Raw genomic sequence first — 250377 nt, 5'->3', positions numbered from 1 at the left:
CTTCTGGATTACCTTAAAATAAAGTGTCTGCAGGATGAAAAGGATGGATGGAGTTTATTAGGAAGCATGCCCCTCCCTCCCTGTGTTCATGGGGAGTCCAGGCTGGAATTTCTGCCTCTGGGCTTACAATATAGTTAAGACTTGGAAACAATTCAGAGAATTCCACTAGCTCCTTGCAAACTGCAAGAAACCTGATTCATATACAAACACTATTTAAATATATAGGCCAAGACCACTCTGGGTGGTCTTTTCTGTAATAATACCTCATATTCTGTTCTGTTTGGAGGCTGATCAGGGCTGTTACATATCCTCCAGTAATTTCATAGAACAAAATCTTTCTACCCAGGATCATTATCCAAGCATTGCCACCAGCTTTTTATGACGTCAGCATAACTTTGCAATTGCCTATCCTAGACCCTGCTAAATACTTTTAAATTTATTTATTTATATATGTATGCATACATTTACTATGCATTTATTTATTGCATTTTATGTTCAGTGAAGGGAGGAGGCCTTGTTGAGGCAGAGGGGCTTGCGTGCTTCAGTGAGGTCAAGAGCTATGCTGAAAGGTCTTCCAAGCCAGACAGGCCTCAGCTGAGAAGCCCAACCAACTGTTTCACAAATAGAGATGGGGGCAAATATAAAAATGGATTAGCTTTTTCGACAAAAATAGCTGATTCGTTAAATATTCATCCCTTCATATTCGTGGGTTCCAGAGACCCCCACAAATATGAAGGGATGAATATTGACCCATTTTTATTCATCCTTCATATTTTTTAAATAGAAAACACACATTCTGCCTACCGACCACCAATCAGCTGATCAGTGGCTGATAGGCAGCCACCGACCCCCACAGCCTACCCCCACCCCTTCCTCTACCTACCTTAGCCCCCACCTGCCCCCACCAACACCCCCTTACTGTAACTGCCGCTGCTGCTGCCACTGCTGAGGTCTCAATCTGGCCTCGCCAGCCACGGTATGTAAAAAGGGAGATGGGCTGTCCTTTGCAAAGATGGTGGCTGCAGCTTCATTTATGGTAGGGAAGCTGCAGCTGCCATCTTTGCAAAGGGCAGCCTGGATTCAGCAGGAAGGTGGCAGTGGAGGTGGTGGCAGTGGGGGGTGGCAGTGGCAGAAGGGTGGGTGGGGTTTTTTTAATACCCCCCCCAAATCGAAAATACAGTAACTTCATTATTCATCACTTCATGGGGGCAACTTTGTGCTTCATGAGTCATCAACTTCGGATGACTCACAAAGCAGAACGACTCGCCAAAATGGTGAGTCATCCTGATCTCTGGTCACCAACCATCAATTATGAGAGGAAATAAACAGAAATCCACACCGGAACAGTCATCACCCAGGTCAACAAAGACCGTGTCAGATCCTATAGCCCCATGGCATCTGATGATAAATGGGCTACAAGGCTCAGCAGTCCCAGTTGAGGGACCAGGACAGACGGCTGCAAAGCTACTGGAACAATGTAAATGCGAAACTTGGACTCTCACCAAAAACCGAGAAATTATGAAATGTTATTATGAGGTAAACCCAACAGTCCATGTTTTTTAAAAAAGAATCATGGAAATTTGGAAAAGGAAATAACCAAGTAGTGACATAACTGAACAACGATTAATAGACCAGAGAAGGTTTATCATCCAGAGTAAAGTGTTTTCAGAACTGGAATTGCAAGAACTAGAAAAGGTGACAAAATCAACACAATGACCATAATATGGAAGACAAATGGAGGGTAGAGGTAGACACAGTAGTGGAAGAAAACATGTCAATAGAAGAACAACTTATGGAACAACCCAAAAATTATGAGTTGGCAGAACGGCAAACATTACTGAGGGAAAAAATAGTAACCCATATTAACCAGAACACAAAAAGACAAAGGCTCCCCGATTTGCACCAATTACAAAGTAAACCAGTAAAAGATCTACTGAATGATGCAAATGTTATCATCAGAACAATTCTGACCATCATGCTAAAGGAAATAAACCAGCTAATGTATAACATAGCTACCATAGTAACCATGGAACTTGGTTACAAGCTGCAAAAAACCCAGAAAACCCATGGCACCCCAGACTTCCTGACAGATTGCCCACAAACAGTAAGGGCTGGGTCCTTTACATTCTCCTCCCTGAAGCTCAGCACAGGTTCCCCTCAGGGCTATGTGCTTAGTCCCTACCTGTACTCGCTGTACACACAAGTCTGGATATCTTCAGATCCATCTAAGATGGTAATAAAGTTTGCAGATGATACCACTGTGCTGGGCCTTATCACAGGAGAGGATGAAACACCGTACAGGAAAGAAATCCAGAAGCTAACTACATGGTGCTCAGAAAATAACCTGCATCTAAACACCAGCAAGACTAAGGACATGGTGTTGGACTTCCGGAAACAGAGACAGCAACCAGCCACACTCTATATCAAGGGGGGCAGTGTTGAGAGGGTTTCTAAATTTCTGGGAGTGCACCTCAGCCAAGACCTCACCTGGAAAAGCAACATATCCCAGGTGGTCAGGAAGGCCCAACAGAGACTCAATTTCCTAAGAGTCCTATGGAAAAACCAGGTGGCACAGTAGCTAATGACATCCTTCTACCGGTCAACAATAGAAAGTGTCCTCACATACTGTGTCACAGTATGGTACGCTGGCTTAACAACCACGGACAAGAAGGCACTACAGAGGGTGATGAGCACAGCACAAAAAATCATGGGCTGCCCCATAGCCAGATTGGGGAAAATCAGGCTTCTAAATGCCACATAACACCATGACTAGATTTAACACAACAGACATAAAGGGATTTGTTTATAAACCTCGAGATGTATTCTGTGTGTGAATGTATTATGTGTTTCTCTGCCTTGTGCGGTTGTATCAATGGAAGCTCGTTCAATTTCACAGCACACATGTTGTGTATTGACAATAAACGTTTAATACAGTATTATTATTGTTGTTATTGTTTTATAGAAAATTCAGCTGGAAAGAAAAATTTAAAAAAATACATGCAGACATTAGCAAGTTAAAACACTTGAAAGATTCATAACTTTAAAAATGAAAAAGTAAAAGCCAGACTATGCAAATATATTATGTAGAAAGGAAAACGATTATTGAAACCACGGAAGAATTAATGTGGCATGTAACAGCTACATCAAAGAAAACTGAAAGATATGATGGATGCTTGAAACAATATAAAGAAAACATGCAATTTGAAATAACCAACAATTATTCCATACATCACTAAGAGAAAATGCAGAGCAAAAGAAATTAGGCCTATGTACAGATGATGCTCTAACATTTTGGAAAGAAATGTGGGAAAGCCCAACCGGACATAACAAACATGCCCCATGGATTAAAGACATTTGTAAAGAAACTCAAAGAAAATAACTATATGATATTATAATAACAACTGAAATGATTAAGAGGCAAGTAAAGGCTGTGAAAAATTTGAGTGCACCAGCCCCAGATGAGCTGCACGGATTTTGGTTAAAGCATCTCATAAGTCTCCATCAACATTGTTGTTTGCTGTTTAGTCGTTCAGTCGTGTCCGACTCTTCATTACCCCATGGACCAGAGCACACCAGTTTCTTAAAGACATAGTTGTTTTGGAGGAGCCTTCTAGAAAGCTGAATGTGCAATGAAACCATGACTTCCCAGGAAGCATCGCAAGGTGTTTGTTTTCCTCCAATTAACAAACGGAAGCACAGGCCGATGCAGTCTTGCAGGTAAGCCCACCTCTAGGTGGGTGAAATGTAAGGTCCTGCAGGTGGTGGGTTGAAACTCCTGCATTGTGCCTGGGGAATTCTTAGAGAATTTGAGGGTTGGAGTCCAAAAACAGAGCACATGCCTCTTGGCTTAGACCCAAAACGGCTTTCCTGGAATTAGACAGAAAAGAGTAGAGTTGGATGCCATCAGCGTAGTGATGGCACTGGACCCCCAAAATTCTGGACAGTTTCTCCCAATGATTTCATGTACATACTAATTAGCATGGGGGACAGAAAGGAATCCTGAGGGGTGCCTCAGCCCACAATTCCCAGAATTCCAGCCAGCATAGCCCAAACCAAGATTTCCACATTCTGATAAGAAAACTATCTTTAGTCAGTTGGTGCATTAAAGGCTTGACTTAATATAAGATAGCCTCACATTGGGAAAGAACTGTAGCTCAGTGGCAAAAAAAAAAAAAAAAAAAAAATCAGTTTCAGGCATCTGAAGCTAAAATTCTCTGATGTCGCTGAGAATATCATTGTCGGTCAGTTTAGAGTCTGAGCAAGATGGAGTAATGATCTGACTCAATATACAACAGCTTCCAGTGTTAACATTCATCTGCATTGAGACAATACATGTCTATTACTCATTTGAAACGCTTATTTCAGAAACTCAAAGGCAGAGACCAGAATCTCTAAGAATTATGATTCCAGCCAATCACAGTGTCAAATGCCAAGACCCCCAAGAATCAAAAATAGGATCAGGGTTGCATCAGAGGTGCTAGAGGGTTAGTTGGAGCATGTAGATTCCAACAGGTTATCCCATTTATCTCTTTCTCCTTCACTGTGCACCCACCGCAACTTGGATAGTACCTCAGTCTTCTAGAGCAACTGATAGGGTTCTGGGGAGGGTGAATCGGTTCCACCTCAGTAGTGCCCATTCTGAAAATTTTAAGCAAACTTGAGAAACTCTAGAAAGATAACAAATAGCCCTGTTAAAAAAAATTAAGCAATCCTGTTCCTGATCAGCTAAGCCAGTGATTCCCAACCATGGGTAGCCCAAGCGTTCTTGGAATGCAGTTCCCAGAAGCCTTCACTGCCAACTGTGCTGGCTAGAGTTTCTGGATGTTGCAGTCAACTGGGTCACCCACAGTTGAGAAGCACTGAGTTAAGCAATTATAATTAGATGAAATCAACAGTAAAACATTTTTAAAGGGCAATATGTTTATGCTTTCACCAATAATATGAATTTCCCCATTCGCACAATCTAGATTTTTATTCATCATGTAAACTTTCGGGTGACTTTGTTGTCACCTTGCCTGCAAGCTTTTCCATGAGATGTAATAAAGGGGCTTCTTTTTCGGTTTTATTGCCTTCCTTTGGACAGCAGATGTCTTTCTACACAGGTATGCTTGAATATAGTCACACAAATGCACCCAAGCAGGCCAAGATCTTGTCTGAGTATCCAAGATGGATGTTCCAGCCCATCAGTGTTTTTCATTAGAAGTGTTTTATTTTATTTTAATAAAGCATGTACTGCGGAAAATTTTTTAAAAGCGAGCTTTTGCAATAATCCTATTTTGAGCTTAGTAAAGATCCTTTAACATCTGAGTTCATTTCTGTTCACCACAAAGCTCAGGGGGGTCTGCTGAACAAGTCAGTTATTATTTTCAAGATTCATTTTTATAGTGCTCTCTGACCTCAAAAGTATGTGAACCAGACCTTGGGATGTACTTCGCACTTCAACAACTCAGCTCAGTTTAAGATGACTCTGCATTAAAACATCCACACATAAAAATCTTACTTATTTACCTACTAACATACTTACTTACTTATTTAATGTGCAATAAGATAGTGATTCAGCTCACTTTTTGGACAGCATATGGCACAGACTGATTTGATCTATTTTCTGGTGACACAACAATATACAATAAATCGTAAACCAGCCCAGTCCTCTTCTCATGCCCATCTGGACCTTTTTTGGTTCAGCAATAACACTTCTTTCTTTCTTTCTTTCTTTCTTTCTTTCTTTCTTTCTTTCTTTCTTTCTTTCTTTCTTTCTTTCTTTCTTTCTTTCTTTCTTTGAGGTGGGCTGGAGTGATGAAACATGTGTGCACAGAGGGGTCACTTTAAATGAGATCACCTTGACTTTAGAACATTTCTGTGCCACTTTTCACTTTAAAAACCCCAATACAGTAAAAAAGAATAGAATTTTTTTAAAAAATAACCCCTTTAAAAATTATTCATTAAAAATCCAGGGTAACAGATTAGGTCAACTATCAGGAAAACAGTCAGGAAGGTACCTGGTCTTTGGTTCTTCCGTCCTTCATACTGTTAATGGTACAGTATGATGTAAACACTCTAGGAAGTTATGGGAACTGCCTCCCACACTTCCTGGACGGTATGGTTGTTGAAGAAGCAAATGACAGGGTCTCCCACTGCCCCGAGTAGTGTAAGTTCCTTATTCTGAAGCTAAAAGTAGAATAGAACACACACACACACACACACACACACACACACACACACACACACACACACACACACTAGCATGCCCCTTACGCACCTTAAATAAATGATGATAAGAAATGTAATGACATAAACATTGTGAATAATGTCATCACAATGACTTAGTTCTGAAACCCACATAAGACTAACAGTAACAAGTTGTGTTATGAAGCAGACAATAAGTAATGCAACAAGTTACTTTCAAAAAGGAACAGTCCAAATTTTTCTTTGTACACTTCAGATCCACTCTCTCTTCAAGGGAAAAAAGAGAGAGTCTGGCAGCCCACCTTCCAGAGGGAAAAGGCTCCAAATGCTTCTCTTCAGCTTCAAAAGATATAAATACTCCCCTTGAGTGATGAGAGCAAACAATCCAAAGGCAGCAGACATTTGTTCCCTGGGGATTTAAACCCTTTTTCTACAACCAAAATGGAATTCCAAGTGTTTTGTTTTGTTTTTTTAAAGCTTTTGCCCTTAGCATGCATACTATGCACTATATTGTGCAACAGTTATTAGAATAGCTTAATCTTTGAACTCATCCTCAGTTGCCCATCAGCGTTGTGTAGATAATTGAACTACTACACTAAGGTGTTAAAAAGACTACTGAGATAATGTGTACTGCAAACCAGTGTGGTATAATGGTCAAGGAGATCCAAATTCAAGTCCTCATTAATTCCTGATGATCTTGGGTCTGTCACTCTCTCATTATTTTCAACCTCACAGAATCTTTGTAAGAATAAAGTGAAAGGAGAATATGTGTATATAAAACACCTCTATTATTATTATTATTATTATTATTATTATTATTATTATTATTATTATTATTATTATCATCATCATCATCATCATCATCATCATCATCATCATCATCATCATCATCATTATCATCATCATCAAAAACAAGATTTGTGGAATCTTTGGACATTCACAGATGAGGTGTGACACTGTCATTTTTTTCTTGGCAAAGTAGACGTTTGCTTTTAGCACCAATTCCTTGCATCTTAGTTTTTATCACATTGGATTGGAGTACTTGTTCTTGTGCAGCAAAAATCAAGCTTTTGGTTTCTTTCTTAAAGGTCCCCAGTTTTAGCCACGCACATGTTGAATTATTATCAAGTTTTCCATCAGTGGTTGTTGTGGGTTTTTTGGGCTTTTTGACTGTGTTCTGAAGGTTGTTCTTCCTGATGTTTCACCAGTCTCTGTGACCGGCATCTTCAGAGGACTGGAGTAAGAACTCTGTCCATGCTGTGTTGCTGTTTGTTGGATAGTTGAGTATTTATAGCTGGGGGAACAGCATTTGTCCTTTTCAGGACATAGGGTGATCAGCGTGTTTTTGTTGTGATAAGGGAGAAAAATTATCTGTCACTGTGATTGAAGGGTGTCGTTAGCTGGTCTTTTTTGTGCAGTGATCCCTGGTCCTTGTGGCTGGGTAGAGTTCGTTGACCTTTTGCAGGCTATATTTTTCAATATTGGGAGCCAGGTCTTATTTAGTTTTAGGCCTTCTTCTTTTTTGTTGAAGTTCTGTTGATGCAGTCTCTCTCTTGTTCTCAGGTTGTCCATCTTTTATCTCAGCAGACATCTTCTTTAGACCTTAACTGCTGCCCTGCTTCCATAATAGGCTAGACATGAATATAAATAGCATACCAGATATTCTGCATCTTATCAAATATTTAGTCCATGTGGCTACTCTGGAATGCGCTTACTGGTTGTTCTTTTTGGTGCTTTTACTGGAAAACTTCATACAGCACTTGTAAATGAGTGGAGTTGTCAGACCATCCATCTATCAGACTGTACATTATTCAGAAAGAAGAAATCCAGGAAATGTTAAAGAAATGAATGAATGAAGTAAGTGAAGGATGTGAGCTGACTATTAGTCCTTGGGAAAATATCTCTCCACTATCACCCTACACATTCATGTCCAGTCTGGACCACTCATGCACTCAGAAGCTTCTCATAGAATACTTACAAATTTTGGCATAATACATTCATCAAAGCTGATTCATAAACCTCCCAAGAGACAAATTAATCTGTGGGGAATTTTATTGCTAAAATGAATCAGACTTAATAAACAGACAGTGCTGGGGAAACACAGAGAAGCCAATTCATTGGGGTTTCCTGAGTTCATCTCTGTCTCTCCTTCTTTTTGCCTCAGGTGAAAGAAGGATTTCCAAGGCTTTTGAGATTACAGCTGTAACAGACATGCACTAGTAGCGCAATACACTCAAATAATCAGACACACAGTCAGTAGAGAGAAGGCAAATACTATTAAATATGCCTGGCTTGGCCTCAGATTTGCTACGCATTTTTGATGAGCAGTAGTCAAGGAATTTCAATATGCTGACAGAAGCAAACAGTAACAGATAATCAAACCCTGGTGGAAGAATGTGCCTCAGATTGTATGTAAATTCATTACAATAACATTACCAGCCTTTGTTTAAAACAATGTAAAAGCTACTGTATATGGCACTTCTGAGTTTAAAAAAAAAGGGAAGTACCTTTTGGATATGACAAGATGAAACAATTGTTTCAACAGTATATAAGAAATTTGATTTTGAGAAAAATATGTTATGGATTACTCCACTTTGGAATGCCCTTGTCAAAATTCGTAAGCAGAAATTTGATGTACAGTACAAAGTATCAAAGATATTGTATTTGTAAAGTACAGCATTCTGCCCCTCCCCCCCCCAATAATTCAAACTTAGCTGAAGGCCTATAATTTATTCAGGTCATTTTACTGATGGATAAGCATTCTGTGCAGATTACATCCCTGGGGACATTCTCCATATTTCATAAACTGTTAACTCAAATTCACTGATGCTCAGCCACTTAATGTGAAGCAATTAGAGATGGACACAAACCTCAGTTTGGAGGTTTGTGCCAGTTCATATGCATGGCACCACAGATGCCACGCATTCCCTTCCCCTGCCTCCTTGACAGGATCTCCCACTCAGCACACGCTCCTCTCTTCCTCTTCTTTGGCTGTTCGACCAGTCCCTGCCCCACCTTCTTGGCTGATTGCTCGCTCAAACAAGGAGGCAGGACAGGTAAACCTGTGCTTGTGCCGGGGACTGGTCAAACAGCCGAAGAGAAGGAAGAGGAAGGAGCATGTGCTGGGTAGTGAGTGGGTCATTGGCTGGGAAGGCAGGGGAAGGGAACGTGGAGCACCTATAGTGCCGTGCATACAAACCAGCATGAGCCCCAGAACTGAGGTTCATGCCCATCTCTAGAATCAATGTTTTGATTGTGAGGAATAATTTTCTTCTGAGCCTCAGCATTATGACTCTCCTAAGACAGGGGAATTTACAACCCTCTTTGTTCCTTGTTCCTATTCTTAATAAAAACATTTAGGCCAAGCATATGTTTGTGGAGGGGATCATTTCAAGGAAATATACCATTTTTATTAAACACTGAAACCTTGTCCAAGATCCAGCGATATGCTTTGGTATCCAAGGACATCAGCCAATCCCCTCCCTAAAGAAAACCATTGTAGATGTTTTCCAAGACCTCCAGAACAGGATTTCCAGGTGCATATGTGGATTGCAGGAGGCAGAAAGGATTGGTGATTCTGATAGAAGTGAGATCCTGAAGTTCCTCCCTGGATTCTTGGTCATGTTCAGGCAGCAGTCAGTAAATCACATGGAAAAAGGTTAATATGGAACCACATTATGGAATAATCTTCCTTTTGAGATTCAGTACACTCCAACAATTTTTTAAATTTTAAATGCATTCTGAAACATACCTACTTTTGCATTGAGGATTTACTCCATCTCCACATCTTCCACCCAATCATTTGTTGATCGTCTCTTAACTTAGATGAGATCTTAAGATCACTATCATTTCTATAATCAGATTATTTCCTGGAAATGCCCCCTGTGCAGCAAGTTTAGATTGCAAAGGTACTTAATGATGCGCAACCACTGCACAGCCTTGGAAATCTCTTCTTTCTCAAACAGAAAGCTGAGCATGGAAAGAGATAACTGTTTTTGTTATGTGCCATTAAGTTCCTGCCAGATGATAGCAAACCTCCAAATTAATATTTCTAAGTATTATTGTCTCTTTCAGTGAGTCATGTCTTCTTTTAAGTCCAAAGTAGGATAACCTTTGTTTAGTCATTAGTTTTTAGTGAGAGGTCAGGCTTGATTTGATCAAGAACCTATTGACTTGTTTTCCTGGTAGTCTATGCCATCTGTGAAGTTTTCATTCAGTACCACTTTTCAAATGACCTGAATTTCTCCACTTGAGTCAACTTTCTAGTCTGCGTAGCTTTCACATCTGTACATAATTATCAGGAATAGCATAGTATGGACAATCTTGGCATTGGTCTCCAGTGACACATCTTTACACTTGAGGACCTTTTCTAGTTCTGTCATAGTCGCCTTTCCAAACTTTCCATATTCTATGTTCTACATACAGATTTAACTGATAGGAAATCAAGTGCTTTTTCAGATATCCTTACCTATCGGAAATTATTTTGTTTCTCCATTATTCTAATCTAATACTATCCCGTTTTCCAGAGTATAGGCTTCACATCAGGACAATCCATTGTTGTGGTATACCCATTTCTTTTAGAACAATTCATATCATTTTGACACAGTCAAAATTTACAGTCATCTATAAAATACAGACTTTTTTTCTTCTGACATTCTTTAGTATGATCCAATTGCCAACATGTACTGTGCTTGCAATATTATTAGTGCCTTTCCCTTTTTGAGTTCAGCTTGATCTAAGACTTCTCACTCCATAAAAGATAAAAGTCTTTGTTGCAATTCCTTTAGAATCTCTACAGAACAGTTATATATCTGCAGAATACTTCTGCTGGAATCCTGTCTGTCCCTGGTGATTTCTTTCTTTCAATTTATTTGAGATCAGCTTACATCTCACTTTTTTTAACACAGGATTCTTCTTCAAATAAATCTGTCATCCTTGCATCTTTTCCATATAATTCTTCAGTATATAGTTTACATCTTCTTTATTTTACCGTGGTCAAATAGTATGTTCCCATGTTGGTCTTTCAGCATCCCTAAACCAAGTTTAAATTTCCTTTTGATTTATTATTATTATTCAAAAAACCAGCCACAGGCAATCAAAATTATAAAACATTAACTGATATTATATAACAGGTACAAGTTTTAACCAAAAACCTATGTATCTGTTAAATATTGGCATAGTATGTGTGCTGTTTCTAATACTGCAATTTTTGCAGCTCTGATGGTGTTATTTCTGAGATCTGCAGCTGCTTATAATACTGTATGAAATATCCTGATACTTTTCTCAAAGCCCCAATAATGATTGAGATTACTGAAGTGTGTTTCATCCACAAGCAAGATGTCTGAATTATCAGGTCTCTGTATTTTGTTAGTTTTTCCAATTCTTTACTTTCAACTCTGACATCCCCTGGAATTGCAATGTCAATGATCCAGATATTTCTTTGTTCTATTATTACTATGTCTGGTGTCTTATGTTCAAGTTGTCTGTCCGTTTGGATCCAGAAATCCAAAAAAATCTTGCCTTCATCTTTGTCTGATACCTTCTTTACCTGATGTTCCCACCATTTTTTGGAGGCTGGCAAGTTATATTTTTTTCATAATAACCAGTGCACTAATTTTGCCACTGTATCATGTGTAATGTTGTCATCTGTTTATGGAGTTTCTGGACATTCACAGATGAAGTGTGACACAATTTCATCAATTTCATCTTTTTCTTGGCAGTTGACATTTACTGTTAGCACTGATTCCTTGCATCTTCGCTTTCATCACATTGGTTTGGAGTGTTTGTTCTTGTGCAGCAAAAATCTATTGTTGTTGTTGTGCTCTATACTAGAGCGTATCCCAATAAAATGAATAATGTACAAATATGCCACACGTTTAGCCACTACCTTAATATTGTGTGTGTGTGTGTGTGTGTGTGTGTGTGTGTGTGTGTGTGTGTGTGTGTGTGTGTGTGTGTGTGTGTGTGTGTGTGTGTGTGTGTGTGTGTGTGTGTGTGTGTGTGTGTGTGTACCCATACTCCTCAAAACAAGAAATTATTAGAAAGATTTAACCTACTACTAAAAACAGTTAAAATAGTCTAATAAAATACACCAGTCGCTTACCTCTCCCCACTTCCAACATCTATGGCTCCAAGTTGAAGAGGGAGTTTTTAGATCTTAAAGAAAATGCCTCTTGTTTGTCCTTTTTTGTGGTTCTCTTTTACTTCCTTGCAGTGATCATTTTGATAGTTCTGTTGTCACTACTTTTAAGTCACTGAAATAGTGTGTTTAAAATTCCATCTCTGCTTCAGTCACCTTTGACTTTTGCTCCTCATTTGTTGTAAACAGCTTCAAAAGTATCATCAGTCATCTACTGAGATTCTTCTTTTCCTTTGTCTATAGAAGAAGCCTTTTTAAATTTTTCTATGACAATATCTCTAATTTGAATCCATAGTTCTTTTGGTTTGCACTCATGAATGAAAGCTGCTTAAAGGGACTACATGGAGTTACTCTAAGTGCATGGTGAAACAATTAGTGCTTACTACGTGGCTTATAGCTGTATGGTAAATTCAACATTAACACACACATACACATAAATACATGTGCAATAGTTATGATGTGGTGCCTGCAAAGAACAAAATGTGTAGCCTGCATAATTAACTTGTAAACCGCCCAGAGAGTGCTTGAAGCGCTATGGGGCGGTATATAAGCAGCACACTTTGCTTTTGATTTTTGCTTTAAACCAGTGGTCCCCAACCTTGGGCCTCCAGATGTTCTTTGAATTCAACTCCCAGAAATCCTGGCCAACAGAGGTGGTGGTGAAGATGTAGGCCCAAGGTTGGGGACTACTGACTTAAACAACCCAATCAATCTCATGAGAAGCAATTTTGACAGTCCAGCAAAAAAAAAGTGTGTTCAGTCTGTCTTGAACTGTTATAACGGATGCTGTTTCTGTCCAGGAAGTGTTCCCTACAATGACATCATACAGAGTGATTGTATTATATCTCTTTGGAATTGTGGGAAATGGTGCTGGAAGGGACAAAATTACATTGGTTGACTTAATGTGCTTTCTGGTCCTCTCTTTCCTTTCTGTAGCTTTCTCAGAAATGGCACAATATCGTTTGCTTGAGGGAGGTGTTTCATGACTGGAGAACAAGCAGATGGATCTTTTAACATCCAGTTTAAAGCATTCCTGTGGTTTTCACATGTTTTTTCCCCAAATAGCCTGATCCCATTGTCTTGGCTTTGCAAGAGAGCAGAGAGAGAGAGAGCATGTTACTGAGACTAACATCAGCTTGAAAGTCTTTGTCCTTTAGCCCAAAGTTGGACTCTGCTGACTCACTGATTATAGTAGAATTCTTTGTCCTTGCTCAAAGTCAAATTAGACAGGATATGGAGAGCCATCTAGTCATGGATCTGTCACATTCACATATAAAATGGGGAATGGTCAGGAGCCTAATTTCTATTTATGTTATTTTCAAAATTGTTAATATTCATTGAGAAATGTAATTATAAATACTTTCACCATACTGAAGAAGAGGGAGGTCAGGTTGACTTGCTTGCCTGTTCTGCCTTCTGTCCAGAGGCTATAAATTTTCCTTTTAATGTTTTTGTTTTGTCCCATAAAGTTGGAATTGATCCTAATGGAGGTTTCAAGGTAACCAAGATTTTAAAGAGTGGCTTCACCAGTTCCTCCCCAACTCTGTCAGTTTCTATAATCAAGTGGAGATTTAAACTCAGATATCTTGAGTCCTAGTCCACCACTCAACTATATTGCCAAGAACTGAAAAGAAGTGAAACATGGTTTTTTTAAAATGTTGAAAAACTGGGGAAAATAAAAAGTTTCCACCTGCAGTAAAAAAATCACAAGATAATCACCAGGTGGTAACTGCTGGGGAAGCATCCTTAAACCAGAGTAAAACTTGTAGCCACGTGCCTTAGTTTGTTTGGTGGCAGCAACTGGAGAGTTTATATTAGGATCCAGCTGACTATATACAGTATATAGGAAGAGGCAATACTTCTGGTAAATTGGCTTGAAGCCATTTAAGATATCAAAGGGTTTTAAATGTTAACATCAGTATTTAAAATTTGTCCAGAAATGGCTAAAATCCAGTACAGATAACAGAGCATTGGTATATTATTATTATTATTATTATTATGCTGACTAGTCCCTGATAATGATTTTGGTAGGCTAATTTGGGCCAGTTGGGTGTTTGCTTTTGTTTTACTATGTTCTAAAGCAGGGTCACATATGATGATGATGATGATGATGATGATGATGATGATGATGATGATGATGATGATGATGATGATGATGATTATTATTATTATTATTATTATTATCCCGCCTATCTGGTCGGTCGAGGACCACTCTAGGCAGCTAACAATCGCAAATAACACAAGGAGACAATAGTGTTATGATGGGAGAGGGGGAAGGATATTGGTTACCCCCAAATTATCTCCTTGGATAGCCTTGTCAACAGTCCCCCTGGAATGCAAGTGCTGCTGCTAAATCCCAGGTCAGTACAAGGAAGACCATCCAGTAGTTGACTCTGGATGACCATGTTGACCTGGCCTGCATTGTGGAGATCTGGCTGGGCGAGTCTGGGAGATTTACTCTCTTCACACTCTGTCTACCTGGATTTTCTGTGCAGAAGCAAAGCAACTTGGCAGGGATGGAGGCAAAGTAGTAATAGTCTATTATGGTTCTCTCCCTCTCACTAGCCTATATAGCTTGGGTTCGGGCTATCTTACGGAACATCTCTCCTCCTACAACCTGCCTTGGGTCTTAAGATCTTCCAGTGAGGCTCTCATTTTGATTCCATCACTTTTGAGGTATGTTTAAGAGGAACTTGAGAGAGAGCTTTCTTTTTGGCCACCACCAAATTATAGAAGGCCATCTCTGTGAGGCTAGCCTAGCACTTTTCTTCTGTCTTTTTGGTGGCAAGTGAAAATCTTTATATTAAGACAGGGTTTTAATATCTAATTTTAACATATTTACTTATTCATTTAAAATAGTTTACCCCACCTTTCTCCTTAAAAGAACTTAAGCAGTTTACATCATTAAAAGACAATATTAAAGCTAGCAACGATGAGTATACAGGTATTAAACAGGATCAAACAAATACCACACACATAGGTGTGTGATAGTTCCTGTTTTCACGTCCTTTTTAATGTCATTTTTTTGTTTTTTAAACTGTTTTTAGGTATCTGTTTTAATATTTTCATGTTTAATAGTTTTAATGTGTTATATAATCTGTTTTAATTTTTTTCATTTTAATGATATGAGCTGTCTTGAGTCCCTTCACTCTATCCACCACACCACACTGAGTATCATTTATTTTATTAGTTACACATATGCTCCACCTTTCTTCCAGTGTGTTCAGTCTGGCATACATTACTCTCCTCCTCCCCATGTTAATCTTCACAGCTGAGAAGCAGCAACCAGCTGAGAGGTGGGCGGAGGGGGGCATTTTATTAATAATAAACCCTGACAGGGTTGCATCCTCTCAGCTGTTCAGTGCTGTGCTCACACACACCCCTTAGGAGGAAACAGTGCCATGATCCAATAGATCAGCCAGACTCAAACATCCGGGGGAGAAGCCCCACGCACGCCAAAGAGGTGGATGAATGCGATGCGGGTGGACGGCGTTCCGGGCCGTTGTTACAGATGCTCCTTGATCTCCAGGGGTACCTGGTAAGTGACTTTTTTCGCCCATAGGAATGCATTAATTAAACTGCACCTCGCAAGATGAAACTTTTTGCAAGACGACATGTCTTGCGAGTCACTGAAAAACTCGGAAAACGCTTTTGTCTTGCGAAATTTTTCATTGCGTGAGGCAATCGTCTTGTGAGGCATTACTGTATAGTTTCCAAATCCCGCAAGGTGCTAGTCCCCCTCTATTTAGCACTGGTTAGGCCTCACCTTGAGTACTGTGTCCAGTTCTGGACACCACACTTCAAGGAGGATGCTAACAAATTGGAACAAGTTCAGAGAAGGGCAACAAGGATGATCAGGGGGCTGGAAACCAAGCCTTAAGGGGGAAAGCTGAAAGAATTGGGCGTGTTTAGCCTTGAGAAAAGAAGACTGAGGAGTGACATGATAGCACTTTTCATATATTTGAAAGGCTGTCATACAGAGGAGGGGCAAGATCTGTTCTCGATCATCCCAGAGTGTAGGTCATGCAGCAAGTTAAAGGAAGCCAGATTTCGGTTGAATATCAGGAAAAACTTCCTAACTGTTAGATCAGTATGACAGTGGAACCAGTTACCTCGGGAGTTGGTGAGTGCTCCAACACTGGAGGCATTCAAGAAAAAATTGGATAATCAGCTGCCAGATATGCTTTGATTGTATTCCTGCATTGAGCAGGGGGTTGGACCTGTTGACCCTGTAGGCCTCCTCCAACTTCACTTTTCTATGATTCTATGATTCTGAGTTCTGTCCTCAAATTTAGCAAGAAACATGCTAATTTAGAAAATGTTTTAATAATAAATGAGCCCAACAAAATGTTCCTTTATCTCTCCCCTTGCCTGTCTCTGAAGGAGGCCCAGTGAAAGGCACCCGGGCAAATGCACAAGATGGGTGGCTCAATCACTGATGATGGGTATGACTTTGGAAATAATTTGAGGAGCTTGAATCCAGGAGACTCCCTTCCTAAATGAGGTGCCACAAACAATGCAGATCAAAGCACTTTCTTGGCCTTTACTTCATGAGTTTAGCAAAAATGCCCATGGGTTCCAGCTGACAATGTGTTGCTAGAATTAAACCAGGGTGAACCATTGGCTTTTGTTCTTTTGAGAGCCAATAAGATGGTTAATCTTGGAAATAATGGAATTTAACTAGCAACCTTGGAGAAATAACACATTGCAGAAGCCCAAACAAAATGCAGCTGCCAGCCAGGAGAGGCAGACGGCCATCGTATCATTAATAATCACTCTCTGTGCTTGCCAACTTTTCCTCTACTGGTTGTCTGCAATCCAGCACAACAGCTGTATTAGCATGGATCTCAATTACAACACAATAAGGATGAATGTTTAAGCATGGACAATCAATATGGATCTCTAACAAGAATAAACACATCAGGTTTAAATAATCTTTTCATTACATATCATTCTTTTATTTCTTTTCTTTTTCTTCCCTCCTTTTTAAAAATCTACGTCCTGATGATTTACAGATTTCACAGGAAACCTCCTATCAGCCAAGGCGTGATTACACAACTAAAGCATCCCCATCTTTCGGGGAAATGTGTAGACCAACTGTTTGCAGGCATTTAAAAAAAAACCAAGCTGTAATGGGAACAGTTTACTTTTCTACTAGAGATTCTGTTATACCGGAACCATTACCTTATATGGAAAGACACAAACAGCAGCTTCCTGCGAAAGATACATGCTGTTCTTTGAACCCACTGACTTTCACAAGCTACTGCTTGCTGCTGAATGGAAGGAATGCCGCTGCAGACCTTCTGAGTCGTTCTTCATTCCAAAATGGCAGACAGTTAGCAACAGAAAACATAGTAAGATAAACAGTATCAGCAAGTTAACAGAGTAACGCTGAATTGAAACGTGTCCTTATTGCTTCCATGATATCCCCCAGAGAAAATTGAAGTTATTTGCAATAACAGTGCAATCCTATCTATCTCCAGGTAAGTGAGTAAAGGCTGTCTTGATAAAATCACAGGACAGGGTTGACTATATGGACTGAATTTGCTGTTACTGATTTATTTAAATGCATATGTTACAATAAGCTTGAAGTTGTGTACATGACCACCTCACCATGTTATCCTCCATACTACTCTGTGATGTAGTTGAGAGAGTGACCAGACTATGACCATACAGTGAGTGTCACAATTCAACAAGAAACAGAACTTATCTATCCCTAGTTCCAGTTCAGCACTCTAAATGGGGGTTCGGGGGTTTGGGCAGAACCTCCCCCAAACCACCCTACTGCCATTTAGTAGCAAATTAGGCCCATAAATTTTGGCAGAAAATTAGGAAAGGTTTTAATTACAACAAGTCTTTTGCTTGCTTTATATGACTTGTAGTGGTTTGGTGCCACATTTCAGTGGCAAACCAGGAAAAACCCATTGTTTATTTGATGTACATGACATTTGCATGGCATGATTTGCCTCTGAATCTGGGGAAGGGAGTGACTGTCAGCAGCAGTATATGAGAGGCTGAATACTAGGTCTTGGAGTATCTGTTCTAACCACCATACTATATACTACTTCTCTAACAAGGAAGTGTTCCCTGTCAGCAGAGCTATTTAAGAGTAAGAAAGCTCTGGGACTTGATAAAATTGTTTTTGCTGCCTGGCACAGGCTATTGTTGAAAGAGAATACCATGGTTCAACGACTTCTAAGTTTACCTTTCTGTTTTTTCAGAACTTTAGTGTCGGCTAGATGAGATAAAATCTTACTTTAAATCTTACATATATCTTTAGATGATCTGGGTTTAAAAAAAATAATTAAAGTCAACAACCAATTTTATCCATATTAGAGACAAATGTACGTTTGGCTCATATTAGAAACCAGTGAGCCATGTCTGCTTTCTTTTCTCTTTTTCTTCCCTCTTTTTCTTTTCATTCTTTCTACCACCAACTCAATTGTCTAAATATAAATAGTTTTGTTTTACTTTATTGTCCTGTGTGAATAAAGTTCCATATTCTGCAACAGTGGAACGTAAAATCACCGTTATCTTGTAATCTTGTTCTGCTACTCTGTGGACAAAATTAATGTGAAGTCTTGCTCGAATACTATCCAAATGGCCTTTGAAAAATTAAAATGGTAGAAAGAGGAGTTTAAACATTCACACTTACATTGGCCATCTGTTCTGAATTCATCCAGTTATTAGAGCTATGGGAAAATGCCATTCTCCCCAGTCAGGAGGATAAAGAGGGCACCGGGGTAGTGTAGTGGAGGAGTGGGCAATTCACCGAGTTGTTTAATCTAAGATGGATTTCTAAGCGTATTCACAGCCATACCTGTGGAACAAGCTCTCGCTTGTATTTTCAAAAGCATGTAAATGTATCGTGAATGGTGCTGACATATGGCACAATAATCCTGCTTTTTAATCACTAGGCATTTCAAATAGTCTGTAAGATAGAGCTTTATCTCTCCTTGCCTGGCTTTGGCGCTCTATCTTTCAGTGAAACAAAAAAGAGCATCTTTTATTTAATTTACATTTTTTTGTCCATCTGGTATCAGGCGATATCCCACTGCAAGCTTAAAACACAGTGAAAACAATGAGCACCAGAAGTGCTCACTCCAAGACAGCATGATCATGCCGCGTCTGGTATAGTATAGAAGGATAATAGGTGCAGTGAGGCCAGTCAGAGACTTCTCCATCTGTTGTTATTTAAAACGAATGCCCCCAAAGTCTCCATTTCCTTCCATTCCAGGGCGATTACCCAAATATCTCCCCACCACCACCACCTGTCTTGTTTATATCCACCAAAGATCAGATAATATACTGATATATGTATAGGGTTATTTATTTTGTGCACAAATGCCTACACATCTTTATGTGGTTTTTTTTAGCTATGCATAAAAACATTTTCATACCTTGATGATATATTTGTTGTCCTTATTGTTGTTATGTGCTGTCAAGTCACTTCTGACTTGAGAGCAAATACCATTGTGGTGATCCTAATAAGGTTCCTTGCGATGTTCAAGCAATGGCTTACAATTGCCACCAACCCTCATAAGCTGTCATGGCTGAGCAGGAATTTGAATTCACGTGTCCTGAGTTTTAGTCCAACACTCTTTGCAACATCACACTTACCCTTCAGGGAGACATCTAACATGTCTCAAAGGCCTATAACCAGTTTGCCAAGGCAGTGAAAAGATAATCCCAATTGTCCATACTCGGGGCAGGCAGAATCAACTGCCCAAATGAATAATTACTTTTTATTAATTGAACAAACTATTTTGAGCAAAGAAACCATTTTGGCTTGGCACTGATTAATTTCTTCAGTCTCAGAAACTAAAAAGGCAGTTGGATAAAATTAGTGGAAGAAATAAACATGTCAAGAAGCAGTAAAAAAGCCTGGAGATTACTAAAGCAGCCTAACAATGCTCAGTTAAAGGCTTTCGTTTCATTTAGTCGTTTAGTCGTGTCCGACTCTTCGTGACCCCATGGACCAGAGCACGCCAGGCCCTCCTGTCTTCCACTGCCTCCCGGAGTTGGGTCAAATTCATGCTGGTTGCTTCTCAGACACTGTCCAGCCATCTCATCCTCGGTCGTCCCCTTCTCCTCTTCCGTCGCACTTTCCTAACATCAAGGTTTTTTTCAAGGAATCTTCTCTTCTCATGAGATGGCCAAAGTATTGGAGCCTCAGCTTCAGGATCTGTCCTTCCAGTGAGCACTCAAGGTTGGTTTCCTTTAGAATTGATAGGTTTGTTCTCCTTGCAGTCCAGGGGATTCTCAAGAGTCTCCTCCAGCACCACAATTCAAAAGCATCAATTCTTCGGCGGTCTGCTTTCTTTATGGTCCAGCTCTCACTTCCATACATCACGACAGGAAAAACCATAGCTTTGACTATTCGGACTTTTGTTGGCAAGGTGATGTCTCTGCTTTTCAAGATGCTGTCAAGATTTGTCATCGCTTTCCTCCCAAGAAGAAGGCGCCTTTTAATTTCGGGGCTGCTGTCTCCATCTGCAGTGATCATGGAGCCCAGGAAGATAAAATCTGACACTGCCTCCATATCTTCCCCTTCTATTTCCCAGGAGGTGATGGGACCAGTGGCCATGATCTTAGTTTTTTTGATGTTGAGTTTCAAACCGTTTTTTGCACTCTTCTCTTTCACCCTCATTACAAGGTTCTTTAATTCCTCCTCACTTTCTGCCATCAGAGTGGTATCATCTGCATATCGGAGGTTGTTGATATTTCTTCCGGCAATCTTAATTCCGGTTTGGGATTCCTCCAGTCCAGCCTTCCGCATGATGTATTCTGCATATAAGTTAAATAAGCAGGGAGACAATATACAGCCTTGTCGTACTCCTTTCCCAATTTTGAACCAATCAGTTGTTCCATATCCAGTTTTATGTTCCATATCCAGTTCTATGTTTCATATCCAGTTCTATGTTCCATATCCAGTTCTAAAGGCTTTACTCACACAATAATTTCAGCAAATCAAACAGACCATCTGCTCCTTGTTAGTGGTAGATCTGAACATTGCCATTGGAAATTAGAACTTAAACTTGGAAGAAAGAAACAACTAAATACCACTGACCTTCCAAAACTGTTCATTTTAATTGACTTAGAAAAAGCCATCTGTAGTTGCAAAAATGGCAAGGCTGTAGGCCTGAATGACTTCAATGTAGAACAGTTAAACATTTTGGCACAGTACAGAAATGTGGGTTTTTGATTTCTTTAATAAACATCTTAATAATTATAAATACAAAACCAAAAACAATATAAACTTCACAGTTACAAATACAGTGCACCTTCCACAAAGACCACAGGATATATATTCAATCAAGTTTTCATCATTTATAAAACCCCATCTATTAATTTGTTTTCCTTACATTTGTATTTTAAGTACTTTTTTCTTGTTTCTTTGTACTTCTTTTTTGAATTAAAAAAATATTTTTAAAATCAGAAAAAAATACCTTTACTTTCAACATTTACTCTTACATTGGGGGGTGTGTGTGACCCTGGCTGCTAAGAGTGAAATTCGCAGCTTGGGGGTACATCTGGACCTGACGCACACCATGGAAACCCAGGTAGCGTCGGTAGTCTGTACCGCCTTTTTCCACCTCTGGTGGATTGCCTGGCTGCGACCCTACCTCGACACGGGGGAGCTCACTACCTTGGTACATGCGCTCGTAATCTCAAGATTAGACTACTGTAACACGTTCTACATGGGGCTGCCTTTGAGGCTGATGCGGAAACTTCAAGTGGTGCAGAATGCAGTGGCCAGACTCCTTACCGGAGTGAGAAAACACCAATATATTTCTCCTATTCTGGCCATGCTGCACTGGCTGCCCATTCGTTTCCGCACTGACTTCAAAGTTTTAATGCTTACCTATAAGGTCCTAAACGGTTTAGGACCTCGATACTTGGCGGAACGCCTCCTTCCACCAAGATCTACTTGCATCACCCACACGAGTCAGGAGGTGAGGCTGAGGAGCCTGATGCCAAGGGAGGCCCAGAGCCAAAAGACACGAAACCGGGCCTTCTCGGTGGTAGCTCCTCGCCTTTGGAATAGCCTTCCTCCAGAGATTCGCGAGGCCCCCACGCTGGGTACTTTTAAAAGCCAACTAAAACATGGATGTACATCCAGGCCTTCCCTCCTGTCAACATTTGACTCCCTTCTCTTTTTTGCTATTTATTATTTACTATATTTCTGCACTGTATCTGTTATTGATTGTATTGTAATGCTCTTGTGTTATTTTGATGTATATATGTCATGCTGCAAGCCGTCCAGAGTGGTAGAATACACCAGATGGGCGGGAAATAAATAAATAAATAAATAAATAAATAAATAAATAAATAAATAAATAAATAAATAAATAAATAAATAAATAAATAAATAAATAAATACAAAGTGTCTCATATTAGCTCACTCCCTGCCGCTCATATGGCTGTATATGACTTTTCCATTGCCAGGTACAAAAACAAATGAAGAGACATAAAATTCTTTATCAATTAAAATTCTGTAACCCTAGTTCAGAGAAGGCTGTCATTACGTGCATCATACTGCTTGTAACTTATGGTGACCCAATGAATTTAGTGACCTCCAAAAGGTCCTATAATTAACATCCCTGCTCAGGTCTGGAAAACCAAGGTTGTAGTTCCTTTATTCAATCAATCAATCCATCTTATGTTAGGTCTTCTTTTATTCTGCCATCATCCATTTTTCCCAGCATCAATGTCTTTTACAGTGAATCCTATCTTCTTACTATGTGTTGTTGTTTAGTCGTTAAGTTGTGTCTGACTCCTCATGACCCGTTGGAACAGAGCACACCAGCCCCTCCTGTCTTCCTCTGTCTCCTGGAGTTGGGTCAAATTCTCGGTCCACATACTATTGAAGCCTACCTTGTAGTATTTTGAGCATAACATTGCTATCATGTGAAATGAGTCCCATTGTACGGTAGTTGGAGCATTCTTTGGCATTGCCCTTCTTTGGGATTGGGATGTAGACTGATCTTTTCCAATCCTCTGGCCATGCTGATTTTTCCAAACTTGCTGGCATTTAGAGTGTAGCACCTTAACAACGTCATCTTTTAAGATTTTAAATAGTTCAATTGGAATGCCATCACCTCCACTGGCCTTGCTGTTAGCCATGCTCTCTAAGGCGTACTTGACTTCACTCTCCAGGATGTCTGGCTCAAGGTCAGCAATCACACTATCTCACTATGTACTTGTGAGCAAGATAGTGGTTCAGGTCCCTCTGCTGTTGAGCCATCAAGCCCAGCCCAGTGCCTGAAGAGTACACATCATCCTGTGCCAGTCCAAGTGCTGAGACAGGAGTCCCACTGTTCTGAGAGGAGAATCCAGACAAGAGGAACACCAAGCCCAGGAGAGACAGAACCAAACACAGGCCCTGCCAATGTAGGCAGTGACAGAAACTCGAGAGGAGAGTGACCCCTGGAAAGGAAAGAAGCTGGGGGACAGAAAAGAGGTGCTTTAAGGCATATGGGAGTAGCTGGAGCAGGGAGGAAAGACTGAGATCTCCATCTGGGAGATCCAGATTAAAGGGACAAGGAACCAGGGACCTGGAAGGGTAGATGAGAAGGAAGAGGACAAGGGTGCTTGGAGAAATGCTCCAGAGGAACCAGAAAATGCCTATCAAGCTGAGGAGGATAAGGAAGAGAAATCCCACCTCACCCAGCCACCTACACCTAAAGTGTGTGGGAATATACTTTCAAGGACAATCCCTGGAGATGTGTCCTGGTACAGATGAGGGTGCCTGAAAGGGTGCTCGCATTACTGGGCTGAGAAAGCCCTTAGGTAAGAGCAGCAACACCAAAGGAAACCAGGACTGGGGAGGTCATGCCAACCCAACTTTGAGGTTGGAGGAGAAAATGCCAGAACACACGCCGGTGTTGTCTCCAGGTGGAGGAAAGTGAAGCAATGCACCAGACAAAAGCTGAAGCCAGCAACACAGGGAGGTATTAATTTTGCCTGCATTGTAGGCATACTGTCCCTTGCTGCTACAAACCTTGAGGTTTAGGCCAACATGGCATACCGTCCTAAGGCAAGACAGACTCTCAACCATCCTAGTAATGTCAAACTGAGGTGGAGAGAAAACGGAGACTGAGCCAGGGCTGGTGCCTTCAAGGTCAAACTAACCGGTGACAATTGTTTGTCACCTAATTGGAATAAATACGGTTCTGTTAAACCCAGACCAGGTCTGGCAGGTCTCACAGTATCCGAAGTATGATAGCATTGCTTTAGTCATAGTTGTTTCTAGAGAAAATTCAGGACCAATTTGACCTAGCACCTACTTATGTGTTCCTTCTGGTAGTCCAAAATAGTCATAAAACTCTCATCTAACAACAAATTTTGAAGTGGCAGGGTTTTTTTTTCCTATCCTTTTTCTTGACCGTCCAGCGTTCACATTCACACATGCCAGATGGGAATACTATACTATGGATGATCTTGGCCCTAGTTTCCAGCGCAGTTAATGATCTTTGCCAGTTCTTTTATAGCTGCACTTGTGAGGCTTAGTCTTCTGAATTCTTAGCTGCAGTTTGTATTCTGATTGATAATGGATAATTTTTTTTCTTCACTGTCAGCATTAAACTTATGCAATTCTTCGATAGTCATTCATTTTGTCTGTTGAATATTCAGATGTAATCTTGGTTTTGCACTTTCTTCTTTAAGCCTCCTCATTGGTTCTTTCAAGTCATCATTCTTTTCCATCAGTAATACAATATCATCTGTGTATCTTATATGTATTAATGTTTTTCCCCACCAATTTTCCTTCATCTGAATCTAATCTAGCTTTTTGTATGAAATATCCTGAATATATATTGAGCAGAGAGATAAAAAAGCACTCATAGATGCAGCCCTAGTGTTACATACAGCACTGATGTTACCTGTCTGTCATGGGTTTGGAGGGAAAGTTCCATCCTATGGGGAGTGGAAGGCGGGACATCAGGAGGAGGGGCTGTACTGTATATATATGTGGAGCTTGTGAGGAGAAGCTGGAGGAGAAGCTGGGAAGAAGAAGCTGGTGTGGGAGTCTGTGTGTCAGACAGGGTACTACTGTGTGTCAGTCAGTACCTACCTGATAGGTTCAGGTGTCTGTATGGGTAGCCAGAACTGATAGGTTCAGGGTCTGTGCTTTGTTTAAAGGTGTTCTGTGTGAACCAAACTGGTGTATGTATGATTGAGACTAAGCCACGTTACTGTATTTTATTCACTTGATCATTTTATTTTCCCTGTGTGTTATTTAAATAAACCTTATTCCTTTGTTTGTTTAAAAATCCATTCCTGGTCTGTGTGACTCCTTACAGGGAATGGTTGGTGGCAGCTTAGTGAAACTGTGGCATATCCCAGTAGGTCTGGGGTTGTCACATTGATTGGTGTCCAGCGTGTGGGATACGACTGGTCCAGTTGTCCAGTGGTCCAGCACAGCCTTGGCAAGTGTGCCCAGAGCAAGGGGGGTCTAGTCAGGGACAATCTGAGAGCGCGTAGGTAATCTTCTAGGCTTACCTCACGGGGAGGTACGCTAGTGGAAGAACGTGTAACCTCAGATTGGTGGGACTAGATTAGGGAGCTCTGAGGCAACCTGTTTTGGCGGGAAAAGGCTGAGGCAAAGCTGAGTGAAGTAGCAGTGAACTAGCTTGTCTGCTGAGAGGCCTAGCAGAGGGGGGTGGACTCTGGCTGGCAACAGTTGCAAGTTAGTGCTGAAGAACAGCAGCAATCTATAGAAGGCTGGTTCTGAGGCAAAGGAAAAAAGTGGTCGCTTTATTTTGAGGCTTGACTTTTGAAAGCAGCCTGTTCTGGGGGGGGATTATGCCCTTGACTCGAAGCCAAATGGCAGAAATGGGTGAAGTGAGGGAACCCCAGGTAAACCAAGGTTCTGAGGAGGAATTTGGCTCAGTGCAGGATGAGAACACGGGAGAACTGACCTCAGAACTCAGAAAAATGCTCCTAGCCCAACAGCATGAATATAGAATGAGACAATTGGAAAGGGAGGCCAGAGAAAGAGCTGAAATCAGTCAGGCAGAGGCAGATGCCAAGAAAAGGGGAATGGCCATGAGGATGAAAGAGATGGAACTGAAACACCAAATTAGAATGGTACAATTAGAATTGGATTTCCTAAATAAGTTTATTAACAATTTATCAGTTGAAGAAATGTCAAAGAAAGAAAAGTATGAGGCTCAGGTCAGACAAAGTGAGCAAGATCTTGAAAAATATAATCAGCAAAAAGACATTAAATTAAAAGAAATCAGAGATAAGACTGAAGAAAAAGTAAAAGAGATAAAAGCTAGGGCTGAGGAAGAAATTTTACAGATCAGGGCTGAGTTTGAGGCTAAGCAAAAGGAGCTGGATTTGAGAATAAAAGGGAAGAAATTGCAGCAAGGGGGAGGGGCCCATGTTGAAGGGAAGCCCTCAGACATGAAACCACCAAGACCTCAGATTTTGGAGGGAAAACCAAAACCAGAGGAGAAAGACTCCAAGTACAGCAGAAAATGTTATTTCTGTCAAGGAAAGGGCCATCTAATCTCAGAGTGTGAGAAATTAAAGCAGCTAAAAGGAAATGTGCCTCATGATTTGAGTGGAACCAAGCCAAAAGCTGTGTTCTGTGTCCAGAAAGAGCAAAGCTCCTTGTCACTGAGGGAGCCTGTTGCCATGGCTACTCAATCTGGAACAGTGACATCTGCTGATCAGGGTGAGGAAAATGGTCCTCTTGTGGAGGTCAAGCGCTGCTTGCTAGTGAGAACAGATTCGCAGTTGTTTGAAACCGCAGGGGTGGACGTAGGAATACTTGACCATCAGTATAGGGGGCTAAGGGATACTTGTTCCCAGGTGACCCTGTGCCATCCAGATATTATTCCTAGGGAGTATATAATCCCAAATGAGAGCATAAAGGTGGCAGGGATTGAGGGGCAGGTGATCTCACTGCCAGTAGCGGAGGTACCTGTGAACTTTCAAGGCTGGAGGGGAGTTTGGCGGCTAGCGATTTCATCGACTCTGCCAGCAGCCGTGCTCGTGGGAAATGACCTGGCTGAACATGTGAAACGGGTGCTAGTGATTACACGCTCACAAGCTACCACGAGGACAGTTCAGGGGGGTACTGATGAGCCCGAGACGGAAGCAGGTGGGGGGAGTTCAGAAGCTGTGGTAGAAACCTTAGCCACGGACAGCAGATTTGGCCAAGAGCAAAAGGCAGATGCCACTCTCCAAAAGTGTTTTGAACAGGTGACAGACGCCCAGCTAACACCTGAAACCCCAGTGAGATTTCGAGAGAAAATGGGAATTTTATATAGAGAGACCCTGAGGAATATCTCAAAAGGGGGAGATGGGATCAGAAGTCAGCTGGTGGTACCTGAAAAGTATCGCCCCATGATCTTAAAAAGGGGGCACTCTGACATGTTTGCTGCGCACTTAGGGGTGAACAAAACACAACAGAGAATTACACAGAATTTTTACTGGCCTGAAATAGGGAAACAGATCAAGGAGTTCTGTAAACAATGTGATGTGTGTCAGAGGCAGGGGAATAACCGTGACAGGACCAAAGCAAAGTTGTGCCCTTTGCCTGTGATTGACACTCCGTTCAAATGCATAGGGGTGGATATTGTGGGACCTTTGCCCAAGGCCACAAAGAGGGGGAACAGGTTCATTCTCACCATTGTGGACCATGCCACGAGGTACCCTGAAGCCATTCCCTTGTCTAACATTGAAACTAACACAGTGGCAGATGCCTTGGTGGGGTATATGTCCAGGATGGGATTTGCCTCAGAAATAATCACAGATTTGGGCGCATCGTTTACATCGAAGCTCATGAAACGGTTATGGCAAATCTGTGGAATTAAACACAAGGAAACCACTGCCTATCACCCTGAAAGTAATGGGTTAACGGAGAAGTTCAATGGGACTCTAATGCGCATGATTAGGGCTTACTTGGCAGAGAATCCAAACAATTGGGACCAGAAGCTGCAATCCCTTTTGTTTGCTTATCGATCAGTGCCACAAGCCAGTACCGGGTTCAGTCCGTTTGAACTTTTGTTTGGGAGAAGGGTGAAAGGGCCACTCGATTTGATCAAACAAAATTGGGAGCAGATCACCCAGGATGACCCACAAGATGTTGTGACATATATAGACACCTTGATGAATGACCTAAAGAGAAACCTAGAGCTAGCAGCAGAAAACCTGCAAGCTCAGAAGGTCAGAAAGAAAACCTGGTATGACCAGTTAGCCAGGAAGAGGCACTTTAACCCAGGGGAGGAAGTGCTTTGGCCTAGGCCCCGCAAAGAGAACAAACTGAAGCTGGGTAGCCCAGAAATAAAATACTTGGGTCACATAGTAGGGGGAGGAATGATCAAACCCCTAGAGGCCAAGATAGAAGCCGTTCGTGACTGGCCCAGACCCAACACCAAGAAAAAAGTCAAATCATGTCTTGGGTTGGTGGGCTACTACAGAAAGTTCATTCCAAGGTTTAGCGAGATGGCGACTCCGCTGACCGATCTGACGAGGAAGAAGACTGATGACCGCATCCCATGGACCAGCGACTGTGAGGAGGCGTTCCGGAGGTTGAAGGAGGCGCTCGTCCATTATCCAGTGCTGCGTGCTCCTGACTTCGACCGGGAGTTCATCATCTACACCGATGCGTCTAACAGCGGGGTAGGAGCAGTTCTTTGCCAGGAGGATGAAAATGGTGACCAGCATCCAGTGTCCTACCTGAGTAGGAAACTCCAGAAAGGTGAGAGACATTTGGCAACCGTGGAAAAGGAGTGCCTTTTTGGTGTTTCTGCCCGGGAGTCTGTGTGTCAGGTAGGTACTGACTGACACACAGTAGTACCCTGTCTGACACACAGACTCCCACACCAGCTTCTTCTTCCCAGCTTCTCCTCCAGCTTCTCCTCACAAGCTCCACATATATATACAGTACAGCCCCTCCTCCTGATGTCCCGCCTTCCACTCCCCATAGGATGGAACTTTCCCTCCAAACCCATGACAGACAGGTAACATCAGTGCTGTATGTAACACCTAGAAACCAATTTGCTTCTCTATAATTTGTCCTAACAGTAGCCTTTACACATTGGGATAATCAGGCCTGCTATTGCTTATAATAGATCCACTACCAGTGTTATTATCAATTGCTGCTGCTGCTCAGCACCTGCCTCTCTAGAATTCTTTGTGCCTTCCATCACCATTGGAACCCTAAGTTCTCTTCTTCCCATTTGTCTGTTAATGATTGAAGAGATGGATCTATCTTGGCCTAATTTCTCATCTTTGACCATACTAGAAATCTAAACTTGTAATGGAGTCTAGCCTCCTGGCACCATTGCTCTCACCTTCCCTGACACACTCAGAACGCTTTACCATATTAAGGTATGTGCAGCTCTGTCCTAGAAGCATTTCTTCAACATTCCTGTGACATCCAAGTTTACCTGGTGTACAGTTCATTGTCCTGACCGGGACCTGATAATTGAAGAAGTTAGCATCTTGACAGTCCCATTTCCCTTGACAGTCCCATGTTAATGAACCATGATCGTTTTGCCTGTTACATGTATCCTCCTTTGGTTGCTGAAAAGTGTTTTGTTTTTTTCCCTAGTGGCTGCATGCCTTGTAGTGAGAAGGCCAGAGAAGGGCCTCTAAAAATGGCCTTAGGATTTAAGTAGGTGTCTATGAGAGACATGGTGGCACTGCAGGTTAAACTGCAGAAGCCTCTGTGCCGCAAGGTCAGAAGACCAAACATTGTAAGATCAAATCCATGCAACAGATTGAGCTCCCGTCGCTTGTCCCAGCTCCTGCCAACCTAGTAGTTCGAAAGCATGTAAAAATGCGAGTAGATAGGTACCACCCCGGTGGGAAGGTAACAGCATTCCATGTCTAGTCGTGCTGGCCATGTGACCACAGAAACTGTCTACTGACAAACACTGGCTCTACGGCTTGGAGACAGGGATGAACACTGCGCCCTAGAGTCAGACACGACTGGACTCAATGTCAAGAGGAACCTTTACCTATGAGAGAGGCCTATTCTACAGGAAACTTTGAAACAAAGTTAGCTGTTTAGGGGGGTTAATGATTAACAACAAGACTTTAATGATTAACAAGACTTGGTTCTGGAAATGGGCTGGCAGTTCATGAGATAAATACAATCATTGGAAGAAGCTTGCCACTGCTAAATATATCTGTGAAGATTCTCAGTCAATCAGGTGCAGTTATCTGGAAGTTGAGTCATGGCAACTGGACTTCTTTCCTTATTAGCTGAAACATTTTGCTACTCATGCAAGTACCGTCTTCAGTCTGAGAAGAGTTGGTAGGAGACCCCTAATATATCCTCCAGGTTGGTTTCACTTCCCCCTGGTCTGAATAGGCTTGTTAGATGGACAGTGGACATCTAACCTCTGCAGTCCTTCTCCACCCATTATCACGGGTTGTTAATAGTCATGAACAGTGGTCTTTTCTGGTGGGTGTGGTTCTGATCTTTCTGGCCACTGCTAGCTTGACTCCCATGGATTTCAATGGGACCAAAGTACAGATAAGTTTGGAGGCAGCTGGTACAATATTATGACTAATAGAGTTTGAAGACAAAAGAATGACAGAATATTTTTATTATTTGGGCTCAGGCAGCACATCACCTTTTGAGCCATGCAGAAGGCAGACAAGGGCCTCTGGAGATGTTCTTAGGATTAAGTGCCTATGGTACATGCAGCTCTGCACTGGAAACTGCAAGCTACTCTTCTTGCAGTTCTCTTCAAGAATTAACAGTTAAAGGGGGAGGAAAGAATGTATCTGTCCCACAAATGCAATCTGCTGTTCTTGCAGGTCTTGGCCGCAAGAAGAGCAGGTTGCATTCTGGCTTCATGCATGGATGTCTTCCTCATATACACATCGTTTCTCTGAATCACAGCTAATGAATATGAAGGTGGAACATTATTTTTGAGAGTATCATGGACAGACCATTAAATTCATAGCTGACCAGGCTAGTTTCTAATCTAGCTCTTCGTGGCTTCATTTAATGGTCTCATTTCACAGCTCCAGTTCTTCTGAAAAATTGAGTTAGTAACAAATTATTTTTAGGGCTCTTGCAAAGATGATGTTGATAAATAATTTAGGTGCCTGCCTGAGAGTCTTTGGAATGAACATTACAATTGTAAATGACTTGGTAGGCAGCTTATAAATATTTAAATCTGTAACAGTCTATTTAGAATAATTTTTACATTAAAAATAATATTTATCCTACATATTAAAAGATTCTGAACTGCTGGTAAAATATGGCCTGCTTCTACAAGAGAAACAGATAGATCTATAAATAAATAAAAGATCCATAAATAATAATATTTATTATTATTATCTTGTCATTCTTCTAATGTGTCAGGTATTGCCTAATAAAAGGCTCACTTGTAAATGAGGTTTTATGAATGTTTGTGTTACCATGGTATCAGAATCTAAGGATCTGGAAGAAGTGTTTACCAGGGAATTACAGCCCCAGCACAAACGTGATTTTGCATACAATAAAAGAAACCATAATGAATCTCTGGAAATGGAATTCAACTGAAGCATTTAATTCATGCAGGTGTCTAACCGGGTGCAGGGAGAGCTATGTGGGTTGAAAGCAAAGTTGCATGTAGAAGTCTCATAATTAGAGGAATGCTAATATAAAAACCTTCTAAACTTTTAAACTTTGCGACAAAAGTCTGCATTGTGAAAGCTATGGTTTTTCCAGTAGCGATGTATGGAAGTGAGAGCTGGATCATAAAGAAGACTGACTGCCGAAGAATTGATGCTTTTGAATTGTGGTGCTGGAGGAGACTCTTGAAAGTCCTATGGACTGCAAAGAGAACAAACCTATCCGTTTGAAGGAAATCAACCCTGAGTGCTCACTGGAAGGACAGATCCTGAAGCTGAGGCTCCAATACTTTGGCCATCTCATGAGAAGAGAAGACTCCCTGGAAAAGACCCTAATGTTGGGAAAGTGTGAAGGCAAGAGGAGAAGGGGACGACAGAGGACGAGATGGTTGGACCGTGTAATCGAAGCTATCAATATGAATTTGACCCAACTCCGTGAGGCAGTGGAAGACAGGAGGGCCTGGCATGCACTGGTCCATGTGGTCACCAAGAGTCGGACACGACTAAATGACTAGACAACAACATTTGCAAAATACTGTCAGAAAGCATCCTCTCTCTCTCTCTCTCTCTCTCTCTCTCTCTCTCTCTCTCTCTCTCTCTCTCTCTCTCTCTCTCTCTCTCTCTCTCTGTGTGTGTGTGTGTGTGTGTGTGTGTGTGTGTGCATGCGTGCATGCACACACATCTTTTATACTGAGGAATATGCTAATTAAGACACCACTGTCTCTTGACAATGAGTCTATACATTGCTATGCATTATGTCCCATCACATTAAAATGGTCCGAACCAGAACCAGTAGTGGCTCTAGGACTGTTAAGAAAAGGGCAAATTTGAGCTGCAGAGGGCTTCCTTTTCCGGAGGCTGGAGTTGGAAAAGTTACACCTGGTGAGATTAAAATGTTTGTTTGTACAAATTTTTAATGGGCTCCAGTTTTCCCTGCCCGATTCCTTCATGAAAAAATTCCAAGGACTGTGTATTAAGAGTTGAACAGGACAGAGAGCAGGTATAAGAGCCAGAGCTGTATTTTCTGAAATGGGCCCCACAGTTCTCCATTCCAGCAGGCATTGCTAGGTGTAAAATGACATCTGCACACCTACAAGCCTGCTTTCTCCAGCCTGAGATTTGGTTATACTGTACTGTGAAACTCATAGCTGAAACCTCTGTAAATTGACATGCTTCTCCCTCCTGAAAATTAAAAAGCTCTTGCATTGTTGTGGAAAAACACTTGATCCTAATAAAGGTACTCCCTTCTCATGGACTTTGGACCCTGTTTCTTTGTCATATAACTAACCCCCTCTCCTCGTTTTTGATGATGCATACCTGCCTTTCTGGAGATATGTACGCAACAACCCAGCCTTTACTTTTCAAGGCTTCAGCATGAAGAATGCCTCCAAAATGTGCATATTCCATTTTAATTTGATGGAATAAACCATGCTTTAATGATTTCTTAATCATTTCATTAGAATTTGGGATCGGGTCCAGACAGGATTACAGCATTTCAAAGCAATGCTTTATCCTGGCTCAAGATGACATCTAGAATACACCGCTAATTAGGGGCCATTATATTCAGCACTGGAAACATTAAAGACTTTTGGCATTAAAAATAAAGGCCACTGCATTCTTACTGATTCAAAACACATCTTCTCCCAAAATGATGGTTTTAAAGTACAGCACTTCCAGAATGCATACTTGATTGCATAAGGGCTGTCTTAATTTATACCTGATCTGGGCAAAATAAAATAAACAGACAGTGAATGAAACAATGTGGCCTTTACTATTCCCAGCTCCATCATCAGCTCTGCCTTGTTTTAAGCCATTTGCAAAACAGCTGTAGAAGAGCATTATGGTTTCAGCTGAAGAATTTTTTTAAAAAAAAAAAGTTTGATTCTTGGTATTTTAATGGTGCTAACATATACGAGTTTTACATTAAACTAAAGGCTATAACTATCTCTATAGACAGATGCTGTTTTCCACAGAACTGCCATGAACAACAGCAATGTTTATGCATTGAGAAACTGCAAGCCAGTTCATTTTGGGGGTGGTAGTGATGATAGTTCATGGTTCATAGAGAGCCATGAACCACAAACCATCACAAACCACTGGTTTTCTGGGTCAAGCTCATCTCTAGTCAAGGTCTTGTTATGGGAACATCTGTGAGCTTTTCTCCCCAAGACATTGATTCCCTCTTGCTTCTGTAATATTTTCTCCCTAGCAGCATGCTGTCCTTTATTATCTGTATCTTGGAAATTAGATATTCAAAAGAAGCCCTTGGTTTACATTTCAGTGACAGTCACACTCCTACTTTCAGCATGTTACTCGCACAATTAAGGAAGCACTTCTAGATATTGGATCAGCGTCTTCTTTGGTAACAACCTGACCCTTTTATTGTTAACACTTGTAATACAAAGTCAGCCCTTAAATATATAACTTACATTACAGAGGCTTATTCCAGAAAAATCAGACAGTAAGAGAAAACTGGCCTTCCCAAAAAGGAAAAAAAAGAATGAATAAAGGAAAAGTACAGAAGAGTTGGCCACATTCAGGTCATACTAGTTGAGTTTTAATTATAGCTTTTCTCCAGGCTGTATGATGTGTAGGGATTTTATGCATTGAAAATACACAGTTTCATTCTTCAGAAAGAGGCTTTGGTGGGACAGCCAGATTGGAGTCTGTTGCAGGACAACACCATCCAAATGTTTTCTCTCTCACCGTCTTCCTGATCTAAATCAGCTTTCCCATCAGCTATCAACTGCGGATGAGGAAACACAAAGATACAAAAATTGTGCCGTACATTTCCTCCTCTGTTGAGAAATGAACTCACTGGGGCAAAGTGGCCGATGCAGCAAAATGCCATAGTATTGATCGAAATTACATTGCCCTCACCTGATGCAACTGCTTTTTGAAGAATAAAATTACACTGGGAGTTTCAGAATTCCAAGATAAGAACCCATTTGGCCCTTCTTCTGCTGGACAGGAAATATTGTTTATTTTTGGTTTGCTTCTGAACAACCGTTAAAAAAAGAAAGAAATGCTATTGATACTTTGTTTATTCTGCTCAAATTTTACCTCCAGATATATTGTCTTGAAATGTTAACACTTATTTTGACATCAAAAAGCTACCTCTAATGTGGTAGTAATTTGTGCCCATGCACACCCACCAATGCACACAAAGGAAGAGCTTAAGCAACAGTTACTTTTGAGGCATACATAGGAACAAGTTGCTGAAAGGCATTTGAGAGTCATTATGCTGAAAATTCAAGGAAAATAAATAAAACAAGATTTCCCCTGATATATTTTTATGCAAGATCACGATGAAACTGGAAAGACAGACCCTCTCCCATCCCCAGAAAGTGTGATGCAGGATGATCTTTGGTTCATGGTATGCTCTAAAGTAAACAACATTTCCAAGAGCTGGAACATGGGAGCTGATTCAGTCTTATCTAGATTAGTATTGAAACCATTTTCCTATGGTGACGTACAACCCAGTCTTGAAACATGTGTGAGACCATGTGAGTGCTACCATTGGTTTGGTTCATGTCAACTACCCTAATTTTTGTAGAAAAGTTGGTTCTGCTCTAAGGAGTGATAATTCTACTGCTGCACTATGTCTTATGTAATTGCTTATTTACCTGGATCTGCTCCTGTGCACCTAGTTGTCCACTGCCTGGTGATTTACTACTGCTACCTCCCATCATATCTCCTATAGATAAGTATCATTAAGACCAAGGGAGGAAACAAAGTCAGTACACTGTGACTGTTGGGCAACAGAGCCATATTGTATATTTCAGGAATGCCTAAGGAAACATTCAACTTCATTTTTTACAGCAGCTCGAGAATTTTTTAAAAAAAGAGAGAGGAAGGAATAGGTGATCCATTGAATTGAGAAAGACCTAGAATCTCTCTAGGAATATGCATTTGAAAAGAGCTCATTTCAGGTTGTGGGCAAGATAGCAACAGCAGCAAAAGGTTACTCTTACTGTTACTCAAGAAACACCACTAGTTACTGGGTAGGGTTCTGTCCAGCAGGGCCATTATGGTGAGCTGCCACCTGCTAAGGCCACCAGTGTCAAGGAATGAAGAAGAAAAAAAGAAAACAGCTGGCAGGAATCAGTCCGGCAAAGAAGCATGCATACAAGCATGTAAACAATCAGTACTGGAAGCTGGGAAGCATAAAGATTAGCATAAGCAAAAATGCCTATTGTCTTTCTAGCATTTAAAACCAATTATTCAATGCTTCTTTAATGATACATATTAAAGTTTGTTGTCAATATAAGCTACAGATCTGAGTTGAGCTTGAAAATGAAATGCTAGGTACACTGGCAGCAGTATTAGTGGCAGCTGGTAATAGTTGGCAACATCTTTACATACTTCTTCAGGTTCCAGCAATGTGATAGGAAATAAGCAATTATTCTGGGAATGATAGTCCTTGGATCTGTGATGAACTGTTTCTTCTTAGCCCTAGACACACATGTTACAAAATAAAGTTAAAAGGAGGATGAAAATAGCTTTGATTTACTGGTATCATGTGTAACATTTTTTTATTATCTTACTTGAAAAGCATTTTAGAAGCAGTTTGACAGAGATTTTTTAAGTTTTATGTCCTGTCCCACCCAAAAAGTAACAGAAAAGCATTTTTAAAACAACAAACAGCAAGTAAACAATGTTATCAGTTACATGTATTCTCGAAGGATTTCACAGCCGGGATCCAATGTTGTGGGTTTTCTGAGCTGTTTGGCTGTGTTCTTAAGGTTTTTCTTCCTAACATTTCACTAGTCTCTATGGCTGGCATCATCAGAGGACAGGAGTCAGAACTCTGTCTGTGCTCTTTTGCAGTTTGTTGGATAGTTGAGTATTTATAGCTGTGGGATCAGCTTTGGTCCTTTTCAGGAGATTGGGTGATTATGGTGATCAGCATGTTTTTGTTGTGGGTGTATTGTTGTGATAAGGGGAGGAGAGATGATCTGTCACTGTGATTGATGGGTGTCATTAGCTGGTGGTTTGTGTGCAATGATCACCAGTCCTTGTGGCTGGGTAGAGTTCGTTGACCTTCTGCAGGCTGTATTTTTCAGTGCTGGGAGCCAGGCTTTGTTGAGTTTTAGACTTTCTTCCTTTTTGTTGAAGCTCTGCTGGTCTTTGTGGATTTCAATGTCTTCCCTGTGCAGTCTAACATAATGATTGCTGATGTTGTCCAGTACTTCAGTATTGTGAAATAGAATTTCATGTCCAGATTGTTTTAGGGCATGGTCAGCTACTGCCGATTTTTCCAATTGTTTTAGTCTGCAGTGTCTCTCATGTTCTTTCATTCTGGTGTGAATGCTGCATTTTGTGGTTCCAATATGTACCTGGCCACAACTGCAAGGTATCCGGTATACTCCTGCAGTGATGAGGGGGTCCCTTTTGTCCTTTGTTGACTGTAACATTTGTTGTATTTTTGTGGTGGGCTTGAATACTGTTTGTAGGCTGTGTTTTTTCCAAAGTTTCCCCATGCGGTCTATGGCCCCTTTGCTGTATGGCAGAAATACTTTATTTGTGGGTGGCTGTTTTTCCTCTTCAGTTTGGTGTTGTTTTCTCGGTTTGATGGCTCTTGTGATTTCATTCTTGAAATAGCCATTTGCCTGTAAGGCCCAATTCAGATGGTTGAGTTCAGTGCTACAGAATTGAGCTTCACAGTTCTGATTTGCACGGTCTACCAGGGTTTTGATTATGCCTCTTTTTTGTTGTGGTTGGTATTTGGAGTTTTTGTGTAGGTGTCTGTGTGGGTGGGTTTTCTGTAGACCTTGTGTCCCAGTAGAAGGCCAGTTTTGCGTATGACCATGACATCAAAAAAAGGGAGTTGGCCCTCTATTTCTTTTTCCATGGTGAATTGTATATTTGGGTAAATACTCAACTATCCAACAAACTGCAACAGAGCACAGACAGAGTTCTGGCTCCTGTCCTCTGAAGATGTTGGCCACAGAGACTGGTGAAATGTTAGGAAGAAAAAAATTTAAGAACACGGCTAAACAGCCTGGAAAACCCACAACAACAATCTTACCAGTTACAGCTTGAACAATTTATTAAGAGCCACTGCAAATGACTTTTGAAACATTATAATGAGAGATAGGAACTAACTGTTTATTCATAGTAACTTTTCCTGCTTTGGCTCAACTTGTCTCCTCTCTTCTGTTCTTCCCAACTCTGTCCCTTTTTCTAAAGCTAGACGAGGTGCAGGAGCTATTGGTTCACAACCAGCATATACAGGTTCCTATGACACAACTCTATTTATGTCCTGCCAGGCAAGCCAGAGAAGGGAGACTTTACTGAGCCCTAGTTTTATAGCATTTAATGATCAACAATACACACAGTGCAAAGAAAGATCGATCTCATTTTTCTTCATCTGGAATTTTGCAGTCCCACTGCTTCTTAAGTAACTACTCTACGATATTTAGAAAGCACTGTTCTTCATAGCTTTGAAACCCCCTTTTTTATTATTCAGCATATTTCTTAGGAGTCTTCATATCATCACTCAGTAATAAGCGATATGCTGAAGAATGTAAAACCATCTGCAACAAAATATTTGTTGTGGGGAGTGGAAAACCCTTTCTCTAGCAGTGCATGGGCCTGTGTCGAAAGCATAGGAAAAAGTTCCCAAGTTCTTAACAGGCTTTAATGAAAAACACTGCCTGGGCGTGCATGGGCCACTTCAGTGAGTAAAACACAAAGATTACAGATCATTTGGGAGGGAAAGGGGAAGAAGAATGTTGCACATATGCAAAAGAAAGCAGAAAATTTGAAAGATAATACCTAGGGCAGAGATTTGACACTAGTCATATACTTTTTGATTGAGAGGTGTTGTTTTTCCCTCACAACTACCAGGTGGTGGAGAGCGTGCAGTCAAAGACTTGGGGAAGGGATGAGTGGTTCTCAGGGCTGAGAAGGAGAAAAGAATGCCTGCCCTCTTCATAGCATCCCGTTTCCCTTAGCAACCAAATCTCTCCCCGGCCCCACCCTGGAGTTATCATGCCTTTGGATGCCTTCAAAAGTTTTTCTTTGCTTAGTCACTACTTTGCTGCCAAATAGTCACCCAGGACAAAGAGTGACATTTGTTTGTCACAAGTTTATTTCCTTATGAAAATTATCTTTGCTGAATGGCTCATTGCAAGCTGCAATGACAGCAACCTGCAACAACAGCATTAGCATTAGTAATTGCACTTTATTATTTCCCTCTTTGCACATCTAATAATTGAGCATTGTCCATGAAATTCACAGCAAATCAGTTAATCATAAAGCCTACTTTCTTTGTTTTCCTCTGCCCTTCACGTCTTAAAGAATATAAATAGCCATGAGTGAGAAATAGTGAGGCTTCTGAAATTAATTCAGTTGTTATGGATTCTAGGAGGAATTGACCTAATCTCTTAGGTCTAAATCCAATTACTGGCCCCGACTAGCCCTATTGAATAAATAGGGCTTTTAAAATCAATATTTATGTGAATCCCATTGATTCAATGGGTCTACTCTATCTGGGAATAATAATTGGATTTATCTCTCAGATTTCTGTACATATCAGAAAAAATATCCTATGAACTGTGTTCTTTTTTGTTTCTTGCACTGCAGTTCTTGGAAATTTACCTGTATTGTAATGCCTTCTTCCGGTGAGAACTGCTCATCCTACTTGTTTATCTGGACGTCTCAGGATGCTGACCCCAAGAGAGACTTAAGGGGAGAAAAACTAGGAACCAGGCCTTCCCAGCAGTTGCCACCCAACTTTGGAACCAACTTCCTCTGGATATCCACTTGGCCCCTTTGCTGAAAACCTTTTTAAAACTTTTTTTAAAAACTGGCTGCTTCAACAGGTATTTTATTCTGATCCACCAACTGAATCTGGTGAAATTATCATCCAGCAAGTTCATTATTCCGCCATTTTAAATGCTTAAATGTTTAAACATCTAAATATTGTGGTATTTTATTGTGTTTTATTATGTTGTGTTTGTGTTTATACTAGTAGTGATGTTTTCATTGCTTTATTTCACCTTGTAAAATAAAATAAAATGGATAGTGTTCCTCATTGCAAGGTATATATATGGAACTTGGATAGTGAAGAAATCTGACAATTTAAAAATTGGTTCACTTGAAATGTGGTGCTGGAGTAGAGCTTTACAGATGCCATGATCTGTCAGAAAGAAAAACAAGTAGCTTCCAGATCAAATCAAATTTAACTCTCACTAAAAGCTAAAATGACTAAACTAAAGCTGCCATACCTTTGATATATTATGACAAGACAAGATTCACATTGTTATCAGTGCTTTCCAAGAACAACATGTACCATGTAAAATGAGCAGAGCATCATCTTTCTTTCAACAGTAGCTGAGGATGCATTATTGTTGCCTCTCCACTTTGCTCTCAAAGTTTCAGTTTCATTATGTTTCCATTTTTAGTTTGCTCAGTAGGAAAAGTATTTTTCTATTTACATTGCACCTAAGAGCAAAATGTTACATCAATCAGCTCAAGAAGCATTTCCATTTATATCTCTGCATATTCTCCTGACCTTGATTGATAAGCTAAGCATTTTTTAACTAATGTAACTAATGGGTGAAAAGGAAACAAGGCATTTCTGAAAATACCAGAGACATAAACCTAATGTTCACCAATTTTGAGGACATGATAGACCTTACATACTCAGAGAGAGAGAGAGAGAGGCAGGGGAATTTTGTTTCTGCCTTACAGAAATAGTGCAATGACCAGCAGGCAGTGGGATATTCAGTGCCATACCAAAAAGGTAGGACAGGAAGAAAAAGGAGGAGGAAGAGGAGGAGGAAGCCAGACCATTGTGCAGTGATTCTGATTCAAAGCCCATAGATGAAGAATGCAGACCTTCATCCACAATCACTCACGTGCTCAGTACTAGCCGTATGATGGTTATTACTGTAAGCTGGATAGAAAATAAAATACAATTCTGGAATATAAAAATTCTAGGACCCAGCAAGTGTTCACTTTAGTCTGCAGGTGCAGAAAATGGTTAAGCTGCTGCTCCAAGAAGATATACTGTGCCCAGTGACTTCAGCCTAGGTTCTCCTTAGGAGAGAGCTGAGATGTCATTGGTCTTTTAGCTCAGCCATTCTCAACCTTTTCTCTTTTCTTGCCACAGCCCTTTTAGGAGCTCTTCTCAGGTTCCTGGGTCCCCATAAAGCAAGGATACAACACGAACAAATGAATAGAAAAATTGAAAATAAATTGAATATAAAAAATTTCAGTCTGCGGATCCCTTCAAATGTGCCAGGTATGGCTTCCATTGAGAATGGCTGGATTAGTTGACACTTTCTTCTCTGGCACCAGCTGAGTCTATCTCAACACTGTGTATAATTCCAAGAATGCCAGATTGGACACAAGTATCTCTAAACAGAGAGAGAGAGCGAGAGAGAGAGAGAGAGAGAGAGAGAGAGAGAGAGTCAGTCATGTCTGTCTGTGACCATAGTCAAGCAATGAACCACTGACAAATTCTTCATAGGCTACTTAATGGTACTCAATTGCTGAGTAATTCTTCCAAAGAGTCCTGAATTAGAAAGACTTTGGTCTAATTCATCTAGTAAAGTACCTGTACTAGAATTTCTTGAACATGAAGAAGAGACATATCCATTGCACGGGACATGAGAGAGGCAACAAACATTCCCACTGTTATCACAAGCCCTTTTTTAAATCTAAGGGCAAAGGTGGATGATACTTTTATTAGACCACAAAAAATATTGTAAACATAAACTAGCTTTCAACCCTCCACAGGTCTTCATCAGGCTAGGCATCACAGAGCCTACAAATGTTTAAAAAAATCATAGACAGGTCTGTCAGATTTTTTGCTTAAAATAAGTTTCGAAATGGGGACTGTAGGCTCAAATCAAACGTTCGGGTTTCAGATCTCACTCTGGTGTTTGAACAGAGAGTTTCTCCCAATTTTGTTAGACAAAACTTCTAAGAAACTCTTTTCAGTAATTTAATATACAGTGGCTAAATGTATGAGGAAGGGGCAGTGAGCCTCATCCCCTCTATCCGAGCTATGTTCAGACAAAACAACAGGTTTGAAGAAGAGAGATTTGTCGATCTGTGAAGACTGTCGATATGACCCAGAACAGAGGGCAGTCAAGGCTCTGGTTCAAAGGTACAAACATCATGGGTTGATGAGACTACTTCTTCAAACCAATCATATAGTATGACCAAAACAGTGATGGAAGACAGCTGATTCTACCTCTTAATGGATTTAGCTTACTACTGAATTACTGAAGAGAGTTTCTGGTCATGGATTACAAATGACTCCAAGCATTCCTATGCATCACTGTCTTTCCCAATGGATGGGAGTACTGGGGGCTGGGATCCCAGGGTGGTTTCCAGTCTGTGGCTACCACTGTGCACTCCTCATTGTCCCCCAGTCGGGAGCTTCCATTGGGAAAGCCAGCAGCAGCCAGTGGAATCTCTCTGTATGGGCATAGAGCTGGAAGAAGATAAAGGGTTGGACTGGGATGAGATCTGTCCTAGCTCCTCCGTTGAGCAGACAGGAACTTGTGCATATTTTGCTAGATAGAGGGGACATATATTCCCTGCTTGTATGTGAAGTATAATTCATACATGGAAGCAATAATATGTTTGCTTCCTCAGCTGCCAATTGCTTCATGTGTGGTATGTCATTTGTATACAGATGCCCTCATGGTTCCCACAGTAGGAGTGATGCAAACACAATTTTTCTTTTACAACTTAATATCATTAAAAAAAATCCTTACACTGACCAAAGAGGAAATCTGTCGCCCTCCCTTTCTTGAGCTTTAACCATCAAAATGCCATGCTATTATTACTTTGTCCAGGTTACTCTCCTCCAAATTCTCTACTAAATCCTACATTGACAACCTAAGCATGCTTACATAGACATGCACTTGCCTATCACCATTGGGGCTGGTGGGGCAGAAGGCACTGCAAGCAATGATAAGCAGTGTCGGGCCAAATGGGGTATTCATACAGACAAAGAGAGGCATATCCACACAACAGAGGCAGGATTATAAGCAAGCATGCATACTTGCAAAGGCTTTCTGTCTCAGATGAGAAAGTGAGGGGAGTAGAATGTCTGATGGTAGCCTGCAGTGGGATAATACCTTACTTGTCCTAATGAACAAGCTACCACGGAGTCCTGTTAGGCATGCACACAGAATTAGCAGATACATGAATGATAATAAACATGTGCCATCAAAAACAATTCTAATTTATGGTAACCTTTTCCATAATTTTCTATGTATAGAATACTCAGGAGTGGTTTACCATTCCCTTCTTCTGGGGTGCACTGGGACTGTGCAGCATGCACAGGACCACACAGGATGGTTCTACTTGCAGGCGACACAGTGGAGAAGTGAACTCACAACCTCAGAAGCAGATACATTAATATTCCCTAAATTCCTTTTACAGATAACTGTACATGATATTGACTAGCAGTAGACACCTAGCATCAGAAAATTCTTGCCCTGTGTTTGACAAGTCGAGAAGAGGAGTGGGAGGTGAGCTCTTTATCAAGAACATGAAAAGTCTGTAGAAAAGTGAGAGGTTATTTATAACAACTCTCTTCTCAAAATACAGAAGAGCACCAGTGGCACAGCAAGATGGAACTTAACTCATCTGTTTGTCTCACATGGCTACCCCGATAAGCAAAAAATGGAGAAATAAATTTGGATACCCAGATGGCAATGCACACCACCAGTAGTTAGCCATTCCATTTTGTATGGAAGACAAATCCTGACAAGCCTTTGCATACTGCTTTTCCTGTCATAGTTATTACATAGAAAAGAATGTTTACAGTGCTTCTCCATTTAACTATTATGGTTTGAAACAGGAGTGTGTATTTTGGTTGCCCAGTAAGATTATCAAGTCTGCTTGTGTTTTCTTCTTTCCTAGCTCGTAAATATGATTTAGCTGTTAGACATAAAATATTTTATAAACAAAGACTACACTGAACAAAGATAATATCTTTGTCTTCCATGGAATGAATCCGTTGTCAGTCTAAAATTTGAGGCCGTGATGAGGATTTGAGCAATTAGGCTCAGTTGTCTATAGGGGCACAATGCTTCCTCCTATTTATTTATTTATTTATTTATTTATTTATTTATTTGTTTGTTTGTTTGTTTGTTTGTTTGTTTGTTTGTTTGTTCACACACACACACACACACACACACACACACACACACACACACACACACACACACACAGAGGCAGACAGACACTGAGCTTATCAACAGAAGATTCAAAGTGCCGGTTGCCCAACTTGGATTCCTTCACAGTTTCGGAACAGCAAACAGCAAAGGTAAATGCTGACTTATCTTGTTTTATCCCTCTCTCGCATAAAAACTCCCTTTCACTTGTCACATTTAGATAATAGTCTCTTTCAATAAACAGAGGAATAAACATTTTTCTTTAATAATGTTCACTTATTTCCTCCCTTCCTCTTTCACAGCCCTCAACCTTTCATTGCTCATGCCCTTACATGAATTTCTCAGACATCAGGTATATATATCTTGGTAGACATTGTGTTGAACCTACTAGATTCACCAAACAGACCTCTTCTCTGAAACTGTTAGGGCTCTTCCATACCTCTCACTGAACCAGGTTGCCTTGGGACAGGGAATGATTGTAGCATGTTTTGCAGTACAATGAACTGTTGATGGAACTATGCATTTCCCACCTATTCAGGTTTCTGAGCAATAGGTTTGGGGGCGGGGAAGCACATATGGAGACCTATGTGCTGATTTCCATGTCTGCAGGCTCTTTACTTTTTCCATATAAGCAATGAGAGGAAAAGTATTATTCACCATCAGAAAAAAGGGAAATGCCAACGCCTAACCAAAAACAAACAAGCAAAAACAAAAGAGAAAATGTAGGATTTTAATGAAATAATATATATGTACAGTGCCTCTGTGGTTCAAGGTCAGAAGACCTGCAGTCGTAAGATCAAATCCATGCAACGGAGTGAGCTCCCGTTGCTAGTCCCAGCTCCTGCCAACCTAGCAGTTTGAAAACATGCAAATTCAAGTAGATAAATAGGTACCACCACGGTGGGAAGGTAACGGTGTTCCATGTCTAGCCACGCTGGCCACGTGACCACGGAAGATTGTCTTTGGACAAACGCTGGCTCTATGGGTTGGAAACAGAGATGAGCACCACCCCCTAGAGTTGGGGAACCTTTACCTTTACCTTATAGTGCAAATCTAGAAGTGATTACTAGAACCTAAGCAGATACAGTACAGCTCATCATAACAGGGGAAACCATGGCCTGGGAGACTCATAATGCTGCTACCCAGATGCCACCTACAGATGAGCAATTTCAAGACTCCTGCTCTCTTTTCTTATGGTTTTTTATCTTTATATCTGACTTGAACTGGATAGTACTTCAACAGAAGACACCTCAAAATAGAGGACTGTCATCTTGAACTGTGTCTGTAAATAGAGGATTAAACCCATTGTCACGGTATTACCCTGTTAGTTTTTATGTCAAAAACTGGCTTTCTGGTTTTTAATGATCACCGTTCATTTTCAGTTTCCAAACCTGTGGCAACATTTAAAGTCTAGTTTGTAAACCATAGCCTAGAAGTTTTCATAGGCAATCTAATGCAGCATATAATTTAAATGAGATATCTGTGAAGATTCTCAGTTATCCAGGTATGGTTATCTGGAAATTGAGTCATGGCAACTGGACTTCTTTCTTGTTCAAACGTTTTGCTACTCATCCAAGTATCTTCTCCCTGAGGCCATACATGTGCTTATAGAAAATCCCTCACTCAACAGGGTTAGAGGTTTTAAATACAATCTGTCTCCTATTTATCATGCTGTCCTTTTATCTGTCCCCAGAAAGGTTAGGGCTACACCCACCAGAAAGACCACTGTTCACGAACCAGGACAATGGGTGGAGAATGACTACAGAAGTGGAATTATCCCTCGCCCCCAGTCCTTTGACCTTCTAACGAGCCTACTCAGACCAGGAGGAAGTGAAATCAACCTGGAGGATATATCAGGGGTCTCCTATCAACTCTCCTCAAACTGAAGAAACTACCTGGAGGAGTAGCAAAACATTTCAGCCTAACAAGAAATAAGTCCAGTTGCCATGAATCTGTTTCCAGATAACTCAAAAGATAATACTAACAGAAATTCCAAAAGTACAACTACGTTGTTGGGCTCCAGAATAAAGGAATCTTTGTTCTCAGTGTGCCCGTGGGTGATTTTTGCCTGTCTTTTCCCTGAAAAAGTTCTGACTGACTACAGAACTATACAGTGGATAACTATGGGAATAAAGAATATCTGTACAGCTGTATCCTGCACGTGCTAGGGTCTGCTTCATTGCAGAATATGTAATAGGAAAGCTAGAAAACTGATGGAAAATTTGTTTTCCCATCTTGAAAGGGAAGAGGGTTCTAAAGAATTGTCAAGTAGCAATTTCTCCTCTTTGCTTGCTCATGTACTTGTTCTATGCTACCTTTTCAACATTTGCAACGTCTAGCAATATTTAACTCAATAAAATCATGATGTTAGGAAAGCAAAAAGGAGTAATCATATCAGTACTCTACATGCTCCCCAAAATACTTTCTAAAAAGAAGGCTTCTCCTGAAAGCTACTAAAGCCAATTTCTGACAGCATACTGAGTCAGCTGTAAAGGTTTATCTCATCTCATAATTGTTCAGCCTTATGCTGCAGTTGCAATGTATAAAAGAACTGGATTTACCTTGTAAAAAGCCAAAGTTGTACCAAACTTGGTAGGTTGTTACAGAAGAAAAGTCAACAACCACTTTCTCATTCATTTCAAATGTTTTTCAAAATAAAGACAGCTTTGAGAGAGGAAATTTAACAGATCTGTTCAACACTCCATTGGACTAGGAGCTGCTATTCTAGATATCTCAGAATGCCTCATTCCAGGAGATATTTCAGGAAGGAAAAATGCTGGTCAACAGGTAGATATATAGCAATAAAATCAGAGACTTTTATGACCCTAATGATTAGTGTCTTGGAGTGAAAATTTCTGTTGATAGATATCTTCAGCAAATGAGCCTCCTCCAGGCTAACGCCTCTCAAATGAAGGGTGGGACATTCTATAGAAAGAGATGTCCATATGTGGATTTGTGAACTCGTGAAATATGAACTACTCCATGAACTTTCAAGAAGAAACAAATGATCGTGTTTAACTTTCATGGGGTTATGTCCAAATATGTTTAGGAATAGTTGCAACAATGTGCAACACATGTGTTTCCAGAGCTGTTTGTGGGGATTCTATTCCCCCCCACAACATCCCCCCTTTTTTTCAAAAAATGATGGTTAACCTTCACCCCAGAAGCTTTCAGAAGGGGCAATTTACTTTTTTTACTAGGCTGGAGACAACCCCCACCATTACAAATAATAATTAAAAATGCCCAATTTTCAAATGTCGAGGTGATTATCTCATTTTGTATTTATTGTATTTTTTCCTACTCTATGCTTCCCTGATAAACCCCCAGGTTTATTAAATTGCCCCCCATTCCTCTTTTAAAGGATCAGCTTTGACAGCCTTAGGGCCGACCTATACATTTCAGCCAAGCTGTCATGATAAAAGAGAATTCTTTAACTAAAGAAAGCATGCGGTTATCATAGCAGGGGATTCAGGGGATCATATCAGTAAGGTGATTTTGGCTCCTCACCCACTGATCCAAATCTAAAGGGCAACATAGCACATTCTAGCAATAAAGAATGTTATGTAAAAAAAGCCAATCTTATAATACTTGCCAAATACACATTCACTCTGGCAATGTTTTCTTTCCCTACTTGCTCACAGCTGAATTATTGGCAAAAGCTCTGGATCTTCATTTCACGTGAATTCATCAGCTGTGCTTCTTAGACACCAGGGGAGGATTTTGTCTTTAGCATAAGCATGCATCTTTGACAACAGTTTAAAATGAATTAGAATTTAAGATGTAATGAGTGGAAAAGAAAATTGGTTCAGGTGGCTCAGCGCTACTCACATAATTCAGTGTTGCCCAGCTGGTATTCTAAGACTTTTTAATGGATGTACATAGATGATTTAATAACATTTTATCCATGTCCCCTTCCTGCATGATGCACACAAATGAGGAAGTAGAATGGGAAGACTGTGCCTCCTGGACTTTCCATGAATGTTGTGTGTCCCTTGCACAGAACAATGCATTCAGTATCAGTGTAAAGTGGTCCTATGCATGTTTGTTTGCAAGGACTCCTCCGCATAAAGCAGGAACGTTGATTAATCAGAAATCCTGCTCATAGAGATGATTGTCCCATTCAATTGTATCCATATATGTTTACAGTCCCTTCAAGCATATACCAAACACATAACCACTGTCAACACACATTGGTCTATAGAGCAGAGTTGACAGCTTGTGTTGGTCTAGCGGGGCAATTTTCTGCTTCAAGATCTGTTGGGGGCTATACAAACCACCAAAAATGCTTAAAAAGTAAAATCAAGGCTTTGAAATAAACTAGGTCTAACTTCATCCAAGCTGCCTCTTCCTGTTCCAGTGCTGGGGGAAGCTTTCCTTCTGAACACGGACCTAGGTGGAGCTAGGCCAAGCTCAGCCTCAAAGTCTTCTAGTTGAAGCACTTCTCCTAGATGAGCCAAATTTAGGTGTCAATCAGTCAGCTAGCCGCCTAGAGTGGTCGAATCTGACCAGATAGGCGGGATAGAAATGAAATGAAATAAATAAATAAATAATATGAATGAAGAAATATGGGATTGGTAATCCAAGGAATACCATCACTACCAGTCAGTCACCACCATTCCATGCCTTATTGCTACTCCTGTTATGTTTTAAACCTTAAGTACTTTACATCATTTGGTAAATATTTCTAAAAATTGGAACTCCCACACTCTTTATTTTGCTATTGATTGTATCAGTAGGACTTCTACAACAGAAAACTTCCCTATTATATCCAAGAGAGCTTGAGATAGTTCCGCTTAGAATATGCATTTTCACTGGTAAATGAAAGCTGGAATCCAGGGTGTGTTAACCTGGCAGGTTTTGTGCCTTTGCTGTGGGTTTGTTTCTTTTTAAAATTTACCAGTGGTGGGTCAGATCCAGAGTTAGACATGCATAAAGTACACCAACTGAAATAAATGGGACTTACTTTGAATTTATCTCATTGATTTTATTTGGCCTAACTAAACCTAACTAAGCTAAGATCCAATTCATATTTTTGAAACATAAAGAAAAATCAGGTCCAGTTTTTTTCCTGCTAGGAATCAGTAATCTTCTGCTGATAGGGATTTGTTTCCGCCGTTTCTGTACTGGCTATTAAGAAACCAGGTTAGTAAAAGGGTTGAACACTGTGGATCCAGAGGATAGAACAGATGACAGCCTCCCAGGCCACTGACAAAGAAAAACCTTTCGACATTCCTTCACTGCAAAGCTTTGTTCTAGAACTTTGATGGATTATCCATCACTAGTGTTGCTAAGTGACAAATGGCATTCTTTCTTCTTTGACCGTTGTGTCACAGAGGGGGTTGTGATGTCATGCTATTTTTCTCTATGCCTCACTCCAGTGTCCTGACCAGGGCATATGCACCTCTCCAATATACAGAAAATGCAGAGCTGCTCCCATGATCATCTGGCCAACCTTGTGTTCCAAAATGTTATAAAAATTAATTTACAAAGTAATCACTATCATTGTTTTTAGAGCAAAACCACTTGAGTTGCAATTTTGTGCACACTTACCTGTGAGTAAGCCCCCCCTCCCCAAATTAAATGGGAGCATTTTCCCAATAGAGCTACACTGTAGATATAACTGTTATCTTGATATTTTTCGATAAAGACTATAATAGATTCCAGGGAGTTTTTTTTTCAGGCAAGCAGAAACGCCAAGCTGGGGATCTCCATTGTGCAACCGCTTAGGGAGGAAAATAGGAATATATGCATGCAAAAAAGAAAGCCACTTGCACAACTTTCCATAAGCAGAAGAATCACTTCTACAAACATGTTTGGGACACTGCCTTTCCATGATGGGTGAGAAAATGCAAGTGTTTGTATAACAGGAGTTGCACAAACAAAATGACAAAACAAGAAGTTGCTCACTGGAAAATCCTGCCAAATCCTTTCCATGACAGAGGGGTTCCTTCTGTCAACAAGGAACTTTTTGAATGGGACAGGTGGTGGTCTTTGGTTCCAGGTGACCTTTTGGAACAATGGAGGAATGCAATGTTGGGGGCTTCAAAGGGAGAATGGAAGTGGCCAAAATGATGTACAGTATTTCCATTCCTTTCTGTTAACACAAGCAATGGTGGAATACAAATTCTAACTACATCCCATCAGACCTTGGGTCCTCAGATTTTCCTGGACTAAAACTCCTAGAAACCTTCACCAATAGCTGTTGGGGCTGGCCTGGATTTCTGGGAGTTGTAGCCCAGGAACATCTGGGGACCCAAGGTTGGGAAACACTGCACTAGAGTGTATGATTGATAAGAAGCTAGTCAAGACCTTTCTTGCACCTTCAGTTACTCTTTCATACTGAGTTTATTCACCTCAGTTACATCTGCCGTCACTTATTTTTCTTTCTCACTGTCTTTGTACATCTGATCTATTTGTCTTTGCTGATTTATATCAGTACCAACAGAGCAAACAACTTCTTGAGTCACTGTGATCACTGACCTTCTCTTACATCCATTTTTCCTCTACTGGATGATGTGTTGTTTTGCTTTTAAGGACATTTGCAAACCTGGAAGAGAAAAGCTGTATATCCTGGCCAACACAATCAGCTACAGACAGTGGCAAAGCAACTCAAAATTACATCATCTCCCAGTGGACTAAGTGGTAAGTAGAGCGTGCAGTACAATTCTTGGAACAGAGAAAAATTACTAGTAGTAGCCATCCTTCAGTCTCGAGAGACTATGGTATCGTGCTCTGTACGGAGGTCTTGGAACAGCGTCTGGTTTGGCTGAGAAGGCCAATTCGAGAGTGACAATCTCTTCCACAATGAAGACAAATCTTATCTGTCCCTTGTCCAGCTCCCTGGTTTTGCTCGTTTCGGGACTGCCTCTTTGCCTCAGCCAGCTGTACAAGAGTCTCTTCAAATTCTTGGAACAGAGAAAATTCTTGGAACAGATTAAAAATTACTATGGCCCAATTTTGATGGTATTAGAGCTACCTGTCAAAGGGAACTATTGTGTGAACGTATCATTCAAAAACTACCAAATATGTTTAAAACCTGCATGTGTTTACTATGAAGTCCCATGTATGAGATCTCTGAGCACATAGCTGGACTAAAATTTGTATCTGCAGACAATATGGTAACCTCATTCCAGCCTTTTTGATTATCAGCTATGAGCTATATTGTTTTAATTGTATATATTAAGTGTATAAAGAGCCATTCTGGATCAGATGAAAAAACTATTTAGTTCAGTATTGTATTCCCACAGATAAGAACCAGAAATCTCTGGGAATTTGTAATTCCAAAGCAATTGGTAAAAAACTGTGTCAGAAAAAGTGATCTGCATCTATGAAAGTGGACATTGAAATAAATGTGTTCGTCTTAAAAGGTGTCACAATGTTTTTTGTTGTTAGTAAAGTAGATTAACAGAGTTGCTTCTTTGATGTCAGGAGGAGAAGATAGGAGTGAGGGATCCAACAGGCACTGACAAACTTCTCTAACTAAAAACTGGTTGGCACACACTTTTTTCTAGCAATGACGCCATACAATTGTCGAAGAAAACCAAACTGCCACCAGACTGTTCCTATCCACATCTTTCTCAGCCCCTTTCAGGAGCTTCCTTGTTTTTTTTAAAGTGGGTAGGATCACTCTGATTTCGTCTGATTCCAGCATATGTGATTTTTGGGAATGGAAGAGAAGTGAGCCTTGCAGCTGTCAAAGCTCCTTCAGCTGCCAATTTGCAATATTGTGGAGTGACTTAAGAAGAGACCCACTCCAGGATACTGACAAATCAAACAGGGAGGGCAGGGGAAGTGGATTTTTTAAAAAGACTCTATTATCCCAGCCCCTTCATGGATTGCTGCCTTGTCATGGCGAAGGGGCTTGAGTAATTGAGAGAACCTATGGGCTATGCTGTGCAGGGACAACCAAGACGGACATGTCATAGTGGAGAGTTCTGACTAAACCTGGAGCAGGAACTGGCAAGCCACTCCTGCCAAGAAAACCCATGAACAGAAACAAAAGGCTAAAAGATATGACACTGGAAGATGAGCCTCTCAGGTTGGAAGGCATCTAACATGCTACTGAGGAAGAGCAGAGGACAAATACAAATAGCTCCAGAGCTAATGAAGTGGTTAGGCCAAAGCTGAAAGGACACTCAGCTGTGGACGTGCCTGGAAGTGAAAGGAAAGTCTGATGCTGCAAAGAAAAATACTGCATAGCAACCTGGAATGTAAGATCTATGAACCTTGGTAAGCTGGATGTGGTCAAACAGGAGATGGCAAGAATAAACATTGACATCCCGGGCATCAGTGAACTAAAATGGACAGGAATGGGCGAATTCAATTCAGACGATGATCATATCTACTATTGTGGGCATGAATCCCATAGAACAAATGGAATAGCCCTCATAGTCAACAAAAGAGTGGGAAAAGCTGTACTGGGATATAATCTCAAAAATGATAGAATGGTTTCAATACAAATCCAAGGCAGACCTTTAAATACCACAGTAATCCAAGTTTATGCACCAACCACTGATGCTGAAGAGGCTGAAATTGACCATTTCTATGAAGACTTACAACACCTTCTAGAACTGACAGCAAAGAAAGACGTTCTTCTCATTAAAAGGAACAACAGGGAAGTATGGCCTTGGAGTTCAAAACAGGGCAAAGGCTAATAGAGTTTTGTCAAGAGAACAAGCTGGTCATCACAAACACTCTTTTCCAACAACACAAGAGGTGACTCTACACATGGATATCACCAGATGGGCAATACTGAAATCAGATTGATTATATTCTCTGCAGCCAAAGATGGAGAAGCTCTATACAGTCAGCAAAAACAAGACCTGGAGCTGATTATGGCTCTGATCATTAGCTTCTCATAGCAAAACTCAAGCTTAAACTGAAGAAAGTAGGAAAAACCACTGGGCTAGTCAGGTAATCTAAACCAAATCTCTTATGAATGCACAATGGAAGTGAAGAACAGATTTAAGGAACTAGATTTGGTGGACAGAGTGCCTGAAGAACTATGGATGGAGGCTCGTAACACTGTACAGGAGGCAGCAACAAAAAAAACATCCCAAAGAAAAGGAAATGCAAGAAAGCAAAGTGGGTGTTTAACGAGGCCTTACAAATAGCAGAGAAGAGAAGGGAAACAAAATGCAAGGGAGCTAGGGAAAATGGAATGTAGACTTCCAAAGAATAGCAAGGAGAGACAAGAGGGCCTTCTTAAATGAACAGTGCAAAGATATAGAGGACAATAATAGAAAGGGAAAAACCAGAGATCTATTAAGGAAAATTGGAGATATTAGAGGAACATTTTGTGCAAAGGTGGAGATGATGAAAATGGGAGGGACCTAACAGAAGCAGAAGACATCAAGAAGAGGTGGCAAGAATACACAGAAAAATTATACCAGAAAGATCTGGATGTCGAGGTTGCTGACCTTGAGGCAGACATTCTGGAGAGTGAAGTCAAGTGGACCTTAGAAAGCATAGCTAACAACAAGGCCAGTGGAGGTGATGGCATTCCAGTGGAACTATTTGAAATCTTAAAAGATGATGCAGTTAAGGTGCTACACTCTATATGCCATCAAGTTTGGAAAATTCAACATCTACTTTTGCTTCATTGACTATGCAAAAGCCTTTCACTGTGTAGACCACAGCAAACTTTAGCAAGTTCTTAAAGAAATGGGAGTGCCTGACCACCTTATTTATCTCCTGAGAAATCTATATGTGGGACAGGAAGCAACAGTTAGAACTGGATATGGAACAAGTGATTGGTTCAAAATTGGGAAAGGAGTACGACAAGTCTGTATATTGTCCCCCTGCTTATTTAACTTATATGCAGAACACATCATGCTAAAGGGTGGACTGGAGGAATCCTAAAACAGAATTAAGATTGCCAGAAGAAATATCATCAACCTCAGATATGCAGTTGATACCACTCTGATTACAGAAAGTGAGGAGGAAGTAAAGAACCTCTTAATGAGAGTGAAAGAGGAGAATGCCAAAAATAGTCTGAAGCTCAACCTCAAAAAAACTAAGATCATGGCCACTGATCCCATCACCTCCTGGCAAACAGAAGGGGAAGATTTGGAGGCAGTGACAGATTTTACCTTCTTGGGCTCTGTGATGACTGCATATGGTGACAGCAGCCACAAAAATAAAAGATGCCTGATTCTTGGGAGGAAAGCGATGATAAACCTAGACAGCATCTTAAAAAGCAGAGACTCACCTTGCTGACAAATATCCGCATAGTCAAAGGTATGGTTTTTCCAGTAGCGATGTATGGAAGTGAGAGCTGGACCATAAAGAAAGCTGACTGCCAAAGAATTGATGCTTTGGAATTGTGGTCCTGGAAGAGACTCTTGAGAGTCCCCTGAACTGCAAAGAGAACAAACCTGTCCATTTTGAAGGAAATCAACCCTGAGTGCTCACTGGAAGGACAGATCCTGAAGCTGAGGCTTCAATACTTTGGCCATCTGATGAGAAGAGAAGACTCCCTGAAAAAGACCCTAATGTTGGGAAAGTGTGAAGGCAAGAGGAGAAGGAGACAACAGAGGACGAGATGGTTGGACCGTGTAATCAAAGCGACCAACATGAATTTGACCCAACTCCGTGAGGCAGTGGAAGACAGGAGAGCCTGGTGTGCTCTGGTCCCTGGGTCACAAAGAGTCGGACACCACTTGACAACTAAACAATGACAAAATTATTCCAGTGCTGCATCAGTGATAAATAAATCTTTAAAAATTAGAATGCTTCCTCCAAAAAGTGGAAGAAGACAGGTGGAGGCAACAATGAACATTTTCATCCCTTTTCTTCAAATTATGTTATAGGTCTGTTGGAGAACCTGCCCCCAACTGAAAGCAAGGATTGTAGTTGTCAATCAAAATGAAGCCTTGCTGCAGATTCAGCTGCAGGTGGCTGTTAACCAAAGTTGTCATGGTGGTGGTGGTGGTAGAAAATCATTATTGTATAGTGTGGGCTCAGATTTCTAATCCCTAGTTAACCATAGGCCAATCACTTTCTCACTATCTAATCTGACAACAGTTGTTGTGAAGAGTAAGTAGGAAGAAAATAGCCATTTCTGAGCTCATTGTACGCAGATTTAATAATCAATCAAACAAACAAACAAATAAACAGTAGTGGTTTATTCTTTATCCTCCTCTTCCTTAAGCTTCCATAAAGAACATGGAAAACATCATGTGATCCCCAAGGTTACACAACTGTAAGAATGGGGGATACTTTTTATTGGACCACTAGGAAAAAAGCAAACAATTTGAACATTTTTGTAGAAGAAATTCCACTTCACGAGGCGTAGCGCTATCCCTTCATGGGTAGTGCAAAAAAGTTGTAGACAAGAGTTCAAAAATTGGTGGTACATTTCTGTGACAGTCGATGTCAGTCTTCTCAAGTCTGCTGTCTCAAGCATACTTGTGGCATGTTTTGGAATTTTTACAGCCCTCTCCTAAGGACCAAAGGTTGCCAATTACTCTGTGATTATACACACACACACACACACACACACACACACACACACACACACACACACACACACACACACACACACACACACACACACACACACACACACACACACACACACACACACACACACACACACACACACACACACACACACACACACAATCTACTTCTTATTGGCCGTGGGGTCAAGGACAACAATACAAAGGCATAGCAGCCTGTAGCACAAGTTAGGGGTTATAATTTGTTTTATTCACTAGGTAGAAATAGCTAATTTTGCCAGATCAAAGGTAAAATAATGTTTTTACCTGGTGAGCATAAAGAAATATTTCTTCAGATTGCACTCACTTCTGGCCAATGTGAAGAATCCACATGGTTGGTCTTGAGAATCCACATTTTCTCGTGTGGGGCCATTAATGATATCTTATATATTCCTGAAAGAACAAAGAAAAGGTTGTGTGGTTCCCAAGATAAGTATTTTTGCAGGCCCGTGGAGGCTGCAATTGGTATAAAATACTTCCATTAGCTTGGCTCACAGCAGTTTATCAGAGGGGCAGTACAACATTTACAGTCAACCTGGAAGCAACCAGAGATTTCAAATGTTCCTTTTTAAAGATTACAACTCCTAGAATCCTTGAGTCAGCCTAGCCAAAGAACCCTAGGATCAGTAGTCCAAAAAGTAATTTTTTTTTCAAAAAGTAAGAGATAAAGCTTTGGATTCCAGGTCCACCAGTAACAAATGACAGCTGGGTCAGTTGCCAAAAATATCACAAGACAGCAGAGATTTGCAAATGAAGGAATGTTTTAAAACACACTGATTTTTCTTTTCTTCATCAGTAGAATTCAGAACAATGTTGTCTTATTTAGTCCAAAACAAATACATTCTCCAACAGCATTTCTTTTGCCAAATGCACTAACTGTGCACTAAGTTCAAAACAATTTTATCATCACATTTGGAAATTGTTTCTGAAAGAGAACTTACAGGAGGACTCATTGGGAACATCTGTTGCTGGCTTGCCTTTTTCCAAAAAATGAAGAACAAATCCTGACCTTGACATCATAATATCTACGAGTAAATCTGAGACCCATTTTTTATGATGAGGAAATAAGGATGTACTCTGGGGCATCCAGTTTCTTTACTGGGCTTTCTGCTTCATGCCTGGAAACAAATGCATCGAAACATATGCAAAATTTAGAGAATTGCACATGATGAAAACATGCCTGGCAGAATATTCAATGCCATGACAAACTACAGCGAAGTTTTAAGAAGTGAAGATGTTTAAATAGGAATGGGAGTATGTAGTAGCTAGTTTTCAATATCAGCCCTAAAGCTCCCAAATGTTTCAAAGGTATTAAATTTGGACTTGTTTGCTATCATATGAGTTGTCAGCCAGAAGTGTGCACGTTCACCTTAACCCAAACTGCACCCATTTTTTTCCATACAGATCAGCACCAAACTGCTCCAATCTGTTTTGGGGGTGGCTTGAACAAACTAGATCTCAGGTTCATAGCGATATTTGTATGCTTCTGGATCAATGTTTGAAAGGGGAGAAGCTTATTTTTTGGGGGGGAAAGAAAAACACATTCTAGGATGACCTAGAATAAAGGGACATTATGAAGCACCATCAATTTGGGAATGTGGTACAAGGACGTTCAGCCACTAAACAACCTTTCTGCTTCAATTTAATTTAGTTGTGTTCTTAGTGACAGCACTATTCATACTTCTCCTTCACTCTTCTGATTTAGTACTTTCTGATCTGAGAGTCTCATCTTCCAGAACTATCTCTTGTTTCATTTTGGATTACCTGAAGGGTTTGGCAGGGGTTTAACATTGCCTTCTTCTGTACAGTACTAACAAAAGTTAGCTTGAGGATCACTACCATTGTCTGCCTCCACTAGCACAACCTTCAGCTACCAATACTGCCCAATAATTGTCCTCCTGAAGTTTCTCCCCCCCCCATCACTATTGGAATTATACAGCATCTTTTGCTAAAGTGGCTGTTAGTTCTGAAGAAGGTGGATGCATCTTACTCCTGTGCCTCAGCTTTGAACATTCCACCCTGGGTGAAACTGCTAGGGGTCCTGGCTTGTAATGGAGTCTAGCTACGGTACCTTGACAGCATTGCTCTTGGCTTCTCTGACACACTCAACACCCCTGCCACCATGTTAAGGTGTGCATCCAAAAAGGGGAAAGTATTGCCCCTTTTTGTTGATACTCTATAGCAGATAGCACCTCCATGTAGCCACCCATCCACATTCAGAGCCAGGCTGAGGTACGTGCTGGTAGCTATGGAACTATATATGGTGCTGACCCATACGCACAGGGACCTAAATATGCTTCACATGGGGAAAGGCCTAGCTGGAAGGCTTAACAGTCCTCAGAGAGGCTCCTTCTGTGGTCTTCGAGATTTAAAATAAATTCACTATTTTCAAAATGTTCACTAAAGTCAAAATAATAACTACAGTGGCATTTATAGCAACGGTTATAACCAAAGGCAAATAGTAGAAGGTTAATGCAATTGTTAGTCCCAGTTACAGTAGACACACTGAATCCATGGGTCTTACATAGGTTTTGACTTAGCAAGTCTTATTTATTCAATGGAGCTATTGTTGTTGGGACTACCAACTAGACTTAGCTCTAGATATTTAATTAAACTCCAAATGTAATATTCTTAGAACTGCAGAGCTGGAAGGGACCCTATGGATCTCTGAGTCCAGCCACTGTCAAGGAGGCACAGTGGGAATTGAACTCCTAACCTGCATCATCAGATATCTTAAACCACTGAGGTATTCATGGGAAGGGGAGTTTTCAAGATCGTCATTTTCAAATTGCATTTTAGTTATCATTTCCCATGCTGGGTTTGAAAAAAAATGTAGCTCAATAAAATATTCAGTTGTCTACTATCATCTCTGTTTTCTGTTTATTTGCAAGTCTGCCAACTGCTTATTCTGGAATAGATCCACTGGATAAGAAACCATGTTGTGGATCAATAATTAGGAATGTTAAAATAGGCAGTGTGTGGATGATGCTTAAAGCTCACACCCATCGCCACTTAGACTGTCAAAATTCTTCCACTGGTTAGTGAGCATCTATACTAGTTTGTTAAAGTTCTATAATGATTTTATATGAATTTAGCAGGGTGCTTGTTTACTGCTGCTTGATGTATTTTTCCTGATTCCCACCAGCCTTGCCCCATATTTATTTGAGTGCAAGTTTAAAGTTTGAAATGAGAGACAGCATGCTGGGATCTTTTGTACATCTGGCAAGCTGTAAAATAATGGATCACAGCCAAATGTATTGATGAAAGGCCAAGGCAAAGGAAGTTACAAAGACTATGGAGTTACATTCTAGGTTTTCAGTCATTTTCAGAGCAATTGTTACAGAATATGGAGTTTTAAAGCTATGGTTTTTCAACATTAATCCCTCTAGGGTGGGGAAAGCTTTATTGAAGAGGATAATGGGGGCGTGGGGGGGATTCCTGGTCTTTTCTGCCCTTTATTGGCTTCATATAAAACTAGCCTGATTTATGTCCTGACCATTTTTGCCACTGGTTTGGGTCTTTGGGTTTTTTTTTTTTAATCACCGGAAGCTAACCTATTATATCTTATTTCAATAAGTCCACTGAATATTTCTATTCTTGGCAAGGTTTGGACCTGTGTAATGCAATGCAGTGCAATGTAATGTAATATTTGCAGAGTATTTATATAGGGTGTATATCTCTGTACATATAATAGACAGAGATCTGGTCATTGGGGCATAGAAAACAATGCAATAGAATTTTATAAAATTTATTTACAGTGGTGCCTCGCATAGCGAGGTTAATCCGTTCCGGATTAACCTTCGCTATGCTGAAGCATCGTTAAACGGTACAGAAAAGCCCATTAGAACGCATTAAACATGGTTTAATGCGTTCCAAATGGGCCAAATACTCACCGTTCAACGAAGCTTCGTAATGGCCGGCAGCCATTTTCGCGCCCTCGCCTCGCTTAACAAGGGCGCGAAAACGCTGCGCGCGGCCATTTTAGGCCATTTCCCGGCTTCCGGCGGCCATTTTGGCCGCCGAACAGCTGATCGGCGGGGGTCGTTTTGCGAAGATCGGTAAGCGAAACGCTTACCGGTCTTCGCAAAGCGAATTTTTCCCTATGGGAACAACGTTGTGCGATCGCATTAGCGATCCGAAAAAACGGATCGCTATGCGATTTAATCGTTATAAGGTGCGCTCGTTAAGCGAGGCACCACTGTATTTTATTTCATTTATTTATTTAACTTATATGCTGCCCACACTACCCAAAGGTCTCTGGGAGGCTTACAACAATTTGAATATAATAAAAAGGTAAAGGGATAAAACAATTAAAATACAATTAAAACTACAATGCTCTAAAAATTGCCATCAGGACCCACAGTTTATATTATTTCAATTAAAAACCTTCTGGAACAGGAAGGTTTTGACCTGGTGCTGAAATGTCATCAAATATTATAATCTGCTACAGATTTCTGAAATAACACCACAAGAGCTGCAAACCCGGACAATCATCTGTCAGATCTATTTTAATTCGGATTACTTCACTGAGCAGATGTGTTGGACTTGATGGCCTTATAGGCCCCTTCCAACTCAATTACTCTATGATTCTATGACTATGATTCTATCTACCCAATCTCATATGAGTTTATATGTGAAGTAATCCCAATTAAAATAGATCTGACAGATGATTGTCCAGTTTTCTCTTGAATAAGCTGATGGGAGTTGGAAGGCCTACACATCTGAAGGGTCCAAGATTTCACATTCCTGAAAAAGACTGGTGACTGCTGTCCAATGTTCATCTATGTGAGAATAAATCCACACAAATTTTTAGAAAAACGCATGGAATTGTCCCATCGTATGCAAAAGCCTAAACAGTACATTTGCTTCCTACATTATTGATACAATTGCCTGAACCTCCCTCTGCCTGATATGGTAGTCTTAGATGAAAGAGACATTTGCTGCTAAGCATGGAGCAATGCCACCTTATAGATGTTTCCCATGCTCTCAAATGTGGTGTTCTTTTAGGCATAAAAGTGTTACACTGCATTCAGCCTCGTGGAGCAGTGGTTAAAATGCTGTACTGCAGCCAAAACTGTGATCACAACCCAGGGTTCAATCCCAGGTAGCCAGCTCAAGGTTGACTCAATCTTCAATCCTTCAGAGGTCAGCAAAATGAGTACCAATCTCGCTTGAGTCAACGTGTAGCCTGCATAATTCTGAACCGCTCCAAGAGTGCTTTAAGTGTTATGGGGCAGTATATAAGCAGCACACTTTGCTTTGCATTGCATTCAGTTTAACATGCTTCTGCTATTCCATGAAATTGGGAACCTTTACAAGGCAGGGTCATATACAGCAGTACACAATTATTCAGACAAATACACTTCTTCTGCAAAACTACCACATCATGAAGAGCGCAAGGTGGAGGCTGGAACACCATGCTTCATTTCTTCCATGTGCTGAGTTAGGCAAATACCTGGCAAACACTCTAGTTTGTTTTTATGCCTGGGTGGTATTTTTGTTTGGTTGTGTTGATGTTTTTTCATATATAACCTTTTAGAAACTCTCCTGTTCAATTACTCAGTTATACTGTAAGAAATTTTCCCTGCATAAAACAACTGCCAGTTTCCAGCAGTGTTGTTTGTTTGTTTGTTTTTAATCAAAACAGGCAGTGATGAATCAACACCATGGATGTGAGGTGCCCTTTTCTATTCATCTCTAGACTTGGGCTCTTTCCTCAAACCATAATCCCAATTCCTTCTGAAATCCTTTTAGTAGAATTTTGCATTATGAATAAAGGAGTGTGTGTTTCCAAGGATAAAAGAAAGCATAGAAATTCTGTCCATAGAGAAACTTTTACATTTCACTTGCTCTCAGTTACCAAATTAAGTGTGAGTTGTACACTTTACATGATTTCTACAGTTTCAAGATCCATTTCCAGATGTAATTATTCCTGCAGCTTAAAAAAAAATCCTCACGGAATGGCAGCATTCCAGCAGTTAGAAATAAAGACCTTTAAGGCATTTTAATTAACCTATTTTCCACTCAAACAAAGCTCTCAGAGTACTATAAAACTGTAGCACTCCTTGGTAGTTTGAGTCTGTGGGAGTTCATCACAGCTGACATTTTTCCTTTACAGCGTTAATTTCAGTGTGAGCTCAAAGAACATTTTTCCATTTTAATGTCCATCTCTGTACCCAGTTCTTTAAAATGTGGGATATTGTGCTTCTGTATCTTGCCTTTTAAACTAGTGGTATTTATGTTGATGTTGTTTTGGTTATTTGTGATTGGATGTTGTAATTTTGTTTTTGATTTTTTTTATTTGTTTTGATTTTTTTTTTTATAACCATTATGTTCTATAGCATTTTAAAGTGTCATTGTTTTATTGTATTGTAAACTGCCCAGAATGGCCTTGTAGCCAGATGGTGGTATAAAATTCAACAGCAGCAGCAGTAGCAACAACAACAATTCAAAATACCAGGAAAGGGCCTGAATATTGCTGAACAATATCATGCCCGTGTTGCCAGCAGGAAAGAAGGGTGCTAAGCTTTACATAGGAAAGAGCAGCCTGGATGTTGACAACACCAATGGCAGCCATCAAGATGGTCTACAGGATACCTCCCTGGGGGTCCTCATCATCATATCGGTAACAGTCAGGAGCCTAACAGAGGACCAGAAAGTTCTCCTCATCAGACCTAGAAGCAACTTTTCTCAACCACATGGTGTTCAAATGTGTTAAAACTACAGCTCCCAGTATCTCAAGCCAGTGGGGTCACTGGGAAGATAAATACAGAAAAATGAACCAGGGCCACGTTACACAAAGCAGTTGTATAACATTGTTATTATTCATTATATAACATGGCTTGCCCTTAACCCTTTTTAATAGACTACATCACTACTTGTGTTGCATCACTTTAGTCATAGACACCCTAACAGTTGATAGGGTGGCAGTCACAAAATTTGGGGACACTGGCATTTATCCCTCCCCTTAATTTACTTAACCCCTTTTACACAAGAGTTATGTTTCTTTCATATTTGTTCTTTGATTGGCTTCATTGGTTGGTTCGTTGCTCACATCGTTTGGGTTTAAATTATTCTGAAAATGTTGTTGCTTCAGAGTTTTTCATTGAAGGTTAAGTTACATTATAAGGCTATTAAAAACAATCTGGACATGCTTTAATAAAATTCATATTTATTTGGCTTATTTTAGCAACTTGAGGGGAGGAGAAGAAGCAAATTTTGGTATCCTGTGTTAGTTTATGAGTAATGTTACCATGCAGAAGCTGGTGTTTAGAATTGTCAGCAAAAGTCTATCTTCACAGAGGAGACAGAACAGACTATGTATTGGGGAGAAAAAAACAGATAAAGCCATGACTAAACCCCTGTTCAGGACGGTGTCATTACATTTAGCCAACACACAAAACAGGGAGTCCACTAGCACAAAGTGATGAGCCTAAAAGGGAAATGTTCCTGTGAGCATACAATCTGACCCTCAAAGTGGCACACCTTTCTCAGTAGGGAACTTTCCTGCCTGCTTATTGGAGGTATCTACAGGTATGTGTTTGTGGACCAAATAGACAGACAGACAGACAGACAGACAGACAGACAGACAGACAGACAGACAGACAGACAGACAGACAGACAGACAGACAGACAGACAGATAGATAGATAGATAGATAGATAGATAGATAGATAGATAGATAGATAGATAGATAGATAGATAGATAGATAGATAGATAGATAGATAGATAGATAGATAGATAGATAGATAGATAGATATTAGGCACACCCCTAGGTGATTTTAGGGAACAGGATACCAAAGTCTAAGCTGAAGAAAACATCTACACAGATTTATAGAATATGCTGGTGGGTGCCAGAATCGATGCATTTTTGTGAAAAAAAATCCCCACAGCATTTGTCACAAGATTATTAGCTGATATCTGAAAAAAAAAAATCTATTTTAGTGAGCAATTCACTTAATGTAATTTGATGGATGAAAGGCTAGCTACACTACTGTTCATGAGAGCAAAGGCAATTCCCATTTTGTTTGGTTATACTGTATTTGTGTAAAACAGGCTGTGCTTCTTAATCTAGTATAAGAAACACATTAATTTCATTGCGATTTAACCCCTGTGGTTCTTGGCGAATCTGGTTGTCAAGAAAAAAGGAGAATGTTGTCAGGTTACAGTGAATGATCAACACAAAGATCATCTGTACATAATCTTCAGGCATGGGGACAACTGCCTTTGGAATCTAGAAAGTCAGGTACAGTATCGATACATTAGTGCCAGTGCAGACTTCGGTCTAGATGGGGGGGGATATAAAGTAAAATAAAATAAAATAAATACCTTTTCTGAAATCTACTATAAGCAAGAAGTTAAAGCATGCTTGTCTTTAACACTCAGGGTAAATAAAGAAAACTCTGAGTGCAAATACCTTGGTCCAGCCCACTCTTCCCATTGGTACTTAATTATGATTTAATCAAAGAAGAAATGGCTTATTATGTTTAATTTGCTCCATGGTGTGACTCTTAATTGAGTGATATAAAGTAAGGGAATGACATTGCTGAATGTACCAATTTATATCACTGGCAATCAAAATGTAAATAAATCAAATGAATCATTCAAAATATGAGGCGAAGGAGCTAGTTGCACAAACTATTTTATTAGTTGTCTGGATCCATTCTCCCACTGGATAGCTCAAAACATGCATAGCTCTCCCCCCCCCCCCCTTCAGTAATTTAATTATTACTGTAATGTTTCACCAATACTACTGGTTCTAAGAAAGTTTATCTTTGGTCAAATCTATTTAAGGAACAAACAGGAATAATAACAGAGACATCATGAACTGCCAGATGCCCAGTCCCAGTCATCTACTATTTAAAGGAACTGGCCTTTTGTACCCTGGCCTCTGTTATGTACGCTACAAGACCACTATGCCTATCTGTATATACACATATATTTCTCAGCAGTACCATCTTCAGTCACAAGTTGGCAGACATCTCTAACCATGAAAGAGGAAGCTGCAGTCAGACCTGGCATAATTATTCTCTGGAGAACTTCTAGGAAGCTCCAGGTAGACAAGAGGCATGGTAAAGAAAGCAAAATGCTGGATGTGACTGCTACTTCTCTTTGCAGGGCTTCCAAATTCTTCAAAATGTTTATAGGGAGGTAGGGTGAGAAGATCCTGAGAGGGTCAATGAGCAGAGGGGTTCAGGGAAGGTCCAGTGAGAAACACAGAGAAGAGAAAGAACTGGTAGAAAAAAGCACAAGGAGGGGAGTGAATGGTCACTTGAGTGAGTGGGTATGAAGAGAGAATGGGCATCTGAGTGGAAGGAGAGAGGAAGATCACTTACATAACAGGTGGATAAGGGAGAATCAATCTCAGTTGCTCCTGCTTGTACTGTCTGTCTAATAATGGGAACAAATGGCTTACTGTATAAAGAATTATAACACTATTTACAAAGTAGCCAATTCAAACAAAATGTGTTCAAACTCAGAAGAACAATGGTTAAAAAAGCAAGAACAGAATTGAGAAATGTTATAGTTGTGTATAAAGAGCAACTACTTGTTTATTTAACATAAATGCATAGGTTAGAACTATCTGCCTGAGGTGAGAAGACATGACGTTCATTGCAACATTCCTTCCATTACCCATGTTTAGATACCATCACTACAAGTTTCAACAGCAAAGCATGAGTTTAAGAGCCAACTCACAATGGCTCAGGTTCTAGGTGATTGAAAAGCAGATTATATTTTACAAGTTTTCCCCAAGCTATGCATAACATGAAACAATAAGGACACTCAAGATAAAGTATTATGGAACCACCTTATTTTTTTCTGTGCATATCCTATGTTGCATGGAACACTAATATGATTCCTATGTTATACAGATCTACTAACTCTTTGCCTTTGGCTGTACATGGAAGAGAAAAGCATGAGCTTTTAAAAAGCAAAATGTTTTGATTTATTGATCAGCCTGAAAACATGCCAATAAATAATATTTCAAATGCTCTTTCGCTATTTGAAAATATTTTGTGACTATATTTTCAATAGAAATGTTTAAAAAGGTACTTATTTTAGCAACTACGTCTTGCTCTTGCTCATAAAAAACTCTTGCTCATAAAAAGAATATGGAAAATTATAACTGCCTGGTTATAAAACTGTGCCAAAACACAAGTTTGATTTTTTTTTAAAAGTCCACTATAATTTCATAAAAACCCATTGAATTATCTGATTGTCTCTTATAATATAGTAAAAAATGGATCTGGCAGATTCACTGGTGGCAGAAATCCATTGCACTGCCACCCCAGAAAAATTATGCAAGACACAAAGCAATGGGGTAACCAGGGCCATCCTTTATTAATTACTGTAATACTTTCAACATCTCAACAAGAGACCTGCTGTAATGCAGAACAAATATAAATGGGTCTCACTGGACGCCTTTGTCATGAAAATGGGCGAGTCCCATGCCCGTCTCTTCAGCCAATTGGAGCCCAAGCTCTTTTGCCATTTCTTGGAATGCCTCCAAAATAAACTTCAATCTCCCAGACCCTTGCTCTCCCCAAAAAAGATAATCATCTAAATACTGGGCTGTGCTCCTGCACCCCACCCTGCATCTGAGCCTCCACTCCAAAACTGAGCTGAAACACTCAAATGCAGTATAAGAGATGGAGCAGCCCATTGGCAAGGCCCTACCTATGTAAAATGCACCTTAGAAGTAGAAACCCAACAAATCAAAATCATCTGGGTAGATGGGGAGGAGATGGAAAGCTGACTTAATGTCACATTTGGCCATCTCAGCCCCAAATGCACATGACCTAACCGAGGGCACTGCAGTGTCAAAGGAAGTGTATCATACTGAACATACCTGCTGTGAAATTGTGTCATTCACCCAGTTGCCCTCTGAGTATAAGTGGTGTATGAGCCTGTACTTTCATTGTGTTTTCTTGGGCACCAGTCCCAGTGGTGATACTCTAAGGTGCGGTACTGGGGGGTGTCTGAAGGGGCCAAGATCTTGGCCCTCTTTAACCTACTTATCTATTTTTTTCCTTAACTATATCCTCCATATCACTAACTGATATAGCCCTTTCAATAATCTAAAACCAAACCTAAACCTATTCAACAAGTATACTGCATCCTCAAACTTATTGTAAGTTTGCAACCAAGCCTCTAGTATGTCTAACCTAATTGGGCTGGGTCCCTTTTGCAGTGGCTCCTGTCCCTCCATCTGACTTCTTATTACCACTTGCATGCTTTCCCCCTCCTCTTTGTGTGTGGGCACGAAAACAATTGGTATTGGCATGCTGACCTCCACACATGGTACATTCATGCCTGTACTTACAAGCCTTCCTTGAACAGGAGCCTCGGGGATTAAATTCTTAGCAAAGCAGGCAGGATTGAATTGCCTGTCCTGCAGTTCTCCAGGGAACAGAATTCTGGCTGGCCTTGCAGATAAGGTGCCCACTATCAAATCTATCACCCACACTGGGTCTAGCTGGAGTCATGTTTTGGACCCAGAGGCCTGGTTGTGGCTCATCCCAGCACACATTTGGGTGGATTGCTGCTCTCATATGAAGTGATTCTTCATAGAGAAGCCATGCATGTCCTGGGTAATCCATATACACCCTATAAATTAAATCTAGGTATTGTACCAGGTATTGGTAAGCTTGGTAATCAATTGGCCCAAGAAGACTCTTTTGTATCTCTCCTTTTCCTTCTCATCCTCCTTCTCCAAGTCTTTGCTGTCCACTTTTCCATTTAGAAGTTCAAACATGTCTATGTATTTTACCTCTTTAAATCTTCTCCTTAGTTGCTGGGGTCAAATGGTCGCCCAAGGGCATTGCATAGTCCCTGAAGGGTAAGGCCTTTAAAGGAACTGAATTATACTCCATGTCAGGTATTGAAGGGTATGGCCAAACACCTATCCCAGCAGTGATTCCAATTGGAGCAGGGAATGAAGCTTGTGGATAGTGTGCAATCCAACCCCCTGGTGATACAGAGCTGGCCTGACTAGACTGCGACACCCTTCCCTGTGGAAGCTGCTGTGATGTAAATGCTTGCAAGTCTGCCTGTCCTATGCCAGGCCAAGGCCATGAGACCATGACCCTGCAATATGCTGAGCCCTACCTGGCCCAGCAGCCGCAGTTGCACTGCAGGGTGAAACATCCCTGCTCCTCTCTTATGTAATTATTTTATTTTATTTATTCTGTTTATTCTATTTATTTATATTTCTTTCCTCCAGCTTTCAGTTAGTTCTGCCCAAGCTCAAACCATGCGGGGGCTGCAGATGCGACCCCCCCCCAACCAAAAGAAAGTGCATCACAAGCACTAAGCCAAAGTGCTTTGCAAGCCTTAAAAGAGGCTGAACTAGGGAAGGAGTGCTCTTTAAATGGGCACTCGCCCCCCCCTCCCCTCCCGGGACTAGCTGTCTTGTGTTATCCTGGGGGGGGGGAGGCAAAGAGGCTCCACCTGGCAAAGCATGCTTGCTGGGTCTCAGGATGTAAAAAAGATGTAATAAAATTTATTCTTGTTTTAAAAGCGCAATAAATACATATATACACCAATAAATACAGCAATATTTTTTAATGTTTAGCTTTTACACAGTGCTTTTGAATATTCAAACCACCACATTTATATTTTTACTGGTTGTTGACCATAATAAAGTACTACTACTACCACATTTATATTATGTCATTAACTATTGCAAAAGCTGATTGACTCACCATTTCTCCTTGAAAGATGTGCAGGAGAGTGAAAGAGAAAATCTGTTTTGGGAAAGAAAGATGGATATAAGTTTTGAGGATTTTTTCCTTCAAGTTGGAAGGTTAACCCTAAGAAGCAGCAGCTGTGGTTAACCCACCTTCTTCTTTTAAATAAAAAATTTCTTGTTGCTTCAAACATCAGCTGACCTCCATACCGTGGCCTAGTCCTAAATACTTTCCATAAAAACCCTCAACTACCACACACCATAGCATCATTCTTAAGGCCAATGCTGGAAACAAAGGCATGGTTTTTAACTCCTCCATTGCTGCTGGAAGAAAAAGAGGGTGGGGGACAGGAGAAGAGGAGTTCCATTGCCACTGATTGTGAAGGCAAGGCTCCCCACAGTCTGAGAATTCCCCTGATCTTCTCCATATCCTGAAAAAGTAAATTGCTAAATATTTTATAGCCATTAAAGAGTCATTGAATTCTTAGCTCTGCGTTGAAAGCACCACATAGATTCAGTTGGTCATTATTATTATTCACATATTGCGGTTAGGGCAGAGATTTAAGATAGAGAATAATAATTCCTTAAAGACACCTGTTGAGTTTATAACTGAGGTACCACTTGAAGGATCTGCCTTTGAGGGCCAGTAAACCTGCTCTCAGAAAAAGAGGAATGAGGTGGTTATTGGCCACTCATAAAAGAGGTGATGCTTCTCATTGTCTTCACTGATACTAGAAGACATAAACCTGAACTTGGAAAACTGTGGTGTGTGGTGACCTCCTTTATCTGCACAGAGCACATCTGTCCCACTTGTAAAAGACATCTCAACAACTATGAAGCAAAGAAAGAGTTGTTAAGCCAGTTCACAAGTTCCCCATAATACTGCGACTTTGGCTGAGTGCTCTCCACCCTGTCATGCTCCCGGAGGGATCCAAGGGAAGCAGAGGGTGGTGGTGATTGAGAGTCATACCATGAGGCATGCCCTCTCTTTTCCTATCTGTACAACATGCTTTGTCCCTATAGTGATATTTCAGGTGTGGTGCTCAGGCCCATTGAGAGGTAGGTGTCTTTAAGGTGGGGCTGGGCAACTTTCAAGGTGACTCTTGACACACCAGGGCTCTAAAGGGCTACAGGTACCCCACACTTCCTCTTTTGTGCATTGTAATTAATGACCAAGTTTGCAAGGATCCGGTCCCCTAATGTGAGTGGGAGGAAGCAGAGATGGCAATTGTCTAGTGCTCTCTGTGACATCAGTGGGACCTTTTAAAGTTATGCCACTTCTCTTGCTGGTCACTATTACAATTCCAACATCTGAGATTCCATAGGACTCTTCACTAAGACTTGCTCTTGATGTCCCTACCTTTTAAAAAAAAAAAACTTTTGCCTCTTGAGATTATTGCATATTGTGTGTAGCCGTATACTGTTCCAGAGCAAACAGTTTTCTAGCCATACGCAGCCCAAAGATTTCTCTTTAGAAATGTCAGTATACAGAATATCTTAGAAGGAAAAACAGGGCAATGAGCAAAGTGCCACTAGATTCCAAAAGAAAATTTTATAAGGAGTAAAGGGAAGATGAATTTTCCTTTTGAAAATAATCTTGATGAATAATGACAGTTTTCATTGTAGTAAATGAGGTCTCTGGGGTTTCCCTATGGAATTCAGAATACTTTGCACAACTTTGAGCCTGGAGATTCCAATCTGTAATAATATTTAAAAAGCAAAGAACAATATAAATATTATTGTTAAGCCCTTCCTATACTTGCTCAATTGGGTATTTCATGCTCAAAATAAAGACTTCCTCTTCTTTCTTTTTTTCTTTTTTTCTCTCTCGCTTGCATGACTTCAGTTGTCAGCAATAAAATCCAAAGCATAAGTAACTCTAGCCTCTGTGATTGTCTTTCCTCCCTCAGAGTGAAATAAATACTTGCTTCTTCCATAAACCTGTCCACAGCAGCAATTGTTTAGATTCTGGCTCTGCTACTGTGCTGAACTGCTCTTGATATAAATTCAAGATAGATCTTATGCTATGTTCTTCAGAACCAGAGGACCAACTGGTTTCATCCCAGCATCACTGAAAGAAAACATATTTGTCCTTTATCCCACAGTAACAAGGTAGATTTCTAGAAAATGCCTTGTCTTGCACTGCATTGTATGAACGCCTTTTAAAATTGTGTTTTGATTTTTCTATGCTTTAATTTGCTCTACGTTTAATTGTATTTGTTCTATTTAATTGTAAGTTGCCTTAAGCCCTATTCTCAGCAGAGAGGTAAAATACAAGAGCTAACTACGGCAAGAATCCTATTATCGTGTTTCCCCAAAAATAAGACAGGGTCTTACATTAATTTTTGCTCCAAAAATGCATTAGGGCTTATTTTCAGGGGATGTTTTAATTTTTTCATGTACAACAATCTACATTTATTCAAATACAGTCATGTCATCATCTTCTGGTTGCTGCACAATGGTGGAAGGTGGGGTTTTACTTAACTAGGGCTTATTATTGGGTAGAGTTTATATTACGAGCATCTTGATAAATCATACTATGGCTTATTTTCAGGTTAGGTCTTATTTTGGAGAAAACAGGGTACTTATATATGCCTGCATACATAAAATGTTGTTAATCTCAAGAGAGAATTGTTGCTAATTAAGGAGTCAATGTTTGTACCTCTCGTTATGCTTCAGTTGCATGACTTGATGCACAACGAGGAATGCAAACATGGACATAAACTGGCGGCAGTTCACTGCTGAGATTTTTGCCATTTGATTTATGTTGGTCTATATACAAGTAACAGATTCAGACCATTCTTTGGTGATAAGAACGGTGTGCTGAGCACATAGCGGTTCCTTAACTCTTTTTCATTTTCCTGCTGAAATATTCAAAGCAAATTATGTTTGCTACCTAAACATAATTTTCCTTTGTTAACTAAAGACAATACAATCAGCAAAGGAAATGGAAAGGAGAATATACTGTAATTAAATGTTGGCACCAAAACCTTTAAACCATTATATACTGAAGTTACATGTGAGTACATCAAGTGAAATGGCTGCGGAAAAATATGACTAAAGAAGAGGGGAAGAACCTGAATGGTGTTTGGTCCCATGCAACCAGAGGAAGCCTATCTCACCTCTCGCTAAGATGCAGCCTGTCGGACTGTCTGTTGGTGAATTCAGTTCTGTGAAGGGGTGCGGAGACCACACAAGGTCTGGTCTAGCTTAACTTGTGCTACTGAGGAATGCCAAGGTACCTTTTAATTCACTGACAAAATAAATTAACCACTTATTAATTTATATACATTTGCACTCAGTGAACAGGTAACTTACAGTATCATCGGTGTACAGGTAGCTTACAAAGTTACACAGGCAACACTGCATTCTAACAGAGCGTTCTGTAATGTACAGACTTTGGAAGTAGACTGTCTTCCTAGTTCTCTTGTAAAATGTTACAGAAGGTGTCGGGGCCTTCCTGAATCACTGCTGTTGCACTGGCTCCATTCATTTTGAGACAAGGGCTTATTCCAAGCCTCAGCAGCCCTGCTCAGCTCTAGTAAACTCAAGTCTGTGGCTTCTTGTAGAGAGTCAATCCATCTCATTTCTGGTCCTCCTGTTTCCCTGCTGCCTTCAGCCTTCTATCTAGATTTAGGGATGGCTTTCCTATAAACTTTATTTGCTAAATAAACTCAGAAATCTTTTGTTTTAAGCTCTGCCTGTGCCTGGTTTGTTGCATTAGAGAACAGAACAATCAGGTAGGTTTAAAAGGTCACAGGAAGCACCACTGCTGTTTACTCTGTTAACAAAGAAGCCACCTAACACAGCTCTTCCAAACAGATTTAATAATCTGAATCAAAATTACATTTGGGTGATTGTATTGACATAGAAGAACCTCAGAAGTTACTGTGCATCTCTCAAAAATAATTTCAGTCTGTTCAGTGTCTGAATAAAATTACACTTGTTCTATCGGTGGTATCTCTGATTCAATACCCTTTCCTGTAGAGTATCTTTTCATCTCCTTTAAACTGATCACCTATGGGAAAATTAGAGGCATACCTACACATCTTTGCTTGACCCCTTCCTCTCTCCCTCAAATTTATCACCAGCTTTACTCTCTGGTCAAGATGACTTTATGAATGTTGGAACACTGCTTTCATACTTCAGAATGTTTTATCTTTTTGAGGGACAAACATAAACAAAAAAAGATCAAATATTATTCTGAAGCATGAAAGCAGTATTTCAACATCCATAATGTTAACTTAAGCAGACATTAATACCAGCATTGTCTCCTTGGAAGCTCTCCCTCCCCCCCTCCCCGCCAACTGCCAGAAGTCCCAATCTCATCAAGGAGCAGAAAAGCTTCCTAAGGCAGCCACAGGGGATTGCATTTAAAAAGAGACAAGTGTGGCACAGGGAGCTGCCCTTCCTTTATATCACCTCAATTTTACCTTATCCTGTCCCTTTTTCAACCCTCTCTTTTTACCATCCACCAGTCTTGCATATAGCTTGTTCAAAATGACATGTTTTTTTTCCTGTTAGAAAAAAAGCTAAAGAAACCTCCCAATTTTCCATCCTTTCTCTTTTCTTCCTTCCTCTTTATCCTTTTCTCCGGATCTGAAATTAGTGCAGCTCTGTGATTCCACGGGCACAATATACTGAATAATGCAGAAACAAAATTCTAAACACTATAGACTTTGGTGCTTTCATCAATTACTTCGCAGCTGGAAAGGAAAAGAAGGATTGTCACTAATATAAAGGACATATTCTCCCTCTCCACTAAGGCCACCTCACCACCTTCCTTGGTTTCTCCATTTCTTTCCCTGCTTGTAATCAAATTGTACCATTTAAAATATTTTTTAATCCACCCAGATGTCACATTTAATGTGAGGAATCTGGGGGAAGATACACTCTGCCTTGTAAGTGCCTCTAGGCTCTTTGCTCTGCCTCACGGTCACCATGGCAACACACAAATACTACTGATTTGGTCTGTATTTACATATTTGCCCAAGACAGCACACATCCCTAATGAAAGTCCGTTGAAGCAGAAATAAGTTTCTCCTGTTTGCACAGACATTTCTTTTTAATGTAGCTATATCTGTGCAAATACACATTCCACAGTCTTTTCTCTGACTGGTATTAACCAAAGCAGAAAGCCTCCCATTAAATGTGTTTACACGGCAATTAAGGTAGTGGTGGACTATTCAATATTTGCTTTGTTGTCCTTTTAAATCACCCAATTAACTAACCAAAGCAAACATGAAATGTAAGATGGAGAGGGCCTATAACAAAGGGAGCGGGAGTTGTTTTTATTGACTTACAGAGACAAATGGTTTATCCCCTGGGAACAGTTTAGAAAGCACCTGGATTGGGAGATGTGTTCACAGATTATTTACACAAAATAATTTGTCCTGGGCTCTGAACTCTTCTAACAAGAGAGAGCTTTCTGATGAAAACGCCACATGGGAGCAGCTTGATTCAGTGGCACGCCATTAATCATGCAGTCCTTCTAATTAATTGGTTGTGCTTTTGAATTTTACGCCAGTCTCTCGGAGAGTTGGGCACAGAAGGCGTTTAAGCAACCACGTCCTGCCAGAGATCGGTGGGTGTAGAGTTTTGATCTCGTTTTTAGTCTCCGGGGCGCGCCGGTTCAGAGCCTTCTCAATTTCAGGAGGAGGATCGCCCGGTGTCTGTTCAGCAGCAATAACAAGCACCGAGGTCGAGAGAGGCTCGGCTCCAACGTCTCAGAGCAATCCTCCCATCTCGCCCCGCGCGGAGCTGCCTCGGTTTCCACGTCAGAGGCGAGGAGGGCATGAATGGGATTCCAGACAGCCGGAGTCACACCGCCTGGCAACGAGGCGCGGGGTCGGGACTGCCAATCCGCGCCGTGAAGATATGCGAGACTAGGGACGGCCCTGACAACGCCCCGCACGGCAGCCGGCTGTCCGCCCGGAAGAGCTTCCAGGGGCGGCGAGTGGGAGAGAGCCGGGGCCCTGCCAAGTCTCATTCCTTGCGCACTCGCGGCCCCTAGCTAGGCGCCCGGCCGCCTTCTTTGGGTGGTATTCGCTGAGCCGGGCTCCAAACGGGAGCGAGCCGGGGTAAAGGACGCACAACAGAGAAGAGGTTCGGGAGGGCGAGGAGGGGGAGCCTTCTGACATCCAACTTCTTGGTTTTCTATAAAAGGCAAAGGGCAGCCTCCCTCCGCCCACCCCAGCCGAGGAATGCCGCCGGCTCGGTCCGGGCCCGCAGTATATGAATTCGCAGGGCGCCCCCAAGCGGGCATCCAGCGCGAGGCAGGAGGGGGCCCGGCGCGACAGGCTTGCGCCATCGCCGGCGGGTGCGTGAGCAGCATTCCGGGCATCCCTGGCAGCGCAGAGGCGGCAGGGCCTCAGGGCGCCGAAAGAGGTCTTTTCGCGCGCGCTTTTGGGTAAAGAGTACCAGAGGGAAAAATAAAATAAAATTGAAATAAGACAAAAACGTCATGGCAGTTCAAAGACTTGTGCAAGCTTTCGTGGATCCAATCCACATCGTCAGACTTTTTTTCTGATTTAGGGGGAAGGAGCACTTCTTCCCGGGGGTTGCACACGGTGTGGTTTTACAAAGGCCGGCAGTGTAGAGAATCAAAGGGATCCGTCCTCTGCCCCTGGTCTCTCGGTCACGTCTGGGCCACCCTCAGGAGTAGCAGATCCTTCTGAAAGGGGAAGGCGGCAGAAAGTGGCCACAGCGCCTTTCTTCACAGCCATCGTGCCTCCCGCCCGTTCGCCGTGCCGCCCAGGCAGCGATGGCAAGTGAGCCGCGTCCGCAAGGCGAGGGCCGGAAATAGGGAAGAGTGGCCTGGTGACTTGGGAAGATCAGAAGTAGCAGCCCTCCCCCTTCTCTTGGTTGCCTGTGCTTTCCCTCTGGTCGGCACGGGGGAGGAGGGGCGGCGGCGGCGGGAAGGTCCTTAAGGTGTGATGGGAGGGGAAGGGATCGCTTAGGTGCAGCCATCCTTTTGGGCTGCTCGGGAGGGATTTTCCCTTGCAGGATCGGCAAGGGCCGTCGCTTGCCCCACCAGGGCTGAAGAGTACTGGAATGGCCCTTGGGAGACCGGGCTCCTCAGTGAGCCGCACAACTCGGTAGGGAGATCTTGGGTCACTTCCCTTCCCTTGGCCTGACTTCTTTCTCAAGATTGTGGTGATGACAAAAAAGGGAAGGAAAAGAACTATGTACGCTGTAGGAAAGGAAGGGCGCAAAGGAAATAAATAATTGAATAAATGAGAGATATCAGCCCGAGGGCGATTCGGTTTCACCCTGTCTCTCAGGTTGCTCCCGAATAATCTGCCACCTCTGCTCATTTGCTCGCCTTCTGTCTCTGCGGAAGAACTGACTACTACGGGATTCCGGGGAAAGTGGAACTCGCAACTTTTAAAACTGTGCTGTCCGGTGTCCTTTGAAACCTGCCCTTGCAGGGAATCGCATTCATTCACACGCACAGAGGCTGGCTTTCACAACTGCCCGCGGTATGTGGGGACGAGCCGCCTCTCTGTCCAGGTCTCTAACTCACTCTAGGTACACCGGGCAGTTGGGCGCAGCTCCAGCAGGGGCGCCGCCAACAGCATCCCATTGATGCCAATGGCCAAGCGCCCCATTGACTGCACGGATCTTCCCAGTTCATCAACCTTTCCTTCCCCCGCGGTCGCGCGCGTTAAATCCCCTCCCTTGGCATTTCGTGGGGGGGGGGGGCGTGTGTGAGTGTGTGTGTGCGCGCGCGCGTGTTGTTGTTGTGAAGTAACTGGATAAACACCAAGCCGCTTCCTGCCCGGCTGCTGCTGATTGGCTGGCAAAGTTTCAGGAATGCGAGAGCCTCCTTAAAAGAAAGAGAAGCGCCGGCAGCCGCTCCAGTGCAGGCAGCCAGGGGTAACAGCCAAGGGGAAGCCGCGGGAGCAGCAGCAGCAGCAGCAGCAGCAGCAGCAGCAGCAGGCTACCGTTGTTCCCCATCTGCGATCCTCCACCACCACCATCGCCAGCCAAGACTCCGGACTGCTCGCTCGCTTGGATTGCTCTAGGACCGCAAGAGACACGGGCGGAGACGTTACTTCTTCAAGGGCCGTGGGGGGCTCTATACAGCCGAGGACACTTAAACCCAAGTTCGTGTAACATCGAGCCACACAAGGATACTGGTCACTCTCCACTGGGTTCAAGCAGGGGACGTCCTTGCTCTCGGAGCCGGTTATTGCTCGAGGCTCACCGTCTCTTCCTTCTGTAAAGGTAAGGGCGGGAGTGGAGGAGCAGCTTTTCTCCTGCTGCAAACTTTGCCGTAACATCGCGAACGGAAATCACCAGTATAAAACACTAAGGCGCTTTTTAAGGCATGCTACTCTCTCTCCCCTGTCTTATGCCCCCCCCCTTTTAAATCCCTTTCGTCTTCTTTCCTCGATCACTTTTCTTTGGCTTAACCTTTTCTATTTTTCGACGACTCGCTCTTCAAAGGTCTTCTGATTTCGGCCGCCACCTAGGCGGCTGCCTTGGGGTGAAGTTGCCAGTGACCAGGCTGATTTTTCTTTTTCTTCTCTCAAGGTTTTTGCCACTTCGGGGCGAGATCTCTGCCATGGAGTTGTCAGGCGGTCTCTTTCTCCTTCTCATGCTTGGGGTCCACGCATCGAATCAGATTCCAGGTAAAGAAAGAGATGGATGGATGGATGGATGGATGGATGGATGGATGGATGGATGGATGGATGGATGGATGGATGGATTGCAGCGGAGAGACAGAAAAGGAAGCCAGGGGTGACGGGCATCACGGGGAATTAGCCAGGAAAGCTGTCCCGTTGCCAACTAAAGATCGGGACGGGAAGTGTTTTCTTGTCATGGCTCCAGGCTGGCTTTTGAGGAATAGGAATAAGATCGCGTTACTAGGTGTGCAGGAAGAGCGCCCGAAGGAATTTGGGTCCGCGCGCGTGTTGCTGCACAGTGGTGTGTTTACTGCATAGTACACATCGCTAGAACACAGTACCTGCCTGCGTACCTTAAAATAATACACACCTCCAGAGTTGGGGAGGGTCAAGCAGCCCCATGCCCCCCCCCGGACATCCCTGTCGATGCGGAATTCTTCGCTTATGCAATTTGAACGCCGGCGCGCCTCTCAAGTTAGGCTGAAGAAGACTTTAGTCGGCAGCCCTGGGGACCTGCCGCTTCTGAAGAGGGTGGAAAAAGGAACCTCGCCTCAAAATGGACGGGGGGGGGGAAGGGTGTCATCCAACTCCGCTAGACGGGTCAAGGGTCTGACTGGACGTAAAGAAGGCATCCTAGCTTAGACCTGTTTGGAAAAGACTTGATCAGCTGCGGCGAACCTGAACGCCAGGGGACGGGATCGCTGGGAAGCCCCGCGTGAGGTCGGCTGAGTGCCCGCCTTTTTTTTCCCCTTGCGGCCAAAGGTCGCACCAAAATGAAGGACTTCGCTTCCCGCCTTCCCTTGGGACTGTGGCGAGACTAGGCGCAGCCTGTGAGGGGCAAGCGTTTCTGCGGCCCTGACCAAATGGGTCTTCTCGTGGAACGGCTGCCCCGGTCGGTCGTCGCGGTGCCCAACGGTGCACTGTATGTGGAGGCGCGCGGTGCCTGTGTGTGGCGGAGGAGTGGGACTCTTTCCCTCACAAGCGCTGCTTCTTGAGCGGACTCCCCTCGAGGGGCAGCTCATTCCCCCCCCGGCCCGCCGGCCCCCCCCCCCCGACTTGGCCGGCTCCTGGGCGCTGCGCCAGGGGACGCTCCTGACCAGACCTGCAAGCTCTGGAGGAAGGCCGGGGCGGGGAAGCCTCCGAGGTTAATTATTAGACAAATAAACAAACAGAAAAGAGGAGAGGTGCTATGAATCGAAACCGGCCTGCCCCTCTGACTCATTGGAAGGGCTGTCAGAGGTGGTGAAAGGCTGGCTGGCTGAGGTTAAGGCCATGTCCACTGAACGCGATCAAAGTTCCTCTTCAAATTGTCATTGTAGTTTCTGTTCCAAAGCTGAGCACTAGCACTGGGAACAGATCCTGAGCCAAGTCCTGTGGGTGCCTGCGGGAAGGGGAACAATGAAGTTCTTATCCCCACCGGAGGTTTGTTTATTTTAAACATAGGCCGGCAGACACACTGGCCTTGTGGGGAACATCACATTGCATGTGCAAATTATGCTTATATACCACAGTGGAGTTCCCCAGCCCAGGGCCAAAATAAGCTCCTATGAACACTCTTGCTAAATGCAAGGTTCATTGCTTGCTAAATGCAAGGCTTATTGCTTCCCCCAGGGCTCGCTACTCTCTTTGAGCCTCCATGGTGCCCTGTGCTTTTTGACAGCCGCCCCAATTTGACTCCCTCCTTTTCTCTTGGAACACGCATAGCTGGCTTGCTTTCCTTTGCTCCCAGTCGCCCAGAGCACATTCCTTTGTTTCCCCCACTCCACACAGGCTGTGGCAGCCCTTTAACAGCCTTCTGGCTGGTGGCACTTTTCACAGTAAAGTTGCAAATTTGGTTCAAACACAGTGAGTAAGCCCTAGTTCAGACTCTAGTTTCAGCATGCCCTTCTTGCTGAAGCCATGCATTCCTGTTCTGATGCACAATAATTAGTTCTGCCTCCTCTCTCTTGCTCTTTTGTTCTCTTGGCAGAGTCGGGTGATGATAACAGTGTTTTCGATCTCTTTGAGTTAATTGGCTTTGGTCGCAAGGGAGCAGCCCGCAAGGCAGCAGGGGTTCATCCAGTAAAGGGACCAGAGATTTCCAGCCCGGCCTACCGCATTGAGGATGCCAACCGTATCCCTGCTATTCCTGACCACAAATTCCAAGACATTCTTTATGCCATCCAAGCTGAGAAGGGCTTCATTCTTTTAGCGAACCTTCGCCCAGTAAAAAAGAATCCTGGCACCCTGCTGGCTGTTGAGCGTAAGGACAATTCAGGCCATGTCTTTAAGCTGGTCCTAAATGGCAAGGCCAAAACATTGGACCTAAGTGTCTTTCCCAAGGAGGGCAATCAGACTCTGGTGTCAGTGGAGAATGTTGAGTTGCCCAATGCCCAATGGAACAACATCACCCTCTTAGTCCAAGAGGATCAAGCCCAACTTTATGTGGGATGTGACAAGATCGATAATGCTGAGCTGGAAATACCAATTCAGAACATCTTCACCAGAGACTTGGCTAGCAGTGCCAGACTCCGCATTGCCAAAGGAGGATTCAATGACAATTTCCAGGTGAGATGTCTTCCTGAGTTTATTTCAAGAAGCTTGTATGGACTGATCCTACTCTCATCAGCTTGAGCAATAGGTTTCAGAGAGGTTCACATTTTTCTGCCCATGGCTTTTCCTTGTTAAAAGGGAACTCACCAGAAACCAATGAGGTGAGAAGGGGCACAGTTTTTAATTTTTATTATTACTAAGTGAAAAAACTTTTAAACTTTCTGATATGCAGTGATCTTTTCTGTATGTTTATTTAGAGAATGAAGAGGTGTTGTAAAGCTAATGAACCTGTATTCTAGCCAGTACATTTTTACATCTACAAACTCAGTTGCAAAAATGCTTTTTAAACTTTTATTGTTTTTACAGTATGTCTTCATATTCAAAAATTACTGAAAATATGAAGATGTATATTCATTTCTAAAGAGATATATTTTAGATCTTTACTTTTACTTTTACTTTATTTAGATTCATGCCCTGCCCCTCTAGACAAAGTCTACTCAGGGCAGCTTACAAAAAAATGATAAAATACAATAGAATAATATAGTTATTAAAACTTAATAATACAAGCAACTAACTAATAGATATATACATTATCAAGATGGGAAATTAAAGAAACGAAACAGATATGTGCAACTCCTTTTGCAATGCAGTTCTTTTGTCTCGTTTTTCACCAAAAGCTGCAATTCTGTCTATAGGGAATGCTGCAGAATGTGCGGTTTGTTTTTGGAACCACACTGGAAGCCATCCTGAGGAACAAAGGCTGTGAAAGCTGTAAGTCTGTAATATGCTTTAAATGTAATTATCAATAGAAATCATGGTTACTGGTAAGGGGAAGGGATACTTATCATATGTGCATTAAATGAGACAAAGTTTGGATATAGAGTGTAATGTAAATCATTGTACATTAAGAAATTGCTGTGTATTAGTTGATTTCTGGTTCTGTATTTTAATATGTGTCTGTATGTGTATGATTTTAACAGGTGTGCATTTTCTTTTGTTTCAGCTATCAGGTCAACTATTAAAGTTGGCAACCACATGAATGGCTCCCGTCCAGCCATCCGTACAAACTACATTGGGCACAAAACAAAGGATATCCAGGCAATTTGTGGATTCTCCTGTGATGAACTAAGCAATGTGTTTGTAGAACTGCAAAGCCTGCGTGCCTTGGTCACAAAACTTCAGGATTCAGTTCACAAGGTGGTGAGTGGCTATTAACTGCACTATAATGTAATAGGTTTTTAGAGGTACATTGACACATTCAACCAAGCTGCTTATTTTCTGCATACAACAATTCTATATAAAGCAGCCTTGTAAGCAGCCTCTCTCCTGTGATGAATAAAGGCAACTTTCAGGTGACTAGGCAGAGAAGCTTTTACACATAGGAACAGAGCTTATCCTTTCTTCCTTTTTTTTCTCTGCCTCTTTGAACCAAGGCTGCCTCTCACTACTGCCTGTGGGCTAAGCCTTCAATATAAATGGAACTATATGTGGATAAAGAGGGTGCAGCAGCTATTTCTAGTATGGCGGTGATAGTTTTTCCAGCCACTATGGTTACAGAATCTGTGGTTGTAGGTTTCATTTGTGCATAGCCTAATTAACTCTGAAATATCTCCTTGTGATTCCACAGAAGGGACTGAATGCAGAAAAATAAGTGCTGGCTTGATTCCTCAGTTGGCATTGGCCCCATGACCTTATGTTTGGTTAGCTGAAGTCAGTCTTATGATATTCAAGTTTATTCATGCTTAGAGTTGCATTTCAAGTGCACATACATGAAAACATTGTCCAGTACTATTAACTGAACTTGCACTCAAGTATAATATATTTTTAAAATATATTCTATACATTTTATCTGTTATATTTACAATGGACTTTACAAATTTATGTAAATATCATGTAAAATTATTATTCTTTTCTTTTAAGAATGGTCTTATGGAATTCGTTGGTGGTGGGTTTGAGATTAGTCCTGGAGCGTGCCTCCATAATAAAGTGGTGTATCAAAACACAGCAGAATGGACCACTGATAGCTGCACGACATGTACTTGCCAGGTAAAGGTTCCTACCTTATAACATAATAATGGGATAATATTTGATTTGTCATCAACATATGCCTAAGTGGTCTATTATGCAGAAATGTAGATTATACACTAAAATAATGGGCCATACTTTTAAAGCAACACTGATAGTTATTCCTATGTGGGGAATTATTGTACTTTCAAATGGACCAGATTTATATTTATTAGCATCTGACCTTTTCCATTTGTTATAAAAGAAAATTAGTTTTAAGAATTTTGTAAGAAAAATCTGGCATTCTATACAGAACAGGAAAAGAAATACATGCATAGTTATGCAACAGAATCCCCATTCAAGTCTTATGCTTCACACATATTGCTCATTGTATGAAGAAAGAGACTGAAGATTACAGTTGCTAGTCCTGCTTCTTCTCTCAGTCACAAGGTGCTCCCCTCCAGATGTTGAGGCCAAACTTCTGTCCCTACAGGTGCTGAGACCAAATGTCTGCAGGAGGAAGCAGCTGGCTCTGATCATAGAGATGCCCTGTATAATTTAGAATTCTGACCCTCCAGCATTCTAAACCATGCAGGTGGAGCAGCACACTGCCAGGAATTCCTGAATGGTGCTAGTATCTTCAGCCTTCAGGATTCTCTGGTGCACTGTGAAATTGTATCCAAAGATTAGTAACTAAGTAAACTGCCACTCTTCTACCCACAGAAAGAAACATGTGGCATGTATCTGTATACTTTCTTCTTTAGGTAAAATCAGCAAAGGGACACTTTTAGCATAAAACAGCCTCCTATGACACATCTAATTGGTTCTAAATCTGTCAAAATATCCTCAAGTATCCAAAATAATAACAAATTGTTAATATTGTACAAATTCATTGTATTAACTAATAATATATTATGTGTGTTAGATTTGAAAGGGTCATAAATTGTGCTATCTTGTTGTTTCACCTATTAAAGGCCCTCCTTTGAAAATTCAGAATGCCAAGTGCTAAAATAACTGTAGGAATTATTTTATTTTTCACCTTTTCTTGGCTAATGGTGCATTAGGTCTCTGCATATTCCCAACATATGTCATGGTCTTTTGTTATGCTGGCCTCTAAAGCTATAAAACACATTATATCTTATCTTTTAAGAAACAGAACTGGCAAAAGCATACATTTTAAAATTACCATTAATTCTTACACTCTGAGACAATTTTTGGCACAAGACAGAAGTCACACCCAGCTACAACATGGATTGTGGAAATTTGAGCCAACTCTGTTAAATCCATTTTATCTTTTCACATATAATCAATTGAAATTCAGACTACTAAGTAAGAAAAACACACTGACTTGAGGATCTTTTTTAACCTTCTGAGACTAGATCTGGAAAGGCTATTCAGCTAGATTTGACATATACATTTAGCATGCCATTGATTAATACAAATTGTTCGATAAAGTGGACTGTAGTTCATAAAAGCTTATTCGACATGTTAGTCTTTAGGATGTCATAAGAATTTGTTTTTTTCCCTAGAGAAGTATAACTCAAGAAATTGGGTTATAAATGATTAAATAAATTACTGTGTGGTAGTTCACATGGACATCAAGAAACCTTTGCAGATGTTAGTGACAGTTGAATTAAACATTACTTCCACTCCAGATAGCAATCATATGCAAATTTTCTTACAAATCCCACTTTCAGAACAAAGACAGAAGTAGGAGGTACTACATTGTTTTTGTATTCACTTTCCATTTCAAGTCCCCCCCCCCATCCAAAATACTTTCACATATTCCTGAAGGAATTCCCACAAATGCTCTTGCTTTCTGCTTCAAATCACAACCTCCCAAGATTGCTCATGAGTGTTGGTACTGAGGGAAGTTGAGAGTAATGGTTTCATACAGTTGGGTGTAAGGTCTGGATAGGCTTTAGATCAGTTCTAATAGATATATCTGATAGGCTTTGCAAAGTTATGCCATTTTGAGGTGAAGTATCAGATTTTTTGAATGTATTAAATTGTTAATTTTTTTCTTTGTCCAGAATTCTGTCGTTATCTGTCATAAAGTATCTTGTCCTGTCATGTCTTGTTCTAATGCCACTGTTCCTGATGGAGAATGCTGCCCACGATGCTGGCGTAAGTACCTAAAGCTTCTTATCATTTTCTCAGTAATCATTTTCAACACATACTACACATGTAATCTAAATGCCATCATATGAGTATAGCACTCTCTTGCCACTAAACAGCCTTGCTTTCCCAATTATTCTGGTTTCCACACTAATTCTATGTAAAATTGCTTCTTAATTGTTCATAAATTGAATCTGAAACTTTTGGTTGCAAAATGTTCTCTTAGTTAAAAATTCTATTATAATTTCTTCTCAAAACATAAATGTTCAATCTGTTGATGTGTTGTTCTGACCAAATGTTTCCCAGTGAAGCAAGACCTGCAATAAATTTATGCTTGTTGTTTTGTTAAAGCTAGGCATGTATCATGTTAGTAACCATTCCAGTACTAGTCTAGTAAGACAAACATGATTGTCTGGAAAGAATTGCTGCAACAATACTGAGAATGTTGTGCAGTTTCAAACAAGAAATAAAAGTCTTAGCACATTATATGTTAAGCTGTTTTATTTAAAACTATTTCAGCCTAAGAAATATAGTAGGAAGTTATTCCTACATGATACAAATAGGAAAGTGCCTCTCTTTGCAGTGAGTGACTCTGCAGAAGACATTTGGTCTCCTTGGTCTGAATGGACTACCTGCTCTGCAACCTGTGGGAATGGAATCCAGCAGAGAGGACGTTCATGTGACAGAATCAACCATCACTGTGAAGGCTCCTCTGTGCAAACACGAATCTGCAACATGCGGGAATGTGATAAGAGATGTAAGTATTTAGTTTCATTATGCTGAAATTAAATGCAGTCTCTACTTTGGACTGTGCAAAATTTTGTTCAGAAAGTATATTCTGATTAATGCTTCTTGTTGCTGACAAGAACTGTAGTGCAAGGTTGAATGTTTATTTCTAGTAACAGGAGTTGACAAGAGAGTTCAGGCAGAATCCTACTAAGAAAAATTCCATATATAAAAGCAATTGTACAGCTGTTTTCCACCCTCTGACAGCTGCACCAGTGCATGACCAATCTTGCTATAGCAAGAGACCAGCCATAGGATGGGCAGCCTGTGAAAGAAGAGAAACCTACATGATTTACATTCTCCTCCGCGTTCCTTTAACAGGATTCCAGCCTTGATGTCTAAACTCACTAAAAATACTAATGCATAAATTACTGTTTATGTTTGCACACACCAGATTAAATGTAATGCTTCTTAGTAGTGTTTGACATTACTATGTCTCTACATATTATTGTAATATATTAATTTTTTAATCTAGTAGCAGTTCTATACTACCATTTTCAGAACTAAGTTACTAATTATTTAAAGGGTTTGATTCATTATCATTAGTAACACTTATGTCTGTTTATAGTCAAGCAGGATGGTGCCTGGAGCCACTGGTCCCCTTGGTCTTCTTGCTCTGTCACTTGTGGAACCGGAGTGATCACTAGAATCCGACTGTGCAACTCTCCTCTTCCACAAATGGGTGGCAAAGAGTGTGAAGGAGAAGCAAGAGAAAATATGCCCTGCCAAAAAAGCCCTTGTCCAAGTAAGGTTAATGTGAATTTTTTTTTTTTTAGTATACTCTGTCTTCTCTTAGAAGGAAAATAATAAGAAACACCAGAAACAGACTGACATGTTAAGTTTTCAATTGTGTTGTGACTAGGCATAGTTAGAGTGCAGAGGCACTTGTGCTTGGTTTCCTGGATGGTTATTCTTATAATGTTCACTTTTTTTTTTTAGTTAATGGAAACTGGGGACCATGGTCCCCATGGGACACCTGCCCAGTCACATGTGGAGGGGGTGTTCAGAAGCGTGAACGTCTCTGCAACAATCCTGAGCCCCAGTACGGAGGGAAGGATTGTATTGGTGAAGCTTATGATAACCAGATCTGCAATAAGCAGGATTGTCCAATTGGTGAGTGTTTGTCTCTTGCAAATGTAAACTGTAAAACAGCATTTGTTAGCAATTCTTTTATCTTCAGAATACAGTGGAAAAACTGAGAAGAAAAATATATACATAAGATACAGCTATGTTTTGTTTGCATGCTACTCAGACCTGATCTCATTTCCTGCTAATGTAAAGTACAGTGGTTCCTCGCAAGACGATTGCCTTGCGGGATGATTAATCCGCAAGACGATTGGTTTTTGCAATTGCTGTTGCACTTCGCAAGACAATGTTTTCTATGGACGATTTTCGCAAGACGACAAATTTTCCCCTTTGGAACGCATTAAGTAGATTTCAATGCATTCCAATGGGGAACCACATTTCGCAAGACAATGTTTTCTATGGACGATTTTCGCAAGATGACTATTTTCCCATTGGAACGCATTAATTAGATTTCAATGCATTCCAATGGGAAACCGCGTTTCGCAAGACAATGTTTTCATAAGATGACGTTTTTTGCGGAACGAATTAGCATCGTCTTGCGAGGTACCACTGTAATGCAGATGTTTATAACTACCAGTAGAGAAAAAGTAAAATTTTAAAAAAGGAATGTTTGGACACAGATTTTACTTGCTGCTGTTGTTTTGCATAAAGTTAATAACATCCTTGAATCCATCCCACCTTCTTCCTCTTTCAGATGGATGCCTATCTAACCCTTGCTTTGCGGGAACAACATGTACTAGTTTTCCTGATGGCTCATGGAAATGTGGTGCATGCCCTGCTGGCTATCGTGGAAATGGGGTTAAATGCAAAGATATTGATGAGGTAAAATGACTTTAATTCTTTATACAGTAAGTTTAAACTGTTTTAACCAAAAGTTAAACATGCAAGCATAAAACTTCCTGTTATCTCATTTTTATTATTTATCTCAGTGTCAAGAGGTCCCAGATGCCTGCTTTGTCTTTGGTGGAGTGCACAGGTGTGAAAATACTGAGCCTGGTTACCACTGCCTACCTTGCCCATCACGGTTCACTGGAACACAGCCATTTGGCCAAGGTGTTGAAAATGCAATAGCAAATAAACAGGTACCAAAATTATAATATTGCTTGTTTACAAATCACAGTCTATTACTGGATCTATAACGCAAGACCAACAAGGAAAATAAATTCTGTCATGGTTCTAGAAATTATAAGTTACTGTAAAAAGAGAGTCTCAGACTGTGTCACCCTGAATACATCTGGTCTTCTCTAATTCTGGAAGCTAAGCAGGGTTAAACCTTATTGGAGCTTGGGCAAAGGTTTATTTCACACCTGGAAATATACTGAAGATGAGTTCACATTGTCACATTCCTCTCCGTAATATTGATCAAAAGCACACAATTGTATAAAGAAGGCATGATTTGAATCAAACTGTAGCCACAGGAAAAAGTATTTTTGTGATCATAGCTGTACTTTCCCAATAGCCACAACAATAAATAGTCTAGCTCATAATAGCTTTTCTCTATGACACTCTGAATGTACAGTCATGATTTCCTAGAAGTGGGCAGGATGAGCTGATGCTAAGAATAATGTGTATTTGCAATATACTTCAGTGAAACAAATTTAGAATACTTTAAATTGCTCCTAAATCTTACACACAACAGAACTGTGTGTTATGTTAAGAATTGATTTCCATGCACAGCTGTTGCACTAATATATCAAAAGAAAGGGGCTGTCTCATGTCTACAAGTGGATTCACACCTTTGTTGTTTCTGTGTGGTTCTTTAGATCTGCAAACCACGTAACCCATGTGCTGATGGAACACATGACTGCAACAAGCATGCCAAGTGCATTTACCTTGGCCACTTCACAGACCCCATGTACCGCTGTGAATGTAAACCAGGCTATGCTGGTGATGGGAAGATCTGCGGAGAAGACACAGACTTAGATGGGTGGCCAAATGAGAACCTTGTTTGTGTTGCCAATGCTACCTACCACTGCACTAAAGTAAGCATATTTCTATACTGTCCTTATTTGGGGAAATTGCTATCGCTACTTAGTTCAATTAATAAAAGCACATATAGTCTTAGCAATTTTTAGAAAATTCTAATGGTGCCATCAAAGCCAGTATCTAAGCAAGATGGTACTTTTGTAATCTGAGCACCTCTTTATGGAACTAGTGAGAGATTTATACATTGCTGAGAAATAAATGAATTTCCTTTGATGCAGGATAACTGCCCCAATCTTCCCAATTCTGGGCAAGAAGACTATGATAAGGATGGAATTGGTGATGCTTGTGACGATGATGATGATAATGACAACATTCCAGATGACAGAGTAAGTCTGAGAAAAATACTGATATGCTTTATGTGGTTAAGATGGTGCCATCACCACTTGATAGCTGTGGGCTCAAGCTTGAAAAATAATTAAAAGAAATGTAGGAACATATAGCACATTCTCCTGTTGTAATTAATACCATCCCATTCAAGTCAGTATAAAGAAAAAAAACATCCCACTTCCTGCCCTGCCTACTGCAAAATGGCAGGGTATAGTATATTGTGTTTGTTCTGACAATAGATCATTCTCCCCTTGCCACCATCAGAGTAAGATAGGGCTGTTTAGCCTATCTTACAGGGTAAAGAAGGTGAGGGAATGAACCCATTACAGTGGGGTCTCTACTTAAGAACGTCTCTACTTAAGAACAATCCAACTTAAGAACAGCTCCATTTGCTAAATTTTGCTTCTACTTGAGAACAGAAATCCAAGATAAGAACAGGAAAAAAAACCTTTCCTGCTCTTTTTTTAAGATCATCTTAGGTTAAAAAAATATCTCCCCCTAGTGGTAGAGTACGTATTAACCAGCTTTGCATTAGTTCCTATGGGAACTAATGCTTCAATGTACGAACGCACCTCTACATAACAAAAAAACCCAGCCAGAACGAATTAATTGGTTTTCAGTCCATTCCTATGGGAAATTTTGCTTCAACTTAAGAACGTTTCAACTTAAGAACACTATTCCAAAACGGATTAAGTTCTTAAGTAGAGGTTCCACTGTAGTTTCTATGGACGGAAAAGAGCAGATACGGATTAAATGGTTTTCAATGCATTCCTATGGGAAATGCAGATTCAACATAAGAACTTTTCAACTTGAGAACCACCTTCCAATACGGATTAAGTTCTTAAGTAGAGACCCCACTGTATGTAAAACAAAAGGAGTGCCTACTTTTCAGTTATGGGTCAAACTCTTTAAGAGTTGTGGTTGAAATCAATAGTAAGGCTAGAATTCTGTTGCAAATGTGGAGTGTTTCCCCAGGTAATCTCCAGTGTATGGGGGAGTTCCATGAGGAGTTGCTGCACTCCCTTTGCACAAGCAATGGTGAAGGAGGAACCAGAGGTGGAACTGAGTGCTCTGGTCATGATTCCTCAGCAACAGGATACTATCTTATCTGCTCTTGCAGTAAAGAAGTGGTGCCTGCCTCTGCACTCACATTGTGTATGAGGTGGTGGTGGTGGTAGTGGTTGCTCTTCACATATTCTAAAAAGCATGCCAAAAGAAGTAAGATGTCTACCTATATACCTTTGTTACTGTTGTTTGTTGTTTTTATTCTCACAAATAATTGTAAAAAACTGTGAACATGAAGTGCACGAATAAAACTATATGCCTGATTTTAATATAGTTTTCCAAATTGCCTTTCTTTTGCAGGACAACTGTGCATTCATTTACAACCCACAACAATATGACTATGATAGGGATGAAGTTGGTGACCGCTGTGATAACTGCCCCTACAATCATAACCCTGATCAGATAGACACTGATAACAATGGAGAAGGAGATGCCTGTGCTGTGGATATTGATGGAGATGGTACAGTTTTGTTGTTTCTTTTTTTAAATCCACTTGAATGTTACACAGTTGCCATACTCATCTACAGAGTGTTGTTACCTGGCTACTAATATGAAATTCTGTTGATCCCTTGGTTTAATATACTTTGTCTTGAGACCTGTATGTTATTCAAGAAGTTGCTCTGCACAGGTCCCAGTGAAATTACTTTGAGCTGCACTGTTTGACAGAGAAACTCACATTAATCATAAAACAAATTATAGATTGTTTTACTGAATTAAATATAAGCAGTACACTTCATTGCCATTGTGCAGGAAAACTTTCCTATGGATTGTGTTCATATCTCCCTTTGTTATGCATCATATCTCCCATCTAAAGTGGCTACAGCTTTATTTTGCCTCATGGTAGAGCTGTTTCTACTTATTCAGTTATTATTTTGCACATTAGGTCATATGTGGATTGTAGAGAAATGTATGATGAGAAATTGTGCTACCATAGGATTGCTATGTATGGTGTAATTTGTAACAATTTTGCTATAGGTCAGGGTGAACAGATGGACTTTACCTTTGCTTTCCCTGAGTGCCTTCCTTTTACTTATTACCTTTCTATAGTCAGTCAATGTCTAAGTGAATATCATTTGGATGCACATATTATTCAAGGTACAAAAACATCTGAACTGTTTTATATGCATTTTAGGCATTCTCAATGAAAGAGATAACTGCCCATATGTGTACAATGTGGATCAAAAGGATACAGACTTGGATGGTGTTGGAGATCAGTGTGACAACTGTCCTATGGAACACAATCCAGACCAGGTGAACTTAATATACTAACCTATAAAATTGCATTTGTACATTCAAGTCTTTCCTACTCTTTGATATGTCTTATTTGTCATGCATACTGTTGCAATATGTTTCAGCTAGCAGCAGAATCAAGAAAGAAAACCACTGTTATTGATTACACACATGAAACATATATTTTAAAAAATGTATTAGATGTTTGAGTACATAAAGCAGGAGAATTGAATGTGTGACAATGACATGCAACATCTTGTATTGGACCCATATCTGCTAGAAATACAAGTAGAACTCCTGAATCCCACTTTTCGGAGAAGGGTGAAATTCAAATTTAATAATAAATAAATAATTTGAAAGAGACTTCCCTGTTATTAGTGCAGAGGTTTAAATTAAGATAATGGAACCCATACTACATTTGGGTTAAGGTTTTTTTTTTTCAGATATTTAGTATTAAAGCAGAACATATGGTGAAACATAAGGAGTGTGTTTACAAGAAAAGGTTTCTCCATTACATTAAATATCTTGAGGCTAAGAAAACAATGAATTGATTTTCATATAAATACCAAACTGTGAAGGACAAAGGTTAAAGTTGTACAGAACACCTACCTGACAATTATGTTTCCTTCTCCATTCAAACAGCTCAAAGCATGTTCCAGTATTAACATATATAATATAAAGAATCTTTATGTGACTAAGGGCTTGGGAAAAATAGGGAAATCAGTCCCCTTCCATTTAATTTGCTCATCCTATAGCAGCAGTGACTGAATCTTTCAGAGGCTTGTTATGGACAATAGAGTAGGATTAATAGCTTCAGGGGCATAACTTGAATTGTCCCAAAAAAGTTGCAGTACATTTTTAGATGAGTCCTGCATATTACCCTTTGGGCACCACTGGTTGAACGTATCAAATTTTTGTTTAATAACTCTTTCTAGTTTCATTAAACTCTTTTAACAAAGTTCTTTCCAAAGCAATGGATAACAAGATACAGTGACATTGTGATAATGTTCAAGAAGACTCAGTCAATCAATTCTTTATTTGCAATCCTTAGACCTATCATACAGAGAAGCGGACAACCCAGATCCACACAGTCTCTGCAATACATAAAAACATCAAACATAGACATAAAGAAGATTTATTTTAGCATGTTATTTTTCAACTACTAATCCAGTATGTTTAGCTGGTTTTTATGTGACTGCCTTTCTCAGTGAGTAAGTCATGAGCCATCAGCTCAAGTTATTGTATCACAAAACAGATAACTTAGAGAAATCTGATTCATGTCATAGTTTGCATCATTATAAGCTCAGAAACTGAATGGCCCGATATAAACCAGAAGCAATATACTGAGGTACATTAGAAATGTGTTGTAATATACAGTTTTGCATTCAGTTAGTTTATGACTGAAACATTTTAGCGAGTGTGACTACAGCACTGGATCATTACAAAGAACAAAAGCTGTGATAAAGGTTTCAAGAGGTAGCATTGCATAGCAATGAGGTAAATTTAAAAACTGTCACCCAATTATGCAGCATTGTAAATCAAAGGTATGATGTGAAAGATGAAATTGCACTTCTCAAATTATCTGAATGATTCTGACAAAGAATTTAAGTGGAAATGTGTGCTGAGAAAAAGCAGAAGCCACAGGACTTTCTCTGGGTCCCTGTGCTAATGAATAAATGTATGAGAATTAGGTATGCAGATGGCTCACAAAACAAGCAGAGCAAGTGGTGAGTGTGCAGAGTGTGTGTGTATACAGAAATCAACATGAATGTAGTTTCTTTTGCCATTTAATGTGCTTCAAAGCACAGAGCTATAGTTCAGTTTCAACAGTCTCACACATTGTGTTAGACCCAGGATGTGCCTTTAGCTTGCAGAAGAGCCAACGAGCAACAGCTGCATCACAACTCACTTTATTTGGCAGAGTCACTTAACCTTCTATGTAGCATTTTCTGGGAACTGGAAGAGGACATTAGGAAACCTCTCACTGTCAGCAAGGTGCACATAACTAGATTCAGGTCGACCTTCTTATATTCATGTCAGTGTGCAAAGAGCTGTCATGCACGTCAACGTCTCCATTCATGTCAATGGAAGAATAAGTTTCATGCATGCAAAGTACCGTTTGTACACATCTGTTCTGTCTACTGAAATGAGGGCTTCCATCTGCCCCACCAGCAAAAGCAAGAGACTAGTGAATTTGGGTCATGACTGAGCCAAAATAAGTGGCAGCAAGCTTTCCAGATGATTCATCAGGCCCCTTTAAGTCTCTCTTTAACCTGTTGCTATATTTGCCTTCTAGACGGATTCTGACTCTGATCGCATTGGTGACAAATGCGACAGCAACCAGGACATAGATGAAGATGGTCATCAAAATAATCTAGATAATTGCCCCTATGTGCCTAATGCTAACCAAGCTGATCATGATAAAGATGGGAAAGGTGATGCCTGCGACCATGATGATGACAATGATGGCATTCCAGATGATAAAGATAATTGTAGATTGGTTGCCAACCCAGACCAACTTGATTCTGATGGTAAGATAACCAATCCACTTTTAAATTCTCTAACTGGTGGGATTGGCTAGTGTTTAGCTAGATAACACAGTGCAGTGATACATAGTCCAGATACACAGTTCAATGTTCAACAATCCTTTTCAAAATAAAATCTAATAACAGATTAATTGCTTCTTTTGCAATTTCAGCATTCTGTAACTTGTGAAATAATGTACCAATTTATTTATTTATCATTTTGCTACACAACAAAGCAATATTGATTAACCTGGCAAATATTCTTTTATTCTGATACACTGATTCTTATGCACAAAACACAGTGTATCTCCCAAGAGCTTCTGTGCATTCAAAACCATTCTCATGACTAAAATATAAGAAGCAGTTACAAGTTAAAGGATTTGCCTTTTTTTTCATTGAATGATGAGAAAATTTGTACTCTGAGAATTTCACATAAAGAATGGAGAGACTTTGTAGGTTTGGAACTAGGATATTATTTTTAAAAATTTAAAAATCAGATGAGAGTAAAGAAAACATGATTTTGTCAGGAAATTTGCTTCCTGGGTGGCAATTCCTAATGTAGCTAGTGTAAAAGTTATTGATGTCAAGTAAGGTTTCATTAATTCAACTAAATCCATGGAATGATTGATTAAAATAAATATTCTAGAAAATATGTAATATGAAATCTGAAATGTGACTTATTAAGATGTTCAATTTTTAAAAAATTGTTCCTCCTTCCACTTTTTTTGCCAGGTGATGGGAGGGGAGATGCATGCAAGGATGACTTTGACAAAGATAATGTTCTAGACATAGATGACATTTGCCCTGAGAATGTTGACATCAGTGAAACAGACTTTCGCCGATTTCAAATGGTTCCTCTCGATCCAAAGGGAACATCTCAAAATGATCCCAACTGGGTCGTTCGTCACCAAGGCAAAGAACTGGTTCAGACTGTCAACTGTGATCCTGGACTTGCAGTTGGTGAGCAGACAAGCTTGATCTTCTGTTTTTACAATAGATACATCTAGATGGAATCTATCACCTTTTAGTTATTAGTAACTTCTCACCAAAAGGCTATACATTACCAAGTGCAGTTTAAAACCCGCTAAAATATACATGTGCATTAACTGATTTTAACAAATAGTTCATGAGGGATTATGTATCTTTATTATTATTACAAGAATGCTAACCATCATATTTTATTTCCTTTATCCAGGTTTTGATGAATTTAATGCTGTTGATTTCAGTGGCACATTCTTCATTAATACAGAAAGGGATGATGACTATGCTGGCTTTGTGTTTGGATATCAGTCAAGTAGTCGTTTCTATGTTGTCATGTGGAAGCAAGTTACCCAAACTTACTGGGATCCAGAGCCAACCAAAGCTCAGGGATATTCAGGTCTTTCTATCAAAGTAGTGAACTCAACCACAGGTCCTGGAACACACCTTCGTAATGCATTGTGGCACACTGGAAATACCGCTGGTCAGGTAAGAGATTATTTCTGTTGATAAATCATGCTGCTTGTCTAGGATCTGAGGACTATAAATTAAATGGAATGTGAGCCTTGTGAATAATGTAGAGAGCAATGGTCATTCTGACCTGCTGTCAGCCTTTGTGATCTCTCCAGTGCACAACAGGAGTTCTATGTATTCATTTCAGCTGAGGTGGGTAACTACCCAAGTATATACAGTTAAGAACAATTTATTTTTAAATTGTTTCAAATTTGGCTGTCCTGATTACAGATATTGTTTGATTTACTGTTGCTGATTCACAGATCATACTTACCCACAAGGGACTACACTAAATTCACTTAAAGCTGTTTCAGGTTTAATAAGAAGAGAAAAACTATGGATTTGCTTCCTGTTTCTTGTGCCTTTCTAAAATCCATATCCTGCCCATGCAGTGGGAGGCTTACATATCTCTCCCTCCTGGGCATTTAATCAACGCAGGCTGCATGGCAAAGCATGAGGAAAAGAAAGCACAAAGGCACTGAATATACTGTTCACTCCCTTTTGATGTGTCTGAAATGGCAACCCAAGCATATAGTTAATCTTGTACGAGCATAATAAAACATAATCTCTTTATATATTTACCTTGCAGGTGCGGACTTTGTGGCATGACCCTCGTCACACAGGCTGGAAAGATTTCACAGCCTACAGATGGCGTCTCAGTCATAGACCAAAGACTGGTTACATCAGGTAAGCATCAAAGGGTTATTAAAACTTTAGATAGGTGAATACTCCAAAATAAAATGCTCTAACATGCATAGAACTAAGTACTGCTACTGTTACTTACAGAGTTGTAATGTATGAAGGAAAGAAGATCATGGCTGATTCTGGTCCTATCTATGACAAAACCTATGCTGGTGGACGGTTAGGATTATTTGTCTTCTCTCAAGAAATGGTGTTCTTCTCAGACCTTAAATATGAATGTAGAGGTAAGGATCCATATTTTCTGGGTACAGTTGTTTTACTAAAATGCAGGGGTGTGAGCTGTATGGCAGCTCTCTATTGCTGAAGACAGTATGCCAACAAACGTTTTTCAAGTACCTTGGGTCACATCTCTAATACATGAGAAACCACATGGAAAATAACATTTAATGGTGAACACTACCAATTGGGAAAGGCTAGAGTTTAGTATTCAAATTAAAGAGGAATATCTTGGATTGAGTCCATTCTAAAGGGCTCGGAGATCCTCTGGAACAAATCCTGGGAGTGCAGGGGACTTGAGGGAGGAAAGGGGAAGTCCCCATATACTAGGAGAATGCTGCTTTTGCAATATTTTGCCTGAACTACATACCTGGGGGCAGAATGGACTACCAAATCATCTACCTATATTATGCGCTTTCATGAGATTTCCTAATTCCACATCTTGGAAGAGAAATATATAGTTGCCAAAAAATAAAATAAAGACATTTAAAAACTGTTTTATTTGGCCTTTAATTGTTATCTTAATTATTAATAAATCAGTGCACCAGAATGCTAATTTAATATTTCTGCTTTCTGCTTGCAGATCCATGATCACAAGGCAATTGACAGAGAGATTATTTCAAAATGCTGATATTGCACCTTCTGAAATGTTTAGTTTCTACAAACCCTGGGACCTTTTTTTAGCTCTTTTCTTTCTTCTGCCTTCATAAAATAGAGACTCAAAATACATGACCTGCCTCAAGAGAATGCCTTTGACAGAGAGAGAGAGAGTGAGAAAAAAAAACCACAGCAAAGTACACTTCCTATCTGACCTCTCTTGGCCACAGAAGAAAAAATGTCTTTCATGAATAAGAACATTCCTTGCCTCAGGAGCGAATAGTCACTTCTGTAAGAAAGGCATTTGTATAGCTGGGCATTGTCACTGCCTCTCTGTAACTGGAGGTCCAATGGAATAGCACTTTTGCAGTAAGAATATTTCTGTGATGTATTATGGACTACTTAAAATTAACTATACTCATCAGCATATAGAAGAGGAACAGGAAAGAGACTAGGAAAGTTTAGAGACAAATGCCTCATTTTTTTGAAATGGGTCTAGACTCCCTTAAAGTGATACCCAGGTGAATTGGAGGGTCTGTTACATGCCTGTTAAATAATATGATCCTATGCATGTTTATTCACATGCAAAGTCCAGTACATTCAGATGGGACGTACATAAGTATCCATAGGACTACAGCCTAATTTGGTTTCAGTTAATAGGAAACTATCATGCTTGATTACATAGGAAAATTAGCTAATCTGGTTGGCTAGCCCCATGCAGCATTAGATTTTAACAGTTCCACTGTGGAGCAAAAGGAAAACAATATTGGCACGCTAGATTGTACAAGCTTGGTCAGAACGGTGTTTCAGAGGAACAAGAGAGAATAGCAAGTGTACATGTGTCATAGAGGTTTGATAGCAGAGGTAGCTAGTACTGATGTAGCAAGAACATTAAGGTGCCAACGGGCATCTTCATCTCAATTCAGCGCTTGTATTGGCCATCGAGGAACTACGGTTATTGTTTCTTTTATTTTGTTATGGTTACAATGGCACAAAAAGCAACAAACAATTGAATATAAAATCTTTTTCTATAAAATGCAGTAGTTTTTTAAAATGTTTCTAAAACATTGACTTTTGTAGAAGCAAATGTGTAGATAAAGTGTAACATATTTATTTTTTACCTATCCTCTCTGTTATGACAAAAAAAAGGACTATAGACTGAAACAGAAACAATGCGTCACGACTATCCACATAATCATTTTTCTACATGTCTCCATGACTGAAAGATTGTAAATACAGGTTATTTATTGTTCTAGAGTGAACCTAGAGTATCAGTTTAGGAAGATATTTCATTTGCAAAGAATAACCTTCCCATGAACAACATGGGACTCATTAAAACCAGACAGATGGGGACTGGACTTAAATTTTGCTCTCAATGTGTGTTTATGTCTTCCTCTGCACAAGACAGCTGGCAAAATACCCTCGTCAGCTACTTATCATTGCATTGCCAAACCACAAGTATGCTTAAATGTTAGCTGTTCTGCTGCCTTCTGTCTTTTAAGAAAGGAGAGAACATAGCTTTTCTATTAACGTTGGTCACAATCCACTGTCAGTTTACACTCTTATTCATTTTAACATAATTTGCAGAGGAGATGTTCTCAGTGGATTGCTGCCCTGACCACCTTTGTATTGCTATATGAATTCCACAGGGGTAACCATGTTAGACTGTTGCAGAAAAATAACAAAGAATCAGGTTGCTTCTAGACTGTTTTATCGAACATTTAATGGACATTTGAGGGCGCACAACCTGATTGTATTTGTAGAAGTGGGCTATGTCACCACAAAAGTTGATATTAGATATAATAAAGGGCTTGGTTATTAAGGTGCTTTTTTATTTTTTGTTATGGGCACATTGCCATTGGTCAATGTGTCAAACAAAGGTTCCTGCCTTGAGGAGGCTGCAGACTACAGGAAGATACAGCGTAAGAATAGTTTGCCTTCTCCAGATCACACACCTTAATCACTAGTGTGTGTTTGGAGGAGAAAAAGTGCTTTGTGGTGAGATTTCAGGAGCGTTATTTTAAAGAATGCTCATGGTATAAAAGGCAGTTTGTACTTTTTATCTACAAGCTGCTTCTTAATAGGAAAAAAAGAATGTCAAAGGTGAAAGTTTAATGTACAAATATTACCTCATTGCTGTGTGACTGAGAAAAGAGGAAAAAAAAACCTTTGGATTATAAATACCTAACAAAATTTAAAGCTACTGTAGTATTGAGGAGAGCAAAATGATTTCAAGCTGTATATAGTAAAAATTGTTTTTGCAGATACATCTATTCCCATTTTATTAAAAAAAAGCATTGAAACAATGCTGAGAATGATCTATGATATTATGTTAGAGTGGTTCCCCCATCGTCCTGTACACCATTCCTTGTATTTGTATAAATTATTTTTCCATTACTGTTGGAACAGTTAATCTCTTGTTTGTGTAGATATGCTATTTAAATAATTTATCAGGAAACGCTACCTATAGAGCTGTAGTGTTTCTATTTTTATAAAAAAATTTGCACACTGAATTGAAGAATTGTTTGCTTTCCATTCCCAATGTTGTTGCTATTAGTACAGTACTTACTTTTTTTCTACAAGTGAACATATTTTGTATACATTTTTAACCATTTTACATCTTTAAAGCTGTGTAAATTGTATGATAATGTTTCTTACATACAATAAAGAATACAGAAATCCATATTTACAACCGTTGAGTCTGGTTTTGTATTTTCATTCTTCCTAACAATTTAAAAGCCAGGAGAGGATGTGGCGGCAGCTGCTCATGCTCCTTCTCTTTTCCACCAGCTGCAGCACCTTTTCTCTTTACCATACAGTGGGGTCTTGACTTGAGAACTTAATCCGTATTGGAAGGCGGTTCTCAAGTCAAAAAGTCTGTAAGTCTCCATTGAGCTACAGTGCATTGAAAACCGATTAATCCCGTAACAGGCCGTTTTTGTTCCATTTTGGTTTTTTTCTGGTCTGTAAGTCAAATCTCAGTCTGCAAGTCAAACCTAAATTTTGCAGCCAGAGAAGTCTGTAACTCAAAAAGTCTGTAAGTCAAGCCGTCTGTAAGACAAGGGTCCACTGTACTGTGTAAATGCCTCTGTGAGCCCCCCCCCCCCGGCTTCACTGCAACATTTCTAGCTGCTGCTGAAGGTGTCAGTTTATGAAAATATACCTCAGTATGGTTGTTGTAGGTTTTTGGCCATGTTCTGAAGGCTTTTCTTCCTAACGTTTCACCAGTCTCCATGGCTGGCATCTTTAGAGAACAGCCACAGAGACAGGTGAAACATTAGGAAGAAAAACCTCCAGAACATGGCCAAACAGCCCGAAAAACCTACAACAACCATTGGATCCCTGCCATGAAAACCTTCGAGAATACATACCTCAGTATCTTCGTAATTTAATGGAAAGAAGCAACCACCCTAATTCTAAATCATCTTAGAGCTTCATTAATATTATGGTGAAACACTCCTAAAGGAATTTGGTGAACTAAGTGGATTATTAATAAATTGGAAAAAATCTGAAATGATGTTATACAATTACTCTACAGAGGAAATAGAAAAAAAGAAAAATGAAAAACCAGTTTAAATTCAAAGTGACTGAAAGTATTAGGTACCTTGCAAAAAATATAGAAAGAAGTAAAAGATAAGCTAGAGAACTATAAAAGATTGAAATTATCCTGGTTTGGCAGGATTGTGCTTTGCAAAATAAAAAATTATTTTTTTTGTTTTGGATGACCCCCCCCCTTAAGTTTTCAGAACAGGAATTAAAAGAAATACAATGGATAATAAATGAATTATATAATGGCAGGGACAAAAGCTAGGATAAATAAAAAGTGTTGGTATCTACCACAAAAAAGGAGGTGGTGGTATCACCGAATATTAGTAATTATTGTGTAGCAAATCAATTGAGAATCATCTTGAGTATTAAAGTACTGTACAAAGTGATGAATTAATGTAGAGTGTCATTGAATTACAGGAATTATACAAATTGGGAGACCCACAAGAGACATAATGGTATAAAAAGAACATTAAAAGAATTATATAAAAAAAGATTCAGAATCCTTTTGTAAAGAATGTATTTGAGATTTGGAATAAATGGAGACAGGTTTTTATGTCCTAGAATCTCCCCATTAACCCCAGTGGTTTAGACAATTTCCTAAGATATGGGATAAAGGAGTTAATTAATAAATTAAAAAGAAAACATAAATCGGAGGATTGGAAGGATAAAATAAAAAATAAGCATAAATTTAAGAGGCACCTTTGTGGAAGAAAACTTAAATTGGTTAAATTAGAAACGATTGAAACAATGGTTGAAAGAAGGGGGAAAGACTTCTAGTTTGGGAGGGGCTCCACCAAGGTTTCCTCTAAGCCAAGTCAGCTTGTGAGCAGAAATTCTACCTTGTGACCTCTGACCTGGAAGATCTAGTAATCTCTTGTTCATGCCAAAGCAGACTGAGTATGAAGCACAAGAGGACGCACCACAAGATCCAAAGCAGAAATTCAAAATAAGTTTCTATTATGCTGTTTTAGACATGGCCATACAATCTGTTGAAGGGAGATTCCAACAGCTACAACAATATAATACCTTGTTTGGCTTCTTGTATGACATATACAAGATCAACAAAAATGTACTGAAGATGTACTTAAGGCCTGCAAGAATTTGGAAACATCATTGGTTCACAATGGAAACAAAGATATTGATGCTGAAGATCTGTGCTGCGAACTTAGAGCAAATAAGTTTGAAGACTTCCAAAGTCTATGCTGCCACAAGGAGTACTTCTTTTCAGAGTGCAACAAAAACTCCTGGATAGTGTGCCTAAGATAACCTCGAGGCAAAATCCGGAGCCGGAGTCCCGGAGGCAATTCTGCCAACTCCTGCGACGTTGCTGGAACCAGTTGTATTGGCTCTTGCCTTTCCACTGGACTATTTCAGCGATGTGGAGAGGGGGGATCCGCTGCTTGGGTAACAGCCTATCCCCATACTATTTTACCCAGGCTTCGTGCTCTGGAGAGGACACTCCAGCTTCGCATACAGCGTCGAAACAACACGGGAAGTAGCAGTTACCGGTTATAAGTCTTTGTTCAATTGGCGTAGAGCATGACGCCAGGGGCTACTCTCGAATTGGCCTCTTCAGCCACACTAGACGCTGTTCCAAGTCCTCCATACAGAGCATGTCATCATAGTCTTTCAAGACTGAAGGATGCCTAAGTGTGCCTAATGTTTCTGCTGCTCTAAGGATACTTGTCACATTTCCAGTGTCAGTGGTTAGTAGTGAATGCAGTACCTCAAAGCTCAAGCTTATAAAAAAATATTTATGCTCAACAATGCTGCAAAGTAGATTAGTTGGTTTGGCAACTATACCAATTGAACATGCTGAAGCATCAACCATTGACCTGAAGGAATCAGTGACAAAATTTGCAAAAGAAAAGGCACGCAAAATGAGATTTTGATGTGGCAAAAATAGAATTATTTAAGAGACATTACAGTTCATAAGATTATTCAAAATGATTTGTGTGCTAAAACTGTTCCGTATTTGAGAAAGAAAATTGAAGACTGGTCTATTACTTGTTTTCTCAGTTTGTAAAAATAAAATTTCCACAATTTCAACTTTTGTACTTTCTGTTTTTCCTACAAGTTGTCTGTTTTTGAAAATCGGTACTTAGTCTTGCCTAGGGTGCAAAAAAGCCTGGCACCCGCCCTGATTACATATATTATTTACACATCCATACCCCCTCATCCACCATGATAATAAGCACTCTATTAGCTATAACATACTTGTGTACCTAATTTATCATTGCAGAACTGCTGCCTGAATGTAAGCTATAAACTGTTTCATGCAGTCCAATTTAACACTAGTGAAACATCTGGCTAACTTTGTCTAGATGACATCCAAAGCCTCAGTGAAACGGCTTACAGCTGTAAGTGACCAATTCTGTATAAAAACATAACACTTTTCCGAACATGTAAATCAATTGGAAATAGAGACAAACTGAAAACAAAAGAAAATGTATTTCAAGAGCCTTTCAAAATGTGTTAATACTACTGAATTTTGGCAGCTGATATTTAACATCATGTCCTCGAGAATCACCAACCCCAAAATTTAAAACCGTTTATGTACAATCTCTGCCTTCCACAATAAAATAATGCACATTCCCCGGTAATGATTCCAACGCCTTTATTTGAAGAACTAGTTCATAGTCCAAGGATTCAGTGGGATTAAACTGGCCACGTATTTCGTTTTCTGGAACATGACTATCTGTAAATTATCACCTTCCTTTTTGTACAACGGTTGTATTTATACTTAAAAGGCAGCAAACTGTGCAATTATTAACGTTTGATATCACATTCGAACATTCATATGCACAGGAAAATAATACCGTGTTTTCCCGAAAATAAGACAGGGTTTTATATTATGGTTGTTCTGGGTTTTTCGGGCTCTTTGGCCGTGTTCTGAAGGTTCAACCTTCCGGCCGTGAAGGTCTTATATTAATTTTTGCTCCAAAAAACGCATTAGGCCTTATTTTCAGGGGATGTTTTATTTTACAGTCATGTCATCTTTTTCTGGTTGCTACACAATGCTGCACAAGGGTGGAGGATGGGTTTTTACTTAACTGGCTTATTTTGGGGTAGGGCTTATTTTCAGGGAAACAGGGTACACCATTGTTGTTTTTATGTGCCATCAAATTGCCTGAAACTTATGGTGACCTTACAAATTAATGATCTCAAAAGGTCCTGTCATTAACAATCATCTTCAGGTCTTGCAAACCAGATTTAGACCTCCTAAATGGCCTCCTTTAATGAGACAATCTATTACCATACATATGTATCCCATACATATACAATATACATCACTTAAAGGGTTTTCAGTGACAACGGTGGCCTGAATTGCTCATTACTCACTCAAAAATATAGATTGGTTTTATGACAAACTCTTTCTTAGAAGGTATTGCTGAGGTAAATGTTTGGGGGTCCCTCAAATTATTCAGCAGCCCTAATCTTCTCACCTAGTTATGTGGGTACACCAACAATGAAGTAACTTTTGGAGGCTAATTGCTCCAAGTTAAGAAATCAATATATACATTATTTGTTGTATGCTAAGCTGCATGACTCAGTGTGTAACTGAGAATGCTTCTTAACTTGGGGCAATTTGATTCTAAAAGTCATGCCATTTGTGTTGCTACACAAGATTTCGGTCAGCAAATCTGTGTTCTTTTTCTAAAATCCATCACAACATATTTATGTAGACTTAAGCCCCATAACAACAAATATGAGCAAAACACACAAAAGTAAAATTTTACATAAATCTAAAAGTATCATTAACTCTCTTTTGTGTTTTTTTATAAAGAAGGCTAACTGCTGAAAAATTGATGCTTTTGAATTGTGGTGCTGGAGGAGACTTGAGAGTCCCCTGGACTGCAAGGAGAACAAACAAGGAAATCAACCCTGAGTGCTCACTGGAAGGACAGATCCTGAAGCTGAGGCTCCAATACTTTGGCCATCTCATGAGAAGAGAAGACTCCCTGGAAAAGACCCTGATGTTGGGAAAGTGTGAGGGTAAAAGGAGAAGGGGACGACAGAGGACAAGATGGTTGGGCAGTGTCATCGAAGTGACCAACATGAATTTAACCCAACTCCGGGAGGCAGTGGAAGACAGGAGGGCCTGGTGTGCTCTGGTCCATGAGGTCACGAAGAGTCAGACACGACTTAATGACTAAACAACAGCAAAACTTTTTTATAAGCAGAAAAGATACAGAACCACGAAAAACAGGAACAGGAAGATGTTTTCCTAATACAAATTTACTATAAGTGTAAGAAGTGGTAGCCACTTTGGAAAAAGGTTTTCTAATACATCATACATTAAGGTGGGCTTATTTTTTAAAAATTCTCTCCTAAGATGTATCTATCATATATTATCCTTTCCATGCAATCAGGGTAGTATGTGCTTTACTTTGCAACACACCTGTTGGGAAGGTAGAAAATAAAGATATGAATATAAGGATACTCACAAATGTTATTATCCTGAATAAAAATGGTTTCCTGACACATCAAAAAAACCTGGAAAAACTGCCAACTGCTGCAAGATTTTTTGTTTCTGTCTAAAAAAAAGCCTGCATTTCTTTCAACTGCACCCACATCACCAAAAAGATCTGTACTTTTTGCATGATATGTTTGTTCTTTGCATTAAAAACTTCGTGTTTTGCAGAAAATACAAGGAATTCTGTGCAAATACAAGATGTTTTTGCGCAAAGGCCATGTCTGAATTTTTCACAAAACAGTAAACACAAATGCACAACTATTTTTGAAATTGTTATTTCTCGCATACAAATTGAGCAATGGTTTATATCCCTCAAGGAGAGACGGTGCCTGGCCCCAGATCACCCAGTAAGTCTGGTAGCTTAAGTGGGAATTTGAATCAGATCTCTTTGGGCCATGTCCAGCGCTCTCTAACACAACATTGCTCGGTTAGCAAATATAAGAATACAGAACACCTATTCATCTGTGAAGAAACACAGAATACCTTTTCTTCTAGAAACAAATAGGTCAATATAAGCCCTTAGTTAATCAGGTTCAAATTTAAAAGATGTAAATTGTTTCTAGCAATTTACGCAAATATTTACAGTATTGTAATTCTGAAATATGACTTCACACATGCCACTTTCCTCATTTGTTCTTGCAACCCTACATTACAATTGACTTGAATTGCATTTTTTTACAACTTGTGTTAATTTTTTCCTCTGAATTTTCACCAGTATCACAGCTGCAGATTGTTAAGGAAAATATAGCAAAACCTGGCACTCTGTCACCACTTTTCCACCACTAACAGTTGTTTTTGAAAACCTAACACATACCCTTTCAGTTTGCCTCCCTTACACTAGTTAAAACAGACTTTTGTGCCAAGCTTCTGGCAGTGGAGGATTTAGGTTGTTGCTTCAACAGAGCTTCAATTGTCATCTCTGGGTAGTAAAACTCTGTCTACAGAGAGAGGCACAGATGTAGTAAATCCAAGTCCACCTCCCACCTGGAGTTGCACACAGTTCATTTAGTACAGGGATGAATTTATAAAGAATTTGTGCAATGAACACAACCACAGGTTTTGTCTATTTTGAAATAAAAGATAGCTGTTAATTGAACTAACACAATCTTATTTTAAATAACATAAGCTGAGGAAAATATTAAACAGATAAAGCCTTAGTATTTTAAAGCAGCACAGAACCCACATCCAGATGTAACAACATGCAACAGTTGGAATGAGGGTGGCATTTGTTTGGTTCACATTTTGATATAAACCAAACCAATTGTGCTTCTTAAATTAATATGTTTTCTAGAACACAATTATCCCTTGGGTTTTGCAGTGCAGATCTTCAATTGGTAGTATAGATCTTCAACTTAAAACTGCATACCAAAACTATATACATTGGCGAAATTGCATATATAAATGTATATGTTTGAGACATTCAGACTAAAATGCTTCCAGTGAGAAGAACTGGACATAAAACGTCATAAATCTGGAAGGAGCTTGTGGAAAATCTATGAGAAGAAACATTATGCAACAGTGTACAAGAATTTTCAAGGACACAAAAATGCACATTAAATTAAACATAACATTTACAAGATGATGCAGAAATAAGATCAACGTTTGCTTTTGCACAGTGCTCCTTTGCCCCATTTCTGCTTTAGGGTGCCAAACTTAACAGAAAAAAATTAAGAATACATATAATGTCCTCTGAGCTGATGGAGCATAGACGTTTGAGGAGGAGGTCATAGCTACATGATCTTAATTTAACTTGTATGAAATATTATTTGTAGGCAAATAGCCTTAAGAACTAGCAACCATTCTCATCAATGCATCTCTGGATTTCAACATGAATTTAGGTTTTCAAATATGTTTCCCTCTGTAACTGCCTCATCCAAATTAAAGTGAGAGATTACAGATAGTAATGTGCCAACTAATTCTGTTGTAAGAAATGTATTAACATTATACAAATTCCATGAACAAATAAGACAAACCTGGAATGTGCTCACAAGCAGAAATGTTATGTCACATAAGCAATCATACATACATATCAGAAAGACAAATATAACTGAGCAGCAAAATAGTAAGATATATTTTACAAACAGTTAAGGTGCTCAAAATGAATTAGAACAAAGATTTACAGTCTCAGTTTAAAGAAAGCCTTAAAGAATAAGTTTGAATAGATCTGCAGTGCTCAGTGAAATCTGCTTATAGTAATCCTTTTATCCAGAAAAAGACGTGTATTCAAGATGTCCAAATGTTGGGTTATTTCATTCCTAAATGGTTCAAAAATTGGAAACTAACACCACATTCCTACATGTTTTCAGCCCTGGGACTTACACTATGTGCAAATAATCAATTCAGAATATAAATATTAAGAACAAGTTTTCCAGCCTGAGTGTGCCAGAAGGAAGTCTGAAGCTACAGTATGAAGGAAAAACAGAAACCATGCAGAAGTATAACCAGTATGTTGATTCCCCTGACATGCATATGCAAACAAATGTCTTGCAAAACCCAAAGTTTATTAGGAAAAAACTAGGCATTCTTGCTAAAAATTAATCACACAATGCCCCTTTGTTAAAAGTACATCTGTCTCATTCTCTTTCATTGTGAAAGAGATTCTATCACACGAAAAAGGAAGGAAGACCACGTATTGACATCAGCAATACTTGCAATCAAAGAAAAGTGGAGGAATTTGCCCAAGCACTTCAGGAAACCCTTCCAAGTCCGGCTGATGCAAATGCACCTGAACGTTGGGAACATTTCAAGAACGCTGTGTATAACACCGCCTTGTCCACCTTTGGCAAGAAGACCAAAAAGATGGCCGACTGGTTCGAAGCTCATTCGGAGGAGTTGATGCCAGCCATCGAGGATAAGAGGAGAGCTCTAGCAGCATGCAAAGCCTGTCCTAGTGAGTACAACTTGCAAGCTCTTCGAGCTGCTCGTAGTCAAGTCCAACAGGCTGCCAGAAGATGTTCCAACGATTATTGGCTTCAGATACAGATAGCAGCGGACACAGGTAACATCAAAGGAATGTATGACGGTATCAAGCAGGCTTTAGGTCCAATACAGAAGAAATCTGCTCCCTTGAAGTCTGCTACAGGCGTGATCATCCAGGACCAAGCACAGCAGATGGACTGTTGGGTGCAGCACTACTCTGAGTTATATTCCAGAGAGAATATAGTAACTGAAGAAGCATTAAACAACATTGAGTGCTGGCCTATCTTGGAAGAGTTGGACAGTGAACCAACCTTAGCAGAAATAAAAGCAGCCTTGGATTCCCTCACCTCCGGCAAGGCACCTGGAAAGGATAACATCCCTGCTGAAGTGCTGAAATGCTGTAAGGAGATCATCACCTCCGAACTGTATGAAGTCTTTCGTCTTTGCTGGAGGGAAGGTGGAGTACCACAGGACATGAAGGATGCAAACATCGTCACATTGTATAAGAACAAAGGAAACAGGGGCGACTGCAATAACTACCTTGGCATGTCTCTTCTTAGCGTTGTAGGGAAGCTGCTTGTTCGTGTTGTGCTGAAGAGGCTCCAGGTGCTTGCAGAGTCTATCCAGAATCACAGTGTGGATTTTGAGCCAATAGATCCACCACTGACATGGTATTCTCCCTCAGACAGTTGCAGGAGAAATGCAGGGAACAACAATAGCCACTCTTTGTGACCTTCATAGACCTCACAAAGGCCTTTGATTTGGTTAGCAGGGATGGCCTTTTTAAAATCCTTCCCAAGATTGGATGTCCACCTCGACTCCTTAACATCATCAGGTCCTTCCATGAGGGAATGAAGGGCACTGTAGTTTTTGATGGCTCAACATCAGATCCCTTTGACATCCGAAGAGGAGTCAAACAGGGCTGTGTCCTCGCACCAACACTTTTTGGGATCTTTTTTGCTGTCATGCTGAAGCATGCCTTTAGAACTGCAATAGAAGGTGTTTATCTCTGGACAAGATCAGATGGAAAACTCTTTAATCTCTCTAGATTGACAGCTAGGACCAAAGTCCAACTGAAATGCATATGAGACTTCCTCTTCGCAGATGATGCAGCCATTGATGCCCATTCTGCTGAAGACCTCCAACAACTCATGGATCGTTTTAGCAAGGCCTGTCAAGACTTTGGACTAACAATCAGCGTGAAGAAAACACAAGTCATGGGCCAGGGTGTGGACTCACCTCCCTCTATTACCATCTCCAAACAAGAATTGGAGGATGTTAATGACTTTGTGTACCTTGGCTCAACAATCTCTGACACCCTCTCTCTAGATGTCAAACTGGATAAACGCATCGGGAAAGCAGCTACCATGTTCTCAAGACTCACAAAGAGAGAATGGCTCAATAAGAAGCTGATGACACATACCAAGATCCAGGCCTATAGAGCCTGTGTCCTGAGCACACTCCTGTACTGCAGTGAGTCCTGGACCCTTTGTGCACGGCAGGAGAGGAAGCTGCACACGTTCCATATATGTTGCCTCCGACACATTTTTGGTATCACTTGGCAGGAGAAAGTTCCAAATAGAGTAGTCCTAGAATGAGCTGGAATTTTTAGCATATTTAAATTACTCAAACAGCAACGTCTACGTTGGCTTGGGCATGTCGTGAGAATGGCTGATGGTCGGATTCCAAAGGATCTCCTGTATGGAGAATTAGTGCAGGGAAATCGCCCCAGAGGGAGACCACAGCTTCGATACAAGGACATCTGCAAGCGGGATCTGAAGGCCTTAGGAATGGGTCTCAACAGATGGGAAATCCTGACATCTGAGCGTTCAGCCTGGAGGCAGGCGTTGCATCATTGCCTCTCCCAATTTGAAGAAACCCTTGTCCAGCAGGCTGAGGTAAAGAGGCAGTTACAAAACCAGCAAAATCAGGGAGCTGGACAGGGGATAGATTGGATTTGTCTTCAGTGTGGAAGGGATTGTCACTCTTGAATTGGCCTTCTCAGCCACACGAGACGCTGTTCCAAGTCCTCGATACAGAGCACAATACCATAGTCTTTCAAGACTGAAGGATGCCATCGCCATCGAGAAGTACTCAACCATAATCCTTCAACATCATCTACCAAAAATCAACTGGGGATTCCATAATCTGCTATTTTTTGTTACCTGGATTTTATAAAAAGCTCGGCATCAGAAAATCAGGCAAAGGAATCCTATGGTGATATATTGTACAATTGGTCTGATAAAATGGCTACACACATGAATACCATTTCTAAAAGTATCTATTTAAGATAAAGTACATGTTTCTGAATTCATGTGTAAAGGATTATAGAGAAACTCTTTGTCATACTTTTCGGGCAGGGAGAGTATCAAATTCTAAATATAGTGCAGAGTTACCAGGAAGCAACATATTTCATTATATGATCCAGGCATACAGCATAGAGACAGAGTGTTAACATTCCCGTTCTGGCAAAGGAAACAATCACAAAGAGAAATTGTAAAAGCCATTCCATGGTTTTTATCATTACTAAGAGGGTGAGTATTGCCCCGTTTTAAATATTTCTCTAGTGTCTTGATTCCATAAATTCAATTTTGTCCAGGAACGAACAGTCAAGTAGCATCAAAATAAGACAGCATCAAAAAGCAAACTGGCTTGCTCTCCAGCATAGAAATAGTTGTCAGGCTCCAACCACCATTTGGGCAACAGACAGCTGAAAAGAAACTTATAGCACAGGTCTCCTATGTATAACACATATGGAAAATACACCTGGGTGCACACTGTAGCTATCCTATGCTGATTCTATGAAACCTGCTCTCCAATAATTTGTCAGGAATGACCCAAACAGTATAGGAAAGAGTATGCAGAAAGAGAACTCAGATCACAAGCAGCCTCTGAGAAAGAGACCTCTTCTACTTATGGCACTTTGGAACAGATGGTATGGGCAATCCAACTCTTTCTCTCACTCTGCTTCTTTCCCTTCTCTAGGTGATTTACAGTAGACGATCCAGGCCTGAAACTAACTGGTAGTCCTAATTAAAGTGTATCAGGCAATATCCAAAGAAACAAATCAAAACAAAACAAAGGAAAACATGACCCCTTAAAGATGAAATATTATATTTTAATGGATCATGTTCACTTCTTCAGACATATGGAAAAAAATTAAATGCCCTTTTGTCAAATGGAGTTACATTGACTCACCATTTGACAGTTGATTCAGTGGTTTTCTCTAATTCAGACTAGAAACACCATTGAGACCCATGGATTTCTGATTCCCAGTTGTTTAATAACAGCAGCAACAAAACCTCTTGGTTTTATTTCAGTACCTTCAGGTTTTTTTCCAGTACTTTGCTGCCTATGAGGGGCTTTAAAAATGGGACTTTTCTTATTTGTAATTTTTAATGTGATTTAAAAATTCTCTTAAACTGTTTTTATGTACTAGTTTTAGTAGGGTTTTTTAAAATATTGTAATAATTTATTGTATTTTTCAGCTTTTAATACTGTATAATATTGTAAGCCATCTTGGGTCATCTTGCAGACAAAGGCAAACAATAAAACATTAATTAATGAATAAACAAATGAATACCTGAAGAAATAAGCAATGTGACATTCTCAGTCTAAGGTATAATTTATAAGCTGAAGTAAAGAAAATATGGAATAAACAGAAATTGATTCTGTGTGGAAAGACTGTTAGATCTGTTCAGTTGCCTGTGTGGCTTCTTTCAAAACCCAGCTCTGACCCTAACATTAAGAAAAAGGGAACCTGTGGTGGAGAGCTGGGTCAGTGGGAAAATGTCACTTTGTGACAGATGCTTGTGGTTGGGGAAGAACATCTGGAATGTATGAGTAATGTCTTGCTAGAAAAAGTGCTAGCATGATAAAGCTGTGCTAGCTAACTAATTGAAACACTGAGCTGAGGCAAACTAATGTCAGGTTACAATGACGTGTTTTCTTGCAAAATATTTCTTATTTTGCAAAAAATCTTATCTTGCTTGCCTCTGCAAATCCACAAAAAAGTATACCAAAAGAAGAAGTTGTGGACCCAAGCAAGATGACCCACAGCACTCCCAGCCTGCCAAGAGAATACACAATATGAATCACAGTTTGACAGTTTATTGAATGAAGAATGTGTGATGGATATAAGATGGCTACAACTTGGATTGGTCACACCAGAATGTTACTGTTGCAACATAAGGAGCAGATTCCTGCTTTGGATGAACTGACTGTCATCCAATGCCCACCTTTCCAGGCCACTGCTGAGTAGCCAAGGACTGGGAACCAAAAGTGGGTCTGTATTCACCAGCCGCCACAAAACCACTAGGGGAAAGAACACTTGGTACCAGATGTGGGGGACTCTGGCATACCTCCCAAGGATCAACTGTGTCAGTCCCCTCCCCCTTGATTCTCCATAAGAGGCAGATGACTTGCCTGTGATAGGACTAAATGCTTGTCTCTAACACTGCAGATCTGTTGCTATACACACAATCACCCCTTTGATGTATCTAATGAAAGCCACAAGAAGACACTATAGAAATATCATGACCCCTCTTATCAATGAAGCTCACAACTTGCCCTAAAGGGAGGATAGGTGAGTGACAACCAAGAGGAGACTGCTATTAAGTAGCCTACAGCCCTTTATTTCTCTTCCCTCCATGGAGCAGAGTGAAAACTGAAACACTCTATTAAGCACCCCACGATAGCCGGTAAAAAGGGCGGGAAAACACAACTCACAGAGTGAGAGGCGGAGAAACCGCTGAAAAGTACCAAAGTCCGATAGGCAAAAGGAATGTCTTTAAACGCGCTAGGTCTGTTGTTTCCGAGTAATCCAACTGAATATAAAAGTAATAAAAGAGAAAATAGTAGAGCTCTACCAAGAAGAACCACTTCACACAGCGGAGAAATGGAACTGAGGATTGAGCGGGCGGAGCATGCGCAGTACAGACAGTCCTAACAATGTTTCTCTTTGCAGAGCTCGAGAATATTCCAAGAGGACCAGCGCAGGCGCTGACTTAACCCCTTATTGTGTGCATTCACAGACCACGCTGAAGAATCAGGATCTAACCTAACCTCCCCCCATATATGATAATGAGTGTAAGATAAATATGCATATATATGTGTGTAGATACACACACACACACGCACGCGCACGCGCGCACACACACACACACACACACACACAGAGAATGTGAGTGTATTCATCTTACACCCACTGCCTCTCAGTACTAGCTGCTACTTAACCAGGAGAATGTTGTTGTCTGCATGTCCTGCTTTCTTATTTGGTTAGTCATGGTGGGCATGGAATGCTGGACTGGATAAGGCTTTAGAGTGATCTAGCCAGAGTTTTCATATGTTCTTTTCTAACACTGTTTCTGTTTTTCTTTGTGGAGGGTTGTAGAGATTGGGGGGGGAGTTGTTTCCTTTTTCTGTTAACATTTCCTGTTCATATTCTGCTGTAAAACGCCCACAGTAGTAGATTACTACTAGATGGGTGGTAGAGAAATTAAATAGTTTGCAGTGATAATCAAATATAGCTTTTTCAGTTCTTCCAGTCTGCATTCAATAGGCTAGTGTTACTTTCAGGGGAAAATAATTACTACAGTGGGGTCTTGACTTAAGAACGGCTTGAGTTAAGAACATTTTGACTTAAGAACCGCTCTCATAGGAAAATATTGACTTGACTTAAGTACTTAGATTTGAGTTAAGAACTGAAAAAAACCCACGTGGGAGGCAGGGAAAGTGCAAAATATGAACTTTCAGTTAACTGTTGGGCAGTGAAAAGGGTGCCTGTCTGCTTCCTCACTCCTCCCAGTGTTTAGAGAGTGGATTGGGAGACAGTCTTCAAACTGCCTGGTACTGTACGGCCTGGACTGTATTTTCCCTGCCTTCCCTGAACCTTTCTTGACCTAAGAAAAAAAGAAACAAAATATTTCCCTCTAGTGGTCGAAGGCGGAATAGCAGCTTCCCATTAGTTTCTATGGACGGAAAAGAGCAGATACGGATCAAATGGTTTTCAATGCATTCCTGTGGGAAATGCAGATTTGACTTGAGAACTTTTTGACTTAAGAACCGCCTTCCAATACGGATTAAGTTCTCAAGTCAAGAACCCACTGTAGTGTATAAAATGCAAACTGGAAAAAATGAAGAAACTATATTTAAATATAACTAGGAATTTGAAATAAAGTGGGTAGGTGGGTGCTCATGGGAAGGGAGGGAGAGAAAGGAGACAGCAACTCTTACTTATTGGTTAGATTTCCAGATGGGGGTATTTGTATATGAATATGAATATCCCCACGCAGCTAGATTAAATAAGGGACTCAAAAGTGGGTAACATACTGAGAATTTAATGGGAACCTAATCTAATGTTGCTATGTTCTGTCAAGGCACCTCTGGATTATGGCAGCCCTAGGAATGAGAGATCTCCAATATGTTTTGTCTTCAGCAGCCCTGCTCAGTTCTTGTAAACTGAAGTCTATTACTTCATTTATAGTCAATTCATCTTATGTTTGGCCTTCCTCTTTTCTTGCTGCTTTCCACTTTTCCCAGCATTATTGTCTTTTCCAGAGAATCTTTTGCCTTCTTATCATGTGGCCAAAGTAGGATAGCCTAAATTCCATCATTTTTGCCTCTAGAGATAGTTCAGGCTTTAATTTGCTCCAGAACCGACTTCTTCATCTTTCTGGCAGACCTGGGTATCTGTGAAGGTCTCCTCCAACACCATATTTCAAACAAATCAATTTTTTTCCTGTCATAGTTCTTTACTGTCCAGTTTTTACACCTATACATAATGATTCAAAATCCAAGAATGTGAATGGTCTTGGTCTTGGTCTCCAGTGAAACACTCCTACACTTGGTGATCTTTCCTAATTTCTTCACTGGTGGTCTTCTATGTCTCGTTCTTCTTCTGACTTCCTGGCTGCTATCTCAATTTGGATTGATGATTGAACGAAAGTATATCATTTTCAACATTAAAGTTGTTTAGTTCTTCTATACCAATGGTTCTCAATCTTGAGTCCCCAGATGTTCTTGGAGTAAAACTCCCAGAAGCCTTCACTACTAGCTATTCTGGTCAGGATTTCTGGGAATTGTAGACTAAACACATTTGGGGCCCCAGGACTGGGAACCACTGTTCTATAGTCATGATTTTTCTTTTCTTAAGGTTCAACTGCAATCCTGCTTTGGCAATTTCTTCTACTTTCACTAAAAATCATTTCAATTCATCGCTGCTTTCTATCAGTAAGATAGTGTCATCTGCTTATCTTAAATTATTGACGTTTCCTCCACCAATTTTCTCTTTTTTTCTGTATGATAGCTTATGTGTACATATTGAACAGATAAGAGGATAAAATGCATCCTTGTCTGCAACTTTGCCTATAGGAACCATTCTGTCCCTCCATATTCTGTCCTAATGGTAGCTTCTTGTACCACACAGGTTATGCATCAGGACAATCAAGTGCTGAGGCACACTCATAGATCCACACAAAGGCATTGCTGTATTCCATAATTTTCTTCTATAATACTTTGGTGCACTCGAGTAGCACTCGAGTAGCCAGCAGATATTTGCTATATGAGCTTGAGTCCTCTTTCTTTTTAGAATCCAACTTGAACATCAAGCATTTCTTGCTCTATATAAGGTAAAAGACTTTATTGCAACACCTTGAGCATTAATTTGTATGGGAAATTAACTCCTTCATGGATTGCTGCCTTGTCGTGGCGAAGGGGCTTGAGTAACTCAGAGAAGCTATGGGCTATGCCATGCAGGGACACCCAAGACGGACAGGACATAGTGGAGAGTTCCGACTAAACGCAATCCACCTGGAGTAGGAAATGGCAAGCCACTCCAGTATCTTTGCCAAGAACGCCCCATGATCAGAAACAAAAGGCTAAAAGATATGACGCTGGAAGATGGGCCCCTCAGGTCGGAAGGCGTCCAACATGCTACTGGGGAAGAGTGGAGGACAAGTACAAGTAGCTCCAGAGCTAATGAAGTGGTTGGGCCAAAGCCGAAAGGACGCTCAGCTGTGGACGTGCCTGGAAGTGAAAGGAAAGTCCAATGCTGTAAAGAAAAATACTGCATAGGAACCTGGAATGTAAGATCTATGAACCTTGGGAAGCTGGAGGTGGTCAAACAGGAGATGGCAAGAATAAACATCAACATCCTGGGCATCAGTGAACTAAAATGGACAGGAATGGGCGAATTCAGCTCAGATGATTATCATATCTACTACTGTGGGCAAGAATCCCGTAGAAGAAATGGAGTAGCCCTCATAGTCAACAAAAGAGTGGGAAAAGCTGTAATGGGATATAATCTCAAAAATGATAGAATGATGTCAATACGAATCCAAGGCAGACCATTCAACATCACAATAATCCAAGTTTATGCACCAACCAGCATTGCTGAGGAGACTGAAATTGAACAATTCTATGAAGATTTACAACACCTTCTAGAACTGACACCAAAGAAAGATGTTCTTCTCATTCTAGGGGACTGGAATGCTAAAGTAGGGGGCCAAGAGATAAAAGGAACAACAGGGAAGTTTGGCCTTGGAGTTCAGAACGAAGCAGGACAAAGGCTAATAGAGTTTTGTCAAGAGAATAAGCTGGTCATCACAAACACTCTTTTCCAACAACACAAGAGGCGACTCTACACATGGAAATCACCAGATGGGCAATATCGAAATCAGATTGATTATATTCTCTGCAGCCAAAGATGGAGAAGCTCTATACAGTCAGCAAAAACAAGACCTGGAGCTGACTGCGGTTCTGATCATCAGCTTCTCATAGCAAAATTCAAGCTTAGACTGAAGAGAGTAGGAAAAACCACTGGGCCACTCAGGTATAATCTAAACCAAATCCCCAATGAATACGCAGTGGAAGTAAAGAACAGATTTAAGGAACTAGATTTGGTGGACAGAGTGCCTGAAGAACTTTGGATAGAGGCTCGTAACATTGTCCAGGAGGCAGCAACAAAAACCATCCCAAAGAAAAGGAAATGAAAGAAAGCAAAGTGGCTGTCCAACGAGGCCTTAGAAATAGCAGAGAGGAGAAGGGAAGCAAAATGCAAGGGAGATAGGGAAAGTTACAGAAAATTGAATGCAGACTTCCAGAGAATAGCAAGGAGAGACAAGAGGGCCTTCTTAAATGAACAATGCAAAGAAATAGAGGAAGATAACAGAAAAGGAAAGACCAGAGATCTGTTCAGGAAAATTGGACATATTAGAGGAACATTTTGCGCAAAGATGAACATGATAAAAGACAAAAATGGGAGGGACCTAACAGAAGCAGAAGATGTCAAGAAGAGGTGGCAAGAATACACAGAGGAATTATATCAGAAAGATTTGGATATCCCGGACAACCCAGACAATGTAGTTGCTGACCTTGAGCCAGACATCCTGGAGAGCGAAGTCAAGTGGGCCTTAGAAAGCCTGACTAACAACAAGGCCAGTGGAGGTGATGGCATTCCAGTTGAACTATTTAAAATCTTGAAAGATGATGCTGTTAAGGTGCTACATTCAATATGCCAGCAAGTTTGGAAAACTCAACAGTGGCCAGAGGATTGGAAAAGATCAGTCTACATCCCAATCCCAAAGAAAGGCAGTGCCAAAGAATGCTCCAACTACCGTACAATTGCACTCATTTCGCACGCTAGCAAGGTTATGCTCAAAATCCTACAAGGTAGGCTTCAGCAGTATGTGGACCGAGAACTCCCAGAAGTACAAGCTGGATTCCGAAGAGGCAGAGGAACTCGAGACCAAATTGCTAACTTGCGCTGGATTATGGAGAAAGCCAGAGAGTTCCAGAAAAATATCTACTTCTGCTTCATTGACTATGCAAAAGCCTTTGACTGTGTGGACCACAACAAACTATGGCAAGTTCTTAAAGAAATGGGAGTGCCTGACCACTTTATCTGTCTCCTGAGAAACCTATATGTGGGACAGGAAGCAACAGTTAGAACTGGTCATGGAACAACTGAGTGGTTCAAAATTGGGAAAGGAGTACGGCAAGGCTGTATATTGTCCCCCAGCTTATTTAACTTATATGCAGAATACATCATGCGGAAGGCTGGACTGGAAGAAACCCAAGCCGGAATTAAGATTGCCGGAAGAAATATCAACAACCTCCGATATGCAGATGATACCACTCTGATGGCAGAAAGTGAGGAGGAATTAAAGAACCTTGTAATGAGAGTGAAAGAGGAGAGTGCAAAAAACGGTCTGAAACTCAACATCAAAAAAACTAAGATCATGGCCACTGGTCCCATCACCTCCTGGGAAATAGAAGGGGAAGATATGGAGGCAGTGTCAAATTTTATCTTCCTGGGCTCCATGATCACTGCAGATGGAGACAGCAGCCCTGAAATTAAAAGACGCCTTCTTCTTGGGAGGAAAGCGATGACAAATCTTGACAGCATCTTGAAAAGCAGAGACATCACCTTGCCAACAAAAGTCCGAATAGTCAAAGCTATGGTTTTTCCTGTCGTGATGTATGGAAGTGAGAGCTGGACCATAAAGAAAGCAGACCGCCGAAGAATTGATGCCTTTGAATTGTGGTGCTGGAGGAGGCTCTTGAGAATCCCCTGGACTGCAAGAAGAACAAACCTATCAATACTAAAGGAAATCAACCCTGAGTGCTCACTGGAAGGACAGATCCTGAAGCTGAGGCTCCAGTACTTTGGCCATCTCATGAGAAGAAAAGAGTCCTTGGAAAAAACCTTGATGTTAGGAAGGTGTGATGGCAAGAGGAGAAGGGGACGACCGAGGATGAGATGGCTGGACAGTGTCTGCGAAGCAACCAACATGAACCTGACACAACTCCGGGAGGCAGTAGAAGACAGAAGGGCCTGGCGTGCTCTGGTCCATGGGGTCACGAAGAGTCGGACACGACTAAACGACTAAACACACACACACACACACATGGGAAATTAAAACAATGATCCTATAGTTACTGTACTCCTTGGCATCTCCTTTTTTGGGAATTGGAATGTACATTGCAAATCTGTTCCTTGAATTGCAAATCTGTTCCTTGAATGTTGAATTCCTATGATGCATTTGATTTTCTTTTTCAGCTGTACTCTAACGCTGAATATTAACAGTTCATGATCAATACCACAATCCACTCCTTGTCTTGATCTGGCATAGAGAATATACTGTGTTTCCCAGAAAATAAGACAGAGTCTTATACTGTATTAATTTTTGCTCCAAAATGCATTAGGGCTTATTTTCAGGGGATATTTTATTTTTTCATGTACAACAATCTACATTTATTCAAATACAGTCATGTCATTTTCTTTGGTTGCTGCATAATGCTGCACAAGGGTGGGGGGGCGGGGTTTCACTGAACTAGGGCTTATTTTGGGGGGTAGGGCTTATATTACGAGCATCCTGAAAAATCATACTAGGGCTTATTTTCAGGTTAGGTCTTATTTTCAGGGAAACAGGGTAGCTTCTCCATCTCCTGCTTCCAGTTACATAGCCTATTTGATTTCTGTATTGACCATCTAGTGATATCCACATATACAGTTGATCATTTAGCTGCTTGAAACATATATTTGCAATAAAAAGACTGATGGCTTCACAGAACTCTATGAGTCATTATCTTGCTTTATTTCTGTCCCCTAGACCAAATGGAATTCTGCTTTGTTCACAACTTTTCTGTTCCAGTCACCTATGATTATAAGCATGTGTTCTTTGGGTGTATGATCGATTTTCTCTTAGATGCTTACATAAAAGCTTTCAATTTAATCTCCATCAGTAGTTGGAGACAGACTTGAATGATGGTTATGTTGCTAGGTTTTCTATGGAGTCTGATCAATAAGTATTTGGCCAGACCTTGCAATTTAGCCCCTAACTGCCTATGCTACATCTTACCTCAGAGCCAATCAATTTCTTTTGGATTTGTCATTTTCAGAAAAGAACACTTTGTAGCTGTCTGCTTAAAAAAATTTCCTGTTTCAGTCCATCTTAGTTCACGGACATGAAGCACTGCAATGTTTATGCGTTCACTTCTTGTTTTTTGTTTTGAAGTTAACTTTGATTCATACTTTTCACATGTTCCATGTTCCAACTCTGTGTGTTGTGTGGCATTGGACTTTCCTTTCACTTCTGTGCATGTCAGCTACTATATGTCCTTTTGGCTTTAATCTAGTTGTTTCATTAGCAACAGCACTATTTCTCCTTGTCCTCTGCTCTTCCCCAATATCTGATTGAGTGCTTTCAGACCTGGGAGTCTTATCTTACAGCACTATCTCTTGTTTCATTATGGACTGTCTCATTATAGGGTTTCCATGGTAAAGAAAGTTTCAAGGTTCATTATCACCACCTTCTTCACAGTACTAACAGAAGTTAGCTTGAGTGTCATGCTGTTGCCTCTTCTACCAGCTACCACTGCTGCCCAGTAGCTGTCTTGAAGAGTGTGGATGCATCTTAGTCTACTGTCTTAGCTGTGATTATTCCACCTTGATTGACTCTGCTAGAAGTCCAGGGTTCTAATGGAGTCTGGCTTCCTGACAGCATTGTTCTCAGCTTCACTAATCTAATGTACAAGTGTACAAAAATGGTACCCATTATGGATCAAGCTATGTCACTGTTCTCCAGATAAAAAAGGTCTCCAATAAAACTTCAAGAGAGACTCTCTCTGCAAAAGTATTGGGAAATTCATTTGTTTATTAGATATTACAAATGTAAAGTGTTGACTGTAGTGTACTGTACTTCGTAGGCATCCTTCAGTCTCGAGAGACTATGGTAACGTGCTCTGTATCGAGGACTTGGAACAGTGTCTAGTGTGGCTGAAAAGGCCAATTCGAGAGTGACAATCCCTTCCATACTGAAGACAAATACTATCTGTCCCCTGTCCAGCTCCCTGCTTTTGCTGCTTCCGGGACTGCCTCTATGCCTCGGCATGCTGGATAAGCGTCTCTTCAAATTGGGAAGGCTGTGATGCACCGCCTGCCTCCAGGCTGAATGGTCAGATGTCAAGGTTTCCCATCTGTTGAGGTCTATTTCTAAGGCCTTCAGATCCTGTTTGCAGATGTCCTTGTATCGCAGCTGTGGTCTCCCTCTGGGGGGATTTCCCTGCAACAGAAATTATTAGCAAACATCTAGGCCCTATCTCTGTTTACCAGAATGGGATAGCAAGTCACATGCTTACTGTGACTCGTGTAGTTCAAGACTGTACCAAGATAATTCAGTTGCAACCACCCTTCCACTGCTGTCGTCGTTTAGTCGTTTAGTCGTGTCCGACTCTTCGTGACCCCATGGACCAGAGCACACCAGGCCCTCCTATCTTCCACTGCCTCCTGGAGTTGTGTCAAATTCATGTTGGTTGCTTCGCAGACACTGTCCAGCCATCTCATCCTCGGTCGTCCCCTTCTCCTCTTGCCGTCACACTTTTACTTATAGCAAAATCTGTCCATTTCCACCAACTGACCCAACAGTATTTATCTGGAGCTTTCAGGATCTCTAGTCATTACTATTTCAACAGAGATCAGTTCTATACAACAGTTTCCCCACCACATTCCACTGTTTGACAGTTTGGTGCCAAGCTTCTGTTTCTGTGATTAAAACACGACAAGTATGTGTCTGTTTTCTCCTCCTTTACTTGGCAAGTCTGCCATGTGCCCTTTTGTTAATCTGCCAGATTGCTCCCTGCAATTAGGACATCCTGTACCAGCAGGTTTCAACCTGTTCTTTATACCTACATTTGACTCTGATGCCCGTTTCATCAGCTCTTTCACCTGGTCTCTCTTCTTTAATTGTGTTGCTTCTGGCAATGTCGCTTTTACGCAGAATGACTGAGATCCTCAAAGCGTTCCCAAAACTAAACTTAAAAGATATACTAATCTGCAGGATTAAGAACTAGCATTTAGGTTGGAAAGTCTACAACCAAGACACATGGTTTAGAAAGAAAGAGAAAAGAAATGGAATTGGCTATGCAACAGATGCATAACTAGCTTACATGATCTCCCCAGCATATTACTGCCACTATGATATGTGAGGTATGGTAGCCTATGTGGGTAGTCCCAAACAGCATTGCTCCTCTCATAATGGGTACACTCTGTTACCAGAAGGTACAACCTATAATAACTTCCACACATCCACCTTTTGAGGCACAAATAAGGCTAATAATGTAGTGCAAGTGTTCTTTAGTTATAACGTTTATTATTCTCAGTATGGGGCATAATTTATTATAATCCTACTCTGTTTAATAATACCCCCTCTCTGTCGCATGCACATTGTTGTTACTCTTTCTTCATTCCTAAATTTACACATAAACACACTGGAGAACTCCCAACTTCTGGCTCCATATTCAGGTAACTAACTGACCAAACTATTGAGACAGAAAATAACTTTATACCTGCCTTTTCACTAACCAATAAAAAGACAGGTTATTTATTTTTCTTTTTTCTTATCTTCCTTTGCCATTTATTCCCAATCTTCTACCCAGGTATCATTTCTGATTAAATATTTGATTAGTTAGTAACTGTTTCCCCCCCCCCAATAGAATGCACATTTTAATAAGACTCTACATGCACATTCTTGAATAACTAGCTGCATGGTAACAATACATAGCTAGAACTGGACTAAATTAAATTATAGAGACTTTGTCTTCAGTTTATTTTTGGTGCACTATGTAATCATTCTACATATTCTTAAAAATGTATTATGTGAGGGGGTGAGGGGGTCATGGCCCATGCTACTAGCAGGTTGTCTGCCCTTGCGTCACAGTGCCTCAAGAACATGGGCAGAGCTGCCCTCTGGGCTTGCAGGGAGGATGAAAGCCCAGGTTTTGGGATGAGAAGCCAGAGGGGAGAAGGGCATGACGGCAGCATTAACAGAGTGTGGGGTGAAGTGCCAGGGTCTTCTGGGTCTGCAACACCAGAGGTGGGGGAGACATGGGGATCTGCTGCAGAGGAGGTGAAGCCCATCCACTATGCGTTCAGAGAGTTGGGAAAGAAAAAAAAACCTTAAGACCACGGCCAAGCAGCCTGGAAAACCCACAACAACCAGTTGGGAGAAGGATGATCCTTGGCACGGCCCTCTAAGCTGCTACCCAGAGGGCACAGCAGAGGCCCCAGGAGAAGCACCAGGCCCACTAGTTTTGTGGCACCTGGGATGGTTGATGGGTCTGGTGCACCCACCCCAACTCAGCTAAGAAGCTGGTGGCACAAACACCAGTGTGAGAGAAGGAGAAGACTTGCTGCAGAGTAGGATGTCTGCCAGCCACCTCTATCAGCCCTAATGGAAAGACTTCAAGTCCAATCTTGAATGGGGCTTGTTTATTACAAGGATTGCCTCAGTGACAGAACTTGAAGCCAGTACAAAACTGACTGTTCCCAGGGGACTAGTGTAGGAAGCTCAATCCTCTGGGGTGCAGGAGGATGGTGACAGGGAACTACTGAGCAAAGCACCTTGTTCAACAAAGAGCCAGCAACCTGGAGTTGGCGGAATTATCGACTGGAGATGCTAAGACCCCAGCTCTGCTTGGGGGTGGAGGTGTCAGCGCTCATAGAAGGCATAAATATAATACAAATGACAGCATTTTTCCAAATAGTATCACTAAGGTACACTTTAGAAAAGTAAAAAAAAATCCTACAAATCTGAAATGCAATTTGTTTCTCATAAAATCATTAACTATATACAAAATATTAAGTTAGGCTTATTGACAAGCAACTCCCACTTAAATATTTGTTTAAATCATCCTCAGAAAACATTACACAGGAATGAACTTGTCCTGATCCCATTAAGTAGCACAAAATCAAGTTTCAAAGAGGAACAGAATTTTTAGCACCCCATGCTTTGCATACCTCCTGTTCAGATTAACTTGTAAAATAGTTCTTCTGTTCATATTTAAATACAGCTCATTGTAAGGAATGTGAACCCTATTCTTGCCACATAAAGCTGGTACTGAACTGAACTCACAGTGATGCAATAGCAATATACACGTTCATTTTATTTAGGTACAAAGACTTCAATATTTTAGTTAAAAAGCACCAAAAAACCCCACCCTAAAACCATTTTTTTATTAATATTAACTTGCATGCAAATTATTTCCTGTAATCAATTAAACAGGATGACCAGAATCTTATTTGTTATTTACTCCAACAGAAGTTCAATAGAGTAAATTGCCACTCTGTGTGATGTAGTGGATAGAGTGATTGACTAGGACTCTGGAGAACAGTGTTTGAATCCCCACTTGGCCATGGAAACTCACAGGTGTGTGTGTGGACCTGGCAAAACCACTCCTTAAATATCTCTCTTATCCTGAAAGCACTATTAGGGTTGCTATAAGTTAGTTCTGACATGACAGCTCTCTCCCTCTCTCACACACACAGTGAATCGCAGCTTATATTCTTCAACATATACCAAATGCCATGACTAGCAGGCAGTAAGGAATGCAAACAATGACTTGTCAAAAGGAAATTTCACTGCTATGATTTAAACAATTGTACTTTCTCTGGCTTAAATAACCAAAAGGATTCCAGCCACTATATTTTATTTAGATGCCCAAAAGAAAGTAAATCAAAAAGAATCTACAATAGGACAAATATTTTACTGAAAAACAGAAGTCCACAGCTTAAATATGAATGCCTATTTCTAAAATAATGTTAATTATGAATCTCAAAACCCAGTAAAATAGAATTTACCAATGCTGGATGAACTGCAAGAATATTAGTCTTCATTTCCATCTTCATATGTCAGCTCATCTGTACAGAAATAAAACAATTGCTAGATTATTGAAAAGCAAAAAAAAGCGTTTAAAAGGTTAAAATGAAAAAGAAGCTAATATTTATCACTATGACCAGCAACACGGCTGACTACAGCCAAGAGCAGGTATGTTCTCTATAGAGAGCCAATTCCATTGTGAATGGACTTGGAGTTCACAATCCAGCAGTAAACGGGCCTAGGGATGGGAATGGGTTTCAACAACTTTCTGGCTTCAAACACCTTACCTCCAACCTTTGATTAGATGTATGAGCAACCCTATGTGTCACATCTATTAGATGAGCCATTTGGTTCCCCTATTCCTGATGTAGGGCATTGTTATCATGTTGTTCTCCCTGCTTACCATTTTCCACTGCTAAGTTCATGCCCCTCAGTCTCCACTCAACTGTGGTAGCCAAGGACTGGGGCTGAGAGTCCTTGAGTTACAAAACTCCCATCTCCAGGAGCTGATGCTGAAACAACACCTATGGATCCTATACCTCCCTCCTTGCAACTTTCTACAATCCCAGGAGAAAATACCCTGCATCATGACATCACAGCATTCTATATTTTCATACCATTGGGTGCCAAAAAAGGAGGATGAAATGAATGAAACTCTCATCTTCTGGTTCCAGAGCCAAATACCTAACTCACAGAGCTGTCCAGCTAGCTTTATCAGACAGTCTTTCCTCAATAACAAGCAATATCAACAGCATTTGAATCAGTTTACTTAAACCAGATGAGGATTATTAAAGTCATTCCTAGCCACCTGCACATCCAAGAGCAAGGAAAGAACTCAGAGCATCCCTGAACTCTAAACATACTTTTTCATACCACCCTATTCAAAATAAGATTCCTCCTTAGTATCATCAGCACATTTAGAGTCAGTCTATTCATAATAGATCTCTTCAAAACTGCTCCAAGACATCAGTTAAAACTCCCACTGCCTCCAAAGGAACTGAAAGACATGAGTTTACAGTACAAAACTCTCAATAAATTTGCAAAGTAGTTTAATGTAGGTATGAAAGAGCACACAAGACAAGATAAACTTCTGGTAAATTCCATATAACAAAGGCATTACAATAGATGTGCATTCTCTGTCCATCACCTTTAGGTACAACACCCTCTAGGAAGTACTAGAGTCCCCACATCAGTGCATTGTAATTCCATACCAGGCAAACAATTCAGAAAAGAGTTACGGTCAGTGACTTCAGAAGCCACAACAAGGTTTAGGAAAATTAGTTTCACTTACCATATCCATATCTAGCACAGATCATCCACCATGATGTTCCCATAGGTTTTAGGAAGCTGGCAAGTTATATTTTTTGCATAATGACCAGTGCACTAACTTCACCACTTTATCATGCCTAACTTTGTAATCTGTTTGTGCAATGTATTCTTGAAGGCTTTCATGGATGGGATCCAGTGGTTGTTGTAGGTTTTCTGGGCTTTTGGCCATGTTCTGGAGATTTTTCTTCCTAACGTTTTGCCAGTCCCTGTGGCCGGCATCTTCAGAGGACAGGAGTCAGAACTCTGTCTGTGCTCTGTTGCAGTTTGTTGGATAATTGTGTATTTATAGCTGTGGGATCAGCTTTGGTCCTTTTCAGGAGATTGGGTGATTGTGGTGATCAACGTGTTTTTGTTATGGGTGTATTCTTGTGATGGGGGGAGATGATCTGTCACTGTGATTGATGGGTGTTGTTAGCTGGTAACAGTAATCACCGGTCCTTGTGGCTAGGTAGAGTCTGTTGACCTTTTTGCAGGCTGTATTTTTCAGTGCTGGGAACCAGGCTTTGCTGAGGTTTAGACTTTATTCTAAAATAAGCTTTGCTGATATTTGTGAATTTCAATGGCTTCCCTGTATAGTCTAACACAATGATTGCTGGCGTTGTCCAGTACTTCAGTATTTTGAAATATAATTTCATGTCCAGCTTGTTTTAGGGCATGTTCAGCTACTGCCGATTTTTCTGGTTGTGTTAGTGTGCAGTGTCTCTCATGTTCTTTGATTCTGGTGTGGATGCTGCATTTTGTGGTCCCAACAGATACCTGGCCACAACTGCAAGGTATCTGGTATACTCTTGTAGTGGTGAGGGGGTCCCTTTTGTCCTTTGCTAACCGTAACATTTGTTGTATTTTTGTGGTGGACCTGAATACTGTTTGTAGGTTGTGTTTTTTCAAGTTTCCCGATGCAATCCGTGACCCCTTTGATGTATGGCAGAAATACATTATTTGTGGGTGGCTATTTTTCTTCTTCAGTTTGGTGTTGTTTTCTTGGTTTGATGGCTCTTGTGATTTCATTCTTAGAATAGCCATTTGCCCGTAGGGCCCAATTTGGATGGTTGAGTTCGGTGCTGAGAAATTGACCTGCACAGTTCCGATTTGCATGGTCTATCAGGGTTTTGATTATGCCCCTTTTTTGTTGTGGTTGGTAGTTGGATTTTTTGTGTAGGTACCGGTCAGTGTGGGTGGGTTTTCTGTAGAACTTGTATCCCAATAGGAGGTCAGTTTTGCGTATGACCATGACATCTAAGAAAGGTAGCTGGCCCTCTATTTCTTTTTCCATGTAGAATTGTATATTTGGGTGGATGCTACTGAGATGGTTTAGAAATTATTCTAGTTTTTCTTCACTGTGGTTCCAAATTGGAATGTGTCATCCACGTAACAGAACCAGACTGTGGTTGCAAAGGGTGCCAAAGCCTGGGTGTGTTTTTTGAAATGTTGCATGTAGAAGTTTGCTATAAGCGGGTTGAGGGGGCTCCCCATGGCCACTCCATCTGTCTGTTCATAGAATTCATTGTCCCACTGAAAGCAGCTGGTCATTAGGCAGTGTTGGAAAAGGGCCGTGATGTCTTCTGGAAAGATCTACTGGATGAGTGTCAGAGTGTCCTTCATCGATACCTTGGTGAATAGGAATACTACATCAAAGCTGATCAGTCTGTCCCCAGGGTTGAGTTTTAGGGTGCTGATCTTATTTATAAAATGTCCTGAGTCGTTGATGTAGGATGAGGTTTGTCCAATGTGGGTCTGTAGGAGGATGTCTAGGTATTTTGCTAATTCATATGTCGGGGAGCCAATGGCATTTACAATGGGCCTTATTCTTCAGTCTTTGGAAACTCACAGAGGAGGTGAGACACAGTTTCATCTTTTTCTTGGCAGAGTCGACATTTTCTATTAGCACTAACTCCTTGGACCTTAGTTTTCATCATATTGGCTTGGAGTGCTTGTTCTTCTGCAGCAGAAATCAAGCCTTCAGTTTCTTTCTTAAAGGTCCCCAGTTTTAGCCATGTCCATGTTGTTGAATTATGATCATGCTTTCCATCAATATTTCTCAGGTGTTGTTCATTTAGTAGTTCATTTTTCCAGCTGTTTAATTCCTTTTTCAAATTGTTTTTTATTGAGCCTTTGTTTCTGTTGTTTTCAAAATATTCTCTATTTTCACTGCTTTCAGTAATTTTTCTCTGCTTGTGCTGATATAATCATTTAGGCTTCTTTTTAATTCCTCTACAGTGGTGCCTCGCTTAACGAGTGCACCGTGTAACGGCGAATCCGCATAGCGACCCATTTTTTGGGGTCGCTAATGTGATTGCATTGCGATGTTTAGATAGGCTAAACATTGCATTGCGATCATTTCTGCACCCGGCGGCCATTTTGGAAACAGCTGATCGTCGGTTCCAAAATGGCCACCAGGTGCAGAAAATGGCCGCCCACACCATTTTTGCGCCCTGCCCTCGCTTACCAGGCAGCGAAAATGGCGGCCGGATCCAGGATTCTTCGCTTACCGGTGAGTTTTTCCCTAATAGGAACACATTAAATGGAGTTTAATGCATTCCTATGGGTTTTCCCCGCCCGGATAGTGAAGAATCCGGATAGCGACGTTAATCCTGGAACGGATTAACGTCGCTATGCGGGGCACCACTGTACTTGTATTTGCAGTAATCTATGGCCTCTGATTTTTCATGGTAAATATAATCTGTCCACATCGCTTTTTGGATGTAGTGTTTGATGTATGTTCATTTGTTTCTGTGTTTTTCAATCCAATTCTTCTAGTTCATTTTGAGTCCAATCTATTATTCCAGCTGGGTATCTAATTCCTGGAACTGCTATGTGTTTATGACTTTGATTGTATTTCCCCCATTTAATTTTGATTTTAAGATTTTCCACAGTCTTTTGATATACTCTCTTTTTGTCAGTTCTTTAACTTTTGTATGCACAATGTTGTCTGCTTCAAGTATTCTAAGGTATTTATAATTTTCATCACTTGAGAGTGATTTTATAATACTGCCATTTTTTAAACTCTATTCCATCTGGTTTTTGGATCTTGCCACGGTGTGTAGACAGAGACGCACATTTGTCAATTCCAAATTTCATATGGATATCTTCACTAAATATTTGCACCGTGTTTAGCAGTGATTCTGTCTCTGTGGTACTTTTTGCATATAGTCATCCATGTATAAGATGATTGATTTTTCCAGCTTGTGGTGAAATGTGGTTGGCCAATCCAGTTTTATTTCAAACTATTGACATGGGAATTAGTGAGATGTTAAACAGCAATGGTGACAAAAAGTCCCCCTGAAATATTCTTCTTTTGATGCTAACTTCCACAGTTCCTTCACCATGAGCCATTAAGACAATTTTCCATTTTCCATGGTTTGTTTTTTTAAGGAACTTCTGAATGTTTTTATTAATCCCAAACATTTTTAGGCAAATTTTAATCCAACTGTGTGGCAATGAGTAAAATGCCTTTTTATAGTCTATCCAGCCCATGTTAAGGTTTGTTTTTCACCTTTTTGCCTTCTTCAGGATCATTTTATTAACAAGCAGCTGATCTTTTGTGCCTATTGACTTTTTAAAGTTCCCTTTTCGTTCTGTTGGATATAGGGAGTTTTCACTTAAGTATTTATATGTAGATCTTGCAAGTATTCCTGTGAGGAGCTTGAACATTGTTGGAAGGCATGTAACTGGTCAATAATTAATGGCTTCACTGCCCTTTTGATTATCTTTTATTATCAGAAATGTGTAACCTGTTGTCATCCAGTCTTCAGTTGTAGAATTTTGAAGTAAGTGGTTAAATTGCACTGCTATACATTGTAATGAGGGTGAAAGAGGAGAGTGCAAAAAACAGTCTGAAGCTCAACATCAAAAAAACTAAGATCATGGCCACTGATCCCATCACCTCCTGGCATATAGAAGGGGAAGACATGGAGGCAGTGACAGATTTCACTTTCTTGGACTCCATGCTCATTGCAGATGGTGACAGCAGCCCCAAAATTAAAAGGTGCCTGATTCTTGGGAGGAAAGCAATGACAAACCTCAATAGCATCTTAAAAAGCAGAGACATCACCTTGCCAACAAAAGTCCAAATAGTCAAAGCTATGGTTTCCCCTGTAGTGATGTATGGAAGTGAGAGCTGGACCATAAAGAAAGCTGACCTCCGAAGAATTGATGCTTTTGAATTGTGGTGCTGGAAGAGGCTCTTGAGAGTCCCCTGGACTGCAAGGAGAACAAACCTATCCATTTTGAAGGAAATCAACCCTGAGTGCTTACTGGAAGGACAGATCCTGAAGCTGAGGCTCCAATACTTTGGCCATCTCATGAGAAGAGAAGACTCCCTGGAAAAGCCCTTGATGTTGGGAAAGTGTGAAGGCAGGAGGAGAAGGGGATGACAGAGGATGAGATGGTTGGACAGTGTCATCGAAGCGACCAACATGAATTTAACCCAACTCCGGGAGGCAGTGAAAGACAGGAGGGCCTGGCGTGCTCTGGTCCATGGGGTCACGAAGAGTCAGACACGACTAAACAACAACAAGAAATACATTGAAGGCAGACTTGCTTTAACCAAAATCTGTGCAGCTCATCTGGGCCTGGTGCACTTCAATTTTTCATATCCTTTACTTGCCTCTTAATCATTTCAGTTGTTATTTCAATATCATCCATTTATTTTCCTTGAATTTCTTTACAAATGTCTTTAATCCATTTTTGTTATGTTGGGCTTTCCCACATTTCTTTCCAAAATTTTAGAGGATCATCTTTACATGCATTTTCTCCTAGTGAAGTGTAGAATAATCACTGGTTATTTCAAAATTGCATGTTTGCTGTATACTGTTTCAAGCATCCCTCATATCTTTCAATTTTCTTTGCTGTAGTGGTTAACCTGCTGTTTTAATTCTTCCATTGTTTCAACAACTGTTTTCCTTTCTAGGTCATATATTTTGCATAGTCTGGCTTTTACTTTTGCATTTTTCAATTCTGAAACTTTCAAGTGTTTTAAGTTGCTGATATGTGCATGCAATTTCTTTATTTTTCCTTCCAGTTGAATTTTCCATTTTGGGGTGCCATGAGTTTTCTGTTTTCTGTTTGTTTGTTTGTTTTGTTTGTTTGTTTTTTGCAGCTTTTAACCAAGTTTCATGGTTACTATGGTAGCTGTGCTAAACATGAGCTGGCTTTTTTCCTTTGGCGTGTTGGTCAGGATTGTTCTGATGACTACATTTGCATCATTCAGTAGATCATTTACTACTTTACTTTGTAATTGGCGTAAATTGGAGATCCTTTGTCTTTCTATCTTCTGGCTAATATGGTTTCTATTTTTTCCCTCAGTGATGTTTGCTGTTCTGTCAACTCATAATTTCTGGATTGTTCCATAAGCTGTTCCTCTATTGATATGCTTTCTTTCACTATTGTGTCTACCTCTACCCTCTATTTGTCTTCCATATTATGGTCATTGCCCTGTGTTGATTTTGCCACCTTTTCTAGTTCTTGCAATTCCAGTTCTGAAAACACTTTCATCCAGATGATAAACCTTCTATGGTCCATTAATCATTGTTCAGTTATGTCACTACTTGGGTGTTTCCTTTTCCAAATTTCCATAATTCTTTTTTTAAAACCACAGGCTGTTGGGTTTGCTTCGTAATAACATTTCATAATTTCTCAATTTTCAACAAGAGTCCAAGTTTTGTGTTTACGTTTTTCCAGTAGTTTTGCAGCAGCCTGTTCTGGTCCCTGAGCAGGGTCTGCTGAGTCCTATAGCCCATTTGTCACCAGATGCCTTGGGGCTATAGCATCTGACGTGACCCTTGTAGACCTGGGCGATGACTGATCCATTATGGATTTCTGTTTATTTCCTCTCATCATAATTGATGGTTGGTGGACACAGTAGGTCTGGCTTCTCAGTTGAGATCTGTCTGGCTTGAGAGACCTTCCACGTAGTTCTCAATTTCATTGAAGCACACAAAACCCTCCGCCTGAACAAGTCCTGTGCCCATGGAGGGGTTGTTGTTGTTATATCTTTGCAAGGATACCTATCTGTGAAAATGTGAAGACTTGACTTCTGCTGAATTATATTATATTATATCACAGTACATTATATCTCTACAGTGACCTACTTCTAATGAAGTGGCTGGATATGTCAGTGGCTTAGGTATCTGGCTGTGGACCCAGAGGTTGGGAATTCAATTCTCCACTGTGCCTTCTGGAAAAAGAGTCAGTCTGTGTAATCATGGGCAAACTACACAGTCCCAGGTTGCCCCCAGAAGAAAAGAATGGTAAACCACTTCTGAGTACTCATTACCTAGAAAGCCTTGGAAAGGATTAAAAGAATTAAAAGAACTGACTTGATGACACACAATTATGAATAATTACCTTTAATGAAGCAGCTCAGAAAGGAACTATGGCCAGTAGAGATGTAGCTGAATCACCTTTCTCTGCTGGTAGGAGCAAAATAGGATTGGCAAATACATTCACTTTCAAGTGACATAAGGAAAGTTGGGGTGAGTAAAGGGGCAATCTGACATAACTCAAAAATTCATGGAGTAAAAACTCTGTTACTGTAGTAAGCACACCATATAGGAAGGAGAGGGGCAAAATCCAAATTCCTTGGGTTGGTTCTGCCTTCTACTGGTTCTAGCTTCACCTATTGTTTTGTTTGTCTGTGACCAAGATAGCTTAAAATGTCCCCTCTCACTTTCCCTGCCCATAATTGTGACAATCTTGACAATGTCCTTGAGTTGCTCAAAACTGAAAGATATAACTAAGAAACTGATTTGATGGAGACCAAATTCCCATGAAAACAGAAGCCACTGAAACTACAGTGTCTATGCCAGAAAGGATATAAGCAATTTTATCTACAAAATGCTTTGCAAATTTATCATAGCAGGCCACCAAGGATTCTAAATCATTTCTCCCTTGGACAGACTATGAAGGGCATTGAACAATTTGGAAAAGCTCCATTGGATGACAATGAGTAGATGTAATAATAGTAAAGAAGATGTAGTAAGCACTAAATAACAGAAAATATCTACTAAATGAATTATTATTTTTCACAGAATAAAATGCAACAATCATAATTCTGTGGGCCATATATTAAGCTTCTCACTTGTGTAGGTTCCTAATACTTCCAGCCTTTAACAAAAGTACATAAAATTCTTTACTCAACCACTTTTGAATCTTGTGTTCCAAAAGTGAGCTTGGCAGACTACTGCTTCATGAGAGAAAAACTGAAGATCTCTTGAAAATGTACACATTTTTGGTATGCCTAAAAGGATTATAGTCACGATCTATATCAAAACTGATTTTTTGAAGATTCCTGTGCAAGACAATTGTATGCTAAGAACAGAGTAACATGTTCTATTGCTGTTCTAAAAACTGTCACACAGTACATTTTTAACAGCAGATATAATTGGAAATATGTATGTCCCATTTATTATTACTAGACAATGTTACCAGTTTCTATTTGCTTTGCTTTGTGTTGTGTATTGTTTACAGCGTATTATGTTAAAAAAATTAATTTCTTCTCTGGAAGATGTTGTGTAGTTTATTGACACAAAGGACAGAAGGAAAATGCTTGCCTATGAAAGAGATAATTTGAATATTTATACTGTACTTTATTGTTGCCTGACCTAATCATTATTTTACTTTTTCTGAGAGAACTAATTTCACAGCTATTTCTTTCAGTTGAAGAATGTTAGGAAACATTTTGAAATTTGATTATTTCTGGCCTCATTTTCTGCCTTATGAAAAGACTTTTTGCTCCATCAGTGCAATCATAATACATTAGTGCATACTTTTGATGAGAACCTGCTTGGGCATTTAAAATCATAATCAAAAGCTTATTCTAAAAGGTTACTAAGAACCTCACCTTCTCTGGTTTTCACTGGCATGCTAGGAATGTTGACATCTGTGGACAGCTCATTGTTCAAGCTGATACAAAGAAAAGGTTCATCAAGAAAGGAAGGCTTTTTTGGTCTGTCTGGGCTGAGGGCTAGTGACATGAAGTAGCCTTCAGAGGTGCTGCTATGTGCTGTCTTCTCTTCGACTTGGTTATTATTTTCATTTTTCTCTGCCAGGTGAGATTCAATGAATGGCTTGCTGAGATTACAACTACAGGCTTCCATCATATCTGCTGAGTTCATATCGTTATCTTCAGAGGCAACCATTTCTTGGCTTGCTTGCATTCTCCCACTTTGAACGTCATCCCATAATTCATTCCTTGAGTTTGGAATGGTATTTTGAACTATGTCAGAACAGGGACTTGCTCCCTCAAAAAACGATCCCTGGGATTTTGTCAAGGCAAGATTGTTTACTCTTCTTAGGGTTTGCACACATTCTTCCAGAAGGGCACTAAGCTGCTCTTCTGAGAGACGAGGCAGTACATCAGGCTGGAAAAACAAGGAAAAAGTTCTTCCTGTCAAAATGCCACTATAAATAACAACATCATCAAACAGTTTGAACAACACAGAGAAAGAATAGAAGCACTGATCTCTGATGCCCAAGGGCATAAACCAGTCTCCAGAACAAAGGGAAACTGTCAGACAATGAACCAAGAAAATGTTCATATGATCTATAACTAGGAATACATCTGCCATTTATTTATTTCTTTAAAAATGCAAGTATGAACTTGCTACAACATTCATCTAAAGAGTTTATGGGAGACATTGCTGCAACATTCATCTAAAGAGTTTATGGGAGACATTTCACAAGAGTGGACATCAATGTTTAGTTAATATTGTGGGGATACAGCTGACTTTATTGTGATCATGCAAAAACTGCCTCATAACGTAATCAATATATATATAAATAAAATTTCTTTGATTTCACTTCAATACTGATAATGTTCCACTAAGTGACAATTTATGTACTCTGCAGAAGTTCAGAAAAAACAATGCAAATACAAACTGTATCTATATCTATATTTGTATTATTATTACATGAAGAAATTTGAGAGTGGTGTTGCCATTTACTTGAGAACCACCTCATCTATTTCAAATTACTATGGCTTTTTAAAGAAAAGAGCAACTATGATTGCAAAAATAACTCTGACTGCCCACTCCTAGTACATGGCTGTTTTGTATTAACATTCTTTTATATAGTTCTGAAACACTGCATGTTTGTGCGAACTAGGAAATATCCTATATTAATTACAGACACTACAAGGACACTTCATGCAGAGATATCTGTGTAAAGGAGAGACAATTATAATTGTTTAGGAGAAGGATGCTACTTTATCAGATAAACAAGAAGCTGGAAACTTTACAGTCCCAGGGCGCCCCCAGAAGGGAACAGTAAAATACTTGAGTACTCTCTACCTAGAAAACATTGAAAAGGGTTGTCATAAGTCAGACACAACAACAACAACAACAACAATTTAAATTCATCAAATCCTCCTTGACGGTTTTCCTTTCTTCTTATATTTCTTGCTGGCAGTCCATGTCAAGGAGTCAATCAGCTGAAGCCTAATTGACAGAGGCTGACATTTGGATAGATAATTAGAAGATGGAATAAATTTTGTGGCACATCTCTTTTTCATCATCATTCTCATAAATTCAGCTACATTTGAACCTGTTTTTCTATCTATCTATTTATATTTATATATATTTATATATATATATAATTCATCCTGTTTTGAGTGCCTATGGTTTTTAAACCAGTTTGTTAGCTATATATATATCCAAAGTAGCTAACAAACTGGTTTAAAAACCATAGGCACTCAAAACAGGATGAATAAAATAGATGAACATATTCGAAGACAACATTTATAAATCAACTAAAAGATGTAGAACAGTACCTATAAATACCAGAGGACAGATTAAATAGATGGACCTTTTGTACCCACCTAACCATCAAAAGAAAGAGAATCTGCCAGACCTTCCCTCATAGAACATTTCATAATTTTGCTACAACTCAAAAAAAGCCCTGCTTTCTTCTTTCTACCTGCCTTATCTCTTATAGCACTTTTATCTTTATTATGAAGGAGCACTGTTAAGAATATCCAAGTGGTATATGAAACAAATAAGCCCTTCCTTGGCTATATCTTCTTAATATAGCTAAAAAGTAGCATTCTAAGCAAAGGCAGCTTAGAATTACAACTACTGTACAGGCTAATTAGAAGACAGACTCACATCAAAGTAATGGGGTGAGGTGAATTTCCTCTTGACATTCAATTCCTTAAGTCACAGAACCATTATTAAGAAAAAGGTGGTAATTCTAATTAGGTGAGCAGTTCTTATCTATTGACTTCTGCAATAGCCTAGTTAGACTAGAGTGTGATGATGACCATAGAAACAATGACAAGATGGCATACCTCAGGAAAATGTACAAGGAACAATTTAGTTCTGTGAATCCATCTTTCCTTAAGAAAAATGACTTAGGATTCATATGTAAATCTCATAACTATTCCCCACTCCCATCTTGTCCAGCCACAATTGCCTATTCTTTAGATTTAGTCACAAAAGAACTCTTAAAATCCTCCCTAAGGGGTTTCCTTTCTTCTCATATTTCTTGTTGGCAGTCCTTATACAAACAGTCATTGTCAAGGAGTCAATCAGCTGAAGACATCAGCAGGGAGGCTGACATTTCAATAAATAATTAGAAGATTGAGTAATATTTGCGGTACATCTCTTTTTCATTTTAAATACTTCCCTGTGGAAAGGTACTGGAGATATTCAGTTATTCGTAAATGCATTGGGACACTTGGCAAAACTGTAACACCTTAAACTCCAACCCTATTCCCTAAATTTCCCTTACCAGCAATAAAATGCAGTATCTTAATTACAGATTATGGATATGACCATTTGTTAAAGTAATAAAGAAAAGGACACAATGCAGTCAAAGCCAGACATTTTTATTTCAGTGGGAAATATTTAAGAACATACAGTGGTTAATGTATTAATTAAAATAAATTGCATCTGATTTCACACATTGGCTTTCTATTCTCACTCAGACAATCTGCTATGACCAGCAACATTCTGCTTTTATCGACATCAGATGAGAAAAAAGGATGGTAAATACAGAGACTAGTGGAAATTGTGGCAGAAATTGTTACCAGTAGCACCATTGTACTGATTTGTGACAAGATACTTTTACTACTTGAGAAAAATAACTATGTTTCATAGTCTATGAACATCTACAAACAGAAATTCTGCAGATAAAGGCTTCCTCATTACTGAATTTCCATGCTTAGTGAAAACTATATTTGGAAACCTATGCTTGGCCAGAACTCACCTCAGCAAAAATATAAAAATTAAGATTCAAAAGTAGAAGATATGTCATTATTCATTCCTATTCCCTAATTTGTTTCACTTTTCCTGTATTACCATTTACTAAAACAATGAAGCCATTTGGATAACACAAACTGTGGTTCTACTACAGTTTTTATCATGATTTATAAACTCTTTGGTAATTCCTAATAATAAAACTACTGTAGGCTAAAGTAAGTCGCCAGGCAATGAATGGCCATGGCAGTTATGAGCACAACAATGATGGAACAGTTGTGGTCTATACTGATGGAGGTTGCACCAACAATATAAAATATTCAAGATATGTAGAATGGATGTAGGATTGAAAAATTCTTTGATGCAGGATACCATTAAAGACTTGGTTACTTGTATATTACTAATATGTACTTGAACCTGCTCATAAATATTTTATTTACTTCATTATCATTATGACCCACCCTTATGGATCTCTCCAGCTACAGTCTCACATTCTGACCACTACATAAAATTGGTTCTATGGTGGTAGTTTTAGAAAGACATTTTTAGTTAGACATACATATCCATCAGAAGGTTTATCTCATGTAAAAGATCAAATTTGGGGGGGGGGGATTTGTGCAGTTTGGGTTTTATTATAATAGATAATGTGCTCATTATTCCAACTAATTTTTAGGAAAACACTGTCTTTGCCACATTGTGAAAGTGAAAAAAACCATCATTCATAGCCAGCTGTGCTGGATCCTTGCTAGTAATTTTTCCTGCAGGGTTCTTTTCATGGAGGCTGAAGGCTGGTTATTAGCATAGTATTTTCTTGACCCCAGGTGCCATTTTCTATCTCAAAGTCTTTGAAGCTTTGCTGAATTCCTTAGAGGCATGAGTCTATAGGATAAATCCTGTTGCATGTGATGAGAATGTGCACATTTAATTACTTTGTGCATACAACCTGTTGGGCTTCAAAATTTGGAGCCACAAGAAATCTGTTTTCAGCATCCATGCTGAAAGAGACCAAGTATCAGCAAAAGTAATAGTGTTGCTTACTAATGGTCTACCTAGACATTAGTAAGGCAAAGTTGGACATGTTTTAAATACAGATATAGTAAAAGACCAATCTTCAACATGTTATGCCATCAAAGAGCCATCACCATCAGCAGGTTTTAAATGCCAAAGCTATATTAATTGGCAATACAGTATATGAGACATATATGTATCCTTTATGAAAGAAAAATGGCCACAGGCACATTTATTGTTAAGTGGCAAAAATCTGACTTGCAAACTCACTCTAATTGAATTCTTCTTTATACCTGATTCTTCACATCCTTAAGCTAGTAACATGCATTGAATATGCAACATCACCTGCAAATGTGGCTTTCAATCTCTTCTGCAGTAAACCACTGCTTTATTGCTAAAATACATCCACTCTCATCCTGCTACAATCTCTTGAAACAACAGTCTGGCTTCCTACATATCAGAACTGGCAGCAACTGGGTATTTCATATCATTATTGACTGAAGAATGCAAGTATGTATTGTACTTGCAATACAATACAAGTGCCTGCCTGTCTTGGAAGAGCTGGACAGCGAACCAACCCTAGCAGAAATAAATGCGGCCTTGGATTCCCTCACCTCTGGCAAGGCACCTGGAAGGGACAACATCCCTGTTGAAGTGCTGAAATGCGGTAAGGAGATCATCATCACCGAACTGTATGAAATCTTTTGTCTCTGCTGGAGGGAAGGTGGAGTACCACAGGACATGAAGGATGCAAACATTGTCACGTTGTACAAGAACAAAGGTGACAGGGGTGACTGCAATAACTACCGTGGTATCTCTCTTCTTAGCGTTGTAGGGAAGCTGCTTGCCCGTGTTGTACTGAAGAGGCTCCAGGTGCTTGCAGACAGAGTCTATCCGGAATCACAGTGTGGATTTCGAGCAAATAGATCCACCACTGACATGGTATTCTCCCTCCGACAGTTGCAGGAGAAATGCAGGGAACAACAACAGCCACTCTTAGTGGCCTTCATAGACCTTACAAAAGCATTTGACTTGGTTAGCAGGGATGGCCTTTTCAAAATACTTCCCAAGATTGGATGTCCACCTCGTCTCCTTAACATCATCAGGTCCTTCCACGATGGAATGAAAGGCACTGTAGTTTTTGACGGCTCAACATCAGATCCCTTTGACATCCGAAGCGGAGTGAAACAGGGCTGTGTCCTCGCACCAACACTTTTTGGGATCTTTTTTGCTGTCATGCTGAAGCATGCCTTTGGAACTGCAACAGAAGGTGTCTATCTCCGGACTAGATCAGATGGAAAGCTCTTTAATCTCTCTAGATTGAGAGCAAAGACCAAAGTCCAGCTGAAATGCATGAGGGACTTCCTCTTTGCAGACGATGCAGCCATTGTTGCCCACTCTGCTGAAGACCTCCAACAACTCATGAACCGTTTCAGCAAGGCCTGCCAAGACTTTGGACTAACAATCAGCCTGAAGAAAACACAAGTCATGGGCCAGGGTGTGGACTCACCTCCCTCTATTACCATCTCCACACAAGAATTGGAGGTTGTTCATGACTTTGTGTACCTTGGCTCAACCATCTCTGACACCCTCTCTCTAGATGTCGAGCTGGATAAACGCATTGGGAAAGCAGCCACCATGTTCTCTAGACTCACAAAGAGAGTATGGCTCAATAAGAAACTGACGACACATACCAAGATCCAGGTCTATAGAGCCTGTGTCCTGAGCACACTCCTGTACTGCAGCGAGTCCTGGACCCTTTGTGCCCGGCAGGAGAGGAAGCTGAACACCTTCCATATGCGTTGCCTACGACGGATTTTTGGTATCACCTGGCAGGACAGAGTTCCAAATAGAGTAGTCCTAGAACGAGCTGGAATTTTCAGCATGCATACATTACTGAAACAGCGACGTCTACGCTGGCTTGGGCACGTTGTGAGAATGGCTGATGGTCGGATTCCAAAGGATCTCCTCTATGGAGAATTACTGCAGGGAAAGCACCCCAGAGGGAGACCACAGCTGCGATACAAGGATATCTGCAAGCGGGATCTGAAGGCCTTAGGAATAGACCTCAACAGATGGGAAACTCTGACATCTGATCGTTCAGCCTGGAGGCAGGCAGTGCATCACGGCCTCTCCCAATTTGAAGAGACCCTTGTCCAGCAGGCTGAGGCAAAGAGGAAGTCACAAAGGAAGCAAAACCAGGGAGCTGGACAGGGGACAGATTGGATTTGTCTCCAGTGTGGAAGGGATTGTCACTCTCGAATTGGCCTCCTCAGCCACACTAGACGCTGTTCCAAGTCCTCCATACAGAGCACGATACCATAGTCTTCCGAGACTGAAGGATGCCTACTGGCAAAACAATCCTGGATTAACACCTTTATATTAACATTACCCTAACATCTTTAGTAAATCTTTCAGATATTGGCCTAGATCCATATAACTCATATGGAGAGCTTCTGATTATGGATTGGGAAATAAGGCATAGGAGGTTTAGGTCCCTATGAGAAAGCCCTTTCTCCTGTTAAAATAAAACCCCAATCGTAAAAACTGGGCCAGACACTGGTTTCAAGAGGCAAATCTGCCACTGTTACATATAGCATGAGCCTTAAAATGTAGAAAAACAATTAGGTATGTTTGCTGTTTGACATTCTGATTCAGCATACAAATAAATATATAATTTCTGTATTTAATTATTTAGCATTCTATGTCAACAGATTTTACAACAGTAAAATATAAATCTCATTTTACTGCAAACTGCATAGCTATGCCTTTGGCTTCCAGAGAAATCAACACAGTAAGCCAAGAATGCTTAGATGTGGTTTTGGCTGTTTTCAATTACAAAAAGCCAATGTACTTATCTAGTTTGCACATGTTTGCTTTTATTTTCCACACAGTTAGATATGAAGTGGCGTCAGTGCACACTATCTCAATGTTAACATTCTGGCACAAACAACTGGAATGTTAGAAAAATCTAGGGATAAAATTTTTCCTTTTGTAGTTCATCAGAAAATTTTGGTCAATTGATCCCTTTTTTCAATAACAAGAAATTTTGAAAATGCCAATATCTTTGTATCATGCTCACATGTAAGAGTTTCTTAGACTTCACAAAAGGACTTTAAACCCTCAGGTCCACTCCTATACTAGGCAGTATGGATGACCTTCTAAAGAACAGTAATATCTGCACTCCTAAACTCAATTCATATGAATACCACAGAACTGTCTTCTTTTTTCCTTGGCACCCAATGTATTTATAAGACCTCATGAATCCCTGGAGAGCTGCTGTCAGTAAATGTAGGCAATACTGAACATGATGGCCAAATGTCTGCCTCACTATAGAGCAGATTGCTATATTTAAAACACATTCCAATGAACTAAATAAATAAGAAAAATGCTGCACAGAATGTGTAGATTTACAGCACAATCCTATCCTATTCAAGTTTCTTTAGAAGAAATCTCAATTAGAGATGGGGACAAATTAAAAAATGGCAATTCATTTTGATTCATGATTTCTCAAGGTTAACAACTCAACAAATATGAATATATGAATATTACTCAACAAAGCGATGAATCCATCTGTTGATTCATCTTCACTTTAAATGGCTATAAAACTGGCCTCTAAGAACCTAGAGATACCGAATTTGCAGGGAAGCTTCCTCAGACACTTTTCTACAATTCCTGAAAGTCTGGTGAACATTGGGTAATGGAGCCCTGAGTTACATAGTCACAGAGAGGACACCCCCAGAAAAGCATCCCCCCAGATAGTTAGAGAATATGGAATCACAATGGAGCTTCCTATGTCTTTCCCCAACATGCCTGCCAACTTTGGTGAAGATTGGATATTGGACATCCAAGTTATTCACCCACAAATTGGGTTTACCACACGGCACAGAAGCCCATGGTATTGATGGAGTTATATTTGGTCCCAGCAAAATGAGAGTTCTTTGGCACTGAGAGGCATGCATGAGGCACTGAGTATGTCTTCAGCAACATTACAAAAAAAAAAAAAAAAAAAAAAAAACCACCATTCTGCCTACCAACCGCTGATCAGCTGATCGGAAGCCGATAGGCAGCCACCACCACCCCACTGTCAGCCACCCCCACAGCCTACCCACCCACCCCTTCCTTTCCCTACCTTTACCCCACCCCACCTGACTGTCAGGATTTGCTCCTAGCATGTGAACAAAGGGTTAAATTTAATATTGTAGAGGGAATGTTAAATGGATGAAGAATGCAAAGTCATGCCTGTAAAAGTCAATGAAATGGTTGACTGATGACATGCAGCTGGAACAAGCTTAGATAGTGCTTGTTAACGTTTAGCTGCATGGTCTAGATAGGCTGCTCTCACTATATAAGCAGAGGAGTGAGAATAGCACATTGCCACTCAGTTGTGAGTCTGGTGGTCTTTACTTCTTTGAATGTCTGTGTTGCTCTAAGTGATTTATGAACAAGCTATGTATATAATGGCATGTATATATGCATGATCTATGCTGAAATATGAAGTCTGAATATATCCTGCTGTAAGTTTTTTTTAATCAAACTCTCTTTGTGTTTTTCCTACCGTGTTTCCCTGAAAATAAGACAGGGTCTTATATTAATTTTTGCTCCAAAAATGCATTATGGCTTATTTTCAGGGGATGTTTTATTTTTTAAATATATAACAATGTACATTTATTCAAATATAGTCATGTTATCGTCTTCTGGTTGCTACACAATGGTGAAGGATGGGGTTTCACTTAATTAGGGCTTATTTTAGGGGGTAGGGCTTATATTATGAGCATCCTGGAAAATCATACTAGGACATATTTTCAGGTTAGGGCTTATTTTTGGGGAAACAGGGCAAACTCTCTGCATCTTTATTCTGCTTATTAAAGGGGTGGATTTGAAGTTGCCTGATAAGAGACTCAGTTTAATTTGTTATCTTGGGCTCCAAGGTTTCTTTTCACTAACAGAGTGCTCTTGTAGCTTCAATATCCAAATGCTGACTCCAAACTTCTGCAGAGACAAACATCATATCTGTTGTTGGAGTTGGCACCTAGCCAACACCAACACCCCTTTACCTTAATTGCTGCTGCCAAGGTCTCCTTCTGGCTTCCCAACCATGCATGTAAAAAGGGAGACTGACTGCCCTTTGCAAAGATGGCAGCTGTGGCTTCATTTAGGGTAGGGAAGCTACAACTGCCATCTTTGCAAAGGGCAGCCAGGATTCCTTTAAGGCAGGCTAAGGGAATTCAGGCTGTCCTTTGCAAAGATGGCAGCTGCAGCTTCCCTACCCTAAATGAACCCGCAGCCGCCATCTTTGCAAATGGCAGCCAGTCTCCCTTTTTACATGTGTGGCTGGGAGGCCAGAAAGAGACCTCGGCAGCAGCGATTAAGGTAAGGGGGTGGGGTGGGGGCTAAGGTAGGGAAAGGAAGGGTGTGTGTGGGTAGGCTGTGGGGATGGCTGGCTCTGGGAGGGAGATGGCTGCCTATCTGCTGTTGATCGGCAGCCGGTAAGCAGAATTGTGTTTTCTGGGCTTTTTTTAATAGGAAGGGGGTGTCGGTAGGGGTGGGGAGGGCTAAGGTAGGGAGAAGGGGGTGGGAGGGTTGGCTGTGGGGTTGGGTAGTTGGGTGTGTGTGGCTGCCTATCCTCCACCAATCAGCTGTTTCATGGCTGGTAGGCAGAATGGATTTTTTGTGTGGTTTTTTTTATACAAAGGATGAATAAAAATGGGTAAATATTGTAGCCTTTATATTAACTGGGTCTCTGGAGCCCACAAATATGAAGGGACGAATATTTAACGAATCAACTATTTTCGTAGAGAAAGCTTATCCGTTTTTACAGTATATTTGTCCCCATCTCTAATCTCAATATTTTAAATAGAGCTTCCTCCCAGACAAGTATGCACATGAGTATGGGCTTAGAAAAAAATTAAGTAGAAAATAGTGACTGCTCAAATATTGAAGTGCAAGTTGGCAGCAAGTAAAATGTGACTGAACATTCTCATTTATGTGTGTGTGTGTGTGTGTGTGTGTGTGTATGTGTATGTGTGTGTGTTCTATTTATTGTCCCTGTCTTAAGACTCCATCATAAACTGTACAATTAAATTCATAGTCTCAGCTATTCACAATCTTCAAGTGTACAGATGCACAATTAAAAGCAGTTAGAAACCCCTCTAGAGATGTTCCATGCTTAGGATACTGCTGGGATTTTGGTGATGTTCAAGGGCAGGTGTTACACCTACAGAACAAACCTTTAGGCAAACATCTGAATATGATTGGAATTGGGATCAACTCTCACTGCTTTTAAGAAACATGTGAAGATGGATCTCTTCAACCTGCCCTTTAAAACTATTCAGTTATGCCTTTAATTGCTTTAATATTCAATTTGCTTTTAATTTTTCTTTGTAATGACATCTGTTAGTCTTTAATTTGTTTTTTTTAATGACATTTGTTAGTCTTGAGCACTTTTTTCCATGGAAAGACAGAATAGAAATTGAATAATAAATAAACTAATGCCAAAAACCATATTAACTGATGATAACATGGAGTAATATTCAGGAGTTAACCTAAAGCCTTCACTACTTAGCAAGCAATACAGACAGCTCAGATGGCTCTTCCCTAACTGTTGGGCTACCAGCAAAAGTGGGGAGGTAACGAAGGATATGTTCTTTCTCATTTATTTAGCCACTAAAATCTTACCTGCCCTGACCCCTGTTGTCCAAGAGGACAAATATACAGCCTGGGATCCTGGTGCCTTTCTCTCTGACCCCGTTTGCCTATCCCTCAGCCCTTCAGGAGCCATTGTAGCTGATTAAAGTATATTTCGCTAAGCATAATCCCAAGCATTCCAGCTAGTTTCACATACATGAAATAGTAATACAACAAACCATGAGGTAATCTTGTCCTGACTGAAATGTATGCTCACTTGCATATGATAAACAACAAAGGCACACCAAAGCCAATACAGACAGGACAAATGACATGCTAAAACTCTATTATGACTAACAACCTGCTCTCTCTCTCTGTCTCTCTCTCTCTCTCTGTACAACCATAGGAGTGCAGAAAGGAAATAAACCTGGGCATTTTCATTTTCATTCCCTTTTCACTGCTTGATAAGTGGAAACTAGGCTGAGAGAAGCTTTTTTGTGACCAAAACAGAAAAAAACCACATCTTTCTCAGTTCATCTCAAATCTAGTAACACCACTGCATAGCATTTATTTTCAATGCTTCATGAATTGACTAACAGTTCCTTATTTCATATGAACCTCAAAATCAGTTGAAATGTTTAAAACTTGTGCTTATAAAAACATTTGCCATTAGATGATATAAATAAAAAGGTAATTTTTTAAAAAATTAAGGAAGATGGAATGAAAGTAAGATTTCAATAGCCTTCAGGAAAAAATCAACAAGTACAGCTTTAACCAGCATGGAAAACCAATGATGGAGATCATTCAACTTCCTTCTGTTGACTATTTGCTAGTTACGTAATAATTAAAAAGAACAAAGGGACATTTTTAAGAAGAACAAAATGAACTCAATTAGCTTAATGTTTTTCACTCGCTCTGTGGAAGAATGCCAGGCGTCAACTTCTAAGAATCAAAATTACTGTATTTTAAAGATTTGTATCTCTCATGCAAATACTGACAGAGCACACACCCTATGTATTATCCAAATAATTTCATGCTATATTGTGTAGAGCAGATTAATACCATTACTTTATTAATGTTACTTAGAACCAAGTGCTTGGAGCCAATTCAAATGTCTCATGGGAATAAGACAGGCTTATGCTGGAAAGCACACACTATAAGAAGCCACTAGACTGTTGAGTGCATTAAGATTTTCTTCATTTATGTCAGAAGTAATTCACTGGTGACCAGAGTTTGCCCAAATGTCTTCACAGTCATTTCATTTTTTAGGGATGATGATCTATGTGTTTACAATTACTTGTCTCCCAATATATTATATATTGTTTCTATTAATCAATTGATTAATCTATTTAATTAAAATAATTTTATCATTGCTCTATAAGACAAAGTTTACAGTTTACACACTACTTAAAAACCACAAAAATTAATCATGAAAAAAGAGAACAGTAACATTTAAAGTAATGGTTAAAAGTTAAGCACTCAAGTGCAGTCCAGGCAAATGAGATAATATTTGCTGGTTGCCTGAAAGACAAAATACCATGCCAGGCGAGCCAACTGAGGGGTAGGAGGTAGAACAACCAATGCCATAGCAGTACAGTCTGGTTCCAAAGTACTGAACCTTGTTCAGCAATAGAGAGAGCCAAATGATATGTTCCATGTGTCTGGCCCAAATTATTAACCTAGTATATTTATTTATTCTGTATACTTATATTCCACCCAATAAGAGCCAGGCACTACTCAAGGCAGTTTAAAATCAAAAGAAATCAGGAGTAGAATAAAATAAAATAACCAAATCTAATCTAATCAATCTAACATAAATGGTGGGACCAGCAGAATAAATGCATTGTGGCTCAAGAGAGATGTCCCTAAAAGCTTCTGAAAACAGCATTGTCTTAAGCATCCTCTTAAAAGCTGGGAGGGATGGGACCTGGTGCAGATCTGCTGAGAACCCATTCCATACAGAGATGGTGCCACAACTGTCATCATTTTCTTCTCTCTGTATGACAACCCATAAGTGTATTGCCTGCAAAGCTCGGGAGGTGTTTTCTTAGGGAAAGGTGCTCCCATAAGTAACAAGGTCCCAAGCCATTAAGAGTTTTATAGGTAAGACCTAAACCTAGACTCTGGCCCAGAAGAAAAGAGGAAGCCAATGCAGGTGAGCCAGGACTGGGGAGATGTGATCAAACTTGCTCACAGTTGTGAGTGGTGACCACATTCTACACCTACTGCAGTTCTGGATCATATTCAAGGGACATCCCCCACAGAGAGTGCTACAGTAGTCAATCTTTGAGATAATCAAAGTGAAATAAAATATTTAAAAAGAATAACACTTTTATCTAAACATTAAAAACAGATTTAAAAGCAACAAAATATTAGCCACTCCATTCACTGTTTCCTGAAGAGTTATTTTCTAAGGAAAAGCCTGTCTAAAGAGAAAATCTTGCTTATTTGTGGGAGGACAGCAAAGTTGGGGGCAGCCTATACTCTTGTGTGAGGACATTTCAGAGTACATGTGCAGTGTTAGCAGGCAACTCACTGGTGTGCAATACTGCATGTGACAAAACCAGCGTATTATTTAAGACATCTCTAACCAAGTAAAGGGCAATATGAAGCACTACATGAGTAAATAGATTTTGGGGCTGTATGCTTTACGACTTGACTAAACACGATGGATGAGATAAAAGCACTATCAACATCAGGGCTTGAGCTGCTGTGGCACAAAATGGTCTAGTGCAGGGGCGGGCAATTAATTTCTATAGGGGGGGCACATGAAAAATCTGAACTGTGTTCAGGGGCTGAACCAACTTTACTTAAAAATAAAATGAAACAGTGATGTTATGATTGTTTTTATTTTAACTTGTTAATCTTCACAAATACTAAAGAGGTTTTTTGCGGTATGTTAAAGATAAGCAACTGATCAACATTAGACAAAAAGCTATATATGGTTTTGATGTTCAAAACTGTCCGCGGGCTGAACAGGAGCGGCTCGCGGGCTGTATGTGGCCCTTGGGCCGCACTTTGCCCAGCTCTGGTCTAGTGCAACCTCTCAGACATGAATGCTGCTGTAGCTCACTTGTTTGTCCTTTTCTTTGGGACTTCATATGTACTATCATTCAGAAAAAAAGGAAAAGAAGTGCAGAGGTTAATGATGTTACTCTTCATTCTTGCAATTGTTCAATAACTTAGAGAGTGCAGAGGAACAACAACCAGCAGCAACAAGGAAGGTACAAGTTATCTGAAAGACCATATCTCCATGTAGAAGCCCCTACATGTATTAAGATCCTCAGGAGAGTGCTTTCTCTTCCCCCAAGCATGTCTGGAGAGGACTTGAAAGAAAGCTTTTTGTGTTGCTACTCTTAAATTATGTAATTACCTTCCTTAGGAGATAAAGTTGGACTCTTGCCTCCTTTCGTTTTAACAGCAGCTGAAAACATAACATTGTTAGAGAGGCTTTTGAGTAGTCAGCAGGCAATTGAGATGGGGAGGTTTTTTAAAGTGCAATTTATAGTTCTTATAATGATGTTAATAAATATTTGTATGTTAAAATTTCAATGTTCAATTGGTATGTTTTTAATTAATTGTGGATTTTAAATATTTTTGTACACTGCCTTGGATCCTCATTAGGGGAGAAAGGTAGGACAAAAAGCAAGCAAGCAAGCAAGCAAGCAAGCAAATAAATAAATAAATAAATAAATAAATAAATAAAAGTCCAAACCTTTTTCTTGATTTAAAATACAATTTTCATCACACATCTGGTAGTACTCCCCATGCCTCTTTCTATTTCACTGTCTGCTGCAATTTTTCATTGATGCAAGGATAAGGTCTAATATGTTGTCAAGTTAGAAGTTTGGACTGCTATCTGAAGCTTACTTAGCAGAGAGTAGGCTCCACTAAACCAATAAGGCTTAAATCTCAGCAGATACCTATACATTTGTGCTGCTGAGATTATCTGATCAGATAAAGAGGGTAAGGGGAGGTTCTAGTCTTTTTCTTTCATCTGGAAAAGTTCTAAATATTATACATATTATACACCTTGCTGGGCACAGCTGCAATTTGACATTCCCCATAGTAGCTTACCAAATCCTCTGGTTAAGCCCTGGAGGAAACATTCTCACGGAGCTTGTGAAAGAATTCACATTCAATACTAACTCTGTTCTTGACCTCTCATAAACCAAGCTTTTCATTCCTGCCAAGCTACACCTCCATTTACAAAGCACTTGGGGAACTATGATCATATTAAATTTTTCTGCAAACTTAAAAAAAATCTGTAGGTTGCAAACTATGAAACAGCACTTTTCTTGCAAACCTCAGGCTTAGATGCTTTTAATGACTGACACATAAAAATCTGCCAAACTTACTTTTTTTGTTGTTTTAATTTACTCTGCATTCCAAGCTTCTAACTGCATTATGCAGATGAATGTATAGTTTTGTCATTCATATCCTTACTAGTAACTCAGATGGGAAAGTACCGTGTCAATGAAAAATGAAGTTACTTTGTTCCGTTTCTATGACTTTCATTTATTCTTTCCATTAGTTTAATCAGTAATGTGGAGGTGTGTTTTGGTTTTGTTTAGATTTTCCTATTTTTCTTGCTCCCCTGCTCATTACCTCTGTTTCATAAAATTCATTGGTAGTGCAAGAGATTTTTTCACACTGTTCTGCCAGGTCTTAATGGCAGGTAATCCAAGACATAGACAAGGTACTCAAGTTTTGTACAGTGGTGCCTCACATTATGACGTTAATTCGTTCCAGCGAAATCACTGTAGAACGAAAACGTCGTAATGTGAAATTAAAAAGCCCATAGAAACACATTAAAACCCATTTAATGCATTCCGATGGGCTTAAAACTCACAGTCCAGTGAAGATCCTCCATAGGGCAGTCATTTTTGCTGCCTGTGCAGCGAGGAATCCGTCCCAGAAAGCAGCGGGGGGAATTTTGTTTACCTGGTGGCCATTTTGAAACCGCCGATCAGCTGTTCTAAAATCATCGTTTTGCAAAGAATCGGTTCCCGAAGCAGGGAACCGATCATTGCAAAGTGAAATTCCCCCATAGGGAACATCGTAAAGCGATCGCAAAAGCGATTGCAAAAAGTTAATCGTAATGCGGTTTCGTCGTTAAACGGAGCGATCGTAAAGCGAGGCACCACTGTATTTCAAAAAGGACCAGGACTCTTATTGATATAAATGCATGCTTCTACTGCAGTTGATTTGATAGGTGTAATAATTTCCAAACAATACGCTGCAGTACACATTAGTACAAAGAATACTATTTCTGTGCTAGAAAATAATAGGGTTGTCTAAATAGTTTGTTTTAATACAGCAAAAAAGGTAGTCTTAAGACAAATAGATTTACTGCACGATTAACAGCCCCTGTGAACTACAAAGCACTCACCCAGAGAGGGACTGTTCTTTTTGATTAGGCATCCTTCAGTGTCGAGAGACTATGATATCGTGCTTTGCATGGAGGACTTGGAACAGCATCTAGTGTGGCTGAGAAGGCCAATTCGAGAGTGACAATCCCTTCTCTCTTCAAATTGGGAGAGGCCATGATGCACCGCCTACCTCCAGACTGAATGCTCAGATGTCAGGGTTTCCCATCTCTTGAGGTCCATTCCCAAGGCCTTCAGATCCTGCTTGCAGATATCCTCGTAGCGCAGTTGTGGTCTCCCTCTGGGGCAATTTCCCTGCACTAATTCTCCATACAGGAGATCTTTTGGAATCCGACCGTCAGCCCATTCTCACAACATGCCCAAGCCAACGTAGATGTTGCTGTTTCAGTAATGTATACATGCTAAAAATTCCAGCTTGATCTAGGACTACTCTATTTGGAACTTTGTCCTGCCCGGAGATACCAAAAATCCGTCTGAGACAACGCATATGGAAGGTGTTCGGTTTCCTCTCCTGCTGTGCACAAAGGGTCCAGGACTCACTGCAGTACAGGAGTGTGCTCAGGATACAGGCTCTATAGACCTGGATCTTGGTATATGCCATCAGCTTCTTATTGAGTCATACTCTCTTTGTGAGTCTTGAGAACATGGTAGCTGCTTCGCCAATGCGTTTATCCAGCTCGACATCTAGGGAGAGAGTGTCAGAGATTGTTGAGCCAAGGTACACAAATTCATGAACAACCTCCAATTCTTGCAAGGAGATGGTAGTAGAGGGAGATGAGTCCACGCCCTGGCCCATGATTTGTGTTTTCTTCAAGTCCAAAATCTTGGCAGGCCTTGCTAAAACAATTCATGAGTTGTTGGAGGTCTTCAGCAGAGTGGGCAACAATGACTCCATCATCAGCGAAGAGAAAGTCCCGCATGCAGTTGGACTTTGGTCTTTGCTCTCAATCTACAGAGATTAAAGAGTGTTCCACCTGATCTAGTCAGGAGATAGACACCTTCTGTTGCAGTTCCAAAGGCGTGCTTTAGTTTGACAGCAAAAAAAGATTCCAAACAGGGTCGGCATGAGGACACAGCACGGTTTCACTCTGCTTTGGATGTCAAAGGGATCTGATGTAGAGCCATCAAAAACTACAGTGCCCTTCATTCCCTCATGAAAGGACCTGATGATGTTAAGGAGCTGAGGTGGACATCCAATCCTGGGAAATATTTTAAAAAGGCTGTTCCTGCTAACCAAGTCAAAGGCACCTTGACAGATTTTCCTTATCACTAGCCAGCATTATTGCAATTCAGAGCATGTTGCGGAGTCAAGTAGGAGATAGTATATTTACTCAATGAATTTTTCTGGGCCTGCTAACTGGCAGTACCATTGAGATATTTTACAAATACGAAGACAAAATAACAATCAAATTTGGAAAATGTGCACATAAAAAGTTATTAGGGAAGATTTAAAAGCTATGCTGTTTCTCTTTCACAAACTGAAAATGCATTAGTGTTCTCAATGGATGTTTGCTGCCAGTAATGGACTGGGTGAAGATAAAGAAACTGAAACTTAATCTAAGCAATGCACAAGTCAATTTAAAAGCAGCTCAAGATTAAACAGGTTTATCCTGGGTCAGCTAGGGTTAAAAGTTTAGGCCTGTATTTTGGGTGTATCAAGTGTATTCCTGAATCTGCCCTTAGACCTAGTTCTCAAAGTCTCACCAATGGCTAGGAGGGCTTTTTTTCCACAAGCTTATTACACATATAAGTTGGTGCATTAACAATGGCAAGAGTCCTTGTACACACTGAAGCTAGTCTAATACCAACAGAATAACTTTTAGCAACAAGTGCCATCTTCTTAACTGATGGCAATTTGCTACTAAAATTTATGCAGTTGTAGTTACACCACTAAATGTAATCAGAGGATCCTGACCTATATCTAGCCCTAGTGACAAATGCTTTAGTTACATTTCATTTGGATTACTATGTTATATTTGGATTGTGTGATTTTTGTTTGTTTTAGACATGTAAACATTTGTTGTGAGCCACCTTGGGCATCATACATGTGGAGAGTTCTGGGAACTTGCTTAAGTTCCAGTAAAATGAACAGTGTAAGGCCAGCTCCTTAAAATTAGAATTAGCTGTAGAAGTCCCCTTCTTTACCCAATTGTTCTTGGTATCCACCCTCACCAAAGCCTAGCACTTTAGAAAATAAGACTCAGGAGGCGATCTTTAAGTATAAAAGGTTTTGTGTATTTTACTCAAACGTCCATTTCTAAAACAGGCACTCATTAGGTTTAAAGTTGATAGAAAGGCTGGGAGGATCTCTAGGGTGCAGAGATCCAGGCTGGAGATCTAGCATCTTCCAAGGTGAAAAAGTGTCTGAGACAAAATGGAGTCTCTCAAAACACATGAGAAGGGAAGAAACAAGGGCAGAGTTTATCTAGCCCAGCAAAAAAAAAAAAACCCCTCTGATTAATTAGCATGCAAACAAACAAGCAAACAAGTTAGTCTGTGATGGAGGCACTTCTTTCCATATCTTGAAATTTACATCAAGACTGCTAACTAGCCAACAATGCAAACATTTAAATTTAATCAAAAAATAGGTCTGTAGTGCATATATCCCCTAAGCATGAGATTCAAACTACACTGATGAGGCCTGAAAAAGATCACAGAACAGGCTGAGACAACACATTCCAATTTTAATGGTTTAAGTTTTTTAAAGTGCTTTTCTTTGGCAATTTTGACAGTACACATTTTTTTTAAAAAGTCTACAGTCTGAATAATAAGAATCCTTTAAAATACTTATCTATAATTCTGATCTGAATTAAATTTGATTCTGCAAAAAAAAACTGTACTCATCTGAAATTCAAGAGGAATTGTTATTATCATAGTTGTTAAATCATCAGGCAATGTAAGTGTCAAATATTTGGGAAAGGTCTTCCAAGAATTTAACAGAAGGCTGCTTTGTTTCATAACAGAAGGCTCTTATGGAAAATTATTGGTACTATTTCTCAAACATTATTACAGTAGCTTTGGGATGGATGGCTTGCCAAGAAACAGATGACTTTAATGGAACTATTTACTGAAGTTGGTTAAGAAAAGGACTCTATTCAAAAGGAATAGCTTCATACTGTGAGACTTTTATTTATTTAGATTTGTATCCTGCTATTATACTAAGAGCACTAGATGATTATATATCTTACAATATATATATCTTACAATCTCTTTATATACAGTATATTAAGAAACTCTATCTTCAAGAATGGTTGGTTGAAATCCTGTTATTCAACTGTATAACAGAATTTATATGGCTGTATAACAGGATTTATGTGGCTGATGATGTCATCAGGTGTATTCCGTGTAAAATTGCACAACAAGATTTCAGTCAATATAAGTGGTGCCTCACATAGGAACGATAATCGGTGCAGCAAAAAATCACTGCAAAGCGATTTTGTCGCTATGCAATATTAAAAAGCCCATAGGAATGCATTGAAACCCCTTCAATGCGTTCCTATGGGCTTCAGACTCACCTTTAAACAAAAATCCTCCATACAGCGGCTATTTTTGCTGCCCGGTAAGCGAGGAATCCATCCCAGAAAACAGCGGGCGCCCATTTTGTTTACCCGGCGGCCATTTTGGAACCGCCGATCAGCTGTTAAAAAATCATCGCTTTGCGATGATCGGTAAGCGAAACAGGGTGCCGATCATCGCAAAGTGATTTTTCCCCATTTAAAACATCGCAATGCGGTCGCTTTTGCGATCGCAAAATCTTCATCGCTATGCGATTTTGTCGTTAAACGGGGCGCCTGTTAAGCAAGGCACCACTGTATAAAAATTATCCTAGCTGAATAGTCATGGAAATCATGATATCCTTTCTCTGGTGGAAGGTATGTTGATTTGATTATGGATGGTAAAGTCCTTCTATTTATGAGATATCATTTGCACTCCTGCCCTTACTCTCTCTTTCTTAACACACATCCCATTGCATAAGGTTGTAAATGAACCATATAAGGAGATAAACACTACACAAACAGATGGAGACTAGAGATGGGGGGATTTATATTCGTATACGAATATGAATACCCCCACACAGGTGAACATAACAAAGTTCCAGGGGCTGGACTGTCCACTCACCTTCCACTGTTGCTCTGGGCTCCATGCTCCCTTCCTATCTCTCTGGATCTCACAGTCTGCGAGCCACTCCTGGAAGGAGGCCAGAGGACGAGCCTCACTGCCAGGTCGAAGAATGGCTCACAGACCGCAAACTTCAGAGAAACAGAAAGGGAGCATGGGCCCTCATTATGTCCACTTGTGTGGGGGTATTCGTATACGAATACCCCCATCTCTAATGGGGGTATCTCTTCTGCTCATGTTTGTGTTCACCGAATAACTTGTCTAAATAAAAATACAACTCAAAAATACTCAAACTTTGGAAAAAGCTTGGCAGAAATAAATTTCTAGAGATGGAGAGCTAAATGAGACAGCATTTTATACAATCAGCGGACTCAGGTGGCAGTTTTTTTTCTAGCTTCCAGGTAAATAAATTTACACTGATAAAATAAATTCTATACATGGATATATGGAATGCTATAAAGAAAGCTCAGCCAAACTCCATTAAAATGCTAGTTTTCTGTAAACAACGAGAAGTGTTCAAATGAAACATTACATTGCAATATTCAATCTCCTACCAGGAATTTTAAATGATATAATTTGTCTTTAATGTCTAGTTCATTTTATAAACTCACTCTGACAATAGCAAAAAATTCCCAAGACTGATGGCCTATGCTGGACACTCCTAGAAATTCAGTAGCTCCATGTCAATGTGATGCACAATTCATACATTGAATCTTCAACTACTGTTTTGTAAGAGATCATCTGGTAGACTGCTCATAAGATTCTTGGTATAGATTTTTCTTTTTAAAAAAAATTCATAAGGTTGCTAAAATGCAAAAGACTTGTATACAACATGGACACCTGGAATATTAGCACTTAAAACTTCACTAAAAGCAATAAATACAAGCAGCAACTGCAAAATCAACTTCACTAAAAGCAATAAATACAAGCAGCAACTGCAAAATCAACTCACTATTATGTGAATCGGTGGAGAGGAAAGATACACACTGGTTTCCCTAAAACTTATTTGCAATTCAGATAGCAAAAAATGTTGGATTTCAACTGCAAGACTATATAGTCTCTGAATGATACACTATCTAGTTTCTTTAGCCAGGGTTACCAAGAATAGATATTACTCATTTATTTTAGATACCATATATATGCCTTGAAAGATGTGATTACAGGGATGTTGTCTTTTGCTAGCAGGACTTCAATGCATGTATGGCCTGATTTAATGTGCAGCAGGAAAAAAGCAGTCTTCCTAGTTTTCAGTGGGGAAAAATAATGGCTGAGACCCCCATTATGCTCTTAAAGCATCTGAAAAACCACACATAAATCATACATTGGAAAAGAATTAAGTCACTGATAGAGATATTTATGTCTAGACTAGTTTCCACACATTGAATTTTCTGATATGCCCCTAAGCCTGACCTTACCTAAATGTGGCAAAAGTCACAGATTGTATTTATCAGGCGCCTGCATGATGTCATTTGTAAAAATACGATGTGATGAAGTATGCTGCCCATGTGCAAATGCCTCTCTGAGAGTAATGCTCTTACTTCACATTTATCAAGACGTATGGGAATACTTTGAATTTGTCGGACTTGTCTGCTTTTAATCAGCCTGATGAAGCACAGTGTGCCATTTTAAAGGTCCAGAAGAACAACTAACTAACAAAAAATGTGAGATGTGAGAATCACCTGCATGTCTCTATTTTTCAAAAAATGAGGGTAAAGGTTGACGAGTTACTCTATGCAAAACAAAAGAATTTTAATATAGCTGTTCTGAATTTCTTACATTACTTCATAACTTATAATAACTTATAATAACTCAGACAGGCAATTATAACCAATAAGAAGATCTTAACATGCCTAATTAAAATATGAACTGTGGTTACCCTTCTTTAAAGTAAACTTAGTCTTTTTTGTTACTTTTTTCTTAATTTTCATTGTTGTTGCAAATTTAGGATATATTCCTTCATCTTTTTGGATCAACACAGCCTCTAATGTTCAGCCTCACTGGGCAGGGCTCTGCCTCTTTTGCACGTGGCTTCGCCCCTGTGTACGTGTGCAACTCTGCCCCGCCGCACACTGAGTTCCATCACAGCCAGAACCTAATATGATAGCTACGCAGAGAAGAAAAAGAGTTGGGCGCGTGCCCAGCTTAGCAGGAACCTTGTTTTGGATGTATCCCTACAGTAGAGCTAATGTGATTTTCTAAAAAGAACATCAGACCAGGACTCAGAAGACTGAGGTTCAAATCTCCACTCAGCCATGGAAACTCATGGGGGAGGGTGTCAATGGTAAAAGCACTCATTAATCATTTCACATACATTTGCTGCTTTTAATGTGTTTTGTACTGTTTTTATTTGCTAGGTTTACTATTATATCTGCTTCATTCTTTTTAAATACTGTAATAATGTCATGCCATCTTATTTGCAGAAAGCAGCAATAACTTGAAACAACTGTAAGTGAAAGAAGAAAGTGTCAAAGCTGGACTGCAGCTGAACATTAAGAAGAAAAAATCACGACTACAGAAGAACTACACAGCTTCAACACTGACAACGAAGAAACTAAAATAGAGATTTGATATATCTTGGTTCCATCATCAATCCAAATGGAGACTGAAGCCAAGAAATCAGAAGACTGTGACTCAGAAAGGCAGCAATGAAGAAGAAAGACCATCAAGTCTAAGGATGTGTTGGCAACTGCAACATTTTGGCTTGTACCTTATTCAGGAAATGTGGAATACAAGGACAATCATGCAAGTATTCTTCCTGCTCTGGCAGGAGAGTAGATTTGTGCATGTTACCCCCACACTTAGTCTTATAAATATAATTGGGTTATAACAATTAACAGAATCAAGAGTCAGTGTGATATCTCATGGCTTCTAGGAATTACAGCCCAAGAACATCAAGAGCTATACAATTTGAAAACATCAGTTTTTACAGAGCCAATAATTGTTTAATTACTTCCAGTTCCACTTCCTTAGCATAACATTGTAAGAAGCTTACGCAAAAGGAAATTGCCAATCTTACTTCTCCGATAATTTACACCTGTGTAATTCATTCACCAACATGAATTTGACACAACTCTGGGAGGCAGTGGAAGATAGGAGGGCCTGGCGTGCTCTGGTCCATGGGGTCATGAAGAGTCAGACACGACTAACTTTCAAAGCAGCTGTTATTTTAAAAGTTTCATTTTGGCAAAATAATGGATAAGTAGCAGAATTACTACAACAGGTTTAATACTGCACCCAATTTTGAGTGAAGATTGTATCAAACAGTGTTAGTAATTATGTTACAAACATTGCCTAAGGTCCTGGTCACAGAAGGGAAATGTTCTCTAGTTCTTACAATACTTTCCATACTTCTTTTGTACTGATTCTTGATCAAGTGGTGAATGTCTCTTTGGATCCTGCATAGGAATTGATGGCATTCTGTGCAGGATTCATTATCAGAACTTGGATATATCTCATCTACTACCATGCAAGCAAACAATGAATGTTAATCAGGTTTCTTGAACATCAATAATTATGGGCCATTATGTGGCTATAACCTGGTCCTCCTTTTTCTGAGGCAAATCAACCCAAGGAACAATCAACAATCTTTTTTCCCCCTGACTTTTCCTGCATTGAGAGATTCGGCTTGTTTGTTCCATTATATTATTATACATATCACATTGCACAGCATTTTGAATTTATGACCCTGCGGTTTGCCCTGCCACCTTGATTTCAACACTGTTGCTTCTTACCAACTGCCTGTGCAGTTGAGTTTGATAGTCCTGTGGTGATTATATCTGAAGTATCATCTTTTGCAGGATTTGTATATTTCTTCATTGCCCTTGTCAATTTTAGGCTTACACTGGTCAGTTTCAAAAGGTTGTGTTAACCAGTAGTGCATGGAATAGGACACACAATTTGAAACTGACAAGAATAAGAGCCAAGAACTGACAAAGAGCAAGAAAGAAAATATCCTGTGGCAGTAGTGCAGCATAATCAAATTTAAACTTGTGTGGGCTATGCTCATGTTCAATTTCAGACTCCTCAGCAATGGAGGTTGGTGCATAAACTTGGATTATTGTGATGTTGAAAGGTCTGCCTTGGATACGTATTGACATCATTCTATCATTTTTGAGATTATATCCCATTATGGCTTTTCCCACTCTTTTGTTGACTATGAGGGCTACTCCATTCCTTCTACGGGATTCTTGCCCACAATAGTAGACATGATAATCATCTGAGTTGAAATCACTCATTCCCATCCATTTTAGTTCACTGATGCCCAGAATGTCGATGTTTATTCTTGCCATCTCCTGTTTGACCACCTCCAGCTTCCCAAGGTTCATAGATCTTACATTCCAGGTTCCTATGCAGTATTTTTCTTTCCAGCATCGGACTTTCCTTTCACTTCCAGGCACGTCCACAGCTGAGCGTCCTTTCGGCTTTGGCCCATCCACTTCATCAGCTCTGGAGCTACTTGTACTTGTCCTCCGCTCTTCCTCAGTAGCATGTTGGATGCCTTTTGACCTGAGGGTCCCATCTTCCAGCGTCATATCTTTTAGCCTTTTGTTTCTCATCATGGGGCATTCTTGGCAAAGATACTGGAGTGGAATTGCCGGTTCCTACCCCAGGTGGATTGCGTTTAGTCAGAACTCTCCACTATAACCTGTCCGTCTTGGGTGGCCCTGCACGGCATAGCCCATAGCTTCTCTGAATTACTCAAGCCCCCTCGCCATGACAAGGCAGCAATCCATGAAGGGGATGTTGTTTGTGCCTAGCCTCTTATAAGAAAAGCAGACTAGATTTTTTTTTTTTTTTTTTTTGCAAATGAGGAAAAAAAATCTTTAACCAACTTTGTCTTGCTCTCAGTTGGAGGCAAAGAATCTTGCAGGGTTTTAGAATTCATTGTTGAAGTGTCCCATCATGAGAAGAATGCTTAAATAGAGAAGAGCAAGGAATTTCACAAGTATCCTTTCCATCTCTACTATGGAGAGCAAAAGGAGAGAACAATTTTCTTTTCCTCCTCATACCGTCTTATTTGGGTTAATCTTACAGGACAACTTTGGGGAGAAATCGTTCTCAAAGTGTGGAGGAAGCATGTACCTATTACAGAAGAAGCAGCTGGCCCCTAATGGATACCAATAGTTCCATAACTTCCTTTCACCTCCTAGAGTTTGAATATGTATAATAATACATATCCCTAGCAACATTGCCCCTCTTTATCCCAAAGAGAAAATGGCAGTTTCCCAGAAAGGCTAAAAAACATGGGTACAGAGGAAAAGATAATGATAGTAGCACCTTCAGTGAATAACTTAGTACTAATTTAGGTTGTAAGACCCCTTCCCTCTAAAATGGCAATTAATTACCTCTTGTGGAAAAAGGGTTAAGAACTGCGGTACTATTTTAATTCCAATGTGGCAACCTAGAAATTATTGGACACAGGGAACACAGGGACATGACAAGAAAGATAAACAGAAACCACGTCAGATGCTTATGTGCTTATCTTTTATTCTGTACTTGATTACTTCTGAAACTAATTTACAGTTCTAAACTTGAAAACAAATTACAGTTGTAGCACTAAAACTGAGATTGTGGGACATCCTAAGTTTGAGATTTTGCCTTATTTTTAGTATAAAAAACTGTCCTGATATAACTTTTCTCAATATTTGAAATCTGGTTAATATTTGTTTTGACTGACAGCACAAATTTAGATTGCTGTTTTTTTCATAAGAGATACCTGGATAAAAATAAGTTCTCATATAATCTCTCTCTTTGATACCAGAAAGAGAATTTTCTATTCCAGTGAAGGCAGATGTGAAAGTTCTATTCTGAACATGACAAAGGTAGAAAAATGGAAAGTGAACTTGGATCTTCCTCATATCTGAGGCTACTTATGAGATTAAGATGGTATATTTTTTCCTGATTTTAAAAAGCACTGAAATAAGGAACATTTCTATAAAACAAAGTTTTCAAACACATTAAGAGGCATGTGCTGAATAACCAGGAGTACCTTAGGTTTAATATTGTGTAATTTGCATTCATTATACAGATTTAGAATAGAAACATGCAAACTGCTGAAAAAACATCATTACAATTGCCCTGGGTTTCACTGGAAACATTTGTATGACAGCTTGTAGCCTCTGTAGACTATATTAATTCACTGCAGTGGGCATTCATTTGCAATCTTTATGTTAATAATTAATTTAATTGTATTTTAAAATTCAGCAACTCTTGCAGGCAAATTCTACCTATCAAACCTTGTTGTAATAATTAACCTTTTAAAATAATTGACTTCACCTAGATATAGACATCAAATTGGGGTAGGGGGATATGGCTTTGTGGTCTAAAGGGGGACTTTAGGAAGACTGCTTCTGATTTTTAAGGTCACAGTCATATACAGCATTATTGAAATATATAAGGATAACATAGATACTATCACCACAACATATTTCAAGGATATAGGAAGTTTCTCATAAGGCTTACAACTATAACTTACAACTTATAACAACAACATACAGTTTTAAGTCCTGTATTTTTGTCCTTCTACGGACAGGAGGCTAAGACTGCCTAGTGAATCTGTGACACTGAAAGCTTCAGTTAAGATTTGTTGGCTCAATAATAACCCTATTTTAAGCCACCTCTGCTTGCCAAATTATATGCATGTTCCAAAGGCTTGAACATCTGAGATCAGATAAAATGCATGGGGTGGATGTACATGTTTCTGTACAACCCTCAAAGGCCTATGGTCTACAACTGCCCTCCCAACCTCAGAGAGCTAAATCTATCCTCCAATTCCCACAGCCCTTACTCACCCACCTCCTTTTTTAAAAAATTGTCTGAAAAGACTGACCTAGAGGGTGCAATTAAGTATACTGGAACTTCCCCATGACCTGATTCCAGCTCATAGGAGACTTTTTTTTCAAAACCAGAAGTGATTAGGTGGTCAGTGTCAGTTTTGTAGGGAAAAATCCATCCTGACTATGCATAAAATAGTTTGGGGGCCCAGAAATTGTTTTCTCAATTTTTATAAGATTTGAGCAATCTCAGGAGGTCAGCAGCATGGGCCCTAATAGGCTAAAAGCACTGGATGGCCATCAGTTTGCTCATCTCTCCTATATTCAGTACAGTACATAGATATAACTGAACACTGCAGTCTTACGAAGCTAATATGAGAAACAGTTCTCACAGAAAGCTTCCACAAATTAGCTACAGCTGAAGTTATTCATATTTTGCTTAGAGGTCTAAATAGAGATGGGCACAAACCTTCGTTTGGAGGTTTGTGCCAGTTTGTTAAAACAGCACCACAGGTGCTGCACTTTCCTTTCCCCCATCTAGATCCTCCATTCACCAGCTGGCATGTGCTGCTCTTCTCCCCTTTGGGTGTTTGACCAGTCTCGGTAGGACAGCATGTTTCCCTCTTCTGCCTCCTCCAACAGCCGCCCATTTAAAGACAAAGCTGCAGAAATCCCTGCCCCACCACCTCACCTGAATGCGCGGCTGCTGGAGGATGCGGGGGGTGAAAGCACATGTCAGCTGGAGAGTGGAGGATCGGCTGGGGGGGTGGGAGAAGGGAATGCATGGCATCTATGGTGCCAGTCCAACAAACTGACTTGAACCTCCAAACCAATGTTCGGGCCCATCTCTAGTTCTAACCTCACATACATTACAAATTCCCTTTTTATATTTTTTTATTATTATTATACGGTCATAGACCCAAAAATACAAAAATAAGTACATTATATAAAATATACAAAATAAGTAAATTGTTAAAATATATCAGCAGTATAAAACATGAGTCATGTACTTGTTTTATTATAACATTTTGCAAATTCTTAAAACTGTGAATAAAAACTTAGCCACCGACTGTGTTATTAATTGGTTCTCTCCGGACAGCAAAAACTTCAGGTAGTCTCTGGGAGGTATACCAGAACATTTATACATTATTCGGTAAATAATGGTTACGTTCAGATCTATATAAGCTACATTCTAAAATGGTGTGTGCCAAGGACTCAGCTGTTTGTTCCCCACAGGGGCATATCCTTTCTCTATAAAGAATGTTATTAAAGCGCCCTTTTAACAGGGCTGGGGGAAAGCAGTTAAACCTAGCCCTTGAGAAGACAAAACGATACCTTGGTACTGTGATTTGATATAGATAATTTGCTAACTTGAGGAAGTTAAAATTTAAACCAAAGTGCATTGGTGAGCAGGTCCTGTCTGCACAAGCTAGTGAATACTGGAGATCTATGTCTTTAATGCGTTGTACAGTCATTGACTTGGTACTATCATAAGGCTGATTCAGAAAGAAGTCCATTGAGAAGCCTAAAAGATGTAATTTGTCAGTAAATCCCTTATGCCATGAGCTGGCAAAGACATCTTTTTGTAAATAGTATAAATACCCACTGGTTGTGGGAGCATATACCACCTTCAACCAGATTCGGAATGCATACAGCCAAGCTTGACATTCCACCGATTGAAGACCAGCCTCCAAACGCAAGGCAGCTGAAGAGGCATACCTTGGCATGGCGAATAGGAGTCGCAACGAGTTTGACAGAATACTTTCAACTGCAGGATTGAAACCATTTATCCAAATTGCAATACCATATAGGAGCTGTGCAAGAATTTTGTACTTAACTATTTGTAGAGCAGCAGGGATGAACTGCCCACCCTGGACATAGTGGTATCGTCTAAGAACTTTGCTTGTGTTATTAGTCACCTGCACTGCAGCTTGTATATGGTGGGACCAGGAGAGGGTACGTGAGAAGACAATTCCCAAGGATTTAAATGTTTTAACTTGCTCTATATGCTGGCCCTCAATAACCCATTCTTTAACTTTACTATGTCTAGAGAAAGCCATTATTTTGGTTTTCTCGAAGTTAATTGTTAATAGGTTGTTCCTGCAGTAACTCATAAATACACACAGAATTCGTTTAAGACCAACTTCCGATAGTGACATGATAACTGCATCATCTGCGTATAGTAGTAAGGGCACACTGATTTTAGCTAATTTCGGGGGGTGAAATTCAGGTGCTGTGCAGCTTTTAGAGAGGTCATTTAGGTACAAATTGAATAATGTGGGCACCAGAATACAACCTTGGCGAACCCCTCTCTCTACCTGGATGGGGTTTGATAGATTCCCATCGACTCCACATCTTACCCTAATTGTGGTCTGTTGGTAGAGGCTTCTGATAAGATATAATAGCCTCTTATCAATCGAAGAAGAGTAGAGTTTTTCCCATAATTTTACTCTGGGTATTGAGTCGAAGGCAGACTTTAAATCTATAAAAGCTGCAAACAAGCCGTTCCCATAACAGCTCATATACTTCTCTGCAAGGTGATTCAGTACTATACAGTGGTCAAAAGTGGAGCGGTTCTTCCTAAAACCAGCCTGTTCATTCCCTAAGATATCCTCCTCCTCAATCCATGTGATTACTTTATTATTGAGGTATCTAGCATAAAGCTTGCCCACAATTGACAGAAGGCTAATTGGTCTATAATTCGAGGGTTCATCTTTATTCCCCTTCTTATAGATTGGTATGACTATTGCCTCTAACCAGGAGTATGGAATTTGCCCAGTGTTATTAATGAATGTAAATAGATGGGATAAAAGGGGGGGGCCACCAGTCTACATTGGTCTTCAAAGACTCTGCTGGTATTAGATCGGGTCCCGGTGCCTTCCATGATTTTAGACAAGCTATTAATGGCCTTATTTCATTTTCGGTTACTGGGTCCCAGTTTGGTAATTTGTTTAGATGTAAGGATGTGGAGTCAACAGTTTGTGAAGGTTTAGTTTCCTCAAATATTTTGGTAAAGTACTGTTCCCATATATTCGCTGGGATGCTACAGCAAGCTGGTCCTGGTCCTTTTTATCAATAACTCACATTCAATTTTAAACTCTCCAATACAGTTTGCAAACAGCATTTAAAGCAATGTAAACTGAACTTAGACTAATATTATACTACAACAAGAATGCTAGTTAAAACAGCAAAATGTTTTCATTAACATTTATAAGAGAAATTCCAAAGCTTTCTGGAAGTAAATCATTTTAGCTCAGTACATAACAACCAGCTAAAAAGGTGAGAGGAAAACTTTCTTGAAGAAATAGTCCATAGAAAGCACACAGTCAAATCCATTGTTCAAGAGCTTTATGTGCTGCACACAGAGAACAAGCATTTCTCTGCATGTGTAGGGTATGCTAATCAAAGACAGCATTTGATTTTCTAAATTCAGGAACTATTGTTCCATTAGTTTCAGTTATAATATGTTAAGATTCTAGAATAATTTTGCCTAGTATTTTTTTTAGTTTTGGTCTTCAAATCCTTGAAAAAAAAACTTCTGAAAATTTTTATTATGGCTAAAGTGCAGAAAAAAACTACCACCACCACTGTACAGTATTAGTGATCCGGGAATCAGAGTAAGAAAGATGGAAAAAAAGATAACATTCATCTGATTTACCTGCAATTTTTTGAACTAGCTAATAACAACATAGTGACTATGAGAATAGAAGTATACTATAACAAAATGTCTCTCACAGTTTCCACTTCCTGGAATCTCATGGTACTTGCTTTCCAAAAGTGCAGAAAGTGGGACATTAAACTGAGCTAAAGAACATACTTCCCCAAAATTTGAAAATCACTATATTAGCTAGATATTGTTCTGGCACGAACATCTTAAACCCAGAGTAAGAGTATTTTGTAATAAAATTACATGTTACATTAAACATATGCAGTGAGTTCTACTTGTAACAAAAGTGTGGTTCCCCTGACTGCTACAACTTCCTTCATTACGGTAAAATATAAACTAACCATTGTGCAACCTTCCCAACCAATATGGCATTTTTATTTCTCTGTTTATTTTTAAAATGCACACCATCAGTGTTGTCTTAAACAATCAATTTAGCATAGAATGCCATATGCACCCATACTTTAAACACAAAAACTATATCCTATGATGGCTAGTCAAGTGGCAAACTATAGCTCCAAGAACATAATACTGAACAAAACATAATTTGGAAAAGACAAATTGAAACGACTGACGTTAGAAAACTTTGTGGACATTCTGTTCCAGAAATTATAAGATTAGTGAAAATAATAAGCTTAAAGAATGTTAAAATCCAAAACAACTCCTGCACATTTAGTTTTACACTATAGGTTTCTTTTGTTACTAAAGTTGTTCAAGGATTATGAAACAGAAATAGAATAAAAAATAAACTGCAAATGTGATTCACTGATTTCTTGGTCTTTTTGGAATTGTCAATGCATACACAGAAACAACTCCACACTCCAGTGTGGTAACAAATGCATGAAGATACATGTGTAGGTATGTTTTTTCATGTATGTACACATTTGCATGTGCATACATGTAAACATGTCTCTGTGTGTGATTGGATCCATACTTGTTGGTGCAGAGTAATCATTTCAACTAGGAAGTGCAGCAACAGTACTTCTAGAGGAGCTGATGACTTTTTCACTAATTTTTATACTAGCAATTTACAGTCTCCTCAAGGTTGCAGGCACATACTAATAATCAATCATGGAATAATGGAATTGGAAGTGGCCTATAAGGCAATAAAGTCCTACCTCCTGTTCCATGCAAGAATCTGACAGGTGATTGTCTGATTTTCTCTTGAATGATTGTCAGATTTTGTCTTGAATGCCTCCAATATCAGAGAGCTCACTACCCCTGAATTCATTGCACTGTCATACTGTTCTAATGAGTAAGAATTTCTTTCAGATATTGAACCGAAATCTGGCTAGCACCTTTAAACACCTGAGATAAAAGGTGTTACGTTTCCCACCTAATGGGGTCAGGTAACAAAAGTGTATCAATTGGAGAGGTGGATACAGAGTTGGATTTACACTCATAAACTGCAACAAAAAAAAAAAAAAAAACCCAAACAGAAACCACCACCAAAATATTCTGGCACTTTTAGGACTGACAGATTTAATTTACCATGAGATTTTATGGATATAGGCCACTCCCTGACACAAACAGAGCACAAATCTGAAACACCTGATTTGTGTTCCATGTATCTGAGTAAGTTAGTTATTCACAAAAGCTCATGAGACCTCACATTAAAATAAATCTTTCAATCTTAAGGGTGTCATAATACTATTGTTTTTGCCCCTCCCAGAAGATCTTATGATTTGGCAGGGAAAGTTTTCCTGCAAGCATATTGGCAGCCTGTACAATTCTACAGAACCAGTACTATATGAGCTCTGAAAGGTGTTCCTGCTAGCATTGTAGGTGCTGCATACTGCACTTGCTGCAGCATCCATGTCATCTTTAAGGGCAAGTTTATAAGTGCATTACAGTAGTCTATCTGGGAGGTTATTAGTGAATGAAGTACATTAACCAGCTTGTTCATGTCCACGATTAGTCATAGTTGGGGATGACCCTAAACCACTGTGCTCACCCAAGCCTTGAATGATAAGGTGGCTCAAAGAGTACCCCCAGGCTATGTACTTGGCTCCTTTACAGGGTGTGCAAACCCATTCAGAACAACAGACTACCTATCTGTAACTGTGGGTTCTTCAAGTGGCCATCTATGGAGTCACACAATTCTGGTTATTTGTATCTGTGCAGAGCATTCTCAAGCTCAGCAAGAAAAGGTGATAGTTGCACCCACACTTCCACTGTTTATATGCAAGTGTGTACAGACCAGCCCCTCAGTCCACAAAAAGTTCTGCTACAACCAAGTGGAATGAAGGGGATGGGAGAATATGCAGTTGGGGAATATCAAGTTCTAATTCCACTCCTCATATTCCTCCCCCATTTTCTCTCAGTCACATCCACATCTAGTGCCAGCTATAATCCTTCTAATTTCGAAATTAGACCCTACCATCCACATGACCAGGGCAAATGTTGATTACGTTTAGATTAGCTTCTGTCATATCTAATATAGCTTCAATGATAATCAGCAAATATTTTTATTAAAAGCTTTTCAAGAGAGTTGGAAGAACTAAGCAAGATTTTGGGCATTAATTACACCAACAAGAAAAAAAGAAAACGTCACACTAATGACTTCATCTCACCAGTGCTGAGCTCACAGTTGATATCCCGAATCTCACTCATGTTTTCATAATTTTTTATTCCTCCCAGATAGCTGAGCTATGAATATACAACTCAGTTGAACTAGATCATTTGGGATTTGGCCAAGAACAATATTTCAAGCTGGCTGATATAACATACATTGTAGCTGTGATATTATTCTTAGTGATCATTTACCTCTGTACAAACTTTAACAAAAATACCTAACAACTCACTGTCTCACAATTTTAAGGATAATTAGGGAGTTCACATTTAGTCACAATGATGGGAGATCAGTCTTCGCTTAAGTTCTCCAGCCTATTGTGCTGAAAACGTAATGACTATTGCAGCTGGATTTTTTTTTTAAAAAACAGCGCACAGACTGGAAGAACAATCCTTCATTCTCTTCACATATTTGATTTTGGGCTTTACTACCAAAAATAAACAATTGGGATTCAAATAAATGGACAATGATGCCAAAATGGATAATGATGCCAAATCAATTCTATCATTTAATTTTGGACAAAAGCCATGAGAATTAAGGAACCGAAAATGACACACTTCTGAAATAGAATAAATAAATAAATTCACTTCTGAAATAGAATGAATGAATGAATGAATGAATGAATGAATGAATGAATGAATGAATGAAACGGAAGACTACTTTATGAGTGTAAACACTGCTTATTATGATTCTATAGCTACTTTCTGGATTCATTTTAGCATGTTATTCAAAACAAGTACTTTGGCAAAGAGCACCAGAAGCCCATATTCACTGGGGCTATGCTAAAACAAAATATTAAAGGGGAACGTACAATTAAACCGCTTAACTATAGATTGCCACTTATTGCAGTTTTTAATTCAAACAAAAAACTTCATGCCACTAAGTATTAAGGCAAAGCTAATTTTTTAAAAAAGTGCAATTTTTCCCTCCCTATCCAAGTTACAAACCAGTCAGTTTGCTATTGAAGATGCATATAGTTTAAACCATGGGAGTACGGTATATACTGAAATAGAAAGAATTAAACCTTGACAGATCAAACACATTCTTGTGATGCTATTATGACATCCGTGTTGTACAGAAATAATGATCCTGTTTGCACTGAAACTAAATCACTTCATTTTACTTTCGACCATTTTGAATAGAAAGAAAGGCAAGGATTGCGAATTGTGGCCTACTAAACATAATTATCCCAAATTATGCCTATTTCATAGTGTAGCACCAGTAATCGGGATGGCAGAAAGGAGAAAGCTGCACCAAGCTAGTTTACTGTTTAATTTATATGGTAATTACGACACTACAGTGCATCTGCCAAAAATGAAGACTTCTCAATAATAAAACTGACATGTGCTGTGATAGTGTGGAAGTGCTGACTAAGAAATTTCTTTTATCTTCTCTTGCAGCTATATAATGTTCGTGTTATTACTAGCATGGTATTTTAACAGCCTTGCATAGACAGCAATTATGTAACACATGCACAAAACAATAGAGTTTCACATCACTTAATAAATCCTTAGTTTCACTTTGCTCACTGACTGAATTATATGGTCTGGTAGCTCCATCTGACCTTCAGAATACTGAAGTACACATACCACAAAAGCAGTTTAAAAGCTTCTTAGTCTATCTATCTGATGAATGGGATGTGGTAAATATTTATGGCAAACTAAAAAAAAACTTTGCTTAGTAACTTTACCTTTGTATACCTGTGGCAAGAAATCACACAAAATGCACAAAAGTGATGTATTTACGAGTATCTGTCAAAGAATCCAAATATGTAAATCTAATTATTCCTGTAGTGGTAGAAATATTGAAATCATTGCACACCAACTAAATTATCAAAATTCACTTCGTTAGATTCTCATAATGTGCCATAATCTCTCTCTCTCTCTCTCTCTCTCATGGTTGTAAGAGTCACAAGTGTGTGAGGATAAAGACAACAAATGGTGATAATGCATAATTAACACAAGAATTGGTTATTTTCACAGAAAAATAGAGGTTTCCATTTTAGATAGTTCATTGTCGCCATAGATTAGATAGATTAGGCATCCTTCAGTCTTGAGAGACTATAGTAACGTGCTCTGTATGCAGGACTTGGAACAGAGTCTAGTGCATTGATGGCAAACCTTTTTGTGCTCGCATGCCCAAAATGAGGAGAGGGAGAGAGAAACCAGTGGCTGTCATGGCACCCGGAAGACCGGAACCGGCAATTGCAGGGGGAATCGTGGCGACGGACGCAGAACAGGAAGAGAAGGGGGGAATACCAGTTGCAGCCACTTCAAAAGGTTTCTATCCACAAGGGCAGGTGAGAGGGTCACTAACTTGTTGCACGCCAGAAGAAAGGCCTTTGCGTGCCACCTGTGGCACGCGTGCCATAGGTCTGCCATCACTGGTCTAGTGTGACTGACTAAGAAGGCCAATTCGAGAGTGACAATCTCTTCCACACTGAAGACAAATACAATCTGTACTCCATCCAGCTCCAGGATTTTGCTGGTTTCAGGACTACCTCTTTGCCTCAGCCTGCTAGACAAGGGTCTCTTCAAATTGGGAGAGGCCATGCTGCACCGCCTGCCTCCAGGCTGAAAGATGTCAGGGTTTCCCATCTCTTGAGGTCCATTCCCAAGGCCTTCAGATCCCGCTTGCAGATATCCTTGTATCGCAGCCGTGGTCTCCCTCGGGGACGATGCCCCCATAAGGAATGAGGAATAACAAGAGATAATCGCTTGCCAATGGTGGAAATGAGACTGTAGTCTGTTACAAAAACATATCATATGGTGAGGTGAACAAATGTGAAGAACAGAGCTTAGCAGTGTTAGAAAACTTCTTGCAGTTTGGTTTGTATGTGATCTTGGAGTGTCCCTTGTGTAGAGGAAGACAGCAATGAAAAACATCTACAGTATATGCTGGAGATTTGGACTGGCAGTGATATTGTGAGGATTGCAAGAATCTTTGCATAGGGTGATAATGTTGAACTGAGCAGTGGGAATGAATGCCCAGTCTTTTCCCTTGTGCCCAGCTCTTGGACTATCTTTTCACTGAAGAGACCTTGCTCATTGAAAAGTAAATCCAGTGTTAATTAAGAAGAGAACCACCAGACATGCCTACGGAGGGCTATGGCTTGCAACACAGTCCACAGAAAGTTACAGGGTGATAATTGTTGTTGGGCTAATGTATGTGATTCCATCTGTCATGTCAAGTTGGTATTTTGTCAAAATCCCAGAAGGGTGTTGAAAAGTGGAGTAAGTTTTTTCCATAAGCACTGTGATTCGATGCCATGCAGGCTTTGTAGTTGGAGGTATGAGTCAGTGAATGTAACCACAATTCCACTAAGACCCATTTCCCAATTTCCTTATCCACTGACACAAAGTAATATATCCATCCCCTTTGCCCTGCCTTGGACTGTATCCACTATACTTGTGTTAGATGTTTAAAAAGGAATTCACAGTCTTTGTTTTAGACCCAATACATGTGGTCTGTTTTTTCAGAGGTTGGTAGGATAGAAGAGGGGATCTTCTAGGACTGATATGCTACCTGAAGTAATCAAGACAAAATAAAAATACCAACAGGTATCTGGATTTTTCAGAAGGCTGAGTCTGCAATTCACTGGGAAGGTTTTTGTACTTCTACATCCAATATATTAGCATTTGCCAAAAATATTACTGTAGTTGCAGGACAGAGGAAAGAGCTAGACTGTGTCTCTAGCATGTGAACACTTCTGTTAAGTCTTTGAAGTTGACCAAACACATATGCAGAAATAGAACAACTACTGATCTTGGATACTGAGTTTAAAAATACCAGTTTTGCCTTGTCAAGCAAGCTCTTTTTATCCAGTTGATATGGAAGAGGTACTGTTTGTTCCTAACAGAACTTTTAAATATTTATCCCTCCTGTGCAAAGAGAAGCAAATACGTTTATGCATGTAACAACCCATAGTTTGTTTTTACGTCTGAAGCAGAATGTTGCAGGAGGTGACAGTATATAGTTCAAGTATCATAATAAATCAAATTGTCCTGGAGTTAACATTTTATTTTCAGTTGCATGTTGCTTGTGGCAAAAAGGCATGTGTGAAATGTTTTATTTTTATACAAATAATTACTTCCAGGGGGAATATGCCACCAGTTTTATCCTCATATGGTCCTAGTTCCACATGAAACGAAAACATGGGGCATAGTCATATTAAAATATTGTTTATCACAGCTTTGTTACTGAAAACACATGGAATGAATCACACAACACACCCTCCTAGTTCTGGAATCTTCACATGTCTGACAAGAAACTCCTATGGATGTTCTACTCTAATAAATTTTAGTTGTCTTAGAGAAATAATTGAATAAATGTGCCTTTCAAATGAAATGAACAGTTGTTATAAACATTTAGACCTTAGAAATACTAAGAAATGTAATCTGGGATTAAACATTAAAAGAAGACAGTGGCCTCATAAACCATGCTTATATCCTACCACGGTCACATGACAAGCGGAGAATGATCTGTGTACATACCAGCTATTGTTGTTGTGAAACAGTGACCACAATCCCAAAGCTTGGACACCATGTTTTTAATTAAAATTTTACTAACATGTACAAGTCAATAGCATGTGAGATACAAGAGCTAGTAGGGAAGCAGAAATCTGTGAATTTCGTTGTATGGTATACTGTGTATATACTTACAATGACAATAAATTATATTATTATTATTATTATTATTAAAAAAAATTTAAATAGTAGGAAGATAAATTCTATATTGTTTCCAAAAATCACCAACTGATATCCTTCTACTTGCCATGCAACACCCCAGAACATGCTGTTAACTCTTAAAATAAAAGCACTTTATAAAACTCACAGAAATGTCTGGAATATTCAGTAACCACCAGTGGGTGATGATAAACCAACTTGACTATGAGATGCATCAGATTTGCCAAGAAAGCAACAGCTCCAAACAACTGTTGTAATCTAAGTGTTACCTCATTTCCTCCCCTTTTTTCCTTCTTGACCCCACACCTTACTGAACTGCTTGGGATTTATGCCACAGTTTTTCAGTTATGACCAGGCTTTGGAGCTGGCTAGTAGTAGAGCACCAGGGGTTGGAAGCATTGTACTAAGCCAGGGGTCAGGGAACTTTTTTACCTTTTACCCCCTCCAAAATTTATATAAGCCAACATTACCCCCTTGATCTGAAAGGAAGGAAATGATACAGTATTTGATGAAGCCACCCTTTTTTCCCACCTTAATTCAAGCCTTGCCTGTTCCTTTTTTCATAGTTTTGAGTCTCTCTCTCTCTCTCTCATTCACACACTCACTCACACTCACACTCACACTCACACTCACACTCACACTCACTCACACACACACACACACACACACACACACACACACACACACACACACACACACACACACACACACACACACACACACGTCCACCTGCCCACCATCCATCCATCCATTTTCTCCATACATTTAAATAAGCTTGATGAAGCCCTCAGTCTCTTGCACCTTCCTTCCCTTCGTTAACTTGATCGTTTCCCACCTCCTGCTTGCTTGCATTCATTTCTGGAGGAAGCAGTCATTCAAAGCCCCGGATTGATTGATTGCTCAGGGCTATTCCACAGCTGTAGCCAATTAAGCAGGCTTATCTCCGATCTCTGAACAAACGGAGGATTTACAAGTCCTGCTGCAACCAGGAAGTAACAGGGAGAGGTGGCTTACAATGTGAGGTTTGGCTGTAGGGGTGGGGGTGGGTGGGTGGGAGGGAGGGGGGTAGCACTCTGCTCATTACCCCCAGCATTTTCACTTTTACCTCATTTTGGGTAATTTACCCCTGTTCCCCGACCACTGCACTAAGCAGATGACAGGGCAGGCAACTTAGCCTGTAGGCTTAAGCTCTAGACAACTGTAACTAGCCAGTAAGTCTGTGACATCAAATTTGCTTTCAGACTTGTAATGGCAATGGTAGCTGATGATGGCAGCTGAATGTATACAGTTCTGGGTTGTTTCATTGTGGTGTAGTGAAAAGCTGTTGAAGACGTTATCATCTTCAAAAATGGAACTCACAATCATTCTCTTCCCCCCCCCAACATATTCCTTTCCTGGTTTTACATGATTTATATTTAGTAGATTTAACACTATAGATAAAAATTACATCACAAAACAGACATGCCCAAACAAAACACTAAGAACACTGGAGGCATCCTTCAGTCTTGAGAGACTATGGTAACATGCTCTGAATAGAGGTCTTGAAAGAGCATCTACAGTGGCTGAAAAGGCCAATTCGAGAGTGACAATCCCTTCCACACTGAAGAAAATTACAATCTGTACCCTGTCCAGCTCCCTGATTTTGCTGGTTTTGGGACCACCTCTTTGCCTCAGCCTGCTGAACAAGTGTCTCTTCAAATTGGGAGAGGCCATGCTGCACTGCCTGCCTCCAGGCTGAAAGCTCAGAGGTCAAAGTTTCCCATCCATTGAGGTCCATTCCAAAGGCATTCAGATCCTGCTTGCAAATATCCTTGTATCGCAGCTGTGGTCTCCCTCTGGGGCGCTTTCCCTGCAGTAAGTCTCCATACAGGTGATCTTTTGGTATCCAACCATCAGCCATTCTCACAACTTGCCCAAGCCAATGCAGACATCGCTGTTTCAGTAATGTATACATGCTAAAAAATTCCAGCTCATTCTAGGACTACTCTATGTGGAACATGGGCAAGCAGCTTCCCTACAATGTTGAGTAGATGCCACAGTAGTTATTGCAGTCACCCCTGTCACCTTTGTTCTTATACAATGTGACGATGTTTACATCCTTCATATCCTGTGGTACTGCACGTTCCCTCCAGCAAAAACAAAAGGTTTCATACAGCTCGGTGGTGATCATCTTTTTACAGCACTTCAGCACTTCCACATGGATATTATCCTTCCCAGGTGCATTGCTGGAGGTGAGAGAATCCAAGGCCGCTTTTATTTCTGTTTAGGTTGGTTCACTGTCCAAGTCTTCCAAGGCAGGCAGGCACTCAATGTTATCTAATGCCTCTTCAGTTACTACATTCTCTCTGGAATATAGCTCAGAGTAGTGCTGCACTCAGCATTCCATCTGCTGCGCTTGGTCCTGGATGATCATGCCTGTACCAGACTTCAAAGGAGTAGATTTCTTCTATATTGGACCTAAAGCCTGCTTGATACCGTCATACATTCCCTTGATGTTACCTGTATCTGAGAAACACTTTAAAAAGTCATATCTTATACGACATAAATGTAATGCATATAAGTTACTTGGAGAGTAAACACCTCTGAACGTAGTGGTGGTGCTCACTTATGACCCCACCGGTGCAAATATAATGTGCTTAAACAAGAGTTCTTCAACCAATTGAAAAACGTGCTTAAGAGTTTCATTTAAAATGCAGCATTCTTGTAAAAGATGCAAGCATTGGAATCAGGGTTGAGCATCCCCCAGAGAGCCAGATATGCCCTCCTCTGGACTTTGTAACAACTACCCACTTCCATGTTCTTTTAATCCCCCAAGTAGATTTTTTCCAGAATTAATCATTTCTTTTAAGAAATTGAAATTATCATAATCTAAAAAGTCCTGTCACATACTATAATCCCAAAACCATTTCCCCCTTCATAGTGTATTTGAGAGAAGCAGGACTGCCAGGGGACAAATATAATAACATTATCTCCTATGCCACTAGAAGGTACAAGATGACACTTAAAGCATTTTTTTAAAAAATCAAATGTTCAGGGGGGATGATGCCCCCAGGGTTGCTGGGAGGCTACATATGAGTTTTGGGGGCTCCATGTGGTCCAAGTGCCACATTTGGTCATCCATGGTTTACACTGTCAAAATGAATTAACAACCCTGTGAAATAAAAGGAAGTACTCAGACTCTGCTTATGTTCCTCATTTTCTACTTCTTTCTGTGCTACTCGTAACCTGTTCTGAACAATGTGAAATCTTTGTTATCATCTCATTCATTTGCCAGAAAAAGGTTTCTCAATTACCCAGGTGCTTCAGCAGATTATAATTATTCTGCTCTGAAAAAAACATCCTGGGATTATATTTTCATAGAATGACAGAGAAATGAAGTTGGAAATTTTATGAAATTCTCTTGCATTTCTGCTTCTCTACACCACTGGAGGTTACAACTACAGTGGGGTCTTGACTTGAGAACTTAATCCGTATTGGAAGGCGGTTCTCAAGTCAAAAAGTCTGTAAGTCAAGTCTCCACTGAGCTACAGTGCATTGAAAACCGATTAATCCCGTAACAGGCCGTTTTTGTTCCATTTTGGTTTTTTTCTGGTCGGTAAGTCAAATCTCAGTCTGCAAGTCAAACCTAAATTTTGCAGCCAGAGAAGTCTGTAACTCAAAAAGTCTGTAAGTCAAGCCGTCTGTAAGTCAAGGGTCCACTGTAAATGAAGAAAAGTTGACTAACAGTGCCATTAATTCCTACTAAGGCTGACAGATGGAAAAATCAGTATGAAAATCATTTTTCCATTATTGTTGCTCAGGTCAATATATATTGTATTTTTGAGACAGTGGCTGAATTCCTGTCATTTAGTGTAAAAAGAAATATAACTTTTAGTATGTTCCTAGCTCGCAAATAAAGAATCCCCATTAAAATTTTCAGGGGCACATGCATGCTGGCTTATTGCATACACTCAACAATTGTGGTAGGGATTTTTTATTTGCTAGTTAGCAATGGACTGAAAGTTACAAATTTTCTTACATTAAGTAACAAGATGTTCATTTTGTATATTTTATTGTATCTATTGTCACAAGTAGTTTTATGTACCCCGTGTATGTAATGCAGTGTGTTATATGTTTTCTCTTTTTGTATGTGTGAGCCAGCTATAGCCAGCTGGGGGGGGAGGAGCTAAGTGCCAGCGTGGGCAAGCCCCCTCAGCAACAGCAGAAGCGTTGTTGGCCTTGAAGGAAACACCTGAGGCAGATGAGGGTGGAGGCCCTAAACCCATCCCCAGAGAAACAGCTGTAGCTGTAGCTGAGGTAGATGTAGAGGGAAGTGAGCAAGGAGAGGGGGAACTGGACATTTGGGAGGACGCCTGGGAGGTTTTGTCACCTTTGGAGAAGAGAGAAAATAGTCTGCTGGGGGAGATGCTGAAAGGAGCTTCTAAGAGGCCTGCCTCTCCAGAGGACGGCTGGCTTATCCGAAGCCAAGTTGAAAGCTGAAAGATAGAAGCTCCCAGGGTCAGCCTGTGCTGCACAACCTCCTCTGCTTGCTGGACGCAGTCCTGGGGGACTCGGCTGGCAAAGACTGTTTAACAGCCTGGACCTTTCAGCCAAGACGAGCTGCCATGGGAGTGAAGTAACTCCCTGGGGGCTGGGACAGAATATTCTCTCAGCCCTGGAGGGGCTGGAAAGATAGAAAGCTACCAATTCCATCCCTGCTGCTTGGGGCTAGAGGCCCCATCCTGCAAAGGACTACAGAGACACTGTTTTTCTTTTCTTTGTATGCTGAGTCCAATAAAGCTTAACTGATCACTAGTACCTTCTGCCTCATCATGGATACAGTGGCTGGGGCCGCTCACACTATATTATGGGTAGTATAATTTGTGTTTCTTGTGCATGTATAAAGAGAGTTACAATCCTGGTTTTCTGACTCATTTTATGATGATTTATCTTGCATCTTGTAATTTGTCTTCTTCCAAGTTATCTATTCTGCATATGCTTCATTAATCCTTGTGCATATTATTATTCTTTCAGCATCTAGTTGTGATTAGAGAACACATTCCCATTAATATGCTGACTAGTTTAAGAAATCTCTGGAGATACTCTGATATCATTTAGACAACTTATTTTGTAGCCTGGTGTCTTCCCTTTGTAAAGTGAGACTAGTATTTTATATAACAGCAAGACCATGTTCTGCATGCATATAATTTCAGCTACATTCCAAAGGTATAAATAGTTGATTATCTACTCCAGAAGAAGTTTATCATTTCCTGATTTCTGCTTTGAGGAGCCTGGACCATGTATAGTCTCCAGAGCTCCGTATGTGTGAATGGTATTTTTTGATGGCAAGGATGTGTAAAAACAAGCACTTGGTTCCACCCTGACACTTGCATCCAGGCTTGGCAGGCTCCATCCTGCATCTGCTTCTGGTTTCCACACTGTCAGACACCAGAATATATTTAATTTGCATATTCTAGTTTGAGCACATTCAAAGCAAAAAAACTATTTACATACAGTAATGGTATTAAATATATTCACAGGAATGGGGACACAAAACACAGTAGGACAGGTTCTAAATAAATTTGCATTGTTAGGAACACTATAAATAACAGAAAAGATTGGATGAAAAAAAATGAAACAATGAGTATCTACAATCAGCTCATTTTAGTTTAATGCTGAGCAGCAGTAATCTCATAAACTATTTGGGCCTAGCCCTGAAAATCAAGATCAATTCATTTTAGACTAACGGTTTTCACATAAAGGAAAAGCAAGCCACTAAAAGTATTATTCATTAATTAACACAGCAATTTAGAACAGTACGTAGAGGACTTCTGAATGTTCAAAATCTCTAAAATTATTGTCCTTTGTGTTGACATTTATTTTTAGCAGTGCTCAGCAATAAGCCTTTGGAAGTCAAGGATTTGTTAAACTTTAATGAGAATGTTGTTTACTAGACAAAGCTGGGAGCAACTGTTTCAATGTACTGAAAAGTGAAAGAATGTGGAAATAGGCTGTTCTGCCTTCCAGAGAAAACTAAAAGCCAGAAATAGGACAGAGTCTGTTTGCTTTAAATTAAATATGTTAAATGCATTTAAATATACTTTTCAATCATAGCCTTGAGAAACATTTTCATCAAGAATTGTTTTCAAACAAAGAAAACCAAATGAAATGTGCGTAACTATTCAAGTTACTTAAACACATAACAATGTATTCAGAGATATATATGGGATTTTAGTGTCTGTTGTTCACTGTTATCACTTGCCATTCAATTATTTAAATTGATTTCTTACTGATCTGTTAACAATCTCTAAAACTAATAAGTCTAAAACCTATTTTAATTTTAATTAATAAACAATTTTAATTTTATTGTAAGTAAACTTCATTTTTCATTGATTACATTTAAATTATATATTCACATTATTTCTTTGTTGTAAACCACCATGACAGCAGTAAAAAGGGCATACACATATGCACACTACAGGCTTTCAATCTGAAACAATATTACATGAAAACAATTTTATAATTTCCAAAGAACTTAGTGAAGTTAGTGTATAAACAATTTATTTATTTATTTATTTGATTTATATCCCGCCCATCTGGTATATTCTACCACTCTGGGCGGCTAACAACAAACATATATACAATTAAAATAATATAAATCCATAACAAAACATTCCAAAAATAATAAATAATAGCAAAAAGAACTCCTTCATGGATTGCTGCCTTGTCGTGGCGAAGGGGCTTGAGTAACTCAGAGAAGCTATGGGCTATGCCATGCAGGGACACCCAAGACGGACAGGACATAGTGGAGAGTTCCGACTAAACGCAATCCACCTGGAGTAGGAAATGGCAAGCCACTCCAGTATCTTTGCCAAGAACGCCCCATGATCAGAAACAAAAGGCTAAAAGATATGACGCTGGAAGATGGGCCCCTCAGGTCGGAAGGCGTCCAACATGCTACTGAGGAAGAGTGGAGGACAAGTACAAGTAGCTCCAGAGCTAATGAAGTGGTTGGGCCAAAGCCGAAAGGACGCTCAGCTGTGGACGTGCCTGGAAGTGAAAGGAAAATCCAATGCTGCAAAGAAAAATACTGCATAGGAACCTGGAATGTAAGATCTATGAACGTTGGGAAGCTGGAGGTGGTCAAACAGGAGATGGCAAGAATAAACATCGACATCCTGGGCATCAGTGAACTAAAATGGACGGAAATGGGCGAATTCAGCTCAGATGATTATCATATCTACTATTGTGGGCAAGAATCCCGTAGAAGGAATGGAGTAGCCCTCATAGTCAACAAAAGAGTGGGAAAAGCTGTAATGGGATACAATCTCAAAAATGGTAGAATGATGTCAATACGAATCCAAGGCAGACCATTCAACATCACAATAATCCAAGTTTATGCACCAACCAGCATTGCTGAGGAGACTGAAATTGAACAGTTTTATGAAGATTTACAACACCTTCTAGAACTGACACCAAAGAAAGATGTTCTTCTCATTCTAGGGGACTGGAATGCTAAAGTAGGGAGCCAAGAGATAAAAGGAACAACAGGGAAGTTTGGCCTTGGAGTTCAGAACGAAGCAGGACAAAGGCTAATAGAGTTTTGTCAAGAGAATAAGCTGGTCATCACAAACACTCTTTTCCAACAACACAAGAGGCGACTCTATACATGGAAATCACCAGATGGGCAATATCGAAATCAGATTGATTATATTCTCTGCAGCCAAAGATGGAGAAGCTCTATACAGTCAGCAAAGACAAGACCTGGAGCTGGCTGCGGTTCTGATCATCAGCTTCTCATAGCAAAATTCAAGCTTAGACTGAAGAGATTAGGAAAAACCACTGGGCCACTCAGGTATAATCTAAACCAAATCCCTTATGAATACACAGTGGAAGTAAAGAACAGATTTAAGGAACTAGATTTGGTGGACAGAGTGCCTGAAGAACTTTGGATAGAGGCTCGTAACATTGTCCAGGAGGCAGCAACAGAAACCATCCCAAAGAAAAGGAAATGCAAGAAAGCAAAGCGGCTGTCCAACGAGGCCTTAGAAATAGCAGAGAGGAGAAGGGAAGCAAAATGCAAGGGAGATAGGGAAAGTTACAGAAACTTGAATGCAGACTTCCAAAGAATAGCAAGGAGAGACAAGAGGGCCTTCTTAAATGAACAATGCAAAGAAATAGAGGAAGATAACAGAAAAGGAAAAACTAGAGATCTGTTCAGGAAAATTGGACATATTAGAGGAACATTTTGCGCAAAGATGAACATGATAAAAGACAAAAATGGGAGGGACCTAACAGAAGCAGAAGACGTCAAGAAGAGGTGGCAAGAATACACAGAGGAATTATATCAGAAAGATGTGGATATCCCGGACAACCCAGACAATGTAGTTGCTGACCTTGAGCCAGGCATCCTGGAGAGCAAAGTCAAGTGGGCCTTAGAAAGCCTGGCTAACAACAAAGCCAGTGGAGGTGATGGCATTCCAGTTGAACTATTTAAAATCTTCAAGGATGACGCTGTTAAGGTGCTACATTCAATATGCCAGCAAGTTTGGAAAACTCAACAGTGGCCAGAGGATTGGAAAAGATCAGTCTACATCCCAATCCCAAAGAAGGGCAGTGCCAAAGAATGCTCCAACTACCGTACAATTGCACTCATTTCACACGCTAGCAAGGTTATGCTCAAAATCCTACAAGGTAGGCTTCAGCAGTATGTGGACCGAGAACTCCCAGAAGTACAAGCTGGATTCCGAAGAGGCAGAGGAACTCGAGACCAAATTGCTAACTTGCGCTGGATTGTGGAGAAAGCCAAAGAGTTCCAGAAAAATATCTACTTCTGCTTCATTGACTATGCGAAGGCCTTTGACTGTGTGGACCACAGCAAACTATGGCAAGTTCTTAAAGAAATGGGAGTGCCTGACCACTTTATCTGTCTCCTGAGAAACCTATATGTGGGACAGGAAGCAACAGTTAGAACTGGTCATGGAACAACTGAGTGGTTCAAAATTGGGAAAGGAGTACGGCAAGGCTGTATATTGTCCCCCAGCTTATTTAACTTATATGCAGAATACATCATGCGGAAGGCTGGACTGGAAGAAACCCAAGCCGGAATTAAGATTGCCGGAAGAAATATCAACAACCTCCGATATGCAGATGATACCACTCTGATGGCAGAAAGTGAGGAGGAATTAAAGAACCTTGTAATGAGAGTGAAAGAGGAGAGTGCAAAAAACGGTCTGAAACTCAACATCAAAAAAACTAAGATCATGGCCACTGGTCCCATCACCTCCTGGGAAATAGAAGGGGAAGATATGGAGGCAGTGTCAAATTTTATCTTCCTGGGCTCCATGATCACTGCAGATGGAGACAGCAGCCCTGAAATTAAAAGGCGCCTTCTTCTTGGGAGGAAAGCGATGACAAATCTTGACAGCATCTTGAAAAGCAGAGACATCACCTTGCCAACAAAAGTCCGAATAGTCAAAGCTATGGTTTTTCCTGTCATGATGTATGGAAGTGAGAGCTGGACCATAAAGAAAGCAGACCGCCGAAGAATTGATGCCTTTGAATTGTGGTGCTGGAGGAGGCTCTTGAGAATCCCCTGGACTGCAAGGAGAACAAACCTATCAATTCTAAAGGAAATCAACCCTGAATGCTCACTTGAAGGACAGATCCTGAAGCTGAGGCTCCAGTACTTTGGCCATCTCATGAGAAGAAAAGAGTCCTTGGAAAAAACCTTGATGTTAGGAAGGTGTGATGGCAAGAGGAGAAGGGGACGACCGAGGATGAGATGGCTGGACAGTGTCTGCGAAGCAACCAACATGAACCTGACACAACTCCGGGAGGCAGTAGAAGACAGGAGGGCCTGGCGTGCTCTGGTCCATGGGGTCACGAAGAGTCGGACACGACTAAACGACTAAACACACACACACAGCAAAAAGAAAGGAAGTTTAAATATAATCTTGTAGTCCCTTGGAGAGCATATTTGGACCATGGATTATTGTGGACACACAATATTCCTTTTTTTTTCATGCGGCAGTAGGAAGCCATCTACAGAGAAGGAGGCTTACACCCTTGTCCTGCATGCCCACAATGGATATACTGCTGAGATTGGGAGCCTGGATCATTACAGAGTGTACCAAATGTTGATTGGGAAAACTTTGGAAATACCAATTGCCAGAGCCCGTTGGGCCTCTTGTAGTACAGATATGTTCCTAGAATGGAAAGAGGGAGCTACACCAGCCCTGGAAGTGGTGTAATTAGGGTTTGGTTTCCTGTAGTTCTATTTTGATTGTTTGTAAACTGACCAAAATAGTGTTCTGGCACTAATGGGGTAGTATATAAATTGAACAAACAAACTCCTCCACCATTCCACAGCATGGGTGTGATAAGAAGTTTCCAAAATCCCTTCAAATCACCATGAGAAACATATTACTAATGGAGCAACTGATGCAACAAATAAATCACAAAAAATTCAAATACAAGCTTCAGGCATCTTTTCATATAAAATGCAGAAATAAATCAAAAGAAAATTCAAGTTACAAAAACATGACTTCAAATCAAGCTAGAAAAGCCGAACAATACCCCAACAAATATGGAAAAATGGCTCAGAAACTGAAAATGTTCAATTCATATTCCAGTTGCAGAGATTACAATCAAAGATTACAATCATTGTAGAACTATCACATTTATTTTCCAAAGTAAACAAAGTGATGCTCAAGATTTTACAACAAAGGACTTCTACTATATATAGTAAAAGACCAAATGTTCAAGTTGGATTCAGAAAAAGAAGGGACTCTAGAAATAATATTGGAAATAGATGTTGGCTACTGGATGGAATAAACACTTAGAATTGTTAAGAATAGACAAGAAGGAAAAGTAAAAAGTGGCATGACTATGGTCAGAATCCTGAATGAAGCTTTTCAGCAACTCTCATGTAGATACAAAGATAACTATTATAATAGTCAGTACAAAGAAATCCAACAGAACAACAAAGCATGATAAATAAGAGATTTCTTCCAGAAGATCCAAGAAAGCGAAGGAAAATGTAAACCTAGACTAGAGATTGTGAAAGACCAATAGGAAGCACACTATCTGACCAGGATAAAATAAAGAGAGGGTGGAAACTGCATAATGGAGACCTATACAGAAGAGATAAAAGGATAAGAGATTCTTTGAAGACTCCTAGAATGAGCTGGAATTTTTAGTATATATATATTACTGAAACAGCAATGTCTACGTTGGCTCGGGCATGTCGTTAGAATTGCTGATGGTCGGATTCCAAAAGATTTCATGTATGGAGAATTAGTGCAAAGAAAGCGCCCCAGAGGGAGACCACAGCTGTGATACAAGGATATCTGCAAGCGGGATCTGAAGGCCTTAGGAATGGACCTCAACAGTTGGGAAACCTTGACATCTGAGCATGCAGCCTGGAGACATGCAGTGCAGCATGGCCTCTACCAATTTGAAGAGACACTTGTTCAGCAGGCCGAGGCAAAGAGGCAGTCCCAAAACCAGCAAAATCAGGGTGCTGGACAGGGGACAGATTGTAATTGTTTTCAGTGTGGAAAGAACTGTCTCTCTCGAATTGGCCTTCTCACCCACACTAGATGCTGTTCCAAGACCTTTATTCAGAGCACGTTAGCATAGTTTCTCAAGACTGAAGGATGCCTACATGGTATCTCTTAACTATATAAAACTATAACAAAAGGGAAGCAATTACAGATTAAATGAGTACAACATAAAGTGGCTGGAACCAAGCTTTCCCCAATAGGCTGGGGTGCATGCACATGCAGAAATTAGGCAGTGACTGTTACTATGAGAATGGAGATATTACAAGCATGCCTCTCTTTTTCTCATGTGTGCTGTGTGTACATACTTAGCTACTGATTTTCCATCACTAATACAGCTATTTCCTGCTTGCAAACAGTCTCAACACCTCACTCATATTGGAAAGCTTGGATCTCAGTACAACAAAATGCAAACCTAGCTATGGGTTATGCAGCCATACAGGTGGTTTATTTGTTTACCATTTAATAACTGAAGAATATTTTCTACCCCTATAAGGTCTTGTGGGTATCGTCTCAAGTCAGGAAAAATGTCTGGTATGCAGTGGGGTTATATGCCACAGCAGATTCCAAGAAACTAATGTGCTAATCAGACCTGGAACTGAACTGTTAACATTCATTGTTTTTTAATGAATCAGTAGCCCAGTGCATTCCACAGTCCAGTCACTGCTGATTCTAGACACAGCCACCAAGGTTGTACTCCCATAAATAGCAAGGGTCAGTGACCAAGGGGAGGAAAAGGGGCAAAGATCAGTGACAGAAAGAAATGACATAGTCTAGATTGATTTTCTTTAATAGCTTGCATGGTAGCTACCCTGTTTCAAGAAAATAAGACCTAACCTGAAAATAAGCCGTAGTATGATTTTTAGGATGCTCATAATATAAGCCCTACCCCAAAAATAAGCCCTAGTTAAGTGAAACCCCGCCCTCCACCATTGTGCAGCAACCAGAAGATGACATGACTGTAAAATAAAACATCCCTTGAAAATAAGGCCTAATGTTTTGTTGTTGTTTTTTGGAGCAAAAACTAATATAAGACCCTGTCTTATATTAATTTTTGCTCCAAAAACACAAAACTCCAAATAAGACCCTGTCTTATTTTTGGGGGAACACGGTATTTAAAGTAAAAATATAAAACAGACACAAACTATTTGCTCTCATTCTACTGACTACTAGAACAATCATTTATGCATAAAATACAGGTGAAAACCCTTTTTCTGGCTATTTAGTGACATGTTATAAGACATTTATTAACATTTAAGGTTTAATATTTTGTATAAGTAGAACTATTAACAGGCAAGCATTTGAGAGAATTTTTACGTTTACAAGCTATGCCCATTACTCTAATATTGGTTCTTCCTAAGCAACTCTATGAATAGGACTACAGAAATCACACGGATTTTTAGTTCTGACACAACACCCACATGTATACCTTTAAAGGAACTATTCAAGATACAAGGATTCATATAGAGGAAAACCTGATATTGGATTGGACCTACTAGTATGTCCAGAAAATCTGTATTGTTTGCTATAAATATTAAATGGAATTTATTAGATTTTTTAAAAAGAAAACTAATTTAAAATTGGAGTACTAGAGAAATCAAATTGTCAAACTATTCCTCACCTGTCCTCCTTCTAGTGACATGTTTTCAACATCTCTAGAAAATTTATTTTAAAGGGTTTTAATAGCTAATGGTGCTTTATGTTGCCTATAGAGAAAAGTCAAAAGAAAATAGAAACACAGGCTGGCATGCAGTCCAAAGGAAGGATATTCAGTTGACTATTGAAGCAAATCTTTACACACTCTGGCCAAACCCTCCTATCTAGTTACATTAATGCAGCAGAATTGGTGTAACATATGGAGACAAAATGCCCCACATTAGGAAATCACCATAGGCATTATCAATTGCATACCAAGTTGTATGACTCGGTGTGCAGCTGATAATATCTACAGTGATTTCTTTAAGTAATTTGCCTCCAAAAGCTACATCACTTATGCAAGAAGATTTTGGCCGTTGATAAATTAAAGAAGAAAGCCTGAAGAAATTACAAAACAAATTGATCAAAATATGCTGATCACTTTTTAAGTGAATAAATCTATTTTTTTCAACATCCTAAGATTTAGTGTCTTCTTCCAACTGGGATTATTTTGACCCATAAATGATCTGTAATTCAAAAATATGCTGTTTTTTTTAAAGCAATATTACTGTTCATTTTGTATTTAAGGGATTTTGCTGTTCTTAAATACATGTACTACTTTAAAATACCATTTTAATTTGTAAGCAGTATATGTTTGAGGGGGAAGTATAGTTTGACAATTGTGGTTTTTCTAGTGCTTCAATTTTAATTTAATCTTCTTAGACTATGAAATTTATGAAATTTATTTATAAGATGTATTTAAATGCATGTATCTCTGTCCAGAACAGTAAACACTAGAAACATGAACATATGCATAGAAACCGCCAATTCCCATCTTAAAGTAACTAGGTGTGCTCCTCCAGAACCCAAATTAGGCCATATAGTTAGTTTTTTTGTAGCATCTGATCAAAGTCATTTGTTTGACTTGTCTGTAAAGCCTGTCAGATAAACTGCAACTGTGAGATTCTTTCCCTGTTACTATTAACTAATCATATTTTTCTGAAGGTTAGTTGATTTGTTCCAAAAGATTTCCAAATAGTAACCCTGGTAGATGCTTCAAATTTTTCATGAATTCTACTGATTTTCCAACTAAAATACTTGGATTGTTTATATCTCCAAACTGGTTTCCCCACAGGTCCAACTCAGCCCACTGATAAGTACCATATGGCAGAGCCTGATCATAGGCATTTATTGGTGTCTTCTGTTAAGCATATCATATTAACTATGAGAGAGAGATCTCTTCCCTCCGGCTATGAACTAAATGCTTCCATCTGTTGTTTGCTAGGCTTCTGTCAACTCTTTGAAAATGTGTATTTCAATCCATATTTCAAAAAATTAGCTTAGCTGATGACAAGATATGATGCAAACTGATCTTATGAACAATATAGGCTGAAAATACTGTTCTTTTAGCTGTAATAACTGGATGGATATAACACAAAATCATTATCCTCAAACATCAAAATACAGATATATTTTCATATCAGTGGAAACAAGCACAGATACTAGGTGGAATACTAGACTGATTGAGAGTACTGAACTACGAGGAGAAAAAAAACCAGCATTAAAAAAGCAAACGAACATTGCTGACAGAAAGAATAAAGGTAAAACCCTGGAATGGAGAGTGTTACTAATACATTTTTAACCTGGGCAAGACGAGATATATTTGTTAATACAGTGGTGCCTCGCTTTGTCGTTGTTGTCGTTCAGTCGTATCCGACTCTTCGTGACCCCATGGACCAGACCATGCCAGGCCCTCCTATCTTCCACTGCCTCCTGGAGTTGTGTCAAATTCATTCTGGCAGCTTCAATGACATTGGCCAACCTTCTCATCCTCTGTCGTCCCCTTCTCCTCTTGCCTTCACACTTTCCTAACATCAAGGTCTTTTCCAAGGAGTCTTCTCTTCTCATGAGATGGCCAAAGTATTGGAGCCTCAGCTTCAGGATCTGTCCTTCCAGTGAGCACTCAGGATTGATTTCCTTTAGAATGGATAGGTTAGTTCTCCTTGCAGTCCAAGGGTCTCTCAAGAGCCTCCTCCAGGACCACAATTAAAAGCATCAATTCTTCGGCGGTCTGCTTTCTTTATGGTCCAGCTCTCACATCCATACATCACAACAGGAAAAACCATAGCTTTGACTATTTGGACTTTTATTGGCAAGGTGATGTCTCTGCTTTTTAAGATGCTGTCAAGATTTGTCATTACTTTCCTCCCAAGAAGCAAGGGTCTTTTAATTTCATGGCTGCTGTCTCCATCTGCAGTGATCATGGAGCCCAAGAAAGTAAAATCTGTCACTGCCTCCATATCTTCCCCTTCTATTTCCCAGGAGGTGATGGGACCAGTGGCCATGATCTTAGCTTTTTTGATGTTGAGTTTCAGACCGTTTTTTGTACTCTCCTCTTTCACCCTCATTACAAGGTTCTTTAATTCCTCCTCACTTTCCGCCATCAGAGTGATATCACCTGCATATCGGAGGTTGTTGATATTTCTTCAGGCAATCTTGATTCCGGCTTGGGATTCCTCCAGTCCAGCCTTCCGCATGATGTATTCTGCATATAAACTAAATAAGCTGGGGGACAATATACAGCCTTGTCGTACTCCTTTCCCAATTTTGAACCAATCAGTTGTTCCATATCCAGTTCTAACTCTTGCTTCCTGTCCCACATATAGGTTTTTCAGGAGATAGATAAGGTGGTGAGGCATTCCCATTTCTTTAAGGACTTGCCATAGTTTGTTGTGGTCCACACAGTCAAAGGCTTTTGCATAGTCAATGAAGCAGAAGTAGATATTTTTCTGGAACTATCTGGCTGTCTCTATAATTCAGCGCGTGTTAGCAATTTGGTCTCTAGTTCCTCTGCCCCTTCGGAATCCAGCTTGTACCTCTGGGAGTTCTCAGTCCACATACTGTTGAAGCCTATCTTGTAGGATTTTGAGCATAACCTTGCTAGCGTGTGAAATGAGTGCAATTGTACGGTAGTTGGAGCATTCTTTGGCACTGCCCTTCTTTGGGATTGGGATGTAGATTGATCTTTTCCAGTCCTCTGGCCACTGTTGAGTTTTCCAAAATTGCTGGCATATTGAATGTAGCACCTTAACAGCGTCATCTTTTAAGATTTTAAATAGTTCAACTGGAATGCCATCACCTCCACTGGCCTTGTTGTTAGCCAGGCTTTCTAAGGCCCACTTGACCTCACTCTCCAGGATGTCTGGCTCTAGGTCAGCAACTATATTGTCTGGGTTGTCCGGGATATCCAAAACTTTCTGATACAATTCCTCTGTGTTTTCTTGCCACCTCTTCTTGATGTCTTCTGCTTCTGTGAGGTCTCTCCCATTTTTGTCCTTTATCATGTTCATCTTTGCACAAAATGTTCCTCTAATATCTCCAATTTTCATGAACAGATCTCTAGTTTTTCCTTTTCTGTTATTTTCCTCTATTTCTTTACATTGTTCATTTAAGAAGGCCCTCTTGTCTCTCCTTGCTATTCTTTGGAAGTCTGCATTCCATTTTCTGTAACTTTCCCTATCTCCCTTGCATTTTGTTTCCCTTCTCCTCTCTGCTATTTCTAAGGCCTCGTTGGACAGCCACTTTGCTTTCTTGCATTTCCTTTTCTTTGGGATGGTTTCTGTTGCTGCCTCCTGGACAATGTTACGAGCCTCTATCCAAAGTTCTTCAGGGACTCTGTCCACCAAATCTAGTTCCTTAAATCTGTTCTTCACTTCCACTGTGTATTCATAAGGGATGTGGTTTAGATTATACCTGACTAGCCCAGTGGCTTTTCCTACTCTCCTCAGTTTAAGCTTGAATTTTGCTATGAGAAGCTGATGATCAGAGCCATAATCAGCTCCAGGCCTTGTTTTTGCTGACTGTATCGAGCTTCTGCATCTTTGGCTGCAGAGAATATAATCAATCTGCTTTTGGTATTGCCCATCTGGTGATTTCCATGTGTAGAGTCGCCTCTTGTGTTGTTGGAAAAGAGTGTTTGTGATGACCAGCTTGTTCTCTTCATAAAACTCTATTAGCCTTTGCCCTCCTTTGTTTTGAACTCAAGGCCAAACTTCCCTGTTGTTCCTTTTATCTCTTGACTCCCTACCTTAGCATTCCAATCCCCTAGAATGAGAATAACACCTTTCTTTGGTGTCAGTTCTAGAAGGTGTTGTAAGTCTTCATAAAATTGGTCAATTTCAGTCTCCTCAGCATTAGTGGTTGGTGCATAAACTTGGATTACTGTGATGTTGAAAGGTCTGCCTTGGATTCGTATTGACATCATTCTATCATTTTTGAGATTATATCCCATTACAGCTTTTCCCACTCTTTTGTTGACTATGAGGGCCACTCCATTCCTTCTGCGGGATTCTTGCCCACAATAGTAGACATGATAATCATCTGAATTGAATTTATCCATTCCTGTCCATTTTAGTTCACTGACGCCCAGAATGTCAATGTTTATTCTTGCCATCTCCTGTTTGACCACATCGAGCTTCCCAAGGTTCATAGATTCCAGGTTCCTATGCAATATTTTTCTTTGCAGCATTGGACTTTCCTTTCAATTCCAGGCACGTCCACAGCTGAGCATCCTTTCAGCTTTGGCCCAACCACTTCATTAGCTCTGGGGCTACTTGTACTTGTCCTCTGCTCTTCCTCAGTAACATGTTGGACGCCTTTCAAACTGAGGGTCCCATCTTCCAGCGTCATATCTTTTAGCCTTTTTTTCTGATCATGGGGTTTTCTTGGCAAAGATACTGGAGTGGCATTGCCAGTTCCTACTCCAGGTGGATTGTGTTTAGTCAGAACTCTCCACTATGACCTGTCCGTCTTGAGTGGCCCTGCACGGCACAGCCCATAGCTTCTCTGAGTTACTCAAGCCCCTTCGCCACGACAAGGCAGCAATCCGTGAAGAAGTCATATCGCTTAGCGATGTTAATTCGTTCCGAAAAAATCGCTGCTAAGCGAAACGCAGTTTCCCATTGAAATGCATTGAAAACCAGATAATCCGTTCCAATAGGAACGAATTGCCGTCCTTAAGCAAAAATCGCCATAGGAAACATCGCTAAGTAAAACGCAGTTCCCCAATTGAAATGCACTGAAACATATTCAATACATCTCAGTTAGGAAAAAAATACAACAACAAATTAAAAAAGAGTCAGAACAAAGTCAAATTTGGTTAACAAAGGGTTTATTAAGTGCACTTTATGATTTCAAACATTTTAAACAGTAAACTTTAACGTTATAAATAACAGATAAACATTTAAAAAAACAGCAAACATGAGGCTGTTTAAACCATCGTTAAGCGAAACAGGGGACCCAAAATTTAATCACTATACGAAGCATGGTCCCAACCATCGCTAAGCAAAAATCGCCCATAGGGACCATCGCTAAACAAAGCGCATAAATGCTCCAAAAAAGTCATCACTAAGCGATTTCATCGCTAAACGGAGCGCCCGTTAAGCGAGGCACCACTGTATATAAATGTCAGTAGAAAATTAGTCATTAGTCAACTTTCTTTGTTTCTCAGAGAAATGTTTGACTGAAAATGAATACAAATTTAATGCTGCATTGTTGTTAAACTATGGAAATGACAGAGAAATTAAATGTAATAACTCTTCCTTCACTTAATCAGTTTGCAGCATTTGCTGATTCATTGACTGAGCCCCCCTCAAATATTTTTAAATGAAAAAAGGGGTCAAATAGCAAAAAGTATGGTTTAATAGATATGCAGCCATTTTAGGCCACACCCCCATCATCCCACACTGATTTCTGCCCGAGAGGCCTTTTTTTTTCAAAACAAGAAGTGACCAGTCAGAAAACAGATGATAGTGATGGTCACAGAATAGGGAGTGGTGGTGGCTGGATATGGGCTGCCTAGAACATAGGAGATGAATGTGGATCCCAAGTCCTTTGGAAGTTGCTGACTTCTAGACCACGGGCTAAGATCCCTATAAATACTTTGTAAACTATTTTCTTTAAGGGAGTTCCTCCACTCCTCCTTTAAAGGGATAATACCTGAGAACAGGTGAAGGATCGTTAAATTATCAGTATCAGGTGAAGGATCGTTAAATTATCAGTATAATTATCCAGTTTCGTTAGGCATACTTTATAGTATGTACCATTCATTTTCCACCTCATTGTTTCCAATAACAGTGAAAATGAAAATGAACAATTTGAGGGACCTTATATGTTTTAATCACATTTCTGCAAACCCCAGAATTCCTCAAATCCTCCACAGAGCTGCAACACATTCTCATTGTTTTCAGGGTACAAAAACAGATTCCCAATCCAGTTTTTTAAACTGTTTCTAAGATTATTGTTATGATTTTAATAGTTCTACCTTTTGATGTGTTAATTTTTCTGTTGTAAACCCAGGATAAAATGTAATCCATAGGATCCTTTCCAGTTTTGCAGTTCTAAGATTATTATAAAATAATTGAAAAATATAAGTGCCATTTCCTCTCTCATATTTTGACTATCCAGGTTTTGTACTCACCCCAATAGTTTGCAAAACAGTGAGAACAAGTTTACATTTATGTCTTAACATATGTAATGGGATGAAACAATCTGCATTTTTATATTAAAACATGCTACATGATGTGGAACCCCACATCAAAAATAATAAAAGCACCTTAAAAGTGTATTCTATATTCATAGGGCTAGCATAATTTAAAATGAACACTGTAATTTGTTTTATAATGTAACATATTACTGAGCTATAACTCCCTTTGGCCAAAGGAAAACCCTTTCTGTTCCTATTTGAACATGCAGGCATTTCTTATTCTTTGTACTGAATATTACAGATTTAAGCAAAACATTGAAGTTTGGAAGACTTACAGTTTCTTCTAGGTTTTTCAGCTGCTGATCAATTTCTTTAAGCCGGTTTTGCTGATTACGTTCTTCTTTAGTGTCTCTTAAGACCTTTTCACCTGGAATTGTTTCCAGCTTTCTATTTGCATAAGCCAAAGACTCCTAACAAAAGCAAACAATAATGGAATCGCTGAATTGTAGAAAAAGAAGGGAAACCATCCTGACCAATCCCCCTTCCCTAGGCCCCCTGTACACCAAAAGTCTCCTACAGATTAGTCTGCATCAAACAGATTATTGAATACCATCAACAGAAAATGGTAAGAGCGACTGTTGTACCAAGGAATATGCTGAGTAAAAAATCATTAGCTCAGTTCAAACTATGTTCTACACATTACAGGAAAAGAAGACAACTTTCAGAATGAAAAAGGAAATTTGACTCTTGGAGAAATTCCTTTCTAACAAGAAATTTGGTCCACGCTCTAGTATGGTATTTTATGTTGTTAGGTGTCTTCAAGTCAGAACCAGCTTATAGCAAACCTAACAGGGCTTCTAAGGAAGCAAGATATATAAGGAGTGGTTTTACCAATTGCACACTCCCAATGAGCTTCCACAGCTGAACAAGGATTCAATCCCAGGCCTCCTGAGTCTTAGTCCCTTACTCAATCCACTACACCACACTGAAATCCAAATGCAAAAATAGGTGATACCTTTATAGACCACTAAACAATCATCACATAATAAACAAGCTTTCATAGAATAAACACCCCTTCATTGGGATTGTACCAGTGTAAAGTACTTAAAGTCCAAAACTTGAAGTTCAAAAGTACAAGATTTTTTTTGCCAGGAAAGTTACTCTTAGATGTTAAATCCACTAGTTCTTGGCAATCTGTCAGGCTTTTCTGTCTTAGATCCAGTGAAGAGTCTGGTTTCTCTTTTATGATTATAATTTAGGTAGCCAATGCTTCAAACAAAGAAGCACAGGCTCCCCATTTGGCCTTTGTTTGAAACAGCTATGTTTCTGATTGGGCGGGGGTGTGTGTGTTGACACAGAAAACCAAAGTCCTCCATATGAGAATTGGGGTGATAATTGAGTAAACTCACTAGGTTTAGCCAACTGAAGCCAGAGTAAAGCCAAAATGATATTACCTAGTGATTGCAGTCCTTCTCTGCTGATGTTGAGAGTCCAAGTGTCTTCTTGTTGGTACGGGGCAGGCTATTTCTTGGTATCCTTGTTGTTCCACTGAAGTAAGTGGCAGGCATGTGGTCATAACAAAATACCATCCAAATGCAAAAAATTGGCAATACCTTTGTAGACCACTAAAATTTACACTGGTACAATCCTGATGAAGTGGTGTTTAATTCATGAAAGCTCATTTATTGTATGATGATTATTTAGTTGTCTATAAAGGTTATCACCTATTTTTGCAAATAGTCCACTGAGAGTGCACTGAATGGAAACGCACTCCAATACAGTAACCAATTGTGCAGGAGAACAAGTGGAATGGAGATTTTCTTCATAGAGATCCCAATTTGCACAACAGCAGTGATTGTGCAAGTGGCATGATCCTATGTTACCATGTGAGCTGGACTTCCCGCCCAAGAGAATCTCCTAAGATCCTGTCCTGTTTCTTGAAGAAGGCATTTGGTTAAAGACATTCACAGCTGTTGAATGTCTTTACTTTTTAAAAGATGTAATGTTTAACTATTGTTCTTATAATTTTGCTAACATTGTGATTTTTTAACTTCGGCTTCAGCAAATTGTTTGAAATACTTTATAAACCACAGAGTGCTGCCCTCTGAAGGTGCCGGCCACAGAGACTGGCGAAACGTTAGGAAGAACAACCTTCAGAACACGGCCAAAGAGCCCGAAAAACCCACAACCATATTTTTAAATACTGATGAATCTGTTCATCTCTATGATAAACAATGAGGATGAATCAATTAATTTCTCAGAGAATCAGGTTGGTTGAAAGTTCTGAATATATTTATTCAGAACACATTCACGTGGCTCTCCAAACAGATAATAGCCTGAATTATAGTTAACCCATGCTACCATGCTAACTGTCAAGCTGGCCGGATGTATGGCAATATCACCTGCTGAATTCAGCATGACTGTCAAAAATGACTGTAACAGTTCTTAGGGGCTGCTGCCAGGGTATGGAATTCTTTCTCACAGGAGACTGGGCTGATCCCCTCCTTGCTGCTCTCTTACCTGCTGATAATGACTATTTTCCTCAGGTAGGCTTTTAGTAAGTAACTAGCTGCCATGGGTTTTTAAACCCATTGAGCCATTGGGGATTTAGTGAGCCAACTTCTCTGTAATTTCAATTGATTCAATGGGCCTACTCTACTTATTGCAGTTTTAGCTATCTTAATACTTGCTTTTTAAATGTTTAGTAAATCATTTTGAGTCCCTTTGTTGGAATAAAAACAAGGAATAAATAAAATAAATAGGCCAAGGAATAAATTGAAATCTCAGCTTTTTCAAACACTAACTTCTGAAACATGGTTATAAATTAATTAGTTTAAAGCTCAGTGATAGTGGCAAGCACACAATCTGACAATGAATAGCGACTGTGAGAATGAACTATGAATTAGCAAGTTTCCAGCTCGGATACTTCTCCACCATGAACTGACCTGGTAAACATTTTTAAAGTCTCTCTTTTAGCTACAGAGCACTATCTCTAATGTAGGTAAATATAACATTACTAGCCAGTGCAATCCCACCTGGAGGTTAGAAATCTTTTCAAGCCAGCAGATGGTGACTGCTAGTCCAATGGCTTTTCTAAATCTGAACCTCTTCTGCCACCTGACTGCAGAGATCTACCAACAGAAGTACCGTAGTTTGGGGCAAATCTGTTCTGTGGCCTAAGACGTATCAACAGAAGAGTTGAAAAAAACAAATGGGAGGATCCATGTTACTCCAGATCCAAACCACCTTCCGCACATTAAGACAGCCACAATGCTAGAACACAGTTAAGCTAAGTTGAAGATAGTAATTCCCCATATCTCTAGACTGGGCAGGGTCCAGACTTAGCACATGTCCTCCTTTCTTGTGGCATCAATATGCAGAATGAAATTCTGCTCAACCATAGCAAAGTCTGCATCTACTTTACTATCGGAACTCAATTGTGATCAGAAGGTAAATCAAGATTTAAATTCTCAGTCTAGTTTTTAGGTTGAGCATATGCCCACAGGCGTCTCAGCCCCTAATTATAAGAATATAGAAGCCACTAGTCAGAAACCTCAAGATCCACTTTTTTATTTGGCTCTGGTTTGTTGATTTTGAGAGTCTAATAAAAACAAAGTGGACCCACCATGCCTGAAGTCTGCTAACCTCTTACTTCATGGAGCTAAAAATTAAAATCATGAATGTTATTTTGCTAGGGTGGACTCTAGCGTTAAAATGTAGAATTAATCTTCCATAACATAAGCGCACAAACTGCTTCATTTAGAGTAAGATTACATGGTTAAATACCATAGAGCTTGCTCAACTTAAAAAATGGGTGATCTCAAATTATTTTTTACTGACTGCATGATGCAAAGGTGGATTCAAATTGCTCCAGCCCTTTTTGCTTCCAAAGTGCCTCCCCCCCCTGTCACTCTGGGCCTCCTGCTTTTTCAAGCTGGAATTATTCAAATGGGCTTTTTCCCATGTGATTAGTTGTGAATAGAGATGAGCATGAACCACTGGCTCAGCAGTTTGTGCTTGTTTGTCTTTTGGACAAACAGGTGTTTAGCGGTTCCTAGCCCTGCCTCCTCCAGCAAGCAGCCAATCCAGGCAGCACCCTGGCTTCCCTGTCCTACCTCCTCCAGGTATTGCCTCTGAGTGGGTGCCCATCAGAGGAGGCGGGGCTGGGAAGCACCAAACACCTATTCATCCAAACCAGAATGAACTGTCAAATCAGCAGTTCATGCTCATTTCTAGTTGTGACACATTCTTGTAAAGACAGGGGATGTCTTCAGGTGGTGTTTCAGTGATGTAGGCAGTGGAGCATGATGCTGAAGCCTGGGGAGACATGCAAAAGCAAAGCAATGTGGTTTTAATGCAGGATGGAGTGCTAGTTCTGAATTCTCTCAAACACAGTAAGCTTCAGATCGTGGGGGAAGGCCCTTTCATTGTGAAGCAAAAGCTTACTGCTGTTCATTGCATGAAAGGGCAAAAAGTGGATTTTAAAAGTTTATCATGCCGATAGTTTAAAACTTTATGTGACCAGAGATGAAGTAATTCCTGTATGATACTTGAAAGTAAGGGGAAAGAATAATGGATGAGAAGAGGAAGTTGGTGATCCCTGTTATGGAATCATTCTGATGTATGAATTCTGATCTACAGTAGGACCCAATTATCTGTGGAATCAGTACCAACTAATCCACTTATCCACAATCTGAAAATATTAAAAATGTTAAAAGAAAAATCCATATATTTTATATATCTATATGTATCTATATAACGATGAAGTTAGTAATCCTGAATCAATCTGTAGCCCCTGTGTGAACATTGATTGCAACTTCAAACGTAACATAGTCTGCAAATCAAACTGCAGCAGTGTAGTTGCACCCTTAGCTAACTTTCAGAGGGGAAAACAATATCTTATCGGGTCATTGCACTATCCATTAGGAAAAAAACTATTTCACAAGTCAAGAAATTATCTGAATTGAAAATACTTCTGTGGGAACCACAACTTCAGTGTAACCACAGCTTCCACACAGCCATGCAAAATTCTTATGTTTTATGTTCTAAGTCTCACAGACTAAGTTCAATATGTTATTGCCTTCCATTTTTATATTTATTTTAAAAAATATTTAAAACCGTCCTTTCTAAGCAAAAAGGACCCAAGTCAGCTTACAACAATTAAAAGTTAGTATTTAAGCTAATAATAGTGAGTATACAACACTATACAATCAATCATGAATGCAACACCAAAAAACATTCAATGCAGTAAGGTACAACAATCCATTAAAAAAAAAAGATTTGGCAGACATTCATCTAAGGAAAGTTTGCCTGAAGAGAAAGCAGGCTCATAAAGGGATATGCAATCCTTGAGATAGCTTTGGCTCAAGCCATTTAGAGCTTAGAATCATCACTTTGGATTTTGCCTAGAAACAGATTGGCACCTAGTGGAGCTGCTGTAACAGGGACTGTGTGATGCCTGTGTCCAGTCCTAGTTAGCAATCTGGTTGCTGCGTTTCGAACCCACTGAAGTTTCCTGACACTTTCTATAGGCAGCCTCACACAGAGTGTGGTACAGCAATCTAGCCAGAATATAACTAAGGCATGTGTCATCAAGGCCAAATCAGACCTTTCCAGGAACAGACACAGCTGGTTTAGTTTTAACTGTGCAAATGCACTCCTGGTCATCGCTGAAACCTGGACATGAAGAAATATTCTGACAAGTAAACCTCTTTTCATTTTTACAACACAACAATTATGGTACCTTAAAAGGTCATTAGAAGCTGACTTAACACAATAACAAACAATAAACTGCTAGTCAGTTTTAATAGAGCACTATTCAGTATATTCAAAAGATTGTTTTTACCAACTTCTATAATATTAGTTCCAGGAATTTAACAGTATTTTGTACCACAAAGTGAACGATGCATCCACTGTTTTAAATTGGTACTTTTAAATTAAAAAAAGAGAGATAAGCTTATTTTTATCTGATGGTCATAAAAGGGAACAAGAGACAAAGAATAGTATTATTCATTACAGGAATGAGCGTTTCAGGAAAATTCAGCTTCTTACTTTCCACTCTTCTTGTTTGCTCCTATGACATCATTTATATCTGAGCCTAAAGCAACAGAATTAATATTTGGCAAATATCAGTGCTCAAAGGCTCTGTCTGGCTACACATAATAAGAAAATAGATGTCTTTTCAAAATTTGCCAAAATAAAATCATGTGACTTATAATTAAAGCTACATATTCACGACATAAAACATTTACTACTCCAAATATTGTGCATTTTCAGCCAAAACTTCAATTGAAATTAAAAATAAATAGGTTTCGTGAACAACAAAATAAACAATGCTGATAGATGAATTTTGTTTTTATGCTTTTTTAGCATGTGAAATCTTGGTCAACAGGTATGCCAAGTGAAACCACGTTTTCCCCATGTTTCTAGGAAGTGACCATTCCTTTCGTACAATAAATACTTGATTAATTAATTAAGCAGTCCTGCCTATGTTAAGTGCTAAAAATAAATAGATGTAAACACTTGGATTCTAATAACTACGAGGTAAATGTGTGTGTGTGTACTACAGCTGCCACTCTCCCCTCCCTGCATGCAAGCAGCAGCCATGCTCACCAAATACTATTTGTAACGGTTGGAGGAGCCCCAAGAATGATGTGTGATAAGGAATGGAGACTTCAGATTAAGCAAAAGTCTGCATAAATAATAGGCATCTTTATACATTTGCCAGATTTGTCAGCTCTGGTCTCAGAAAGTATACAAATAAGGTTACATCAGTTGCAGCATGACTCTATGCTTGTCTAGTCAGAAATCCCACTGGATTCATCTGATCTGACTCTCATATAATGAATGTAGGACTGTACTATTTATCTACAACAATGAGAATTTATTTTTTAGGCATGCATTATTGTGACAAAAGTATGTGCACTAAAACCCATTTGTGTGCTTTCACAGAGACCACAAAGAAGAACAATTACATAGAGATGCATGAAGAAAATATATATATATTTTAGATGATGCACACACATGTAGCAATATGCCTTATCTTAAAACAAAGGCATAATTTTTGAAGTGATATTCCCATTTTTATCTAACAAAAAGATGGCACACAGTTTGCAGCTTTTATAATTACTTGTACTACCAATCATTAATTTGCTTAATTGATCAAAAATGTTTTCAAATCAACTGATGCAACTGACTGATTTACAAAATATTCTTGCCCTGTATAGAAAAGAAAAAGAGGTACCAGTAAAAAAAAAAGATGTTACCTACCTGTAACCATAGTTCTTCTAGTGGTCCTCTGTGAATTCATACAAATGGGGTTGTTCTGCTCTTGCGCTGAACTTCTCGGAAGAAAACATCCTTCCTGGTGGCTATAACATCTGCTAAAAGAGCCAGTGAGCTTGCTGCCCTCTGCTCTGATACACCTTTTACCCAATTTCATCCAGATAAAGTGACTTTATATTTTAATGTTTCCTTCTTACCTAAGATTGTGTCAGAATTTCATCTTAATCAACCAATTATATTACCATCCTTTTTCCAATCACCATCATCTCCTCTAGAGCACATGCTCCACATGCTCGACGTAAGACACTCTCTGGTATTCTATACTGACAGAACTAAGACTTTCAGAAAAACTAACAGGCTTTTAATATGCTTCCATCATCATCACAATGAAGGTCCAGCCACATCAGAATCCATTTCCAGATGGATAGTCCAGACTATATCATGACCTTTCAGGCAAATCACCTCCTGATCAACTGAATGCATACTCCACTAGAGCGCTGTCAATGTCTACTGCTTTCCAGCGTGGAATTGAGATTCCTAACATCTGTCATGCTGCAACATGGTCTACTCCATCGAACTTTGTCAGACACTATCGCCTAGATGTGAGAGCATGCAATGATGCTGAATTTGGCAGAGCTGTGTTGGCATCCTTCCTTCCGTGACTTCCCACCATCCGGTAAGTGAAGCTTGCTAGTCACCCATTTGTGTGTATTCACAGAGGCCACGAAGAAGAAAAAGAGGTTACCTACCTGTAACCATAGTTCTTCTAGTGGTCCTCTCTGAAGTCATACATCCCACCTTTCCTCCCCTCTGTCCATCATGGGTTATATTAAATGACTCTTCTGCCTGGCAGACAAATTTTAGGAACTGAATGGAATCTTGGGTGGGAGGAACACGTGCCCCACGGGGGAACATCCCACTAAATTGTTACTTTTAGCTCTAGAATCTTCTGAGAAGTTCAGCGCAGGCGCAGAACAACCCCATTCGTGTGAATTCAGAGGCCACAAAAAAGAACAAGAAAGGGGAAGAAAATTTATTTCTGATTCCTTTACTTTCAAGGAAACATTGGGCAAAAGAAAACAAGGGAGAAAAGAAAAAATTGCAGCAATTTAAGGAAACAACAGTAATTCTGTGTGAGTTTTCATAGTTCAAAATCTACTTCCTCAGACACAGAAGTGGATTTGTGATTATGAGATATAAGAAGTGGATTCTGAGCCACGAAAGTTCATACTAAAACAAAATGATAGTTTCCTTCCTGCCCCCCCTTTTTTCTTTAGTCAGCACGCTGAGACAGACAAATATGGGCACTCCTTTGGAAAAAGGAAACATTTGTTACCTATTTAATGCTCACAGTCCAGAATTGTGCTCTTGAGTCTATGGCCCTGGGCTACAAAATGCACATAGACACACCAGATTGTTCAAAAGAATAAGACTATAAATGTATAGGTTATACCAGCAGTATCCCTGGCACAACATCAGGAATAGATCCGCATCTACAGAAAACTCACAACATCAAAACACCAGCTACTTCTGGAGGTCAAACAGGAATGAAAAGAAGCTGGAGGCCAGAAAGTGACACAACTACTTTGTTACTCACTATCATCTAGGGACAAGGCTTCCAAGATAAGCCTTACCATGCTGTTGCCCCCACCTCCCTCAACTCCACTGGCCCCAGGAGGCTGGAAAAAAGGCTATTCATGCAGCATGGCACCCACTGTCCCCAGTTCAATGCTAAAAAACATGAGGTGGCTAAAATGTTAAATTGCAGCCACCCACATAGCATCCTGCAGCTGGGACTGCTTTCCCAGGCAAAACAGGAGATCTTACTTAGACTGAGCCCCATACAGTAGTGCCCCGCATAGCGACGATAATCCATTCCGAAAAAATCGTCGCTATCCTGATTCGACGCTATGCAGAACAAAAAAGCCCATAGGAATGCATTAAAACACATTTAATGCGTTCCTATGGGCAAAAAACTCAACGTTATGCGGAAATTCTCCATATGGCCACCATTTTCGCTGCCCAGTAAGCGAGGAAAGGGTGCAAAAACACAGCGGGTGGCCATTTTTTTTACCCAGCGGCCATTTTGGAACCGCCGATCAGCTTTTTTAAAAAACATCACTGTGCGAAAATCGGTAAGCGAAACAGCTTACCGATCGTTGCAAAGCGATGTTTTACCATTTAAAACATCGCAATGCGATCACTTTTGCGATTGCAAAAAACACATCGCTATGCAGATTCGTCATTAAATGAATCGCTCGTTAGGCGAGGCACCACTGTATTTATGCTGCTAAAGATAGGCTGGTCCCAGCCCATGAAATAGGAACAGAGTCAACTTTATTGGCATCGCCGACACACTCTTTTAATATTTTTAGGTGAAAGAAAATCTAACAAATGAATTGGGAAAGCAATTACAAGCCTACCTCCTGAACCTACCCCCAAAAAATGCTGTGTTGGAGGGAGGTGAATCAGCGGTCCGTATTTGAAAGAGTCAGAAGGAAAGAGAGAACGGAAAAATTTGTTGCGTGAGCAGAAGCTTACTTGATTAACATCAAATGAAACCTACTGAACCTATTATGTCATGCAAAGAAGTAACATACTTATTCCAATCATCCAAATATTTTGAAGTTGCATTTCTGCTGTGGAGAGATGACATTTTTCTCTGTATTCACTGCATTAGATGCAGTTTCTTCAGATAGTGCCTCAGCTGATCTTAATAAAATCATGCTCTATACAAGATGGCAGTTACAGAACAAAGAGAATGGAATACTGTATTTCAAAATAGATGGATGCAAGGTTCCCTCTAAGACGCACACCTGCACGCATAAACTCCCCTCCGTGCACCCTTCCTCCTTCTCCATGCACTAACAGCAATTGTTTTCAGCCCCTTGGGTTCCAGTTGCAACAGAACCCTGTGCAAGGGGCAGAGTCCTGCCCAGCAGGGCTTAAAATGAGAGGGAATATTGGATGGATGGCATCAGGTGCTGTCCTCTAGGTTCAGAAGATAGGCTACTAGAGTGCTAAATCTCTACATCCCAAAATTTTCCCTTTTTTGTAATCTTCTTGGATCTGGTAGTAATTCTGTCACAATCACCGACAAATCAACCTGCCTAGCAACCAGCTGTTCCAATTTTCTGGTCACAATTACAGACTTAACAATGCCTACATTGTGTACATAGGTCTGTTGCAGTTTAGCCTACATACTGAACATGGGATCCTCATTAACTGCACTTGATAATATAGATTATAGGACCTGGACATGGTGGTCTGGTTTACTACACTACTTCCAGCCATCTGTGATACTCTTAAAGATAACTATCTTTATAAGTACAGCTGAACAGAGTGTTTCATTTCACGTGAATGTGATCCTGAACAGCTGACTGATGATTTAAAGAAAATCTGTGAGATTTCAAGGCTGATAGAAACAAGATCACTTATGCATCATACAAAGAAAAGAATATGCATCAATTTTAAAAAGCACAAAATATTTGCATAAAGGTACTTATACTAATTTGTGTATATATGACAACTTAGAAACAGTTGTGCAGCAAGTTCTGGAGTCACCTGGAGCAACGTGGATGTGTGGTTGCAAGATATCTGAAAAAGTGAGAGAAACCAGGCTTGAAGGGACCGCATCCTCAGTCAAGCATGCTGTCCCACAGCTGTGGTAGATGCCATCAGCCCTAGGAGTTGCTGGACCTGTAGGACAGAGAACCAAGCGCCTAAAGAAAAGGAGCATAACAAATCATGCATTTTCACAGAGTTGTTGTCGGGGGGGGGGGAGCCTGCTTCAAGAAAGCATCCAAAGTTGCATTAATACAATTTACACATTGTGCAGGTTGCAAACTTGACTTCTCTGTGTTGACATTTAGTCCTAATGCTGACAAAGAGACAGTGATTCCCCCAAATGAAACCCTGAGAAAGTGTTGATGGTCTGACCGGATGCCAGCATGAAAATGAGCATCTTATGGTAAACCAACTCCCTGGATGTAACATGTGAATAACAGAGTCCAAGGAAGCCATATGGAATCTACGCAGAGTAATAAAAGAATTCAGGCTTCCAAAATCAAGGATGGGCCAAAGGCCTCCATCCTTTTTTGGGAGGTGGGGGTGGCCATAATGTGGCCTGTGACAGGGGTACAACAAATTCATAGCTGGTAGCTATGATAGCAAGTACCAAAGTGTTAGACATGAAGGAACACCAATTGGAAAAACAAGAGGTCAAACGGACTGATTGGTCAACGACAGAGAAGTCAGGTGCAGTAAAGAGACTGCTTAGTTTTGCAGTCCTGCCTGTGATTCTGTTGGTCAGGGCGCTGCCTGCCCACATGTCTAGGGGGTGGTGGCTGGTAACTTTGGGGTTGAGTACTTTGATGTTCCTGGGATGCCCTAGACTGGTAGGAACATCTCCAGGTACTTGTGGTTGTTAGGCTGCAAAAGACTGTGCCACTTTCCAGAGCTTCAGCAGGTTATCAAGAATAACAACAGTTTTCTGACTAAAAAGCCCTACACCATCAAACAGCAGGACCTCAACCTGCCAGCTGTTTAGATGCTGGTTTTATGGCATGTCGAGCAGCAATGCTCTTGTGACGTGCCCGCCCCATTGCCTCCTAGTGATATGGGAGGCCTTAACTGTAAAGGTGCACAGGAACTACCTGCAGAATGGGCAGTGCCAAATTCCATAAGTGGTGATGATAAGCACCCATGGCAGAGGAGTAACTGGCTACATGGCATACATGGCAGCCAGAAAATAAAAACGCCGACCAAAGAACTCCTTGTCTGTTAACAGTAAAGGAGGGTTACTATCTGTGGCAACTGATATGGGTGTAGAAAGACTGGTTGGAAAATCTTCCTCCCCCTGTTACTCATGTAAGTCCCAATCCTGAATAAGGTAAATCCTTCTAACGTTCAGGGGAGAAGTCTTTCCTAGCATGAGCCTGATCAAGTTCAGTCTCAATACAGTTGCCGGGACAGAGAAGGCTGAATGGGTTAACAGTGGGTTCAGTCAAGCCCATGGACACTTTGCTGCCGGAGCCAAGTTCGAGGGAGCACTGCACCTTTGAGCCATATGTCGAGGCACAAAGCACTCCCATACTGAATGGAAGGGACTGGTCCTGCACGAACTTGTTGGTGTGATAGGACCCTCCTGAGGAAAATTACTCGGGTCTACCTGACAGCGGCAGGGTTCTTGGACTCCTATGGGTCCTTTCCCAATGAGCCTACGCTGGCGCTGAGTGAACGAGCTCATTGATAAAAGAGGGCTGTTTCATGCCAAATTATCAGCCACAAAACAGGTGTCACACAAGTCAGGAATATCAGTGACAGGTGGGGTTGGCAGTGGGAGCTGCAGGAGGCCCTTTCTTTCCCCAAAGGCAAAGCCGAGGCATACCCTATGTTTCCAGAACATCATCAGTCTCGGCACTCAGCTCTCTCTGGAATTAGGAGCTGTATGAACGAGCCTATGATGCAAGAGGGCTGTTCCATGCCAACCTCCACAGAGGCTTTTACCCAGTCAGGAGAATCACTGACAGGTGGGGATGGTGACTGGAGCTGCAGGAGGCCCTTTTTTCTTCCAAGGGTAGGGCTACAGATGCCCAACTCACTGCAGGTATAACAGCTGTATGAACAAGCCCCTTGATGCAAGAGGGCTGTTCCACGCCAACCTCCAAAGAGGCTTTATCCCAGTCAGGAGAATCATTGACAAGTGGAGATGGCAGCAGGAGCTGCAGGGGGCCCTTTCCTCTTCCAAGGGCAAGCTAGGGCTGCTGGTGCCCAGCTCTCTGCAGAGTTAGCTCAGATGCTGTCCTCTTCTTTTTTGACACGAAGAGGAAGATTGCAAACAGGTGGATAGCTGTTGCTCTTGAGCCTGGGGTAACCTTGCTAAGAAGGTAAAAGAGACCTTATTTCTTTAAGAGGAAAAAGCCCTGAGGGCTCCAAAGCCGGCTTTGTAAAGCTTTTACAAAGAATATCTAACTCTGATTAGTGATCTTCTCCCAGGCAGAAGAAACAACTTGTTAATGAAGAAAGAACAAGGGGAGGTCAAAGAAAGGAAAGGAAAAGAATTAGGTTTTGTTTTACTTGCAAAGTTCCAAATGAAGCTGCTTCTACAGCAGCGATCAAACAAAGAAATGAAGCACTGGGCTGGGGGTGGAGGTATATAGCCAGGTATAGGGGAGGTTCCAGCACTAAATGCTTAAAGCAGTGAAAGTTTCCGAAACTGCTCTGTTCGAGTGCAGATTAGCCCACTAGTGTGTATTCACAGAAGCCACAAAGGAGAAAGTAGGACTTTAACATTTCTGCCTTTTCTTTGTCATCTGTTATCATCTTCCCATTCCCATTGAGTAGCTAAGTCACTGTTTCTTTTTTTCTGTATTTTGGTATGCACATACCTGAAAAATGCTTTTTGTAGCATCTCTTGCGAACTTCAGCTTGTTCTCAGATTTTGCCTTTCTAATATTATTCCTGCAATTTTTTGTGGCCTGGCCTTCCTGCCACTTCCTATATGTCTCTTTCTCTTTTTGTTCGTTTTCAGGTCCTCTCTGAGCTTTTTATTGACGCAGATTAGTCTTCCACCTTTCTTTCTTGTTGGAGTTGTTTGTAGTTGTGCCTTCAGAATTTCCTTTTCAATAAACTTCCACACGTCTCGGACTCCTTTTCTTATTAGGATCTCCTGCCATGGGGCCTTATTTATCATCGTTATGAGTTGATTAAAATAGATTTTTCTAAAATCGAACATGCAGGCTATATTCTTCTTTGGTTTCCTTTCAAGTTAATATATACCTTACAGTTGTGGCTAGGTATACTTTGGAACCACAAAACGAAGCATCCACACCAGAATCAAAGAACATGAGAGACACTACAGACTAAAACAACCGGAAAAATCGGCAGTAACTGAACATGCCCTAAAACAAGCTGGACATGAAATTCTATTTCAAAATACTGAAATACTGGACAACACCAGCAATCGTTACATTAGACTGCACAGGGAAGCCACTGAAATCCACAAACACCAGCAGAGCTTCAACAAAAAAGAAGAAAGTTTAAAACTCAACAAAGCTTGGCTCCCAGCACTGAAAAATACAGCCTGCAAAAGGTCAACGAACTCTAGCCAGCCACAAGGACCGGTGATCACTACACACAAAAGACCAGCTAATGACACCCATCAATCACAGTGACAGATAATCTCTCCTCCCTATCACAACAAAACACCGACAACAAAAACACATATCACCAATCTCCTGAAAAGGACAAAAGCTGCTCCCACAGCTATAAATACTCCACTCCGAAACAAACTGCACCAGAGCACAGAGTGCTACTCCTGTCCTCTGAAGATGCCGGCCACAGAGATTGGCGAAACGTTAGGAAGAACAACCTTCAGAACACAGCCAAAAAGCCTGAAAAACCCACAACCATCCTCATGTATTTCTGTGCAAGAATTTTTTTAACATATACTGTAACTCCATCCCTCTTTCTATTCCTTCTTTTCTTTTTGAATAATTAAATCCTTCAACTGTCATATTCCAGTCATGGGAATCATCCCACCAAATTTCAATTATCTCTATCAGGTCATATTTACCCTCCTCAACTAAGATTACCAGTTCTTCTTGATTGTTTCCCATGCTTCTGGAATACATGGGAAATATATGTATAGTATATGTGTGTATGTGTGCGCGTGTGCTCTGACAATCCCAAATGCATATCTTCACATCTTATTCTGACAGTTCCAAGCTTAATCTGAGCCACTTTCTTCCAATTAGCCTCTTCAACTAATGTCTCCTCTTTGCTCCAAAAATAAGGCATTTTCCCATAAAACTGAAGTGGCTCAATGCCCAGGAAGGATAATAATCAGTTCTGGACCAGTGACAGCTTTGAGGTCCACTGGCTCTTGGAAGTACAGCAGAATTAGACTTTTGCTTTCAGGCATATTCCAAGGCATTAGAGTAACACAAGGAAACTTCCTTTGATTATTGTTCTACAAATGATGACAGTGTGTGAAAGTCAAGAACCCAAGAAGTTTGTGTTAACCTTTTGTTCATTTTGCTCATTTTATACTGCCTTACTAGCAATCAATTGATCTTAATGGGTTTAAGTTAATGATTAGTTATAGTTATAGTTCTAAATTCCAAAAAATACACTAATAGCTATAACAGCTGCAATTTTTTTAAAAAATAACTTTTATTTATTTATTTATTTACAAGATTTTTTTCACCGCGCCATTACCAATGGTCTCTGTAACTAAATGTTAGTTATCTTTTAAAAAATAATTACTTTTAATTACTTAGAAACTATGGAATTACTTAAAGCTATGGAAGTATGGAATAATCTGTGGTATAAACATAATGAAATCTGATAAGACAATTCTGCATGTGTAATTGCAACAATGTCATCAGCAGTGGCAAATCGCCACTTATTAAAGCTTTCCTTGAATCAGGAACTTTGTTGCATTGTGTACACTTGTGTTCACCTTGAAATTACCTTTATTCAGCAGCAAGTTGCTGCTAGTGATGATATCATTCCCACTGCACATGAGGAACTGTATAACAGGATTTTAGCTACTGTCTTCATGTCAAGCTCACTACTGTGTCAACATCCACAACTGACACAGTAATGGCTTGTGTTGTGGCAAAGACACAGCATAAGCCAGTATTTAAAACATGCAACATTCTTTCCCCACCTTTTAGTGAGGCCTCTGTTCTTAACTATATTCCCTTCATTCCAGGCATTGAATTTTCTGGTCCTCAGAAGCATCTTCTCTTGGATGATAGAAATGGTCATCCAGTGGATGGTCATAGATGGGGTTTTTAAAAATGTGATTAAATATAATTTCAAAGCAGTCAAAATCACTACATTACAAGGCATACTTGTACTGTACCTGAAAAATCTGTTTGGAGATTTCTGAACAGGAACTCTGAATGGAAGAGAGATCTTCATTGGAAAATGTTACTTTGAGTTTAGCATTGATTTCTTTAAGGTGGTGATATTCCATTGGTTCAGGTGTGTATCCCTCACCTGGTAGCAAATTGTCAGCTGCTTCTTCCTACAGAGAAGAATAAAGGAATAATGTACATTCCAAAATGGCAGAACAAATTAAAAAGTTGCTGTTGTTACATGTCATCCGCTCTAATTTATGGTGACCCCATGAATGAGCAATCTACAAAATGTCCTATCCTCAACTACTGTACTCTCCTCAGTTTTTGCAAACTCATGCCTGTGACTTCCTTTAGGGAGTCAGTCCATCTCATATTTGGTCTTCCTCTTTACCTGCTGCTTTCTACCTTTCCCAGCATTATTGTTTTTTCCATATAATCCTACCTTTGCATGTTATGCATAAAGTAGGACATTAAAAAGTACCATAGTGATACCTTCTTTATAAAAATTTGTTGGTAGAAAATAAATGCAGAATCTGATTTGAAAATGTACACATATTAAAACCTTCAGCAGAGCACGTCAGCACTGATTACAAATAATGTACTGTATAGAAAAGTAAACTTTGGGAAATTATTTTCTGTAGCAAAAGTCTGAAATCTCAATACTGTACTGCACAAATGATCAAACCAAAAATATGTTGATGTTAAGATAATGTATGTAATTTTTGCTTGCATTTTCATTGAGACTTTTGATGAGGCTCTGTAGACTTTAATCTGCCTTTGGAATGGCAATTTGTCAAATACGTCTGATGCCAATATATACCCAAATGATTAAATCAGAATACATTTTTCTAACAGCATGGTAAAAATACTTACTGTTACACAAATAGAGAGCTTTAGATGCATTCTAATTATGGAAAAATAGAAGGTCAAAACATTTTAATAATAAGCTTTTATAATCTTTAACACAAAAATCTCCATTATTATATTTTCAATCTACAGAACAAATAATTATTCAACACAGGTACATCCTCTTTTGGCACATAACTGGAAATTCTTTGCAGTGCCTTCATGAGGCAAAACGTTCCTGACATATGAGTGTAGTAATGAAGGAAAACTACACAATGCTGTAGAATTCAGTGTAGTTACCGATCATTCTAAAGCAGGTAGTTAGATCACCAATACCAGTTTAGCAAGTTCCACACTTGCAGTTATAGTTAAGAAGGAAAGTGGGTACTAGAAAACACAATGCATATTTTAATCTTGGCACTCAAGATCTACCATATTTTTGGCTCCATAAAACGCACTCCCACCCAAAAAAAGTGGGGGGAAGTCTGTGCATCTTATGGAGCGAAGGCTGCGATTTCGCCCCCACTGGCCCTATGGGGGAACGTCGCAAGGGTCCGAGTGAGCCTTCCAGGACCCTTGCGACGCTCCCCTACCCCCCATGGGGCAAGTGGGGGCGAAATTGCGATCTTCCAGGTCCTGGAAGCTGGTGATTTCGCCCGCGCTGGCCTCATGGGGGGGAGCGTCGTAAGGGTCCTGGAAGGCTCACTCGGACCCTTGCGATGCTTCCACCACGGGGCCAGTGCGGGCAAAATCGCCAGCTTCCAGGTGGGGGGAGCGTCACAAGGGTCCTGGAAGGCTCACTCGGACCCTTGTGACGCTCCTTCCACCCTCCACGGGGCCAGCGCGGGTGAAATCGCCAGCTTCCAGGGCGATTTCACCCCCCTGGCCCCGTGGGGTGGGGAGAGCATCGCAAGGGACTGAGTGAGCCTTCCAGGACCCTTGAAATGCTCCCCCCACCCCCATGGGGCCAGCGTGGGTTAAATTGTCACCTTCTGGGAGTCTTTTGAGGCTTGGGAAGCTTCATAAGACTCCCAGAAGGTGGCGATTTCGTGCCCTCTGACCCCCGGGGGGCAGGGTGAGTCTCTAAAGGGTCCTAAGGTGTGTTCCAGGACCCTTTAGAGACTCACCCTGCCATCCGCCGGGCCAGAGGGGGCGAAATTGCCACCTTCTGGGACTTTTCTGAAGCTTCCCAAGCCTCAGAAGAGACCAGAAGGTGGCGATTTCGCCCCCTCTGACCCCTGGGGGCCAGAGGGGGTGAAATCTGGGGGCCTCTGGGGGGCAGGGTGAGCCTCCAAACGGTCCTAGGGTGTGTTCCATAAGATGGACCTCTCCATAAGGCTCACCAATTTTTAGGAGAAGAAAAGAGATTATTTTTCCTGTTTTCTTCTCCTAAAAATTTGGTGCATCTTATGGAGAGGTGCGTCTTATGGAGCAAAAAATACGGTAAATTTCACGGCAGGAGGTCCACACAAAAAAGGAAACGCAGAAAGCCTCACTCACACCCAACATGTTCCTGGCCTAGAATGATTATAATAACTGAATATAGCTGAAAGAATAGATGCCACGGTTTTGTAAGAAATAAGACTTTCAATAAGTAATAATTTAGCATTTTTCAGTTTATAAAAATGACTAATGTTTGTTTGTTTGCTTACTTATGTATATGATTTATATTCTACCTTTCTCCCCATGGAAGACTCAATATTGCAACTAAAGAGTCACTAGCCTGTAGGCATACTAACCGTAATCATTTGTACAGCTTTTGGAGGGTTCCTGATTCTTCCAAACATCATCACAATCAGGGACAAAAAAAGTGCATGATTTCTCTCAAAGAGAAAAAAATGGCATTCCTGGAAGCTTCTAGCAGTACTGATTCTTCTCTAAAGGAAGGCTATATGAGTATTAAGAGGAGGTTGTTGATTATAGTTTTTTTTCAAAACCAGATCTGACCTTCTGGCCATGTTGTGGTTTTGGGGGGTGGGATTAAAAATGCATGTTTGGAGGAGGTGCAACCGGCAGCAGAGGGGGAATGGACAACATTAACCTCAAGGCCCACTGATGTTAACTACCATTGACATAGAGAACTGCTGAAATATAATCCTAGAAATGTCAAAAGAATCAACAATGGAAAACAGAGGAAGTGACTGAAGCCACTTCCTTAGCAAAGAAAGTATGTGCAAAAACATGAAATGAAAAATGTAATGATTAGACCCGTATGTTATGGATGGATTTCTTCAGCTCCTCTGGCCTCTTCTTAAACATTAAGGTTATTATTCAGTATAGTTCAACTATGAATAAGGTGAACAGGATTGCTCTGCAAGGTTCTTTCCAGGTGCAAAGCTTTTTTCACATTATGGTATTACTTTTGGGGGGTTTGTTGATTACAAAATTGCTGTGCAGCACCAATATAACTCATTCTATTAAGCAATTTTTTTCGGCAAAAAAGAGAGCCATATCTTGTCCACATCAGTGGGTCTGGTTAGATGTTTTGCCTATTGTTTAGTTTTATGTTGTAAACTCCCCAGAGTGGTCTTTGGTTAGATAGGCGATATATAAATCAAATAAGTCAGTAAGTAAATAAATAGACCTCTATACTGTTGTCCTACCCACTTCAAACACACAAAGTTGCCCATCTCAGTTTTCCATCATTCACAACAGGTACTTCTTGATCTGTTTTAACAGTGAATGAATTTGAATATATATTAATTATTTCATACCTCAATGACCTGAAGTTCAGTGCCCTCAGTCTCAGCCTCTTCAAGCAACTCTGACAGCCTATTCTTCTCCTCCTCTAGCATAACCACTTGGTTTGCTGCATCCTTCACTAACTGGAAAAAGAGAGGAATTTTGAAACTGGCTTAGAAAATTAACAAAACATTTATGAGATTCTTACTTCTATTAAGAACTACTGTAAGCCTTGGGATGTGTTCTCTTTGTCCCAGCAGACACCGGTATATATCATTTGATACATTGACACCTATTGTTGTTGTTTAGTCGTTTAGTCGTGTCCGACTCTTCGTGACCCCATGGACCAGAGCACACCAGGCCCTCCTGGGCCCTCACACTTTCCCAACATCAGCATATTTTCCAGGGTGTCTTCTCTTCTCATGAGATGGCCAAAGTATTGGAGCCTCACTTCAGGATCTGTCCTTCCAGTGAGCACTCAGGATTGATTTCCTTCAGAATGGATAGGTTTGTTCTCCTTGCAGTCCAGGGGACTCTCAAGAGTCTCCTCCAGCACCACAATTCAAAAGCATCAATTCTTCGGCGGTCAGCTTTCTCTATGGTCCAGCTCTCACTTCCGTACATCACTACAGGAAAAACCATAGCTTTGACTATTCGTACTTTTGTTGGCAAGGTGATGTCTGTGCTTTTAAAGATGCTGTCGAGGTTTGTCATCGCTTTGACACCTATCAGTCAAGCCTGATTCTCTATCTTGAGACCAAATTTAACTGCAAATATTACAGTTTAAAATATCTAGCCAAATTTTCAACTTTGAAGCTTCTTCCCCATCCAGTGCTTTTTGTTCCTACCACACGGTCTGATAAAATATTGTGAGGAACTCAGAATGTTGCACGTAACTGTGGAACTATAGCTGCTCATAACAAACATGTTGTCACCTGTAGGATTTGGAGTTTGTTTGGCAATTATGAATCAACAAAGTTACCTATACTTTAGTATTACCTCGGCTACAATATTATTTTATTATTCTCTAATTTTTTTAAAAAAACTCATCTTTATTATTGCTATTCCTTTAAATTAATAAAGTAATAGAAGGAAATACTTGTAATGGTATCTATGCTAACACATACTTAACAAACAGTATTAACAGGATCCAAAGAATTTTATTAGGAGGTGAAAAACTAAATGTTTTTGAAAGATAAATGTAGTTTTCACAGACAATGGGTAAGCTGAATGCTTAACCAATCAAAAAATGAATCAATACATTAGGGCCAAAAGTAGACCAATGGTTTAAGCAAAATGAGGCAATAATTAGAGCCTTAGAGCAGAGATCCCTAACTTTTGTGAATCTAAAATATAGAACTTGGAGGAGAGCTTAACTGATACAATTGTTGTTGTTTTTTATTTGTTGTCGTGTCCGATTCTTTGTGACCCCATAGACCAGAGCACGCCAGGCCTTCCTGTCTTCCACATACCAAGGGTATGGAGGGATTGCCTTTTCTACCTGTTTCTTCCCATCCCACTAATCCAGAGAACACTGATCAAAATTCGTCAAGTACAAGCCAATGCCATTTTAGTAGCCCCATGGTGGCCTTGGCAATCATGGTTTAAGACACTCAATTGAGTTCCTACGACTGCCGTCTGTTCCACATCTATTCACACAGGATGCAGGCAACATCTGCCATCCAGATCTGGACTCGTTACATCTTACACCTTGGAGGATTCTCCCAGGATAAAAGAGGTTTTAGACAAGGTTAGAAAACCATCAACACAACTATTACATTGTTACAAATGGAACAATTTTCTAATATTTGCTGAATCTAGGAACTTGTCACCTGTACCAGTTTCCCTTAATACTCTTCTCACATTTTTGCGCCATCTATTCAACCAAGGTTTAGCCTTTTCTACTCTCAAAGTTTATATATCTGCAATTGTATTTTACAGTGGACCCTCGACTTACAAGCGGCTCAACTTACAGGCTTTTCGAGTTACAGACTTCTCTGGCCACAAAATTTAGGTTCGACTTGCAGCCGGAGAATCGACCTAAAGAACAGGTAAAAACCAAAATGGAACAAAAACAGAACAAAAATGGCCAGTGATGGATTAATCGGTTTTCAATGCATTGTAGGGCAATGGAGACTCGACCTACAGATTTTTCGACCTGCAGCCACCGTTTCAATACGGATTAATTCCGTAAATGGAGGGTCCACTGTACCAACCTGTTGGATCGGACTCATCACGTTTATTGAAGGAAATCAACCCTGAGTGCTCACTGGAAGGACAGATCCTGAAGCTGAGGCTCCAATACTTTGGCCATCTCATGAGAAGAGAAGACTCCCTGGAAAAGACCCTGATGTTGGGAAAATGTGAAGGCAAGAGGAGAAGGGGACGACAGAGGACGAGATGGATGGACAGTGTCATCGAAGCGACCAACCTGAATTTGACCAAACTCGGGGAGGCAGTGGAAGATAGGAGGGCCTGGCGTGCTCTGGTCCATGGGGTCACGAAGAGTCGGACACAATTTAACGACTAAACAATAACAACAATACCAGACAACTACTGTAACAAAATTAATCACTCACTATTAATTTCTAAATTAACATTATGAGACTTGATAAAGAGTTCCAATTCTGAGTTTTGCAACATAGGCCCTTGTTTTGCAACATAGGCCATTAACATACCTCTATGTTCTTTTTAACAAAGTCAGGAGGCTTTTTACAACTTGTTTTGGTTTTTTGGTGCATGTTTTCTATTTTCTTTATTGAGCTTCTGGCTCCTCCTTCAAACAAATAACTTTCACCTAAGAAAATATCGGAAAAGTTGAATTGAGCAAGAGCCAATTAATTCTACCATAACTAAGACCAACTACTCATATTAGGAGTAGTGAAACTTCAATTTCACTACTTCTAGTATGAAAATCGCATAATTCTATATCATTAGCATTCAATTATCTGAACAACTGCTTCAATAATATTCCTAACAAAATTATCCAGACTTCAATGCAACCCATTGGTTATAATGGTGTATTCAGTTTGCAGGCAAGTAAACAATGCGACAGAAAAGGCAGTAAAATGTAAACAATGATCTGCATCAGGGCTTTTCTCTTTCCAAACAAAAGAGCTCCTTCTATTTGTGAAGGAAACCGGGATCTTGCAGCAATTCCCTACTAGAAGAGGGGAAAGGAGAATGATTTTTGCCAATTCCTCCTTCACTATTCAGCATTTAGTGCCACTTCACATACTATTCATGAGAGCCTCCCAGTCATACACAGCAAATTGTGGGAAGCATGAGGACATCAGTGAAAAATCACCTCCTTGTTTCAATATATGGGATTAGACAATATTTAGTGTTCTTCCCCTTGTAACCATGGGTTCAATCCCATGTTTCAACTACTTCCCACTGATCCTTCAGGTATAAACTCAAGACATACATATAACCACTAAATTACTCTGTTTTCCCAAAAATAAGATTTAACCAGAAAATATGCCATAGTATGATTTTTCAGGATGCTCGTAATATAAGCCCTACCTCAAAAATAAGCCCCAATTCAGTGAAACCCCACTCTCCTCCATTGTGCATCAACCAGAAGAAGATGACATGACTGTATTTGAATAAATGTGGATTGTTGTACATGAAGAAACAAAACATCCCCTGAAAATAATCCCGAACGCATTTTTTGGAAAAAAAATTTGTCTTATTTTTGGGGAAACACAAGTAGGAAAAACATAAAACATACCTTTTTTCTCAAAGACACAGTGATTTTTCTTTTTAAATAACTGTATTCTAGGGTAAAAAAAACTGATATAGTTTTTACCTTGCTTGGTGGTTCTTCTGTCACATTCATAATTTTCTGGATGTATCTGTGTGTGAAATACACTAACAAACATTTCAGCTTCTTCAACAGCAAAAGATTCTGTTAATAAAATATAGTGTTAAATGCTAGGCATCTTTTTTTTTAGAGCTGGACCATGAAAAGTCAAAATAGCCATGGTGACATCCAATATCCAGAATGGATAAGAAAAAGATATATATATTTTTTTGCAACAAAAAAATTCCCAATCATATATTCATCAGTGCCAGTAAAAATATATTTGTTACATATCTGTAGGAATGTAAACTTGACGAATTTCACAGAGAAGATTGGCATTAGGTCTACTAATTTGGTGTGGAAATAGGAGGTGCCTGCACAGAGTATCCCACCTCTACACTAACAGTTATTTCAAATTCCTGATAGGTGTGGTGAAAAGGGGGTGTTAGTGTGATGCCCTCATTCTGCTTAAAATGATAAGCTGAGAAACACCTACCGTAGTATCATTAACAGCTTATTCTATACTCATTCTTATAAGTAGGCAAGCTTTTGCTAACAATTAAGTTTTTAAATACAGTGGTGCCTCACACAACGATGTTAATTGGTTCAAAAAAAATCAACGTTGTGTGAAACATCGTTCTGTGAAACACCATTTCTCATAGGAATGCATTGAAAACCGGTTAATCCGTTCCAATTGGAACGGATTGCCATCGCTGAGTGAAAATCCCCATAGGAAACATCGCTGTGTGAAACAATGTTTCCTTCATTGCAATGTATTGAAGCCGACTCAATACATTCCAATGGCTTTGCGAAGTCCTTTTTCGCTCCTGTAAAAGTGTCTTACAATGTTTGGAAGCTGTTTTAAATGATTGCAATGGTTAGTCCACCTCCTGAAACCTACGCAAACTGATTTTGGTGTTGTTCTGACACTTCGTTAATTTATGATGATTTTTTGTTTTTTCCATTGGAAACCATTGGATGGTCTGCCTAATGGTTTCCAATGGAGAAAATTCAAAAAATCATCATAAATTAACGAAGTGTCAGAACAACACCAAAATCAGTTTGCATAGGTTTCAGGAGGTGGACTAACCATTGCAATCATTTAAAACAGCTTCCAAACATTGTAAGACACTTTTACAGGAGTGAAAAGGGAGATTGTTGTGTGAAAATCCCCCATAGGAAACATCGCTGTGTGAGGCAGCAAATTTGACAGAAAAAGGCATCGTTGTGTGAATTCATCGTTGTGTGAGGCACTCATTGTGCGAGGCACCACTGTATATTATATTCATCTCCTGCAAACTCTAGAGATTCTATTTTTTCAGAATAATTTTCATTCTCAGCCTGCATTTAAAATACTTAAGCAAAGAAATACCTCTTTCCACTGTTTGAACTAGCTACTGATCACATGCATCCCATGTTTCAGTTAATGATCAGCTAAAACATATAAAAGTGGTAAGGAACCAGTTGTTCACCAACAACTCAATAAAACATTCATACAAGAATCAAAAAGACAGACATAATGAGTAACGCAAGCTTTTTGGAGCAGATATACTGCAGGAACAGTACCTGAGGTACTTGAGATCCTACATGAGACCTAATAATAAACTGAAGCAAAATGGAGATTATTATTGACTGAGTGGTTCACCTACCCAGGAGAAATGACATTCATGAATTCAGTAAGGTGACACATCCCCCCGACAGCCTTACATCTTGAGGCGCTTATTGATATATCCTCAGTAGTCTTTGTCTATTAGCTTTGTCTGATTGTGAGTTAACATAACTGTCTCTTAACTCGGGCATCACAAAAGAGTTCACCATCAGAGGCTCACTCCAAACCATTTGCAATCTGTGGGCTTTCTTGTGGGCCACCTCAGACTGGGACATATGGTGCCGCAACAGAGGTGCCGGCCCTACTCTCCCTCCATGGGCATTTCTGGCTGAGGTATCACCGCTGGTTTGGCCCCTTCTTCCACCGATCTTCCTTCTTGGGATAGACAGACAAAATCCATTCCACTGGTTCTGCTTCCCCCAGCTGCACTACCAATCCTTTCTTTCTTTGCCTTTTCAGCTTTTCTCCCTCTTTTTTTTTCTTACTCCCCACAGGTCTAACAGTGTGATATTGTTGTTTCCTTTCTATTTCTTCAATGGGCAGTTTCATTTTAACACATTCTCCTGTCCAGGGATCTTCCATTTCAAACCAACCCCATCCTAGAGGAATGTCTTCCTGTGTCACCTCCTTTTCTTTCTTTTTCTCCTCCTCCTTTGCCACCTCAGTACAGTGGTGCCCCGCATAGCGATGTTAATCCGTTCCAGGATTAACATCGCTATACGGAAACATTGTAAAGGGAAATAAAAAAGCCCATTGAAACGCATTAAAACCCAATTAATGCGTTCCAATGGACTGAAAACTCACCGTTCAGCGAAGATCCTCCATAGGGGCGGCCATTTTCTGTGCCTCTTAAGTGAGGCAAACCAGCCGGCAGCCATTTGGATACCGCCAATCAGCTGTTAAGCATTGCTTTGCCATGATCAGTTCCCATCATGGCAAAGCACTGCCAGCTAGCCAGCCCGGCTTCCCCCCTCCTTGAGCCCAGCTCGGGTGGATGCGGGGGGGGGGAATCCCTCCTCCCCCCTATCCACCCGAAGCTGGCATTTTCACGTGGCCCGGGTGGATGAGGGGGGAATCCCTCCTCCCCCCCCTCCACCCGAAGCCGGCATTTTAGCCCGGCTCGGGTGGATGAGGGGCGAATCCCTCCTCCCCCCCTCCACCCGAAGCCGGCATTTTAGCCCGGCTCGGGTGGATGAGGGGGGAATCCCTCCTCCCCCCCCTCCACCCGAAGCCGGCATTTTAGCCCGGCTCGGGTGGATGAGGGGGGAATCCCTCCTCCCCCCCATCCACCCGAAGCCAGCATTTTAGCCCGGCTCGGGTGGATGAGGGGGGAATCCCTCCTCCCCCCTATCCACCCAAAGCCAGCATTTTCATGCAGCTCAAGTGGATGAGGGGAGAATCCCTCCTCCCCCCCATCAGCTGTTCTTCGGGCTGCCTCTCTGTCAGCTCCGATCTCCAGCCCGGGTTGCCAGGGCTGGACATGGGAGGGGAGAGAGAGGTAGCCCGAAGAACAGCTGACGGGCGGTGGGAAGGGGTTTGCGAAACTGGCTCGAAAGCCAGCTTCGCAAAAAACCCCGCCCATCAGCTGTTCTTCGGGGCTGGCTCTCTCCACCCCCTGAAACACAGCTGATCAGTGGGGGCTTTGTGATGATCGTGGGGAAGCGCTTCCCCACAATCATCGCAAAGCGATTTCCCCCCATTTAAAACATCGTAATGCGATCGCTTTTGCGATCGCAAGAGATGAATTGTTATACGGATTCATCGTTAAACGGGGCGCTCGTTAAACGAGGCACCACTGTATTCCTAATCTCGATTTAACTTTCCCTTTTATTTCTCATATCTTCCCGAATAAAATTACTTGTTTTCCCGTTCTATTTTTCTCTTCTATTTCTTTGCACTGGTTGTTATAATAATTCTCTTTGTCTATATGTGACAGTCGCTGACAAACTGATTTCAGAGTTCTGATCCTATTTCTGTTAACTTTTACTTTTGCTTCCTGTTTGTCCTTTATAATTGTATTTCTTCTGTCATTCGTGTAGGTTTTTCTTTTCTTTTTACTATATGAATTGTCTTTTTGCATTCTTCCTAATAATATAATTTCAATCCACAGTTCTTCAAGTACATGGCCAGTTGAATTTAGTAAAGCAAATCTGTTCCTTATGCGGAATTAAAATTTCTCAGGAATGTTGTTTAAATTATACTTTGGCACAAAAGTTATTTTCGTGTTCTTTTTCAGCTTTACTCTAAGCTGAATATTAACAGTTCATGATCAGTACTATAATCTGCTCCTGTCTTATTTGGCAGCAAGATTACAACTTCTCCATCTCCTGCTTCCAATTACGTAGTTATTTAATTTCTAGATTGATTATCTGGTGATGTCCATTTGTACAGCTGTCTGTTTGATTGCTTAAAGCATGTATTTACAAAAAACATTGTTAGTTTTGCAGAAATCTATTAGACATTCTCCTGCTTGAATTCTAACCCCTTAGTCAAATTTTCCAATAATATTTGGTTCTGCTTTGTTCCCTACTTTTGTGTTCCAGCCACCTATTATTATGAGCATGTCTTCTTTTAGTGTGAGATCAATTTCCTCCTGGATGTTTACATTAAAGCTTTCAATTTTATTTTCTTCAGCATTGGTAGTTGAAGTACGGTTATGTTGATAGGTTTTCCATGGAGTCTGATTGATATTATTTGGTCATAATTTGTATTATAGCTCCCTAGCTACCTGCGCTACATCCTGTCTCACTATTAGAGCCACTTCCATTCTTCTGGGTTTGTCATTTCCAAAGCACAACACTTTGTATTTGTTTGACTGACAGGTACACTTCAGTTCACTGACACCAAACACTCCAATGTTTAAACATTACAATTTTTGCTTTATAGTTGTTGTGGGTTTTTCGGGCTCTTTGGCCGTGTTCTGGTGCTGTCCTCTGAAGATGCTGGCCACAGAGACTGGCGAAACATTAGGAAGAACAACCTTAAGAACACGGCCAAAGAGCCAGAAAAAACCCACAACAACCATCAGATCCCGGCCGTGAAAGCCTTCGCGAATACATTTTGCTTTATACTTTCCAATTTACTTCAATTCATACTTATCACATTCCATGTTCCAGTTTTATGTGCTGTGCAGCATCAGACTTTCATTTCATTTCTATGTACATCAGCCATAGATGTCCTCTCAGCTTTAATCTAGTTGTGACATTAACAACAGTGTTATTTGTATTTTTGACTGTCTCATCATACGCTTTTCACAGTGAGGAAAGTTAAGCCGAGGTTTAGCATTGCCACTTTCTGTGCAGTACTAACAAAAGTTAGTTTGAGTGTCACAGCCATTGCCTTCTCCACAATGTGTCACTCTCAGCTTCTGCTGCTGCCCATCAAGATGCTAAGATTTTTACTGCTGTATTAGCAAATACAGTGGTACCTCGCAAAGAAAAACTCACAAGACAAAAGTGTCTTGCGAGTTTTTTGGTGCCCTGCAAGACAGAGATATTTTCGTCTTGCAAGGTACATTTTCCCATAGGAATGCACTGAAATTTAATTAATGTGTTCCTATGGGGATTTTTTTTAAAAAAAAAGTCACCAGGTAAGGAGCGGGGAAGTACCATCAGAAGACTGGCAGGGGTCCCCTGCAACCGTGATTGCTGCTTTCAGAGGTCGCCTGGCAGTCCTCCGATGGTGCTGGGCAAGCCTTCCCCAGCACTATTTTGGTGCCCTTTTCTGCTGCCTTTTTCCTTTTGGAGGCTTGCCCAGCACCATCAGAGGACTGGTGGTGGTCCCCCGCAACCATGCTCACGGCTTTCAGAGGTCCCCAGCAGTCCTCCAATGGAGCTGGGCAAGCCTCTGAAAACTTCCCCAGCATTATTTTTTAACTTCCCACCCTTTTCCCCTGCCTTTCTCCTTTCAGAGGGTTGCCGAGGTACAAGACAAAGCTGTCCACTTTCACCAATATTGTTTTGTATGGTTATAGAACTGTTAGCTGATGCAATAAGAAATGATGAATTAATTAAAGGATTATGCAAAATTGATACAATTAAAATTTATTTATTTGTTGATAATTCATTATTGACCATTAAAACCCATTAGAAAGTATGGATAAAATTAAAAATCATTTAGAAAAATTTGGGGGAATAACAGGTTTAACTATTAGCTGGTAAAAACACAAATAATGACGTTTAATTACAATAAATATGAACAAGAAACATTTGTAAACAAATATGGTTTAAAAATATGTAATTATACTAAATATTTAGGTATAAATATAGTTAAAGTGATTCAAAAATTAAAGGAGCATAATTTTAATAAATTAAAAAGTGATATTAAAGATAAATTGCAGGAGTATTCTAAATTGAAACTATTGTGGTTTGGGAGAATCACTACGATCAAAATGAAAATATTACCAAAAATTACTTTTTTATTCAGGATGCTCCCAATACAGTTAGAAGAAGATTTTAAGTATTGGCAGGGACTAATTAATGGATTTTGTAATCAAGGTAAAAAAATCAAGAATAAATAAAAGATATCGGTATAAGGCTCCAAAAAAAAATGGAAGTTTAGGTATCCCTAATATAAAAAATTATTAGACAGCGAATCAACTAAGATTTATTGGAGATATTACATACAACAAAGGAAGGTTCTTGTTGTTGTTGTTAATTAATTAATTAATTAATTAATTAATTTACTTATTTACTTTATACCCCGCCTATCTGGTCGGTGAGGACCACTCTAGGCAGCTAACGAAACGCCATTGCCTTCCCACCACGGTGGTACCTATTTCGTTCGTTTAGTCGTGTCCGACTCTTCGTGACCCCATGGACCAGAGCACGCCAGGCCCTCCTATCTTCTACTGCCTCCCGGAGTTGTGTCAAATTCATGTTGGTTGCTTCGCAGACGCTGTCCAGCCATCTCATCCTCGGTCGTCCCCTTCTCCTCTTGCCATCACACTTTCCCAACATCAGCGTCTTTTCCAGGGAGTCTTTTCTTCTCATTAGATGGCCAAAGTACTGGAGCCTCAGCTTCAGGATCTGTCCTTCCAGTGAGCACTCAGGGTTGATTTCCTTCAGAATGGATAGGTTTGTTCTCCTTGCAGTCCAGGGGATTCTCAAGAGTCTCCTCCAGCACCACAATTCAAAGGCATCAATTCTTCATCAGTCAGCTTTCTTTATGGTCCAGCTCTCACTTCCATACATCACAACAGGAAAAACCATAGCTTTGACTATTCGGACTTTTGTTGGCAAGGTGATGTCTCTGCTTTTTAACATGCTGTCAAGATTTGTCATCGCTTTCCTCCCAAGAAGCAGGCGTCTTTTAATTTCGTGGCTGCTGTCTCCATCTGCAGTGATCATGGAGCCCAGGAAAATAAAATCTGTCACTGTCTCCATATCTTCCCCTTCTATTTCCCAGGAGGTGATGGGACCAGTGGCCATGATCTTAGCTTTTTTGATGTTGAGTTTCAGACCGTTTTTTGCACTCTCTTCTTTCACCCTCATTACAAGGTTCTTTAATTCCTCCTCACTTTCTGCCATCAGAGTGGTGTTATCTGCATATCGGAGGTTGTTGATATTTCTTCCGGCAATCTTAATTCTGGCTTGGGATTCCTCCAGTCCAGCCTTCCGCATGATGTATTCTGCATATAAGTTGAATAAGCTGGGAGACAATATACAGCCTTGTCGTACTCCTTTTCCAATTTTGAACCAATCAGTTGTTCCATATCCAGTTCTAACTGTTGCTTCCTGTCCCACATATAGGTTTCTCAGTAGATAGATAAGGTGGTCAGGCACTCCCATTTCTTTAAGAACTTGCCATAGTTTGTTGTGGTCCACACAGTCAAAGGCTTTTGCATAGTCAATGAAGCAGAAGTGGATGTTTTTCTGGAACTCTCTGGCTTTCTCCATAATCCAGCGCAAGTTAGCAATTTGGTCTCGAGTGCCTCTGCCTCTTCGGAATCCAGCTTGTACTTCTGGGAGTTCTCGGTCCACATACTGCTGACGCCTACCCTGGAGGATTTTGAGCATAACCTTGCTCGCGTGTGAAATGAGTGCAATTGTGCGGTAGCTGGAGCATTCTTTGGCACTGCCCTTCTTTGGGATTGGGATGTAGACTGATCTTTTCCAATCCTCTGGCCACTGTTGGGTTTCCCAAACTTGCTGGCATATTGAATGTAGCACCTTAACAGCATCATCTTTCAAGATTTTAAATAGTTCAACTGGAATGCCATCACCTCCACTGGCCTTGTTGTTAGCCAGGCGTTCTAAGGCCCACTTGACTTCACTTTCCAGGATGTCTGGCTCAAGGTCAGCAACTACATTGTCTGGGTTGTCCGGGATATCCATATCTTTCTGATATAATTCCTCTGTGTATTCTTGCCACCTCTTCTTGATGTCTTCTGCTTCTGTTAGGTCCCTCCCATTTTTGTCCTTTATCATGTCCATCTTTGCGCGAAATGTTCCTCTAATATCTCCATTTTTCCTGAACAGAGCTCTGGTTTTTCCTTTTCCTATTTATCTACTCACATTTTTACATGCTTTCGAACTGCTAGGTTGTCCCTTGACTTCACCACTAAAATTATGGGCTGTAACCATTCTTCTTGGGTGACCTTGCCTGAAGTCCAGGCTTATAATGGAGTTTGGCCTCCTAAAAGCATAGCTTTCATTCTCACAGACACACTCAAACCCCTTCACTGTGTTAAGGTGTGCAGCCAAGAAGGGGATGATTTCTAGCACTTTGTCCTTTTCAGAACCGAGCTTCAACATTATGTATGACAGACATTACTTTGTTGTAAAGTCTTATGCATAGTTTCCATCTGTTTATAAATATCACCACATCCTGTTTTCAAACATGATCATTTTCCTTCTGAACACTTGCATAAAAGCTTTCAGTACATTGTTCTTCATCATTTAGAGTTGGACTATAGACCTGAATGATGTATACAGAGTTGACATGAATACAGTAGAATATATAGTTGACATGAATGTAGGGAAACATGCAGTTATAGTCATGCAAAGTGCAGTTGCAAAATACACTTCATGAGCTCACCTGCAACATTACCAAGAGAAAATGCTATTCTTTTGAGGAGATAATTGCTTAATTACATTCCAATCTTTATTTTTAAATAAAACAAGCTCTTGAAACAAAATGGACCTCACTGCTGGTATGCAGTACAAATGCCTCTGGCAAGAAGGATCCATAAACTATTTAAAGTATGGCAAGTATGGCCAATATGAATGAGGTGTGTGATCTGTACAATAAAAAGTACCTTTGTCAAGTTAAGGTGGACTACATTAGGTCTACTGAACACCTGAAGGAGCCATCTCTCTATTTAAAAACAATGAAGAGCCTACAAGAATGTTTTGCTATGAAACACTGACATCTAGTGGCAACCTACTAGCTCTGGCCAGGGTTTCTGGGAGCTGCAGTCCAACAACTGGGGACCCAATGTTCAGAAGCACTTGTATAATAGATAGTGAAACATGACAACCACATAACAGATTCCTTCCTTAGGAGGAGGAATCTGAATACCATGTAGTAATGAAATGACAACTTCACCTCCATTATATTTAAAAACACTTCCTGAAAAATCCATACCAGGCAGAAAGGTGCTATTTCTACCTGCAAAGTTTATTATCAGAAGTCTGACAATTGAATAACTGAACAAAAATAACAAACAACACAAATCATACAATGGGTACAAAAACAAAGTATAAAAACAGCTCATTTACATTGCAGCCCCATCCATATCTAACTTAAAAGTAAACCACACTGAATTCAATAAGGCTTATTCTCCAGTAAGTTTATACAGGCTTAATTCAGAGCAGAGGAAACAAAACAAGTACAAAATGTTAAGACTACGCATTTACTAAAGATAGATGAATGAATTAGGTATCTGCTTCTGAAGTCAGAAGTCAAAAGTTTGGGTACCCACTGTGTCTCGGGGGTGGTGGTCAGCCTTCATGGCCTCAGGCAAGCAGGGAGCCCAAGAAAAAGGGATCAGTAAACCTCTTCTAAGTAATCTTTACCTAGAATACTCTGGAAAGTGTTGCCATAAGTCTGAATCAACCTTATGGCACTTTAGTAGTAGTAGCAGTGGTGACAGTAGTAGCAGTACCAGCATTTTTAACCTAAATATTCGCGAAGGCTTTCACGGCCGGGATCTAATTGTTGTTCTGGGTTTTTCGGGCCCAAAAAACCCAGAACAACCATTTTTAACCTATATTTTTAATGTTTTATATCCAGAGACCCCTTTTATTCGGTGGCTTAAAGATAAAGAAAGAAATGGAAATATATTACAAAAATCATAAGATTTTGCTGCATTGGTAACTTCTTGATAATTTATTCATTTAAACAAAATAGGAATTCAGATCAGCAGTTCTAAAAGACTGAAAGCCAAATCCCTTCCCCTTGTTTTCAAAGGAGGATTTTTTTTAAATAGAAGACCCATCAAGCTAAGAACTTTTTCCCTTCCTCCCACCTTGCCTGCTTTGGGCTGGCAAGACATTAGAAGTATTGGAATGTCTGCAATATTACTATTCTATCCAAACTCGAATGTTCCCTTGATGTGAAAAGGAAAATGTCTGTCATTTCCTGTTGTTGATACTTACCAGGTGTTTCCGATAATGGGGAGGTCAAAGCTAAGAATCTATTGGTGTTTTCTACCTCTTCCATGATCACCGAAGGACTACTAGATGTCATACACTGTGTACGGACAAAATACACATATACACATTTGAGAAAAAGACACTGTTCAGAAGTACCAGGAAGGAGCAAAGGTTTGTAATGGCTCCCACATGCAATACAAGTTTTGCTGGTCCCTTTATTCACATAATTTACACACTTTTTGTTGCATGATAAAGCATATTTTTATGTAAACAGTTTGTTTCGTCTCATACTACAACTAATAATGTAGCAAAATAAGTACAGTTAATCTCAAAGCTAATTTAATGCCTTTCTATATCTTTGATGAATTTCACTAACTATTGAACTATACTATACATTCAAAAATTCTGGCTAAAATCCTGTTCCATAAGTTATGGAATCTAAGGCTGATGTCATCAGTGATGAATATTTTTCAGATATAAAATATTCCCCTTCAATGGTCCTAAGACTCACATGGATTTTAGCCACTGCATCTATTCAAAGCACACACTTAGAAAAAAAGATTTGTTTCAGACCTGGTAGATTCAGGCCTTTAACACAGACCAATGGTGCAAGATCCACTGTTTATGAAAGTCTTCCCCAAAGAGAAAAAAAATCATTTTATTTAAACCAAAAACTTGCTCTATGCACCAAAAATATTAAGGAAATTCACAACACAAATCAAATCCCCTCAAAAATGTGGGCAATACAGTATACCCTTCTTGTACCTTTACTTTTCTTACTTTTTGAGGTACATCTTGCCAGACATTTTATCTTTTGGAATAATTGCCCTGCTTTTTAAAACACAGGAACAACACACAACAATGCTGAGAAAAAGATAATCTGTCTTTTCCTAACACAGAAAATGTAGGAACCTCATGGCACAGTAGTTAAACTGCTGTACTACAGCCAAACTCTGCTCACAACCTGGGGTTCAATCCCAAGTAGCTGGCTCAAGGTTTATGCAGCCTTCCGTTCTTCCCAGGTTGGTAAACTGAATAGCTAGCTCATGGGGTAGTGGGGGCAATGTGTAGCCTGCACAGTTAACTTGTAAACTGCTCAGAGAGTGCTTTACGCACTATGAGGTGGTATATAAGCAGCACATTTTTTTAAAGACAGGGTATAAAGAAAGCACACAATTAACACCAACTGCTTCTCTCAATTAGTTGGATCTCTAAAAATATCCACACACACATACACACTCACAAGGAACAGAAAAATGAAACTTAAACCTTTCCCTTAAAGAGGCAGGTCCTGCATACCACATGATGTTACTCAGAAATCTGCCTCTCAACCTCTTGGTGTGCTGCTCATTCTTCCCAGGAAACACATTCCTGGATTGGACATATATCTTAACTGAAATTTTAAATTTGAATTTAAATTTTAAATTTGAGTGAAATTCATAGTCCTAGAATACTTTTTTGGTTTCAAAGGTAAATTGGAATTAAATCACATGTTTCTCACCTCAAATTCTTCCCACAATTTTTTTCTCATTTCTCTGCCTTGTTTTTTAACTGCTTTTTCTTGAGACTGTTTATTTGCCAATATCTGGTCCAACCTTTTCATCTTCTTTATGGCTTTCAGAATAAGAGGATCTACATCTTTCTTTTTAGCGTCTTCCTGATTTATAGATTTTGTTGTCACTTAAAAGTAAAAAATATTCAAATTCAGTCAAAAAAATCTTAAACTGAGTTATTTGAAATTCCTAACATTCTCAGATATTTAATGAAAATGGATGGCTAAGGGACAGCTGGACAGTAGCCAGTTTAGAACTGAAACTAAAAAGACATCCCAGAAAAATCAGGCAAATTAATTTTTCAAGTATTATTCTTTTAATTGAACTTCTTACAAAATTGCAAGCACTACCTTGAAAGAGGCATTTCACCTTTTTCTTGAACATGGAATGGAATGCCTCTTCCAAGATAGCGCATCCTATGACATATATGTGCACTACCAAAAGAAAATCTACTTCTTTTTTAAGAAATTCATTTGCAAAATTAAAAAAAACTAAACCTGTATGATCAATCAACTTAATACAGTATAATTTTTATTGGGCTATATACAATGTATAATGTCTCAAACCACAGCAACCAGTGGAAAGCAGAAATTCTCCCTTCATTCACAAAGAAGTTGTTTGCAATCATCTGACCCATGAGTAAGAGCAACAGGACAATCTGCTCTTGGGGGAAAGGGTACCATAGGATGGCACCTTGGTGGATGACTCCCATGACTAGAATATGGCAACTGAAGGATATAAATTGTTCAAAAACAACAGAAGGAACAGAAAGGGAGGTGAAGTTGTAGCATATATCAAAAATATCCTGATATCTGTTGTAAGACAAATTCTGCCAATATGGCACTTCCAAGAGCTTCCCAGCTTGTATGGCCGATAATGTTCTCCTACAAAAAGTGGCAAGGGACCACATTCTACTTGAGTTCCTGATTTTAAAGGAAACAAAAATATTGTGTAACTGCATGTGTAAACTGGATTTTAGCCAATTTTAATACTCAGAGCAATGATACGTGAGGTCCCATAGCAGGACATCCTAGCAAGAAAAAAGTGTAGAAAATAGGTGGGAGTTTCTTACAAAGGAAATTCTAAAGGCACAAATAATTCAACAAGAAAAAAGGGGGTAGACAGCAAAAAAAACACCAATGTGGCTTAACAAAAAACAGAGAGAACCTGAAACAACAAAAAAAGGACACATATAAGAAGTGGAAGGAAGACAAGGCCATGAAGGAAGAGTACATACAGGTAGCAAGGAATTGCAGGGATGGTGTTAGGAAGGCAAGAGCTAAGAATGAGCTGACATTAGCAAGGGACGCTAAAAGCAAAAAATATATATATTCAGTTATACACATAGCAAAAGATAGAGAAAATAAAATAGTGGTTCAGCTACTCAAAGTTGATGGAAACATGAAAACAAATGAGTGGGGAAAAAGGCAAAAGTGCTCATTTCCTACTTTAGATTTGTCTTTTCCCAAAATATATTCTATGGTCCTCCAGGCAAATGTGAAGTAGAAGTGAAGGGGACAGGATTGCAGCTTGAAATTGATATTAAAAATAGTTATTACTTTGAATGAGTTTAAATCTCCAGAGCATGGTGAACTCCATTTATGAATACTGGAGAATATGGCTAAAAAACTCTCAGAACATCTGCCTTTTTTTTTAATCATGGAGGATGGGTAATGTGTAAGATGACTGGAGGAGAGCTATAACTGTCTCTGTTTTCAAAAAGAGCAAAAAAAAGTGGAACCTGAGAACTACAGACCAGTCAGCCTGGCATCAATCCCAATGAAACCTCTACAGCAAATTATAAAGCAGTTACTCTACAAGCAACTTCAAACCAATGCAGTAATAACTTAGGCCAACATGGATTTGTCAAGAATACTGTAAATCCTACCAGACTAATCTTATTGACTGGATAACCTCCCTAGGCCTGGCACCTCTTGAACATTTTTATTCATGACTTGGATGAGGGAGCTTATCAGATTTGAAGATGGCACAAAATTGGGTGGAATTGCTCATATTCTCAAAGATAGAAACAAAATTCAAAAAGATCTTGATCAGCTTGAGCACTGGGCTGAAAACAACAGAATGAAGTTTAACATGGATAAGTGCAAAGTCCCACACATATAAAGGGGAGAAGACACTCAGTTACAAGATGGGAGATACATGGCTCAGTAATACTATAAATGAGAAGGAACTTGGAATTGCTATAGATCATAAGCTGAATATGAGCCAACAGTGTAATTTGGCTGCAAAAAAGGCTATTTTAGCCTACTGTAACAGAAGTATAGTCTCCATGTACTAGTTCCTTCTGGTTAGCACTGATTTGGTACAATCTTAAATACTATGTCCAATTCTGGACACCATACAGTGGTGCCTCGCAGAACAAGCGCCCCGTAGAGTGATGAATTCGCTCTACGGTGATGCTTTTGCGATCGCTAATGCGATCGCAGAGCAATGCCCCCAATGGGCGAAAATCGCAGAGCGAACGTCGGTAAGCTGTTCGCTTACCGACCTTCGCTTTGTGACCCGCCGATCAGCTGTTCCGCGGCTTCAAAATGGCTGCCAGAACAGCCGAAAGGGCCGGGCGCAGCGTTTTCGCGCCCTTGGTAAGCGAGGGGAGGACGCGAAAACGCTGCCGGAACAGCCGAAATGGCTGCACGCAGTGTTTTCGCGCCCTCCCCTCGCTTACCAAGGGCGCGAAAACGCTGCGCCCGGCCATTTCGGCTGTTCCGGCGGCCATTTTGAAGCCGCGGAACAGCTGATCGCAGCCATTTTTGCGCCGTCGTTCAGCGAGGGGAGGGTGCAAAAATGGCTGCCGGCCATAGAGGGCCATCGCTCTATGGTGAGTAAATCAGCCGACTGGAACGCATTAAACTAAGTTTAATGCATTCCAATGGCTTTTTTCTTTCCGTACAGCGATGTTTCACACAGCGAGGGTTAATCCGGAACGGATTAACCTCGCTGTGCGAGGCACCACTGTACTTTAAGAATACTGACAAAGTGGAAAAAGTTCAGAGGAGGGCAAATAGGATTAACAGAGCCCTAAAAACCTAGCCCCGACTAAAAGAACTGAGAATGTTTAGCCTTGAAGAATGACTCTAGTACTTTTCAAATACTTGAAAGATTGTCATACAGAGGAGGTGAAGGATCTCAAAGTGAAGGACACAGAATAACAAGCTCAAGTTACAGGAAGACAGATTTGGTTAAATATCAGAGAAAACCTCCTGTTAGAGCAGTATGACAGTACTCCAGCGTTGGAGGTATTCAAGAGAAAATTTGGCAAACATCCCTCAGACTTTTTTTGACTTGGATTCTTGCACTGAGTAGGGCAGGAGTCCCCAACCCCTTGTCCACGGCCCAGTGCCGGTCTGAGAACTGGGCCAGACTGGGCTGCGGGAACAGATCTCCCACATCCCCTGCACACACTCCCACACACACAGCACCTTCACACATGCACACAAGTCCGTGCATGCCCCACCCTTCACACATGTGCACAAGTGTACACACATGCCCCCAAACACCCCTGCCCCTCCGTGCATGCACACGAGTGTGTACACCTGCACGAGATTCCCCACCCCCATGCGCATGTGCATAAGCGCGGGGGGTGTCCCGCCTTCCGCGCATACCGACCCATCCTCCCCCAACCAGTCTGCAGTGTCAAAAAAGTTGAGGACCACTGGAATAGGGGATTGGACTTGATGGCATTATACAGTATGCCCCTTTCAACTCTGTTCTATGATTCTATAATTCTGTGCATGAGATCACATGCCACAACAGAAATAAAATTCCAGCAGATTCCACTATGGACTCAAAAGAGTGAGGAATCCACCATATAAGGCTATTGACTTCTGTTTGCTTTACACAATTTCATGAAGTTTGCATTACTAGCTGTTTCTGAGAGGGCCCTGTCCAGACAGCCAAATTACATTCCACCTGGTGCTCATAAGAAGTCCATAATATTTAAAACTGTTACGAAGGTTTCCTTGTTTTTCATTTCCTTTCACAACATTTTTTCTTTTTATGCCATCTCCCTAGCTATGATATGGGATAAAAATGATTTCACAAATAAGCACCTTTCTGTAATTCAGCTAGTTGATTCTGGGGACTATTGCTGCTTGATAATTTATTGACAGCACAGTCATCTTCAGAATTCCCAGAATTTGAAGAATATTCTGAAAAACAAAAAGCATACATGGAATGAACAGCACTTATAACGCCTGAACTAAATGTGAAAATGACATTATTACCAGCCTAGTGTCTGAGAAAAATGTTTAGTAGTCCTTTAAATACCTAGCTGCACAGCTCAGTTAGATATACCCTGTTTTCCCCAAACTAAGACCTAACCTGAAAATAAGCCCTAGTATGATTTTTCAGGATGCTTGTAATATAAGACCAACACCAAAAATAAGCCCCTGTTAAGTTAAACCCCGCCCTCCACCATTGTGCAGCAACCAGAAGAAGATGACATGACTTTATTTGAATACCGTATTTTTCCGTGTAAAAATTGAGGGTCATTTTATACACAGAAGGAAGCAGTCGTGCATGCTTGGGCGCCTTTTGCTGCTGCCACTGTCACCCAATTGCCTCTTCCAGAGCTCACAGCTTGTCCCCTCTGGTGGCCGAGGCAGCAGGAGGAAGAGGCAGAAACGGAGGCAAAGGAGCATTCACACACGCTGGGGTGCCTCTTGCTGCTGCCTCTGCCTACCCGCCCAATAACCACCTCCAGCGAGACTGACGGGCTCAGCTCAGTGGTTGCCTTGTCCCCTCTTCTGGTGGAGGCAGCAGGAGGAAGAGGCAAAGGAGCATTCACACATGCTCCGGCACCTCTTGCTGCTGCCTCCCCCCCGCCCACCTGATCACCACCTCCAGCGGGACTAACAGGCTCAGCTCAGTCGCTGCCTTGTTTGCAAAGGCAAACAAGCACTCGCACATGCTCGGACGCCTCTTCCTGCCTCGTTAGCAAAAAGGAAAGGGAGCAACGGCTCCCCTTCCTTTTTGCTAAAGCCCTGTGCCCCTCGCCTTTTGAGAAGGCACAGAGATTAGCAAAAAGGAAAGGGAGCAACGGCTCCCCTTCCTTTTTGCTAAAGCCCTGTGCCCCTCGCCTTTTGAGAAGGCACAGAGATTAGCAAAAAGGAAAGGGAGCAACGGCTCCCCTTCCTTTTTTTGCTAAACTCCGTGCCTTCTCAAAAGGCAAGGAAAAGCAGCAGTCACTTTGACAGCCGCTTTCCTTGCCTTTTGCCAAGGTACGGGGCTTAGCAAAAAGGGAGCCCTTTGATCCCTGCTTTTTTTAATATGCAGTTAGAAAAGGGGGGGGGTTCATCTTATACTTTGGGTCATGTTATACACAGAAAAATATGGTAAGTGTAGATTGTTGTACATGACGAAAATAAAACATCCCCTGAAAATAAGCCCTAATGTGTTTTTGGAGCAAAAATTAATATAAGACCCCGTCTTATTTTTGGGAAAACACGGTACCTTATAGTAGAAAAGGCAGCCTGGGTAAGCTGCACAATCTCAAAGCTACCCCCGAAAAAAGGAATTATAGTATACTCCACTTGTGAGCACACTATACCTAGAAAACCTTGGAAAGGATTGCAATACATTGGAATTGATGTATGTTGTTGTTTTGCCTTATATACCACCCCATAGTGTTTGGAACACTCTCTTGGAAGCTTACAACGTAATTATGCAAACAGAAACATGCCCTCCAGTGAGCTGGGTACTCATTTTACCAGCCTTGGAAGAATGGAAACCTGAATCAACCTTGAATTGGCTACCTGAAACCATTGGGACCAAAAACTCAGGTTGTGAGCAGAGACTTGACTGCAGTATTGAAGATTAATCACTGCCCATGGGCACATAAATATTAATTGGTTAGCACATAAACCTAGAGTGAGGGTTCTTCTACTTCAATTTGTGTCAAATACCTATGTCATTTAATACATGACATTTAACAATTACTCACATATTGTTTAGCACCCTCCCTCAAGCTAATGTGAGAACCAGTGTGGTGTATTAGATGGACTGCCAAACTGTGACTTAGGAGATCTGGGTGCAAATCCCCACTCACACATGGAAACTAACTAGGGATAGTAGTGTTAAACTACTTTTTGAACATTTCAGCTAGCAACAACACAAGGATTTTTGAGGTATAAAGTCACTTTTGACTTACAGGAAGTCTAGAAATAAATGATCTCCAAAATCCCCTATCATTAAATTCCTGTTCAGGTCTTGCAAACTCAAGGCTGTGGCTTCTTCTGAAGAGTCAATCTATCTCGCGTTGCATCTTTCACTTTTCCTGCTGCCTTCAACTTCCTCCAGATTGTCCTTTCCAGTGAGTCTTACCTTTTCATGATGTGTCCAAAGTATGACAGCCTCAGTTAGTCATTTTTGCTTCTAGAGAAAGTTGAGGCTTAATGATCTAGCACTCATTTACTTGTCTTTCCGGTGGTCCTTAGCATCTCTAAAGTTCATCTCCAACACCTTATTTTGAATGGATCATTTTTTCCCTGTCAGCTTTCTAACTGTCCAGCATAGTTGACACTTAAACTAACTTCCCATTTAAGTATTAAAACAAACAAGAAAAATACTCACAAGTGGAAAAATTGGGCAAAGAAACATTGCTCTATTTCTACCATCACTAGCTAGGAACTTTTGTTATATTCTCTACCAATATGGTTAACATAATGTTTTAACCAAAATATTCTCACAGCAATGGCTGGATTTTTTTTTCAACATGTCTGCTTAGAGACTCAAGATTTAAAAAAAGATTTTGTTTATAATTGTCAGTGGAATGAAGACTGCTTGTAAAAGGGAATGAAACAATATTTAATTCTTTACATGATCAATATATTACTAATTTTGACATAATGGTGCTTCTACTGTTTTTGAATCCAGTTTTAACATCTGGTATTACTCATTCCATGGCTAAAATCCTGTTGCTTAGTTTAGTGAGTTGCACTAGAATAGGCCCACTTAATCAGTCAAAATTTGGTGAGTCAATTCCTCCACAAGTTCCGCTGATTCAAATGGGCCTACTCTAGTTGTGACTATGAGTTGCAACTAGAGTATTTATTTATTTATTTATTTATTTATTTATTTATTTATTTATTTATTTGATTTTTACCCCGCCCCTCTAGACCATGTCTACTCGGGGCAGCTTACAAAATAAAACAAAACAGTATAAAAATATATAAAATCATAAAATTACAAATTTCAATTTAAAACAATTAATTTAAAGAGAGGATTACCAAGATAGAGTAGGCACATACAATTCAACTGAACTTAATGAAGGAATTGATTTACCAAATCCCCACTAATTTAATGGGCCTAAATAAACTAAGCAACAGGAGTCCAGCTCATACTTGGTAAAAGTCTTTGTTAAAGAATGTTGAGAATCACTTTCCTAAACAGTAAATTAATTCCATGTTCTTGTAGTTGCTTTGCTCTTTAGCATCTCCTGTTTTGAGGACTGGAATGCACACTGAAGATTTCCAATATGTGGGTGGTTGCTTTGTTTTCCATATTTGTTGGCATATACTTGTTAGAGTTTTCATACAGTCGTGCCCCGCTTAACAATTACCCCGTATAACGACGAATCCACTTCACGACAATGTTTTTGTGATCGCAATTGCGATTGCAAAACAATGTTTTAAATGTGTTTTTTTCCTTTGTGAAGATGGGTTCCCTGCTTCAGGAACTGATTCTTCACATTATGACGATCAAAATAGCTGATCGTCGGGTTTTCAAAATGGCCGCCGGGTGCACAAAATGGCTCCTTGCTGTGTTTTTGGATGGATTCCTTGCTCTACAGGCACTGAAAATGGCTGCCCCGTGAAGGATCTTCACTGGACGGTGAGTTTTCAGCCTATTGGAACGCATTGAACGTTTTTCTTTTTCTTTTTTTTTTAATTTTTTATTAAAAGAATACAAAATACACCTACTCTACAGAAAAAAAACTATAAAATACAAAAAAAACAGTACAATTACCCATGTGCACCCTTCACCTTCAGGACTAGCATTACACTTCATTCCATCCATTTTCACTCCAAAATTTCATTGTTTCTTCCCTTGGTGTAAACCCCCTCCCTCTCTGAAATACATGTTCTAAAAATGCGTTCCATATTTTCTTAAAATCATTATTTTTCATTTGGCCTCTACTTATTTTCATATCACATGTCAGTTTGTCATTAATAGCCATGTCCCATAATTCTTTATACCATTCCTCCAGGTTAAATTGATTTTCATTTCTCCAAGTCCTTGCCATAATTATCCTTGCTGCCGTGATCATTATTACTATTAAATCCTTATTTTCATTCACCAGTTGATCTTTACTCATATTCAATAAAGCTATTATTGGAGACATTGGAATATTCAATCCAATTATTTCCGATATTTCTTTAAATATTAATTTCCATTCTTTCTTTCTTTTTTCACATAGCCACCACATATGTAAATACATTCCCTTCTCTTTTTTACAACTCCAACATAATATTGACACAGTTTTGTCCATCATATTCATTTTGACCGGCGTTAAATACCACCTCCATATTACTTTATAACAGTTTTCTTTTATCCTTACTGACATGTAGCACTGAATGTTTTTCAATGCATTTCAATGGCCTTTTTTATTTCGCTTTACGACGTTTTCACTTGTAGTGATTTCGCTGGAACGAATTAACATCATTAAGCGAGGCACCACTGTAATCTCTGTAGCTTGAAATAGCTCTATTGATGTCACATCTATTATTTGTGATTTATTTATTCCAGTTGCTTTGACAGCAGCCTTCACTTTATTTTCTAGAATTGCATTCTTCATCAAATGGTTCTTTTTTTTGAAAAAAATCTATTATTCTTGCATCTTTTCTGGATAATTTTTATGGATATTATTCCAGTTTATTTCAGAATAATATATTCTTATATATGTTCTACTTCCAATAATCTATTTGATTTTTATTCTGGTTATTCAGTGACATCTATGTATACAATCTTCTGTTCACTTACCTTAAGTATGTACCTGCAATAAAAAAAAATTGGCTTCATACAATTTAATGATTAACTTTCCTACTTCATTTCTGATTTCCAAGCCAAATTCTTCAGTGGTGTTTTCTTCTGCTTTATTTCCTATTTTTTGTATTTCACTCATCTATGATTATAATTGCAACATACTTTTCGTGTGTGATGAGTTTCCTCCTGGATATTTGCATTAAATTTTCCAATTTCTTCTTCAGCTTTTATAGTTTGAGCATATACCCGACTGATACTTAGTATGGCTTCCATGGACTCTGTCTGACCTTCATTCTGGTCCCTAATCTCTTGTGCTCAACTTCCTTCTGGGTTTGCCATTTCCAGAGTAGAACACATTACAATTATCTGCTTGAAAATAGCCTATTCCAGTCCACTTCAGTTGATTTACATCAAATATTACAATAATTAAAGATTCTATTTATTATTATTTTTCTTTTTCTACATTCACATGTGAGCTCAAAACAGTTTTATACATTTATGCATAATAATAGTGATTCTTAGGTTCACTTAACATCACAATATTTACTTTTAAGTAAACATGCAGAGATTGCATTACACATATATTAAAGCTTCATACCTTCTACCTGATCTGTCTTCTGTGTTACCAGCTCAAAAGTATTGCCATTGGATATTTCTTCTGAAACTCTAAATTTTTTGGCTTCATTTTCATCAAGATTTTCTTTTGAGTTGTCTTCTGGGTGATTATTTAAAAAATCAACCTAAAATAATTGGGAAACAGAGAATTTAAATAAATATATCAGACTTCTTGTTCAAAACTGCTGGTAATTATCATCTAGAACCATGAACATTGTCATCAAAATATGATGTCACTAAATAAAATCCAGGATTTGACAATACACTTGCAATTTAATATATTTTGAAACAAAAATTGTCAGTGGCCAGTCACCTGAATACCTATGGTAACAGCAAACTCCAGAAGAAAACCAGGCAGGAAAGCTTTGGATACATTTGTTTTGCTTATGATACAAATGATAATATGAATCTATGGGAAAAAGGTCAAAAATAATATTTTGGGATTTATTTAACATGCTGTTTTATAGGTAATGAAAAAGGAAAGGGAAGAGAAGAACAATACAAGGTAGGGCACATGAACAACTGGGTAACAAATGAAGACAAGCAAACTTCTCATTAGTGCCTCCAGAATATGATTTATTCATAAAATGTGAAATTAATATCAGTGGTTCTCAAACTTGGGTAACCCAATTGTTCTTGGAATGCAATTCACCACCTATTGTGCCAGGGCTGGTCAGGGTTTCTTCGAGTTGCAGTCCAAGAAGACCTGGATTATCCAATGCAGGGAACCAAAGTAAGAGATCATATTGTGAAGACAAGATATTTGTTCAACTAGAAGAGTGACCAGGTCATGAATGTTTTATATTTTAGAAATAAATCACCATGTTTTGAGTACCGGCTTGAGGCTCTCCTCTGGAGACAAGGTGAGATAGAAGGAATTACTAAGATTACATATATCAAAAGATAAAATACATTAGGACAATAAAAGAAAATACAAACATCAAGTATGTGTTTCTAAAACTATTGCAACAGGTAGACATATCAGTCTAAAAGTATATATCTCAAAGATATGAATACAATTTTAAACATTAAGAGCATATACCACGAAGCCAAGTATATCTCAAAAAACCAAGCATCCACAAATCCGCTCACTAGAAATCAAAGCACCCAGCTTTCTTACAAACATTTTAACTGGTATCACACAAATCTCTAATAGACATCTGCTTTCTACTGCAGCTTTTCAGCAGATAAGAAGAAGCAGAGGTCCTTTCTGACTAGTAGAAGAGTTTCCTGTACTTTTCTTACCTTTTCATTTTTTTACACAAGGGATGACCCTGCTCTCTCTCAAGTTCTCTCTGCACACCAAGAACTAATAAGAAGGATATGGATTGGTAGCAACAGCACATAACTACCAAGAAAGCCGAGTCATCATTTGTGGACCTCTGGACAAAATCTTAAAAGAACAGCAAGAAATGCAGCTGACAAAATGATTACCTTTGGTAAGTCTGGCTCTGGTGTTAAAATTTCTAAGGATGCACTTAAAATTTTGCTTCCATGAGTAATTCTTGAGCTAGATGCTGGTCTTGAAATTTCATCCAAGCTCCCCCTTATAATATCCATTGCAACCTATAAAAGCAGATAAAATAAACACACTTACACAGTATAGGTGAAACAAATTACATAACCATCAGCTATATTCATCAAGCTACAATTCTCTTCCTCATTTATAGCATGATGTATATTAAATGGAGCTACAGATTGACCTCTGCACATATAACCTAATTGGCGCCCTGATACAGTACTTCTAAAACAAGTCATTGTAAGCTGAATCCTATTTTTCCAATAAGTTAAGTGTTAAAATGATGGTTTGTTTCTCAAAAACATTCAGACTTATAAATGAAGCCTCTGTTGACTTCCCACTTATCCAATCAACATCACTTGCTTGCTTCCTGGATGCTCCCTTTTAAACCTTTGCTGATTTCTTTCTTCTGTTACATCTCCTTTCTCTAGCCTGCAAGCTAGGCACTCTTCTGCTTTCTTCTCACTTTTCCTTCATGCCTCCCCTTGTTTGCATGATGCTACTCTCTGACCTCTGCTGTCTCCTCCACCACCACATATCATCTCTATAGCTTCCCTGCTGGGCATTCTGCTGTTGTCACTCCTGCCTCAACCTTCTATTCTTCTTGCTTGCTGTGCACTCCCCTCTAGTCTCTACTCTCATGCTTGTTGGTATAAATAAACAAATTTACAATGTGAGCACCATGATTTTAAAATTGAGGTTTGGGTTCTGTGAGGAGCCATCAACTAATATTTGGAATGGCTGTAAAAGAGGGGGTCTTTAAATGAGCTACTGTTTCTCTATAAGGAAGTGATAGAGTATCAGTTACCTTTTTTGACGTACAAACTAATTCAATCCAGAGTTACTGCATTCTATTCCTCAGTTTAGTTTCAGCTGCTTTTCTCAGCAGAAAAGATGGGTTAATCTACAAGTTGCATACATAGCAAAGCAACTGTATGATCACATCTGGTCTGAATGATGCACAGAATATTCTCAATTCGTCAGTTTGGTTTGCTGCACCAGTTTGCACAAACTTTATATACAAGAACACTGGACGAAAAGCTAATTTGGAGACAAAAACTGGTATATTGCTGATAACAGTGACAAAGACAGAAAAGTGACAGAGAACTTATTGGGAGAAAGGCAATCTATACATAGAATAAATAAATAAATAAATTTAAGAAAAGGCTATACGAGCACCTAATGGCTTATTTCAAGAGCCATGGAAGTAATTTTAATCAATATGTGATTATAACTCTGTACCGATTATAACTCTGTACCTGGAATAATTACCTTTTTTAATTTATTCACTCATTCATTCAGCTTTTGCCCCACCCATCTAGAGTCAAATGAAACTATTCTGGGTGGCTTACAATCCGAGCAATATAAAACAAGAATTAAAACAGACAATATCCCCCCCCCAAAAAAAGTAAGCAAAGATCAGGATGCGGAAACGCAGGGAACTAAGTGATTGAAGGAGGGAAGGCCTGCCTGAAGAACCAAGTCTTGTTCTTGAAAACTTCCAGCAAGGGTGCCAGGCGAATCTCAGGAGGCAAGATGTGCTAGAGGTGAGGGGCCACCGCCGAGAAGGCCTAGCTTCTAGTTCTCTCCTTCCGGGCCTCTTTCGGGGTCAAGCCCCTCAGCCAGGTTTGATCCAGTGACATGAGTAGAGCTATGTGGGGACAGGTGTTCTGCAGGTATTGATGCCCTAAGCCGTTTAGGGCTTTATATGTAAGCATTAATACCTTGAAGTCAATGCAGAAATGAATGGGCAACCAGTGTAAGGCTGTCAGAGTGGGGGAAATCTGATGATATTTATTCACCCCAGTTAATAGTTTGGCAGCTGTGTTTGGGACCATTTGTAGTTTCCGCATCAATGTCAAGGGTAGCCCTGCGTAAAGCTTTACAGTAGTCTAATCTTGAGATTACGAGCGCATAGGCCAGACTGGTGTGTGCCCCAACACCAAGATAGGAGCGCAGCTGGGCAATCCGCCAAAAATGTAGATGGGCAGTACAGACCACGGATGTTATTTTGGACTCCATGGTAAGCGCTGAGTCAAGATGGACCCCTAAGCTGCGGACCACACTCTTTGTGAATCCCAGAAACCATTAGCTAGTATGACCATTAATCATGCTGGGTGGATAGTTATGGAGACTGCAGATCAAAAATAACTTTTCAAGTTCTTATCTTTACTCTGCTGGCTTCACAACACATTCTGCTATGCAAGTATCAGGTTGGGAGTAAGATGTGTCTTCAGTGAAACAGAAATTATCTCCAACCACTCTGCTTCTTGAGTTCATTTGCAGGCATATGGAATAGCACTTTTGTGACCCTACCGAATATTTTTTAACCAACGTTAGAAGTACCGTTCCTCCTATTTTCGTATTATGTGTTATTACCGTGTAACTTGGAGGAAGGCGTTTACATGTCAAGTATTGACTTTGTTGTAACCCACCGACCAGTTTTCAGAAATAGGGTACAGGCTATTTGCTTCAGAAAGACGGACGTTACACTCTTACATTTTACAGGTTGGTCCTTAAAAGCACTGGGACAGGAGAATGTTTCGGGCCACTTGCTTCTAACGCGAGCGACGGGGAAAGGCTGTCCCGCCATCCTTTTGGGGAGCCTCATTTGAAAGATACGCCCTCACTCCCCCACCACTAGGTCCAAACATTCGTGGTCGCACCTTGTTACTACAAATTGCTGAAAACGTCACGTTTCTTCCCCTCAGAGTATGCTCTCCCCCCCCCTTCACTTTAAGCATAACTGTCAAGCAACGTCTATTAACTCACCCCAAAAAGATATCAAGAGGAGCGAGTACAAACCGCCATATAGCGGCGGGCATGGGCGGTCCGGCTTCTTGGTTACTGAGGCAACCGCCAGATGGGGAACAAATCCGGAAACAGGGCAGTCACCGAGGGCGGAAGCCAGAGCGTCTTAGAAGCCCGTGAAGACCTACGTCATGGCGTCCTCGGCGTCCTGCTGTGGAAGCGGTGCGAGGGTTAATGGGAGGGCGGTAGACCAGGCATTTCTCTCTTTATTAAACGAAATGGTTTCGTGAGCCTGAATGCCGCTTCCTTGCCTTCCTTGGAGTTCCGTGGACACTTATCTCGACAGCCCTTGCCTTTTGAATCTGTTTAGCAGGACTCTGATGGCGAGAAGAAGCTCGGATCGCTTTAAGACAGGAATCCCAGCAGAAGTCATTTTAGAGTGTCGCATGCGTTGGCGTCCCTGTGGCTTGACCAGAACTGGTGTTGCACGAATAGCCCTCCTCGATCCATTCGCCGCAGAAGTATTAGATTAATGTAATTTCGTGGCGATCTGTCTTATTTCCAAATTTGTTACTAGCAATACTTAGCAACAGCCACTGAGTCTGTTTAGCATGCTACAGAAAATAGCTGCCCTTACAGGTTTCTTTTGTAAAGTAGTCTCGTGTTGCTGATCCACTCCCAGATCGAAGGGATTCAAACACAGGAATCTTTGGCTTTTGTGCCTGAACTTCAGCCGCCTAGAGTGGTCTAATATGATCAGATAGGCGGGATAGAAATAAAATAAATAAATAAATAAATCCTTCCGAGGTCGGTAAAATGAGTACCCAGCTTGCTGGGGGGGGGGGGGCAATGTGTAGCCTACATAATTAACTTGTAAACCACCCAGAGAGTGCTTAAAGCACTGAGGCGGTATATAAGCAGCATGCTTTGCTTTATTTTGTGCGCTGCATAATGCAGCATATCTTTCTCTTACCTTAAAACTACTGTAAACTTTTGCCTGGCATAATCTTTCGTAGATTATAGCCTGTTTGTTTGGACATGTGATGAACGTATACAGCAAATAAAATTTGTCACACTATAAAAAGCCACAAGACTCTTTATTGTTTTGCTTGAGGGCACATCCAGTTGAGTTTTTTGCCACAATAGACTTAACTTTGGTACTCTCCTCAGAACTTTCAAAACTTTCCACCCTTTCAATTCTTCTTTTCCATACGTGGGCCAGAGCATGTGTACCTATGTACTAAAATATCAGGCAAAAACAAAAGGAATATCAAAAATAAAGATAAAAATGTGACGCCCTAAAGTCTAACTGCTATATTTTAATGTGAGCTTTCTTGGGCAAGTCCAGTTCCTCAGACATAAGAGACTTATGTTTGAAGAAGTGGACGTGACCTTGAAAGCCCACATTATAATACAGCAAGTAGTCTGTAAGGTGCCACAATGTTTTGGTCTTTTTTTATTTTCACCTGAAATGCTAGCAGAGACTTAATACAGCTGTCTGTTCTAAAGCTATGCACTGAAATGTTTGTTTCATCTGTCTGGACCAACAAAATGTATGCTTAACTTTTACTTTAATTGGATTTATACACCCCCCCCAAACAAGGTCTACTCGGGGCGGCTTACATACATAAAAACAAACAAGCAACATCTTTAAAAGCGTTTAAACATCACAATTTTAACAGTTATATAAAAGCCTTGCCAAGATGGAAAGATTAAAGAAAAGTGAAGGTAAGTTTAATTGACTGGAGGGAAAGCCTGCCTGAAAAGCCATGTTTTCAAATGGTTTTTAAAGACATCCAGGGAGGGTGGCAGACAAATTTCTGTCGGGAGGCTGTTCCAAAGCCAAGGGGCCACTGCCGAGAAGGCCCGGTTTCATGTTCTTTCTTTCTGGGCCTCTCTCGGCGTTAGGCCCCTCAGCCGTCCCTGCTGGCTTTGTCGGGTGATTCTAGTAGAACTAGGTGGGAGAAGATGCTCTGCCCGGTATCGAGGTCCCAAACCGTTTAGGGCTTTATGCTCCAATAAACTGTAGCATCATGGTGCTATAAGACTGTTGTTTTCACTTTTTGTTCCTTGGTTACCATACACAATTACTCAGCATAGCATAGAATTTTGTTGATCATTGACATGATAGGTAGATTAATCCCTGGTTCGTAGGTGCCAGAGTCCCATCAGAACGAGAGCACAAGTCAGAGGAAAAGGTGTGAGACTCTCTGAAGAAAGATAACCAAAAGTGCCCCTCTTGTGGCTCTTTCATGCTACTCCCCAATAAACTATTCAGTTTAATCCCAAGTGCAAACTTGATTCTCCTACATTCTATTACTTTTCCTCTGAAAGTAAAAGTAGCAACAAACCTAGTGGAAGTTAACGTAAGTGTGTCAGTAGTCCAGTTTCAAACTGTCCATATAGGAGTATGACTGACTAATAAATACCATTTGCATGCAATAGCTTACTTTTTTAAAAAATTGTCCATATCTTGTGATGATATGAAACAATTTTGGTGTTTTTTCCCATTCTCCTCCACTTTTCGTCTTTCTTGCACTTGTTGTTTTCATTCTTTTGTCTTTTGTAAACATTTTAAGTCAGCATTTTTCAATGTGATAAATATTTCTTTATTGCTTGCCTGACCTATATTGCAGGCAATACTGTATGCAGCAATTAAGCTGTAACAGAAGTAAGCAAAATAATGCAATAAACAATATGTAGAACATAAATAAACATCTGTGCAATGTCGCCAATAAGCCATATGCTAAAAATTAAATTACAAGCATCATGCTGAAGTTGGAAAAGATTTAATGTTCACCCAAGCTGCATCATTATTTGTATAGGTTTTATTTCAGATAAGAAGGTATTACAGAAGGTGAGCACCACAACAAAAGATACTGTTCTACGGATACTTATTTGGTGAACATCTGCAGGATGTGCCACAACCAGGAAAACCTCATATGATTCTGGCAGAAATCAGACAGACCTCTCAAGTATCCTGTTCCCTGGGTTTTTAGGGCATTAAAGATTACAGTATAATAGAAGTCTTCAGTAGAAACTTTGGCTGTATCAGGCTTCTTGTCTGTAATTTTCTTGTTTTTTGATCTGGATGTACCTGACACTTTTCGACTACCAATTTTATTTGGATTGAAATATGCTTTCTTTGTTGAGAAGTCATTAAGTCGTGTCCGACTCTTCGTGACCCCATGGACCAGAGCACACCAGGCCCTCCTGTCTTTCACTGCCTCCCAAAGTTTGGTCAAATTCAGGTTGGTCACTTCAATGACACTGTCCATCCATCTCGTCCTCTGTCATCCCCTTCTCCTCTTGCCTTCACACTTTCCCAACATCAGGGTCTTTTCCAGGGAGTCTTTTCATGAAATGGCCAAAGTACTGGAGCCTCAGCTTCAGGATCTGTCCTTCCAGTGAGCACTCAGCATTGATTTCCTTTAGAATGGATAGGTTTGATCTCCTTGCAGTCCAGGGGACTCTCAAGTCTCTTCCAGCACCACAATTCAAAAGTATCAGTTCTTCGATGGTCAGCACTCTTTATGGTCCAGCTCTCACTTCTATACATCGCTACTGGAAAAACCATAGCTTTGACTATGTGGACCTTTGTCAGCAAGGTGATGTCTCTGCTTTTTAAGATGCTGTCTAGGTTTGTCATCGCTTTCCTTCCAAGAAGCAGGAGTCTTTTGACTTTGTAGCTGCTGTCACCATCTGCAGTGATCATGGAACCCAAGAAGGTAAAATCTGTCACTGCCTCCATATCTTCCCCTTGTATTTGCCAGAAGGTGATGATGGGACCAGTGGCCATGATCTTAGTTTTTTTGATGTTGAGCTTCAGACCAATTTTTGCACTCTCCTCTTTCACTCATTAAGAGGTTCTTTAATTTCCTCACTTTCTGTCATCAGAGTGGTATCACTTGCATATCTGAGGTTGTTGATATTTCTTCTGGCAATCTTAATTCTGGCTTCGAATTCCTCCAGTCCTGCCTTTTGCATGATGTATTCTGCATATAAGTTAAATAAGGAGGCAGACAATATACAACCTTGTAATACCCCTTTCCCAATTTTGAACCAATGAGTTGTTACATATCCAGTTCTGACTGTTGCTTCCTGTCTCACATACAGATTTCTCATGAGATAGACAAGGTTTTTAGGCATTCCCATTATTTTAAGAACCTCGCATAGTTTGCTATGGTCCACACATTCAAAGGCTTTTGCGTAGTCAGTGAAGCAGAAGTAGATATTTTTCTGGAACTCTCTGGCTTTCTCCATAATCCAGCGCATATTAGCAATTTGGTCTCTAGTTACTCTAGGACGAGATGGTTGGACAGTATCATCGAAGCTACCAACATGAATTTGACCCAACTCCGAGAGGCAGTGGAAGACAGGAGGGCCTGGCGTGCTCTGGTCCATGGGGTCAGGAAGAGTCGGATAAGACTTAATGATTGAGCAACAAGAAACATCAAAATTAAATACCTGTATCTGGGAATCTGAAAGGTCTTCCAAAGGACAGCAATTGTGAGGTCAAGATTATATTATTTTTAAATGCGATGATAGCAGACAACAACAGCTCTCGCCAATGGATATAACATTATTTTATCCACCAGATGGTATCATTTGACTTTCTTAATATTACCCATTTCCCTCTGCAACTCTATGATTCTTTATATAATTTGATTACAAATATAAATGCTTTTAGCTGTGATAATCTGGGAATGCTTCCCATTTAAAATGTACTGTTATTCTGTGGACTGAGAAATGGATATTGATGTTGCAGTGGCAAACTGTTCCTTCCTCCAAACCACCCTAATCATTTAGTAGAATTAAACATGAGTCATCAAATGTTTCGTTTCCCTGCCCCTGCTTCTCTTCATTAATAGTTTCAGACAAGGAATATGAACTTCAGGATAGTTCCAAACTGACCGAGAGGATTCTACTGAATCAATAGGCAACTATGGCTTTCTATACATCCTTATCAACTGTAGTCTCCCAGGATCCCTGGTCAGCATAACTAGTGAGGTGGGCCCGTGCAAACTGTGGGGCCTACTTTTCTTGAAGGTTATAGTTGTACACTCAGTGATATATTTGGGGCTGGGATCACCAGTAGAAATAGGTTAATCATGTATTGCTCCTGTAAGTGAGGGGTAGATAGACACAGCTAGTAACCTCAGCCTTGAGAAACTAGAAGGCCCAAACATTATTCAGCCAAGGCATCTGGGGAAGAGGCAAATCCTGCACTTTCAGTGTTTGTTACTGCTAATCTAAGCACACAGGCAGGATTGAACTGCTGGATAGTTCACTGGTTTAGGCCAGAGATTGAGAGTTTGATTTCCCACAGTGACTCCTTGATAGGGGATAGACTCGATCCATATATCCCTTCCAGCTCTGTAGTTCTAAGATGATGATGCCAACGACGATTGTATGTTTGGTGATAGTCCTTCAAATAACTTGCACAGGACTTGGAAACTTACTGCTGTGTGTTGTAGTTGGTGCAAAATTGGAATGGTATGGTGTGTCTTTCTGACCCCATCATGACCTGGGAAGATGCATTTTGCCTCAGCTGTTGCTTGTTCCCAAAGAATCCCACATGAAGTGCATTCCAGTAGTTTATCTTGGAGGTACCTGCTGTCCCATTGACTGAAGCCACTCTACATGATACTACGGCTGTGCCAGCTGAAATTTGTAGAAAGCACTCATAAGCCACAGCACTACCTTTACTTCTCCAGACTAAGTTGAACTCAAAAGCATCTCCAAGCTGCACCTTGCCGCCGCCCCCCTTGCCAGCAGAGCCAGGGTTCTGTGTTAATAACTCCATGCTCAGTTTCTTGACTCATATCAGTTTTTATTAGAGTTACAGCAGCAGTACCCTCTGCCTTTTCCTCCACAGTCCCATATGGTCAAATTACAGTCTCTAAACTATTTGTAAGGTTGGGGGCCCAGTTACTTTCACTATAATTCCCCCAGAGTTAAGATTCAGGAAGGAAGGAAGGAATTATAAAATAATAAAGTTGGAAGGGGCTTATAAGTCTAATTTTCTCTTATGTGCCTCAAGCATTGGATTACTCACCACCTCCAGAGGTAATTGGTTCCATAGTCACACTGCATTTCTTCGTGTATCACAACATGGAGACAGAATTGGGGGAGGGGGTTATCCCTTGCTCCCCCAGAAGTCTGCCCAAAGACCCTGACTGGCACTATCATGGCCCCCACCCACCAGGTCCTGCCTCTGACCACTCCCGTGCGCATTGCTATCGCTTTGACGAGCACGTGCTACACTGCCTGGGGAAACAGAGGTGAGTGTCTTCAAAGGAATGTGGAGGGGGGGGAGTATCCCAGTGGAGCTCAGCCCTAAGGTTGGCCGGGAGATTTTGCAGAGAAAAGTGAGGCATCCTCCTGCATGGAGTGCAGGAGTGGCACTTGGTGGCTCTCAGCCACATGGGCAACTCTTGTAAGTGGCAGCATTTGAGCTGCCTGTTACCAGTGTGCTGGGGCCAGATGGCTTGCTCCCGTCACACAGATCCTTTAAGAGGAGAGAGAACCTATTGCTCACTATTTTGACATTACTGTTAGATCAACCAGCTTCCCAGTCATCATGTATTGAGTGTCAGCCTATATTCGTTCATCCAAATCAGTATTGCGTCTATGCATTCGCTCGGGAGTTCTGCCACTGATTCTGTAGTGGACAGTGATAGACATGCATGTCCTTAGTACAGGGGAAACATTGAACCTGTCACCTGTGACTGATTCTCACAGGATCTTTAATGCATGTGGGACAGGTTGGAGCCTGAATCACATCACATATGAGGCCCAAACAAAAGTCTTAGATAACTTTCTGAGATCTACTTTCAGGGACTTACAAAACGTTTTTTATATATGCATATACTTAGTAATATGTATTTCAAATTCATTTTCATATCTTACTTAAATTTGTGTTTCCAGTCTTTGCAAATTTCTGCTCTCATGTGGTTTGGATTTTACAAGAAACCTTATCTTTCATAATAATTGTGTGCTATCAAGTCAGTTTGTGAGTTATGATGACTCTTGATTCTCCCGAAGAACCACATTGTCACTTTCTTGGATTTGATGCTGCCTCTTCTAATCTGCGACACACATTCTAGCTATTAATTGTACTGTACTTTGAAATAGCTCACAGGCTTATGGGAGAACTCTGAGACTCATTTCCCCTTTCAACAAATCAATTTTTAAAAAGTTTGTCTTTTGAGATCATTAATTGTTATGCTGGATTTTCTGGACAGCTTTGATGTAGATAACACTAAGGCACTGTTGTTACATTTCAGAACATAGGTATGTTTATTTAAAGCCCAGGCATTAAGATGCACAGTACTACAGATATATATAGGATCATATTTTTCAGCTCTCGCTCAGTGGGGATTGCCATGCTGCAGCCTGTTAGTTTAACAAGAGCAGCTTTTAGTTTCCTAACAAGCTGCTCTTAATATCTCTGAGAGGACCCTGACGTTCATGAGTGTATTTATTCCTTTTGCTTGTTTCCTCAGAGTCTGGCAGAAATGGCTGCCATCCAGAGAGCCAGGTCAATAGTTAATGAACTAGTTTTAATGAGGCTTTCTTATATTAGAACCAACCTGCTGCCCGTGTTAGTCTCTAAGGGATCTCAAACTGGAGTGTGTGTCTCTTCATAAAATTATTCTTGAGCCTTCAAGCAATAATAATTGTTATCTCCCAGTTTGCAGTGCTTACACAAAAGGCTAGGAAACTGAGGAATAATATCAACAAAAGTAAAGTGTAAACCCTTCTAGATATTTTTTGGAAAATATTTTTTGTGGCAGACCCCCCACAACCTCTGCCCTCATCCACCAGAAACTTTCCACACTGCTGCACACAAAGAATACCACACTGACTTGCATATTTTGAAACGTTCTAACCAACCATCTCTTTATTTTGACGTGTATGGGTGTGAGTGTTTTCCTCCTTGGGGACATATCTGGGACCATGGCACTGGGTTCTCACCTCACCCTAAAATGTTAAAGGGAATCATATTAAAGAATTTGATTGCCTCACAGTTTATAACCACGGAGAAGAGAACAACCTTTGATGTCTGCTGAAGATATTTTCTTATATACATATCCGATCTTGTTTCTGCTTTAACTGAAATGATTTTTGAGCTTAAGTGCTTTGCAGCCATTTAAAAATACAAGGCCAATTAAAGTAAATCAGAAATAATTAATGCTAATCTCATGGTAATTTAAAAAACCAGATGGAATCCATTCCACTGTTCCTGTAGCCCATCTCTCCTTCAAAACAATTAGAGATTTATATGCTTCTGAATCGGCGTTCTCTTAATAGCATCAATTATTCTCTTCTGTTCCACATGGTTGACAAGGACATTCAATTCTTTCCTCAAAAGAGCGTTGTGGTGTGCTCCTATTGCTGTTGTCTGTATAAATGTCTTTGTGAGGCTTGTTGTTGCTTCCGGCTCGAACATTTATTTCTGCCAGTGTGCTCTGTAAGTGGGACTCTGTACTTGGCAATTTTCTGTGGGTGGGAATGAAACCCAAGGTAAAAAGGATGCTCTGCAAGCACTATAATGGGAAAAATGGATTTGCAATCCTGAACCTATTACTGTACGTGTATATGGTTGCTCGATAAACAAGACTGCTCCCATAGTGTCTGGTGAATCAGTGGCACTAACTACATAGTAAACTGATCACAATGGGATGAATGGGCATAATTTTGTTTTCCAGAAATCTAGAAGATAAATTTTCAGCACTATCCTCAATGCTCTGCCTCTGGTTTCTCTGGCTCCTTCCCTGGTATAACCATACTAATTTTTACTGAGAGCAATGACTAGGGATGTGCTGTTTGGATTTTTTTTAACTCAACTCCCAGAATTGGGAGGGGTTGGTAATTCCCCAGAGGACAAGATTAAGTTTTAAAATGATCTTGACAAATTAAGAGTCCTGGGGCAAAACTAGCAAAATGAATTTCAACAGGGAGAAATGTAAGGCACTACACCTAGGCAGAAAAAAAATGCACAGGTATAGGATGGAAGACACCTGGCTAGACAATAGTACCTGTGAAAGGATCTAGGAGGCTTGGTAGACCAAAAGCTGAACATGAGTCAGCAGCGTGATGTGGCTGCCAAGAAAGCCAATGCAATTCTTGGTAATAGGAGTATAGTGTCTAGATCAAGGGAAGTGATAGTACCACTCTATTCTGCTTTGGTCAGACCTCACCTGGAGTATTGTGTCCAGTTCTGGGCACCTCAATTCAAGAAGGATGTTGACAACCTGGAACGTGTCTAGAGGAGGGCAACCAAAATGGTCAAAGCTCTGGAAGCCATGTCCTATGAGGAGCGGTTTAAGGAACTGGGAATGTTTCACTTTACAAAAAGAAGGTTAAGAGGGGGTGTGGCGTTCGCCCTCGTGGCCCCTGTTTGTCTCACTAAACACAGAGCTCACAAAGGCAAACCAAAACAACTCTTGACAAGCTGCCACCAGTTGATCTCCTTATCAACGTACTTTGCTTAGAAAAGATGAGGGTCCATTCAGTACTGACTTTTTAATAGAACAGGTTTATTGATTACAGTGGGTTTCTGGAACAATTCATAAGCACAATCTTCAAGTTTCATCAGGCTTCAATATTAACCTTTTATAGTTATTATCACAATTTGTACTCAGACTTACCATTCCTCAGACCCCAAACTATCCTTCTCTCCCTGATTCCTAACACAGACTCTGACTGACTCTCTCTTTTCTCAGGTTCCACCTTTTAACATCTCTTTCAGTCCCAACTCTTAACCACATTAGCATATAATTCATAAATAATACATAGCTGATTGCATAACAAGGGTGAATATTACATTGGGACATGATTGTTGTTGTTCAGTCGTTAAGTCATGTCCGACTCTTTGTGACCCCATGGACCAGAGCACACCAGGCCCTCCTATCTTCCACTGCCCCCCAGAGTTTGGTCAAATTCAGGTTGGTCACTTTGATGACACTGTCCATTCATCTTGTCCTCTGTCATCCCCTTCTCCTCTTGCCTTCACTCTTTCCCAACATCAGGGTCTTTTCCAGGGAGTTTTCTCTTCTCATGAGATGGCCAAAGTATTGGAGCTTCAGCTTCAGGATCTGTCCTTCCAGTGAGCACTCAGGGTTGATTTCCTTCAAACGGATAGGTTTGTTCTCTTTGCAGTCCAGGGGACTCTGAAGAGTCTCCTCCAGCACCACTATTCAAAAGCATCAGTTCTTCAGCGGTCACCCTTCTTTATGGTCCAGCTCTCACTTCCATAAATCGCTACTGGAAAAACCATAGCTTTGACTATGTGGACCTTTGTCGGCAAGGTGAGGTCCCTGCTTTTTAAGATGCTGTCTAGGTTTGTCATCGCTTTCCTCCCAAAAAGCAAGCATCTTTTAATTTCATGACTGCTGTCACCATCTGCAGTGATCATGGAGCCCAAGAAAGTAAAATCTGTCACTGCCTCCATATCTTCGCCTTCTGTTTGGCAGGAGGTGATGGGACCAATGGCCATGATCTTGTGTTTTTTGTTTTTGATGTTGAGCTTCAGACCATTTTTTGAGCTCTACTCTTTCACCCTCATTAAGAGGTTAATTCCTCCTCATTTTCTTCCATCAGAGTGGTATCATCTGCATATCTGAGGTTGCCAATATTTCTTCCAGCAATTTTAATTCCGGTTTGGGATTTATCCAGTCCAGCCTTTCACATGAGGGGACATGATAACCATGTTTAAATATTTGAATGGATGTCATATCGAGGAAGGGACAGGTTTGTTTTCCACAGACACTAGGACAAGGAGCAATAGTTTCAATCTACAGGAAAGAGATTCCACCTGAATCTCAGGAAGAACTTCCTGACAGTCAGAGCTGGTTGGCAGTGGAATATGCTGCCTCGGAGTGTGGTGGAGTCTCCTTCTTTGGAGGTTTTTAAGCAGAGGCTGGATGGCCATGTCAGGAGTGCTTTGATGGAGTTCCTGCATGGCAAGGGGTTGGACTTGATGGCCCCTATGGTTTCTTCCAACTTCGTGATTCTATGATTCTGCTTGCTATAGATATGGAGTATTTCCCTCATACTGTATGCT

General features: G+C 40.1%; 2 protein-coding genes across 10 annotated transcripts; one reads left to right on the top strand and one right to left on the bottom strand.

The window, feature by feature from the left end:
• The first annotated feature begins 76117 nt into the window (after positions 1–76117).
• On the top strand, positions 76118–98236 carry THBS1 (thrombospondin 1). Of its 3 annotated transcripts, none has more exons than XM_020795791.3 (22): positions 76118–76485; positions 76795–76892; positions 78856–79433; positions 80114–80189; positions 80422–80615; positions 81339–81464; positions 83456–83549; positions 84124–84297; positions 84895–85071; positions 85266–85439; positions 86107–86234; positions 86342–86494; positions 87176–87394; positions 87617–87724; positions 89091–89250; positions 89923–90041; positions 92317–92551; positions 93278–93505; positions 93741–94012; positions 94626–94723; positions 94823–94962; positions 95538–98236. In XM_020795791.3, the coding sequence occupies exons 2-22, from the start codon at positions 76826–76828 to the stop codon at positions 95543–95545; spliced, it is 3528 nt and encodes a 1175-aa protein (XP_020651450.3). In that variant the 5' UTR covers positions 76118–76485; positions 76795–76825; the 3' UTR covers positions 95546–98236. The 3 variants fall into 3 exon arrangements, with proteins under 3 accessions (XP_020651450.3, XP_020651449.3, XP_078247819.1); XM_020795790.3 differs by having other exon boundaries at positions 80422–80618; XM_078391693.1 differs by lacking the exon at positions 76118–76485 and having other exon boundaries at positions 76648–76892; positions 80422–80618.
• Positions 98237–103373: 5137 nt separating this feature from the next.
• Positions 103374–239446, bottom strand: FSIP1 (fibrous sheath interacting protein 1). 7 transcript variants are annotated; one of them, XM_072986294.2, is made up of 15 exons: positions 239328–239446; positions 237364–237459; positions 236471–236602; positions 235020–235161; positions 229489–229587; positions 225367–225545; positions 223869–223962; positions 213666–213764; positions 212533–212651; positions 209887–209997; positions 206329–206493; positions 190508–190642; positions 132321–132840; positions 130826–130890; positions 122965–123192 (listed from the first exon to the last, which is right to left on the bottom strand). In XM_072986294.2, the coding sequence occupies exons 3-14, from the start codon at positions 236594–236596 to the stop codon at positions 130841–130843; spliced, it is 1839 nt and encodes a 612-aa protein (XP_072842395.2). In that variant the 5' UTR covers positions 236597–236602; positions 237364–237459; positions 239328–239446; the 3' UTR covers positions 122965–123192; positions 130826–130840. The 7 variants fall into 7 exon arrangements, with proteins under 7 accessions (XP_072842397.2, XP_072842395.2, XP_078247828.1 ...); XM_072986296.2 differs by lacking the exons at positions 130826–130890; positions 239328–239446 and adding an exon at positions 103374–103502 and having other exon boundaries at positions 123133–123192; positions 237364–239017; XM_078391702.1 differs by lacking the exon at positions 237364–237459 and having other exon boundaries at positions 239328–239444.
• Between the last annotated feature and the right edge of the window lie 10931 nt (positions 239447–250377).

This window comes from Pogona vitticeps, chromosome 1 (genome assembly GCF_051106095.1).
Source record: "Pogona vitticeps strain Pit_001003342236 chromosome 1, PviZW2.1, whole genome shotgun sequence".
Lineage (NCBI taxonomy): Eukaryota > Metazoa > Chordata > Lepidosauria > Squamata > Agamidae > Pogona > Pogona vitticeps.
Note: the sequence above shows the minus strand (reverse complement) of the source record. Positions and strands in the feature narration are given on the sequence as shown.

Coding starts and splice junctions, on each gene's coding strand:
- THBS1 (XM_020795790.3), top strand. CDS start 76,826: ATGGAGTTGTCAGGCGGTCTCTTTCTCCTTCTCATGCTTGGGGTCCAC. Junction 83,550..84,123: donor ATGCTGCCCACGATGCTGGC/GTAAGTACCTAA, acceptor CTCTCTTTGCAG/TGAGTGACTCTGCAGAAGAC. Junction 94,724..94,822: donor CCAAAGACTGGTTACATCAG/GTAAGCATCAAA, acceptor TGTTACTTACAG/AGTTGTAATGTATGAAGGAA.
- FSIP1 (XM_072986294.2), bottom strand. CDS start 236,596: ATGGATATTATAAGGGGGAGCTTGGATGAAATTTCAAGACCAGCATCT. Junction 212,652..213,665: donor CAGAAGAACCACCAAGCAAG/GTAAAAACTATA, acceptor ATATTTTCTTAG/GTGAAAGTTATTTGTTTGAA. Junction 130,891..132,320: donor GCCAGTGAAAACCAGAGAAG/GTGAGGTTCTTA, acceptor TGCTCCTACCAG/CAGAGAAAGGTGATTCAGCT.